Here is a 255,094-nt window from a genome sequence, read left to right on the forward strand (position 1 = left end):
AAAAAAAAAAAAGAATAAAAAATATCCTTAAAAAATTATGTTGTAAAACTTGTAGATCCCTTAGGGCTAAGATCGTATTTAATAAATCAAAAAAAAAAAAAAAAAGAGAGCGAGAGAAAGAAAAAAAGAAAAAAAAAAATCCAGAACTGATCCCAGAATGGACCAGTTCAATAGGTATTGATACTACTATTTCTGTTTCCTTAGCGTCTCAGCTGTAAGTGTCCTTCTCCTTGCCTTGGGTTTTTTTTTTTTGCGTTATTCTGTGACCAGCAGAGGTTCCTTTATTGTTCGTCTGTAAGCCTCGGTGTGTGGGGAGGGAGAGGGTACAATAGTGGCTCCTTCTCCTGGGAGTGAGTGAGCAGTGGCGCACTGTTGTTTCAGTCAGGCTTGGAGGTGCCTGTTGCAGCAGGGCGCTGGTGGCTCAGGCGTACACAGAAAGTCTTAGAGTTGGGCCTCTCTCGGGGTTTTTTCTTTTTGATGCTGGTTTTTTTTTTTCTCTCGGCAGCCTCCCTGCTGCTGGCGTTGCAAGGGGTTTTAATCTAGCCCCGCCCGAGCGCCTGAGGGTGCTTGTTCTCCCTGAGCGCCTTAGTTGGCCCGCGGGCGTCTCTCCACTGCCTGTTGCAGAGGCACTGAAAGAGAGGGAGAGGCTATGCGCGCGGCTCCTCCCCCCCGCCTGGGAGCCTGCAGCCTCCAGCCGCCATCATGGCCGGGCAGCTCTCAGGGACGGGCACTCCTCTCCGCGGACCTCCTCCCTCCTGACCTCTCGGTCCGTCACCCTACTGGCAACAATGTTTCTCCCCCTGAACCAGCTCTCCGGTTCCCACGCTCCCGCTCCCGGACCCTCCGTTCAGCCGCGGATCGAGGTCTCGGTCCGGGAACGCTGAGCTGCGCTGCGGACCCTCCGTATGTTTCTCACTCCCTCCTGTCTGCCACAGCTCCGCCGCTTCACCCTCTTTGAGCCCTCGTAGATGCCTCCCTACCGGCTATGTCGGGCTCCCCGCAGCCCTTTCTGGTGTCCGAGGCCGTCTGCTGGTGTTCAGCTGGTTCTCTGTGGGAATGACTGCGTCCTTCCGTGCATTCCCAATGCATCTGTGGAGAGGGATGCACTCCACGTCTCTCTACTTCGCTGCCATCTTTTTTCCCCCCCTTCCTTCCTTTTTAATTGAAGTAGAGTTGATTAAGGACTATTTTAAAATATCATTTCCATTAATATAGATTATCAATATGTTTGTTTAGAACCTTGGTTGCTTAAGTTTTATTTTTTTTAAGCTCTTTATTGTAATATAATTGCTTTACACTCTTGTACCAGTTTTTGAGGTGCATCAAAGTTAATCAGCTGTATTATGCATATATCCCCATATCACCTCCCTCCCGTGACTCCCTCCCACACTTCCTGCCCTGGCAGTCTAAAACATCACCCATCATCGAGTTGATCTCCCTTTGTTATACACCAACTTCCCACTAGCTATCTATTTTACAGTTGGTAGTGTATCTATGTCTATGCTACTCTCTCACTTCATCCCAGCTTCCCCTTCGCCCCCCCACCGCCTACCCCAGCGCCAAGTCCTCAGGTCCATTCTCTACATCTGCATCTCCACTCTTGCCCTGTCACTGGGTTCATCTACCATTTCTTCATACTGCATATATGAGTTAGCATACGGTATTTATTTTTCTCTTTCTGGCTTACTTTGCTCTGTATGACAGTCTGTAGGTCTATCCACCTCATTACATATAGTTCAATTTCATTCCCTTTTATGGCTGAGTAATAATATTCCATTGTATATATGTGCCACATCTTCTTTATCCATTCATCTGTTGATGGCCATTTAGGTTGCTTCCATGTCCTGGCTATTGTAAATAGTGCTGCAATGAACATTATGGTACATGTTTCTTTTTGGATTATGATTTTCTCTGGGTATATGCCCAGTAGTGGGATTAGTGGGTCATGCGGTAGTTCCATTTTTAGTTTTTTAAGGAACCTCCAAACTGTTTTCCATAGTGGCTGCACCAACTTACATTCCCACCAACAGTGCAGGAGAGTTCCCTTTTCTCCACACCCTCTCCAACATTTATTGTTTCTAGTTGTTTCGATGATGGCTATTCTGACTGAAGTGAGGTGATACCTTATTGTGGCTTTGACTTGCATTTCTCTAATGATTAGTGATGTTGAGCATCTTTTCATGTGTTTGTTAGCTATCTGCATATCTTCTTAGGAGAAATGTCTGTTTAGGTCTTCTGCCCATTTGTGGATTGGGTTATTTGCTTTTTTGGTATTAAGCTGCATGTGCTGCTTGTATATTTTGGAGATTAATCCTTTGTCCATTGCTTCGTTGGCAAGTATTTTCTCCCATTCTGAGGGTTGTCTTCTTGTCTTGTTTATGGTTTCTTTCGCTGTGCAAAAGCTTTTAAGTTTCATTAGGTCCCCTTTGTTTATTCTTGATTTTATTTCCATGATTCTAGGAGGTGGGTCAAAAAGGATCTTGCTTTGATGTATGTCATAGAGTGTTCTGCCTGTGTTTTCCTCTAGGAGTTTTATAGTGTCTGGCCTTACATGTAGGTCTTCATCCATTTTGAGTTTATTTTTGTGTATGGTGTTAGGAAGTGTTCTAATTTCATTCTTTTACATGTAGCTGTCCAATTTTCCCAGCACCACTTATTGAAGAGGCTATCTTTTGTCCATTGTATATTCTTGCCTCCTTTGTCAAAGATAAACCCAAGCACACATGGGCAGCTTATCTCTGAGTTCCCTGTTCTGTTCCATTGATCTTCCTTTCTATTTTTGTGCCAGTACCACACTGTCTTGATCACTGTGGCCTTGTAGTATAGTTTGAAGTCAGGAAGCCTAATTCCACCAACTCCGTCTTTCCTTCTCAAGATTGCTTTGGCTATTTGGGGTCTTTTGCGTTTCCATAAAAATTGTAAGGTTTGCTGTTCTAATTCTGTGAAAAATGCCATTGGTAATTTGATAGGGATTGCATTGAATCTGTAAATTGCTTTGGGTAGTATAGTTATTTTCACAATATTGATTCTTGCAATCCAAGAACATGGTATGTCCATCTGTTTGTATCATCTTTGATTTCTTTCATCAGTGTCTTATACTTTTCTGCATACAGGTCTTTTGCCGCCTTAGGCAGGTTTATTCCTAGATCTTTTATTCTTTTTGTTGCAATGGTAAATGGGAGAGTTTCCTTCATTTCTCTTTCTGCTCTTTCATTGTTAGTGTATAGGAATGCAAGAGATTTCTATGCATTAATTTTGTATCCTGCTACTTTACTAAATTCATCGATTAGTGCTAGCAGTTTTCTGGTAGAGTCTTTAGGGTTTTCTATGTATAATATCATGTCATCTGCAAAGAGCGACAATTTTCCTTCTTCTTTTCCAATTTGGATTCCTTTTATTTCATATTCTTCTCTGATTGCTGTGGCTAAGACTTCCAAAACTATGTTGAATAATAATGGTGAGAATGGGCACCCTTGTCTTGTTCCTGTTCTTAAAGGGAATTCTTTCAGTTTTTCACCATTTAGAACAATGTTGGCTTTTGGTTTCTCATATATGGCTTTTATTATGTTGAGGTAATTTCCTTCTATGCCCATTTTCTGGAGAGTTTTTATCATAAATGGATATTGAATTTCGGCAAAAGCTTTTTCTGCATCTACTGAGATTATCATATGGTTTTTAACCTTCAATCTGTTGATATGATGTATCACACTGATTGATTTTTCATATATTGAAGAATCCTTGCATCCCAGGGATAAACCCCACTGGATCATGGTGTATGATCTTTTTAATGTGCTGCTGGATTCTGTTAGCTAGTATTTGTTGAGGATTTTTGCATCTATATTCATCAGTGATATTGGCCTGTAATTTTCTTTTTTTGTGACATCTTTGCCTGGTTTTGGTATTAGGGTGATGGTGGCCTTGTAGAATGAGTTTGGGAGTGTTCCTCCTTCTGCTATGTTTTGGAAGAGTTTGAGGAGGATAGGTGTTAGCTCTTCTTGAAATGTTTGATAGAATTTGCCTGTGAATCCATCTGGCCCTGGCCTTTTGTTTGTTGGGAGATTTTTAATCACTGCCTCAATTTCCTTACTTGTGATTGGTCTGTTCATATTTTCTATTTCTTCCTGGTTCAGTCTTGGAGGATTGTACTTTTCTAAGAATGTATCCATTTCTTCCAGGTTATCCAATTGATTGGCATATAGTTGCTTGTAGTAGTCTCTCATGATCTTTTGTATTTCTGTGGTGTCTGTTGTTACTTCTCTTTTTTCATTTCTAATTCTGTTGATTTGCATCTTCTCTCTTTTTTTCCTGATAAGTTTGGCTAATGGTTTATCAATTTTGTTAATCTTCTCAAAGAACCAGCTTTTAGTTTCATTGATCTTTGCTATTGTTTCCTTCCTTTCTTTTTCATTTATTTCTCATCTGATCTTTATGATTTCTTTCCTCCTGCTCACTTTGGGATTTCTTTGTTCTTCTTTCTCTAATTGTTTTAGGTGTAAGGTTAGGCTGTTTACTCAAGATTTTTCTTGTTTCTTGAGGTAGGACTGTATTGCTATAAACTTCCCTCTTAGAACTGCTTTTGCTGCGTCTCATAGGTTTGGGGTTGTATTTTCATAGTCATTTGTTTCTAGATATTTTTTGATTTCCTCTTTGATTTCTTCAGCGATTTCTTGGTTGTTTAATAGCATATTGTTTAGTCTCCATGTGTTTGTATTTTTTACAGTTTTTTTTCCTCTAATTGATATCTAGTCTCATGGCATTGTGGTCAGAGAAGATGCTTGATACGATTTCAATTTTCTTGAATTTACTGAGGCTTGATTTGTGACCCAAGATGTGATCTATCCTGAAGAATGTTCCATGTGCACTTGAGAAGAAAGTGTATTCTGTCGTTTTTGGATGGAATGTCCTATAAATATCAATTAAGCCGAGATGGTCTAATGTGTCATTTAAAGCTTGTGTGTCCTTATTTACTTTCTGTTTGGATGATCTGTCCATTGATGTAAGTGGGGTGTTATAGTCTCCTACTATTATTGTTTTTCTGTCAGTTTCCCCTTTTATGGCTGTTAGCATTTGCCTTATGTATTGAGGTGCTCCTATGTTGGGTGCATAGATATTTACAATTGTTATATCTTCTTCTTGGATGGATCCCTTGATCATTATGTAGTGTCCTTCCTTGTCTCTTGTAATACTCTTTACTTTAAAGTCTAATTTGTCTGATATGAGTATTGTACTCCAGCTTTCTTTTGACTTCCATTTGCATGGAATATCTTTTTCCATCCCCTTAGTTTCAGTCTATATGTGTCCCTTGGTCTGAAGTGGGTTTCTTGTAGACAGCATATAGAAAGGTCTTATTTTTGTATCCATTCAGCCAGTCTGTGTCTTTTGGTTGGAGCATTTAATCCATTTACATTTAAGGTGATTATTGACATGTATGCTCTTATTACCATTTTCTCAATTGTTTGGTTTAATTTTTGTAGGTCTTTTCCTTCTCTTTTGTTTCCTACTTCAAAAAGTTCCTTAAGCAATTGTTGTAAGGCTGGTTTGGTGGTGCTGAATTCTCTTCACTTTTGCTTGTCTGTAAAGCTTTTGATTTCTCCATTGAATCTGAATGAGAGTCTTGCTAGGTAGAGTATTCTTGGCTGTAGGTTTTTCTCTTTCAGGACTTTCAGTATATCCTGCCATTCCCTTCTGGCCTGCAGAGTTTCTGTAGAAAGGTCAGCTGTTATCCTTATGGGTTTTCCCTTATATGTTGTTTGTTGCTTTTCTCTTGCTGTTTTTAATATTTTTTCTTTGTGTTTAATTGTCGTTAGTTTGATTAATATGTGTCTTGGTGTATTTCTCCTTGGGTTTATTCTGTATGGGACTCTCTGCGCTTCTTGGACTTGATTATTTCCTTTTCCATGTTGGGGAAGTTTTCCACTATAACCTCTTCAAATATTTTCTCAGACCCTTTCTTTTTTTCTTCTTCTTCTGGGATGCCTGTGATTCGAATGTTGGTGCACTTAATGTTGTCACCAAGGTCTCTGAGACTGTCTTCCATTCCTTTTATTCTTTTTTCTTTTTCCTGCTCTGTGGCAGTTATTTCGCCCATTCTATCTTCCAACTCACTTATTCGTTCTTCTGCCTCAGTTATTCTGCTGTTTATACCATCTAGACTATTTTTAATTTCAGTTATTTTGTTTTCCATTACTGTTTGTTTGCTCTTTAGTTCTTCTGAGTCCTTATTAACTGTTTCTTTCATTTTCTGTATTTTGTTATTGAGATTTTGGATCATCTTTACTATCATTACTCTGAATTCTTTTTCAGGCAGTTTTCCTATTTCCTCTTCATTTATTTGGTCTTGAGTATTTTTACCTTGTTCCTTCATCTGTGACATATTTTTTTGTTGTCTCATTTCGCCTCACTTTTGATGGGCAGGATTGTGTTCCTGTCCCACTGGGTGTTTGGCCTGAGGTTTTAAGCACTGGAGTTTGTAGGCTGTTGAGTATAGCTGGGTCTTGGTGTTGAGGTGAGAACCTCTGGGAGACCTCACTCTGATGAATATTCCCTGGGAACTGGGTTTCCCTGTTAGTCCAATGTTTTGGACTCAGAGCTCCCACCTCAGCAGCTCAGGCCTGAGCCTGGGCTTGTGAATCAAGATCCCACAAGCTGTGTGGAGCAGGAAAATGAAAAAAATTAAAAAAAAGAGAAAAGAAAAAAAAAGTAGGCGAAGAGCAGAACAATAGCAAGATAAAAGATATGATAATAGGAAACTAACAGATGTGTTAGAAAAAATAAAAAAAAAAGATGGAGCAACAACTGGAAGGTAAAAGAACTGCAATAGCCTAAGTGAGGAAGTGGGAAGAAAAAAAAAGAAAAAGAAAAAAAAGCCAGAAAAGGCCTTGGCTGTGGGAGTGGGGCTTAGACAGGGGGGTGGGGCGGGGGGGGAAGGTTAGGCAATGGGCAGGGCCTACACTTAGAAAAGGCCCTGGGGGTGGTGGGGAAGGGGCTTAGGCCCAATGAGGCAGAGAGGCCCAGGAATGCCTCTGGTCCTGGGGGCAAAAGACCAGGTCGAGGTACCCAGCGGGCTCCCTGGGCCCGAGTTGATGGGAGAAATGCTAGGCACCTCCCCTAGTCCTCCAATCTCAGAGGGCTGCTCCCCCTTGGGTTCTCTTCTTCCTCACCCCCTCCCTCTTATTCCCCTAGGATCCTCACAGCTGCAGGGAGCACTGAAAAGCAGGAGACCAGACTCTGACACCCAGGAGGCTTCCCAGGGCCACCTGGGCTAGGGTAACGCCTGAAGCACTTCCCCAGATCTCCCAATCTCGTAAGGTCCCTGTCTGCCTCTCTTCCTCTTCCCCACCCCCCACTCTCCTAGGTCCCAAGCAGCTGGAGGGGGCCCTAGCGTGAGAAAGACCAGGTCTGTGAGCCTAGCAGGTTTCCCAGAGCTAGTGGGCAGGGAAATACCTTCTCCGCCTCCCTCGATCCTCCAGTCCCAGAAGGCCCCCTCCCCTGCCCGTCTCTCCTCTTCTCCCTGCTTTCCTTCTACACCCCTGCAAGCAGTGAGACCTAGAGGGGCCCCTTGAGGACCAAAGACCAGGCCTGGGGGCGCAACAGGCCTCCCGGTGCCAGGTGGGTCAGGGGATTTCCCGCAGCATCCCTCCTGATCCTCCAGTCCTGCAAGGTCCCCCCCACTGCTTTCTGCCTCTCTTCCTCTTCTCCTCTCCTCCCTCTCTTCCACGCCTGTATGACCCACTCAGTTGGAGAGACCGAGGGACCAGACTCGGGAGCCCAGCAGGCCTGCGGGGCCCAAGTGGGCAGGGGAAAGGTCCTCCGCAGCTCCCCTGGTCCTCTGCTCCTAGAACGTCCCACTATCGGTCTGTCTCTCTTCCTCTTCCCCTGCCACACTCCAACATCCCCAGGACCAGTGCATCTGGAAGGGGACCCTGGAGAGTTGGAGACCAGGCCCAGGAGCCCAGCAGGCCCTCTGGGCCAGTAGGCAGTGGAAATGCCTTCTGCTCCTCCCCCGATCCTCTGATCCCAGAGGGTCCCTCCCCACTCCTGCCTCTCCTTTTCCCCCATAGCTTCCCTCCTGTACTCCTAGGACCAACAGCCAGAGGAGCCTTGGAAGGTGGACGACCCGCCCAGAAGAAATACCCGACGGCCCCTCCCCTATTCTTCTAACCTGGAGAGATCCCTTCCCACCCCCACTGTCTGCCTCTCTCCCTCCCCCTCCCATCCCCCTCGTGTGAGAGGGGGGCCCAGAGAGTGAACGACCAGGCCTGGGAGCCCAGTTGGCTTCCCTGGCGAGGAGGACAGGCAAAACGCCCTCTCACCTCCCTGTCCCCCAGTCTCAAAGCCCCCAGCCCCACCTGTCCTCCTCTCCACCTCCTCGCCCCACCTCCCTCCTTCCCACACCCCCAGGACCCAGGTAGCCTGGAGGGGGCCTTGGAGGGTGGAGGACCCCACTGGGGAGCCCAGCAGGCTCCCAAGCCAGGGAGCTCAGCAGGCCTCCTAGCCTCCTGGGTGGGAGAAACCCAGTTGCGGCTTCGGATCTCCCCAGCTCCCAAGGGTCCTTCCAGGCGGGAACCTCCCCCCCTCACCCAGCCACCTCCCTGGGACGCTGGTCCCATCGGCTTCCCCTTCCCCGCCCCCCTGACTTCCCCCAGCTCCTACCCGGTTGCTCCGGGGTTCCTGTGGTCTGCTTGGGCCTCAGGTCCCCCACTGGCCTCAGGCAGGCAACCCATCTTTTTGTGGGGAGAGGTGATCTCTACGTCTTCCCATGCCGCCATCTTGACTCTGCCCCTTTCTTCAGTCTTTTCTGCTTAAGTATTTTGATTCAGGTAATATATAAGCATGAAGGAAAATTTGGGAAAGAAAAAGAAAAAATAAGCAAAATGAATAAGTCATTTCTCTATCCAAAAGTTATCACTGTGAACATTTGACTGCATTTTCTTTCAGTTTTTCTTCCATGGAGAGTTTGAAAAATAATTTATTTTGTTTTGCCCTCCACCTTCTTCCAAAAGGGATTAAAGACAACTATAAAAATCACTTATAAGGGATTGCTTTTGTTCATCTTATGCAGATATATATGTATATATCTATATATATAATTGCAATCATATTGTGTGTGCATGAGTGCATATGTGTGCATTTTTTAAAATTCACATGCCCAAGAGATTTTTCCATGTTGTTACCTGTAACAGCAATGGGAACACGTATAGAACGTGCATCATGTATTAGATGCTGCTGTTCTGAGAACTTTGCATGGACTGCCTTATTCAGTTCTCACAGTGAAGTGAGTGTCGTTATTAGGTCCCTTTCAGATCAAGGCCTTGGGGCACAGAGAGGTTCAGGGCTTGCTGTTCACACAGAGAGGAAGTTGGAACCAGGTGTTTGCTGGCCTGAAACCAGAGTCTGTAAGCTTCACACTGTGTGGTTCTGCCTCTCAGGCTTCTAAACTCTTGGGGAGAGTTACATAGCCTGCACTACATTTTTTTTGTTTTTGTTTTTTTCAATTAATTTTTTCAATTACTTAATTAACTTATTTTTTATTTATTGGTTGCATTAGGTCTTTGTTGCTGTGCATGGGCTTTCTCTAGTTGTGCTGAGTAGGGGCTACTCTTTGCTGCCAGACGCAGGCTTCTTATTGCGGTGGCTTCCCTTGCTATAGAGCATGGGCTCTAGGCACGCGGGCTTCAGTAGTTTCGGTGCGTGGGCTCACGAGTTGTGGTTTGCGGGCTTTAGAGCACAGGCTTAGTAGCTGTGGCACACAGGCTTAGCTGTTCTGCGGCATGTGGGATCTTCCCGGACCAGGGCTCGAATCCGTGTCCCCTGTATTGGTAGGCGGATTCTTAACCACTGCTCAACCAGGGAAGCCTGTACTACAGTTTTTTGTTTTGTTTTTTTTCTTTGAAGCTAACAATACTAATTGATATTTAGGTACTTTCCAAAATTTTACTATTACAGTTATTATTACAGCAATATCTCGGTACACACAAGCGCATATTTCTCTAAAAATGATATCAAGCTGTGGGCATTGCACGTCAATTAGTGGATCTTTAGTGTTCTATTCTATACTGCCAACAAAAGCTCCACCAGTGTGTATTCTAAACTGGCCTCTGAGAATACCTATTTCCTTACCAATATAGGACAACACTCTTTTAAAATTTTTGCTAATGTAATGGGTGAAAAAATATCTCATTAAAATTCTGTGTTTCCTTTATTACCAGCAAAGGTATGTTTATCAGTCCTTTTAATTTTCTCTTCTGTGAACTGTCTATTAAGAACCTCTTCTCATTTTTCTATGGGGTTCTTTATTTTCTTCTTATTGATCTTGGGATTCCTTTATATACTTTGGATAAAAATTCAGTGTTCGTTTCAGAGAGCATTAAAAAGAATGAGCTAGGGTACAAATTAAGAGCATGGCCTCTGAAGCCAGGCTGCATGCATTCAGATCTTGCGTGTGGCACTTTTTGCTGTGTGATCAATGGCGGCCAAGTTCCTCGACCTCTCTATAGCTCAGTTTCCTTGTCTGAAAAATGGGAAAGATCATAATAGTCCCTATCTCACATTGTCATAGGAGTCAACGAATTAGGACACAGTAGAGTATTAGTATCTGGCACATAACAATAAGCACCATATGAAACAGTTATTATTATTATTTGCTGCAAATATTTTCCTACCTGCTGCTCTTCTTCAACTTTGTGCTGTTCGTCGTAAGGAGCGAATTGAACATTTTTGAATAAAACTCATCTGTCTCTACAGAGTTTGCATTTCATGTTTTTTTCTGAAGGAGGCCTTCTCTATCTTAAGGTTATTAACAAATTATGTTAACATTGATAGAGCATTTATTTTCTCATGAATCCATTTGGAGTTGATTTTTGTGTCTAGCATGGGATGGAAATCTACCCACTGCATGGAAGAGGCAGCTGATGTTGATGACCTGCCCTCAGGCTGGCAGGTCCTCCCTCGGGAAAGTTGCCATCTCAGGGGCTGAGCCTGGTCTCTGCTATTGGCTGGGTGGTACCCTGAGTGGTAGGGCAGGGAAAATCAATGTTGTTGGGCCACAGCTTGGCCTCCACCTCGGGGCCCACAGTCCATGGCTCATATTCTGTCTGTGTCCCAGACTGCCTGCCCTCTGGCGTCTGTCTGGGGCTGGCCAATGAGAGATACCAGTGGGAGATCAGAAGATAGGATGAAAGAGAGATTGGAGTATTTATTTCTTCCCCTTCCTCACTCTCTGTCCAGCCACAGATTTGCCCTCTGTAAATAATTCTTCATTTAACGCTCTTGAGTTCAATCCTTTGAATGTTCTATGAGTGTCCTGCTGGAACTTTGATTAATATAACAATAGAAGTGAAATGAGTGAAAATGTAAAACCACAAAGGAGGAAGGTGTTTAAGGTGGATAGAATTGGTTAGCAATCCCCTCAAAAATCTGAGCACTATCATTGAGTCCAAAGCCATCCAGCTAGTAAATTGCCAAGCTTGGATTTAAACTGTGTCCACCCAGCCTCCAAATGATGTTCTTTCGTTTCTACCTGGTTGCCTCATTTCTGTACCTGACCCCATGTATTTACTTGAAAATGGGCCATATCTTTGTGGGAGAAGAGGGTACAGAACAGAAGTTATCGTATGATGATTTTTATATATAAATTACATATAATTTTACATAATGTGTATCTGTGTGTGTCTGTACATATTCACAGATGGTCGTTCATAGTTGAAAAGTTATGTATCTAAATATTAAATATTAAGGTGATTATTTTTGGCTGATGGAATTTTTACTCTCTTATAATTCTGTGTATTATTTGAATTGTTTTACCAAAAATGCACTGTGTTGTAATATTAAAAATAAAAGCAAAACGTGGATCTCCATAGGGGGAGAATCTGAGCGTAAGGAAATATATTGAATAAAGTCCATAGTTGATGGCCACTCTTATGATGGTGCTCATTTTGGGCAAAGGCTAACTAATTGTTTCAGCAGTATGAGGTGCTCAGTTGAGGTTTAAAGTTTGTAGTCTTGTGTCCTAGCATAAAACTATCTTCCAGGGTGAATATTTGTGTTATTTTTGTTGGGGGAGGAAAGCGCACTGAAAAGGGAGGGAGTAGATAGCATTGCTGTCAACACATAATTAAAAGGATTTTTTCAAGGTCATGTTTTTTAGGGACCTATGATTCTCATGAGATAACAAGGATGAAATGCAGCTTTAGCTACAGAGGCACTGAAAGAATTTTTAGTGATTGTATACAAAACCCTTTGACCTGTGGACTAAGACTTTCTCCATGCTTTAAAACTCCTTTAAAAATAACCTCGTTATAGCTGTGTAAAGGATTGCCCCATCTTTACCCACTTCTTATAAATAAGGACACTATGGCATGGACTTGGTCATGATGATATAGCAAAAGGATCAAGTTAAAGACTTAAAGCTCCTTACGTAATGGTATATTAAGTATGGATGGATAATATTTAAAGAGTGAGAATCCCTCGTGCATAATTCTGACTTTCTCCTTCTTATCACTCATTCACTTGACTTATGGAAACGGTCCCCTTTCTCCCCTTTAATTTGTTCTGAGTAGTTTCGTACTTCCTAATTACTTAACTAACATGATGTCAGATGTTAAGTGATTAAAGTGTAAATAACCCTTGAACTGCTGGTCTGGCAGAGATGGAGAGCATGGGTTGGGGAAGTGTTGTCATTTAAAGATGTTATATGGAAACCTACGCACCTATGGTCAATTAATGTATGACAAAAGAGGCAAGAATATACAATGGAGAAAAGACAGTCTCTTCAGTAAGTGGTGCTGGGAAAACTGGACAGCTACATGTAAAAGAATAAAATTAGAACATTTCCTCACACCACATACAAAAATAAACTCCAAATGGATTAAAGACCTCAGTGTAAGGCCTGAAACCATGAAATTCCTAGACGAGAACATAGGCAAGAACACTCTTTGACATAAATCATAGCAATGATTTTTTGGATCCTGTCTCTTAAGGCAAAATAAGTAAAAGCAAAAATAAACAAATGGGACTTAATAAAACTTAAAAGCTTTTTGCACAGCAAAGGAAACCATTGACAAAACAAAAAGACAATCTACTGAATGGGAGAAAATATTTGCAAATGATATGATGAGTAAGGGGCTAATATCCAAACTATACAAACAGCTCATACAAGTCAATATAAAAATAAATAAATAAATAAACAAGCCAATTGAAGAATGGGTGGAAGACCTGAATAGACATTTTCCCAGAGAAGACACACAGATGGCCAACAGGCACATGAAAAGATGCTCACCATCGCTAATCATCAGAGAAATGCAAATCAAAACCACAGTGAGATACCACCTCATACTTGTCAGAATTGCCGTCATCAAAAAGGCTACAAATAACAAATGTTGGCAAGGATGTGGAGAGAAGGGAACTCTTGTACACTGTTGGTGGGAATGTAAATTAGTGTAATCATTATGTAAAGCAGTATGGAGATTCCTCAAAAAACTAAAAATAGGAGTACCATATGATCAGCAATTCCGTTGCCGGGTATACATCTGAAGAAAATAAAAACTCTAATTCGAAAAGATACACGCACCTCAGTGTTCATAGCAGCTCTGTTTGCAGTAGCCAAGATAGGGAAGCAACCTAAGCGTCCATCAACAGATGAATGGATAAAGAAGATGTGGTATATTTAATATGTATATTACTCAGCTATAAAAAAAGAATGAAATTCTGCCATTTGCAATAGCATAGGTGCACCTAGAGATTATTATACTTAGTGAAGTAAGTCAGAGAGAGAAAGACAAATACTCTGTTTTCACTTAAATGTAGAATGTAAAAAATAAATGAATGTATATAACAAAACAGAAACAGATGCACAGATACAGAGAACAAACTAGTGGATACCAATGAGGAGAGGGAGGAGGGGCAGAATAGAGGTAGAGGATTAAGAGATACAAACTATTATGTATAAGATAGATAAACAGCAAGGATATATTGTATAGCCATTGTTTTGTAATAACTTTGGAGTATAATCTATAAAAATATTGAATCACTGTGTTGTAAATCTGAAACTAACATAACATTGTAAATCAACTATACTTCAGTTTAAAAAGGTGTTGTATGGAGAGTCATGGCTGCGCTGTTTCTGTGCCATGGGCACCTGTTTTGGCTGGGACTTTCGTCATTGACCTTAACCCCCTAGAGGGAGTGTAGACAGAGTCTAGTTAGAAAAACAGAGCTGTAGAATCTCTGACACAGCCAATATTTTCCTACTCACTTTGGAGATTAAAAAAGCCCCCATAGAAATAGATGGATAATAACTACTTAAATATTACTTATTTGTTAGCTTGTTTGTGGTCTGCTCATCCATGAGACTCTATATGATGGAAGGGAACACCACGTTTATCATCGTATATTCAATGCCTAAATAGTGCTTTGCCTATGGTAGCTATTCAATGCCTGTTTATTAAATGAACGAGTGAATGAATTCACAAGCGGTGGCTTAGCAGAAAGGACTCTGAAGAATGAAGAAACCCTGAGCAGATAGTGTAAAATTCGATCACCTTGAGATCTCAGAAGATAATTCAGCTTGGACTTTGTGGTATATAAAATGTCCCGCTCCCCCAAAAGATGTCCATGTTCAACTTCATGGAAGCTGTGAATATGCCATGTTACATGTCATGGGGGAATTTAGGATGCAGATGGAATTAAGGATGCTAATTAAGTGATCTTGAAGTAAGGAGATTATCCTGGGTTTCCCAGATGGGCCCAGTGTAATCACAAGGGCCCTTTAAAGTGACAGAGGGAGACAGAAGAGGAGATCCGAGTCAGAGAGAGATTTGAAGATGCTGTGCTGCTGACTTTGAAGATGAAGGAAGGGACTGGGACCCAAGGAATACAGGTGATCTCCAACAGCTGGAAAAGGCAAGGTAACAGGTTCTCCTGTGGAGCTTCCAGAGGGAACATAGCCCTCCTAACACTGATTTTAGTTCAGTGAGACCATTTCAGACTTCTGACCTGCAGGACTGGGAGATTTCCCCCTTCATAGCAGATGTGAGTGTGTGATTTAGTCTTGGCCAACTAGACAATTATATTTGCCTGATCACTGTTATTAGTTAAGGGTTGGACTTATCTGAGCCAACTAAAAGACTTTCTCTGGGACCTTTGGGAGGGAGAGAAGCGTATGGGCTTGAACCCTGGAGATGTGAGGAGCTATCTTATCATCATGGAGAGCCAAAAACTGAAGGCAACATGGAGAGCTCAGAGCCAAGAAAGGGAGATGATTGGATATACAGGTCAAGCTGTTCCTAACTTTTTCCATGACATGAGCCAAGACATTTATTTTTTGCATAAGCCAGTTTAAATTGGGTTTTCCAATTCTGTTAGCGAGTTTTTAGTGAGGAGGCATAGCAAAGTGATAGAAACAACTCTACGTCTTTTATAGTTTATATATATATGTGTATATATATATGCATATATTCTCACTGCATATATCTTCATTGTAGAGTGTGTGTTCAGCCATTCCCAACCAGTCACTTTTTTATTTTTATAGAGATCTGAGTTAAAGAACCTCTGCTTCCAGCACCATCAATTGTAGCTCTGTGTAGACAGGTGGTCATTCTGAATCTGTGTGACCCTTAGTGTCAAACTGACATCAGGAAGACAGGACCTTATCATGGAATTTTGCTGTAACGGTCTTCCTTCTGTCCTTGTGTGTTCCATGTGATTGATTAGCATAACGACACTTGTCTTTTCATCATTTGAAAACATTAGCTAATAAATATTTTAAATATTACCAGGAGGTCATTTTTTAAGTGCAATACTTAAAAAAAAAAAAAGACTTGTCTTCACTGTGTAATTTTGCTTTGTTTTCCTATGGTTTATCCATATTTAACTATTCCTTAAAAACTCGTGAACTTGATCTTATACACATCAGTGGCTTTATTGGTTGCAGCATGAGTATCACTGGGGTATTCAACACTGAAGAGCAAGATTTTCTCCCTGTGTGGAAGGCTCTCTTATGAGGCGTCATCTTAGGTGGAAAGCTGTCCTTCCTTCACAATTCAAGTGCTTGCTGGGACCAGGTGGGTCACGAGTGAAGTGGGCCGGGTGGGGATTATAGTTGGCGAGGGGCCCTTGTTGTCTAAAGGCGCCCTGCTGCCAAAGACCAGCAGCTTGTTACTGCAGGATGTAGACCCAGTTGCTGATCTTCTAGCTTTTCAGGAGGCCATAAATCTAGATATTTATGTGTAGCTTCCTTTGCATATAGGAATCAAATTAAAATTTAAAAAGTACTTTATGGGCCAAATAAATCCCCAAAAACAAACGTCATGTCCATGGGCTGCACTGTGGCTCCCAGGCCACAAGTTTGTCCTTCTAGAATACATTGATTCATCTCCTGTATTAAGAGATGGAATCGGCGTTATTTTGATCATCAATCCAGTTGTATTTACTGTGCTTGTACTTCATTTTCAGGTGCTTTAGGATATTCTTAACCCTGACATGGCCAATAATTGCAAAAGCTATGACACTGTTAAAAACACTAGTAATTGTTGAAACCCTGGATAATAATTAGTCAAATCCCGTTTCACCTGCCTCCACTAATTAAGGTGTTTTAAGACTCCTGTGTCCTCCAAGCAGCACGTAGCCTAAACAATAGGTGATTGTCCAAGGTGTTTTCTAGGAACTTGGAGTCAGCTGTGTCTAGTTGGAGTTGAACTGATTAAGACTGGATGGGACCACCAGCCCTGCAACTGGGCATCCTTTTGATGTCCGAGGGCTGAAAACTCCACCCTCGGATAGTGCTAAGCACCTCCATTTGTTTAAATTGAAGTATAGTTGATTTATAATGTGGTGCTGGTTTCTGCTGTACAGCAAAGTGATTCAGTTATACATATATATATATATATATATATATGCATTCTTTTTCATATTCTTTTCCATTATGGTTTGGCATGGGGTATTGAATATCATTCCCTGTGCTGTACAGTAGGACCTTGTTTATCCATCCTATATACACCAGTTTGTATCTGTTAACCTCAACTCCAGTTTTGAATAAACAGAGGCCTGTAGCTTAGTTACACCTGTGCAGAATAACCGTGATGACCGCACTTTTTCCCAGTCACCTTTCCTCACAGTCCCCACGCCTCAGACTGCTCTGCTTTCTTATCCCATAAATTGCCCGAGCCTCTTGTCTTCAGGGAGGTGGATCTGAGACCTATTCTTTTTTGGCTACCTTGTGATTAAACCCTCTCTGCAAATCTCAGCATCTCAGTATTTTGCTTGCTGCACGTCGGCAGAAAAAACCTGGTCCAGCAACGTTGTGATGGGAAGATATTGGAGAAAAGAGAACACAAGAAAACGATGAGAAAAGGACAGAAGTCGCGCCTATGTTGTGGGTGAATTATTTGCGAGTAGCTGTGATTCTGAGGGAGAAAGAATCCTACAATGTATGCAGACTACAACGTTAGCGAAAAAAAGAAAAAGAGAGAAAATGATAAAATAGACAAAATTTTGAGTGTTGGCTGTAGGAGTCAACCTACAGAATGGATATCTAGTAACCTAAAATTTCAGGAGAAGGGTAGCAATTTGTTAAAGGTTATACACAGTGAAAGTCCATTTTTTTTCCCCCTGTAAGCAACTTGGGGCAGCAAATTGCACAGTAGGTCATGATTTAGCCCAGATGAGATACTGTTTGATACTCCGATGGAAACTTTTCCATTTCAGAATGATTTTATGTGCCAGAAGTATTCTTTATCATTAATCAAACGGTGCAGGTGGACAGATAAGCAAGGAAGAGAAGGGACGACAAATTCTCTAATGGTTCCAGCAAAGGTACCGGCTATTTGAGAAACATTGTTGCTGAGAACACTCAAGGCCATGAGTTACCACCCCTGGGTGACTTCAGCTTGGATTATCAGGCTGCTGGTCCCTGAAGTAAGTAAAGCAAGAGCAGCACAGGCGTCAAAGAGGAACAGATGAAAAGACCTTCAGTTTTGGAACCGTTTAAAATAGACACTCCACAAAGTCTTATCAGAAGCTCTAATGTTAACTGCTGTGCCCAATAGTTAAGCCCAATAGTTAACTGCTGTGTAAGATTTAGTTTCCCCAAGATCTTCCAATTTTACTTTTTTTATTTTTATTTTTTTTCAAATGCTATGTGATATTATTTATTAGCTGTACACCATGTATAATTGAAAAATGTGGGAGGTAGGGCTAGCTTCTGGCCTGGTGGAACCCAGGAACCAGGTCCCTAGGACTCAGTCACTGGCTCTGTATCTCTCAGCCCCGCTTGTATCTGTGTTGCTCCTTTTTTTTTTTCTTTAAGAGCTTTTATTGAGGTACAATTGACATACAATAAACTGCATATACTTGAAGTGTACGATTTGATATTTTTTTCTTATTAGTAATGTATATATGGCAATCCCAGTCTCCCAGTTCATCCCCCTCCTTTCCCCACTTGGTGTCCATATGTTTGTTCCCTACATCTGGGTTTCTATTTCTGCCTTGCAAACTGGTTGATCTTCCAGTTTCAGTTAACAGTATCTTCTTGGTCAATAAATGTAGGGCAAAAAGTTGAAGAGCACAAATCAGCTGTTGAATTTCCTCTCTGAAAATGCCCAGTATTCTTTCTCTCCATATAAAACCCACACCATCCGAAAACCCAAGCGATTTCGGCTGCACGAGGGAAGCTGCTACGTTACATGGTCCCAGCTGCTTCCCCAGCCACGGAACTTAACTCTCTCCAGATGTAACCCTTCACTCCTTCTCCCGCCTCATAATTTTTGTCTTGACTAAAACACAACTAAGAGAGAATTTTTTTTTTTCCTTGTGTGACCTCGAAAGCAGGAGACACTGAATTACAACTTCAGTGATAACACACTTGGTAGAGTGCGATTTCTCTCCTGCCTCATAAAGGAAAAAAGAATAAAGTTGGGTCAAAAGGACTGGATCAAAAAAATTTATGATTACCTATCACAGGAAAATCTTGGTTCTAAGCTGAAAAGGGTGATTTACTTTTCATAATTCTCTCACAGACTATAGGATTGAGGATGGAGAGAGAGATGCGTGTGTTTGTGTATAGGCATCAAGTTAAAATTTAGAAAGTACTTTATGGGTGAAGTAAATGTGTGCATGTGTGACAAGGAGAGAGAGAGGGAGGGAGGGAGAAATTGTGTCAGTCCCTGGTTGGGCAACTAAGTTGATAATTAATGCAGCGGGTCATTGAGGTGGTGGTAACAGGATGATTTCAAAAAACAGAAGCCTTGGTGGGACGTAGCTGATGGGATGTGAGAAAAAGAGAGAAATCCACAGTGACACAAAAGACTCCGCTCTGGTTGTATACAGAATGAGGGAGGAGCCGACGACCGGGTTTTATGTGCCCTTTTCTCTGATACTCGATGCCTTGCTAAGTAGAATGGTTGTGATGGGCAGTGTCCAGGGCTCGACCACAGAGGAGTGCTTTGGTCACCAGCAGTGATGGGAATGTCGAATCTGACTTTACCTAAAACTTCGGATTTATAAACTATCAAACACAAAATGGACTCTGATTTACATGTAAGCTCTTTGTGGGCACAATCCAAATAGCTGGAACCTACCTTCGACCTTCGGGAGGGGAGCCCAATAGCATGTCTATGTGTGATTCAGAAAATGCTATTTCAGTTCATCAACACGTGCTTGCATTTAGCCTGAAGAGGTAAAAACAAACACAAAGTGTCATTGTATCTGTTTGTGGTGTGTATCTTATAAGTAGATATGTTTATTTGACTGCAGAAGGGTCTGAAGTCTAGAGGAGGAGTTTTTAACAATCAATTGAGCAATCTCAGCCTTGTAATATTGTCACTATAGTAACAGTTCTGCAGGAAGGGTCCTCTGAAGATGACAATGCTTTATAGGATGTGAAGGGTTGCTGATATACTAGCTACCTTGTTTATAGCCCTATTCATATGTACCTATGGTACTTATTATACTTAAATCATCTTGTGTAGCCCAAGAGGTATTTTTCCCTCTTCTGCAGGGAACCCTTCTCTAGTGTATATTAGGGAGAATTATCCTAAGAATATCTCCAGACTTGGTATATGACTGGATGGGCTGAAGAGAAGCTCTTTCCTGCTTCCAGGTGACCATGGCCCCTCCCACCACTGGAGACTCCTGGCCAGCCTCCACCCCCCCCCGCCCCCCCCCCCCCCAGCCCTTGGGATGCTGCTCCCTCCATACAAGCTGTAGTGAGTGTGAGAGGGCGTGCCACACCTCCCTTTATTCTCCCTGCACTTTTATCCTCCAGAGGAACTTCATAGCATCATGGTTGAGAGTGGACTCTGGTTTCCTGCAAGTCTGTCCTGCTTGCAGATGAGCTACTTACATATTATACTTATACATTATACTTATACATATTATTTCTCTTGAGTCTACAGGTTGGCAGGTCAGCTGATCTACACTGGGCTTGGGTGGGGGTGGTTCTGCTCTACATGTCTCTCACCTTCCTTCTGGGATGGGGAGGTTAACCCTGGCATGTCCTTGCTGTGGGAATGCCTGAGTTAATGGAGTGTAAGCTTTATTATGCATGGGTTTTTTTCAAGCCTCTGTTAGCTGCCCATCTGGTAACATCCCAGGGGCCAATGCATATCACATGGCGAACTGAGAATCACAGGTAGAGGAGGATAGGGAGCCTTGAAGTCACATGGCAAGGAGCACAGGTAGAGGGCAGAGTGAAGAACTGGGACCATTAGTGCAATCTGCCATTGAAGGGTGGGTCAGATCCCACGGAGATGGAGTCCCTGAAAGACATTGCAATGGAGGAGGAAAGGAAGTGATCAACTTCACCCCGATCATTACTTTCCCATTGTCCCTGGGAAGAGCACCCTTGATGTGAAGTTCCTTATAGGAATTCCTGTTTCCTTCCCTGCTCCCCCATCCGCAATTCTGTCCCTAAACAAAGCTCCCCTGTTCTAATCTCCATGTTGCCAGTCAGTCTGCCTCACTGGAACCTCACTTTCTCATTCACCGGACCTCCCCACAGTGCCCATCCCGCTCCAGAGCACTACGTTTTTCCACATCTAAGCATCCAGACTGGAGGAATGTTCCTGAGAACGCTTTATGGTACCTTCTGGCTCTCCATGTGCAGCTCCCTTCCAGGTGTCCACCAGCGTGCATTATAGACTGTCCTCTTTACACACACACTCACATACACATCCCTTCCCACTCCTAGGAATTCTTGAAGACAATGTGATCCAAACACTCAAAGTAAAACACCTTCTGTATCTGTCTCCTCTTACCCACCCCAAATGAAGTGCTACCTGCCCCACAACATTGGGCAAAACATCGTCGTTACATTTCCTTGATCCAGAGTCCAAGCCACAAAAGACCGCAGTCTTTCCCCTGACTCTCTGTCCAACTGGAGGTGAATTAGGAGAGATTCATTCTTTTAATTGCACAGTAGTGTCTTGATTAAAAAATAATGTACAGTCTTTCAACGTCACAAAACCTGAATTACATATGAATAGGCCTTGATGCTAATGCAGTTAGCAGGTCTCCTAGGTTGAGGATGAAATTGGAATTCTATTTTCTAGGGGTTAATACTTCATTACCTCTGGTTTGCAAAGGATAAAAATGAAATATGAGATTAGTCTACTAAGCAATGAGATTGGTGGACAGCATTTGTTTGAAGCCTTGGCAGAATATCATATGAGGTCACAATTTCCTAAAATAAAACTGAAAAAGTCTAGATTTTTTTTTTATCTCAAAAATTAAGTTTATTCTGTCATTCAGGTTTCAAACCAGTAGCTTTTTGGTGTGAAGAAAATTGAAATACACTGTTCTCAAACTCTGACGTCCCTGTCACTTTGGGAGTTAGCTTCAATCTTGGCAAATGACCTAAAAAAGGAGTTTCTCCATCCATATATTCTGAAAATTAAAATAGCATATATCTAACTTTCGGAGTTGAAAGATGTTAAGAATATTTCATCGTGTGCGTGAATCTGAATAAAGTTCAGAAAGTAGAAGGGGACAAAAGTTCTGTGGTTCTGATTTCCAGCTCTCTGTAAACTAGATGAAGGATTCAACTTTGTACTTTTATACCTACAAGCCCTCATTTTTTTATTCTCTGGTTCTGGGAGAATTTGAAAGGGATCATCAAGGTCATGAAAAACCATTTGAACCCCATTTTCTTAAATGGTTCCTTCTCTACGTTTAGCATGGAATGTAGTACTTACTCTCTACTTGTTGAAAAGCAGGTTGTATGGTCCTGGCCTCTGGAGTTGGGCAGACCTGGGTTTGAAAGTCAGTTCTGCCACCAGCTATGGTGTAAACCGTCAAGCTACTTACTTTCTCGACCTCAGTTCATCTACAAAACAGGGATAATCCTAGAATCTGCCTCATACAGTAGTTGTGAGGGTTAAATGAAAAACACATGTAAAGCACTTAGCTGAGGACTCGACACAGTAAATGCTTAATGCGTTTCAATTTTTATTGTTATGATTACTTTATTAGTACACCTTCAACTCCTTCCTACTTCCACTTCCTCTTCTTTATCAAGTCCTTCGGATACTTACATTCAGATGGTATTTTCCCCCAGACATTGTCTTCTCCAGGTTAAACAACCCCAAGTCCCTCAACCATTCCTCGCATGGAAAGCTCGAGACACCTATTCTTGTAGGTTTTCTCTCACTAATGAAATACGGACAGTGTAGCTGATGCCTGGAGCTTGTCGGCTTGGATAAACTCCTGGAGCTGAGCGTGGGGTGAAAGGTCACTGGCCAAAAGGAAATATTCAACGTCCTTCACTTGGATTGGAAGTCATCCCACATGTCAACGGGTGGGAATTCCCAGATAAGGACCGGGAAAGTTGATGGTGGGAAGAGCAGATACAGTGGAGCGGAAGAAAGAGAGAAGATTTGCTTCCTGGCCTGTGACTATGCCTATTGGCCAGCCTGTGAGACCAAACCCATGTCCACGGTAGTTGCATCATCTGTCTGTGGCCCTGAGGGACCTGCCTTCTTTTTTGGGGGTAAACTCCTTCCTACCACCAAGTGTGTGTCCCAGGGAATGCTAGTTACTCTTATTTTCTTTTCTTGGTTCTGTTCATCCATTGTGGTAGCTGTTTTTCTCAGCTCTGCGTCCTTGCAGATCTAAGCCATGCTTTCCCTGTACTGAAGAGTGGGTGTGGGGAGCAAGCCCTACAGCACAAGACAGGGACTTCCTTCAGCTTCCCACCAACTCAGTGACCAGCCTTTAGTTTCCAACCGGTGAGGAATCTCCTCTCTCATATCATAAAATGCACATTTATCCATAGCATCTACGAGAGTGATTATTTCAAGGGAAAAGAAAAGAGAATGAGAATGTGGGTGGTGATGGTAAAAAATTGAAGAGCAGAGCAGATAAGTAAATTATATAAAAATGCAATTGTCTTTACATAATTAATTAATTAATTTCAGTTTTGGCTGCATCAGGTCTTCGCTGCCCGGGCTCTTTGCTGAGGTGCATGGGCTCTGTAGTTTGTGGCATGTGGGCTCTCTCATTGACAGTTGTGGTGCAGGGGCTTAGCTGCCCCAAGGCATGTTGGATCCCAGTTCCCCGACCAGGGATGGAATCCACATCCTCTGCATTGCAGGATGGATTCTTTACCACTGGACCACCAAGGAAGTCCCCAAAATGCAGTTGCCTTAATCTTCTAATACGTGCATGAAGGCAGTAAGCAAGGGGAAGACATCCAAACATTTATGAGTCTATTGTATACTCAGCAATACTAGTATATTACCTGAATGAGGAGAAATCAAAAGACTGATAGAAAGATACTCTGTTTAAACTCCTCAGTCTTTTCCTTAATTCAGATGTGCTTCGTCATCTTGGGTTCACTTGTCAATCTGTTCTACACAATAGAAGCTTTGGAAGGAGGATGCTATGATTTGAATTGTATCCTCCACAAAAGATATGGTGAAGTCCTAACCCTTGTGTCTCAGAATATGACCAGATTTGGAAATAGGGTCTTTACAGAGGTAATCAAATTAAATGAGATCATTAGGTTGAATGCTAATCCAGTATACCTGGTGTCCTTATAAAAAGGGGAAACATGGATACAGATACAGAGGGAAGATGACGTGAGACAGGCAGGGAGAATACTACGTGGGGAGGGAAGAATAGAGTGATGCCTTTACAAACCAAGGAATGCTTGAGACCACCAAAGCTACAGGAGAGTGTGACTTCCCTGGTGGCACAGTGGTTAAGAATCTGCCTGCCAACGCAGGGGGTGTGGGTTCAATCCCTGCTCTGGGAAGATCCCACGTGCTGCCGAGCAACTAAGCCCATGCGCCACAACTAGTGACCCCGAGTGCCACAACTATTGAAGCCCATGTGCCTAGAGCCTGTGCCTCACAACAAGAGAAGTCACAGCAATGAGAAGCCCGTGCATCGCAACCAAGAGTAGCCCCTGCTCACCACAACTAGAGAAAGCCCACATGCAGCAGCAAAGACCCAATGCAGCCAAAAATAAATAAATATATAATAAATCTTAAAAAAAAAAAAAGCTACAGGAGAGGCATGGAAACAATCCCTTCCCTAGCACCTTTGGAGGAAGCATGGCTTTGCTGACACCTTGGCTTGGACTTTCAGCCTGGAGAACTCTGTGACAACAAATTTCTGTTGTTTTAAGCCACGTAATTTGTGGTACTTTGTGATGGTGGCCCTAGGAAGCTGATACAGAGGAGACACATGGAGTTTTCAAAAATTAAAAAATTCTTATAGAAATAAAAATTGTTACATTTGCTCATACCCTAAAGTTGATTCAGTGACTGAAAGCTGAAATTTAAAAATTAAAAACTAGGGAGGTCCATTGTTACTGCTTAAAAAAAAATTCCAGCCTAAAAGTTGGACAGCGTCAATCTGCTGAGGACTTGGTTGTTCCTGCAAAACAGTGCACAGTCAAAATGAGATTAAGAACATTCCTACTGTGTCATATCATGGCGTGTATAGAAGGTAAAGTCAAGACTTTTTATTGTCAAGAGGTGCTGGTATCAGGCTACATTTCCATATGGATGTTGGCCAATAACCCTAAATAACAGAGAACTTGTGAACAATTCCAAAAGGCAGTGTCAGGCAGATGGCATTTGGAGGGCATGGTGGGGGGAGGGTTTAACACGACAAGCAGAGTGGTGCTGTACATACCTTGGCCGTTCTGAACTCGCCATTGATGGAAGCCTCACTGGAGAGCATCCTTTGGATTTTATTTAGCTCCGAAATGAATTTAAAGTTTCAATGCTTTAAACCTTGCATGCTAAAGAAATCAGCCTTTTAATGTCATCAGAGTTCTGAAGGAAAAATTCTGCTATATGTGGGAAAAAGAACATTAGACCCTAGGGAGGGTCTTGGCATCCATGGACAGCAACCAAAAGTTTTCATGTTTTTGTTCTTCCTGAGGTCACCAGGATGCTATGTCTTACAGAGATAGCCTGTAACTATGGTGCGGCTTTCACAGATGAAGTGTGCAACTCCGGAGGGAATTCTGCCTTGTGTCAGAATTCTGCAAGGAGTGATCCTTAGCTTATTCTGCCCACTCTAGGTGCCCAAATCTCAGCCTTTAGAAAGTACTGATGCAGTCTTCAGTGTCTGCAAATAAAATGGCTGGAAGTGACAAAGGCATCAACAGAATTTGGTGAGAAGACTGAGCTCTCGCTGCATACACACAACTACAAAGCACTTTAATGCTCTGCAAGACACAGTAGGAATTCTTCCCCCTGGGATGTCCCTGGTGGTGCAGTGGTTAAGAATCCACCTGCCAATGCAGGGGACATGCGTTCGATCCCTGGTCTGGGAAGATCCCACATGCCGTGGAGCAACTAAGCCCCTGCCCCACAACTACTGAAGCCCACGTCCCTAGAGCCCATGCTCTGTAACAAGAGAAGCCACCGCAATGAGAAGCCCACACACTGCAACGAAGAGCAGCCCCCGCTCGCCACAACTAGAGAAGGCCCATGCATACCAACGAAGACCCAATGCAGCCCAAAACAAAACAAAGCAAGCAAACAAACAAAAAAAGAATCCCCCACCCCCGCCGCCGTGAGCATGTACAGGCTGTAACCGGTGAGGCTGGCCCATTATGGATCATTCTAGGTGAGCTGCAGGGAAGTCTTGACCCACTCAGCTAATCTGTCCTGGGATGGTGCATTGATCTTCAGCACCAGTATTCCTGAATCTTAGATTTCACCTTGCATTTTTTCATCTGGGATACATAGGCACCTCTGGACCACCCTGAGCTTTCAGATATGTGTAGGCTTTAAAGTGTGAGTGCTAGTATGAAGTGAAGGAATCATCTTACTGCTTGCTTTCGTCTGTAAGAAAAGCATCCAGGCGCTGGGTTCTTTTCACTGGAATTCATGAACACTAGCCAGAGAAGCGGCGAGAATTTAAATATCTTTACGACCAATTTATTATTGGTCTGTATTGAATGGCTGATAAATAGTAGGACTCAAAATTAAACGTGTACATTAAATGTACTGAATTCGAGCGAAGTACAAACTAAAGTAATATTTGAAAACAATTACCAAAATATTTAAAAATGCTGACAGAATTATGAAGAAAATGGTATTTTAGGTTCATGCAGATCGATCTAGTCCTCAAGAAAAAATATATTATCCAGAACTACAAAAATCTTCATATATTTTAACCAAAGCATCTCACTCTTGTGAAGTTCATTCACTGAAATAACCAAAGTAACCAAAAAGAAGCCTCATATATGAAGGTATTCAATTTCATGCTATTCTTAATATAGGGATCTGTGAACAGATATTTCCAATAAGAGAGTTGGTTAAACAAGTGACGATTTGCTAGGATAAAACATTGGGTCACTCTTATAACAACATTGTGTGAACATTATAAACAGGAGGATATAAAAATGTAAAAATGAATCTCCAAGCTTTGTAACAGGAGCAGATTACAAAAGTATGTTTTCCACGATTATTACTGTGCATATATGTATATTCATTCACTCACTTTAGACCAGTTTTTGAGCACTGACTATACAACAGATGTTGATGACAGGTGCAGGAAACACAAAGGTGAAGGATATTCCTGCCTGCACAGAGGGTCAGTCTAGCGGGAAAACAGTCTTTAGAACAAATGGAAAAGCGTAGTAATTCACAGAATGCCACTGGAGCACCGGAGAAGCCTTTAAGTTGGCCAAAGACTTGAAGAAGACTTCATAAAAAAAGGAAGATTTTCATATGGACAACATTTGAGAGGCAACACAGAGAAAAGAAATCAGTTGTATGAAAGTGTAGGTATTAGAAATGACTCACACTTTTTTAAACATGTATTAAGATTTAATTCACACACCATAAAATTCACCCACGTAAAGCATACGATCCAGTCCTTCTTAGTTTATTCGTACAAACGTCACCACAATCTGTTTAGAACTTGTTCATCATCCCAAAGAACTGTCGTGTTTTTGCTTTTTCAGATTTCTTCCAATGTTACATGCTTTTGTAGTAAAGAATCAAGGTGTGGACTTCCTAGGTGGCACAGTGGTTAAGAATCCGCCTGCCAATGCAGGGGACACGGGTTTGATCCCTGGTCTGGGAAGCTCCCACATGCCACAGAGCAGCTAAGCCCATGCGCCACAACTACTGAGCCTGTGCTCTAGAGCCCACGAGCCACAACTGTTGAGCCCATGTGCTGCAACTACTGAAGCCTCTGTGCCTAGAGCCCATGCTACGCAACAAGAGAAGCCACCACAATGAGGAGCCCGTGGACTGCAACGAATAGTAGCCCCTCCTCGCTGCAACTAAAGAAAGCCCATGAGCATCAACAAAGACCCGACACAGCCAAAAATACATAAATTAAAAAAAAACCAAGGTGTAAAGACAGAAACCTTTGATATCTGTCATTGTGGGAAAGGTTTATGTTGCTTGTGAAACAAACCACACATACATCCTCATGTCTTTAGTTTTTAATTTTATTAGTGACAGGGTAAATAGGTACATGAAAATCTTCACAGATATTTACACATGTATTTAAATAAAACAAGAGTTGAGTTCAAAGAGTGGGGCTTCAGTGGCGCCTGGTCCATGTTGCTTACTTAACGTATAAAAATCTCTAAGTTTATAAAACTTGATTTGCCCATTTTTTTCCCCATTCTTAAAAACCAGCTGTAAGTATTTCAAAAGGCATATCTGAAATATAGATAGATTCTAAGAGAAGCACGGCACATTATGAATGATGAAAGTGACTGGCTTTGTGTGATGAGAAGCAGAGTCACTCAGTGCATTGTTAGAATATTCTTCATGTGGAAGAATACTCAAGAACGCACCTGACCTCAGTGCGTTGATGGCCCTCTGTGAACTGCCTGCAGGTAGCAGTGCCTGTCCCTCTAGACAAGGACCACTCTTGGCTGAGACTGTGAGGATGAAGTTTGCCTTTGAAGCCCTCATACCTTTCTCTGCTCTGGATCCCAGCCTTTTTCCTGGCATTGCAAGTTTCCTCCAGGTGTCTATACAACCCGGCTCGTAGGGTCCCCGCCCTAGGGGTTCTGAGTTCCTTCACAAAGATTGCTTAAAAGGCATCAGGTGTTTTGTTCTCAGGGATCTTTTATGACCAAAAACCTTGAGGAGCTATTCTCTCTTGGCCAAAAGTCAGGCATGACAACCAGAGTTGGGCGTTATTTGAGGGCAGAGAGACCATCTCTATGAGATGATCGGAGAGCCATGCCTCCAGTCATCTTACAGAAAGAGCCACCTCCCTGTACGAGCAATTCTACTCAGACAAAATAACACCTAAGACCCACACCCCCTCGAGGCTGGTGCGGGACCCTCAAACTCTTTGAAACATGTGCAGTTCTCACCCCCACTCAGCTACACATTCTGGGAGCCAGACTTCAGTTCCCAACAGCCTTGAAACCGCTACCATGACAGGATTTAACTCACAAGCAGACAGAATAGGAACTGTTCAGTGTATGTGTCCATGTGCCTTTCATTTAGTTTCCAAAGAAGCTCTGCAGCTGTAGCCAAATGGCTCATCTCCAGGTTAAGGAATAACCGAAAATTTAGTGTCTGTGAGTTTGGCTCAATCTCTCAAATCAAGTGTGATTGTTGAAATTGGGACATAAATTTTCCAACTGCATCGTAAACTTAACGATGTGGGTCTGCTTGTTCTATCATACTTAATATTCAGGATAGTAATTTAAAAAAATAACTAGTGCCAGTGTAAACATGCTTTTGATACACAGGTCTATAAAATATTGCACATAAATATAAAATTTGTTCAGCATTTTTTTATAATAGTTTTTCATTATCATAAAAAGGATACAAACTTGTGCAGACTATATAAATTTGGCTGGTCAATTTTACTTGAAAAATGATACTGTTACACATGATTATGAATTATTTACAAGAGTTTTAAACATCAAGTTTCTGTGATGGTTAAATTCAAGATGATGGGAAAATAGCTTAAGTAAAAATTATTTTCCAAAGTCATATACTATAAAGATTAGCAGTAAAAATGAATAGTCAAGTTGGAATAGGCAATTCTAAATAAAATCCCTAGGAATCCATTTTCTAGGTTCATCTCACATCTGCCTAACTTTATGTTTCCTCCTGTTTTTCTTTAACTTGTCTTCTCTGTGAATATAAGTTTGAGGTATGGTAGAAAAAATAGGTATTTAATCCCAGGCTAAATGTTGGCATTGACTCTTATAGATATTAAAGATAATATGTTTACCCAAAGTATTAAATTGCTTTTTTATTAATGGACTCTAGAAATTTTACAGTTACTTTTAAGCATCACCCAGGGTTGAGAGTCCCTTGAAACTGTATGTTGCTAATTAAATCAACGGAGAGATTTTTGTTTGTTTGTTTTCCTTTTTTTGTAAAAGGAAATACAAATGCAACTTTCTGCAAAGCTAAATTAAGCAGACGTGAGTTCCTGGAAAGTGTGAATAAGAGTAATTTCAGGTAGATGTCAGCAAGGTATTAAGTGAAACAGTCTTCTTATACCAATTTGCTTCTCCTTAACGCTGGCTAAATCTTGATTAAGTTCTGTTAAATGATATATTCTGCACAAATCAGATATCTTGAAAGGAATTCTAGTGAGTGATTTCGAAAACCAGTGAACCAAATCTTAATTTCCAAATCCTCTAGAGTATCAGCCTAGAGCCACGGAAAATAAATAAATAAATCGTTATCCTCACTTACAAAGATGATCTTTGCCATTTCCAAAGTACTTTCACAGTCCCAACAGCATAGGCTGGTCTCCCTGAGCCATAACGTTATTAGAAAATGTTTCTTTTCCAGAGGGAGGTGTCCAATATTCCGTTGGATACAGTAGTGTCAGAAGGTTTGGTCCTAGTTAACCTTCTAAAGTCTATCCTAGTTAAGACATTGTGTCTTCAAGACTTCAGTTGGATTCACCTGGAAAGCAACCTCATGTTCCCATACCCATTTCAAAGTGTCTGCCAAATGCACAAGGACTCAAGCCAAAGACATCTTCCATGACTGCACATCTTCTGCAGTGTTGAGGATGCTTCCTTTCCCCCAAAGGGTCACTGGGATCCGTGGCAACTTCTCCAAAGCACAGTGTAGATGAGGTGATACCGTGGCCCTTCCATTTCTTAGGACACTGGCAGGTACAGGGAAACCTTGGTTGAACCCTCCTGCTCCTTCTTTTCTATGAACTGGACCGGTGTCGGAGTTTTTTTGGTCTTTGGTTTCCCTTTTCATGCCTCAGAGGTTTTCTCATTGGTCAGCTGCTCCCTGTCATTCAGATCATCCTGGGGTGGTCTTGCTCGGTCAAAGAATCCACACTATGAAAGAGAAACGGGCTAGCAAGTCAGGTCATCCTGAGAATCTGTGAAGCCCCTCATTCTATGAATTTTTCCTGTATATGTTTTCTAAGGAGTTTGGCGCTCTGAGAATATAATCTCCCCAGGTTTCCAAATTAGGAGGTGAAAACAGGGTGTGCTTTACCTGCAGAGAGAAATCCATTGCCTATGCAGAGGGTTTGTGTCCTTCCTGCTGTGTCCGTGGTGGTTGGAGAATGTTCACTTTAACATAAACCGCTGCTTATGGATCTTGTATATTTTTCTGGGGGTACAGCAACCTGGCCCAAGGAGTCCCTCTCTGCTTTTCTGCGTGTTTTCTGGAGCCGGCAGCAATGTGAACTGCCGGTCAGGGAAGGCAGATTTCTCAAGTGGACTGTGGGCTGCCTCGGCATGGACCAAAGGAAGAAGTGAGGAGATACTCATCTATCTCTTTGCACTTGATGGAACATATAGTATATGGAGGAAAATTAGATGGGTCCTTTATTTCAACCCAAGAACATCTCTGTGACTCTCCAAAGATCAATCAGCAATACGGGGAAGACTTTAGAATCTTCATTCTCCTGAATTTCAAAGGAGTATTTGGTCTAGGAGAATATAACTTTTCCTAGAACCTAGAACCTTAATTCTTATTGTTTCTTAGGTTGGCAGCCCAGTTCATTGGGTTTGAGTCATCTTTCTTTTGTAGGCCTAGTGCAATATTCTATCAACCACTAAGTATCAATGCATCATTTATGGATGTAAAGTTACTATAAATAACAGACTAACACAAAAGTCTATTTGTAAATGTAGACTGTGCAATAGACCTTTGTGGGCTTAGGATGGCACAAAATAGGTGATCATAATCAAGAAAGCCGTTATTTCACTAAAAAGGGAAGGTTTTCTCAGTTTATTAAGCATGACTCATAATGTTGCAAAATAAAAATACACTGTGATTTTGGAGAGCCACAACAATAGCAGTTAATTAAGATGTGCCTGGATGACTGACTCTTCCAGTCATGTCATTGTGACATTGTTTCTATTTTAAAATGGAAGGCTCTGTGAAACTTGGCAGTCGTGTTGGTTTGGAGACCAGAAATTAATTTCCATTGTAGACTTTTAGCAGAAATTTCAGCAAAACACATGAAAGAGTAAGTGAAGGCTTCTTAATGGAGATGGACTATTTGGCAAGATCAAAAACAAGTCCAAGAATATTAGAACATGCATGTTCTATGTGGTGTCATCGAAAGCCCATGTAAAAATTAATTACTATACTAATTGCATCTGGGTAGTGCTTATAAAGAAAACTCTTAAAGTGTTGCTGATAAGACTGTGTCAACAAAAAGTTTAAGATCTTGATTAATTAAACAAGAAAAAAGTCTTCTTCATAACATGATCACTCCAAGCATATTGGAAAGAAGATCACAGGTCTTAGTTAATAAAGTCCAACTCTCTCTGTATTTAGTTACAAGAAATCACAAGATAAAAGCAGCATTAAACACCCTCAATCTTCTTAAATGTCAGTTACACAAGCACATTAAGTTTGCCAAAGCAAACAAGACCCAGTTTTCCCTTTAAGTCCCTATGCTGGAAATCCCCAGATCATGCCTCTAGCCTTGTCTTTTTAAATCCTAGGTATATCCTTCTAAATCCCCTCAGTGGCCTCTCTACTCAAAAAGGAAGAGAAAGCAAATAAACTTACCTTCCATAAAGCCAAGGTTAAAATGGCCAGAACCAGTAATCCGAGAAGTATTGCTAGTATTATTACCCATAACGGAATTGAGAAGGAAACATTTGGGGTCGCCCAAATAACCGATGTTTTAATCTGGAATGGAAAATAAAGGAAATGAGCTCTAATTTCAAAACTATTGGGTGAAATAAAGTAGTAATTACCAATATAACATTAGTGGGGGGGGGGGTACTTCCAAAGGATCTATACAATAATTGAAATCACCCCAGGGAAGATTTGAGGGTTTACAGCACTTGAACTTGGAATCTTAAAAAATTAGCACATTCTCAGGCCTCCCAGGTTGGGTGCAAGTCCAATTACAGACACTCAGCTGGTGTTTGGTTTATACCTACCCAGAAACCCTCGACTAGAATTGAGGTGGACCAGGAACCAACAAGGAGAAAAGGAATGACCTTAATCTGGGTTGGATCTTTTATGGCAAAAAATGGCTAAAAGTAGACCCTACAAAAAGCCAAGTCGGCCCACGCATATTTCTCCACAGAATTGGGCTCACCTCACTGAGAGGCGAGCTTGCAAATAACCATGGACGTGCAAGAAGGGTAGACATCACCTAATTCCCCATTTTACAGATGAGGAATTTGAGTCCCAGAGGGGCTAAGTGATCCACAAATCTAATTAGTGTTACGGCCTCTTTAGCCCTAGGCTCTGTGCTCTATTAACAAAGAGCCCATCATTGCGCTATTAATCACAATCATGTAAGGCCATGACGCATTTTATGAAAGTAACTGCAGTCAGCGACATGCACGCTAATTGTCCCAATGTGTTGGAGCTGCCTTCGATCTTAAATCCAATTCTCAATTGCTATTGAACCTCACTGAATTCCCCACTGTTGCAAGGGAACTTGGAGGAAAAATGAGACCTTCCCAGCAGGACTGCGTGCTCCGTGTGTGCGAACCACTCGAGCCTCCCCATGTGGGCAGAAGCTCTCCCATCTCGCGCGTACTGGGAACTTGTGCCTCTGGAGACCCCCAAACAAAACCAAGGAGAGACCCAGCCCTCCCGCTCACAACTGCTGTCAAAGAAAAGAGAAAAATAAAACCCAAAACATTCTTGGGTCTAAAATGTTATTTAGCAAAGCAGGCTTATCTGGTTTTAGAAGTAAGTATCGCCTCATGTAAACTGGTCCATGTGCTCCTCGTTTTAACTGTAGTTGGAAGGATCCTGAGTCCTGTCCTGACCCCACATGCAGAGACTCTAGGCCACACTTCTCTAACCCACCAGGAGGTGAGGATGAACTCAGGGTGGGTTGGTGGCTCTGGGGCATCCCATGCCTGGAAACATAGGTGTTTTCATAGCCTGTGCTCTGGGTTTGTTTTTTTAAAAATATTTATTTATTTTATTATTAATTTATTTTGGCTGCACTGGGTCTTAGTTGTGGCATGTGAGATCTTTAGTTGTGGCATTCAGGCTCTTAGTTGCAGCATATGCGATCTGGTTCCCTGACCAGGGATTGAACCTGGGCCCCCTGCATTGGGAGTGCTGAGTCTTACCCGCTGGACTGCCAGAGAAATCTCTCTGCTCACATCTTTCCTTCTGCTTTCTTAACTAGATTTGAGCATCCTGCCTATGCTCTTCTGAGCCTGTCAAGGTTTTTATTGCTCCTCCATCCTGCCGCAGACATACTGATGACTAAATTCACCTGAGCTTCCAGCCCCAAGTATCATTTACACTAAGGCTGAACAACGACATTGATGGTGGTGAAACTGCTAGTGATTCCACGTGGCCAGGAATGCCAGGGACTTGACAGATGCTCTCAATGAGAGAAAGGCTGGCATAACCTACTCACCCTTACACCTTCCTCCTTTGTCTGTTAGCTTCCCTTGCCAGTGTTACCCGTATTCAATCAGCACATCCACAGGAAGTGCAGCGTTCCATGACCATGATGGGGTCACACTCACCCTACTTGCCACGGTTTGAGGATGGGACACATGGTATGTATCTTGAAGAAATGCATTGCAAGGACTCAAAGCATCACCATACCACCCGGATTCTGCAGCCTAAGTAATTTACTCTGAAGTGACCCTCTGCATGGATATGGTTACACGAGCCAGTTGGGGACCAGATCATCTCTCTTTATATCCCTTTTCCTTGGTGAATTATATCTGATAACGTATAAAATCAGTGCTCAATCCTGCAACCTTAAGGTGCTCAGAGAAAGGGCATGAAGTGATCACTTAAAATGACCCTAATATTACTGGAAGAAGACTGATACAGTTTTAAGAATGAGAATTTCAGAATTTTGGAACTACAAAGGCTAGTAGTGGTCATGCACTCATAGGCCAGTTACAGTGACCTAGGAGAGAGAAAATCTGGAGCCATGAACAATTCTGAGGTTTCTTGTAACTTGTCTTCCCTCTAAGCTCCAAGTCCACAGAGGGAAACCACATAGTTTCGGTCTGTATTTTGTGCATGTCTTAGAGATAACCAAACTTTACTAATAGATAATTCACAGAAAGACAGGCAACAATACTTTTCCGTGTTCCCTCTTCTGATTTACCTAATCAATATCTGAAGTCACCTCTCAATGTTTCATTATAACATAGAAAACAGTTCTATATAAATTTAAAAAACAGCTAAGATAAAGGAGTTGAAATAAGGGCCATAGACCATAGACTGTTCAAATTGTTGGTTTCATAAAAAAAATGGAACAAGAGAATAGCTACTGAGTTTTTGCTGGGTTTCTTTGCCACCTGGCTATTGCAGGCTTCAATGTCTTATCTATAAAACTGGTCAGTCTGCATACAGATGGCCAAGAGGCACATGAAAAGATGCTCAACATCACTAATTATTAGAGAAATGAAATCAAAACTATAATGAGTTATCACCGCCCACCAGTCAGAATGGCCATCATTAAAAAATCTACAAACAATAAATGCTGAAGAGGATGTGGAGAAAAAAGAACCCTCTCAACACTCTTGGTGGGAATGTAAACTGGTACAGCCACTATGGAGATCAGTATGGAGGTTCTTTAAAAAACTAAAAATAGAGCTACCATATGATCCAGTAATCTCACTCCTGGGCACATATTTGGAGAAAACCATAATTCGAAAAGATACAGGTATCCCAGTGTTTACTGCAGCACTACGTATTTACAATAGCCAGGAAGCAACCTAAATGTCCATCAACAGAGGAATGAATAAAGAAATGTGGTACATATATACAATGGGATATTACTCAGCCATAAAAAAGAATGAAATAATGTCATCTGTAGCAACATAGATGGACCTAGAGATTGTCATACTGAGTGAAGTCAGTCAGACACAGAAAGCCAAATATCATATGATATCGCTTATATGTGGAATGTTACAAATGAACTTATTTACAAAACAGAAATAGAGTCACAGATGTAAAAAACAATCTTATGGTTACCAGGGCAAAAAGGGAGGAGAGATAAATTGGGAGATTGGGATTTTTATATACATACTACTGCATATGAAATAGATAACTAATAAGGACCTACTGTATAGCACAGGGAACTCTGCTCAATACTCTGTAATGGCCTATATGGGAAAAGAATTAAAGAAAAGACTGGATATATATATATATATATATGTATATGTATAATCAACTCACTTTGCTGTACAGCAGAAATAACACAACATTGTAAATCAACTATACTCCAATAAAAATTGAAAAAGAAATCCTGCCCTCCCAATTGGTCTATCTGTAGAAACAAGCAGGAGATCTAACAATCACTCACAAAGATCTAATAATGATATTTGAAGGTTTTTTTTTTTTTGCATAACTCATGGAAAAGTACAAATAAAACATTAAATTGAACAGAATATGCTTATTAGGGTGTCTAAAAGCAGAAAACAGCTTCGTAAGGTATAATTACAAAATCTACCAGCTTTTTGTTTGCGTTCACTTCCAAATATTCTGACACTAGTCTTAAACAGTCTCAGAGAAGATGAGCACTGCTGTCCTTATCTGTTCCAAAATCTGAAATTCTTATCACCAAAACGTTTGTCAGTCTGCTCCTGGTAACATTATGTTCATTTGAAAAATACCACTTCATACCCTTTCTCTGAGCACTTTCAATGGAAGAATTATGCATGTTAATGTTCACCATCTGTAATTGACTAAGAGGAAGGGACATAGAGATTTAAAGGAAGCCATGCTCAGCGACTTTGCTCCCAAGCCTGCATTCTGCTCTCCTCGCCTGCTGCCTTTATGACTTCTATGTGGCACAGAGGCTGGCTGATCTCCTTGATCTAAACTGGGTGCAGCTGCAGAGACCTTCCGTTGTCCCTGGTGGTTCTAAGCTTATCTAGGTTTTTCACTGCCTCAGCCCCATCAAGAAGTTGTTACACTAGAGACAGTAGAAATATAGAACAGAACTGCCCCAGAGCATTTCTTTAGATTTCCGGGACTGAGGATTTACATGGCTGCTGCTAGAAAAGGGTGGATGAGTTAAACGTAACGCATCATTGGAAGAATCATCCAGGTCTTGGAAAGAGAGGTCTTTCTGAGAACACAGTGATTAGAGTCAGGTGACATGTTCAGGTCTGTAAATGGCAATGGGCATTTCATCTGCAAGTGGAACCAGATAAAGCCAAGCTTTTCCTGAAACTCAATACCCTGTATAGACGAGAAACTTAACTCTAGAAGCAAGCATAAGAGAAAAGACTTAATTGATCACTTTTATAGGACCAACATTTCTTTAAATCTGTCTCAGTCCCGTGGAAACCCTAGGATCGTTTGGGGGAAGCTTAGCCAAGAAATAAAATGTTGAAAAACACCCAAACTTTGTTATTTCTAACATTTATATTTGTCCAGCAGCTCATTTTGACAAGCTCACAAGAAGCTTAGATTATCCATTGGATAAATAATGAGAAAAATAGGTCTGAGTCTCTAGAGTTTCTAATGACTAAACACCAATTTATAGTAAGAATTTTTCATTCCTTTCAAATAAGATTTATTAAACACCCCATGTTCCCTCCAGCTCTGTAGGTATTATCAACAGCTCCAAGCTGGAACCTTCTGTAACTCTGCTGTAGATCAGTGCTGTCCAATAGAAATATAACGCAAGCCATGCGTGTCTTTAAAAATTTTATAGTCATCACATTAAAAAAGAGTAAAAAGAATCATGGGGCATTAATTTTAATAACATATTTTATTTAACCCTAAATATCAAAATTATCATTTCAACATGTAATTGACATAAAAATATTCTTCCTCTTTTTTTTTTTTCTAAGTCTGCAAAATCCAGTGTTTATTTTATACCTGCAGTAAGTGACAACTGCTGGATTTTCATTGGTTAAAGTGAAATGTAGTCTTACTCAAAAAATAAAGCTGCATTAAATGGAAAAAATATCTTATACTGCTACAGTTTTAAAGCTTACATTTAAAACAAAGTAAAACTACTAGTTCAGTTCTTCAGTCACTCCACCCACATCTGGGGTCATCCTCTTCTGTGGTAATGTGGTGAGTGGCTACCATATTGGACTGCACAGCTTGAGAACTTTTGTATAATCTCACACAATGGTGTGTTGAGTCAAATTACCGAAGTCCCTCTTTATGAGATTCATTCTTCAAGAACGTGGTCCCAATGCAGATGATGGGGTGTACTGAGGACTAAAGTTTTATTTTAAGAGCATAGGTTTTTCACTGTGGATTTCAGTTGCTTTAAGAAAGGGTCATATTGAGTAACTCAAGTACTTAATACGTAGGGAGAAAAATTCAATTACATGCCAACTAGTCAAAAAACTGCTTTTCATTCTTTTAATGTATCAAGAACCTGTAGCTATTTAAAGCAACAGCATAAAGTTTTAACAATCCACTCAGTATAACTATCTGCAGTTTTAGGAAGTGGGAGCCATGAATTGTAAGCAGTTTAGATGTTCTTAAAGCAAGGCTAAGTAGGGCACATTTAATCTTACCTTCATGTCGTAAATCTTGTTGTTCTATATTACAGTGGAAAGACCATAAATAAATCTTTAATATGCCTACATTTTATCATTGACATTTATGATATGTTTTTGTATATTTTGACAAAATACCAAGGTAGAAGGATAAAGCTCTGTTGTATTTGCAATGGTAATTAACGTTGACATCTGTATTTATGTATCACAAAATCTTGTGTAAACATACTTCAATGGGGTCACAAGAATGTTTTATATAAATGTACCAAGACACCCTACCTACAGTGCCATTTAGAACAAAATAATAACATGAAGTGGACCAGCTGAACACACATTTTAACAACATTCAAATAGCCCCATGAGATAAGAAATCCCTGTGATAAGTTTGAACTCCAGACAGTCGTTTAATGTGAGTTAGATTTTAAGATTCTGAAGTTTTGCTAACAACTCAAGAATTCAAATGGACTCAGTTTATGTGTCAGTTCTTTTTTGAGGATTTCACTGAAATATTTTATAATAACTGCCTTTGAAGTTACATCAGACAATAATATTCTCTTCTAGATGTAAATTATGGAATTCCACTTTAGTCTCACAACACACAAATGCCAAAGTTCATGAACAGGCAGAAAAGGTGTTCAAATAACTGAATGATTTTTTTTTCTGCTGGGCTGTAACGATTCAGCATTTATATTGTTCTCCCTTACACCATGCGACCTTTTCCTTGCCTCTGAGCACGACAAGTGTCGCCTAGTACGGAGAGTTCATTTGTTACACACACAGGCACTGTGCAAGTAGCAGGTGGGGATTACTTTTGTCTTCAATATGGAAAGCTTATCTAGGGCTCAAGCAATGGTTGCTTTATGACCATGTTGAAAAGGAAGCACAGACTCCTTATCGCACACAAGGGCCTAGGAAAACTAGTGAATATTTTTGTCTCATTCCCAAGGAAGGAACTGAGATGCTTTCCCCAGTGGCAGAGTATGGATTGGAGCTCTGATGATTCTCCAACCACCTAGTCCAACTGATTCTACCACCTGGAAGCAATTCCCTTCTGCTGGGTCCTTTTCAAGATAAGGATGACAGGATTTTTGAGAACTTGCTCTAAAAAACATCTGCCAGCTCCAAGCACAGTCCTCTCAAACCAAGCCTGTAGGGCACAGCTTACTTCTGACTGGTAACATCCCTTTCAGTCAGTCAGGGACTGGGAGACCTGAAAGCTTTTCCCATAACCTTGATGTAAATGGTGCAGTAAATCATCTACATCAGATAACAAGACTTTCCGAAAGATGCAGGAACAAGGGTGGTGGGGACAGGGGGAAACATGTATCTGATCATTTGGTGGATCTTTTGAGATGAGTTGCGAACAGCAGGCTGGCACCTGTGGCCAGGACACAAAGACGCAATCCTGTTGATGGAATTGACTGTCACATATGTTTCTGTTATGGAGCATGTGCTCAGAGCAAACAAAGGACCCAGATTTATCTCCCTTACAGTTATAAGCCTTTGAACCTCCTTGGATGAACATTCTATATTAAAAACCCAAAGCCTCTGTTTTCTAGGTTGAACATAAATCCAAACTCCAGCAGATATCTCGGGAGAGAAGGAGAGGCGAGCTAAGTGAAGAAAGATGTGGCAGTTCTTGTTTTAAATGCCACCAGTTTATTGAAATATTTTGACTGTGCAAATCCATGGATGTTTCCAATTGGACTTCCTGGACTTTGACGAAGGAGGTAAGACATTTTGGGAGGGTTACAATTATTGAGACCTGAGACTTACCTCGTTATAGGTACAATGCTAGAGCTTTTTCTATATAATTTTAATAATCTTCTTACCAATACTTTCAGGTAAATGTGGTTAACAGCCTAAGCAAAGTACATAGAGTGATTTCTAGAAGGTTTCCACTTAGAGCAGGGTGGAGCCAGGGTGAAGCCCAGGAGAAGCTGTTTTGAAATCTGTGAATTTCGTCTGTGCTGCCTGCCTGTGTTAGAAGTTCTCAATCCCAGTTTCACTGCAGAATCAACACTTGTAGAGCTTTTAAAATACAGTGCCAGGGCCCCACCCTGGACTCACTTAATCCTGATACTTCGGATGGGGTCTTGGCATGCATAAACCTTTAAAGTCACATGAATGGTAATTCTTTGCATACTCAGGGTTGAAAATCACTAATCAATGGATGAATTTAAGTTACTAAAAGTAGATTAGGCTATCAAGAGTAACTATTCGTTACATTTTAAGACCTAGGCTAAAGAGGGACTTCCCTGGTGGCACAGTGGTTAAGAATCCGCCTGCCAATACAGGGGACACTGGTTCGATCCTTGGTCCCAGAATATGCCACATGATGGGAAGCAACGAAGCCCATGAGCCAAAACTACTGAATCCCGTGCTCCTAGAGCCCATGCTCCACAACAAGAGAAGCCACCACACTGAGAAGCCCGCACACTGCAAGGAAAAGTAGCCCCCGCTTGCTGCAATTAGAGAAAGCCCGTGCGCAGCAATGAAAACCCAATGCAGCCAATAAATAAATTAATTTAAAATCAGTAAAATTATTTGTACCTATATATTTTAAGATACTCACTGAAAAAAAAAGAAAAAGATACTCACTGAGATGCTGCCTTCAGGGAGTTTGGCTGGCTGATCTTTATAAGGCATCTTCTTAACTTCAAAGGACACCAGGGATGCAAGAGAATAGGGATCATTTTTCCTCTGAAATTAAAAATATTTATTTAAGTATAGTCCATGTAAAGCTTTTAAAAGTTATATTGGCAGCCATCTGATTGTTTTTAATGTTGTCCATTTCCAAAGCAATATTTCCTACCTCCTTCTTTCTTCCTTTTATCTCTTTTACTTTTCCCCCAATCCATCTATCCATTTATGATCCATTCATCATCCACTCATCCACCCATTCATTCATCCATCCACCATCCATCCATCCCCCATTCATTATCCATCCAACCATCCATCCAACCAACCATTCATCTTCTTATTTCTAAAGATAATTCATCTTATGAGCAAAAGACTTGGCACAATAAGGTTAAAATAAAAACAGAAAATCAGAGTTCCTAAAAGGAATAAGCACAAGTGCCATTAGTGAAGAACATAGCAGGCAGACATCATGGGTTACAAATTCTTGTTATCTTATAGAAGGAAATATTTTAGGAGAGAGACTGCTGCTAAGTTACAAAGACAATCTCATTTCATCTTATACAGAAGACCCAGAGCAGGGTCTCTCAGTCCTGGCACTATTAGGATTCGGGGTTGGTTAAGGAACTGTCCTGTGCATTGTAGGATGTTTAGCAGCATCCCTGGCATCTACCCACTAGATGCCAGTAGCACCCCTCACCCAGCTGTAACAATCAAAAATGTCTCTAATTATCGCCAATGTCCTCCAGGGAGCAAAATCCCCCTGGTTAATAATCACTGACCTAGAGCCGTGCAGTGTTTTTGACAGAACTTTGCAGCAAGTTCTTTTTGTTTAATTCGTTCTCCTATTAACTGTTGATTAAAGTCAAAGGGAAATATTTAAGAGTAAGTCAAGGAAAACCATTCTGAAAACTTCAGCTTCTGTGGTTCTCCTCCATTTAGCTTGAGACAATGATGCGGTCTATTCAGTGGTGGGCTGTAGCTGGCTCATAATGGCACTTGAGAGCAGAGTGTAAAATTTCAAGAATTTTGAGCACCTGTTATTAAGTAGAGCCATTATTAAAACAAATTTTAGGTACATAAATTTTAGTAAATTATACTTTTTAAAAGGTAATAAACATTCTAAACTCAGTACTTAGTAATAATTTGATTGCATTTTACTATTATCTATGCTCTTGATATTATTTAAGTCTTCCGTATCTGTAGGGGGAATACTATATGATGTGCTGCTGTGCATCTCTTCCCAACTCCGTACTCAGTGATGCCATGTTGGCAGCTTGACATTGACCATGGTGGGAATAGTTACACCATGGAGTCAGCAGATGGTATTCAATACTTATCAGAACTTTTTTCCCTCCTAGAAAAAATGGTTTATTAACCATTTACTAGCACTTCACCATCTATAATCCAATGTTGGGTTTCTTGAGACCTATCCAACAGGTTGGATTGTAACAATTTAAATATTTTTACAAAGTTTCTTTTTTTCTCTGTGGTTGAATTTTTTCTCCCTTCCATAAACCCCATTTCTTCTACATGATAAGGACAGGCTAGGGTATGCAAAATTTTTATATACTTAAAGTCACTACATCTTTGGCTTTTTTGTTCTTTCTACCCTGACATTCTAAGATAAGCAACTTTGTTCATTTGGAAAAATCCTGTTTTGGTAGTTATTCTTCCGACATTCTGTCTCCTGGCATTTCCGTTTTAACGGAAAGCTGGATTTTTGTTTGTGTGAGAAGTGTTTTTTAAAATGTGGAAATCCTTGCTCATAAAATCTGGTATGTACTTGGTGATTTAAATCTACTTTCCTTACTACCCTGGCTGGTAGACATAGAAGAAACATGACAAATTCTGGTAGTGAGATTCTGTGCATAGGGTTATAATCACATACTCAGATATGTGTCCAGGCTCCCAAACCTTCAAAGAACAAGTTTTCTTTAGTCTCCTAGTTCAATTAAAAAAACACTGATAGAAAATAATTTCCCTTGCTTTTGATATCATATTTTTGGGAAACAAATCATGGGAGAAGTCTATCTCTGAATCCACTCTAGATGGAAAGGTTTTGTCCTACATGATCCTGCATTTATGAACATGGAAGTCTCTTAATGAGTAACAAATTTACAAAACAGAAATAGAGTCACAGATGTAGAAAACAAACTTATGGTTACCAGGGAGGAAAGGGGTGGGGGAGGGATAAATTGGGAGATTGGGATGGACACATACACACTACTACCTATAAAATAGATAACTAATAAGGACCTATTGTATAGCACAGGGAACTCTACTCAATACTCTATAATGACCTATACGGGAAAAGAATCTAAAAAAGAGTGGATATATGTATATGTGTAACTGATTGACTTTGCTGCACAGCAGAAACTAACACAACGTTGTAAATCAGCTATACTCCAATAAAAAATTTTTTTTTAAAGAAGAGAAAGAGATGGTATTTGAAGCCTAGAATGTGGGGAAACATGTTTCTCTGGGGGGAATTTTCTCTCACCTCTTCCTTTAACCCCTCTCCTCTTGACCAGTTTGACTCGTCCTCACATTTTCATTCATCACCCATCTTTACTGTCCTTTCCGATGGTTCACAAAACACTATGCTTTGCTGAACCTCAGAAACACCTGGGATCAGGTTCATAGATTGTGATTCAGCAGGTCTGGGATGAGACTATAGTTGCCCTATATTGTTTGGAATTTCCACGTTGTTGTTTAGCTTTTTATCTTTCTTGATTACTTTCTTCCCCGACAAGATTATACAAAACTGGAAGGCAAAAAACATGGAATATAATAAGGCTTATACCTTCCATACCGCCTGGAACAGTACGCCCGGGAGGGCTTCATCAATCCTGCTTGACTGACAGCATGAATGGATGGTGAACGAACACATCAGATGGTTGGGTTATTCGATGACCCTCCTGTCCCATATTCATCCATTTGATAGCACCTTATATAAGGTTTAATTCTTTCAGTTATTGAATTGGACCTCCTCAATGAGATTAAGAAGTTCAGGAAGTTGTAAGAGAAGGAGTGATGTAAAATGAGGGCTGTCGGTCATGATAAGGGGCTATGGACATGCTCTCACCTCTGCTACCTAATTTAGCGATGCAAATGGACACAGCCTGGGATCTGAATGAATCTTGTGGTAGCCAAATAGCCTGTAAACAATACAACTCATAGACTGATCTGTTCTTTACTTTAAATGATTCTCCAAAAGCAATGTTTCTTCCACCCTTTCAGTAGAAAAATGTATTTTTTTTTCATTTTTCTAAGATGCTCTGGAGCTCCACGGAATGGGAAATATGAGCTATTAGGCTCTGATCAGCTGGGTTGGCATCAAAGATACACGAGTCTGTGTCTATAAATCAAAAACCTGGTACAGGTAAGTGTTTAATTCATGAAAAACAGTCATGAGCACAGTCCTTTTACTGATTCCACGTTCAAAGTTGAATGCTTTCAGCCGTGCTCTTTACATAACAATGATATTACTCTTATGTTAAAAAATTGTGTCTTTTTCTACATGGTAATTATTCCTGTAATAGCCATCACTGCCATATTGTAGGCAATTTAGAATTGAAAAAAACAGCTGGAGTTAATATCTTGAACTTTCAACCTGCCCGAGCTAGCTATTAATCCCCAGAAAATGCCCTATCCCTCTGTCATTGCCACATCATTTAAACTGTGGTTTGCAGCCCCACCAGCTGCCTCTATCATGTACTAGTGCACGATGATTGGCTTATGGTCATGGTACTAATAAAAGTTACAAAGATGGGACCAAATGGAGTGGAGAGTGAGGCTTTAGAGTTGGTTAAAGACCTAGTGAGGGTGACTGGGACCATCAAGAACTCCCCTGCTGCTTAATTCCTTCTCAAGAATTATTTTCTAACCACACATCCATTTTATAAAGCCTATGCTTAAATACTCAACATCTCCCAGAAACAAAGCCTTGTGGGACAACCAAACCTAAACAATTACTGGTCAGACTTTAAGCTGTTGAAGAGGTTGCTCTTTCAAGCAACAATCACAGCGCAGAGCATCATTTAGAATTAAAGAAAATCTTTTTCTGACCAGTATGCACGTTTACCATGGGGGCAAAACCAAACAACGCGGCAAATCCTGTCAGCTGAGAATCGTAAACGTTCTCGCCTGCGTTAGGAAGGCAGAAAAGGTTTGCCTCCTTCTGGGCTGTGGGACAAAACTATTAAAGATTTGTAGTATCTAGTATACTCTTTGGGCAGCAGGAAGGGGGACAGTTTGCAGTAATGCTCTCCTCTTTGGCCGTCAGCTTCCAAGACTGGTATAAGCAGAAACTGTGGAAGTACAGAAGTTTGGGCTACTCCTGTGGGTAAACATGAAGTGACATGTGCCAGTGACATTTTAGAAGTCACACTTCTAAAGATGCTCTCTTGAATCTTTGGAAGTGTCACTTTGCTCTGGTAGAACCTCAGAATGTCCCTGCAGGTTGTTCTGGTCTGACTCTACTTGTGCTAAATAGTTACTGTTTAGAAAGTCCCTCAGTTGCTATTGACTTCTTCCACATCTATGGTTCTTCAACAGGTAGATAATATGCAATTTTCTTTTTCTTTTTGTACTTCTATATGGTGAAAGTGCTTTATTTTTTTTAAGCTCTTTATTGGATATAATTGCTTTACACGGTTGTGCCAGTTTCTGCTGTACAGCAAAGTGAACCAGCTGTATTTATACACATATCCCCATACCCCCTCCCTCCCGCGACTGCCTCCCACCCTCCCTATCCTGGCCCTCTAAGTCATCACCCACCATTGAGCTGACTTCCCTATGTTATGCAGCAGCTTCCCACTAGCTATCTATTTTTTTTAATTAATTAATTTATTTATTTATTATTTTTTTGGTCACTAGCTATCTATTTATGTTTGGTAGTGTATATATGTCAATGCTACTCCCTTAGTTCGTCCCAGCTTCCCCGCCCCCTCCCCCAACTCCGTGTCCTCATAAATTTTGAAAGATTTATTTTATTGAAGTATAGTTGATTTACAATGTTGTGTTAATTTCTGCTGTACAGGAAAGTGATTTAGTTATACATATACATAATCTTTTCCATATTCTTTTCCATGATGGTTTATCACAGGATATTGAATATAGTTCCCTGTGCTATACAGTAGAACCTTATTGTTTATCCATTCTGTATTTAATAGTTTGCATCTGCTCATCCCAAACTCCCACTCCATGCCTCCCCCTCCTTCCCCTTGGCAACTACAAGTCTGTTCTCTATGTCTGTGAGTCTGTTTCTGTTTCATAGATAAGTTCATTTGTGTCATATTTTAGATTCCACATGTAAGTGACATGTGGTATTTGTCTTTCTTGAAGATGCAGTTTTCACTCCATGAGTCTTCTATCGGAATAGTGTGTGATGCACAGAACTGACACATGTCATCTAAAATAGTCATTTCCCCCTTGACTGTAACACTGTAATGACTTTAGTCTGGCTTCACTGAAAAGTTGTGCTTCCTCATTTCAGTAGGATGTGATGCCTAAAGTAATAGGAGGGGTGGATGGTATCATTTACGTGTGGGCTTTGGAATTCATTAAAACTCATCTACCCCAACTCTCAGATAAGAAGTAACAGCCAAAAAGCAGAATGGCAATGAGCAAATTGATGGCATCCAAGTGGTACATGTGCCTGGCACATGGTTGGCAGTTGGCACTTCATAAATGTTTGTTGAGTGAAAGAATAAATAATGGTTTAACAACAACAGCAAAGAGAAATTGTGTACTGCCCTTCTTCTTAGGTCCATTGTTCAAAGCAAGGGATGATTTTGTCCCCAGGGGACATTGGCAATGCCTGGAGACATTTGTGGTTGTCACACCTGGGGTGAGAGTTGTTCCTGGCATCTAGTGGGCAGGGGCCAGGGATGTTGCTAAACATCTTATCATGAGCAGGACCACCCCTGCAACAAATAATTATCTCGACCAAAATATTAATAGTGCTGAGGTTGAAGAATCCTGCCTTAGGTTTAAAAAAAACGGGCTTCACGAAAACCTTTTAAAAATACCTTTAATTTTCCTCCTGTTTATTTTAGAAGCAAAATTATATAAGGTTTGTAAGACTATAGAAGTGTGCTGAATCACAGAAAATATGAGCATCTAGAGCTACGAAATTCTTATTATTAGCTAGACTCGAAAGGATTTTACCATTGGATTTTCTATGGTATAATGAGCCAAATGAATTTTTTAGTAGTTAAAATATGAGCAAGAATGTGTAGACTTGATAGGAGTTTTAATTTAGATTTTCTCCCCAAACCCTCCCCAGACAACAAAGTCACAACACAGTCGTATCATTTAACTAAATAGCACTTTCCACATGGAAAAATTCATCTGCTTAGTATAAAAGAGATTTTAAACCTTTAAAATGCATGCAAACAATATAATCACCCCTAGAAGTATGGGATGCCACAGTCCAGACAAGCCAAAGCAATGAGGAATCTACAAATCAACGTACTAGGAACTCTACTGGAGGCTGTTCTGGCTGAAGCACAGGCTCTGGGATCACCAAACAGGAAGAATTTTCTAGAACAGTATCTCCTTCCCCTTCTATGATTTATATTTGGATTTTTCTGGGCATATGGTTTGAATTATATTCCTGTACTCACCATCATTTCATTAACTACTATGCACTGAGGAACTACTAGACAGTGATGCGTTAAATAGATTTGACCAAATCTCAGTTACTGTCTGAAGGTCTTAGGGAGGATATTTAAATTGTCTTCACCTAACATATCTCACACACACACATGCACACACACAGGAATATCATTCAGCCATAAAAAAGAAAGAAATATTGCCTTTTGCAATACCATTGATGGACTTTGAAAGCATTATGCTAAGTGAGATAATTCAGACAGAGAAAGAAAACCAGGATATGATCCCACTTATGTGTGTAATCTAAAAAAAAGCCAGACTCATAGAAATAGACAACGATGGTTACCAGGGGGCGTGGGTGAGGGAAACGGAAAGATGATGTTTAAGGTACAAACTCGCAACTAGTGCACCAGTAAGTCCTGGAGATTTGATGTACAGCGTAGTGATTACAGTCCAAAACACTGTGGTATAAACTTCAGAGTTGTTAAGAGACTAGATCTTAAAAATTCTCAACACACACACACACACACACACACACACACACACACACACACACACAGGTAATTATGTGAGGGGATAGAGGTATTAACTAACCTTATTGTGACCATCATTTCACAATGTATAGCATCAAATCATGTTGTACACCTTAAGCTTACATAGGTCATAGGTCAATAAGATCTCAATAAACTTGAAAAAATATAAACTTCTCTGATGGGAACGATGACCAGCTGATCTAGGCTCAATTCCTCCGCAGAGAGGTCTTCAAAATCTTTTAAAAATTAAAGAATTGAATTTTAAAAAATTAAAAAATTTTAAATATAAAAAATTTAAATGGAAAAAAATTAAAATATAAAAAATTTAAAATATAAAAAATATATAAATGGAAAAAATAAAAAATTAAAACATTTAAAAATTTCAAAAAGAACATCTAAAAATCTTTTTTAGAAAAGCCTTCCTCTGAGCTTTTAAGAAGAGGTTTCCTGTGAGTGGTGGGTCAGTGCTACAGTGTTTCTCTTACCTGGAGAAATGTCTTGGCCCATAACCGTGACCTGACTTTCAGGACAGCGCTTTCTCCTCCTCCTAGTTGTCCCACTGCACAGGAGATTTGTAAGCACTCAATATTTGTACAATTCTGCAAAAAAAAAAAAACAGCAGCAAATCAGTGCCTTTAAATCACGGTAGAGAATCAACACTGAAGTCAGTTTATTTACATTTTGTTTCCTCAAAAGTCATTGCTTAATCCATAAATGTTAAATAAAGAACAAGTACACTGAAACGATCAAGAAAAAGCATGGTTTGGTAGGAAAGATGCATCAACAGCAGTGGCTAAAACAGAACATAAAATATAACATAAAATTTAAGCTCTGTTCTCAGGACTTTAAAATAATCTTTCCACAACAGCGATGGAATTGCTCTGTTTCGTTTACTCAGAACTCAGGAAGATATTTCTTATAGACATGTTAACAACACCTGCCCCTGGACTAAGTAAATCCTGAAAAAGCTTCAGGGGAAGGTCCACGAGTCTGTATTATCTCAGAAACCCAATGACATTAACCCATTGACAAGTATTTGCTCCATCACATTCTTCTGTCTAAATTACTTCCTCATTTTAAAGCAGAATCTTCTGCAAGTTCCATCCATTAAGCCGTTTATTTATTTATTTATAATTTTTATTGCAGTATAGTTGATTTACAATGTTGTGTTAGTTTCAGGTGTAAAGTGAATCAGTTATGCATATACATATATCTTATTCTTTTTTAGATTCTATTCCCATATAGGCCATTACAGACTACTGAGTAGAGTTTCCTGTGTTATACAGTAGGTCCTTATTAGTTATCTATTTTACACATAGTAGTGTGTATATGTCAATCCCAGTCTCCCAGTGTATCCCTCCCCCACCCCTTTCCTCCTGGTAACCATAAGTTTGTTTTCTGCATCTGTAACTCTATTTCTGTTTTGTAAATAAGTTCATTTGTACCATATTCTTAGATTCCACATACATTAAGCTGTTTTTAAATTAGTCTGTAGTGTTGCCTAACTTATAATGGGTGACTTTTAAAATACGAAATGCATATTCCTTGAAAGTGTTCATTATGATGACATTTTATCTATCAAATCGTATTTTTTTCTGATTGGACCCCAATATGTAAATACATGGGCACCTCGCAATCCATTTTCTGTGTGCACCTGTGGGTAGGATGATACTTCTCGAATTGTACCCCCTCAGTGATCTGAATTTATCTTGTGGGCTTTGCTTTATTCATTTTCCATGTCTCAAGGACTGATGCTCAATAACCATCAGTTTATTGGATATTATGTGAAGTAGTTGACTGAGGCATTTCACTTTACTGACACTGATGAACCACAGAGTAACCTGAGGAATGTACTACAATGAAAACCTTTTTTGAGAACTTCAGAATTCTCTAAAAACAAAGCAGTCAGTATTGCATGTCTGATAAAGTCCAGTAAGGCCAGATTTCTATATGATGTTTCTAAATACAGGTGGGCTGGGCTGTTCTTGTTCTACGATAGCTGCACACTGAGAGGTTTGGGGTTTTGTGCCTTGAGCAGAAGCAGGAATGTCAAAGTTCTGCAGTGTGTATTCCCTGTAGGACTCTCAGGTTTACCTGTGCTCTGTTACCGACATACTGTGCATTGCCAATCCCACCCTCTGGAGGCAAAAGAGGGGAATCAGAAGGAGGTAATTCTTGTAAACTCCCTGGGATGATGGTCCTTGTTAGCCAGCTCTGTTGGAGGATTTTTGGAGAAGGTGATGCTCAGAATAAATCTTGAAGGGCGAGGAGGAGTTACTCAGCAGTATGAGGTGATGGGGACATGGTTCTCCTGTATAAGACCAGTGCATGTTCCGAAGAGAGGAAAAAAGGGTATTTGGGGGTGGGGCGCGCAGATGGAAATGAGATAGGGATGAGAGAAAGTCTAGGTGATAAAGAGTCTTCCTATTTGTGCTAAGAAGTTTCGATTCGATTCAGAAGGTCCTGGGGAGTCTGTGAAGCACTTTCATCCAGGGATCTGATCATGCTTGTGTTTTAGATGGGTGGTAGGTGAGGAAGAACAGAGGGAGGAGGGTAGGAGGCAAGGAAGTTGATAAAGGCCGAGTGAGAAATGGCCAGAGTCCAAGTGAGAAATGATGGGACCCTGACGTGGTGGGAATGGAGAGAGGAGGATGAATTTTAGAGAAGTTTAGGAAGTAAACTAGGTCCTCGGTGACTACTTGAAGGCTGGGACAAAGGAGAGAGAGGGATGGGGGAGCTCTTTTTCTTGGGGGATTGAGTGATGGGTACTGGCTTTGCTGAAACTGGGAATTCTAGAGAAGAGACACATTTGGGGGAAGGGGGTCATGGAGACAGAGAGCTGAGCACATGTTGGGGCTGGGGTGGATCAGACATGCAGATGGATGGAGTGTAGTCAGGTGTGGCTAAGATGGCAAGAGGCACCTAGGCATAACCGGAGTTATGGGCATGGAAGAAATTTCTCTGAAAGAGCAAAATCAGTGGGAGAGAAGCGGAGGGGGCTGAGGATGGAAGCCTGAGGCACAGGAGCATTTAGGGATGGGCAGACGAGAAGTCTGTGAAAAATTCTAAGAAGGGGGAGGCCAAAAGGTAGGAAGAGAACCAGGAGAGAAAGTTTTGGGGAAGGCAAGAGATGTGATGATTTCAAAGAGTGGTCAAGAGTATCACATGCTGAGGAGGGTCAGAAAGATAAGGTTTCTGTAAGCTGAGTAGTGCCAGGGAGGAGAAGAGAGCTTGGAGAGGAGGAGATGGGATGACAACTGCAAAAGCAGCGGGGGCCCAAGATGAGAAAGGCAAGGATATTCTTAGGCGGAGGAGAAATTATCGTTCCATGTTAACAGACGCAGATTTTTCTTATGCAAATTGGAAATTGTGATCCCAACACAGGATGTTGGCATTTTGCACTTTCAGATTCCTAATCAGAAATGGGATTCAGTAAGTTGCTTTTAACTAAACAAAAACTGTAGGAGGTCTTATTTAGCTTTTGATTTTAGAATAAACTTTGCATAATCACTCTCTATCCAGAATTGTTTTGACTCGAGGACGTGCGTAGGTGGATGATTTGCAATTTTTGAACCAGTAAGAGAGAAAGGAAATAAAACATGAGTTATTAAAATCAGATATGGAAATGGAGGACTGCCTTGCTCTCATCTGTAAACAGTAAGTTTCTACGATATTCAGAAGTTAAAAATTGTCTTACATTAAAAATCTTTAATGAGAAAGAACAGGAGGGAAAAATATCTGACCCTATAATAGAAGTGCATATAGTATTCAAAGGAATTTTAGTTACTGATCTCCACTGCCTCAGCGTACGCATGAGAAATATACTGAAATGGAAAACGGAAAATGTATTCGAATCTTGATTTTCCAAATGGTTTGTTCCCATAGGTTTGGGCATTGGTTCACCAGAGGGCTTTCTTATTGGTACTGAATATGAGAATTCTATCAGTCATTGTTTTCTTTTTAAAAAAAAAATGAGTTGGGGTATAATTGACATACAACATTATTAGTTTCGGCATACAACGAAATGATTCAATATTTGCACATATTGTGAAATGAGCACCACAGTAAGTCTAATTAACACTCATCACCACGCATAGTTACAAAAATTTTTTTTTCTTGTGATGAGCACTTTTAAAATCTACTCTCTTAGCAACTTTCAAATACCCAGTACGGTATTATTAATTGTATTCACCATGCTGTACACTACATCTTCATAACTTAAATCATTGTTTTCTATTCTGTCATTCTTCTTGGAAGCTTTTTAAAAATGATAATTTTTTAAAAATAAATTTATTTATTTATTGGCTGTATTGGGTCTTCGTTGCTGCACATGGGCTTTCTCTAGTTGCGGTGAGCCGTGGCCACTCTTCATTTTGGTGCATGGGCTTCTTATTGCAGTGGCTTCTCTTGTTGTGGAGCACGGGCTCTTAGGCATGCAGGCTTCAGTAGTTGCAGCACATGGGCTCAGTAGTTGTGGCGCATGAGCTTAGTTGCTCCATGGCATATGGGATCTTCCCAGCCCAGGGCTTGAATCCATGTCCCCTGCATTGGCAGGTGGATTCTTAACTACTGCGCCACCAGGGAAGTCCCAACAATGATAATATTAGTTTTACTAATTTATCCTAAACTGCATAGATTAGGATATAGATCTTATATAGATTCCCTACTGTTGTGTTTTAAAAAACATTACAGTGCAATAATAATTTACAGGAACTTGAGTCATATCTGCCAACTGCCATAGGTTTTTGCCATGTAATTGCAGGTACTTCTATCAATATTATAATAAATGTTCCTCTCTTGATTTGTTTTACTGATTACATTAGACTTGCTCCTTGCACTTTTGTAGCCATTTCCATGTTTGAAACTTTTGGTATGGTCAAGATGAAATAAATACATGTCAGAGCATGTTCAAGACATATATTTTCACTAATTAAATTTTTATTGTCATTTCAGTGGGATCTGGGGTTAAAGAACCAGGCAAATACGTGTGTTCATGTGTCATCCTGACTTGAAAAACTCTGTTTTACACTGCTGTTTTTCTATATATTTGGTTACTTTTTGTCCTACCCATCCCTATGTATATCTACTTGTGAAGTGTTGGGAGATTATGTAGGCTTTATTATCGTTTGTTGCAGTGATCAAAGATTCTTGGGGCAGTGCCCTTATTATCTGTCAGGCCTGGCATACATTTTTTTAAAAGACATTGAAAAAAAACAAAACAAAACAGGGCTTCCCTGGTGGCAAAGTGGTTAAGAATCCGCCTGCCAATGCAGGAGACCTGGGTTAAAGCCCTGGTCCAGGAAGATCCCACATGCTGCGGAGCAACTAAGCCTGTGTGCCCTAACTACTGAGCCTGTGCTCTAGAGCCCTCGAGCCACAACTACTGAGCCTGTGTGCTGCAACTAAAGCTCGCGAGCCTAGAGTCTGTGCTCCACAACATGAGAAGCCACTGCAATGAGAAACCCACGCACTGCAATGAAGAATAGCACCCCCTCACCACAACTAGGAGAAAGTCCTTGTGCAGCAACGGAGACCCAATGCAGCCAAAAATAAAGAAATAACGAAATAGGAAAATGTTATATTGCAAAAAAAAAAAAAAGAGTAGTCACTTTCATGTCTACAATATGCACTGCCAAAAATTTGGACATATTTGAGCCTAGTAGGAGACTGAAAAAATGGTAGTTGAAGTTAAAACTGCCTGCATTCGGGAATTCTGATCAACCCAAGCTTCCCTCTCGGATCTCCGCGCGCGTAGACAACTCACCAGGATCTTTGCGGGGCTCTGTCTGTGAGGCTCCAGTACAGGCACCTCTCTCTTCCTCACCAGATGAGGGATGGTGGAGTTTCGCAAAAAGGCGCTTAGCTCGGGGGTGTCCTCTGGGGAGGTAGCGGGCTGCAAACAGTGAGCCAGAGACGTCACATCAAGTCCATGAACACTCGTTACCTTTTCATTAGCCTTGAGCATTAGGCGATTTTTTTACTCTTAACTACGATTCACCTGAGAATTCAGACCCGCTCTCAGTGACCAGCAGCATTCCCATCAGCAAGATGAACTACACTGGCAGGAGGCAACCCTTCCATTCTCCAATGATAGGAATTCCTGAAGCCAGGAAATGTGCTCCTGGAAAGTTTATCTTGTGAGGATAAGATTTTAAGCAGAAGTGATTTCTCCCTAAGGACAGCGAATGTGGAAGTGACTTTCTAAGCGTGAGGCATCATTTTAGTGTTACTTTCCTCTCATTGTCTATCAGGGAACTGAGGAGCGTTCTGTGTGGTGAGATGCGTCCTGAGATGGCAGAAAAGTGGGGTGCTGATGGTGGGGAAACAGCCAGAGGTGGTCAAGGACTTGGGCGTGTCTGAGCCCCACACCCTGTAGTTGTAAGAAGTGCCCCCTCAGGAGAGAACTGTATTCTGATGAAAACGAGTCTTTCTTAGCATGCCACGTGAGCACTGTGTTGTGATGGAGCTTGTTTTCAGCCCTGAGTTTGTTTTGCAAGTGTTCTAGAACTTACGATGTTTTCTCAGGCTCTGTGCTGGCCATATCGAATCACCAGATAAATATTTTGAGCATTCCAGTAAATCATAAATACTACCCCATTAAAATTCTTTGTTTTAGACCATCTGAGTATAAAACCCTAATTTTTTGCTCCCCATTCCCTCACCAGCACGTCTTCTTTTGCCCAGTCTCTTTTTGTAGTCACAGGAGCAATCCTAGTACGTTCACCTCCGTGGAATGAAAAAAGATATTCCTACGTTGCAGCTGAAATGATAGTGCTCAGTACATCCTAAGAACCTAGAAAAACCTACTGGATAAACAGAAATAGAGTCCAGGCTTCTCAGTATGACACATGTAGCTCTCTCTGTGCTGACTTCTGCCTGCTGCTCCAGCAGGCCTTTTTCACCAAGAGCCCCCAGCATCCCGCTCCCCAGTGAGCAGAACGACGCCCCACTCTACTCTGCACCGGGCTCATTCCCTGAGGCCTGTTTGATGTTCCAGATGATGGCTCTGTTCTCCATCAGCACCTATCAAGCTGTACAGTCACTGCCTGCCAACTGGTCTGAGTTGCCCCATGAGAAAATGTCAAATGAGACGCGTAGAGTCATATATAACATCCCAGCAAATGTCAGGAAAAAACCCAAAGCCCCCAAACCAAAAAACAAAAAGAGAGGAAGGAGACCCAGCGAGGAAAAGTCAGAGTGGGGGGGATCAAATGTAGGAGACAACCCAGGAGATTGAAGTGTGATTCTACAGAAGCCTCAGGAAAAGAAAGTTGCAAAAATAAGTGACTAATAGCCTACAGATTCTTTGCTGTTCCTCCCATGATGAGGTGGGGTCTAAGTTTTCAGCCTGGGCTGGCCTCAGGAACTTGCTTGACCAAAAGAATGTAGCAGAAAAGAAAAATAAAGGAAAAACATGTGACTAAGAATGTTCAGTCCTGCAGACGAATAAAGAAAGGTTAGGACTAAAAGGATTCATTGAATTTGTCACTTAAGAAATTATGGAATATGACCCAGCAACTCCGCTTCTGAATGGTAACCTAAAGAAAACAGAAACAGCAACTGGAAAAGCTATCTGCACCCATGTTCACTGCACCACTATTTCCAATAGCTAAATCAACCTAAGTGTCCACTAATGGATGAATGGACAAAGAAATTGTGCTAAACGTATACAACGATATACAATGCAATATTACTCAGCCATAAAAAAGAAGGAAATCCTGCCATTTGTGACAACATGGATGGACCTTGAGGGCATTATGCTAAGAAAGACCTTATGATTGTACTTAATAAGTGGAATCTAAAAAAAACCAACAAAACCCAAAAACCGAACCAAAAAAAGTCCAGAAGCAAACTTATCCATACAGAGAAGAGATTGGTGATTGCGAGAGGCGGGGGTCAGTGATGGGTGAAATGAGTGAAGGGGATCAAGAGGTACAAATTTCAGTTATAAAGTAAATAAGTCCTGGGGATGTAATGTACAGCATGGTGACTAGGTAATAATACCATGTTGTATACTTGAAAGTTGCTGAGAGTAGATCTTTAAAGTTCTCATCTCAAGGGGAAAAAAAATTGTAACTATGTAAAGTGATGGATATTAACTAGACATTGTGATCACTTCACAATATATGCAAATATCAAATCATTATGTTGTACATCTGAATCCAATAAAATGTTATGTGTCAATTATATCTCAATTAAAAAAAAAAAGGAAAAAGAAATTATGGATGCCCTTTCCTGAGCAGGGGATTGGGACAGGTGGCAACTGAACCAAAGAAGCTAAAGAATGAATGGATTTAGAGAAATGGATAAGTATTTGAAGAAGTATGAAATTATATCTCAATATTATTCTCACATTAACTGATTCCTAATGGCTAAGAGATGAGATGCAGCTTCATCCCCCAAATAAGGAAATACCAAAACAAAGCAAAATAAAACATAAATATTCTTAGCAGCTATTTATAAGGAGACAAAGATAGCAATGTAAAACTTTATGGGCATATAGAGGGTACTGGTTAAAAAAAATCATGACATTTATACAAAAGATTACCAGACAGTTTTTTAAGATGATGTAGAGCTATGTAGTAATTTAGAAAGATACAAGATCTTATTAAGAGGAAAGGCAGGTTACAAAATTGCAGATATAATAAGATTTTTTAAAATGGACATTGACTTACATTGTGTATGAGAAACAGGACTGTTTAGAATAGCCATCTAATCGTTACCAGTGGTGGAATTTTAATGATATTAAGGAAGTCTTGCTAATTACTTTTTAGGCATGATAATGGTATTATGGATTTCTAAAGAGTGTCTTTAATTATTGGCAATATACAATGAAATGTTTATGGGTGAAATGAAAAAATAATGGATAAATAGAAAATATAGCAGTAAATGGGTGGTGACATTACTAGAAATTAAATATTTTCTTCTTTATGTTTTTACATCTTGCCTAATATATTCTTATGATAGACATTTAGTAACTTTTAATATGAAAACCAAAAAAATTATCATAAGAATAAAAGAGAAATAAGGAAGTAGGGGTACCAAGTACAGCTTGGCTAACAATGGAAGGGAAAAGAAATCCATTCTTGGAAGAGGCTACAGAGGCAAGTTATTTGCTTATTGTTTGTTTTGAAGATGGAGGAAATTTAAGTAACTTTATAGGATCCAAGGAAGGAACTAGTAGAGGGGAAGAGGTTGCAGATCTAGGTACTTGAAATTAAACTTAATACCCAAAACCTAAAATTTAAGGGGAATACTTGATGCAGCAAAGAACTGGGAGAAGAACCTTCCTCTGGAAGTGCTGGAGAGCAGCCAAGGATGAGAGAGAGACGATTGGGGGGGGGGGGGGCGGGGGAGGGGGGCGAGGAGAGATTTGGGATGGGAAATGGGTCATTTGAAGACTGTCTTGCCTTAAGGTCACCTGCTAATAGTAGTTATACTCGAGAGGCTGGATAGGAGATTCAGGGAGAGTAGTGAAGGTTGGGAGAAGCTGGTGAGGAGAATGGGAGGGAGTGACTGTCAGACGGCAGAGGGATGACCGTCAGATCTGCAGCTGCTGCTGCCCAGTGAGCATGGGCCACCATCAGTCTGTCATGTGCCCTCAGGCTAAGTGGTAGAGAAGCCAGAATCTGGGGTCAAGCAGGATGGAGATTGTCAGGGCAGGGACTCAGAAAGCACAGAGAGGACAAGGGAGGTGAAGTAAGAGAGCTTCTAAAAGAATGTTTTAACCAACTCACCATGGATTCCAGGCTTGGCAGGAAAGAAAGCATGGGCAAAGGCAGTCTTGAGGGTGGGGTGGGTTAACTGAGAGAAAGTTTTCATATCAAGGAAGGAAAGGGCTAGTGGAGAAAGGAAGTGAGAAAAATAGAAAAACAGGAGATTGATTTAGAGTCTTGGATGCTGAAAGGAACATTTGAGAGGTAAGGTAGCTAGAGGTGATGTTCAGAGCACCAGGATGATGGAGTGCATGGGAGTGAGGTGAGGGTCAGCCCCAGGGCCTTTGCAATATTCTGGGACAATGGTAGGTGAGCCATGAGTTAGCTCAGGGATACTCTATGATGGAGAATCTGAAAGAAAAGCCTTTTTAACGTAAGATTAAAACTTGAACGTAGACAGAAAATTCAGAATTGTGGAAATCTTTAAGGTTTCCTTATTTGTTTTCCATCATATACTGTGTGCATGTGGGGGGTGTGTGTGTGTGTGTGTGTAGTTTTTTCTTTGAGATTTATCATGCGCAATTTCTTCTTTTTTTTTAATAGATCACTGGGAGATTTTTTAAGTCTGTAGGTAACCAATCTAGAGCAGCGATGCTGGAAAGAAGTAGGGAATATTTCTTTATTCCCAAGTTACAATCTAGTAGTAGTAGCAGCAGTAGTAATAGCTGTGGTAAAATAGCCCAAAGGGAAGAAAACTCTTCAACTTCCTGTGTGGTTCTATGGGATGCAGCTTGTGTGCAGATAAAGTTATAACACATTCTATTGTGGTGGTCCCTGGTGTACCATCTCAAATATTTCTAAGTGGTCTCTCCATAAAACACAGGACTTGCTCTGAGCTAGAGAATGAATTATGACACAACAGGGGTTGGCTGATAAACTGTGTTTCTTTCTTTTAGTGACATTGTTTTCCAAATAGAGGGATACCACTCAAACACCATCATCAGAAAGTCTTCCAATGGCTCACAACCCAGTTTTCTCAAATGGCATTCCACAAGTTATTTCAAAAGACAAAACAAAACAAAACAAAAATACAACCCCCCACAACAAGGTAGAAGTTATCCAAGAAATGTAAACAACAGTTAAAAGCTATTTTCCAGACTAACTGTTGGAGCCTGTTTCACAATGAATCATGAACCTACAAGCCACGTTTTTCCTTAATCTGAAATCCTCAGAGGTGATGGAGGCTGGCCCCTAAGCACCCATGTTAGGCAGACTTTCAGTTCGGGGTAATATTTGCTAAGTGCTATGAAAGCTGGTGGTAAACACTAATGTATCTTCTTCAAAACAAACATGAAAATTGCTTCTCTCTGTGATAAGGAAATAATTGTTAGTAATGTGGCTCTCTCCCCAGCTGCTAGTCAGATTCTGACCCCAACAGGAGTTTTGTATTTTCATAAATTTTCACATACTCTTCACTCTGGTATAGGCTTACATTTACGGATTAAAGGGATGCTGTGTGGCTGGAATGTGCAGCACAGTTGGAAATGCAGCTTCAGAAGAAAAGAACTAGGTGACATTAGACTAAGGGCTCTGTGAATCCAAACAAACACAACATATACTATTTTTTTCAACTTGTTTGTCATCTGCCTTTGGATTTCAGGTATTCCTAGTCCGCAAGAGGCAGTTCCCTTCTCTCATGTCATTCTTTGTCTGTAATTAAATCGAAACAGAGACAAGTCCAGGGGGTCAGTCTACCATGTCATTTTCTTTAAGACATAAATGTTCAAGATTTGTTGGGAGAGGAAAAAAAAGCACAATTGTTTTTTAACCTCCTGAACAGTTCGTGCAAAGCATAACTGAAAGAATCAATTCACTCCACTGGTGTTTTTGAAGCTTCGTTGTTGGACATGCATTTTTACACTTTGAAACATACATGAGAACTTGAAGACCATCTTAAGGAGAGGATAAGGCAAAGAGAAATAGACCTCAGATAGTATGTTGTCTTTGGTGGCTGAAAATTGGTAATGTTATAAGTAAGACTAACTACTACAGGTAGTGTTATAAGTAATAGGTGAATGAAATTCCTCTATCAGAGGGAGCGGGAGAGGGACGGGGGGGGGAGAGAGAGAGAGAGAGAAAGTAACAAGTGTGCTGCATCCTGAATTATCAAGAAGCAGTAAGTAAATGGAGGTGGTTATGAAGGAAGAAAATTCTCTTAAGGATAAGACAAAACTACGCACATTTGCCAAGCCACTGTCTGCGGCCCACTGATTTAAAAAAACAATTTGCAGGGCTATAATCCCCGAGAACAGTTTCTGTGTTTCTGCTTTCCATGTCTGCACTATCTGGTTGTAATTTGGACTTCCTGTGGGAATGGTCTTGTTCAAGAGATCAGATCGGTTCTCGGCTGCAACTTCCTGCTTTCCATGGCTCCAAAGACAGTTCTTTATCCCTTGGCTTTCTCTCTTGCAATCGGTCGTCCTCATCTAGTCCCTGTCAGATCATTTTTATCTCAGGATTCTCCTTTCTTGAACTTAGCCCCAGAACATTCTATCGTGACCTTAACGCAGGTCAGATTTGACCACCTTGTTTGTCTTTCCCTCTGGGTACAGTCGTACCATAGCTCTGACTCCCAGCATCTCATGTTTGCTGTTCCTGATGAAATCTTGCCAATTTAAAAAAACTCCTTTACTCTTTATGCAACTTTGGTTCCTTAATTGTGTTTCCTTTTTCAACTTCATCTTATCAAGAGATCGTAGCCTGTTGGAAGGACCCTCCCAACCCCAGGATAGAGTCCACCAAAATAAGAAAATTGGTAGTTTGAAATCATTATTTCACTGCCTTTAGAATAGTTGAGAAATACTTTACGCAACTCTGACATTTTCTTCCAAGAAGGATCTGGAAGAAATTAGACTTAATGGATTGGTCTGAGTGCTGCAGACAGTTGAATGTTTCCAAAGGGTTTAGATGGTAGGATGTGAGCAAATCGCCACATTCAAACCCTCTGTCCCTGCCCTGGACCAGAAGTCCAGAGGTAGAACCTTCACGGCCACCTACTTCTGCCCCCAGGTTTATAGAAGACAGAGAATGAATGGGATCATCTTGGGAGGGACAGGAAACCAAAGACAGGAGCCATTTCATTGGGAGGCAGGAGTGAAAGCAGGGGTGACAGTGGCACTCCCAAGTGCCACACCTCACACTTGCATGAGCTGCGCTCCACAAGGGACTGGGCACCTCACTCAAGCTCTTCCTGAACCCCATTGTCTCCCCAGGCTTCTATCTGCCCCCTGTACTCAGATGTTTGAACACTGTGAACAGTGTCACAAAGCAGGCTGAGTGAGTCGTCACGAAGCCTAATACAAGGCAAGTACTTACAAATAAAAACCTCACCGACTTCTGAATGTGTTCTCCACACCCCTAACCCTAATGTAGTTGTCAATGCTCTGTACTTGGGCAACAAATGAGTTGGATGTGGGTGAGATCTTGTGACCATCGTCTTCTAAGACAGCCACAGGTTACAGAATGAACATGGTGGTGGCTTTCCAATGCGGTCACTGTGTGCCCTTCAAACCTTGTGGACATCCAGGTAACTGATGGGATAACCAAACAGTACCACTTCCTGTGAGAACTGTACCCCATCAGGCCTATTCGGACTTTGAGGCTTATGTGAGGAGAGTGGCATTTGGAATGCATATTCAATTTATAGACGGGTTGTATTTCAGAAGGTTTTTGGCTAGATGTTTGGCACTCAGAATACCTTTCTCTTTAGAAATGATGTTTTTAAATGGTGGTTCAGTTCTCGGGCCAGCCCACAGGAAACCTACTTTATCCACAATATGGCTTTGATGCATACAACTAAGTATTTGCAACAAAAAATAAAGCCAGGATGGCTGCTACATGAGTAATTTTTAAAAACAGGAAAAAAATGATTGTGTTAAGTACATTATATTAAATGCTGATAGATTTAATTAGTGTGAAGCCTTGTGGAGGTTCTGCAGAGGATGTCTGGGGAATTTCAAAGATTTTAGAGTTGGTGGCACTGGTTCCTTAAACTGGGTGGCCTAGAAAATGTTTCAAAGGAAATTTGATGGTTTCTAATTCATAAGCTAATTTCCTTAGAACTTGTGAGAGTCTGAAAGAGTCAGTGAAGGAGAGAGCTATTTTCAGTGCTAAGTGGATAAAAGTGAGAATATATATGGGAGGAGAAGTTGACTAAAAAATTGTATGTGAACACAAAAGAAAAAGATTTTTTTGAAAGGAAGTCAACTGAATGGCCAAAGAGGAAAACATGGTGGGGAACTTTGGAAATCCTCTGCAGGGAACTTCAGAAAGTTGAGGTGGTGGTCCATTCCCGGACAGATCCATGGTTGGGACATTTTGGGGGCTAATCTAGTGAAGTCTGGAGCATCCTCAGAAAAGACAAACCTAGATGCAGAGGTTTTAAGAGATACTCACCACCTATGCTCTACTTATACAGAAGTTGTAGAACCTATATGGTAAGGTAAGGAATCTACCCAATAGGTAAGACTTAATACTGTGATTTAATTTTGCCTATAAGAATAATTTCTGCCTCCCTTTTCCTTATACAAGATCTACCCTCTCTCTGCTTCCCAGTTAAAGAACTAAGTTAAAAAAATTAGATAGTTTAAAATAAAACTATCTGCACTTCAATTTTAAAAAACCCCCAGCAATTAGCTTTGATGCAAAAATCTGAAATTGATATTGGATTTAAAACTTTACCCGGCCTGTTCTTTTGATAATAACAAGATATAATAGATAATTTGCTAATTTCCAATTCATATTTAAGACAGGGAATAGACTGTTTAGCTTTGCGTTATGGAGAAAGAAAGAAATTGCCAAGTAAATTTCACCAAGAAATTATGTAATATCTTAAGAGGAAAGTAATTTTCAAGTACTCCCAATTGTTTATAGCTACTCATATAAAAATCTGTATTGATTATCAAGTTTTAAAATCTATTTATTGATAAAAGCTCATTTAGACTCTTTGGGTCATAGTTGTTAAATATAGGTGAATACTTTGGGAACCTGAAAGTAATAACATTTCAAGTTTTCCATGAATTCAGGATTTCAAAAATTCAAGACTTGTTATAATTAGTTATTTTAGCATGCTCTTACTTTCTATTGTAATCAAATCTTATATTCAGTTTCTACAGATGGAGTTTTATAAAATGAGCACAACTAAGTCGCATTTTAAAAAGCACTAGCCTTGGAAGGATTTTTAATCAAAATCTACTTTAAGGAATAATTGAGTAGCAGGGAATGATGGTAATGGGGATATACCCCCACCCAGTTTGCATGAATCTGCCAATGTTTAAGGCTAGTCATCTATTGGTACCGTTCCAGCCAAATGATTGTTAAATTGCAACAAAGAAAAAATAACTCACAACCAACACAGTGCACATTAAACAAGTTACATAATATATACAAACATGTATAAATAGTGTCAGATACAGAGGAAGCATTGCAGTCAAAGAGAGTTAGAAGCCCTCTGCATAATGATGTGCTCCAAGAATCTCAGGACTGAAATCGGGTCTAAGGTAACTGCAGGACAGGAGATGCGAATGTCTTAATTACTTAGATGTTACCCATTAACATTTGAAGATACTATTTTCTAATAAGCTACTATCCTTGAAGATGTTAAAATTATCTCAATGAAGAGCAAAGAAAAAGGAAATGGGGGGCGGGGAGGACACCAAGGAGGAAGTATTTTAAATAATTTCGTGGAATACAAGTGGCCTTATTTATTCTTTCCCCATAAAGAAGGAGGCTTGTTGCCCCATAAATCCATGAATACTGGACCCCCTTTTAGTCTTTCTTTCCTTGAACAGAAGGCGTGTTGGGTTGAAAAAGAAATCCTTTCATAACATCAGTGCCCTAGTGCCACTGGTTGGGAATAGAGGCGGACCTGCATCCCCGATGGTTGAATCAGTATTTCCCGAAGGCTGCCCTCTGCCCCGTTGAAAATGGAGACACCATGTCCCTGCCAGTACTGGAGAGTAGTAATGAAGTTCTCTTTTGAGGACAACATCTCATTAACAAAGGATTTTTTTTTCATTCAAATAAGACATTTTCAAGGGCTTACACTCATTAATTTCTTTCCTACCGAGAAGGAACCCAAAGCCAGATTTGGGTCTTAATCTGGACAGAATCAGCTCTGTGGATGCTTGAGCTCCTGGTTCGTGCAAGTGTGACTCACAAACCAGCAGCTTGGTGATCAGGTGGGGGATTGGCAGAGAGGCAGAATCTCATACCCCACCCCGTACCCTGTGTCTTATAGAGACTTCCAGGTGATTCAGATATGCTTAGAGTTTGAGAAGCCCTGCTCCAGACTCCTCTGTAAGCTGGGGTCCTGAAAATTCCAGGCTGGGGATTCTTAGAGCATTGAGATGGCCTTTGGCAAATTATTGCATTTCACCACTTGCTATTGGCAACATCTGGAAAAGCCCATTTTGGCAAAGATCCTTATGTCTTTGGGCACTATACCAAAAAAACTTTATAAATAGCATTTTGTACAAATTCTCCAAAACATGACATGGGGTCTATTTCTGATTTGGTTTTGGTTGTGCTGCTAGTCAAACCAGATGTAAAATGTCATTCTGAAAGAGGCTAAATAAATGACAGCTTCCATGAGCAAGAAAGCCAGGAGAAATTGAGTTTTCAAGGAATGATATTTTAAGTTAGATCTGACATTTTAACTATAAAACTAAAAGCAAAGATCTGATCAGTTATCACTGAATCAATTATTCAATTATCATTGACTCAATTATCATTACTTTGCTTTTTAAAAAAAAAAAAAAAAAGCCATTGTTCGTGTATTCTCCTTACCATGAAAAATAAAAGAAAGCTGCTAGTTAGACCAGGCTCCTTACCTTTATATCCTGTGGGTTGATATCAGGATTTGTTTGACATCGCAGAGGTCCCAGCGTTTGAATATGAAATATGTAGAGGAGAAACTCGTCCCGGGCAGAGAAGGGCCAGCCCACCTCCAGAAGGGTGTCACTGATGGTGCTGGGTCCAATATTGTGCAGCTACAAGCAGGGAACACATCATGGAATGGTCAGCACAAGGCACAAGATGAAATCAAACTCCTCAGACTCTGGACCTATTCTAAAGAAGCGCGTACCTTTGGCTTTAAGTCCTCAGGACCATGACCGTGAAAATAGGAAGACAGAGTCTCTATAAGCAAGAGGAGTTCTGAAAGCACAAGATGAGCTGATGCTGAGAGAAGACGATTCAATCTGTGAAGCTCTAAGGGCAGAGTTCCTTTGCAAAGACCACATTCACCATGTCTAATAATTGTGCAGTTTACTGGACATTTATATTAATCTAATCACAGCACTAGATATGCCATTTTAACGATATGCTTTCTAAACCTGGGTATTCTTTCTTTACGTTGAAATCTGCCCCTTTCCTGACTGCTGACTTGCCAGTTGCAACCATATGCGATGCACTTTCTCTCGCCCTCTAGAAAAGCAGCTATCCATCAAACACCAGAGATGGTCCGGGTTCCTCACAGTGCACTTCAAGTGCACGTTTCAAAGCTGAGCTCCTTCTATTTTAATCAGCGAATCTCAGGTAAAGAAAGGCCACGCTGCATAACGAGATGAATATTTTGAACACCAGAATCCTGTACTTGCAGGACACAAAACAGCTTGGGCAAAACACTAAGCGCATTTAAATTTACTGCAGTTTTGAAAATTCACTTCAAAGTTAGCTAGGCCCTTTTGTCTTTTTTTTTTTTTCCACAGTTCTGACAATTATAATGATCCATAAAAAAATTTATAGTTGGCTGTGCTTATTAGGTGGCTTGTTTAATTCACGTTATCAAAGCAACATGGCATCCATTGATAAAAGTACATTTTGAGACATGCGATTAGCCTGTAAGAAATGTTCAGCGATTGCTTTTGGCACTACTGGTTATTACCCTTAAATTTTATGATCCATTTTTGCTCAGATTAGACGCAGGGCTGCCCTGAGAATGACTGAGTTTGGACGTTTTCAAACTTTAAAGTCTCGCCATTCCTAAGGAGAAACTAGTGCACGCAAGGTTTAATAAATTATTTGACAGTATTTTTTTTTCCAGTGAAGTTCTTAATCTGAATGGCCTTGGGGACTGTGTTATCCTTTTGTTATCAAGAGAGCTTAAACCAAGGCTTTGATCCAGCTTTGGACAGGGCTTCTGATTCTGGACCACAGGTTGGGCAGATGGCAGGCTTTCATGTTGACACTGCACAGGAGTTGATGCTTTTTCCCCACATATGTAAATGGCTCATCAGTTTTGAAATGGCTTTATTGTTATCCTTGGAGAACGCTATTCACATTCCTTGTAACTTGAGATGAAAGTCACAGTAAGAATTATTATTAGGTTAGCGGCATGCATGACACAGGAAAGGGACTAGGGCATTAACCAAGAAGGAACCTCAAACAGAAAATGGCTTGGAACATCCTTTTCACCAAATGTCCATTCATGGTCCCTTGAAGATAAACAGCAATAACTGTTCTCCACTGATAACATTAACTTTATTTAAAAAAAAAAAAAAGAATAACTGCTAAACTAACCCTTTACTGTATCTTGATTTCTAACTGTAAAAAAATTTAAATGTTTCAGATGATGTGTCAACAAAGCTCTTCCCTATGAACAGATTAACACTTGAAGTGGAAACAGAGCATCAGGGCTTTATCACGAGCTGCTGGCTTGCTTCTGAAAAATCAATGGACTATTTCAAATCTCAGAAGAGGATACATGTCAGATTGGGGTTTGTCAAATAAACAATAAAATTATTCTTATCTGTCTACCACCCACCCATATTATATATGCATTTGGGGGGGTACAATAGTGAATAATCCAACAGTTTTCTCTGTCTGGTAACTTCTGGTTGGCGACCTTTAGTTTAAGAGGTGGGTGGGTTTTAAAAATAGCTGAAAATTTAGGAAGAAGTGAAATAAAGTCTAGAGAGCTAGTCATTTTTAGACTTAGGCTGTCCAAACACTAAAAGAGAGGAAATAACATTTAAAAATGAACTGGAACAAGATAAAAAGTTTCTCACTGTAGAATGGCTCTCGCCCCTGAAAAGCAAGTGACCATACAGTGGTTAATTAATAGGACACCCCCCCCCCCACCACCTACTGCAATATGGGAGCAAAACAGCACAAATCTAGGCAGGATATAAACAGCTCAGATCACAGATTGGTGTCTTTTCAAATGCTATGAAGAGTTTATTAGTAAAGAGCATAAGAACAAACCCTGAACACAACTGCAACAAAGACAACGGCTACCTCATAAATATGTTCCACCAATGGTCCAACTCCTTCCTCCTTGCGGGGCTCCTCTTCTGGTTCCCAGTTGTGAATGGGCAGAACGATCTGGGGAGGATGAGATACCCTGAAACATGGAGTGTGACGTCAGTAGCTGGTGTCGGCAAATGTAAAGAACACGTCACTAGTGTGGAGTACACTAACAGCAGTGGCAAAGAGTGACAGTTTACTTGAATAGATATTGCCCACAAGGAAGAAAGTATTGAAAGTTTTGTTCAGCAAAATCACTAAAGGAATAGGTAAGGGTCTGAAACATCTCCTAATGGCTCTCTAGCTCCGAAATTGACTATTTTATAGCATCTCCTCTCTTGGGCACTAGGGGGCAGAGCAGAGAGCATTCCTCAGCTGAGATGGATAATATCACATATGCATATATAAATACATACATCTATCTATAGATCCTCTGTGTGTGTGTGTGTACACAGGATCTATAATCCGTGCTTCAAGCCATATCAAAAAGCGGGACATTTTTGTGGATAAAAATCTAGAATTCTATGTGTGTGTGAAATATCCAGTTGTGACAAAATAGTTTCTAGTTAAATACCTCAAAGTAGAAAAGTGGCCACTTGTATATTTCTCCTTCTTATATTTCTTTGGAATCCCATGAACAAAGCCATACCTCTCACAAGGCCAGGCCCGGAGCCAAAATAAAGCCTGATCAAGTTCTAGAGCTGTTTTATAGACAACTGAAAGCGTGAGACTGAGAGAGAGAATGAGAGAGTTAGATGGTAGAATCATGTAAGCAGGGAATTAACTTGGTATATAGGTATTTTTGTCTGTAATTTTCACCTAGAAAGGAAGCAGTGGATGAATGAAATAAGAGTACGTGGCATTATTCCTTATTAAAAGCTGATGGCAAAACAAGTTGTTATTGTTATATAATCTTAAAAGAATAATTACCCCCAAACAATGCTTTCTAGCAGTTTTTAGGTAAAAGGTATCTTTAAAACAATTCTCAGACCTTCAGCTAATTTCACTAGAAAACATCTCTTTTGGCAATCGAAGTCTTAAATGCCCTTTTAAGAGTACCCAGTAATTAGCATAGCCTTTAGCAACTTCAAACGTTACCTTTTTTCCTCCCTTTTTGTACTCTCTTTCTAAAGCAGAAAGCAAAACGTATTTGGTTAAATTCTGAGGCTAGGGCAAATAATTTAATTTTTGTGTGTCTCTATTTCCTCATCTGGAAAATTATAATAAAACCCTGGGTTGTACACCACAAATGACTGGAAAACATGTCAAATGCTTTTGGTCAAAGTTAACTTGGCTGCGTTGTCTTCTGGGGTGGGTGGGAGAAGTCCACGTTTTTTTAAACTGACAGCCCACAGAAATGTTTCTGAACTGTAAAGCTTTCTGCATTCATCCTTCACATACCACTAGTAACTAAAAAGTGCAGATGCTTCTGGGCTGATGCTTTCACGTTTTCTACTTGTAGATCAGTTTGTTATTACGGCATGCTCCCCTTTCTGACTTGATTTGATTAAACCACACATAGAGGACTCGGTGAGGAGAAGAGGAGAGAAGCTGGTAGGGTGCTTTCATCAGAGGGATGCCCAGAGAGCTTGGGCTTCCATTCCCAAAGGATCTTGACAACCCCACCACCCAAAGCTTCACCTTGCTCTCAGCTTAGCAACAAAGAGTTGATTCCATGGTCTACATCCACTGTGAGGCTCTAGGGAAACTTATTTATTTATTTTGCCATAGAGAAAAAAATACAGAACAGAAGCTGGGCCCATTTTCTCTGAGAAATTTTGTTCCTATGGTCATCAGTTCTGTAGGACTGGTCATAAATTCCCTGGGACCAGAGAGTCATAAATTTAGACCTTGGCAGGTACTATGGAGACAATGTGCTCAAACCCTGCTCATTTTATACGTGAAAGGAAAACTGATGACCAGAAAAATAGGGGGTTGGTTGCAGGTGAAGATGAGAGCTTAGGTTTACTAAGCACTAGTCACTCTATTTCCAATATACAGTGCGTTATGGGGACCATTAAGGTGCAATGGTTTTAGTAAACACAACTTAAAGAAACTTCCTGGTCCATTTGTGTAGCAAAATGAAATAGAAATCTATAAAGAAATATACAGTCTGTTACAGGGCATGGGAAAACTTCAAAAGGTATGGCTCACAAAAATCAGTTATCTACCCTCTAAGACCTTTTCAAATCTGAGGATACCATGGACAAAGAATGGTTCACTAAAGATTCTCAACTAGGGGCTTCCTAGGTGGCGCAGTGGTTAAGAATCTGCCTGCAATGCAGGGGACGTGGGTTCGATCCCTGCTCCAGGAAGATCCCACATGCTGCGGAGCAACTAAGCCCGTGAGCCACAACTATTGGTCCTGTGCTTTAGAGCCCGTGAGCCACAACTATTGAGCCATGTGCTGCAACTACTGAAGCCCACGCGCCTAGAGCCTGTGCTCTGCAACAAGAGAAGCCACGGCAATGAGGAGCCCACACACCTCAATGAAGAGTAGCCCCCACTCACTGCAACTAAAGAAAGCCCGCACACAGCAAAAAAAAAAAAAAAAAAACCAACACAGCCAATAAAATAAATACATTTATATATAAAAAAAAAAGATTCCCAACTAAATAAGTGAAACATTGTTTATTGGTTTCAAAGTTATTAAGAAAGAAGGTAGCAAGTGAGAAAGAAAAAAAAAGAGAATATGAACAACTAATTAGCTAAGGATGTACAGCCAGTGCAGTAATCTAACAACCTGTACTGAAAGGTCCTCACATTCTGCAACAGAGCGTTATTCCACAGAGACCCTCAAGTAATAAGACTGGGGTACTCAGTGGTAACACAAGACATGAGGAAGGGATTTAAGGGGAAGCAAGGAATTTGTTTTTTGATAAGTTAAAGTCTATATGCTATCAGGGAGTTCAAATCTAATGATTTGGTAGTGTGGCACGAGCGCTGTTTTCATGATCCCATTTCCAATCCCTATGAGTCCCAAATAGCAAAGACTATCATTTAGTGTATGGAACAATAATGTATAGATTGGCTATACCTGCTGTAGACAGCATCTGTATAAATCACAGTTATCCAAAACTGCAGTCTCTCAGCACAAACTCAATCCTGATTTTTTGCCAAGGATACAATTTTATTTTTATTTTGTTAAGAATTTTTTTAACTAAACTATACTTGATTTACAATGTTGTGTTAGTTTCTGGTGCAGAGCAAAGTGACGCAGTTATACATATGTGTGTGTATATATACATACTTTTTCATACTCTTTTCTATTATAGTTTATATTGAATAGAGTTCTGTGTGCTATACAGTAGGAACTTGTTTACCAAGGACACAATTTTTTTACTCTTAGTGAACTCAGGACTATGTGTGCTGCCTCTTATAGCCAAATTTACTTCTCTACAGAGATATGCTAAGTTAATCATTTGTACTAACAAATGACATGTAAATCTGCTTAAAGACAGTGTTGACATTATCTGGCTTTGAAACAAATGGGACAATTGTCAATACTTTTGCCCCCCACTCAAAGAAATAAATCCATTTGAGTTTATTCTTAAAATTATGAAAATAGCAGGAAGTTTTTAAAAAGAATTATTAGATAAAATACGTTGGAATAAACACCATTGGCCAAAAAGGAAATTAGATTTTCCTGAAGATTGAACATGGAAGATTTTCAACACAGTAGCTGTTTGCTCCTTGAAGAATAAAACATTGGAACAAATATTTTTGCTGAGTATTTGGAGGAAAGGGCTTTACTTTGCAAAATGGTTAAAAAATTTTTTAATACCATCTTAGAGAATAAATTGTGGAAAATTGTTGGATATTAATCTAGCAATGAAAATAACTGCACCCACATGAGAAACCCAATTTTAATTACCTGTTTTGATCATTGGTAAAACAAATAGAAAATTTCCTTCTTTTTTACTTAGAAACACTGGTGTCATAAGTGATGGCAGAAATATAATTAAAATATTACTCTCTTAAAATGGATATGTGAGAATAAATACAGTGCTTAAATTAAGCACTTAGATGACAGACTAAAATTTATTTTGGAATTAAGAAACAGTTTCAATTTATTTTTGGTTAGCAAAACAAATATAAGCTAAGCTTAAAGAAAGGGATAAAATTTCATATACACTAGTTGTAAATTTTGAAAAGATATCAAAATAAATAAATTATAAAAAGATATAAAAATAAGATGGTAAAAAATAATGCTTGTATTTTCTTCTCTGATTTTTTTATATAATGTTTTTCTCATCGAGAGGGGCAGCAGAATTAAATTAGAAATGTACAAAAATAAAACATCTAGATTAGCTCCAAATATCTCTAAATCAAACAAGTCATTTCCCATGAGTCACTCATGAGTTAAAGAAGAAATTGGGAAACATTTTGAGCTGAGTTATAATGAAAACCCAACATATCAACACTTTGCTATGCTGCTAAAATAATATTAGAGGGAAATTTATAGCATTAAATGCTTATGTAAGAAAAGAAGAAAGTCTGTAATTCTGCATAGAGGAACTAGAAAAAGAAGAGAAAATCCAACCCAAAATGAACAGAAGGAAAAAAATAATGACAAAAGTAGAAACCAATGGAATAGAAAACAAAAACAAAAGTAAAACTAATAAATAAAAAGAAAAGAAAGAAAAACCAATGAAACAAAAAAAACTGGTTCTTTGAAAAGATCATTAAACACTAGGCAGACTGATCAGGGAAAATGAAAGGGAATAGAAGCTACAAACTGCCAGTATCAGGAATGATGAGAAGACACCACTAGAGGTCCTACAGACATTGAAAGGAAAATGGGAGAAAATTATGCCAAAACGTAACAACTTAGATGAATGACAAATTCCTTGACAGACTACCAAATCCCATTCAAGTAGAAATAGGTAATATGAATCACCTTATATCCAAGAATGAAATGGAATGGTTAAAAACCTTCCTACAAAAACAAAAAGCACCCGCCCCAAAACAAACAAACAAATAAACAAAAACCCAAACTCCAGGCTCAGATGACTTCACTGGTGAATTTTACCATATATTTAAGTTAGAAATAATACCAGTTCTACACAAACTCTTCCAGAAAATAGACAAGATGGGTGAATATTTCCGTCTCATTTTAAGGAGCTAGCATCTTCGTGACACCAAAATCAGAACAAAGATTGCAAGAAAAGAAAACTATAGGTCAATATTTCCCATGAACATATATGCAAAAGTCAACAAAATTTTAGCAAGTTGAATCTCACAATCTATAAAAAGGATAACCATCAGGCTTCTTGCCCAGAATGCAATTTTGGTTTAAAATTTGGAAATAAAAATCAATTGAGTCACCACCTCAATGGGCAAAAAGGGGGAAATCCTTTAATCCTCTTCATGGACACAGAAAACACATTTGACAAAACTGAATACACACTCATGTCAGAAATTGTTAAGCAAACTAGAAAAAAGGGAACATTCTCAACTTAATAAAGGCATCTATAAAAACCCTGCCGCTGACATCAGACTTAATGGTAAAAGACTGAATGTTTCATCCTTAATATCAAGCCAGGGTCTATCAACGAGGCAAGACTTTTACCTTTTACTTTTACCACTTCTATTCAATCTTGCACTGGCAGTCGTAGTCTATGCAGTAAGAAAAGAAAAAGAAATAAAAGGCATAACTACGTAGTAAACAGTTTAACCTTGCCCTCAAAGAAGTCTGACCTTTGCTCTCAGCTCTCAAAATTTTATGCTTGAGAGGAAGGAGTATCTTTGTTTGATGGGGTGGGGGCAGAGGGGCAGGAGGTGGTTAAGTCACACTGGATAGTCTAACAATATAATTTGGGGTGGGAGTTGCTCACACCAGAATGACCAACAGAGTGATTCAGGATGGGATGTTCGGCCACGTCCTGGAGACTGAGATCAATTAAGTGGTCAATCAACCTCTCATCCCTATGTTATGGAGTGCTCCCCCCCCCCCCCAATAAAAAAAACAGAACTGAACACTGAGGCTTGAGTGAGTTTCCCTGGTAGCAGCGTACTGTTCCACATTAGTACCAGGAAAGTAACCCATCCTGCCTCTGCAGAAGAGAATAATGGAAGCCCTGTTTCTGGCACTTCCCCAGACTCCAACTTATGCCCTTTTACCCCTGGCTGATTGTAATCTGTATCATCTCCCTGTGATAAATTGTACCCATGAGAATAATAGCTTTCAGAGTTCGGTGTGTCCTTCTAAGTGAATTATTGAAACTGTGGGTGGATGGGAATCTCCCAAATCTGTAGTTTGTGTCAGAAGCTAGGGTGATCTCTTGTCGGGATGGTTGCCTGTAACTTTGAAGCTGGTTAAACTTTTGAGCATGCAGATTAGAAAGTAAGAAATAAAACTGTCTTTATTCACAGTTAAGACAATAATTTTGTAGAAAATCCTAGGAAATTATCAAACAAAATTGCTACTAAATTGGTACATGAGTTTACCAAGATCTCAGAATACATTACTGCATTTCAAGACTTGTTGTATATATATACATGTAGCTCCATGAAACAGAACGGGAGGTACAGAAATAGACTGTCACAGATGAACAACCGATTTTTCAACAAAGGTGCCAAGTAATTTGATGGGGAAAGAATAGTCTTTTGAACAAATGGCACAGCAACAAGTGGATATTCACATGCAAAAATGAACCTTGGCCTTACCTCACACCAGATATAAAAATTAGCTTAAAACTAATCATAGACCAAAACGTAAAACTACAAAACTTGTAGAAGAAAACATAGGAGAAAATCTTGCAACTCTGGATAAAGCAAAGATTTAGACAGGACACAAAGATCACAAATGACAAAATATTTAAAAGTTAGATTTCATCAAAATTAAAAACGTTTGCTCTTTGAACATCACTGTTAAGAAAACAACAAGCCAAACCATAAACTGGGAGAGAATATTTGCAGGACACTTATCTGATAAATGATTTTGTATCTAGAATGTGTAAGGAAGCTTTACAACTTGATAAAAGGACAGACAGCTCAGTAATAAATGGGTTAAAATTTTAAGAGGCACTTTACCAAAAAAGGGATATGGATGGCAAATAAGCAGTGAAAAGATGCTCAATATCACTAGTCATGAGAAAATGCTAATTAAAACCTCAGTGAGATACTTTTTACTGACATCCTTACCAAAATGGCTAAAAACAAAGAAATCTCAAGCACATGCTGGCAACCACACTGCCCAGCTGGAACTCCCGTGCTTTGCTGGTGGGAATGCAAAATGGAAATGGTACAGCCCCTTTGAAAAACAGTTCAGCAATTTCTTATAAAGCTTGCCATACACTTGCCATACGACTCAGTAACTCCATTTGTGAAAACAAATGTCCCAACGACGATGTGAATGCCTACAGCAGACTTACTATTAATAGCCCCAAATGGCAAATAACTCAGATGTTTACCAATTTGCGACTGGATGAATGAGGCATGGGACATCCATACAGTGGAATACCTCTCAGCAAAAAACAAACAAACAAATGAACAAAAAACAAAACACCAACCAAATCCAAACAAAAAAACCCCTCAATACATGTAAGAACATGGATTTTTTTCAAATGTATTATGCTAAGTGAAAGAAGCCAAACTCAAAAGGTTACATTCTGTATGAGTATATTTATATGATTTTCTGGAAATAGACAGAAAGTAGATCAGGGTTACCAGAGCCTGGGAGTGAGGGTAGGACTGACATGAAGAAACTATTTGGGGTTTTGGAACTGTTTAATAGTGAATGTTCTTGTGGGGTCAAAACTCTTAAAACTGGACACCTAAAAAAGGGTGAGTTTTATTTTATATAATTTATACCTCAATAAACTTGACTTAAAAACAAAACCCAAACCCCATAGATTGTGAAAAGACATCTGCAATATGTGTAACTGATAAAGGATAGGGTCTCAACTCTAGAATATGAAAGAATTCTTATGAACTAATAAGAAAAACTCAAGTCACTTAGTAGAAATGTGTACAAAAGAACAGAGAGAAATTTCCCTAAATAGGAAGAATAAAAAATTAACAAACACATAAAAATCTGCTTAATCTCATTTAGCAATCAAGGAACAGCCAATTAAACCTTCAGTTGGATATTATTTCCTATCCCTTAGATTGGCTCAAAATGAAAAACTAGACCATTTTGAAGGTTAGTTAATAATGTGGAGCAGTGGAAACTTTCATCCACTTCTTGTGGGACTGTAATTTTGTAGAACTATTTTGGAAAACAGTTTGGTATGATTTAGTAAAGTTAAATAGTGTATACTCTCTGATCCTGAAATTCCACCTCTAATCACATACCCTTCTGACATTCTGCCACTGACATTCTGCCATGTGTGGACCAGGAGATACTTATAAGAAAGTTTGTAAAAAGAAAAAATACAACCCTCCCAATGTTCATCAAAAGTAGACTAGATACATAAGTTACGTTATAGCTGTACAATGTTATGTTCTTCTGCAATTGAAATGAGTGAACTATAGGCACAGGCATTAAAGTGAGTGAATTGTCAAAAACATTCATTTGCATGAAAAGAAATCACAGAGGCGTACACAAAATTTGTGCAGACAAGGTTCAAAAACCTCTCTCTCATAGGCTGTAGAGTATGATCATTTTATAAACATGTATCTGGAGACAAGTTGCCTGCATTTACATTCTAGCTCCCTACTTCCTAGCTGTGTGGCCTTCAATTCCTTGCACCACAATTTCCTCACTTGTAGAGGGAAGGTGCTAGTACTTATTAAGAGATGCTAACATGATGGCATAGCACATGAAAGGATCATACACATTAGGCATTATTATTATTCCTGAACTTCAGTGGTGCCAGGATGGCATACAAGACTCCCCCCCCCCCCCCCCCCGCCACCACTGGGTACATGGGGCAGCGGTAAGAGAACACACGGTGACATTGGCTCTGTGTGCAGAAATCTACAGCTGGAGGAGTGTGAACCACTAGGACTCAGGACCTACAGAAAAGGAAAGGGAACTGGGATTTCTGGAGCCCCAGGGACAATTCAACCTAAAATACCAGCTGGCATTTGTAGCCAAGTCCTTGTGTTCTGATGGAACAAGAATTAGAATAAAACCAATCAAGTCCACACTTGGTGCAAGATAAGAACTACATGCAGTCCATTTCCAATTTCTTTTCTCCCCCCAGGCACGGATTTCCCAGATGGTATTTATTCTAAGCCTTTTACTTGACCACGATCTTCCTGTATCTCCAACTGCTTGCTTATTGGCAACTTCTTCAAAGAATAGGACAGAAGGAAAAAGACACAAAGTGTAGATTCCAGCAACCCTCACATCTAAGACTTACCCATTTCTTAAACTCAAGATGCAGTACAGTGTGGCTGAATTTTCATTATGCCAGAATAATTATTGGGGAAGTGAGAGACTTTTGCACAATCACATGGTTGCCTATTTTACCTGGCTTCTTAATCACTAGTTTTTATAGTTTGATTATGGACCTGTCAGTTTGAGGAATAAAGTGATCTCTTGTTTTGATAGCCTTAGTGTTATCATACAGGGTTCACTCTGCTTCCCAATGGAAAGCTAATGATGGGTTAAAAAGAATAAAACTTTATAAAAGTGAACTATGATCTCTAATACATTAGGAAAATTCCATACAGTTTTTACTAGTATTTTATCATCTCACATACAGAAAGCTATTATTAAAGTATAATTACTATAATGCCTCGTTTATTACTTACCCTCTTATTTCTACTTGAGCTACAGCAGTGATGTTGATTTGCAGGCTCACAAAATTGCTGTCTGGGTTGTCCTTGTTGGAACTAAAACACAGTGACATATGATTTAAATATATTTTCTCAGACATGTTACTATGATAGATGATCACGAAAAACCTTCTGTACATCAGAGGAGCAACATGCATTACCAATGTGATCAGTTGGAAACCAAAGGCATATCCATTCTACAAAACTGTAACCATTTGTAAATGGAAATGCTAAGATCCTCTATGAGCAAAAGAAATGTAATAACTTTCCATGAGGAGACACCTTATCTGAAAACATAATAGATTTCTAGAGAAGCCAACACATCTTTGTTTCAGTGACTAAGCCCAAAAGGCAGTGAGCTGAGTTCATTGTCCAGCTTCTACCAGGGACACATTCCTTAACTCCTCTGTGCATCAAGTTCATTGCCCATCACACGGGAAAGGACAGCACAATCAACTCCTGATTTTCCATGCTAACAAAAGGAGAATTGGCATGAATAACCCAAGAGCAGCACCTAACGGAAAAAGCATTTGTGTTTGGTTCTGGAATGCATCATACCATACGTTGTTTTGGCAGCAAATTAATCTTCCTTATGGTTTATTTCTTAAGTAATATTAAAATAAGTCTACTTTACTGATGCTCACTGGCTGATGAGGGTGTGGAATGAAGAATGACAGAAGCATGGCCAATGGTGAGATGAAGCAAGACCCCAGGAAGTTGGGCAGTTAGGAGATAACATAGATGTTTATCTGTACATCAGGAATCTCAAGATAGAAGGTGCTTGTTTAATAATATTTCTTTGAACAGTGGCAAAATTATTTTTGTTTACTGTTTCTTTCTCTCAAGCAAATATAATTAGATATAAAATTTAACTTTAAAATTGCATGTATTAAGCAACCAGTGCTGTAAGGAAAATAAAACATGGTCTCACAAGAGGCTGGACCTGTAGCTGGGCTTTGGATGCGGCTGACATTTGCATTCATTGTCTTACTGGGCTGTCACCGAAGTCACCCTAATATTCCAAAGGATCACGCAGCTTTTAGCAAACTGGGATGTGACACCGCCACTTACAGGCCGTGTTTATATCCAGGTCTCATTAAGAAGAGAAAGCCTCCTTTCTTTTCATCATCAGGTCTCATGCAGATGCAACAGACAAGCTCTCACACTGATGATGGTAATGGGGCATGTCCTGACTAGCTTTTGAAGCTTTCCAAATGGGAGAGCTGGAAAAGATACGATAAAAGTATGCTTTCAAAGCAGGAGGAGACAGAATTGTTCCCACAACGCTGTTGAAAAGTCCTATTCGATTGTATACACTGATAAGGCAACTTAACCGGCAAATACACATAAAAGATACAAACAGGCACATGTCAGGCTCATTTCCTGCAAAGGGGCATCACTGCTAAGCTTGTGATGAGCCTAGAGGGACTTGTTCACCAAAGTTTGAACCCCAGTTTCCAGGCCACTTTATTATTATCACATCTGGGGAGGATCAGTCAACTAAAAAGGTTTTTTTTTGTTTTTTTTTAAAGGCAGGATTCTGATTTACTAACCACTAAAAAGTCATTAAGTAATTCCACTTGTTACAGACTTCGTGGTCCCAAATGCATTACAGGGAACTCTTTAGTTTGGAAGCTTAAGTCTAATTGTTCCACAGTTTCCCCCAGACCTTGTTCTAGTTTCTAGGTTACTGTTGCTTTGCAACAGCGGAAATTAGAATTATAGAAAAAAAGTTTTATTTAAGTTATCTTATAATTCTATTGCATTTTGCTTCCAAGTGGTTTAAATAATACAATTTTCATGACAACACCCTGAAAATATAAATAGATGTCAAGCTCTGAATTTGTCTTGGGACAGGAGTCTGATACGAGGTTTACAGGGGCTGTTTTGAAAAGTTACAAAAGCAGTGGCAGAATCCGAGGCTGGACCTGGCTCATTAAAATCATCCTCTGTCACACAGGCTTGACAGGGCACTTGGTACTACAACCAGTGGTGGCAGCAAAATCTCCTGGTAAGCAAGACACCAGGCTGGATATATAACTTAGATGCATCTTTCACCTCTTTCCTGGAAGGAAACCTCCCTCAACTAATACGACTGCTCCATTCAAACAAGCAATTCATCACCGCCCCAGATGCTGAGCTATTTATACTGCTGGAGCTAGTTCTTCTCAAGAAATGGTGAATTTCCTCTCCAGGACTATAGCTTATGTCATGTACCAAAGATAAACATGTTTTTCACTTATTACTCCGATGCTATTTTCTTTTTATTGTTTCCTATTTTCTATTTTCTAACATTCCCTCTGTGCTCTCCGTGGTCTCTGGAATGTCAGCAGAACAATACAATGTTCATTTCACCATTACTGAGGAAGCAGCTTCAAGCATGATCATAAAGATCTGTTTGTATGTGGGAATCGCAAACTGAGACCCGGTCTGAACAAGGAGGAAGATGTTTACACGTCACACAGAGCCAGGGCATGGAGAGACCAGTTAATGCAAACATTTGGTGACAAAAAATATTTTAAGTATATTAATTCACAGAGTCCATTTCTCTTTTGCGTTCTATTTGTGGAAAAGGACATTAAATGTGGGTACTGGTGGTCAATATGGTCAAAAGCTTGAGTTCAGACTTCAGAGCATTTGGTTTAATTTATTTTTGCTTTAAACACATTTAAACTGAATACAAACCATCCATTAGACACTGATTTACGTCTTTGGAGCCTGCCAGCAAAGCATGCGGATCAATGCTCACCAGTGTATTTGAGTATTAAAAGTATTCTCAAATACTTTTATCTCTAGAACATATGGTTTTGGAATTTGATGGCTTTAGTATGTTGCTGTTGCCCCTCCAGTTCTTTCTGCATTTCCGTATTTTTCAGGATAATGTTAAAATAGGAGTTTCTATAGTGTCTGAGGATGGAATATGGACCATTTTTTGGATGAAGAGGGATGTTTAAAATGTGACCATTTCTATTTTCCATCAAATTCAGCACTTCCTGACTGAATTCATTATTTGAATGATGAGCTTCAGGACAGTTTTGGGGAAGGCATTTACAACATTTAGCGTCATTTGTTCCTTGATTCAACTACTAGTTACATCCATTCTATTATTTGAAACTGCAATTAAGAGTAAGAAGCAAACATCAGAAATTTGCTTTGCATCTTTGTACCAGACTTCCTGTCGAAAGGCTGCAACTATTAAGAAATAGGTATCTTTTCCTGAAGTGATGCAAAGTTTCATGCTGCTGCAGAATCAATGTCACAGACAATGATGGTGAGAAACAGAAACTTCAGGTTACTGAAGTATCTGGAGTGATGGTGGTCCTTCCCTATGGAGTGCTTTTTCTTTTTCTTTCTTTTTTTTTTTTTTTCTTAAAACTTAGAAATATAAACAGGAGATTTCCCAAATGAAAGGTTAGGACTACCTGAACCTTTTGGAAAATATACATGGATGTAGATACAAAGAAATGATTTAACCAGCTTTTGGTAAAATGAAGAGATATGATGGAAGAATTCATTCCATCGGCATCCCATCACTAATTTAGGTACAATTTTTAAAATCTCTAAGATTCAGAAGAAAATATTTAAGTTAAATTCGAAAAAGACCTAATTAAGGTCAGACAAGGACACTTAAGATAAATTAGAAAACCTTCCTTCCTAGAACTCTATCACAAAGTTAAGGGGATGTGGTGTGTGACACAGCTTGCAGATTTTGAAAATCTGCTACACTCTTATACAGATTAGGTATTTTTTGAAAAAGACTCTAAACCTCTAATTGAAGTAGCTATTAAAAAGTAATCCAGGGGACTCGAGGGAGGGTGGGGGGGAGTCAAGAGAGGGAGGGAATACGGGGATATGTGTATAAAAACAGATGATTGAACTTGGTGTACCCCGCAAAAAATAATAAATAAATTAAATTTAAAAAAAAGTAATCCATTGTGTAAAGTAATTACTTTAAAAGTCATCACACTCTAATGACTTCTTCACTTCTTGCAGGACAGACGGTAACTTTAGAGATTAGCCATCTTGCACACTTGTATTTGAGAACCAAATTGTAGGTACTGACTTCAGAGTCATTTTTATATTAGAACAAGGGTTGAACACACTGAGCATGTGTTTTTCAAAGTTTTAAAATTGCAGACCACAAATATGTGTGTGTGTTTGTGTGTATTTATATATATATCCTACAGGATGTCTTACTACACATATTTACATGTATCTGAAAGGAATTTTTCATGAACTCTGATATATTCCATTCAATTTCCTTTTCTTTTAATACAAGTCTAGAGCCATTGCATTGATTCCATTACTGGCTAAAGGGTTGAAGTCCACACTTGAGAATCTCTGGCCCTCATGACACTTTGCTCTCCGCAGTTCTTTTAAGTCATGAAATATTATTTTTGGCCATGAAGGAGCAAACAGAATAGACAGAGACAATGTAAAGCCACACTTGAATCCCAGGGCAGAGTCAGCCTTAGAAAAAAGGGGCAGCTACCTTCAGGGTTTGGCATATAGTTGCCAGAGAAGACCCTGTCTTCTGAATATACGATCTTACCTGCGTCTTGCCTTGCTGCTCACAGTTAAACCATCAGAGACTCATTCATCCTTGAAAAGTTAGCTTTCAAGACTGCAAGTCAAAATCTATGCTTTCTTTTTTGCAGAAATTTTGTTCTCAGGGATTAACTGACCCCCAGCAGAGAATGGTGGGATGTGGTAGGGGTGCTGGTGGGGGTGGAAAAAGCCGTGTGCGTCAGAAAGAGGAAAAATGGAGGAGCAGGGTGGGTGGGAGGGTGTTCAGGACAAAATTTTACTCTCATATCTTGGACTGCAGACTGGATCTCTTCCTCAAAAGAGACAACAAAAGGAAAATCTGAAATAACCAAGAAACAAAGGAAAAATGGTCTATGAACGTGTGAACATCTGGCTTCTCATTTCAGAAGAACGTTTAAGGGGAAGGAGCTTGATAAGGGCATTCATTTCACCATGGATCTCTTTAATACTGAACGCTGATGATAATTCAGGCATGTAAAGGTCTAACCTTCTGATTTGGAGATCGAAGTTAATGTTCATGTTTGTTTTCTCAAGTCGTGGAACTGCGAATCGGAGGCCCAGAGAAGACTGAAAAAAAAAAAAAAAAGAAATCACAAGACACTAAGTTTTTTACCTGGGAGGGACCTCATACACAGCACTAAAATCTTTTTAAGTCATCCCTGCAAATCCCCACCCTAGACTGCTGTCCCTTTTTCTGCTTCTACCCCGGGCTAGCTGAAACTTCAGGACCCAGGCGACGTTGAGAGCCTACACATTGCGGTTCCCTCTCTTTATTTAGCCTTATATCGACTCATTTCCTGCCACCTTCTTTATGTGCTACATGAAGGTAATGTAAATATACAAGAGGAGATTGATTGAGAAAACTGTGGTGATTCTGTGTGATGGACATTTATGTCATCACTGAAGTTACACCTGTGATGCCTATGCAATGTGGAAAATGCTTCTAATGTAACTGTGATCGCTAAAGGAAGAAAGCTTACAAAGTTGTACGTGCCATGGTTTCAGCTGTGGTTTTAAAAGGCTACCAGTGGAAAAGTTACTGTACAGGAGGGAGGGTGTCTTGTTAGAAAATACACCAGGATAATATGCTACAATTAAGGTTGTGAGTGTATGGATTATTTTTTCCACCTTTCTTTCTTTTCCAAAGTTTTAAAACTGTTCTTGTTATTTTTATAGTTTGAAAACAGCTTTTTAAAAATGTGGAGAGGGACTTCCCTGGTGGTGCACTGCTTAAGAATCCACCTGCCAATGCAGGGGACATGGGTTCAATCCCTGGTCCAGTAAGATCCCACATACCATGGAGCAACTAAGCCCGTGGACCACAACTACTAAGCCTGTGCTCTAGAGCCTGTGAGCCACAACTGTCGAGCCCACGTGCTGCAACGACTGAAGCCCGCTGCACCTAGAGCCCATGCTCCGCAACAAGAGAAGCCATTGCAATGAGAAGCCTGCGCACCGCAACAGAGTAGCCCCCACTCACTGCTGCTAGAGAAAGCCCATGTGCAGCAGCGAAGACCCAACACAGCCAATTAACTAATTAATTAATTTTAAAAAAGTGGAGAAAAGTGCATCCAATGATAATATAAATAAGGAAGTAAAAATAACAGCTAAGGCATATAATTATATTACTTATGCTCCCACGTGCTGTACTAAGCCTTACATGCAATGTCTCATGTAATCACAACATCCACACTACAAGGTAGATGCTGTGAATGGTGACATTTTACAGTCCAGCAGCAATCTGAGGATTAGGAGGTTAAGTGCCCCATTCCAGGTGCAGAGCAAATAAACTCTAGAGTTGGAACTGAAATCGCTACAAGCCAACTCCAGAACCTGGGACTCACAGCCACTATACTATGAGAATCAAACCAGCAATAAAAACTCATGTTATTATGAACCAGTAATAATATGAACTAATAATAAACCATCATTTTGATCATAAATCATCATCACTTCACTAGCCTTTACCGAATGAGCTGCAAACAAGGTACTGCCCTGGTGGCTTTCCATACACCCTATCAATGCATTGCTCCAAATAGTCCTACAGATAGTTATTGTCCCATTTCGATGTGACTTGCCCAAGGTATCACTGCTGACAAATGGAGAAACTGGGACTTAAACCCAGGTGTGCCTAATTATTAAGTCTATGCGTCCTTATGCCCCAGCCAGGATGAATTCCTTTACAATTTCAAATGTGAAGTTTTCTGTCAGACCTCTGGGACTTTGCACATGCTCTTCTCTCTTCTTTAGAAACTTTGAAAGTCTTCTCCTGCTTTTTCTGCTTGCAGAACTCCTACTCGTGCCTCAAAGCTCAGGACAAGAGACCCTCCTGCAACGCATCCTCCACTCCCACGGGCCAGGTCAGGCAGAAATGTTCTCTTTATTCTTTGTCTCCTTCTTGGCTACTCTCCCTTAACTCAGCCTATGATATTGCTAAATTTTAAGTTTCCTATGGAATGAGGATTGTACATTTCCATCTTGATATTATCAGACTCCAGCTTCGTACCAGCATATAGAAGGGGTATAATTAAAAATGGTTGAAAGAATGGTGAAAAGGAGTGTTCCCTTGGGGACTTCCCTGGTGGTCCAGTGGCTAAGCTTCTGAGCTCCCAATGCAGGGGGCCTGGCTTCGATCCTTGGTCAGGGAACTAGATCCCACATGCCACAACTAAGACCCAGTGCAGCCAAATAAATAAATAAATAAATATTAAAAAAAGAAAAAACAAAAACAACAGCAAAAGTGTGCCCTTGTTTGCAAATAAATATTAAAAAAAAAAGTAAAAACAAATAAAAAAGAGTGTGCCCTTGTTTGTACGCTTCCAGTGATGGGGGCCTTACTGTATTGTGGGGAGGCCTATTGTTAATGTGGGTCTTTTATTATTCAGCACGAGATGAAGATACACTGAAGGTGTGACAATTTCATACTGATAAGAGACACATATGTTCTTAATTAGAATCAAAAGCCAGATCTCTGGGCATTGATTCTAAAGAGGCTTTGTTGAGCCACTATTTTTTTTTTTATTATTATTATCCTACTTGAGAGACTTTGTGAATTCTTACAGCTCTTACTGGTATATATTGGTATATAAATATTTTATATGACTAAAGCTATGGTATGAAAATGAGGTTACTACTTACAAATCAGAAGTAAACTTCTGAATTACAACCTTGAATGTTTTGTTAAAGTAAAAAGTCACTTGAAAACTATTTTTTAAAAAATATTGGGGCTAGAATAATTAATCCTGGCAATTTGTGATGCTTTTTAATATTTAGGACTGCTTTTACATTTGGAATTTTACTACAACCCACTGAGAGTATTCTCTTAGAAGTACAAAATAAAGAAGTAAATAAATCAAAGTGTTTTATAAGAAAACAGAATGCAATAAAATTTGATGTGTTTAAGGGCATTCAAGGGTGAGATAAGAAAGCTATTAGGTTTCTTCTACTATAGACCTCAGAGATAAACGAATACAAACAATTTACTTCCTTGACTTCTAAAGATTATTTGCTGGTAAAATGGGTTGACATCTTTTCACAAAAACACATTGGTGGCTAAGACCACACTGCCATTTTTATCCTCCACTTTGAACGACACTGGTGTCCAGTTTTTGTTGCAAGATTATCCTTGGTCATTGATGACCTTAGATGATCTCTGGTCTGGATTTAACACTTTTAATAATGAAAAAGGAATGAGTGCCTGGTCACCTATAGATGCTAACACCATCACCACCATGCCAACTCATTTCTCTCTGGCCTTAGGTAGATCTTTTCCTATCAAATTGGGTGGTTGAATTTTTCTTGAAAGCTAGCCAAAGGGATTTATTAGCTTCTAGATAAAAGGATTCTAGTGAAAAATGTTCTATTATCTCAGCTTAGACATCCCATTCTATCTTTCATGGCTTCGTTGAAAAATCTCATCTGTTATTGATTAGTTTTTATCCAATTTTTGAAGACCTGCTAGAACGTGGGCTCTTTATTGAGGTCTGGTTCAAATCCTGGTTCTGTTCTTCATTATGTGAGACTTTGGGTAATTCATTTGATTTCTCTGAGTCTCGGTTTCCTCATCTGTAACATGGGAGAAATACCTGACTCATAGGATTGATGGTCGTTGTGAAAATTATATGAGATAACACACACAAAACACCCAGTGATGGGTTTATAACACAGAGGGCAATCAATATGTATTAGTCAATAAAAATCTCTTATAAATGTTTATCTTTCGTTTAAATATTTACTTTTTTTTGACCCAAGAAGTGAGTTTACTAGATTACAGCTTGGCATATCTTTTAAATACAGAGGATCAATTGAATGATCATCAATTTAGGATGTAAAAAGGCAAATATATTGTTTTATCACAATATCCTAGGGTATAAAGTGGGAATAGGTGTTACTGGATACAAAGTTTCAAAGGCTTAAGTAAATGTGAGAAACACTGGGCTAGAAGGTTTCCTTACTGCAGAAACTTCTCAGCACCTTTAAAATGCAAATAGGCACCTGAATGTCCCAGAGGAGGATATGAGTCTCAGCAGTGACTACAGGGCTCCCTTTTAAAGGCTTACCTCAAAAGGCTAACACTCATTGGAAGATGCTTTGGGAAGCTGTTCTAATACAAACCTACACACTTACACATTTACAGAAAGGTTTTTTCAAACAGGCCATTTCATTATCAACGAATCATAAACATCTAATTTAAAACAGAGGGATACATATGTTTAATTTGTAACAATTACGTAGTATTTGCAGATTTCAGGGTTTTTTTTTTCTGATTTATGACTCTATAAAATAAAGATTTCTACTGTGATATTTATTGCAAGATGTTACTCTGTGTATACTTAAACTGCAATGGCATAAAATGAATTTATTGTCCGCAAGTAATCTTGAAGGAGAAGTTCCTAAATCTGCAGACAAAGAAAGAAAAAGACGACTCCTTGTTCTTTCATAAGCCTGTTACAGATCATGATTGACCCTTTCTTTTTTCTTGCTACAATTTTATGCATTATTCTTCATCAAGTAAGATGCATGGAAAATACAGACCTGGTAAAGCTGCTTTAAAACCTGGATTGTGGTAATATTTTAATATGAAAATACTGTGAATGATATTCATATGGGAGATATATCTAAAATAAATGTTTAACCATCTTTCTAAAATTCTTAATTCTGTTCTTTCTTAAATCCTTTACATTGTAGTTCTTGGAGTCAAGGAAAAATTTTGTAGTGAAATTCAAAGAAAAAATATTCAAGAAAAAATCTGTAGGAAAAAAAATAGTTTTTAGAGATTTGTTGAGAAGATAGGTAAGAGTGACAAAAGAAGGCATGTGAAAACATTCATCATTTTGTGTATTGAAGCTCAGATTATCCACTCCGAGTGGGTTATGATGGGAAATCCCACCACCCTGGGAATTTCCTGCCTCATTGGTTTTAGTTGCCAGGTGCTAAGTTGCTGAGTGCTAAGTTGGGGGGCTCTCCATTAGTTCTCTTTAAAATTCAATTAGACAGAAATCAGTTAAGTGTGTCTGGCTTTCTCTTACGTTTGTTCCAGCCACCATGGGGTTTCCGAGGTCACACACCACCATTCGGGTGACATTGTCCATCTTGTACTCACAGCTCAGCGGTCGCAATGCCTGCAGCGGGAAAGAACACCAGCGTGGAGTCAGGGGGCAGAATAAACGACATCCTGTCGCAAAAGCAGTGCTGTGGGCTGGGAAGTTCCTCTTGATTTCAAACACCTGTGTGAGTGCCCGAGCCCAAAGATTCACGTGACCATCAACTCAGAAGAGAAATGTGTGAGAAAAGCCAAAGTTTAGTAAAGAAGAAACGTGTTGGATGGGTAAACACAGTTATTGTGTTTCATTGAGTCACTGAGGAAGAAAATGCTTAGTAGAATATATATATATTTATTTTTATATATAAAAATATATAATATATAAAAATATATATCTTATATATAAAAATTATATATATATATATTTATTTATTTATTTATTTTTTGGCTGGGCCTCGTGGCATGTGGAATCTTAATTCCCAGACCAGGGCTGGAACCTACACCCCCTACAGTGGGAGTGTGGAGTCTTAACCACTGGACCACCAGAGAAGTCCCCAAAAATGCTTAGTAGAATATTTACATGAACAATTTTGAAATGACTTTCACTACTGTTCATGTTCAATTCGTGCCATGAAGATCATGGATAATTACACATGACAACAAATTAATTCTTGCACACGCGAAATGACAGCAAGATGTATAGCTTATCGACCCAATGACCATTTGCAAGAGGATTGCTCTGGACACAAATTTTTCCATACCATGGTTCCGTTTTGAGATTACACACCCAATCTTAGTTCAATCCTATAAATACTTAAGATGGGAAGAGAACATTGTTATGTTTACCCACTGCTTTCCGTCTCCCTTTTTGCCCCATATCCTGTTCTGATTAGAATGTACAAGAACTCAAGTTTAAAGAGGCGCTTAGAGCTGTGTGCTGGAGAAGGCCTCAAGGTTACACCCAATGGAGGGGAAAGTAAAGGAGGTTTATTCTTGTGTCCTCTGCTCACAGCTCCCCCTGTGTCTTCAGGCTAGAAATCCACAGCTGGATCTCCACCCTGAGCCCCTTTCCATCTTTCAAAACCTAATGTCCCCATGGCCCCGCTCTTGCCTTTGGTAATAGCTACATATGTTTATCCATTATTTCACTCTAACTTGTTAAGTGTACTGATATATTACCTGTCAGCCTCATTCCGAAAGATAAGCTTGCAAAATGAGGACTTTCACAAAGGACCCCAAGAGAGGACCGTGGAAGAGGGTTCCAAGTACGAGGACCACTTATCCGTCTGTCAGCTGTCTTGAAATTTCATTTTAGAAAGTATTGTGAATTTTCAAGTAAATTTTCAGAAACCATCTCCTTTCCATTCTTTCCACTTTGTTGAGAAAAACCAAGAGCCAAAACCGAAACAAAGAAAGGCAAACAAACCCCAGATATCTAAGTCAAGAATTATCTGGGTAAATCATACGCTTTAAGAAAATAAGCTCAAGCGCGCAGGGGTTCTTTGTATCTGTTCTATTCCCAGTGCCCAGAACAATGTCCAGCACAAAGTAGTAGATGGTATCAGGAGATACAGAGCAAAACTAGCTTCCATTCTTTCCTACCAGGATCCTGAAATGAAATGGACAAGCACATAGCTGAGTATACAGCCCTCTTCCTGCCATCAGCTATCGAAAGGTCTGTTTCAACTCATGAGAAAGAAGTGCAATCTCTGATATTCAGAGGCCGCATTTAATACCTGCTCTTTCCAAATAACCTGAGTGACATGTTAGTATCCTAAGGAGATAAGAAACATATTTTCAAAAAACTGGTAATATTTTTGCTTCTCAAATGTCACTTTAGCATGTATTCAAGTTCTGAAGGATCTATAACTAACCCTAATTGTACCAAGATGTTTTGTGTTGGGATTATTAACTCAATCCTGAAAACAAGAAAAAACAAGGAAAAAAAAAAAAAGAACCCAGCAAAAACTTTCCAAATACCCACGTGTCCCTTGAATATAATTCAAGGATTTGGTTTCTATAGTAAATATTTTTATCTTATCTGAAGGTTGAAAGTCATGTGTACATTTTTTCCCAGTTCTCTAGAAATAGCTTTTTCACATCAATCAGAGATCTTTTCTCTCCCCAGATCCCCCACCCTTTTTCTTTTTTTAACCTTTATTTCCTCTCTCTGAGTGGGAGAAACAATGATTGTTTTTCTAGATATTTCTAGATTATTTTCCTCAGCTGTTCTTGGGACTAACTTGTTCACGTCCATTCATAGCTCTTAGAGTTTTATTCATTCACTGAAAATATTTACTGTGTAGCTGCCACTTACCAGGCACTGATTTAAAAAAAAAAAAAAAAGCCCCTGTCCTCCTTAAATTTTCTATTCTTATAAGAAGTATAATAAGGAATCACAAGCAATTGTAACAAGCAATGGAAACACACAATTAGTACAGTTTGTTAAGTTTCACGAGAGCAGAAATTCACAGTGATGGAGGAGGACATGCCCACAGAAGTAAGCAACCAGAGGAGACTGCCTGGAGGAAGTGCCTGGACCTGATAGCTGAGCTGTCATAATAGCTGTGGAACTTTGGGCATGTTTCAGAATTCCTCCTAATCTATAAAATGGGGCTAATGATAGCTTTGCCGTTTCTCCATCAGACTGTTATAAAGATTAAGTAAATCGAAAACTTAATCTGAGCAAGAGCTCAGAGCAGAGCCCAGCTCATAGCAACTGTTTGGTGAATGTCAGCAGACTCAGTCATTATTAGGCTGAGGTCTGAAGGGTGAGTGGTAAGAAGTAAGCTGGACAAAAGGGATGAGACAGTAGAGTTACAGAGGGAACAGCAGGTGTGAGCTCTCTGGGGCAGGAGAGTGCACAGATATTACAGAAATGGGAAAGAAATCCCATCCCTCTAGGGTTAGGGTGGGGGGGGGTAAAGGAAAGACGCAAGACTTGTGATGAGGCTGAGGAGAATAGCAAGGGGGATGTAATTAAGGGCCTTGTAAGTCATCTCAGGGATCTGGACTTTATCCTACGAGCAGTGGGCAGCTAGAGAGCGTTTTGAGCCAGAGAGTGACAGAGTCAAGTCTGCATTTTAGAAAGAGGGCTTCCAGTACAGGGAAGAGGCTGGAGGCTGGAAGATGAAGGGATGAGTTAGAAGACTGGTGTAGTTTTCTCGGGAGAAGACTGTGCCATCCTGGAGGAAGGCAGTGACCGTGGGAGTGAGATGGAGAGAGGATACGGATTGGACAGGTGTAGGACTGACTTAGGCTTTAGAAACTGGGTAGAGACTGGTGCAACTCTCTGAGATAGACTAGGGAGAGGAGGAGGAGCGTGGGAAGATGACGTCTAGTTCTGGACGCACTGAGTGTGAGGTGGGTTGAGAAAGAGGAGTGGAGTGTGTATGAAGTCCCTTGAATAGACACATTCATACTGACAGAATGTAGAATGCTGGGTACCAGAGGCTGGGGAAAGAGGGTAAGAGGGAGTTAGTGTTTCTTGGGTACAGAGTTTCAGTCTGGGATGATGAAAATGTTCTGGAGAGGGTCGGTAGTGATGGTTGCACGATAGTGTGATTATACTTCATGCCACTGAACTGTGCACTTCAAAAGAGTTAAAATGGTACGTTTTATGTTACATATATTTTACAACAATCATAATAAAAAAATAAAGCACATGGGTCTTAGAAGAAAAGTCACCGAAAAGAATTATAAAGGCTGGCTCTGTTAAGGTCTCCAGAGCAAGAGATGATCAGCATCCACATTTTCAAAAAGATGAATGTTTTTAACCAAAGAACAACAAAACTGACAATCAGATAATCCCTCATATTTTTCTCCTTGAGAGAAAATTGTTAAAAAAAAAACTTAAACCAAGTATAAATAAAAAGGGACACAAACTTCAAACTGCTTAAAAACAAAGAAGAAATTAGAATGTGGCTTAGTCATGTCAAATTCAAATTCTGCCCAAGGGAAATTGATGGAGGAAAAATAGTTAAGGACTCATTGGAGATTATGGATAATGTCTGTTGTAATGTTTAAAGCCAAAGATAGAAATGATAAATGTTTCCTATGTTTTCCACCCAACAAAGTGAACAGTAAACTGGATGTTTTGCTAAAAGAAGAGCATTTTGAATAGATGCTTTGTTTAACAAAGTCGGGATGGAGGGACAGAAAGGGAGTTGAAATAAAAATATAGGAAGAGCCCTGGAACATTTTAAAAAATAACATACTTGAGCTTCATTGTTTGTTTGATTATGTATTATTTGCATACAGGTATTCCTAGGTGATATGTTCCTACAAATTTCTTCAACAGAAACTCGTGATGATTTTAGAACTGTCAAAGATACTTGACTACTGCTCCTCGGGGTTTATTTTTTCACTGAGAAGATGATTCAGCCAAAACATAAGTCATGAGACTAGAGGTGTGCACAGAGAATTTTGTACTCCCCACATTTGTAAATCCTTTCAAATACTGATATCACAACAGTTGTGAGCACCTCCTTAAGAGGAATTATTTTTCATTAAATTATTTAATCATTAGGATGTGCACATTCCCAAGAGGATGCAGTTTTTGGAAAGTAGCAGATCTTTAATAAACTTCAGTTAAATGAAGACGTACATCAGCAAGAATTTAAGTAACACTCATTGTGCTGACTTCTACGTGAACTGCAGGCATGACTATTTAAGTGTGAAACATGGTCTCTGCCCTTTACTGTGAGTCTGTATATCTCTGCAACCAAGGGACTTTTCTGTATCCTTCAGTGTATTTACAATTGTTTGCTAGCAGAACCTGAGGATATTCTGATTGGGAAGATTCATATTCTGATAAGGAAAGGAGATCTATAAAAAGCATTGCCGTCAGTTTAACGAATAGTGGCATTGCAGGACTAGCAAATGACGAAAACCTGGCTTTTTCTTGGTCCCGGTCTCAAAAAGGTGGACTAAGACGAAAAAAAAAATGAATGTTTCCTTTCCAGTGCCCATCTGGGCTGTTTTTCAGTGCTCAGTTGGGATTGGTCTGACTTTCCCCCATAAGCAGTAATGAAAACCAGACCTCCTGGGACCTTCTTGAAGCATAAAGGAACTCAGAGCAAAGGCCAGAAAACAGCCGGGGAGGGTGGGAGTTAGTTTGGGAGTGTAACTGATGGATCACTTTGATGAGCTGCTTCTTTCAGACGGGAGTCTTCCTTGTTTCAGCTCCCAGTCTTCGGCCAGTTTATCTTTGCACTGTGGCCAAGAAAGACATTCCTGCTGCTTAAGACCATCTTGCCTTGTTGGACCATTGCTATCCTGCTTAACACAATAAGGTGCCGTTTTGTTTCCTTTTCCTGAGGAAGAACCTCTCAGCTAAGATGATTCAACGTGGTACCCACGTTTTTTCTCCTCCAGATCACCTGCAGGCATTACCTTGTTGCTGCGTTCAATCCCAACGTAATCGGCCTCTTCTGGAATTATCACAAAGAGCTCAGCTTCATAGGCACCTTCCCCTTCGTTTCTCGCATTGATTATGAGCAGAAGGTGGTTTTCATCTCCGATGATGACCTCATGCTTATCTCTAAAATTGCAGTTTAAAAAAGATCATTAGGTACGATACGTCTCTGGATTCATGGTTATTTTATTCAAGGACTTAGAGGAAGATGTGGACATGCAAGACTGGGACAAAAACAAGATGGATTGTCACAAGGGGGTGATGAGAAGCATCAAAACTATGTCTGGATGAGAAGGTCAGGAAAACACCCAGGGGTGTGCTGATAAATGTTTAACAACCAGTTCTCCAAACCAGTGGTTACCAGTCGGGGGAGGGGAGGGGCAACACCGGGGTGGGGGAGCGGGAGGTACACGCTGTTGGGTGTAAGATAGGCTCAGGGATGCGTTGTTCGACATGGGGAATACAGCCAGCACTTTGTAATAACTGTAAATGGAAAGTGACACTTAAAAACTGTATGGTAAAGTAACAGCTCTTTCTCAAAAACAAAGTGAAACAAACAACCACCAAGTAGAGCATTTGGTGATTCCAGGGGTGTAAATCCTCCCACCGTGACCAATTTCAAACTACCAACATACCTAACAGTCTGCCAGCAAAAATTCCTGGAAAGGTAACAATTGGCTCACAAACCAGAAGGAGGCAGCTTCAGCAGGTCACTGAAAACATCCCACAGGAGGAAGATGGGCAGTGGGAAGAGGGAGAGAGATGGTTTAGAAAGCAGGAGGGGAAGGCGCGTGTAATGCAAAGTGGAAAATAAGAGGGAAGAAAGAGGCAGGTAAAGGAAGATCTCAAATAGCTCATCGAAGACTTTGAGGTATTTTGAGGAAATTTAAGTCACTCCAAACTTCAAATTGAACCAGCACTTGGAAATGCCTACGTTTGACCCTTAAATGGGAAGGAAATCTGAAAAGGAGTGGATATATGTATGCATATAACTGATTCACTTTGCTGTACAGCAGAAACTAACACAACATTGTGAAGCAACTATACTCCAATTAAAAAAAAAAACAAAACGCTATTGCTTTGGACACTGGCTAAATTATGAAATTTGGAAGAAGTCCTCTTGAGAGGTTACCGTGAAGATTCCAAACATTGGCAGTGATATAGTTCCTGGGGTGGGGATGGGTTGCGGGGTGGGGAGGAGCACGAATCTGCTTTTTCCACCATAGGCTGTTTAACCTTTTCGTCCCATTTCCTTCTATAACACAATGCAGTGCAAAACCAGTGCTGGGCTGGTCAGTCTCCATCACAAGCAACCAGGAAGTCCTTTGATTCTTATTTGATTTTATGAAACCTTCTGCTTTTGCTTCATCAAGCGCCATTAACATTTTTTTTCAGTAAATCAAAACTGATTTTGTTTTGACCATTTTAAGGATGGCTTTGAGTCACGGGGTGCTGCTAAAACTAGTTCAGTGAAGTTGTAGATGGAACCAGCCTGTCTGAATCCTTTGCCCATGAGACAGAGGCAAATAAATACAACCGGAACCACCCAGAGATGAGTTAACTTCAAACAAAAAACATTTCCCCCCCACTTTTGCTGAAAGATGAAGCGGCCCAGGCAAAATCTTAGGGTGTGCCACTTGACACTAATGACAAACAATGGACCCAAACCACAGGATAACCCAAAGTGTAGCCAAGCTCAAGAATTTCACGCAGTGTACTTTTTTTGGGTAGTGGCTGGAAGTGTATACTTTCTCCAGAGAAGCTTTAAATAAACACCTGTATTCCATTAGATAAAATGGACAAGTTTATTTATTTAAACTTACGGTCTAGCTGACAGCTTCAAGTCAGGAATGCACATGTTATCTTCTCCACAGTCGACCAGGATGTGAGCCTGTGTTGTGGAAAAACATGTATCAGGAAGAATCTGGGAAAATGTGAATCCCATCATTTTTCTTAAAAATTATGAATGATCCCACAAGTTAAACCAAAGCTTTCCTTTCACTCTTCATGACTCTTCCCTGCTAGAAACTTGGTGTTTGGCAGTGACCTCCCCACATAGGCTAGTTTACTTAAGAGCCCGATTCCAATTCATTCTGAAAAGTCTGTAAAGAATGCTACTCTGGCGATGTTTTGAGGATTACAGGCTGTATTGCTTCTATTACAGCTACATTTTGAACAAATTAAATCTTGGTTGCACGAGGGGAAGGGCTTCCGAAAACACAGGGATGCAGTGTTTCAGGAAACATGTTCGGAAAATCTCGCAAATGTTACAAGTGTGTGTGCAGGAATGAAGACAAAAGAGGCTGGATTTCGTCTTAAGGTCACAGAAGCAATGCCCAGGACCTGACTGAGAACACACCATCAAAGACCATCCAGGACCTACCTGTTCGGTAACAACGTTTTCCCTGTAGTAGTTCAAAATTGGTTTCACCTCCAGACTGTCTTTAAAGGTGGATTCATCCAAACTGTAATTCAAACTAATGTTGATTGGAGATAATTTATCTCGGAATTCAGTTTCATCCTAGGGGAAGTAATTACAAACTCGAGAAAGGCTCCGTAAAATGGCTGCAAGATGTTAGTCAGTGAAAGGCAGGCAGCAGTTGACTTTGGCCAATGAAAACGAATGATGAAGTAATTACCACCCCAGTGGGGTGAGGCACACGCTGATGGATGTGGCATAGAGGAGCCAGCTTAATGAGTGTATGTTCAGAGTTGGAATCAGGTAGAGGAAAACTTTAGGTTCTCCAGATCTTCAGCAGAACACGTGGACTGGTCAAACTGCACAGTTAAAAATACCATATGCTAACGCATATATATGGAATCTAAAAAAATGGTACTGATGAACCCAGTGGCAGGGCAAGAATAAAGATGCAGTCGTAGAGAACGGACTTCAGGACATAGCTGGTGGGGAGACAGTGAAGGGGAAGCCGGGATGAAGTGAGAGAGTAACATTGACATATATACACTAGCAAATGTAAAATAGATGGCTAGTGGGAAGCTGCTGCATAACACAGGGAGATCAACTCGATGATGGCTGATGACTTAGAGGGGTGGGGTAGGGAGGGTGGGAAGGAGTCGCAGGAGGGAGAGGATATGAGGATATATGTATAAGTACAGCTGATTCACTTTGTTTTATAGCAGAAACTGGCACAACAGTGTAAAGCAATTGTACTCCAATAAAGAGCTAAAAAAAAAAAGGAAAAAAAGAGCTTAAAAAAAAAATTACATGCACAGTAAACATCATTGAGAGTTTTATGAACTGGGATTTTTATTTTGATGAGGTTGGCAGAATTTATGTTGCCCTGGGCTCAGAGGAAGAAAACCTCTTGATTCTCTTCCTTTCTTAACATCTCTTTAAAGTCCTTGTTTGCATGAACTTCAAAACACCTTCAGCATATCTGAAGTTCCCTTAGAAAAAGAACCAGAACTTTCCTGGGGGGTGAGGGAGTAGCATTAGCAGCAAGGTCTGGGCACACAGGAACTCCCAAACCGTGGAGTGGGCATGCTACCCTTCAGCTGGGTGCCAGCATCAGTCATAATGGGACACGAGGGTCGTGCACCAGCTTTTCATTCTAGAATGTGTTTGTAAACTGCTTTCTGCGGCTTTGCCCTTACTGTATCCCCTCAGAGAGGAGACCAAATGAAAAGAGCCTTCACCACCTCACCACTGGTAAGAAGATGAAATCACTGTGTCATACACATTTTGGCTTTTTTATTTCATGGTAGGTTTAGGAGTTGTAAAAATACATTGCTTTAAAAATATAATTATAATTTACTTTTAATAAAGCCTTTGAATGCTTCATCCTTTGCCTAAGTTGGCTCAGAAATGCACGTTGATAAAATCTGGCCAAACATTCTCACGTAAGACAAAAATTCAAATAAATTGTGTCTAACTTTTATGTTTTTTTGGGGGGAGAGAGTTAGAAATGAAAACCACCTGAGTTAGCACTACAGCTAAAGAGTGTATTCAAAACAAGAAGATGCTTAGGAGCAGAAACTAACACAACATTGTAAATCAACTATACTCTAATAAAAATTAAAAGAAAAAAAAAGAAGCAGCTTAGGAATTAATAGCAATATATCATTAGGTTGGCTGAAGTCAAACTCAACAGAGGAGTGTGTGGTCTTAAAGTTTCCTCCTATAAAGTGAAAAATAGATGTGGGTCTATGTGAACCACTGGGATGGTTAAATGAAGAAAAATGGTTGGAATTGGGACTTCAATATTAGAGGCCAGAAAGGTGATTCTGGAACACTTACTCGGAGGTAAATGATAAAATCCTGGCATTGGAGGGATTTCTGCCCCTTTATCACGAGAGGGAAGATGAGATGTGACTGATGGTTATCAAGGAAGAGCGTGCGTTTAATGGCTCCTTTTTGTTTCAGGGAATCTAATTGCACCTCGGCAGTCAGGCCTAGAGGACAGACATAAAGCAAATAGAATGCAGAAAGGAAAACTATTCAGTGAATGCCGCACTTTATCAGAGATATGAATTCTTATTTCAACTTGCTTATTCAGGAAACATTTTTTCCATAGTTGGGATCAAAAATAACACATGAGCTGCAAAGATTTGATGAAATACTTCCCAAGCTAAAAAACTTGTTTTATAATGTTTTACACAAAAAGTCATTTCCCCCAAAATTATGTCTGTTCTTACAGACAGTACCAATTATTCAAGGAATATTTATGTAGACGTTCCCATATTTATCATAGAAATCTTGGTGCTGATAAAGAGCTCTTTGAAAGCTTTATATGGTCTGTGCCATGAAATGCTTATTGCTGACTTTTCTTACTGTGGCATAGGAGTGGGAAAATGAAAATATGCTCACCTATTGTGTTTGAAATGCTCTGGCCAGCCACCGATGCACACACTCTTAAAGAAAAGCTAGGGGAAATAATAGTAATTTATTGGTTAATAAACTTTTCAATCTGAAGTAGCAATCTTCCTTTACTTTACCCCAGATAAAATGAATATGTTATTTTTCCTCTATATTTCTCTTAGTACACACACACACACACACACACACCCCTAAACAAATAAATATGCATATACTTATTTACTAATACATGTACTTATAAAAATATATATATATATATAATCCCACAATTCTAATATGATTAAGAAAGGTAACATTACATAGGAAGGTAACACTTAAAATATTACTAGAGGTCGACTGATTTAGTCAGTGGATTAATTGATCAAATACTTGCTGCCTTTATTCATGAAATGCATATGAATATCTTTCATGTGCCAGGGAGTGAAAAATTGGGCAGAATAGCAAGGGGACACCTAGTGGCAGAGCTTGGAGGTGAGCAGGCATGTGACCCCAACTTGAGGAACCTGAAGGAATCGGGGGTTTTTGATGCATTGGAGCAGGACGAGAAAGCTGTAGGAGGTGAGGCTGGCTGGGTTGATCTGTAGGGAACAGGGCTTTGAAAATCACGTTAAAGAATTTGCATTAAGATGTGCAAACTATTAGGTATAAAATAAACTACAAGGACATATTGTACAACATGGGGAATATACAAATATTTTATAATAACTATAAATGGAGTATAACCTTTAAAAATTGTGAATCACTATACTGTATACCTTTAATTTATATAATATTATACATCAACCACACTTCAATAAAAAAAAGAATTTGGATTTAATTCTGAGAGGCATGGAGCATGTCTATAATCCTCTCTCCTTGGAAGGAGATAGGAACCTGGAAGTTACTTGCCAGTGTCGGGATATAATTTGAGGCAGAGACACCAGAAGAGGGAAGGGAGAAAGAAAAAAAATGGGGAGCATAGAGTGGCTGTCTCAGGCTCAGTAAGCACAATGTATATAAGGTATATAAGGTCAGTAAAAAGAGGACAGATATGCAGGAGAGACCTTTATAGTTTTGCCTTGAACATGCCCTAAACAATCCAGGGAGGTACCTGCCATGGCTTTCTAGCATGGCCTGCACTTGGGTCTGTCCTGTGGCCACGGAGGGAATGAGGACCCACCAGTGGTCTCTGCCTGACTCTGCATGTGCTGACCTCCCTACAGAAAAATGTCAAGCTCTAAGAGCCAGTATTCAGGATGGAGCTTTTCCACATTTCTAAGAAAGTGAAAATGTAAGAAAATACTTAAGTATGATTTAATGACAGCCTTAATGTTTTTACTAGTAAATACTCTAGTGTGATTTGAATATTTCTACAGAATCCAAAAGGAGTAAATAATCCCTAGTCATGCTTTAATGATGTGTCAGCTTCCTGTGTCAAATATAATGAAGATGTGTCACATCTGGGATTCATCTAGCTCCCGTGACCTCAGTCAATGTCTCCCTTCAGGGTAAATAATTTGCCACATACCATTAAGCCAAACGTTTCCCGAGATGTCTTTGCTATTTCAAGTGTTTGTACCACTTCCCCAGAGAAATCACAGATTCCAGCCCAATTCTACTTCAATTGGAATTATTCAAGAAAGACAAATAGTTAATCACATCTTTAAATTTTGTAGCAGGTCTGGCTTTCAAAATTGGAATTTTTTATGTCTGACTTTCTTTGGAATTACTTGGTTATATGTTAAAATTGTCCATTGACTTTTTTTCTATTCATCCTTACACTGAATAGACAAAACGCATTAGGTTGTATAAGATAAATTCCTATTTGTGAGCAGAAAGATGGCAGCGAAGTAGAAGGACATGGAATGCATGCATCTCCACAGATGCATCAGGAATACATGAAAAGATGCAATAATTCCCACAGAGAACCAGCTGAACACCAGCAGATGACCTCAGACACCAGAAAGGACTGCAAAGATCCCAACATAACTGGTATTTGTTTGACTCAACACTCTGCCATTAGTCTGGGGCTTGGACAATCTTCCTTAAACCTGTTTATTGCTGGGACAAGCAACCTCTGAAGTCTGGACTACTCCATCAGAAGTCAAGTAGGAGGCTCTGGGGAGGGAGCACTGAATCCAGGACGCTAGACTGCTAGGGAGTCCTCAAACACAGGGAAGATTAACATCAGGGAACTCTCACAGAACGCTGTATCAGAGTCTAAGACCTGGCTTTATCTGACTGTCTGCAACTGCCAGTGCTGGACACCTCACAGCAAATTACAAACAAGACAGGAACACAAACCCACCCATCAGCACACAGACTACCTAAAGCCATATTAACCTCACACATACCCTAAAACACACCACCTGACATGGCCCTGCTCATCAGAGAGAAAAGACACAGAGCCACACACTGGAGAGCAGACACCAGACCACCCCACCAGGAAGCCTACTCAAGACACTGGACAAACCCCACCACAGGGGGCAGAGGGCAGAAACAAGAGGAATTACTACTAGGCAGCATAGGGAAAGGAGAGAGCAAATTCTGTAAATTAGACAAAATAAGAAAACAAAGAAACACCATGCAGGCAAAGGAACAGGAAAAAAACCCACAAGACCAAATAAATGAAGAGGAAATAGGAAAATTGCCTGAAAAAGAATTCAAAGTAATGATAGTAAAGATGATCCAAAATTGTGACAACAAAATAGAGAAAATAGAAGAAACAGTTAATAAGGACTCAGAAGAACTAAAGAGCAAACAAACAGTAATGGAAAACAAAATAACCAAAATTAAAAATACTCTAGATGGTATAAACAGCAGAATAACTGAGGCAGAAGAACGAATAAATGAGTTGGAAGATAGAATGGGGGAAATAACTGCCACAGAGCAGGAAAGAGAAAAAAGAATAAAAAGAATGGAAGACAGTCTCAGAGACCTTGGTGACAACATTAAGCACACCAACATTCGAATCATATGCATCCCAGAAGATGAAAAAAAGAAAGGGTCTGAGAAAATATTTGAAGAGGTTATAGTGGAAAACTTCCCCAACATGGAAAAGGAAATAATCAAGTCCAAGAAGCGCAGAGAGTCCCATACAGAATAAATCCAAGGAGAAATACACTGAGGCACATATTAATCAAACTAATGAAAATTAACACAAAGAAAAAATATTAAAAGCAGCAAGAGAAAAGCAACAAGTAACATATAAGGGAAAACCCATAAGGATAATAGCTGATCTTTCTGTAGAAACTCTGCAGGCCAGAGGGAATGGCAGGATATACTGAAAGTCTTGAAAGAGAAAAACCTACAGCCAAGAATACTCCACCCAGCAGGAATCTCACTCAGATTCAACAGAGAAATCAAAAGCTTTCCAGACAAGCAAAAGTGAAGAGAATTCAGCACCACCAAACCAGCCTTACAACAATTGCTTAAGGAACTTTTCTAAGCAGGAAACACAAGAGAAGGAAAAGATCTACAAAAACAAACCCAAAACAATTAAGAAAATGGTAATAGGAGCACACAGGTCAATAATCACCTTAAATGTAAATGGATTAAATGCTCCAACCAAAAGACAGACTGGCTGAATGGATACGAAAACAAGACCCTTTTATATGCTGTCTACAAGAAACCCACTTCAGACCAAGGGACACATATAGACTGTAAGTAAAGGAATGGAAAAAGATATTCCATGCAAATTGTAGTCAAAAGAAAGCTGGAGTACAATACTCATATCACACAAATTAGACTTTAAAGACTATTACAAGAGACAAGGAAGGACACTACATAATAATCAAGGGATCCATCCAAGAAGAAGATATAACAATTGTAAATATCTATGCACCCAACATAGGAGCACCTCAATACATAAGGCAAAAGCTAACAGCCTTAAAAGGGGACATCGACAGTAACACAATAATAGTAGCAGACTTGAACACCCCACTTACATCAATGGACAGATCATCCAAACAGAAGATAAATAAGGACACACAGCTTTAAATGACACATTAGACCATCTCAACTTAATTAATATTTATAAGACATTCCATTCATAAACTACAGAATACACTTTCTTCTCAAGTGCACACGGAACATTCTCCAGGATAGATCACATCTTGGGTCACAAATCAAGCCTCGGTAAATTCAAGAAAATTGAAATCATATCAAGCATCTTCTCTAACCACAACACCATGAGACTAGATATCAATTACCTGAAAAAAACTGTAAAAAATACAACCACATGGAGGCTAAACAATACGCTATTAAACAACCAAGAAATCACTAAAGAAATCAAAGAGGAAATCAAAAATATCTAGAAATCAATGACAATGAAAATACAACAACCCAAAACCTATGGGACACAGCAAAAGCAGTTCTAAGAGGGAAGTTTATAGCAATACAGTCCTACCTCAAGAAACAAGAATAATATCGAATAAACAAGCTAACCTTACACCTAAAACAATTAGAGAAAGAAGAACAAAAAAAACCCCAAAGTGAGCAGAAGGAAAGAAATCATAAAGGTCAGATCAGAAATAAATGGAAAAGAAATGAAGGAAACAATAGCAAAGATCAATGAAACTAAAAGCTGGTTCTTTGAGAAGATAAACAAAATTGATAAACCATTAGCCAGACTCATCAGAAAAAAAAGGAAGAAGACGCAAGTCAACAGAATTAGAAATGAAAAAGGAGAAGGAACAACAGACAGTGCAGAAATACAAAAGATCATGAGAGACTACTACAAGCAACTATATGCCAATCAATTGGATAACCTGGAAGAAATGGATACATTCTTAGAAAAGTACAATCCTCCAAGACTGAACCAGGAAGAAATAGAAAATATGAACAGACCAATCACAAGTAAGGAAATTGAGACTGTGATTAAAAATCTCCCAACAAACAAAAGGCCAGGGCCAGATGGATTCACAGGCAAATTCTATCAAACATTTCAAGAAGAGCTAACACCTATCCTTCTTAAACTCTTCCAAAACATAGCAGAAGAAGGAACACTCCCAAACTCATTCTACAAGGCCACCATCACCCTGATACCAAAACCAGGCAAAGATGTCACAAAAAAAGAAAATTACAGGCCAATATCACTGATGAATATAGATGCAAAAATCCTCAACAAAATACCAGCTAACAGAATCCAGCAGCACATTAAAAAGATCATACACCATGATCCAGTGGGGTTTATCCCTGGGATGCAAGGATTCTTCAATATATGCAAATCCATCAATGTGATACATCATATCAACAGATTGAAGGATAAAAACCATATGATAATCTCAGTAGATGCAGAAAAAGCTTTTGCCAAAATTCAACATCCATTTATGATAAAAACTCTCCAGAAAATGGGCATAGAAGGAAATTACCTCAACATAATAAAAGCCATATATGACACACCAACAGCCAACATCATTCTAAATGGTGAAAAACTGAGAGCATTCCCTCTAAGAACAGGAACAAGACAAGGGTGCCCACTCTCACCATTATTATTCAACATAGTTTTGTAAGTTTTAGCCACAGCAATCAGAGAAGAAAATGAAATAAAAGGAATCCAAATTGGAAAAGAAGGAAAATTGTCGCTCTTTGCAGATGACGTGATATTATACATAGAAAACCCTAAAGACTCTACCAGAAAACTGCTAGTACTAATCAATGAATTTAGTAAATTTGCAGGATACAAAATTAATGTGAAGAAATCTCTTGCATTCCTATACACTAACAACGAAAGAGCAGAAAGAGAAATTAAGGAAACTCTCCCTTTTACCATTGCAACAAAAAGAATAAAATACCTAGGAATAAACCTGCCTAAGGAGGCAAAAGACCTGTATGCTGAAAAGTATAAGACACTGATTAAAGAAATCAAAGACGATACAAACAGATGGACATACCATGTTCTTGGCCTGGAAGAATCAACATTGTGAAAATGACTATAGTACCCAAAGCAATTTATAGATTCAATGCAATCCCTATAAAATTACTAATGGCATTTTTCACAGAACTAGAACAAGAAATCTTACGATTTGTATGGAAATGCAAAAGATCCTGAACAGCCAAAGCAATCTTGAGAAGGAAAGACGGAGTTGGTGGAATTAGGCTTCCTGACTTCAAATTATACTACAAGGCTACAGTGATCAAGACAGTATGGTACTGGCACAAAAACAGAAAGGAAGATCAGTGGAAAAGAATAGAGAACCCAGAGGTAAACCCACACACATATGGGCGCCTTATCTTTGACAAAGGAGGCAAGAATATACAATGGAAAAAAGACAGCCTCTTCAATAAGTGGTGCTGGGAAAATTGGACAGCTACATGTCAAAGAATGAAATTAGAACACTTCCTAACACCATACACAAAAAGGAACTCAAAATGGATGAAAGACCTACATGTAAGGCCAGACACTATAAAACTCCTAGAGGAAAACATAGGCAGAACACGCTATGACATACATCAAAGCAAGATCCTTTTTGACCCACCTCCTAGAATCATGGAAATAAAATCAAGAATAAACAAAGGGGGCCTAATGAAACTTAAAAGCTTTTGCACAGCGAAAGAAACCATAAACAAGACAAGAAGACAACCCTCAGAATGGGAGAAAATACTTGCCAACAAAGCAACGGACAAAGGATTAATCTCCAAAATATACAAGCAGCACATGCAGCTTAATACCAAAAAAGCACATAACACAATCCACACATGGGCGGAAGACCTAAATAGACATTTTTCCAAAGAAGACATACAGATGGCCAACAAACACATGAAAAGATGCTCAACATCACTAATCATTAGAGAAATGCAAGTCACAGCCACAATGAGGTATCATCTCACACTGGTCAGAATGGCCATCATCAAAACATCTAGAAACAATAAATGTTGGAGAGGGTGTGGAGAAAAGGGAACTCTCCTGCACTGTTGGTGGGAATGTAAGTTGGTACAGCCACTATGGAAAACAGTTTGGAGGTTCCTTAAAAAACTAAAAATGGAACTACCATATGACCTAGTAATCCCACTACTGGGCATATACCCAGAGAAAATCATAATCCAAAAAGAAATATGTACCACAGTGTTCATTGCAGCACTATTTACAATATCCAGGACATGGAAGCATCCTAAATGCCCATCAACAGATGAATGGATAAAGAAGATGTGGCACATATATACAATGGAATATTACTCAGCCATAAAAAGGAATGAAATGGAGCTATATATAATGACATGGATAGACCTAGAGTCTGTCATATGGAGTGAAGTAAGCCAGAAAGAGAGAAATAAATACTGTATGCTAACTCATGTATACAGAATCTAAAAATACAGAGAATGGACTGGAGGACACGGGGTTGAGGAGGCGGGGGGCGAAGGGGAAGCTGGGATGAAGTGAGAGAGTAGCATAGATATATATACACCACCAAGTGTAAAATAGATAGCTAGTGGGAAGTTGCTGTATAACAAAGGGAGATCAACTTGATGATGGGTGATGCCTTAGAGGGCCAGGATAGGGAGGGTGGGAGGGAATCGCGGGAGGGAGGGGTATGGGGATATATGTATAAATACAGCTGATTCACTTTGGTGTACCTCCAAACCTGGTACAAGAGTGTAAAGCAATTATATTCCAAGAAAGTGTTTAAAAACAACAAAAAATAAAATAAAACTAATTGATGAAAAAAAAACCTGAAATAGCAAAAGCAGTTAAAATATTTCAGTGAATTTTAATGGGATATATAGTGTCACTGTGGAAATTGTAACTGATAAAAAATAGATGAAAGCATAAAAAATTACTATTTGTAATAAAATTATCAACATAACCATAGATTAAAATAATTTTACATACAGTATTTTGTTTAACACAATTGAGAAGCAATAAAAATCTTTGAAAAAGAAATAAAGTTATAAATGTGAACATTATCTCCTCCTTGTGAGAAGAATTTGATTGAAAAATGATGTTATCAGCTGAAGGGTTACTCGATTTATGAATTACATGTCAGTGTTATTCTATACTTCTTAGTTCCCCCTCTCTGTTACCTTTATATCATTAAGTGGATGATTTTAACTTTTTCATACAAGTTTAAATAACTGCTATGGTTTACTGAATTATTGATAACAGCACTCCAACCTAAACTTTTTGGTTTGTAGATGTCTTTAGCAGAAAAGAGTTGCCAAGCTGTAACTTTCAAAGCACTCTGCTCTGATCTAAAGAGAAAACCTCACTGAAATATTCACTCTGAATTTAGAAAAGCACTTATATTATGTTATATTATATTATATATAAACATACAAACGTATATATCACATGTTTTATACAACAGATAAGTAGGTACACTCACAGGTCTATACCTAATTATAACGCACACTGGAGTTGTCAGAGAAAGCTGTGAATTAGTATTAAATTAGAATTAAAATTTCAAAGCAGCACTTATGATCATAGTCAATATGAATAGGTCTGATTGGAACCAAAAAAAACCCATTAAATTAGCCCAGACCCCTCATCACATAATTTCTAACTGAAACTGTTGGGCTGTACTTCTCGTGTTGTCAGGAGGCAGGACAGTACCTTACAAATCAATCTAACGCTAGTCCTAACCTGATGCAAGAATGGTTGGAATAATGACCCTGTGATGTAACGGTGCTCACAGCCACGTAGAGGGAAGGAGGAATGAGATAAATGTGAAACAGAACTTAAAAGTACAAAGCAATTCATTTTTTAATATAACCAACTTAATACTCTTTCAATAATAGCAAATATCAGGTTTTACATAAGGTTAAATGTATCTGAAAAGTTTTTTTTCAAATTTGAAAATGGGATAGTTAAGAACTTTCAAATTTATAAAAATTTTTTACCAACTAGTTTTATTTTTTCTCATTAGATAACAATTATATGAATATTTATGGGCTGGCTTTATTTTGTTTTTCTAGTTTAGAAATGCAAGTAGCAGAAACTTTATAAAACTACACAGCTGTTTAAAAGGCACAGAAATTCACACTGAGGGAAATGGAGAACTATTTCCCAGTTAGAGGTTTACTTAATAGTTTTCAGATGTACAATACAAGGTTATATCAAATACAGACAAAAATTACAGAAGAGAAAATCAATAAATGCCTTTCAATCACTTTGGAAAAACTGAGCTAAATTCCCATAATAAATTTAAAAAGTATCCAGGAAACACATTTGAGACTGAGCCTGCTGTTAATTTTCTGTCTTCTAATACTCTGAGTCACCCATTCAAAATTTTTGCATGTGAAAGTGAAACACCTTTCGGAAAATGTATGCAATGGAATCAAATAAATAATTGTAATTTGCCCACATAAATTGTATTCCATCTAAGCAATCTGATTTAATGCAACAGTAAAAGAGTTCATGAAAAGAAAGAAATTTTCTTGTTTGAAAAGTAATATTCTTTCCATAAAACCAGAGTCCATAATCTGTTAAAAACATTGACATTTAAAAAAAATTCAAAAACCAAAATTTATTTAGAAAAGGTGATCTAGTTTGTAACAACATTTTATACCAAAGTGTGCCACACGCATATGCTTTATTTATTTATTTAAATATTTATTTATCTATTTTGGCTGTGTCAGGTCTTAGTTGTGGCACACGGCATCTTTGTTGCTGCATGTAGGATCTAGTTCCCTGATGAGGGATCGAACCCGGGCCCCCTGTATTGGGAGCGTGGAGTCTTAACCACTGGACCACCAGGGAAGTCCCCACACATATCCTTTAAAGAGCTCAGTCTAGAAATCCATTCAGTTATGAAGGTGTGAACACAGGACTATTGGGAGAAATACCAAAGTTTTAATACTTGTGTCCAAGTAGCACTCGTTCATTTCATGGTCATTTCATCCAGGGTTAGGAGAGATGCTGGCTTTTTCACATGTTTTTCTTGGATCAGGTTTTCATTGTATTATTTTATGGTTTCATACCATTTTAAAATGTGCTCAGGGCACTTCCAAGCTATTTTCAGAAGCTGCTTAAGGGGAAGACAGGCCTCCCTGAATCAAGAGGGCCCAGAAAAGAATGTTTTTCAAAGAATTCTTCAGGGTCCTCCACACCCTGCATCTTCCACCCTCAAAGACTTTGACTCCAGTATGAACCCCTGTCCAAGTCCATGAGCAACATGCCGAAACTGGCTGGGAATAACTTCTATGGGTCTAGACTGGTGTGCTCTGCATTCTGACTTTGCCAGGAACTGACCACATCATCTGAATTAGACCACATCTTCCAGAAAGTGGAGGCAAACCTCAAATGCTCCAAATATTTGTTGATTTTTCAGAGGATATACCCTAAGACATTGCCCAATATGACAGACTTCTGACCCTGGAGGACCTACATATTGAGAAGCAGAGTGGCATTTTCTTGAGCTGTGCTGAAGTCAAGTTCTTTTTCTTACTCCCTTCGGTGACTGACCAGATTCAGAAGGAACATTCTCGGCAGCTATATAAGCCGTGCTCTCCTACAGCCCAGCGAGAGGAACCATAATTCTACTGCTATTCCTGATGATGAGATCATGGCCACAAAAAGACAGCTGAGGATACAAAAATCTCTATTTTTATAACGTTTACCTTCTGTCTCACTGTATACATGTGAGGTTATAAAACTGACATCTATTTTCAGCACAGGAAACTGAGTAGTTTACCTCAAGCCTGACATTTTGGAAAAAAAAAAAAAGGACAATACATGTATCTGAAGAGTGGTATCATAAACATATGCAAATGCAAGCATCAAGGTATTTTATTATATTTTCAGTTTGGTTAATATTTATTTTAGCATGCCAAGATTCTAAAAGAGATCTCCAAGATTTGTTTGGTCAGGAATTTTGTGTTTTTGTTTCTCATTGTACGTGGAGCCTGTAGATTGGGGAAATGGCCTTCACATGATGAGTCGACAGCAAAAGATCAGCATTGTGTCAGAGATACATTTTTCCTTTTGAAAGACTAACTCCTAGTTACTCAGATTTGGTGCACAGACCCACAGCATCAGCACCCCCTCCGACCTTCTTCAGAAATGTCGCATCTCAGGCCCCACCGCAGAGCTACAGCCCCAAAAGCTGCTCGTTCACAAGATCTCCAGGTGACCTGAGTCCACGAGAGGACGAGAAGCATTGCACGGACTCACCAGGCCACAGATGCCGTAGATTCTGGAATCAGGCAGGTTTTATTTTCCAGATTGATGATCACTGGGTGCAGGAGAAGCTGGGCTCCCACCGTCACAACCGGCCTCGCTCTGCAGGGAGAAGATGCAAGGTTTTAACCAGCCCGATGAGCGGCAGGCAGGAGCTACACTCCACTTCTAGAGGCCATTGCCAACATTCCCAGCCCTGGTGCCGAGAATTCCCCTCACTGCATGAACAGGTGGGCTCCAGACTCAACCAACTACCGCAAAACACATCTGGTAGCTCATGAATGTAAATAAAAGAGCTGGGGGCCCGTCAAGTAAAGCCGCATTCACAGACCTGCTCTGTCTATGGAGTGGCTCACGGTATTCTGGCAACAGGACTGTGACATACTTCTCCTACGGGATCTGCTAGTCTATCCACATTCACATCTGAATATGAGGAAATACATCATTCTACAGTCACTCGTGTCGCATCTGTAAGTACTTGAGTTTTGCTAATTTTGTCACCATGTTGGCTGGTGAGGTTTAAATGTCGATTGGTAGTTTTCTAGCCAAGCTTTGCAGATTGAGCTAAACTCATGAGGGTGGGCAGACTCATTTTTTTGGTTTCACGCAGAGCAATGGTTCTCAATCCTGACTGCACAACAGAAGCGGGAGCTTTATCAGAAGCTTTAAAACAGAAACCAGGCCCAGGCCCACCACAGACCAGCTGAATCAGAACCCTCTGGGGGTCACGGTCCAGGTACTGGAATGTCAGAGAAAAGCTCCAGGTGATTCTCTTGTGCAGCCAAGTTTGAGGACAGGGTCTAATACCGAGTAAACGCAATCCCAACCACCCAGGTGAGGGTAAATCAGACAAGAAAGTAAGTCTTTGGGAAAAGGAACGGGGCAAGTTTTATAAAGCTTGGTGCCAAGATATGAGAGCTGGGAGCCAGATCTGCAGATGACAGTGTGAAATGATGCCGTGTTGCTTAAGGTTTCCTCTGACTGGAGGGAGGGCTGGGCCTTGGGGCAGCATGTTGTTTAGGGCACTGTTTTAAACAATTGCATGATTACCGTAAATGGTGCCCAATGGGAATTTTCCTAAACTCCTTTACGCTATTTAGCTGTGCTCTGTTACATGATTTTTCTTTTCAATACTGTGTTAGCTCCAGCATTTGGAAAAGCAGATGATAAGGCAGGATTAGACACACAAGACATTCATTAGGGCAAATACTTCTAAAGGAAAAAGGGGAGGGAGGGAGGAGGCTGGGAGCCAGCAGTCAGAGTGTGAAGTACGTCTGATCCCTGCAAAGGAACAAGGAAACAAAAGAGGATCTGGGAAAGAAGCTAGAGCCAGGGCACTGGGAGTCCTTGAGCCAAAGCTGCCTGCTAGTGGGGCTCCAGGTGGGCCTGTGTTTGTACCCCTGTTGTGTCTAGTAATTGGCTGGGAGCAGCTCATGGGAAATAGGGCCTTGTTGCAAGTGTAGATTCAGAGCATAGTGGCTGGACCACGAGTCAGTTTCACTCCAACAGCTCTGAGTGGTGCATCTTCACGGCCACCACAAACACAGCCCCATCCTTCAGGTACTTTGAGAGTTTCAATCACCTGATTCTCTACACCCTGAAGTGCAAACAGGCTGGTATAAATCAGCCCTCTGAGTGTATCTTGGGACCGATGAAGAAGACAGTCTTACCTACTTCAGGAAACCTACTTTAGAATCCCTCAGGGAGTGGATCTAGGTTTGTACTGTGTGCCCAGAACACCTGGGTTGGCCCTTTGCCTTTTGTCTTGATATTGTGACCTAATGTCTTGCATTCCTATAAAACATTTTTTAAGCAGAAAAATGAATAAATTTTTGAGTAATATCTACCAGTTATTTATTATTCAATGTACTTCACGCACAGAGTCTCACTCCATTTAACAAAAATAACCTTATAATGTAAATATTATGCCCATTTTATAGGCTCAGAAAGTTAAAGAAACTTGCCCAAGATTATACATGAGTGAGTGTGTGGAATGGCCAGGTTTTTGAATCCAGATCTGTCATATTTGAACTGTTGTTCAATCCTTGCTTTCGGAGGCTACCAATTCCTGGTATTGTCTATTCCCTAATTTAGTGTCCACACCTAATTAGTGAGGCCAGGGTACACAGTAACGTTCCTTCACCCCACATCGCTTATCTCTTTGCGTTTCCAAAGCAAAGACAAGAATTTAAATGCAGTAGCACCTGCATTTTACAAGTTCTCCTGAGATTCTTATCTTATTTAACATTGTGTTCATAGTGGCTGGAAGTCTCGCCCTGAGGTATGAGAACAGAAAGAAGGGCTGAAAGCAAGGGAAAAATACTGAGAGCAAATATTTCTCCAAACTTTAAAAAGAGCATCTAAATGTTCTCCAAAATAAAGAGTTGGGATTTACTCTTTAAGGCAAAACTAACAACAAAAAGGAAGTGCATTTGAAACCATCAGAAGAACATGTCCATGAGTGGAGGAATAAAGGAAATGTATTCATATTCAGTAAAACATTATTCAGCCATAAAAAGGAAATCTTGGCATTTGTGACGACACAGGACGCTGAGAGCATTATGCTAAGTGAAAAAGACAGAAAAAGATATATACCATATGATCGCATCTACACGTAGAATCTAAAAACAAAAATCAAAACCAAAAAATGAACGTGTAGCTATAGAAAACAGATTTGTGATTGCCAGAGGTGGGGATGAGAAGGGGTGATGGATACGGATGAAAGTGGTCAAAAGTACAGATTTCTAGTTATAAGGTAGGTAAGTTTGGGGGATGAAATATGCAGCATGGTGCCTATAGTTAATAACACTGTGGTATATTTGAAAGTTGCTAAGAGGGTAGATCTTAAAAGTTCTCATCATACACACACAAATTGTAACTATGTGTGGTGATGGATGTTATTAACTAGACATTGTGATCATTTTGCAATATATACAAATATTGAGTCATTATACCTGAAACTAACATAATGTTATATTTCAATAAAAGAAAAGATTTGCATACCATCAACCACATACCTGTAAACAGCTACTTTTCCTGTTCCAAACGCACCCACAATTAAATCTGAAAAAGACAAAAACACAAAACACATACACAGATTTTACAGAAACGATCTAAACATAATTATAAATAGCACATAGAGCATTCTGAAGTGCTGATTGCAGAGTGAGAGTCATAAAAATAAAAATAGCAAGGCATACCTTTCTAAAGACGTTTTGGAAAGGATACTGGAACTTCACTCTAACTCAGTATGACACGTAAATCAATAGATCCTCAACCTTTCTGGACTCAGGAAGGCCAGCCTTCTAGAAATGCTTCAGATACTCATCGTAACACCATTTCTCCTATCCTCCAACCCAAGACATGTATCTTAAAGGGGAAAAATCAGGTGCTAAGTGCCTCCTATGTACCAGGCTCATTACACATACTGTTTTATCATCCCCCTACCGGCAACAGCCCTATAAGGAAAGTAGTTTATCAATGAAGTGGGACATTTTGGCTGTCATCTTGCCACAACCATTTGCTCTTGACAAATATGGTATGGTTCTGGCAGAATTATCAGTACTATATGAAATAACTGACATATCATTACAGCAGTCTCTCCTCATTCGCAGTTTTGCTTCATGGGTTTCGGTTACCCATGGTCAACCACGGTCTGAAAGTATTAAGTGGAAAATTCCAGAAATAACTCATCGGTTTTAACTTGCACACTCTTCTGAGCAGCGTGGTGAAATCTTGTGCGGTCCTGCTCTGTCCTGCCCAGGATATGAATGACCCCTTGGTCCAGCACGTCCTGTCTGTAGTCACTTAGTAGCCAACCTGGTGCTGTAGCGATTGTTCGAGTGACCCTTATGTCACTTAATAATGGCTCCAAAGTGCAAGAGGAGTGATGTTGGGGCTTCCCTGGCACTCCAGTGGTTAAGACTCCGCGCTTCCCCTGCAGGGAGGTGGTGGGTTTGATGCCTGGTCACGGAACTAAGATCCCACGTGGCCAAAAATAAAATAAAAATAAATTTTAAAAAAGGAGTGATGCTGGCAGTTAAGATGTGCCAAAGAGGAGCCGTAAAGTGTTTCCTTTAAGTGGAAAGGTGAACGTTCTCCACTTAATAAGAAACAAAATCCTATGCTGAGGTTGCTAAGATCTATAGTTAGAACACATCTTCCATCTGTGAAATTGTAAAGAAGGAAAAAGAGAGCCGTGCTAGTTTTGCCGTTACATCTCAAATTGCAAAAGTTAAAGCCACGGAGGGTGAAAAGTGCTTAGTTAAGATGGAAAAGGCATTAAATTTGTAACAATAAGATATTTTGAGAGAGAGAGAGAGACCATATTCGTATAACTTCCGTTACACTATAGGGTTATAATTGTTCTATTTTACTATTATTGTCATTAATCTGACTGTGCCTAATGTATATATTCATCTTTACATATAGGAAAAAAACAGTATATATGGGGTTCAGTACACTCCATGGCTTCAGGCATCCACTGGGGATCTTGGAACATATGCCCTCCAGGATAAGCAGGGAAATACTATATAATAATATTAAATAACAACAACAATGATAATAAATAGCGCATAGTGAACACTTATTCTAGGCCAGGAATTCCTTCAATGGATTTATTTTAACTGATGCCTAACAAGTTAAGAAGTCTTACATTATTAGCACAATTTTGCAGAAGAGTAATTTGAGGCTTAGGGAGGCTCACCGATAAATGCACTGAAGTTCATACAAGTGCGTAAGAGGCGAAGCTGGGCTACAGCGGTGCTGGACCCCAGAGCAATCTTAGACTATCTGAGCAGTGATGTTCACGATGACCTCCGTGGTTGGCTCATGTATGGGTAGAACTCTGTTTTTCTTAATCTCATTTATAATGGTTACTCTTTCTTGGTGGGTGCAGTCAAACAAGAAATGACCATGGCTATATCTACAGCGTAACATTTAGATGTAGAGATGGGATAACTGGATTGGGAAGAAATAATGGCCACAAGAGAAAACGTACAATCGCTGAAACTCTACTCGGTTAATAGGACAGAAGTGAAAATGAAAAAAAAAAGAGAGAGGAGGGGGAACTTCTTTGGCTGTGCCATGTGGAAAACCAATAAAGGAATTAAACTGGTTTAATGGAATTTGTACAGGAAGATGATTTGTAGCCACATGCCCTTGGCATTCACCTTTCCAGAACAAAGGAACTGGTCAGACTACAAGCAACTATGATTCTTCTCTAGGGGCTTCTCTTAGCTGGGCCAGGGCATCGTCCTCAGTCCATGATGGATGGGACCTGGATGGATAACTAGGTACACAAGCTCACGCAGCTTCTTTCCTAGGGTGGCTCTGAGGCATGTACTTCGCTGTCTCCCAGACCTCCCCAGCTAGACAGAGCCCTAGTTGCCCACCCTGTCAGCCTGTTGACAATAATCTTTCCTTTCCACATCTCTCTTCCCCACTCCCTTAGCAATGATTTTGGGGGGCTGTTTCTCAAACTGCTTGTCTTCTCATCCTTAATATCTTCTCTAAAAGAACCCAAATTAAGAGACACAATAATTCTTGTTAAAAATGTTTTTTAAAAAATGGACTAGAGTAACTTCAGGATTAAAATCACAGTCCAAATAACCCTTGTTACATTGAAGCAACGTAAGTGTCTGTCAACAGATGAATGGGTAAAGGAAAAGTGCTGTGTGTATGTACATATGTATATATGTGTATATGCCTATACACACACAGTGGAATATTACTTGGCCATAAAAAAAGAATGAAATATTGCCATTTGCAGCAACATGGATGGACCTAGAGATGATCATACTGAGTGAACTCAGGCAGAGAAAGATGAATATTATATGATCTCACTTATATATGGAATCTAAAAAATAATACAAATGAGTTTATATTTTGAGATAAAACCAGAAAGAGGCTCACAGAAATAGGAAACAAATGTGTCATTACCAAAGGGGAAAGGGAGGGGGAGGAATAAATTAGGAGTGTGAAATTAACAGGTACACACCATTATACATAAAATAGATAACGATATACTGTATAGCACAGGGAACTATATTCAACATTTTGTAATAATCTCTAATGGAAAAGAATCAGAAAAAAAGTACATATGTCTGTATAACTGAGTCACTTTGCTGTACACCTGAAACTAACACAGTATTATAAATCAAATATACTTCAATTTAAAAAGTTAGAAAACATCTCTTGTTTTATAGATACAGAATCAGATACAATGACAGGCTCAGGATTGGACTCCAAAGCTCCATATTTTAAAAGATGTGCGTGCTTAAAAAAAAAAAAAAAAAAGATGTGCGTGCTAATGTTTAATAAGCAAATGAAGGTCATCTAAGGAGCTCTGTCTGTGAGATTAAGGAAAACAGTAAGGGGACTTCTCTGGCCATACAGTGGTTAAGACTCCACGCTCCCAATGCAGGGAGGTTTGATCCCTGGTCAGGAAACTAGATCCCACATGCTGCAGCTAAGGATCCCACACGTGGCAGTGAGGATCCCCAGGCCGCAACAAAGACCCGGCACAGTCAAATAAGTAAATAAATATTTAAATTAAAAAAGTAGGGCTTCCCTGGTGGTGCAGTAGCTAAGAATCTGCCTGCCAATGCAGGGGACACAGGTTTGAGCCCTGGTCCAGGAAGATCCCACATGCCATGAAGCAACTAAGCCTGTGCCACAACTACTGAGCCTGAGCTCTAGAGCCTGCGAGGCACAACTATTGAGCCCACGTGCCACAGCTACTGAAGCCCGCACATCTAGAGCCCATGTTCTGCAACAAGAGAAGCCACCGCGATAAGAAGCGTGCGCACCACAATGAAGAATAGCCCCCACTCGCTGCAACTAGAGAAAGCCAGTGCACAGAATCAAAGACCCAATGCAGATAATAAATAAATAAATAAATAAATAAATATATTAAAAAATAAAACACAGGCTAATGTCAATTACAACTAAATTCTGTTGAGTTGCAAGTGCACTTGAAGGTATTGGGAGAGAAACACACACACACACACACACACACACACACAGAGGCTCAAGATTCAGAGGCTGCATTGTGATCAGACTGTCACTACAGAGGAGCAGTCAAGAGCCACCCTCCTGACGGTCAAGAGCAGGGGGCCTTTTTCTTTGGGTGCTTTGACTCCTAGGCCTCAGGGTGGGAATTTTCCTACTCTGGAAAAATAACTGGCAAAACAGGCCACAATTTCTTTTTTCATGAGAATGTGGCCACGGGTATTCAGAGGCCAAGAAAACAGTTATCTACCACCAAAGTATGTGTGTCTTTTGAGACACCACCTTGATATTGTGCCTGCTGGAAAAGGCCAGGAGCATTGATGCTCAGGACCTTAAAGTTATCAGATTTCTCTAGGGGAGGAGGATGGATCTGCTGATTTGTGTTTCTAACTAATTTGTCCTTCCAAAATATGTGATTTGCTTTAACAAGTACTATGTGATACATATATATATATATATATATATATATATATATACACACACACATATATATATATAGGCTGTTATATATATGCCCCATATATACACACATATATTTATGTTCATGTATATAGATGTATATACTTATATGTATATATGTGTGCATATATATACATACATATATACACACAATTTTTAAAAATTTTGCATAATTCTGTTATGCTTAGGAATTTGTACCCCCCCGCCCCGGCCAGGACTTTTACTGTATTCTTTTTATTTTTATTTTATTGGAGTATAGTTGATTTACAATGTTGTGTTAGTTTCAGGTGTACAGTAAAGTGATTCAGTTATACATATAGTCATTTTCAGATTTTTTTTCTCATACAGGTTATCATAGAACATTGAGTAGAGTTTCCTGTGCTATAGGACCTTGTCGGTTATTTTATATATATAGTTGTGTGTGTACGTTCATCCCAGGGAATTTCAATGATAATCTGATGACAAATTTTGGTGCTAATATTTGGATTCATAACTCTGCAAACTTTTTCCCTAACTTTGACACAATAGGTCTTATACCTTTATCTAATGTTTACTTTCCTTTCTTATAGAAATTTCTTAAAAGCAGATTCTGAAAACAAGCAAACAAAAAATCTTGCCTTTCTTTATACAAAAACACTTAGCATTTTTTTTTTCCTTGAAGAAACATTTGGCGACTAAAACTGGTTCTTTCCCCTTAATCAAAAACTGTTCTAAAAATGCTGGAGTCCTTTGTTATCACCTCACATTGCCCGAGAAACATAGTTTATTTTCCTTTTGGCTTTTGATGGAACTGAGTACTTTTAAGGATACAAAAAGGGGACATTAGCATCAGGGCAGGATCAGTTGGCAAGAAAAAATAACCCTAAAAAATGTGAGGTCATAGGAGATGTATTACACCTCTGTTTTGTATTTTATTTCTCCAAAATCGTTGTTTTTAAATGAGGAAGAAGAGCCAAGTCTTTAAAGTGGTACTTGGACTATAGGGTCTGATTTCGTTCATTTCTGAAGGAAATTTTAGAGTTGGAAGAAGTTCAATGTGAAAATATCAGCTTTGTTCTGAGTGTGGATTTGAGGTCTGGGTCTAGGTGGGCAGGGGACAGAAAGGAGGGAGTGGAAACTTCCTAGAAGGAGGCAGATGGGAGGGGAAGATAAAAGGAAGAGTGGTGACAGGATTAGATGAAAGAGTCTCCCAGAGGTGTCTCATGAGGGGGGAGACTCCATGGTCACCCAAGCACTGACATTTCATAAACTGTGAGCCTTCTAATCTGCTACCTTCCTTCTTCCTTCTTTTTACTCTCTTATCTTCTTAAGAAATATACAAGTGCTGAAGTCTCTTGCTTAAAATGACCATCAAACACCTCCTTTTAAATTTTGGAATTAGGGACTTCCCTGGTGGCGCAGTGGTTAAGAATCTGCCTGCCGATGCAGGGGAGGCGGGTTTGAGCCCTGGTCCAGGAAGATCCCACATGCCTCGGAACAACTAAGCCCGTGTGCCACAACTACTGAGCCCGAGTGATGCAACTACTGAAGCCCATGTGCCTAGAGCCCGTGCTCCGCAACAAGAGAAGCCACCACAATGAGAAGCCCATGCACTGCAATGAAGAGTAGACCCCGCTCGCCACAACAAGAGAAAGCCCACATGAGAAATGAAGACCCAACACAGCCAAAATAAATAAATAAAATTAAAAAAATTTAAATTTTGGAGTGAAAAGACATTAAGTATTTCAGAACAATTTCTGGATAGTAACAGTTGCCATAAAGAGCTTCCAAATAAATGAGAAACATGGGAATGTGAACCTGATAGTTGTGTGAAAAGATGATGATGGCTCAAAAGGGAAGAGTCCTCCTTTAAGCATGACCCCCCAAGTGTAGAAATCACAAGGGAATTTTAAAATTGAAGCTTCTTTTTAAAAAACTGAAGCAAGTTCTAAAGAGACATGAAAAAAACAGGGGAAGATACTTATAATGAGACCCCTGATCAAATGGGAATATTTTTCAGTGCTTTCAAGAATGTCTGGTACCTATGAAAACATAAATGTTAATTATTATTTTTTTAAAATGTTTCTCTCGTGTTCAGTGATTTATTTATTTATTCATTTTATGTATTGGCTGCGTTGGGGCTTCAGTTGCTGTGCCTGGGCTTTCTGTAGTTGTGGCGAGCGGGGACTACTCTTCACTGCAGTACGCAGGCTTCTTATTGCAGTGGCTTCTCTTGTTGCAGAGCACCAGCTCTAGGCATGCGGGCCTCAGTAGTTGTGGTGCGTGGGCTCAGTAGTTGCGGCTCATGGGCTCTAGGGCACAGGATCAGTAGTTGTGGCACACGGGCTTAGTTGCTCCGTGGCATGTGGGATCTTCCCAGCCCAGGGCTGGAACCCGTGTCATCTGGCCAGCGGATTCTTAACCACTGCACCACCAGGGAAGCCCTTAATTATTATTTTTCACCCCATTTTATGACAGACTCATACAAATTAATAATAAAACTACAAGTAGTCCAATATAAAGATAATAAACAGGCAATTCACGTGAAAAGAAATAGCTATGACCAATAAATACATGAAAAGATGTTCAACCTCATTAGTCATCAAAGGATTACAAATGGAAGGAACAATGAGATATCATTTTTGACCTCTGAAGTTTGAAAAGGTGCAAAGTTTAGCATTAGGCAGAGTAGAGAGAAGAGGAGCAAGAACTCACATGCTTTGTTCGAGGGAATATAAATTGGCACAGTTTTCTTAGATGGCGCTTTGTTGGTGCATATATGACAATGCAGACCTTTGACCCAGAATTTGCACTTCTAGGAATTTATCCTGAGGATTTGCTGGACAATTGTGCAGAGATGTATCAGACAAAAGCTAATCTTCTAAACATTTTAAGTATACTCATTTCTTTGTTACAACAATCCCATGTCGTAGATACCGTAATTATCCCCATTTTAAAATGGGGAAATTGAGGTTCAGAAAAATTAAGTAGAGTAAGTGACAGGGCCAAGTTTTAAACCCTGGCAGTCTGGCCGTTACCAATTTTTGTCCCTGTACTTCCCAGGAGCATAGCTACAGGCTACTTTTTCTCTCTTTAAAGAATCTTAAAATTCAGGTGTATTTTACATACAGTAAATTTCATCCTTAAAAAGTATCCTAATATGTGGAATCTAAAAAAGTGTACAAATGAACTTATCTACAAAACAGAAATAGAGTTACAGATGTAGAAAACAAACTTATGGTTACCAGGGGGTAAGAGGAGGGAGGGATAAATTGGGAGATTGGGATTGACATACACACACTACTGTATATTAAATAGATAACTAATAAGGACCTACTGTATAGCACAGGGACCTCTACTCAGTACTCTGTAATGGCCTATATAGGAAAAGAAGTACATGTATAACTCATTCACTTTGCTGTACATCTGAAACTAACATAATATTGTAAATCAACTATACTCCAATAAAATTTTTTTTAAGGTATCCTATTCTCAGAGCTTTGATAAATTCATCTGGTTGTGTAACTACCAACACAACCAAGATACAGAGCAATTCTGTCACCCCAAAATGTCCCCCATGCACTTTGTAGTCAAGCCCGCCCCCACCCATAGCTGTCTGTATCCTCCAATCTGTTTTCCAGAATGTCAAGTAGATGGAGACATACAGTATGTAGACTTTTTTTTTTTCTTTTTCACTTTGGCCTTTTCTAATGATTTTTTATTTTTAAAAATTTATTTCATTGGAGTGTGGTTGATTTACAATGTGTTAATTTTTTCTGTATAGCAAAGTGACTCAGTTATACATATACTTTTTCACTTTCTTTTCCATTATGGTTTATCACAGGATATTGAATATAGTTCCCTGTGCTATACAGTAGGATCTTGTTGTTTATCCATCCTATATATACTAGTTGCATCTGCTAATCCCAAACTCCAATCCCCCCTTCCCCCACCTCCCCTTTGGCCACCACAAGTCTGTTCTCTATGTCTGTGAGTCTGCTTCTGTTTCATAGATAAGTTCATTTGTGTCATATTTTAGATTCCACATATAAGTGATATCATATGATATCTCTTTCTCTTTCTGACTTACTTCACTTAGTATGATAAGCTGTAAATCCATCCATGTTGCTGCAAATGGCATTATTTCATTCTTTTTTATGGCTGCATAGTATTCCATCATATATATGTACCACATCTTCTTTATCCATTTATCTGTTGATGAACATTTAGGTTGTTTCCATGTCTTGGCTACTGTAAATAGTGCTGCAGTGAACATTGGGGTGCATGTATCTTTTCAAATGATAGTTATTTCCAAATATATGCCCAGGAGAGGGATTGCTAGATCTTATGGCAACTCTATTTTTAGTTTTTTGAGGAACCTCCATACTGTTTTCCATGGTGGCTGCACCAATAGTATGCAGCCTTTTGAATCCAGCTTCTTTCACTCAGCTTAGCGCATTTGAGATTTATCTACCATCTTGCATGTGTCAGCAATTCATTTCTTTTTACTGCTGAGTCACATTCCACTGTGTGGATGGCTCATGGTTTGTTTATCCATCCCTGGCTAAGGGGCAGTTATGCTGTTTCCAGTTTTGGGGAAATCACTATAAACATTTGTGTACAGTATCTTAAACCTACAAGCCGATTTTGATTTGTAAATTGTCTGTCATTGAATCTCTGTAATGTCTTTGAAGCCCTCTTTTACAAACAGTGTTCTAGTTCAAGTGGAAAAATTCCTGAATAGAGGGTAAAAATTTAGGAGTTCTAACTTCCAGTTCACTTTGCCACTGGCTTCCTAACGACTCTGGACAAGCCACTCTTGGTGGCCAAATCTCTGTTGAAGCCTTCAAAGGTCCCCAGACAAGAAAGCCAAGAGCTCAGTAGAATTGGTTGGGGTCCCATGATTGCACTTTCCTGGCTCTGATTTACAATCCAGAACTGTCCTTTACCTCTTGAGGCAGCTGGGCTCCTGCAGGGTTTGTGTCTCCTCTTGCCTCCTTTATGGGACAGTTTTTGCCTTTCTCCCTGGCTTAACCAGACCTGGACATCACACTGGCCCACCTCCATGACTCAGCTCCCTGTGCTCATCCTCCATAGACTTCTGGCTCCTGTCTTGGCACTGCTGATACAGCCCACAGTATCTCCCCTGGACACTCTTCATCACTGTCCCAGCTCCATCTCTACTAAGCCCCTTCCCACAGTGGTGGGTTGAAGATGAACGAGGGTTATCAATATAGTTGTTTACCTGGATCCACCCAGGGTTTGCTCACTTTCATACAAGGATGATTTTAAGAGAAATGATGGGATTAAAGATAGTGTGTAAAATGATGGGGTTAAAGATGTTGTGTCAATATGGCAAGGTTGACTCATAAGTGGGTTATGAAATTGGCATAAGTTTGGCACAGAGAAACAGCTCATGTCTGTGGGAAGCAGGCATTTAGATAAGTCTCCTTGAGTTTGGCAAACGTGTTCATCTAAAAATAGACATAGGCTGCCTTTCCTCCTTGCTTTTTTATTGCAACATGCAAAATATTACTGAGAGGAGGGTTATGAGTTGAGGAAGAAAATGTTTGAAAAAAAAATGCGTGATTTTATCCCAGAAAGTAATAATCCTAACAATCTGTCTGAAATGCTTCCAAATGAACTCTGAACGAAAACATTTATGAGTTGACTGTGGTATTAGGTTGCAACATTCTAATTTACAGAGGGTTTATTTTCTTTAAAAAAAAAAATCCCACAAAAATAAGAGTGAACTATCAAAGGATGAGTCAGCCTTATGAAAATCATTTTCTGCGTGTTATCTGCATCCTGTGGCTGTAAGTATTGCCCCTCCCCCCCATTGCTTGATGCATTGATAGCTGCATTCCACATCACTGGATCACAGGCATTTCACTTTATCCTCATTGTGGCCACAATTACAATATGTGTGCTGTCCAGTCAGTTGCTAAAAGTCTTGGAGAAACATTTGTTTCTTTAGGACCAGTCTCATTTATAAGTGGCTGCCTATTGGGAATGATTCCACAGTCTCCAAAGGAGTCTGGTATTGATGCTGAAAACTTGGCCTCTGTGCACTGGTGCCAAATCGAATCTCAGAGACATGGTTTTGGGGGAAGTAGAAAAGAATAGCTTTATTGCTTTCCACGCAAAGGGGGACACAGCTGGCTCATGCCCCTCAAAACTGTCCCGACCCAGGGGAATTTGGTGAGGAGTTTTGTAGCAATGGTTCAAGGGTGGGGTTGCTGATAAGGATCAGGGTGTGTGCAGGGCCTGCACTCCTTTAATCTGGCCTCAGGTGGCCTCCTGATGAGCTTCTCTGGTTCTCAAGATTATCAAACTGTGACCTTCTCTGGAATGAAGAATACTTCTTCAAGTAGTTAACATCTTCCATTTATTGGGGGTTTTAGTTCTATAAAGAGCTCAAAGATACTGTTCTGTGGATCCCTTGAGGCAGAACCAGGACCCTGCCTCAAGGCTGCACTATTGTCTCTTGACTGCTCCTTCCTTGTCTCTGCATCCCCTCCCTTTCCTGATCAGCAACTATTTGAATCTGCCCTTTAGAACTCAGGGAAGGTCATGGAGGCTGAAGTCTATTCCCTATAAACAAGCAAAGGGGGACACAGAAAGGCTTCTGTGCCCAGGAGCCCTGTAGGGCCCTGCGCAGTTTCAGTGTCCCACAAGACACTACTCCCACCTCCATCCTGATAGAGAAAATCCTGTGATTAAAACCTTGTGGAACCTTAAAAGTTTGCTAAGTATTTTGGACTGAATTGCATGACCCCCCCCCCCCCCCCCCAAAGTTTGATGTTGAAGTTTTAATCTCTGGTACTTCAGAATATGACTCTATCTAGAGAAACAGTCTTTAAAGTGGTAAGTTAAAATGAGGTCAATAGGATGGGCCCTAATTTCATCTGGTTGGTGTCCTGTAAGAAGAGGAAATTTGGACACTAACCTACATAGGGAAGACCATGTGCAGACACAGGAAGAAGACGGCCATCTACAAGCCAAGGAGGGAGGCCTCAGAAGAAACCAACCCTGCCCACATCTTGAACTTGGAGTGGTAGCCTCCAGAAATGTGAGGAAATACATCTCTGTTGTTTGAGGCACCCAGCATGCAGTACTTTGTTATGGCGGCCCTAGAACACTGATACAGTAAGATATGAATTTATAGAATTGCAAGGGAGGGAGGAGAAGAAGAACATAAAGTATATGCAGTCGTTCCTTGTACTGGGCACCCTCATTCAGCAACTCGTGATAGATCACCCACCGTGAGCCAAGTCCTGTCCCAGCTGCCAAGGATTCAGCAGTGAGCAAACTGACATATTCCCTGCCCTTCAAGCACTGACAGCCTGTCAGTCAACTCTGCAAGGGGGGCTTGTTAAAGACGCAGGCCAGCACCCACTGAATCAGAGTCCCTGGGTGTGACCTTCTTCCCCTGCATCATCTATATCTGGATGGGCATAAGGATATTAGATCCTTCTCTGCTGCACTTTTGAGCAGAGGAAATAGTGTAAGCTTCTGCAGCAGGTGTAGAGCAGCTGTCAGGGACAGGAAGAAAAGGAAGCTGGAGATGAGAGGGGCTGAGCATCCCCCCAGATGAGCTTCACCTACGTCACAATTTGGCCTGACGGCTGGCCAGACCCCACGCTTTCTGTTGTACACTTACATCTCATGGATTTCTGTTAGGGTTGATAGTTTTTAGGAAACCGGTTATTACTAATGTCATCCCAGGAAAATATCAGCAAGAAAATATAAGATGATGGCCATATACAGAAAGAAGAGCATCACAAGAACAGAGTTTGCAAATAGGAAGTACTAAAGAGGATTTTGCTGCTGTGTTAGTTACTTTGAAAATCTCTCCTCCCTCGTCTCTTAGGAAGCTCTAGGCATATTACCTGAGTCATAGCCTTAAGGAGCAGGGCTAGGTCTGATGCAAAGCATTAGAGCATCTGGATCTCAGCATTAGAGCTTCTTTCGGGTTCCTCTCACCTCCCTTTAGTGGGTGACGTTAAGAAATAACATATATAGACTGTTTAGAGTTCTTTACAGTTTGCAAATAGCCTTCACAACAATCCTAAGGGGTAGGGAATTGCTATGATGACCTTCCTTTTATGGCTGGAGAAGCTAAGGTTCAGAGATGTAACTGGTACATCCAGGATTATAGAGCTGAAAATGATGGGTGAAGAAATGAGAATATGGACCCCCTGACTCCCAGTTTGGTGCTGTTCCTATCAAGCTGGCTACTGGTTCTCCTGCTCTAGCAGTTAAGCATTTAAATGCCCAGTGAATACAGAACTAAGGTCAAGGGTTCTGCTTGTCAAGAAAGAGTGCACCACCTTGAGTGGAGCCTCCTGTGATCCGAGGAGAGGAAGTCCAGGTTTATTTAAAAGAGCATTATCGTCTCAACTTCCATGTCTATTCTTTTTAAATTTATTTTATTGAAGTATAGTTGATTTACAATGTTGCGTTAATTTCTACTGCACAGCAAAATGATTCAGTTATAAATATACATACACATTCTTTTTCATATCCTTTTCCATTATGGTCCATTATGGTTTATTACAGGATATTGAATACAGTTCCCTGTGCTACACGGTAGCACCTTGTTGTTAATCCATTCTGTGTATAATAGTGTGCATCTGCTGATCCCAAACTCCCAATCCATCCGTCCCCCAACACTCTCTCCCTTGGCAACCACAAGCCTGTTCTTTATGTCTGTGAGTCTGTTTCTCTTCCATGGATATGTTCATTTGTGTCATATTTTAGATTCCATATATAAGTGATATCATATGGTAATCGCCTTTTCCTTTCTGTTCGTGTCTATTTTTTATATATATAAATTTATTTATTTATTTTATTGGCTGTGTTGGGTCTTTTTTGCTGTTCGCACGCTTTCTTTTTAGTTGCGATGAGTGGGGGCTACTCTTCATTGTGATGCGCGGGCTCCTTGTTGCTGTGGCTTCTCTTGTTGCAGAGCACAGGCTCTAGGCACATGGGCTTCAGTAGTTGCAGCACATGGGCTCAATAGTTATGGCTCATGGGCTCTAAAGCACAGGCTCAATAGTTGTGGCACACGGGCTTAGTTGCTCCGCGGCATGTGGGATCTTCCTGGAGCAGGGATTGAACCTGTGTCCCCTGCATTGGCAGGTGGATTCTGCACCACCTAGGAAGCCCTGTCCATGTCTATTCTTATTCTACACAAGAATAAGATAGCTCACTAGACTTAAGTAGAGTTGGAAGACAGTGGCCAGATAAAGAGAGGAGGGAAAGAGTTTGTACGCCAAGGTGTGTGGCTATGAGGAAACTGGTTTATTCATTCATTTATTCTTATTCATTCATTCAACAAACATTCACTAGCTGCCCCCAATGCCATTCACTGCTTGAGGCACTAGAGTTCCTTAATGAGCAGAATTAAATCCAGGGCTTGCCCTCAATTAATAAAGTGTCCAGTCTCGAGGGGTGAAAGAGGCATTTATCAAATAAACACACAAAAAAGTGTCATTTCAATCTGAGGGAAGTGTTTTCAGAGGAAGGACAACAGTCAGGAAAGGCTTCCTGAGGAAGTGACATTTGAACTGGGTTCCTGAGTGGGAAGTGAACTCCTGGGAAGATATCCAGGGTGTGCAAAGACAGAAGGGATGCTTCAAGCAAATTACACTCAACGATGGCTTTTAAATTGTATATTCATAAATTTAAAATGGCTTATATGAAGAACATACACTGGGAAGTCAGAAATCAAGGAGAGGTTCTAAGTACAGGGGAACTTACTCCCACTCAACACTCCCCCCCCCCCCCCAATAAAAGGAGCCATGGCCAGCCAGAGAGTTTTTATTAACTTGTAACTATACTTACAACTAAGATCAAGGACAAATGATATCCTGTCATATTTACTGGTGCCTTGGGTTTCAGAGAGAAGCCAGCTTCTACAATTGAATGTTTGGAAGGTAGGTAGTTTGGATTTAAACTGTCAGACTTCTGGTTTCTGGTCTAGCATATAAAAAGCTTAGACGTCGCCACTCCATCCTAACAAGTAAAAAGCTGAACAAACTGAAAAATCAACCACTCTTCTTAGAGCCGTAAGAGCAGTGAGGTCACAGGACACACTGCTGTCCCCATGCTGGAGAAACTGACAGGCAAATGCAGAGAATCACAACTTAGAGCAGCAAACTTTGAGGCAACCAGAGTGGGGGCAGGGAAACTGGGACTATACTGGTGAATTGCAGGAGCCTCAGTGTGGCCAGCCCGGAGAGTTAAACCCTCCAGGGATGCAGTCACAAGGGGTGGGGGCACACTTTTGTGAGTTTTCTCCTGGATCTACCAAGTTCTCACAGTGAACATCAGAGAACCATTTCCTCATGCTTCTGGCAGGGGGAGGGGAGAAGAAACCAGTTTGAAATATACCAGAGCACTATGTCCTTCTTAACAAGGTCTGCACTCAGGAGCAGCGAGTCAACCAGAGTCTAACATGGGGGAAGATGAAATACTCAGTCCTCTCTAGCCATCCTGTCCCACCTATGGGGAAAAACTAAGAGGCATGTGTGAAGTTCACAGTCCAGAAGAACAGTCTCATTGAAAGACTGAGACCTAATCATGCAACCATGAAACACCCTCCCCTCCCCATTTCCGCCAACACCTACCGCCATATTACTAAGGGTCTATTTATAGCAGTTTCTTTTACCCAGTACATCATGCCCAGCTATTTAAAAAATTACAAAACGTACTAAAAAGCAATATACATCATTGGAAGAGACAGAGCAAGCATCACAACCAGATTTTGGTATGGCAGGGACATTGGAATTATCAGACCAGGAATTAAAACAACGACGATTAATGTGCTGGGGCCTCTACTGGATAAAGTATTTACGAATAGAAGCATGTAAGAACAGAGGGGCAATGTAAGCAGGGAGATGGAAATTCCAAGAAAGAACCAAAAAAGAAATGGCAAAGATGAGCAATATTGGAACAGAAATGAAGACCTGTCTTTGATGCTTTATTAATAGACTGGACAAGACTAAGGGAAGAATCTCTGAGCTTGAGGATATCTCAATAGAAACATCTAAAACTGGAAAGCAAAGCGACAAAAAGACTGAAAAAGAAAAGAATGGAATATTCAAGAGTTGTGGGACCACTACAAAAGGCATAATATATGTGTAAGGGGAATAGCAGAAGAGGATGAAAGAGAGAAAGAAACAGAAGAAACATTTGAGACAGTAATAACTGAGAATTTCCTGTCAGACACCAAACCACAGATCTAGAGAGCTCAGAGAACATCAAGAAAGATAAATGCCCCCCAAAACTACACATTGGGATACCACTTTCAAACTACAAAAAAATCAAACATAAAGAAAAAACTCCTGAAAGAAGCCAGAGCAAGAAAGCATCTTATCTATAGAGAAGCAAAGATAAGAATGTGGCTTCTTCCCAGAACCCGTGCAAACAAGAACAGAGTGGCATGAAATATTTAAAGTGTTGAGAGAAAAAACCCCACTGACCTAGAATTCTTTACCCTATGAAATTATCCTTCAATATTGAAGGAGAAACAAACACTTGCTCAAATAAAAATTTGGGAATTTATTGACAATAGGTCTGCTTTGCAAGAAATGTTAAAATAAGTTCTTTAGAGAGAAGGAAAATGATATAGATCAGAAACTCAGATCTACCTAAACAGAGAAAGAGTACTGAGGAAGGAATAAGTGAGCATAAAATTAAAACTGTTGTTTTTCTTGTTTTTAATCTAACATGTAAGAGTTAGATGGGATCTCTTGAGAAGTGTACACAATGGCCCCCAAACTATCTGCTTGAAGGATGGAGTCTGGATATTTAGCCATCAGTTCTCATCCCTCAAACAGGAGTTGAAGGCGGCCCTGAGGCTATTTATCGCCAAACACCTCCTGGCTGCACTGGTGTTACTGCTACACTCACCTGGTTCAGTGCATTATTCTTACCTGGGATACTTTAATGGCTTTTGACCTCGAGTTTCTTTTTCATAACAACTCATTCTAGTCATTGCCAAAGACTGAAGTACTTTAAGCATCATTTTGCAATATAAGACATTCTTTTTCTGTTATTTTCCTAATAAAGTACCAATAATTTGATGTGCTATTCAAGACCCTTTATTCTCTGTCCCAAATCTTACTTTTGTTGACTCTCTCCATTTATGCTCCTGTCATCTTGGACCAAATCACTTCCAAAATTGCCTTTTCTTATTTCTAAGTTTTTGCTCATGCTCTGTTCCTCTTCCGGAATGCCTTCTCTACATCACCACTTACAACTGTACCTATACCTTAAGACCCTACCTAACCATTTATATCTGTGTGGACTTGTGTATATTTTATTTTATGGCCTACAATCCATTACTGTATTTATTTATTTTTGTCACTTAAAATGTCCTATATTTGGCCATTGGAATTCCTTCTAGTAGGCTCCTGTGTTCTTTCACATGGGGGACCACGAAGCTGTCTTTGAACACCTTAGCCGAAAGTACTTTCTCTTTTAAACTCGTTCATTGTATTTTAAGCTTCTTAAAACTCTTCACACATGCCATTGTGTATTATGGTTAATTGTTGGATACTTTATCTCCATGATTACATTGTTTCTTAAGGGCATGGATCACGTGAAAATAGTATAACTATGTCATTTATAACTAATATTTAATGATTGCCACTAGGTGCTATTCACAATGCTAATGGCATTATATATATTTTCTAACTTAACATCCACATCACCTCTTTAAAGGGGGAACTATTAATAGGCATTATACCCATTTTACCAACCAGGACTAGCACTTGAGGAAGTTCCGTGATTTGTCAGGGTTACACAGTCAGCCAATATCAGAGCTAGAATTTAAACTCAAGCCCATGAGAGCAGAGTCTGTTTAATTCAGTACTTTGTTCAATTCACTCAAAACCTAGAAGAGTGCCAGGCACATGAAAGGTACTCAGTAAATATTCGTTAAGTTAATAAACTATATTTTCAAAGCACAGTCTTCTTGAATATCATATAATCAGTAAATATTCTACTATCACCATCTTTAAAAAAATGAAGGAAATTGGTAGTTCTCAACATTAGCTGAATAATATTAATGTTGCCCAAATACCTGTTGTTGACAAGCAAAATGCAAAAATGCTACCTTACAAAATAAAGGTTGAAAAACAAAAATGTAATTTGTTGATTTCAAGTAATATTCATGGTTTGAAATGTAGTATGATGTATGGGAATATGGCAATCGATGGAATTCAGTGCTTTACACATCTTATCTTGACACCCTAGCAGCCATGGGAGCACCTAGTATCCAGAGCTTGGTTTCTAAATACCATCCTTCAATAAAAGGAACTAGAGCCCTTTGAAGAATGGTTGATTCCAGGGCTGGGGCAGGGCAAATACAAAATGAGCTTGCAGTATCTTTTGGTGTCAGAGAGTAAAAAATATGCTCATAAAAGGATGGGAAATGGTGGAAAAACACAGGAACTTACGGGAAGAAATCCCAATGGCCAAATATAGGACATCTTAAGCGACAAAAATAAATACAGTGATGGATTATAGCCCATAAAATAAAATATACACAAGTCCACACAGATATAAAGAAAGAATAAATAATTAACCAGGTAGAAGAAATGTCTTTTTCTTACATTAGAATTGCAATTAGTAAGTGCAGAAGGAATGACAGAAATAGAAAATCACAGTGAGGCAGCACTAATGGTTGCAGGTGAGAATCACCAAAGGATGCTAAGGTCAGTGGGCAAACGTATGCTGAGAAATAGGATATTTACATAGTCTCGTAGCATCTCTCCAAAGATAATTGTTATGCAAAGGGGAAAGTGGTAACTTTACAGTGGGAAACCTGGCTGATAGACATCACTGCTAGCAAGTGCAAAAAGACAGCAGACGTCAGGGTGCTTTCTGCTGTGATACACTGGGAAGGGCCTAGCATTTGTGTGGTATCCTTGCCCAAAACACATAACCTCAGTCTAATCATGAGCAAATATCAGGCAAATCTACACTCAGGGACATTCTTCAAAATGTCTCACCATACTCTTAAAAAGTGTCAAAGTGGTGACAGCACGGAACTATCCAGGGACCACCACAGATTGGAAAAGACTAAGGAGGTATGACAGCCAAATGCAGTGCAGGGTTCTGGGTGGGATTCAGGACCAGAAAAAGAGCACCAGTGGACCAAATGGGGAAATTCTGTTAGAATTAGTTAATTGCCAATTGTATTATGGCTATACAAGATGTTAATATTAAGAGAGACTGGGTGCAGGGTTTACAGGATTCTGTACTATTTTTTTCAACTTTTCTGACAGTCAAAAATTATATTCAAGAAAAAGTTAAGGAAAAATCTCATGGTTTTATTAAATCCTGTTTTTTCCCCCAAGATGGAGCCTTAATAACCTACCCAATATTACAGAGAAATCAGGGAGGCAGTATGTCTAGATCTTGGATTATAGTATGAGAGTTTAAAAAGACCCTTGGAGAAGCATTCCATACATCCACATCACTTTCAGGTGAGGAAAGTAAGGCCCAGAGAGGCTGGGTTACTAAAGTTTTGGTTCTAGAACTCAAGTCTTTTTATCTGTCCATTCATTTTTACTTCTACTTTATGACATTGCTGGATTCAAGTCCAAGAACTCTTTCACTTGATGTCATTAACTCAATTTAATCTAAATTCGTAAGATATTTTTATAAGAAATGTAATATTCTAATGCCTAATGTACTTATAATGAAATTATGAAAATCTTACTCAAGAAGAACACAATGTTTTGCTTTTCATAAAGCCCTGAGTAGCACTTTGAGAAGTAAAAATAAACTTTGTAAATTTGAACTTAGTTCAACTAAACTTCAAATCACTTTCAAGGAGCTCAGGGTTTGATTAAAATGCATTCTTCCCTTTGGTTAAAGCCACCCTTTCATTTCTTGCTGTGTGTAGGTTCTCTCTTGCTCAGTTGTTTGCTTACACACACACACACACACACACACACACACACACACACAGCGCATTCATTAAAACATGATGGGTCATTTTACGTCATTTGGTATAATTGTCTGAGATAGCTTCATGACATACTCATTGTATGTTGGGGGCCAGAGCAAGACAGTGATAGGCTTGGCATCCAGCCCACGTTTTCCTCCAGTTTTTATTGCCCGTGAGATTTCTATTCCTCAACAAAACCTGCACTTACCCCATTCTACCCTACAATGTCTGGGCTATGCATTTAACAGATGGCCTTGTTATACAATCAACTTTAATGGCGTTAGACTAGATCATTGAACTTCAGAGGTTCCTCACTCTCACAGCTGTTTCTTCTCTGAAATGCTGTCACTCAAATAACGTATACAAGATACTCCTCGGGTCAACCCTAGTTTCCCAAAAAGCACCAACACAGAAACCCAAACACATCTGTATTTTTTTCTTTTAGAAAAAAAGAATCTGGGTGCCAGAAATGAAAGTACTTATGACTGCTATTTATGTATGTGTGTGACGACAATATTTATTGGGAGACGTCTAAAAAAATACTGAGTGGTTAAGCTAGATGTTGGGAAAATGATTCCAGGCACTATTTCTAGGGTAGAACCTCTGTGTCTCTGTAGCTGAATCTTCCCATGTTGGTCCATTAGACTCCACCTTTCTCAGGTACACTGGATCAAAAATCCAGGGTCATCTTTAACATCCCTGCTTCCTTACCCCCCTCCTCTACGTTCCATCACAGCCAGTCATTGCCAAGTGTTGCCTATTTTCTGTTTACACGATTTCCTCGGTTCCTTCCTTTTAGTTGCCATTGTCCTCACCCTAGCCCGTCCCCAATTGATATGAAATTAAATATCCTTAAATGGCTAAGGGGCTGAGAGGAAAGGTACCCAGTACTCATGTTTGGTACCCAGTAGACCACAGTAGTGAGATATGGGAGAAGTCCCTCATGCCTCAGCTCCCACTCTGGGGCAGAGGTAGGATGGGCTGAGTGGTGGAATCACATCATAGCAGAGCAGCAACCTCGCGGTCTTAGCAGAAGCTTCTAGTGAGGGTCCAGCAACAGGAATTTGATGAGTGGTTCTCAACCTGTCAGAGTCCCTGAGGTTATGTTCTTATTCACATATTCCTATTTGTCAGGGGCAGGGGAAGCAAATGTAGCAAAGTGAATGAAGATTGGGGATTAAGGATATTGAATAAGCAAAAGAAAATTGTATCAACTGTGTAATAGTATCAACTAAGAAAATGAATACCTCCAAAATATAGTCTTGTTTTAAGACTTGATTGAAGAGCTGATGTTAATTAAACTCTGTTCTATACAAGCTCATATTAACTTAAACACATCACTTCGTTTCATATTTTATAAACAATCTCATTTCATCTTTATACCAATATATTATTATCTAACTTTACAGATAAGGAAATTGCAGTTCAGAGAGGTTAAGGAATTGTCTTACTCTTATACAGCTGGAGAATAGTGGAGTCAAGTTTTAAACCTATGCTGTCCATCTCCAGAATCCTAGAATGCACTTTTTCAACATCTTATGTGGCCCAACATGTCTGGGAAATAAAGGAGCTTTGATTCTGTGTATGCTAATCAAACGGGTTTTCTTTCCTATTCTAAGCCATTTTACATTTTGTAAAAATCCTCTCCCAACCTAGAAAGTGCTAGCACACACAGTCCAGTGAAGTTGGTATTATTTGCTCGATAATACCAGGTAAGGAAATGGAAGCTCAGAAAAATCAACTAACTTGTCCACTGCCACACAGTTTATCAGTGACAGATGGGAATCTGAACCTGGGCAGTCTGACTTCCCTTCCCCTTCACAGCCGCTCTGCCAACTCTAATATGGTTATATTGATATTGGTTTGATGTTTCCCAAAAAGAAGCAGAGTGTCATCCAACTTTACCCTATATACTCTCCTGCTGTGCGTACACACACACGCACACCCCCCCCCATACACACAGAAGTATGAGCATACATATGTACTCAGGAGAGAGGTTCAGAAATAACATTCCAAGGAATATGAGCTGTATCTTCTATGCAGTGGCTGGCATGTTTTGGACTCTTAATTCTCAGGAGTAATATTGGCTATAATTACAATAACGTTAGCAATATACTTGACCCTATGCCTGCTCTTTGCCAGCATTGTTTTTTTTCCCTAAGACAAGAAGACTAAGTATCTGGTCCTGCCCAAATACAGAACATCTGTAACTTGCAGAACAGATCATGTGACAAAAGGTAAATGCCAATCAAACCACCTTTGCATGTCTGTGGTTTTGATTATTTCAAGGTACTAGGTGATTTGATTTCTAGTCAGTCTAGGGGATGAAACGGCTATAATTTGCAACAAATATATATCAAGCATCACAGTCAACCTTAGTCTTTCTCCCTGTGAAAGGCAGCTGGATTGTGCAAGAACTGTAAAGGGGGGGGGGGATTGGGGGGGAATGAATTGGGAGATTGGGATTGCCATAGATACATAACTAATAAGAAAAAAATCAAATTGTACACTTTATATGCAGTTTATCATATGTCAATTGTATCTCAATAAAAGTCCTTAAAAAAAAAAAAAGAGCATGTAAAGAGTACGTGCTGCTGTCTAATGAATGGGGTAACGTGTGTGCCCCGCTATTATCGAGGTAGGTTTCACAGCAGCCTGCCCAGGGTCAATGGAAGGCAATGTGGACCAGAAGAAGCACCTAAAATGAGAGACAATTGTTCACCTCTGGAATGGCAAAAACAACCCCATCCGAACCCCATCAAAAGCCATTACTTTGGAGAAGCACCCTTTTTCAAGTGTCTTCCACTCCATAACAGCTCTGAGTGGTTTGACCCATTTCAATGCAGAATTTTGAAATCTGTTATTGGCTTTTGCATTTGTTCTCCTGAATTCTGTAGGTGACCAGGTAAAGTGACAAGGTTTGAAATTTTGTTTCTGTTCTATTTAGAATGGAGGACTTGCAACAGGGCCACTGAGAGCCCACACCAGGCCTGTGTGTGAATTTAAAAGGTGCCTCTGCTCATCCCAAGGGGAGGGAACCCCTTGGTAAGTGAACCTGCCCCTACTTGCCCCTAGTTAGACACAACTTGTACATCATTGGCTGCAGCCCACGTCACAAAATTAGTCCCGGTTCTGGAAGTATGTCAGGGGCAGTGCAGGTGCCTGTACGTGGAGCTTACAGAGATTGCACATTTTCCTCAGCTAATTCACTTTATTAGGACCAAATAATTACAAAATTTCTAAAATCCAACAATATTTTTCTCATGATATACTTTTAAAATTTACAAGAATAATGTTCAGCAACCATGCTTGAATTTTTTCAAGTATTATATGATTATATTCCAAAAGAAGCTTGCATTCAAAGACAAACATTACGATGCTCATACTTTGTTACAATTCTTTAACTGTCTGTCTTTCTCACCTAGAATGTTAACTCTGGGAAGGCAGTGACTGTGTCTCTCTTGCCACAGCACCCTGCCCTACCCAGCACGATGTCTAGCACATAGTAAATACTTCTACGTATTTTTTTAAACGAATGAAGGAATCATTTTTCTTTTAGAACTTGAAACTAAAGGGACAAATATAAAGTTTTTGATGAGCAGTTTAAAAAATCATTTTTATTCCTTCACTTAAAAATAAAATTTTTTCTTTTAAAGTACTTTCTTCATTTCTTGCTGCAATGCCATTTCATTTTGTTTTATAGGGCACTCATAATGGGTATCTGTTGGGATACCTGAACAATCCACAGGTCAACTCTGACTTTCTTTGGAAGATGTCACCCTTTGCCTTGGAGCCTATGAGATCTCCTTCCCCGGTCTTGGGACTGAGATAAATGATAGACCGTCTCTTTGAGTAAGTATAACTGCAACATAAATTCTGGCACTGAAACGTGTTCAGAGAAATACAGTCTGCTGGGAGAGAAAAGCAGATGCCGAGAGAGAGAGACCAGAGAAAGAAAGTCCTGACCGTCTTGGGTCCCAGTCCGTCCCCTCCAAGGTCTGGCAGAATCCCTGTCCTTGGGTTCCCTTGAGGTATTTCTGTAGCCTTAACATAAATAGCTCCTTTTATGGCTTAAGCCAGGTTAAGCGGGTCAGTTCCTAACAAATGTGATAGTATATTTTAAATGAAAAGTAAGTGAGGCTTTGTTTTAAATGCAAAGATAACTTCCAGGAAATGCAGAGCCGAGAAGAATTAAACAGTCTCAGGGGGGCTTCCTTAACATCCCAGCTGAGGCAACAGCAGGCGGGACGCCTGGCAACAGCAGGCGGGACGCCCGGCAGCATCACACAGAGGCAGTCGGGAGCAAGGAGCCTCGGGGCAGCTTGATGGCCAGATGAGGAATAAATGAAACGCCGGAGCTCAGCCAATAGGGTCTTGCCGAAAGAGAACATCTGTCTGCTGTAGGCACGGGAACCAGGCACAAGGACTCTAGGGCAGTGTTTCTCAAAGGAGGGTCCTGGGTAAAAATACAAATCCCTGAACCCCACTCCAAACCTGGGAAATCAGAATATCTGAGGGGGTGTCATGCATTCAGCCTTTATTAACAGACACACGGGGCAATGGGTATGCACACTGTTTCAGAGCGCCCCACTCAGGATGTGGTGTGTAGGCCAGCAGTGATGCTGTCACCAGGGAACTTACTGGACATAAGGAGTCTTTGCCACCCACTTGACCTACTGAATCATGATCTGCAGTTGAACAAGATGCCCAGGTGATCCAGATGTTCATTAAAGTGGGGGAAGCCTTGCTCAAGACCATTCGTTCCCTGCTTGGTTGTACACTGGAAAGACCTAGGTCACTTAAACACATTACTGTGGTCTGAGTTCTACTCCCCCCCACCGAGTCTGAATTAACTGGAGGGTGACCTGAGCACAAGGACTTTTAAAAGTTCCCCTAAATGATTCTGATGTGTAGACAAGATTGAGAACCACTGCTTAACAGGGATGACTAGATACATCCCAGAAGAAGGCATTCAATGTATTGAATGGATTTTGAAACTCATGGAAGGGACAATAGTCTGAAGACAGATTTATTTTGATTTGAAGGTGCAGGACCCCAGAGGGAAAGAAAGTTGTATTTCTTTTTAAGTTCCAGAAAGAGTTGGTTTGGAAAATCACAAGAGAGACCACATGGGGGAGAACGCAGAGTTTACAAAATGAAGTATAGAGTCTAGAAAGCATCCCACCCGTTAATCTTTGGGGGAAAAGAGGGCTTTTGCTACTTCTTAAGCAAAACCCAAGAAGACTGCAATTGTCTTAGGTGCTGGAGTAACAGATGCCTAGGTGGAAAATTAGCAATGGCTAAAGGAATAATCTAGGATAAGCCTGAAGGCAATCTCAGAGACCTGAAGACCCCAACCTTCAAGTCCCAGTGGTGGCACAGAAGCATTTGCTGAGAGTAAACCAGCAGAGGCCAAGACAGGACAGGGAGGGCCCAGGATACATGGAATTTTTTAGCAGTGGCCCCTATGCAGACCATCGATTCAATCCCTGAAGCTTGAGCAACACGTCAGAGACCACGAGAGACGGAGCTACCTTCAGCCAGAGGCCAATAACTACAGATGGTGTGCTTGGTCCACACACCGCTTTCTCCATCCCTGGACAAAAGACACCCCTTTGCTACTCCATTGCTTGACAGAGTTGCTGCAGAGGAAAGAGAGAGAGAGTCATGAATCCAAATGGATATTTACCCAAGTGATATTAGGTCTGAATCTAGAAGTGACTTCAAGATTGAGGTTTTCCACCATAGTAGAAATGGAGGCTTGTGAGCTAAATGGAATTCACTTATATAAAAATGAGGAAAGTTCCAAGTCTAATTCCTCAATTATGCTTGCAAATTTCAAATCTGCTACACTAGCTAATAGGATCTAGTCACCTGCCCATAAGGCAGTTTTCCTCTCATTAGGTTCCTAGGGACCTGGTATCAAGGTAAAAAGGCTTCTTTGAATGACATTCTTTTTGCAAGAAGAAGAGGATGAGGGAAACTGTTACAAGATCATGAAGTACAAGCCATCTATATCTGAGAGGCAGAACTGGGACCAGAATTCAGGTCTACTAACTAAGATGTACCGATGAACTCCAAAAGCCTCAAGATTATCTTGAGGTTACGAATTCAACTAAGCGGGCTTAATGGTCCTGTCTTAGTAAAGAGCATTTACTTTACAGATGGATGGATACACTGCATTAACATCATTAGTTACTGTAAAGTGAATCAGCCTCAGTGAATAAAGTTATTGACTAGTGAATGGCCTCAAATGACCATTTTCTGATTGTTAAGAAGGGATGAAAATGATATAATTAAGAGAGAACCAATTACTAACATTGTACTTACTTTATCTTTTCTTTTCTCTGTCTTACTCCTTTACCCCCCTCTCTGGAGGAAATATTCTTTGAGAGAAAAGTTGTTTCACGTTTCTCTCCTTCCTGGCCCTTATCTAGAAGACTTCCAAGGAAGTCACTGGACGGACTATGTGATCAATACACCCTATATTTCCCTCACCTTGTGAAAGGCACGGCCATTCTCTGTCAAGTGCCCTGGTACGGCAATAACTTTCTAAAATAACTTTCTCTAAAATTGCAATCCAGGGATTGAATTTCATTGATCATCGTGACATAGTTTGGGAAGAAATCACAGAGGGGATCTAATTTTTGGATTATTTAAAATCAAATATGTATAAGACTCCCCTCCCCAAAAGAAAAACTAACCACCATTGATTAGTATAATATAACCTAAGAAAATAAATTTCACTAGATGCTTTTGAAATTGCCACAAGGGGGACACAGTCATATACAATATAATACTAAATCCACTTTGAGCCCACTACAACATTTATGTGAGTGCCATTGAAAATTCCTGGCAAATTTGTAAGAATATGTTGCAGTATCCATTTTGCTTAATCCCAGAGGGGAAGAGAAAGTCGAAGGATTGAAATTAGTGATGTATATTTAGGCAGTCAGTTTATTGGAATGCTGCCCCAAACCAGCAAAAGCTCTACATATGGAAAATACTCAATTAGGGGAGGGGTGATGGAAAGAGACAAGGTCTCAATAAATGGTTGAAGCTGTCAGTGAACTATTAATGATTGCTAAGTATTTATTGAAACCATCTTAAAATAACCAACATAAAAGGGAAAATGGAACCACAAAACCAAGAAGTCTGATGTTCTCTGAGAACAACCCTGATTACTGAAACAATCCTTGAAGAGAAATCCATACTGTCACACAGTGTGCATAAAACATGAATTATCTCGCTGTGCTCTATGGATCTCCACCAAGTCCTCATTATGAATTAAGCAATCAAGCATTGTTTAAGATTTGTATCATGAACCAGTTCTTTTTGCTTCGCTTTAAAATATCCAGTCTATCTTTGGAAAACCCCCAAACATGGCTGGAAAATACGTATGCTCCAAAACCATAAGCTTTATGACAGAAATGTTGAGGTTCCTAAGTTAACTTATAAGAACTCTGAGCTCAAGAGGGAATTACAGGGTTAAAATAAATTGCTTTAAAAAGCTATCTGACGCGAGCTGTCTTTGTCAATGAAGACCAGATTACTGAAGGGTTTCAAATAAAAACTTCTGTTGCAAAGTTGATAAGTTTTACATCCAATGCAGTTTTTTAAAAGCCATCTTGCTTTCTTAATGTTGTCTCTTGACAGGAAAAGGAGTATTTGTTTTTTCTGTCTACAGAGTCTCGTGAAAATTGCTTTCGAATGGTACCCAAAGAACCCGTGCGATGGGCAAGCTTGGTCTTAGAATGTATGAGAGAACTGTTTATACGTGATGCATTGTCCAGAGAATGGCTCTTTCTAGGAAGCAGACTCTCTCATGGGGAAAGAAAGAAAAACTTACCTGGGTAATCATTCTTGTCTATGTCTGAGTCTCCTCTTAAAGTGAAGCCGAATCCAGAAGGGACAGCCTGTGAGGCCCACACTCCTTGCAGAATTTGGGAAGCCTTGGTGTTTAAGCCGTTCTTGTTTCCGTTATAAATGAACACTTTGCCTCTTTGATCCTTGCCTGCAAAGGGTGCACCGATGGCAATGTCTACAAAGAGAGACACAATTTTTCAATAAAGAAGAGTGTTTTAGAAAGAGAATTAAGTACAATTGAAGAATAGTACCATACAGCCCAAAGGGCTTCTGAAGTTTTCCATGAAAATCTGTAGTACTGCAGCAAGAGGAAATTGTTTGTTGCCTTTCATCCATCCAAGAAATCTTTACCAAGTGCCTACTATGTGTCGGGTACAATGGATTCAGTGGTGAACCAGACCCTGCTTTTCAAAAGTTTATATTCTACTGCAGGGAATAGACAATTTGAATAAAGAAATAATCAAGAAAAGATAGAAAGTGACAAACGCTATATAGAGAATCTCAAAAATATTGATGTGATGGAAAGGGATCGGATTGTTATTTTAGATGAAGTGGTCAGACAAGGTGTCTCTAAGGCTGATCTTGAAACTGAAATCTGGGGACAAGATGGAACTGACCATGTGAAATCAGAAGGAAGAGCACTCCAGGCAGAAGGAATGACGGTGCAAAGGCCAAGGATGCAAGGAGCTTGGTCCACCCGAAGAGCAGCCAGAGGGCGGTCTACATGGGAACTTGGTGAGTGATGGGGAAGAGCCGAGTCAGATCACCAGGCTGGGTGGACCAGATAAGGCATCACTGCAGGGTACTTAAGAGTTTCTTGTTAAAGGAAATAAACAGCCTCTTTCACAAAGTTATATCCTTGAATGATTACATCATCCCATGATGCAGGCAAGACCTGGTTCATAGTTGAGGACTCTGGGAAAACGAGAGCGAACTCTATTGCCTGTCTCCCTGTTAAACATAGCACAGAATGAAAACTGCCTTCCATGTATTGTGTTCACCAGGCTTGTTCTAAACAACACAACTAAGTACTTAGGTTTACATGAAAAAGAGCACCAATAACATAACAGTCCCATACCACAGAGGTCAGTATATGTCCTCGTTTTGTCATTTATGCATTTGTTTTTGCTCTTAAGTTGGATAAGACTAAATAAATTGTAAGTTGATTTTCACTACATAACAAGGATCATAAATCCACTTTCATTTAACAGGTAAGGATAAAATGTCTAAAAACTCAGACTATTGTAGAAAATAAAGATATCGTCATATGGTAGGTGGGAAGGGGCACTTTCTTCACATCCTCTGAGTCAGTGAGTTTATATCTGTCCCCTGGTTTCATCTCATTTTGGCATCATTTTACCAACTTAGTACTCAAGGATACCAAGGCAGAGAGGCAGAACACCTTTTAGATTGTCAGAAATGTTTCTCTTAGCTCTTAAAAGTATCATTAAGGGTTTGAGAGAAAAGACAAATAGAAGACATGAGGAAAAAAATGACTCCATGGATAATTTAGCATTATTTATTTCATTGGGTGCTCAGGAATAGGGCAGTTTTGAAAGCAACAAATCAGTTAAGGATGAACTTGTCTCTTTTTAAAAAAAAATTTCCCTGGAACCATGAGCTTTTAATATGCATTTATGTTTTACAGTACTTTAAAAGTTACTAACTATACATTGCTGAGACGTGTTTTTTCCAAGGAAATCATAAAAGTACATGACTCCTTGCCAAAGGTATTAATGAATACTTTGATTTGATGGCAATATTCCCTAGGCTATTTTGTTGGAGCAAATTCCTGTTACTCCCTCGAACTTCAAGAAATGCACTATACATTTGTTCTTAATTTAAAGGTCCTGAAAATGTATGCAAAATTTTGTGTGAGCTAGCATGTTTTTCTGAGGAGAGAGTATTTAAAAGGCGTTTATAAATTCCTAACTTAACCACAATCCTAAACTAAGAATTTAACACTAGAGCGAGCATTGATGGTGCCTTTAAGCCGAAGTTGAGAGACCAATTAGAATTAGCATAACCCATACATAACCCATGTGGGTTACTCAGAAAGCAACACACTTGCTAGTATATCAACATGTATTTATTGATTTTGACTCAGTACATGTAGAAGATTCTCTGGTTCTCTTCAAGTCAGTAAATCCATACGTCAATTGTAAAAATAATTGCTGTTTTATTTAGAGCTGTTATATGACACGTGAAGATTTCCATGTAACATCTGCATTAGCCAAAACTAAAGCTAAATTGCTTTGAGATTTTGGATAGTTTATTAAAGACCAATCATAAGAACTGTACCACACACACCTCTGTGAGTCTGTGGTTTTCTTCATGCAACAGTAACATGAAATTGTGGCACATAAGTAATTCTCATGCATCGATGTAAATTACCATTGTATCCATCTTGGTTCAGGTCTCCTAGATGTGCCACAGCGCTACCGAATCTCCCGAAAACCTCGGTGCCAGCGAGGACCTGCGGATCTCTGAAGACCAACGCATTCACTTGCAAATACAGGTAAACTTGCCCTACTTCTCTGGGGTTGCTCTCAAATTCACGTTCCATAAAGAGAGGTGCCCCAATCAATATGTCATCCATCCTGCGGGAAACAAATAGAGAGAGGTCAGCACAGAGGTGAGATGTTTTGGGTAGATTTCTAATCAACTAGGTTAGTACATTTCCCCTACTATATTTCCTTTTCCAAGGGACACTTTACAATCGTCATGTTTCTTTCATTGCTTTGTTATGTCTACGGAATAGAATGCTCTAAGAAAATAAAAGTTGCTAAATTATTACAGTGAACTTTTTTAGCTATGTTAAAAATGACTACTTTAAGAAAACCACAGCTATTTCACCCATTTCAGCTCTTTGGTGCATTTTCAGAAAATGTACTTACACAAGTAAAATCAGAAAGACCTATATAGGTTTTTCTAAACATGGATGAGAATTTTCCTACAATTCAGTTAACTGTACATTTATATTATAAAGTTTTCTTGCAGTAATAAGGTTTAAAATAAAGTCTGTCCTCTTTTCTCTTGTTACCTCCACTTAAATAAAACAGAGGCCAGAGAAGTTTCTCATATTGGCTAGAAAGATAGAAAACAAAATTTTCCTCCCAAAGGCAAATTGATAGTTTTCCTTTGTAGATATTATAGCAGAAAACTAGTAGGTAATTTTTCAGGTTGAAAACATTTCAACAAAGAGATAGCAATTGGATTTCTACACTTAGGTAAAACATTTTCTTAAAAATGTTCCAAATGGAGACTTCCCTGGCAGTCCAGTGGTTAAGACTTTGCCTTCCAATGCAGGGAGTGTGGATTCAATCTTTGGTCAGGGAACTAAGATCCCACATGCCCCGAAGCCAAAAAATCAAAACATAAAGCAATATTGTAACAAATTCAATAGAGACTTTAAAAATGGTCCACATCAAAAAACAAAAAAACAAACGAAAAAAACTTTAAAAAAAAAGTCCCAAATGCATTTACTCGCCATGCTTCTGTGCTCTGTCTAGGCCCAGAGAAAGGCAGGGATTGGGGCCGTTGCAAGCCTCAGGCTTCTCCTTTGAGGAACCTGTTGCCTCTCTTTCTGTTATTATTATTGTCAGGATGAAAAGGCATTTGTTAAACTCCTAATTGTGTGTGTTGCTGCCTTGTAGTTCAAAGACGTCTAAAACCACTGGTTCTCTAGTGCAGAGATTAAGCGGGGCCATTTTGTCATTCTTGACAGAAGGAACAAAGCCATATACTTGGTCGCTGAGGGTATAAACATGACATGGGACTGACACATTGCCTCACTGAATTTCTCCCTGCTAACACTGTGGAGTTCTAGAAATGCAAACTTATTAGACCTATGATTGTGAAAGATTAGCACATCCTTGGAATCTTTGGATTCTTGGAGTATTATGACAACATTGATTTATTTTCGTAGAAATATATTTTCCTAGATATTTAAGTGTAAGTCTTCTTAAATGTTCTAAACGCCCAAAACGGAGAAGGACATTTGTTCTTAATTTATAATTGTGTTCTCATAAAGTTGAGAGACAATAACTGTCTTAGATTCAATTGATTCAATGTGTCTTGTACAATATTTTGCACTTAGTGTCAATAATATTTTATGTTAGCAATACCACTTGAGTCACAGTATCTATTATTGTTTAGGCTGGTGTTTTTAAATCTTGATTTGCAACTCATTAGTGGATTGTGAAATCAATTTAATGGGTCTTGACAAGCAATTATAAAAAATGAAATAGAATACAATAGAAAATGAGTGAATGCATTACACATAATGAGGGTGAATAATGTTCCATGAAACTTTTTGTTTCAGTTGTGTGTGTGTAGTAGGTTGCAATGTCAAATATATTTCTGATTTTGAACCCACAGGGCCAAAAAAATCATTGAAAAATCACTGTAGTAGGCCATGTGTGCTCTTAGGCTATTTCACAATTTGTCAAACCCTTGTTTTGAATATACCCAATTCAAGTTTAAAGTTTAAAAATATTTATTGGTAAAGATGTTCTTCACTGAGCTTGCAAAAAGTAGCTGTGTAACAGACTGGATGCCATTCTAAGAATATATAATAGGTATAAAGTATATCATATTTTACACATATACATTTAATCTCAAACAAGAACAATGATGAAGTAATATTTATGATGGGGTTTTCACTAAAAGCCATCTTTTCTGTTTGGTTCATGTTGGTGGTTCGGATGAAATCTAAGTTACTATGTAAAGGCGTTTTATAAAAGTAGGATATATACACTAAATTTCATCTTATCTGAAATGTCTAATGTTTGAGCACAGTTTTCTTTAAATCTCTGTGTAGCATTCACACCGGTTTTGTCTCTTTTTTATGTCTACAAAAAAATACTATGTCCACTCTAATAATACAATACAATGCAAGGTGCAGGTTCTCATCCTATCATCATATGGTGATAAAGAGACAGAGAGGACGAGGGAACCCATCAATGAGAATATTCATTATGAAGAATCTGAATTCAAGTTTGTATAGCCAAATGGTGTTTAATGTATTGACTTAGCACAGAAACTTTTCTGTCTCTTCTTTTTTCCCAATAGTCCATAGTGCATGCTAATACCTGTGACTGACTTTCAGAATGTACTTATTTATTAAGAGAATGCAGGTTAGGAGGCTGTATATTAGAATTGATATCTAATTGAAATAATTGTTTTTTGATAGGCGAGAACGAATATAGCTTATTAATTACATTACAGAAATCAATTTAATTTGTAACTTCTTTATGTTTTAATTTTCTAGATTTTCTACTTAATTGAATCATAATGATTTCTCCTCTATGAGACAACCCACTTGGCCTAAATCTAGCACCAAAACACTTACTTCGAGCTACTTCCTTTCAAATAAATTTTCTCTAAAATGCTCTCAAGTTAACTAACTGCTAAGAATCTCTCTAAATTCAGTTCCTTTTGGCCTTCAGAGGCCAGAAACAATCCAATGGATTAAATTGTAATTCTGTGAATTTCTGAAATAGTATAAATATTATAAGTTCCAAAAAGCCACGAGAAAATAAAAAACAGATTTGCTTGCTTAGGTTCAAGAAGAAAATACTATCTCCCTTTGTTGTTAAGTTTGTCCAGAAATTCCTAACAGAGTTTACAAAGAAACACTTTAGCTCTGCCTGTCTTAAGATAACTAAACTGAAGTTAATCTTACCAGCTTGTTGATATTTTCAAAATTGTCACAGGCATGACAATATCAACTACCAACCAACATGCATGCATCTGTTTGGTCTAAACGTTTGGAGTCCACTCCTAACACCTGGAGAGTTTTTTAAATAAAAAAGGAGCACTCCCCACCAGTTTATTTATGTGGTCACATTACTTAATGACACTGTCTTTTTTTTTTTCCCCTGCCGGTGAGTTTCGGAGTGTTTGTAGGACTTCGCTTTTGTTGCATAGTGGATAGAGAGGATGACGTATGCTGTGAAAGAATCTTCACTAGGTAGTCTGGTGTACCACAGTACTTAGTTATCTCTAAGATAGAGAACGGGAAGTCTGGTTCACGCCCACAGAATGCTGAGTCCTAACTTCTGAAACAGGCATGATTAACTAGCTGAGTGGTGCTCTTAAACCTATTTTGAGTCACTGTACAACATTCACTCAGCTCCAGGACTTGAAAGATTCAGGCTATTAAAAATAAACAGCTATTGGAAAATTAGAAATTGGGTAAAGAATAGAAATTAAATCTCAGTTCTTGTATGGCAGTCTGCTGATTAATGCTCACTTACGATTCCTTAATCATTGATAAATGCTAGGAAAGCTAGAAAGGGCTTTGAATTTAAAAAAAACCATAGGACTTAGAGACTAAAATTATTTGAGTTAAACTAATGACTCAATAAAATGCAGCAGCCTAGTATGGCTATTTTTAATATTATCAAAAAAACTGATTTTTCTTATATCCCATGATGCTAAAAACCATTCAGAACTGAATTTTTTGTCAGTCAGTTGTGTCTAGCATCATGAAAGACAGTCTTAAAAGTCTTTAGGTGAAAATAACTGCAATTATGACTTTATATTTTTATAAAGTGGAAGTATGACCTTGTTTATGAAATTAATGGAAATTAATAAAATGCACACTTAATAAACAGTTTCTTATCAACAACCAAAACAGAGTAAAAACTTAAACACAAGTATATGCTATTCTTCTACTGCAGCCCTTATTTAAGGTCATTGAAACCTCTATGTATTCTGTATGTGTATATGTATATCTATACACATGTATATATATAGACAATATCTATGTTTTTACATATATACTTATATAGATAGATCTATATGTGCGTATATATGTGGAATCTATAAAGTAAAATTCAAAGAAGTAGAGAGTGGCACTTACCAGGGGTGGGGAGGTTGGGGAAATGGGGAGATATTGGTCAAATGATACAAAGTTGCAGCTATATAGGATGTATAAATTCTAGAGATCTAATGTACAGCATAGAGGTTATAGTTAATAATACTGCATTATATGCTGGAAATTTGCTAAAAGAGTAGATCTTAGGGGCTCTTACTACACACACACACACACACACACACACACACACACACACACACACACACACACACACACGGTAACTATGTGATGAATGGACCACACAGTTAGACGGATATAGATGACTCGGATGGATATATTAATTAGATTGAACACAGTGATCATCTCACTATGTATACTTACATCAAAACATGTTGTCCACCTTAAATACATAGTTTTTTATTTAAAAAATATTTAAAGGTTATTGGATTTCTTCAGTGATTAGTATACGAATTTATCTGTTTCCCAATTTTTAAAAGTAAGTGAGAGGCATGTCAGTCATTGTACTCACTTACTAGATTGAAAATTCTTAATCCTTATAGATATTAAACCCTTGAAGGCTGAAATTATATATGTTTCCCTACTAGGTATTTTATAGAGCTTAGTAAAGAGCTCTCTGTGTATAGTGAACAAAAAATGTCTAGGGTAAGTCAGCAGAAGTTCTGTGAACTAATCAAGGCCTTCCTCTACTTAGTGTGTGCTCTTGGGCAATTCACTTCACTTTTGTGGCTGTTTCCTCATTGGTGAATTTTAGGTAGTTTCATTGGATTGTAGCACAGATCATCCTATGTTATTAGACTTACTACAAATGAAGATACTTTGAGAGAAATAAAAACATTGTCTGCTAATCATTCATGATAGAGATAAAATGTGGTTGCTTAATAGGATATCAATTCCTACAGTTTCAGTGGCCAATAGAGATTTCTGCATTTGAAACTGCAAACCAACTGGGAAGACTCAATATATCAAATCTGGGAAAACTTTATCTGAGATAGAGATTTGTGTTTGCTGCAAATCCCATACAGCCTTAGGGTCCCTGCTAGAAATCTTGTCAGAAATTGAGAATGACAAAAGCACACTCTCTCAAAACAAGGCCACATGTGTCCGGACATGAAGCCATCACAGGTGCTTAGGAAAAGTCACCAACACATGCATGATTTGCTGCCTGTCTTTTCTTGTTCTGCTAAGATTTCTGAGGGATTAGAGGTTTATGTGTCTGCCCTGATGGGTTGTTCTGGACCTTTCCTGGGGATGAATATACACCCCAGGAGGTAAGGACACTGACTGTCATGGAAATTAGTGGTTTTCAGGCCCCCATCCTGGGATCAAGTATAAACCTAGAAACACAAGATGCCATGTTTTCCCTATTCGTGTCTATTCGAAAGCCGACAATATCAAGTGATTGTTCTAGAAACACAGGTGCTGCAAATATGATGGCAAATTATATCTGCATTATTGTAATCTCAGACTTCATGTGAGTTCTCTGTCTCTATTTGAGATGAAAGATTCTCAATGGCTTCCAGAAGCACACTCATTGATTACAGAACCATGAATGTACATTCATCTAAGTAATTAGAGCAGCAAACAATATACAGACTGAGACTCTATAGGCACTTTCTTCTTTAAGAATGACAATATTAAGATAATAGATGTGTTTTTCAATGCAATCTAAAGAATTCAGAATATACTGCCTAATAAAAAGAAATAATGTGTGTAGCAATTTTTAAGAACAAGAAAGAACAAATCATCACTGAAAAATTCCTGTGTTTGAAACCAATGAGGTCCTTTTCTCACAAGTTTTTTTTTTTCCTTAACATGGCAAAAAAAAAAAAAAAAAAAAGATGTCTTATAAACATTGTCACAAAACATTTCTTTAGACTAGAATGAATGTGTTTCCAGGAAGGAGACAGTGCCCTGCAGGGCATATTTTGACACTGGGGGCAAGCTGAAAGGATTGAAAAGGGAGTGAACTACAGAAGCAAACACACTGAGTTTCCTTTTGTGCCCTATAAATGTTGCCTGGCTCCTAGGAGAGAAGCCCTCATGCGTGTTGCGTTGGTACCTGTTGATGGAAGCATGTCTACACTTATCCCAAGGGCCACTGTCAGATTTTTTGTTTTCACTAAAGAATGGGCTTCTAAATCTGGACAGTACACCATGTTTTGGATTTAAGTCCTTCCTCCAGCATTTTCTTTCTAAATGACTAAAAGGCTCTGATAACAGATACAGTCCAACCAGGTTGCACATTTCGGATGGTGGTCCTAATTGTTACTTTCTTTCCACAACTCAGACAGCCCAAGCTTAAAGCAACTTCATTTTCAATTATCTGCTTCCAGGATAAGATTGGGTCCAAATATCCCTTCAAAATAAACCCAGAGTGCAAGCAATTCTACTCTTCCTGCCACTGCTCTGGTCCAAGCCACCGTCCGGCCTCACCTGACCAATGGCAGTGGGCTCCAGAAGGACTCATGTGCTTGGAGACCCACCGAACAGAGCATGGCTGCTAAAACTGAAGTGGGAGCAGGCCACTCCCTTGCTTAGACTCCTCCAGGGGTCCTCAAGATGATGTGTCCTTCTTGGAAACACTCATTCTCTCCACCGCAGAGTCTGTGTGGCACTGTGTAAAGCAGTCTGGAGTAAATGCAGTGACTTGCAAACTTTCTCTCCAAGCCGCTTTGATATTCCTTGACTATGCCCGCAGCTCCTGTCTCCTCTGGGAATTTGAACACTTCGCTATATGTACTATCGTGTTTTGCTCCTTCATCTAACCTAACATGCAGGCCTTCCCTGTTTACCTGATTAAAAATTCCCTCCCTCCCAATTTTTTCTATTCCCCTGTTTTGGGTTTTTTTTTTTAATTTCACGAACAGACTTTATTTTTTAGAGCAGTTTTAGGTTCAAAGCAAAATTGAGCATAAAGGACAGACAATTCTTGCATATCCCCAGCCACAGACACAGCCACCCCCACTGTGAACATCGCACACCAGATGCTACATTGGTTACAACTGATGAACCTACATGGACACATCATCATCACCCAAAGTCCACAGATTACATTAGGGTTCGCTCTTGGTGTACATTCTGTGGGTTTGGAAAGATGTATAATGCCATGAATCCACCACTGAAGTATCATACAGAATACCTTCACTGCCCTGCAAGTCCTCTCTGCTCCATCTAACTCATCCCTGTTTTCACCACTAACACCTGGCGACCGCTGATCTTTTTACTGTCTTCATAGTTTTGTCTTTTCCAGAATGTCATCTAGTGGTATTATATGGAATGAAGCCTCTTCATACTGGCTTCTTTCAGTTAGTAATACGCATGTAAGTTTCCTCCGTGTCTTTTCATGGGTTGATAGTTTGTTTCTTTTTAGCACTAAATAATATTCCATTGTCTGGATAGACCACAGAATACCTAATGCATTTACCTGCTAAAGGACATCTTGATTGCTTTTAGCCCTTCTGGTTTTATTTTTTTCCTACATAGTGCTCATCACCATCTAACATAATCTTTATTTGACTTATCTATTTTTTGTCCGTAGCTCCCACCCCAACTATAATATAACCTTTATGAGGGTGGGGGTTTTGGTTTTGTTCTCGGCTATATCCCAGCATCTAGGACAGTGCTGGTGTATAGAAGATGTTCAAGAAATATATGCTGAATGAAAGAACAATAAAAAGATGTTTTCCAAAAGGTACAAAAGTTACCAAATTTCTCTCCAATCATACGGCACCACATAATAAAGTATATCTCTAGCTATACAAAGGTCATAGTTCATGTCTATCAATGATATATCTAAAGTGTTTAGCCCAGATCCTGTAACATAGTTAAGATTTTTCAGATATTTGCTTCTTAAAAAATGAGCTCCATGAAAGCAGAGACCCATTCTTCCTTATTCATTGCTCTATTCTGGGCACCCAAGAACAATGCCTGGCCTATAGTAGGTGCTCCAACAATATTTACTGAATGGATAACCATTTCATCTCAATTTATTGGTTTTCTCATTTAATCATTTGTTTTAATCTGTCAGGTGGTTTTAGAGGATCAGACAGATGCTTAATAATAATTTTCTTTGAAGTAATGACTTAAACACAACCATAATTTATCATGCCATTTGATCCAAGCTCAACTGTAATTTACTGCCTAAACTGAAAAAATAACATTATTATTTCATCTTCTGCATGGGTGTCACTAGTATGTTGGTTAAAGCACTGTCAGGAGAAGAAAATATTTATGTGCAAATGTTTTATGAACATATCACATGCTAAAGGGTGAAAAGAGACAGGTGAGCAAATTCCTCAATAGCTGTGGGTTTCAAATGGCCAAGGACTAATCAATTCATAAAATTAAAGATAAAACTAAGCAAAATTGTTCTTTCTTAGAAGTGGCAGATGTGGTAAAGACATAAAAAAATGATGATAGAGAATTCTTTAGTAGATGTATCCTTTTGCCCTGAACTTAAAAAAAAGTTAAAACAAGAGAGCCTCTATCTTGTTGAGTAAGTATGGAAGGCTGTATTTCATGAAGGAAAAAACATAACATCTTTAAGGATGAATATAATATCCGGTGAGAGAGGAAATTCTTATAAACTTACCCATCATTGTTAACATCTGATACTGCAATTGTGTATCCAAAATAAGATGCCATCTGCAAAGCAAAACCATAAGATGACATATTTTGTGTTCAAAATGTCACTTTTATAGCCAAAGCTCAATTTTCCCTGAAAGATTAGCCACACTGCAACACATTTGTGCATTTAAATTCATAGACCCTTGGACATGGACAGAGTCTTTGAGTCATTTAGTTTAACCCCTGACCTAATGCATAATAGTTCTTCACGACACTTCCAACATCTGCTCAGACATCCTCTGTAGATGTTCAACAATCAGCCCATTCAACTTGTAGCTACAACTATAGAATATTCTTGGCTAAAATTGGTCCCTCTGTAATGTCTAGTTTTTATTCCTCCTACCTAGTTGTGCCATCTTGAATGTCACAGGATAAATCTAATTCATTTCCATATGAAACCTCATATGGAAATGTTTTCAGCTGGCTCACCATCTTTCTTAGAGATACAACATGTGATACCAAAGGAAAGATGATACCCCATGAGCACACTGACAGGAGAAGATAAGTAGGACGGACACTCTATGCTTTGGACTCTTTATATCATTGAAACATAATAATTTGGGGGTAAACCACGTCTCAGTGTCAATTCATATTGAGTCTATCATCTGCTAAGGTTTCTGAGTCTTTTCTGAGTGTAACCCATGTGCCTAATCACTCTACATTCTAGCTCTTATATTTTTGTTTTCAAACGATATTTTTAAGATTTATAAGCTTTTCAGATGTGGCCCGTAGTTTTAGCTTGCCAAGATTTTTCGATTCCATATTCTGCCACCCAATGCTTTAGCTAATTTAGCCTCCCATCACCTGCAGATTTAATCAGCCTACAGTCCACTAGAAGGTGTGCTCCATGGAAGGTAGAGATTTTGGTCTGTGTCGCTCATTCTTCTCTCTGCACTGACCAGTGTTTAGCTCAGGGAAGGTGCTAGGTACTCTTTGCAGAGGAAATAAGGTGAGTTAACAAGCATAACACAATAATTCAATTCTCCTATCTTTTTTCCCTATTCCAAATGTATACAGCTGCTATAGACTGAATGTCTGTGTCTCTCCTCAAATTCAAATATTGAAACCTAACCTCCAATGTAATGGTATTAGGCCTTCGGGAGGTGATTAGGTCACAAATGTTGAGCCCTCGTGAATGGGATCAGTGCCCTTATAAATGAGACCCCAGAGAGCTCTGTAGCCCTCCTCCCATCACGTGAGGACACAGAGAGAAGATGGCTGTGGACTAGGAAGTGTGCTCTCACCAGATACCAAATCTGCCTATCCCTTGACCTTAGACTTCCCAGACTTCAGAACTGTGAGATATAAATGTTTGTGGCTTTAGCCACCCAGTCTATGGTACTTTTATGATAGTAGTCCGAATGCACTACGACATGGGTGCCAGGTGCAAAATACTCTTTGCAGAGGAAGTGAATGCCTCATTTAACTGTGTCATGCAAAAACTCAATTCTCCCACCTCTTTTCTCTATTCCAAACACATATGGTGAAATTCATATTCCTGGGTGGCATTGTGTGGTCTTCACTCAGAGGAATTTCATCACTTGTGTATTAAGTTATGAGGTTCAAGATTGCAGAACTAGGTGGTATTGAGGATGAGAAGTTACAGAAAGGCCAAATGTAACAATGGTTAAAGAGCTTCCAGTGATAAAAATGTAAAATGAAAAGACAAAGGAGAAGTCTTGCCAGCTTTTCATGAAACCATTAACTATCACCACTTGGGAATAGTTAAAAATTTATAAAATAGTTCAAAATTTATAAATCCACCCAACCTCACTATCATGCCAGCCTTATATGTCTGTATTTACCACAAGAATATCATGAGAGACACTGTTAAGTGCTTTGTTGAAAATTGCATAGTAATGGATAGACTAAAGCCTCCATTTGGGGGCAGAAATGCCAAAAATGCTCTGTGGTCTCTAAGAAAACTCAGCTTATCATATTTGCTTGACAAATATTGTCAGTATTTGAAAAATATTGATTCCAAAATTTGGAAAACTTAGATTCCAAATTTCTATGTCTAGCTAAGAGTTGAGCATTTCAGGATCTTAAACCTGGATCCTCCTGGGATCCAGTGGGCCAAGATGTAACTTGGCCAGATTCAAACGTGGGGCTTGCTAGATGCTCTGTAACCTGGGCTGGTGGTTAAGAGAGAAAGTTGGTTGCACAGAGAAACGAATTCAACTCACTATTGGCTCCCTTAGACGACAGTACCACATTCATCCTTTAAAAAAAATATGACAAATTTCAACAGGTCACAAAACCCAGGAAAACCCAGGGTAGTGAATGAAGTGTGACCTCAGGCCATGTTTGGTCAGGAGGATGACAGCAGCCTGTTTGTTTTCAGGCAACTGACCCATTGCTAATAAAACTCCAGCCATGACAGTAGGTAAGGGGCAATACCTAGCCCCTGGGAGGAAGGGACCGGAACCAGAGAACTTGTCATCTTCTGTGTAAAGTTGGGATTGGGGAGGGTTCCACTCACTATGAGGATGGGGAGGCAAAACCCAGACCCACTGGCTCTGACCAACATGTGAAACCTACAAGAAGCCTGTGTCTTCTCGGAGGGAAGGCGGGTGCCCAGAGCTCATCACCAGGAGCACTGCATACAGGACTGCAGCATCACAGGACTGCTCTCGGATTTCAGCAATCAGTAGCTTTTGAGCTTTTAAGGAACATATTCTGCCTTTACATCACTTATCATTATCTGAAATCATCATAGGCATTTACTTGTTTGTTAATTAACTGTCATCCCCCCAACTGCCTCCCCTGTACCGATGCGTTAAAGCTGGGATCTTGTCTGTCTGATACGTGGTTATACTGCCAGTGCTCAGAAGAGTTTCCAGCACATAGAAGGTGCTCAGTAAATATTTATTTTATGAATGAGTAAATAACATGAATATTACAATATGCTATTAGTGCAGAGTGACATTCATTATTTGATATTAAAATGTCTTCACCTGTTCACCAGTGAAATTCTGAATAAAGGTCATATCTGTAGAGTTAATGATTGAAACCTGAAATCATAGAAATCAGATAGGTTACATCATTTGGCATAGAATTGGAGAACTTTTTAAAAAGTTTAACAAATCATTTTTAAATTTTTGTGAAGTCATAAATGGTTAACTCTATATATAAAAAAATGTAAGCCCATAGGAGTGATCTTTTAAAAATACAATTGAACTTTTTGTTTGTGGTTAAGTCTGGGATCTTTTCAGACAAAATGCATGCTTACTAATCTGATGTAGAAAAATTTGAATTCAAGAATGCTGAGAGCAACTAATTGGATAGTCGGTTCAATGATCTAATCAAAATTTAGTCTAAATTTAACTTCTGTGTATATGCTATTATGAGAAATTGATGATTATGGCTCTTTGAAAAAAAATGAAATTTGAAAGTGTTATCCATGTAGCAAAAATATGCCTTTTAAATTCTATCCAGACAACCTAAACTCTATACATATTACAAGTTTACCAGACTTAAACATTATTTAAAATGTTTTTCTTTTCATAAGGTTGATTTATTTTCCTTTCCTATTTTTATGATAACTAGTTGTAATGGGTTTGACTAGCATCCCTCCAAAATTCTTATCTACTCAGAACTTCAGAAGGTGACCTTATTTGGAAATAGGGTCTCTGCAGATGAACTAAGTAAAGTTTAGGATCTTGCGATAAAATCATCCTGGGTTTAGGGTGGGCACTGTGTCCAATGACTAGTGTCCTTATAAAAGGAGGAGAGGACACACAGACACAGATGGAAGAAGGCCATATGGAGACCAGGGCAGAGACTGAGGGGAAGCTCCCACATGCCAAGGAAAGGCAGGGCCACCTGAAGCTGGAAGAGGCAGGAAGAATCCACCCCTACATGCATGGGAGGGCGTGGGACCTTGCGGATCACACCTTGATTTCAGCCTTCTGTGAGAGAACTTGAAATGTGAGTGAATAAATTTATGTTGTTATGACCCACCCAGTTTGGAGTCATTTGTTATGACAGCCCTTGCAAACGAATACACTAGTGACATAACAACCGACCTTACTATGTCTACCATATGAGACACATTAAAATGCTGATCATATCAACAATGGGAGCCTCGGCAATTGTTCCCAGATGATGCACAAGGACAGGGTATGTGACCCGTGCAGTCACAAAGGGCCCACGCTCAGAGGAGCCCCACCCTTCGGATAGCCCAGCTGTCACCGTCCTGAAATCCTTAATAATTTTTAACAAGAGGCCAGACATTTTCACTTTACACTGGGTCCCACAAACTACGTAGCTGACCCTGCACACAGATCAGAAAAGAATCTAGCTTCCCTTTTCGTAAGCAAACAGGTGTGAATCAGTAGTGCTCACTGTTAGAGGGCATTTTAAAAGATTCAAAACTAGTATGACACAAAACGTTTCTTTGCATATATATAAAAAAAATCCTGTGATGCATTCTTAGTACTCACGTATCCAAAATTCTGTGCTCCTCTTGGAACCCCAGCAACCAATTCTGTGATGAAAATAGTCATTTAGAAAGTAAATTACATAGTATACTTTAAAGCTATACAACAAATTAGTTAAAGATGCTTTTTAAATGAGTAAATATCATGGATCATGTAGAGAGCTGGAGGTTTGAAGTTACAGTTTTGCACTGGCTTTTGTTTCTGCTACAGACAAAAGAAAACAGAAGACCCAGAGTCATACTTTGAGATTTACCCATCTCCATCACAGCCTCCATGTGTTTCTGCCTCTAGAACATAAGCCTGGTGTCTCAGATCTGTGTGTGATGTGTTGGTTAAACCTCTTACTCTGATTTCTCCAGCTTTCACTGTCTTTTGTACTAGTGTACAAAGTAACAGCTCCTGTCCCACTAACGTGTTCAATTTCAGTCACCTAAGGAAAAGCCACGTACCATACATGATTGGAATGTGGAACAGAATTATAGGACAACCTGGCAGCCAAGGATACACCAGGAAGTGAGGCTTCAATAATAAAGGTAGAAGAAGCAACTCTGGTGAAAAGGGGGCAGCATATTGCAGTACACAGTGATACAGCTCTAGATGCAGAAAGCAGTGGTTTTAGTCCTTGGATCTCTCACAAGCCTGGGATCAATCACTGAACCGGATTTTTTCCAGTCCCCTACAATTGATGGGAGTTGGAACTGCCTGATTATCAAAGATCTTTCCAGCTCTCGTTTCTATAAATCTAAACTATCCTTTGATTTATTGTGGTTAAATTTTTCATTTAATTTCAAGAAAAGGGGCCTGGAAGAGAGTCCCCTTCCATTCAAATTTCCCTTCCCCCAAACCTGCCCCTAAAGGTATAGCATACACTCTAGCATTAATTCTATCCGATGTAATAAACTCTAGCACAGTTGGGCACTCATGCTGTTGGAGCATTCATAATCAGAGGAAATCCATTTGGGCTTAGATGTTGGACTTTTCAGTAGTCAGTTCACTCCTTCAATCAACATTTAGAGCCACCATAGGATACCGCAGGGAGCAAAGACAAAATCCCCTGCTCCATGAAGTTTATACTTTAGTAGGAAGAGGCAGTCAATGCAAAAAGTAGGGTCAATTAAATGGCATGTTAGGAGGGGATGAATATAGTGTAGAAGAACTAAGCAGTAAAGTGCTACTGGGAGTGCTGGAATTGGGATGAGGAGGGAATTATGATTTATTAGGGTGGTCAGAGAAGGTCTTGGCAAGAAGACAACGTTAGCAAGGAATGAAGAAAGTGAGGGAGTAAATAGTAAGGAGATCTGGGAGAAGTATGTTCTAGTCAGAAGGAATAGCAGGTGCAAAGGTCCTGAGGTAGAAGTGTGTCTGGGTTATTCAAAGAACAGCAAGGAGGGCAGGGTATCTGCAGTGAGGAGTAAAGGACAAGGAGATGAGACCAATAGGGGCCTCATGAACAGAGTCTTTTAGGTCATTGTGAAGACTTGGATTTTAGACTGAATAAATTAGAAGTTATTCAGCAAAGAAATATACAATGTGACTTTGTTCCTCAAGGACCATGTTGGCTGCTGGATCTAGGGAAGACTACGGGAGAGCAAAGATGAAAGCAGGGAGGACTAGAAGCTATTGCAATAGTGTTGCTGAGGATCAGAGTGGAAGCTGTGGAGGAGGTGAGAAGTAGTCAGATTCTGGCTGTGTTTTGAGTTTAGTTAGCAGGATTGGCTCATGGATTAGATATGGATGGGGAGTGAGAGAAAGAGCATAGTCCAGGCTGACTTGCAAGGTTTTTTGCTTGAGTAGCTTGGAGGATGGCGTTGCCACTTACTGAGATGGAGCTGACAGAGGGTAGAACATGTTTAAGTGGAAAGATCAGGAGTTCAGGTATAAGCACATTAAGTTTGGAAGAGCCATTCAAATACAGATGTTTGAGTGTTGAGTAGATGTTTACTAGGGGCACCTAAGACAGGCCACAGTCAGATATAATGAAGTTGACTTATGTCAGGATGAGGGTTGTCAACTAAGAAAGATTAAGGGGGATTATCCCATTTGAGATACATGGCAACCACTGCTTCTCACATCCCACGAACATTCAAAATTTGGTTAAAAAAAGAAATCAACCATCACACTGGTAACTTTGGAGCCTGCAGCCTCATATGGCTACAACACAAAGGAATTATTAAATGTAATTCTGATTAAAAGTTTCAGAATTGTTTAAAAATCACATTCCTAAAAGAGCTTTTTAGGTCACTGTACTTTTCCCCATCTTTTATGTTGGGTTGGCCAAAAAGTTCATTCTGGTTTTCCATACCGTGTGGAAAAACCTGAACGAACATTTTGGCCAACCCAACTGCTGGCTTCATTTCAACAATGTCTCTCACCTTGTTGAGAGTCCCCAGTAAATTCCCCAGCAGCAACTGAATATCCTGTTTTAACAAAAAGAAGCGAATCACATGTTTGAAGGCTTTACAGGTCATCTATAGCTATATCTAGAAATATGAAGGCACTGCCATAGTACTACTTTGTGCAGAAATCCTGACAAATACCGTAGCATAAAAGTTTAGGGTTCTATAAGGACAAAAATTAATCAAACCAAGATTTATGCTAAATCTTGGAAGTATAATAGATCTACTACTTTTTAAAATTTATTTGTTTATTTATTTATTGGCTGCATTGGATTTTTGTTGCTACGAGGGCTTTCTCTAGTTGCGGTGAGCAGGAGGCTACTCTTTGTTGCGGTGCATGGGCTTCTCATTGCGGTGCCTTCTCTTGTTGCAGAGCACGGGCTCTAGGCATTCGGGCTCAGTAGCTGTGGCTCATGGGCTTAGTTGCTCCGTGGCATGTGGGATCTTCCTCGACCAGGGATTGAACCCGTAACCCCTACAGGCAGAACCCGTATCCCACTGCGCCACCAGGGAGGCCCTGGATCTGCTACTTCTGAGCCTGGCAACACGATGGGATTCTGAGGTCCCTTTTAGAGGCAGGAAGGCTTCACTGCCCACCTTGGCGTGTGAATGGTGGTTACTGCATTTTAGGAGTCGCTGATTCATCATAATCAGACAAAGACTCTGAAAGGCATCTCTGGTGCTCGGGTTTTGCTATTGCTGATCACCAAGAAGGCCTACTTCCTAATACCTTTAATGATGATTTCCTACAAATTTCACTTGGCTCTAAAGTGAGACGAAGTGATAAAAGATAACACAGTTTTTCAAAGTTCACCAAGGAATCACGATGCCAATATGATATCAGAGGTGGCAAACAACAGTGATGAAATGGCATGGTATGGTTTGCATATAATAAATTTTGAGGACATTCTAGCAACTGGAAAGTCTCTTGCTCTTTCTAGAAACAGGAAAGGTCCACCATCATGTTGCCCAGGTAGTACTGGGCATCCCCACCAGCAAAACATCTTATGTGCAAGAGATTGTCACAGAGCCTATGAGATAGCTACCAAACTACGTAGATTATATATAATGACCGAGTCAAAAGAAAAGAGTCCACTCGAAGCTGGTAAGAAGAGAAAATTTGCATAAGGTGCCAAATATTATCAGATAAGTGCGGAATAAAATTTGCATTTAATACGCTTGTCTCTTGAGAAACCACAAATGTCTTGCGCAGTGGATCTCACCAAGGTAACTATCATCGTAGGAAGCTGGAGCCACTTCTGTCTGCTTTTCTCCAGCCAACTTCCTTAGGATATCCTTGAATGAGTAGTTTGCAATGATGTCTGCGATACTGGCCGTGATCACCTGACCTGTGTTCAAACAAATGAACAGATTAACTGCATGAATGCCAGAGGCAGGCCCTCCCCTTGCAGACACAGGGCGTCTGAAGAACGCACACGCCCTTGAAAATGATCATGAGAGAGCTTGCATTTTCGACAGTGAATTTTCCTGCCTAGCACTAGAACTGCACGCCAACGTTGCTGACAGCTGGTTAGAGCTTTCCATTCTGATAGAAGAACCAAAGATGAACTGTGTAATTTTTTTTTCATGTAACATTTTTTTTTTCTGTTTTTTAAATTAAGGTATAGTTGACTTACAATATTATGTTAGTTTCAGGCATACAGCATAGTGATTCAGTATTTTTATAGACTGTACTCCATTATAGGTTATTACAAGATAACGCATAAATACCCTGTGCTATACAGTGTATCCTTGTCACTTATCTATTTTATATATAGCAGTTCATATCTGTTAATCCAATACTCCTTAATTTTATCTGTAGTCCTCCTGCCTTTACCTTACTTACTTCCTCAACCTCCAAATGATAAACATATCTAAGGGTGGGGATACCTTAGGCAAAATTTATGTGATTCATTAAAAAAAACCTTCACTCAACTACTCATCTCCAATTAAAATATTCTAGAATATTCTAGCTAGAAGAAACATCATCTAGCTTTGAGATCATCTAGCCCCAAATATATCTTCTTACAGGTGGGGAAACTATGGCCTAAAGAGTTTGAGTGCATTCCCTAAGGTCACGCATGTGCTTTTGCTATTAGGATATTCAGCATTACGACTAGTCTTCTTTGACATTCTTTTTTTTTTTTTAATTCTTTAAAAAATTTTTTTAATTTTTTGGCTGTGTTGGGTCTTCGTGCTATGCATGGGCTTTCTCTAGCTGTGGCGAGCCCGGACTACTCTTTCTTGCAGTGTGTGGGCTTCTCATTGTGGTGGCTTCTCTTTTTGCAGAGCATGGGCTCTAGGCACGTGGGCTTCAGTAGTTGAGGTGCACAAGCTCAGTAGTTGTGGCTCACGGGCCCTAGAGCGCTCTCAGTAATTGTGGCACACGGGCTTTGTTGCTCTGTGGCATGTGGGATCTTCCCAGCCCAGGGACTGAACCCATGTACCCTGCATTGGCAGGTGGATTCTTAACCACTGTGCCACCAGGGAAGTCCTCCTTTGGCATTCTAGTAAGACTTTTTGTGTTCTCTCAAAGTACAGATGTATTTTGTATCTAAATTACTTAGTTAATAGATTGTAAAAGATATCAGCTAAGCTAAAGGAATGAATTACATAACCTCTGAATCATTCACATTTTATGCTAAAATATATACATAAAGCATAAACTTATGAGAGTGAAAGGCAGCAAGGCCCAGCAAGATCCAGAATTTTAGCAGAAAGGGAAACCATGGCCACCAACATTGAGATGATAAGAACATTGTCTAATCTCCTCCAAATAAAGTCTGTATCAGAAGTCTTAAAATATGATTGTATTGGGATAGACATGAATACAAAAGATGGCCAGCAATGTTCCACCACAACTTTTATGCATTCTTATATTTATTACGGACATCTAAGGAAAAAGTGTGATCTCATGCTCTCTGGGAGAAAACTGGAGAAATGCTTTCAAGAGACTAACATTTAATATTAACTTTAAAGCCAAATTATTCTTTGGGAATTCACACATTCCCACAGTCTTTCTGTTTGAAGTTCCAAAAGAATAAAACTGTTAAACCAGGCCATAAATATCTCCAAGTGACCATGCCTGAAATGACTGTTCTTATATTAAGACAATTGTATTTAGATATGAGTTTCTGAACAACGTCTGTAGAATTTGCCAATTTTCTCTGAGTTAAAGCTAAATATCCCTTCCCCTCCTCCCACAAACACACTGTCTTTGCTTGTTTCCTTTAGTTGCTTCTATAAATATTATAATCTTAAGACTGAGTAAAATTTTAAATTATCTGTCTCAGACAGATGCTTCTCTATCCCCTTGATACTGCTAATTATTTTATTTTATTTTTTATTTTATTTTATTTTTTAAGCTCTTTATTGGAGTATAATTGCTTTACACTGTTGTGCCAGTTTCCACTGTACACCAAAGTGAATCAGCTTTATTTATACATATATCCCCATATCCCCTCCCTCCCGCGACTCCCTCTCACCCTCCCTATCCCACCCCTCTAAGTCATCACCCATCATAGAGTTGATCTCCCTGTGTTATGCAGCAGCTTCCAACTAGCCATCTATTTTACTTCACTCAACTATTTCTCTCTCTCACATTCTACTCTATCTTTATTCCAAACTTTACTTCCAAAGTCAAGTCTGCGTTCTCTGTAATCTCTCTTTAGGCATCTCATTCACATCCACAGTTATCACCACTAGGCTAGCTTTTATTTTAGCCTAGATACCTTCTCTGAGTTTAAGCCCATACATCTAAATACTTCTGTGAAAAATCTTGGACATCTCAAACACGTTCATACCCAACATAACCAAAAGCAAACACATCATCTTCTTTCCCTAACCCCCTCCAAACCCGTTCTCTTCCAGCGTTCTCCATCTCAGGGACTGGGTCCCACCTACAGCCCTTCAGTTACAGAAGTCAGAAACATATCCTTGACATCCTCTCCATTCACCTGCATATATCCAGTCCATCATCTAAGCTGTTTATTCTGCCTCCAAAGTATCTCTCAAATTCCTCCCCTTTCTCAGTCTGTACTAGGACCACTCTAAGAAGCAAACGTCTTCTTCTGAACCTTAGAGCTGGTTTACCTTATAGACTTAGAACTAGCTTATAACTACATAACTAGTTTGCTGATACTTTACTTTGGCCAACTTCTGATCCGTTTTCCACACTGCAGCGAGTGATCTTTGCAAAACACACATCTGATCATAGCATCCTATGCTTCAGATTCTCCAGTGGTTTCCCTTTATTCTCAGAACAAATAGCACATTCTTACTCTACCTAAGGCAATCCATTTAAACTCTAACCATCCACGGGGATTTCTCATCGTTTGGGGGATAAAGCCAAAACTGCTTACCTGGGGCTGCCAGCCTGCATGGTGGGGGGCCCCTCCATTCTGCCCAGCAGCTGTTAACTCTAGTCCCCTGACTTCCCTCCATTCTCAGCTCACCAGGCTCCTATATGCCCTAGAACATTTTCACACAACTCTTCCTCTCTTTGCCGAATTACCTCCTACTCAAGGTTCAGAGCTCAGTGCAGGGTTGCTGCTTCCAAATTCGTTGGCCTTAGGGTTGTTGCTGGCTTATGTAACACCTATTTAAGAATTAGAGGAAGTCATCACCCCTGGGCAGATGCCATCCTGCACCTGGGTTCAGGGCTCCCTAAACAGAGCACAGGTTGTATTACATCTGTCAGCCAGCGTTCAGAGGACAAAACACACCTGCATGGGGCCATCCTGGAGACGCCTCCTATGCTCTCATGGCCCCGTCTTGACATGCCTTTCCTTGCTAGTGAGTACCTGAATTTTCTCAAGTACTCATGTGAGTATGCAATTAATACCTGCATTTTTCCCCAAATGCTAACCTCTGTGGATTACTTATTATTTTATCCTTAGCATCTAGTACAAAGCCTGATATGGCCTCCATAGCATTTGGTGAATAAAGGAATTAAGTTGCAACAGTATTTTAAAATATCATTTATATCACAAAGTACAAACTGAAATGATGCTTCCTTCATTGGAGAAAGTACCAATATGGAGATAAAATTAACATAATAAAAAGTCAATACTTGAAGTTACTTATGTTTCTTCTCCTGGTTAGAAACAACATGTGGGCATTTCTTCTCTGCTAACAGAACATACCTTGCCAATAAAAACTTCCAGGGCCTCCAACTATAAGGTCTCCGTTCTACAAAACAGAAATAGCAACAACAATTGGAAAAGAAAAACTGAGATTTTTTTAAAAGGGTGAGAAATCAGTGTTCATAAGCATTGCTGTAACAATCTGTTACACATAAAAAATAATTTTTTAAACGAGGCCCTTATATCTGAGTCATGTAGGTCCTTTTCTTACCTTTTATTGTTTTCAATTATTTAGTGTTATCATATTAAATAATTTTAATTAGATTCAATTAAGGTAAGCAAAATTCTCTCCCCTGAGAATATGTAAATTCAGTTTTTTGGCACTGCCTCGGGTAAGCAAAACATCTACGTTTCATTCTGTGCAGTCTAGCAGACGTGGTCTTTCAAGCCTTAGCAATAAAAAGAAAATTTGGTTTCTGTTTATTTCGAGGCCACAGTAATGCCTGTTTTTTTTCTATACATCTGAAAACCCATGCCTTCCCTAGAGAGAGCAAAAATTCCAGACTAGAAAATATAAATTCTCTTTTTTACTTAAAACCCCACTTTTCATATTCTGCATCCTTACGTTTTAGTGGGGGGTGGGGGGGGGGAAGAAGACAGAGATTAAAATTTCAGATGTTGATGAAATCTGTATTATTTTCAAAACCGTGGAATCTTACTAAATATCGGTTTTTAATTTTGTGAAAGGATATGTGAAATTAACGTTAACATTTCACATTAACACTAATGTGAAATCTAATCAATTACAGCTGAGTTAAATATAGATTCTTGTGATCTTTTTAGAAGCATATTTCTTTACTGAATATTTTAGATTTTCATTTAAAAATGAAGCAAGACTATTGCTTCTCAACCTGTGTATTTCTTTACTATTTAATAGGTTATCATGTGCATAGATTACTTTATTAAAAATGAAGAGCAAACAAAAAAATTTAAAGACGCTGCCATAACAGGCCAGGCATATACCTAAAGGTTCTTTCAGTGGTGGTGGTTATTGGGAGGTGGACATGGGAATGAGAGGTAGAGGGTAAAAAAGAATCAAACAGATGAAAAAAATTTTAGAAGCTATAAGACCAAAAGAATTTACCTTATAAAAATCCAGACTAAATCCTGCTTGGCAGTAACCCTGACCTTCAGGATCAGCATTGCCTGGAATAATCAAAAGATACAAATATTATAATGTCATCATTCCCAAGATGTATTTTAATAACCAGTTCAGGATACACTGATGTTTTCTCTATAGACTTCTAAATTTTAAATGATCAATATGTGTTCTATACTTATTTTTTAAATTTACTGCAAGTAATTTCTTAAGCACATTTCAATCTGTTTTCTAGTCCAAATGGCACTGTGATTCTATAGTAAGAGCAATAGGAATAACGTTCCTTGGAGTTATGATATTGGGTTTTACAACTCATGTTTGTTTGAAGAAATAAAACCTGCATCTCTCAACTATGTTCCCAACTCCCCAAGTGGCAATAATGTGTTTCAGTGGTGCCTACGTGTTCCCTTTTTTTTTTAAATAAATGGCTGTGATTGGTCTTCCTTGCTGTGCATGGGCTTTCTCTAGTTGTGGCAAATGGGGGCTACTCTGTTGTGATGGGCAGACTTTTCATTGCAGTGGCTTCTCGTTGCGGAGCACAGGCTCTAGGCACGTGAGCTTCACTAGTTGTGTCACCCAGACTCCGTAGTTGTGGCTTGTGGGCTCTAGAGCACAGCCTCAATAGTTGTGGTGTACGGGCTTAGTTGCTCCACAACATGTGGGATCTTCCCAGACTAGGGCTCGAACCCATATGCCCTGCATTGGCAAGTGGATTTTTAACCACTGTGCCACCAGGGAAGTCCCTCTGTGGTGCCCACGTGTTCTGAGTAAAGCAATGCCTTGAGAAAGACAGAGCTAAATTTGGTCACCTGGGTGGACACTTTCTGCTGGGGTCACCAATAAGAGTTTTAATTTTCATGATCTCTAATAGGAAATTAAATTCACATTCTTCTAGTATCATTACATAAATTTGGACATTGCATTTCTGGTCACAATGCATCTCATAGGGACACTAGTGTTCACAAAAGAGAAAACTCTCTAGCAATGGCTTATTTTATTTTTTAAATTTTTTAATCATTTTTGTCTGCATTGGGTCTTCTTTGTTGCACACGGGCTTTCTCTAGCTGTGGAGGCTACTCTTTGTTGCAGTGGGTGGGCTTCTCATTGCAGTGTCTTCTCTTATTGCGGAGCATAGGCTCTATGGCCTTCAGTAGTTGTGGCGCACGGGCTTAGTTGCTCTGCGGCATGTGGGATCTTCCCAGGCCAGGGACTGAACCTGTGTCCCTGCATTGGCAGGCGAATTCTTAACCACTGTGCCACCAGGGAAGTCCACAATGGCTTATTTTATACTCTCTGCGATGTAATTCACTAACTGAAAGTCCAGTACGACTTTTTTATTATACAGTTTTTTAAACCACAGGCAGGTCAACATGTGGGTTCCCAGGATATTAGGATCCTGGGATATTAGGGTGAGGAATGTACCACTTGTCACTTGTACTTTAAAAGTGTCCATCACTTCTAAAGTGCTTAAATTAAAACCAAAATATAGTTCAGTAGAGGGAATCTCAGTTATTATACAGTTAGATGCAAACATGCAAATAATTACTCCTTTCTTATCAAGGATATTCCTGAATGGAAACTAAAATAAGGGGGCAGGAAAGGAAATGTACATCATCACAGGAAAAACTTAGAGGCTGGACATGTGTCTGTTTCCGAAGCTTTTTGAAATGGATCTGGCCTTTCCAGCTTTTCCTAGAATGTCTTCTGTTTTTTCTTTTCTCTGGTGAGTACTTAGCTAATTTTAGCACTGTCATCAGCCGTTCTTTCCAGATGCTCCCTTTATATTTTAAAATACTTTTTTACCTCATATACTGTATTATTTGATGATCTGTTTTTAATTCAAATGTCAGTTGATGCTTTGTGTGTTTTTCTAAGCTAAGTTTTTTTTCAGCTTTACTGAGTTATACTTAATATACAAAACAAAAGCGCACATCTTAATGTGTACATTTTGATGAGTTTAGACATATGCCTGATGCCACGATAGCACCACCACAATCAAGGGAATAAACGTACGCGTCACCTCCAAAAGATTTCTTGTGTCCCCACCCCCAAGCAAATATTGCTTTCCTGTTAATTTTTTTGTGGTGAAAACACTTAACATGGGATCTGTCTTAACAAACGTTTAGTGCACAGTACCTTACAATATATTTTATTTTAACAATATTTTGTGGTTTATAATTATGAATGCTGTGAAGTTCCTTAAAGTCTCATCTGTATAACCTCAAATGTCCAGGTACCATTTTCCTAGAGGTTCATGTGTGAAAATATTTGTATGCACCCAGAAATATATATGAATACTTGATATATCATTATGTGAACATAGTAATATGTAATCTTGACTATATTTAAGAAATGTATTTTAATGCATAAACCTTTTTATAAATCCTTTTGAAAATCAACTCTGGCTTTTTCAAGACTGTAAATTATTCAGAAAGGAAGAAACAAGACCATTCTTTGAAATCATTTTGCTTCAAAACAAGAAACTGAAAAAATTAAGAGAAAACACTAATTTTTCATATTCAATGAGAAAATAACCAACTTCAAATGTTGAAGTGGTTATTATGGTAGAAAAGGGAGGTTATTTCCTTTCAATGTAAGCTTTTCTTTTAGAATTACAGTTTATGAGAGCTGAAGGAATTTTTCTTCCCGGAACTTCAGAGCATCTGTGAACTTTACAATTAGAGTGAACTAAGGAATCCAGAGAATCATGCTATCGTGTTTGGCTTCCCAAGGAGAATGGAAGGGTGTGTGTAAACCATCGCCACCTGAATTATGAATGACCATAAGAGCTATAGGCATGTCATTAATATGAATGAGCAGACTACCACCCAAATTGCTCAAAGTGTCAGTGGAGGGGCTTTGTGGTGTGACACGAACGTGAGAAGCTTCTTGAAATTCGCTTTTGAAAGTAATATTCCTGTTCTGTGATACTGACCATACACTCTTGAACAAGCTGGCTTTGTGTTAATGAACTGTGAACTCCTTGGGGAACACAGGAAGTCTGCTCCTTGGGTGCATTTGAGGAGGAAGTACTCCCAGCAAGAGAGAGACCAGAAGGATGTGAACACTGGAGTTGTGTACTAGAGTGGAAAGAATTCCTGGCCATTTGTTTAGCTATTCTGAAACTCAACATAAACTTTATTTTTACCGTTGTCAAGCTATTCTTTTATTTAGGAAAGTAAATGCTAAATAAATAGACAATGTAATGTACCCATGTAACTCAAAATGTGGAGAGTACTATAATTTAAATTTTTAGATAATGGTTCAAATTCGCCCCGCAACTCTTATCCCACAAGTCTAGATGCCTTGTGCTGTGTTTTAATCCGAGCTCTCCCATCACATGGGCAGTCAGATAAAAGGGCAGAACAAGGAGCAGTGACAAGGTTTCTAAACAATCATCCTTGACGATAGCTGGAATAGGATATATCGTTAAGGCAAGAGGCAAGTGAAGGATGGGCTCATCATTTCAGCTACAATAGTTTACTGCTGTAGGGAGGTATCTTTACCAAATCATGAGAAATATGATATGGATAGGTGTAAAAATTGATGAAAGAAGTTCAGGTTTGAATCTCAGCTCTACCATTAATTTTATGAATAAATTCAGGATTTATCACTCTACCTGATGTTTATCTTTAGCATAATAATAATGACCTCTTACAGAACCCAGGGGCATGACACCTTGAGTGGAACGTGACACAAAATATCCCTCTTAATGGCTGTTGCCTGTGCTTGGAAAGCTCCTGCTTTCCTGCTCCAATAACTGCTAAGAGAAGCCCTTCTCATTGTCCTGTCTACAAAGCTCCTCTCCCCACCCAGGCATATCACTCCCTACTCTCTTGCCTTGCTATATTTTTCTTCGTAGCACTTTTCACTACCTGGCACTTTATTAGAAACTTATTTATTCTTTAAGAAAAGTTTTTGTTGAGATGTAATTGACATGTAACATTATATGAGTCCAAGATGTACAATGTAACAACTCGATGTCTGTATATACTGTGAAATGATTACTACAGTAAGTGTAGTTAACATCCCTCACCCACATCGTTACAATTTTTTAAAGCTCTTAAGATCTACTCTCTTAGCGACTTTGAACTATACAATATCATATCAACTGCAGTCACCGTGCTGTACTGTATACCTTATGTCTTGTAACAGGAAGTTTGTACCTCTTGACCACCTTCACCCATTTAGCCCAGATCCATGCCCCCACCGTTGGCAGCCACCAGTCTGTACTCTTTTTCTGTGAGTTTGTGTTTTTTTAAGATTCTGCATGTAAGTGAGATCATACAGAATATTTATGTTTATCGGACTTATTTCACTCAGCATAATGCCTTCGAGATCCATCCATGTTGGCATAAATGGCAAGATTTCATTCTTTCGCGTGGGTGAATAACATTCCCTTGTGTACATATCCATATTCACGTCTCTATCTATTCCACATCTCCTTTATCCATTCATCCATTGATGGACACTTAGGTTGTTTCCATGTCTTGGCTGTTGTAAATAATGCTGCAGTGAACATGGGGGTACAGTTATCTTTTCAAGATAGTGATTTCATTTCTTTTGGATAAATTCCCAGAAGTGGAATTGCTGGATCTGAACTTATTTATTTATACGTATGCTGTCTCCCTCCCACACTAGAATATAAGTTTTTTGAAGACAGGGGTTTGCTTTCTCTTGTTTTGTGCTTTATTCACTAAATATAGAATAATTAGTGCTGAGTGTATTCAATAAACATGTGTTGAAGGAATACATAATTGAGTCTTATCTATAAAGAGCACCTCTTTTATTTATTTTTTTAAATTTATTTATTTATTTATTTATTGGCTGCGTTGGGTCTTCATGGCTGCTTGCAGGCCACTGCACTGAGAAGCCTGCACACCACAGTCAAGAGTGCAGTGGCTTCTCTTGCTGCAGAGCACAGGTTCTAGGTGCTTGGGTTTCAATAGTTGTATCACGTGGGCTCAGTAGTTGTGGCTTGCAGGCTCTAGAGCACAGGCTCAGTAGTTGTGGCACTCGGGCTTAGTTGCTCTGCGGCATGTGGGATCTTCCCGGACCAGGGATGGAACCCATGTCCCCTGCATTGGCAGGTGATTCTTAACCACTGCACCACCAGGGAAGTCCCAAGAATACCTCTTTTAAAGCCATTTAAAATAAAATTCTGAGTTGACGGACAGATGTGAGGAAGTGGCTGATTTATTTCAGTATTTTAAAACAGGAAGTCATAATCGTCTCCTTGCCAAAATCCTCACCCAAACCCCTCAGAATAAGCTGTTTCACTGCCAGGCCTTTAGATCTTGAAATCTCAGAGGCCTCTTTATGAACCCTCTAATGTCACCGATCCACTCTTTACCTTCATTGTTTGATTTCTGATATTTTCTCATTATCTGGCCTAAATTAATCTTGAAATTTAAAAATATTTACACAGAATGGGGAAACTTTACTTAGTTAATTAGTTTTGGGAATCTAATTTGAGTTGAGTTTTTAAAAATCAATATCCAGAAATCAGTCACTAGAATTTTTTTTTCCAATGCCATTTCTTTCCCTAGTATGGCCTTGTGAATTATCAAGAATAAGAATGCAAATCCCTTGGTTTCTTGCTGACAAATCCCAATGATCTACATAACACACAGAAAACTGGAAAACTTCACAAAAGGACTCTGAGCAGATTCCCAAAGTCCTGGGATATCCCCCCAAAAGGAAGTGATTGAACAACAGTGTCCCAAAGATAGCACTCACAGGCTTGCTTTTTAAAGGATACTTCATTGAAAAATTCCTAGAACTCCAGATGAGAGGTGGATGCCAAATGTACAGAATCTTTTTGGAAAATGGGATTAAACACCCTAAGGAGAAAAGTATATCAGATAACCCGAGTACACAGCTGCTAAAGAAAGCAACAGCCGGTGAGAACACGGCTGAGTGGAGAGCTCATATCCACTGTGCCTCCAGGTCCAATCATGCTAACTAACACCATCCCTGCAGTTAACAAGTGGACACTGCCCATACTTTAAATGCAGTGTGAATTCTGAATAGAGACGGAGAGTGTAAGGCCTAAAGTAAGGAACCAATCAATTTGACTGCAGAATATCTAAAACTAGAATTTTCTAAAACACGAAGAGGATCAGCAGAATTCTGTGTCTTGGTCCTCATGTCACAGCAAAGCATCCTGTAAGACCATCAATCATCCTTACCCCCATTGCTTTTTCCTTACCTGTGGTGTTTTGGGATTACCTGCAATGTCTACAGCAGAAAAGCTCTTGAGCTCAATTTCAGTTTCAAGAAAAAGAATAACTTACTGTTCCGACAAGGGGAGTACTCAGCATACGCACTGAAATTCTGAATCGCTACATAGCAAGTGCCAACTGGGTCCTTTTCTGGTGTCGGTTTAAGAGTTCTCCAGTGATATAACGGAGCACAGGCCTGGGAAACATCAAAGACAATAAATATTTTTTCGATGTGGATTCCTCATACTATGATTTGACTTGTCGATGAATGGACCTAATTTGTAAAAAACAATGCTAAATTATCAGGTGACTTAATTGGGCTTCAGTATGCTAATGCGTACCTCAGCAGTCAGAGTTAATTAAACTTCCAAAGCCAATTTTTCAACATTAATTCAGCATAGAATTGGAACAAATTAAACATATACAAAGGAGTGAGATTTCCCCCCACAGGATTTTAAGTCAAATCAAAGTAGCCTGGCGTAAGTAAATATTTACTAAAGGCAACTCATATTTTCTTTTTTTTAAATTGGACCTGCATAAAAGCAAATGAACATTTAAACAGCAAATGAATAAGTGTGATGTCCTAAAATGAGAACTAGTTCCTTTCCTTGTCTAATTGTTGCTTAAAGAAAAACTACTTTCAAATCAAAAGATGCAGATGAGTTTGTAAACCTCTGTTGTGTGAATTCCCCTGGTTTATCACTGAGGGTGTGTCTGACAATTTTTTTTTGTGGCACACGGGCTTAGTTGCTCCGCGGCATGTGGGATCTTCCTGGAGCTGGGATCGAACCCGTGACCTCTGCATTGGCAGGCGGATTCTTAACCACTGTGCCACCTAGGAAGCCCTGTCTGACAATTTTTAAACAATGACTTACATTTGGACATGCTACCCTCTTATCACAGTGGGTTTACTTTTCATTTAACGGCTTTTATTCATGACAGAACAAAAAATTAATTTAAACAATGGTAAGAAAAACATGATTCTTGCATGAAATCCTCTGGTTGCCTCTTCAGAAGTTTGGATTCTAACAAGAGCATGATATTTGGAAAGAATTATCAAATATAAAAAAGGATATATGAAATCCTCTTTATGTAAATTAAATAATATTGTGCTAGGAACAAGAGAGGCAATAAAAATAAACAAGTAGAAAACACAGGCACCTTTTTGACTTCTGTTTGCTAGCTTGAATCCTACATAAGCGTGTTTTACCTGAATAGTCAAGCACTCATTTCTAGGGATGCAGAATTACAGATTTCTGGAATAGGGAACCACTAGCTCTCTCCTAAGTTGATGACATCACACTTAAAACAAAGGCAGAAAAAGGGAAGGCAGATCCTGATTTTTATTTTTTATTTTTTTAATAAATGTATTTATTTATTTATTTATTTTATTGGCTGTGTTGGGTCTTTTTTTTTTTTTTTTTTTTTTTGCTGTGCGCGGGCTTTCTTTTAGTTGCGGTGAGTGGGGGCTACTCTTCATTGCGCTGCACGGGCTCCTCATTGCCGTGGCTTCTCTTGTTGCGGAGCATGGGTTCTAGGTGCGTGGGCTTCAGTAGTTGCAGCACATGGGCTCAATAGTTGTGGCACACGGGCTTAGTTGCTCCGCAGCATGTGGGATCTTCCTGGAGCAGGGATCGAACCCATGTTCCCTGTATTGGCAGGCGGATTCTTTACCACTGTGCCACCTAGGAAGCCCCCAGATCCTGATTTTAAAGTCTTTTCAAGATTCCAAATATGTCCTTGGTGATTAGTCCAATGTATAACAACTTTTAGTAAAGATTACTGAGTAGCACCCTACTTACTTGAGAATATAAGTTATCTTTACTAAAAACTTAGGTTGTTTGGATTTTTGGTCTCTCTCTATATTGTGAGGTCTTGGCCAGTACTGAAAAACTCTCTTGCTTATCTAAGTTCCCTTCACTTAGGGCCCTATTATTGCACTGACAAGTTATGTGGTTAAGACATTTAACATAAGGCGGAATGGTGAAAAGTAGGAGTTTGGACAGGGAAAGCTTTACCTACGTGGCTTAGTATAAGCTGGCTCTCCTCACCTCCCATGTCACCGTAGAAGATTTCAACGCCATGAAAATTCTTTCCAGCACTTACCTGCTGCCAGCCCTAAAAAGCTAACTTCTTATACCCTCTCGGTTTCACATTGATGTGAAACAAGATGATGTGATAATATTCAGGTTTTGACCCAAGCTTAACATGTACACACATGATACCTGGATACTCAAAAATGGTACTTCTTTTCACAGCAATTTGAAGTTCTAAGAATTGTCACACAAGGCAGAATTTCATTCTTTATTCTGCTAAGTTTCAGTGCTCAAGCAAAAAATTTAACTTAAAAGGTACTTTATATTATCCGATTTCCTATCACATAACTTTGAAAATGCAAGCATGCCCTCAAATTAAGCATTTTAATTATGAACATGGTGTGTTATTTTATTTTCAATGATTCTGAAGACTTCTACAAATATTGAATAAATGCACAATCATGTTATAAATTTTCAAGATGTAATCAAAATCAATATAGTACCAAAAGATTTTTTTAACCCCAAATAGTTATAAGATGGACTTAGCTTTTCGATACTTATTCACATACATCGTAAATCACTAAAGGATTAAAAAGTTTTTACCAATTCTGGAATGTGAGAACTATATTAATGCAAATACAATTCTACAGGTAACCCATTGTAAATTCTGGATTTGTAACTAAAGAGAGCTATCTATATTTTATACCTTACCTGTTATGTGTCAAAATCTCTGTGGGGGGTTAACCACAGATCAAGTGAAGCAAGGCATTTCCTTTGGATACTTATTTTTATTAAATCATAATTCAAACACCTTTAAACAAATCCTAGAAGCTAAATTTATCGCTTTATTTTGTAAGGAAATTAGAGCCAATAGTTAAACAAACAAAAAGTCCACCAACAAGAAATATTTCCAGATCAGCTTAATATAGTTATTTATTTCTCAATAAATCAGATGTATTATCACTTGTAGCTACAGAGAAGAGAATCACAAAGTCATAGCATTTTAAGGCAGAAAGATCTCTATCTGGGAGTGAGAAATTTTTACTTTAAGAAGTGTCAGTGAACTCAGAGAACCATGTAGTTGGTAGTTATATTTTTAAAGAAAACTTTCCAATAGTTCTAAAGAGGATCCATGGCATCACAGTAGATGAGCTTTGAAAGAATCCTAACAGTAGTTGTCCTGTTTCTCTGGTCAAACTTTAATCAGCCCTTTATTATTTTTTAAGCCCTTTATTGGAATATAATTGCTTTACACTGCTGTGCCAGTTTTTGCTGTACAACAAAGTGAATCAGCTGCATCTACACATATATCCCCACATCCCCTCCCTCCCGCGACTCACTCCCACCCTCCCTATCCCAGCCCTCTGAGTCATCACCCATCATCTAGTTGATCTCCCCGTGTTATTACGCAGCAGCTTCCCACTAGCTATCTATTTTACATTTGGTGCTACTCTCTCACTTCGTCCCAGCTTCCCCTTTGCGCCCCCTCTCCTGTGTCCTCAAGTCCATTCTCTACATCGGCATCTTTATTCTCGCCCTGTCACTGGGTTCATCAGTACCATTTTTTTTAGATTCCATATATATATGAGTTAGCATATGGTAATCAGCCCTTTAAATCAACCTTAAGCAATAAAATATTTAGCTTTTTAGGATTTAGCTTTTATTTTTCTATTTTCCTTATTTGGTTTTGCAATATTTGAAAAGATCTAACCAATTTTCTGGAAAGCCAGCTTTATTTCCTGTAGCTTTAAAGACTAAAATAAATTCTTAAATTTTAAGCACTCAGTTTTTTTTTTTGAATGCAGATAAGCTTATCTTTGAAAATCTGACATGTTCTTACATGAACGGATTTTTGCAGATATGAGTTTTGAAACATTTCAGTGTTCATCTTATCCCGCCAGGACACAGTTGATACTCACCACCACTTTTCCTTTATGAGCTTTCACTGTTGCTCCAAACCATTGATTCGATTTAAACTCTATAGGTTCCTTGGTTCCATTTACTCTGATCTTTCTGTTATCTGACAAGGAGAACATGGAGTGTTAATATTAAAAATATTTTTAAAAATTTTATACACACAGGGGGTTCTTTTTAAGTCTAAGCTAGACCTTTCACTTTAAAAAATACCAATTAAAATTGAATGAAAATACATACTTGAACACGCCATTTCACAACTAAAAAAAAAGCATTTTTCTTTAGTGACTTATTTTCAGGGATAGCTGTACTGTAAACTTGACATAGACTCTGACAGTCTTGAATCTACACTTTGTCATTGATTTGTATCATACGGAAGACCAAACATTTATAACTGCTCTAAAGAATTCCAAATCTTTTCTGATAGGGGAACTTTTGGGACTCTCCCTGGTCCGGAAGCGCAGCTTTCTTTGCATGGGTTAGCAGGAGTCTGCTTGAAGGACTCCAAGTTCCTAGTTTTTAACTGAGTAACATGTCCATGCAGCCACAGAAAATAACACCTCAACACAGTTTTATCCTCACTTTGCAGATGTCAGCATCAGGGAGACCATCTGGGTAGAAATTCAACCCAATTATGATACACTTCGAGTCTTAATGAAAAGCAGATTATCTTTTCTTTCTCTCTTGATTCCCCATTCACATATTTCCCACATGGTTCTAACCGCATGGTTCTAATTGAACTTCATCATAATAGCTAATGAATTTCAAGAGACATTTGTACTAGGGTATCTTATTTGTATGTGTTCTCTTTGGTATGAATTTGGTTTTTCCTCCTTGACTCTATAATAAATGCATTACAAATGAACTTTTAACTTCTATTAAGGGAGGCCAAAATATACGCATAATTAACATTCAATTGAGTTTACATATGATTACAGACTTTTCAAGAAAGAATAAATTATATATACTTAGGTCTTAACCTAAAATTTACACTTTGACATGTTTGTAGAAAATTATGAATTTCCTTCTTTAAAATCTCATGCTTTTGATGTTTCTGGACTTTTAAAAAAGAAAAAACAAGTTCTGGAAATCCTCATCCAGAATGCACACAACTGGAAAAGAACTGGAGCATCTTAGAGATTAGAGCATAAAATTGAAAATACAAACATTTCTATTTGCATTAGGCAAGAAGATCACAGAACTCAGAAAGGATTTTCATCACCATGAACTGGGTGAGCTTGGGCAATTCATTTAATCTTCTGGAGTTTTCATTTCTTCTCTAAAATGAAGATGAAAATACCTCCCCCTTTGCTCTTTCACAGGTGATCAAAGTCATAAAGATCATATAAATAACGTGCAAGTACTTTATAAGCTGAGAATATACTACAGAATCTTGCAGTAATACAACCCTTTAAAAATATCTCTTAATTAGAAACCTGGAAACACAACCAAAGTCCAAGAATTGGAAGGGACTTCCCAGACACAAAAGTCAAGTTTCCAAATTGGCCTTCTTTTGCTACAGAAAATGATGTCACTCCTTTGTGTCTCCTAAGGCATCTTTTCCAATACTATAAGGTTAAACTGAGTAATAACGTGATTAAAAGTGTAAACTGTGGGTTATTTTCCAGCAACAAATGTCTTCGCGATCAAGAATACCAATGAATGGATATCACTAAATCCATCCCTAATCCAAGGATTACAATATAGAAGAATCCCACTGTCCCAGCTCTCTCTTTACTGAGATGAGTTTTGATCTAGGTGTATCCTCCTTACCTTGACCTTTGAGGTGGACAAGTCACCGTTTTTTTTTGGCTGTGCTGTGCCGATTGTGGGATCTTAGTCCCCTGACCAGGGATCGAACCTGGCCCCTCTGCAATGGAAGCACGGAGTCGTAACCACTGGACCACCAGGGAATTCCCAAGTCACCCTTTAGAAATTCTGTTTTATTATTTTTATAAATTCACTGACTTTTTTAAATTAATTAATTTATTTATTGGCTGCGTTGGGTCTTTGTTGCCACGCTCGGGCTTTTCTCTAGTTGTGGTGAGCGGGGGCTACTCTTCATTGCGGTGCACGGGCTTCTCATCGCCGTGGCTTTTCTTATTGCAGAGTACCGGCTCTAGGTGCATGGGCTTCAGTAGTTGTGACACGTGGGCTCAACAGTTGTGGCTCATGGGCTCTAGAGCACAGGCTCAGTAGTTGTGGCACGCGGGCTTAGCTGCTCTGTGGCATGTGGGATCTTCCTGGACTAGGGCTCATTGTCCCCTGCATTGGCAGGTGGATTCTTAACCACTGCGCCACCAGGGAAGCCCTGACTTTATTTTTTTAATTAATTTCTATTGGCATATAGTTGCTTTACAATGTTGCGTTAGCTTCTATTGCACAGCAAAATGAATCAGCCGTACATATACATATATCGCCTCCCTTTTGGACTTCCCTCCCATTTAGGTCACCACAGAGCATTAAGTAGAGTTCCCTGTGCTATACGGTATGTTCTCATTAGTTGTCTATTTTATACATAGTATCAGTAGGGTATATGTGTCAATCCCAATCTCCCAATTCCCCCCACCCCGCCCCTTTCCCCCTTGGTATCCATACGTTTGTTCTCTACGTCTGTAAATTCACTGACTGTAAGTCTAATATTATAATGTTATAAAATTTCAAATGAGTAAAATATGTTTGGGTGGATTGCAAAAGTGACTCCTCCCTAATATCTTACCTTCCTTTTCTGAGCAAGATTCTTTTATGCCAAACAACCCAACACAGGGCTTAGTACTATCTCTTGCACACTGGTGCTCAGTGAACCTTTGATGCACAGGGCATGCTTTTGATTCAGTTTGATCTGATCTTTCCTGAAAACAACCTCCAGGTGATAATATCTGTAAAGGCTCAGCACAATTTCTGCCCTTCTAAGCTCTCTTCAGTATGGCAAAGGGCGGAGAGCCTGGCACATACATTTTCCAGACCCTCTTATAAGTAGGGTTCAGGTTGCATGAGCGACTCATGAGAGATGTGGAAAGAGGAGAAGCTGGAGAAGCCATTATATTCTGGCGGCAGCTATAAGCACGCACGTAGGCATCAGTGGATACAGGTGTGATGTTCTTCCCGCGGCTCTCAAGGATCCTTTGACCGTCATGCCTTTTTGGTGCTTCAGGCGGCTGAGATCAAGTCCTGAGAATGTCCAGATTTCTTGATCTGCAGGCAGTGACCTTCCTGACCTTCATAGCCCCAGTCTTTCCAGTGATCACGTAAACCTCTCAAAGTGGTTTCTGTTTCCTGACCAAACTCCTGTGATATGAGCAATGCATTTAGGACACGACCGCATGTCTTCTAGAACAGAAAGAAGGCACCATTCATTGTCAACGCCAGCGAATTCTTAGAAGGGTCAGTGGTTCTGGGAGGTGGTGGAGGCTATTAGTTACCAAAGCAATTCTCTCCTTGGCGTATCCCAAACTAAGCCAAAAGCTAGGGGAAAGCTGTATAAAGACTGCATGTGATTTACAGCTTCCTAAGTGCCAGAAAACTATTATCCAAGTAAATAAATGAAAATCCAGATGGATTTTTTTCAAGGGAAGAATCAATATATTTAATACATAAGAGCTCCCAAATCAGCAAGAGAAAACACTAAAATTCAATAGAAAAAAGTTCTAAGGACCTAAACAGGCATTGCAGGGAAGAAGAAATCAAATACCTTATAAATTCATGGAGAGATCCTGAGCCCCAAGATAAAATCATAATGACTTAACCCTTGTCACCTAGCATTTGGCAAAAAAAAAATTAATAATCTCTCTGTTTTCAAGATAAAAACGATGCAGCATTTTGGAATGGCAATTTGGCAACATATATTGAAATTTTAAATGTTTTTTGAACAAGGAATTCAACTTCTAGGATTTTGTTCAATGGAAATAATTACACAAATGCTTTAAGGTGCAATATGAAGATATTTGCTGTCCTGGTTGTCAAACTACTTAAGTGTTCATAAGTAAGGGATTCGAGAAGAAATCCCTGTCATCTATAACATAGAGTACTATTCGACTATTAAAACATATATTAGGAGTTTGGGGTTGACATGTATACACTGCTATCTTTAAAACAGATAATCAACAAGGACCTACTACATAGCACAGGAAACTGTCCAGTATTCTCTAATAACCTAAATGGGAAAAGAATTTGAAAAAGAATAGAGACATGTATGTGTATAACTGACTCACTTCGCTGTACACCTGAAACTAACACAACATTGTAAATCAACTATATCCCAACGTAAAATAAAAATTTTGAAAATATATGACAGATTTAGATGCATTGATATAGAATATTGTCTACAAAATATATTTTTCTTTTTCAGCTTTTCTGAGGCTTTAAAAAAAAGTACAGAAAAGTACAAGGACTTCACATAACAAACACTTGTATTCCCACCAGGCAGAACTGACAATTGCTAAGTTTTTTCACATTTACAAACATCACAGTGCCCTCTGACATCTATCTCCAGTTCCATTCCGCCCCCCTCCTCCAGAGGCAGCCACCATCATGAAGGTGATGTGTATACTCCCAGCCATTTAAAAAATAACATCCAGGAATCATATAGAACAGAGGTCTGCAGATACTTTCTATAAAGGATGGATAATAAATATTTTCAGCTTTGCACTGTGGTCTGTGGAAATGACTCACCTCTGTCCTTGGAGCAAAAATATGTTTTTTTAAAAAATGGGCTTGGCTGTGTTCCAATAAAACTTTACTTTCGGACAAAGAAATCTGAATTTCATATAACTTTCATCTGCCATCAAATATTCTTTTAGAAAAGATCTCCAATCATTACGAAATGTAAAAACTACTCTTTGCTTATAGGCATGCACAAGCAGGTGGTGGGTCAGATTTCGTTGTAGTTTGCCAACAATTTACTATTGAGTATTCTTTTGTGTGTTAACTTTTTAACTGAAAGAAAAAAGCGGTGTTATACTATCTTTATGGAACAGAGTGTAGTTGTGTTTAACATTCAATTTTATGTTTTGGGGGCGATAATCTACGTGTTGATGATTAGATGGATAAGAGATAGATAGACACATAATAGATCCAACTCATTCTGTGAAACTCCTGTATAGTATCTCATTGGATAGCCATCTGCATTTTATTTGTCCATTCCATTTACATATGAACATTTAGATTTTTCTGTTTTTCTACTACAACAAACATGTGCCCCTGAGTATCCTTGTACCCATCTTCATCTGCATATGGAGAAGCATTTCTCTCTGGCACCAGACTAGAAATGACATTGCTGGGTCATAGGGGATTATCATATCTGTTTTTATCAGCTATGCCAATCCACCTCCAAAGTAGCCCCAACTTCCATGCACACCAGCAGGGCACGAGAGACCATCAGCTCTTGTCATTGTAGGACTGTTAAATTTTTGCCAACCTGGACGACTATGAAATGGTCCTTCATTCTGTTCTGTTTTCACTTGCATTTCTCTGATTATTAGTAGAGTGGATCATTTTTTTGTGCTTATGGACCATACACTTTTTTCTTCTGTGAATTGTTGGTCCATATCCTTTGTTCATTTCCTTGTTTGCTTATTAGTCTTATTGATTAGAAGAATTCAGCCTATATTCTGAGTATGGATTCTTTTTCCCACATGCATGCTGCCAAATATCTCCCTCCAATTTTTGCTAGTCTTTATTGAATTTGTTACAATATTGCTTCTGTTTTATGTTTTGGTTTTTTGGCCACAAGGCATGTGGGATCTTAGCTCCCCAACCAGGGATGAAACCCGCACCCCCTGCATTGGAAGGTGAAGTCTTAACTACTGACCACCAGGGAAGTCCCAACACTGCCTTTCTTGACCACGCCCAGCCTTTTCTGTCTCTTTATGGTATATACTCTTCCCGCTGCCTGAGATACTCTTCCCACAGTTTTCTGCATGGCTGCCTTCTTCCTAGAACTCAGGGTTTAGCTCAAATGCCACTTCCTCTGAGACCCCCTCCCTGAGCAGCTAGTTCACCCTACCCTAAGTCATCCTCTCCTGTTACCCTTTAGACTTTTCTTCATAGCACTTACCATTCATTGAGATGATCTTGTTTCTTATTTCCTGTTTATTGACCATCCGTTCCCTTCCAAATTTACATGGATTCCATGAACAGAGATGTTCTCTGCTTCACCTCTGTGTTTCCCACTTCTAGAACAATGCCTGACACATAGCAGGTCCTCCGTGTTTGTTGAATGAATGACCAAACTCCCATCTATTCATTCAGAAGCTTCTCTAGAATATTGTTCAGTATGATCCTTTCTTTAAAATTTTATTTACTTATTTTACTTATTTTTTTATTTTTGACTGCATTGGGTCTTCATTGCTGCATGCAGGCTTTCTCTAGTTGTGGTGAGCGGGGGCTACTCTTCCTTGTGGTGCACGGGCTTCTCGTTGTGGTGGCTTCTGCTCTAGGCACACGGGCTTCAGTAGTTGTGGCTCATGGGCTCTAGAGCGCAGGCTCAGTAGTTGTGGCACATGGGCTTAGTTGCTCCGTAGCATGTGGGGTCTTCCCAGCCCAGGGCTTGAACCCGTGTCCCTGCATTGGCAGGCAGGTTCTTAACCCCTGCGCCACCAGGGAAGCCCCCCAGTATGATCCTTTAAATTCAACATGTTCCGTGTATGGGTGTGTAAATGTATAGACACTGAACTGTGCGTGATGGGTCTCTCAAAGGCAGGGAGGGTACATGTTTTAGTGGCTTTTTATATTTTAATTGTGTATATTTCTGTATTGTTTGAGTTTTTACAGCGAACATTATTGTCTATCATCTGAAAAAAGAAAACCTGAAGATAAAATCAAGAGGTTTGTAGGTCAACCTGAGAAATTTAGATGGGGGGGTGGGTAGCAATAAGATTGATTTGGCTTGTCCAACATTTCTGGGCTTTGAAGCCATTTCTCTTAATTGTTAGCTCTGGCCTCTGGGCAATCAGAGTACGAATCCCAGTGGGTGGCACACCTAGTAACGTTCAGCTCCTCTTTCATGGGAATATTCATTTCTGAGCAGGAGTGAGAGAATGTAGAATATGATGCACATACGGGCCACAAGCAGATTTTTCTAATCTTTTCATTGAGTAGAATAGGAGGAATTACAAGAAGTGAAGAGAGATCACCATGGGAGAGAGAAGAGCCGAAACTGACACAGGTGCAACCAAACATTTTGGCAGATGGGTGGTTTTTGAAAACTATAAAGCCCTCAGCCTTGTCCTGGAAAACAGTAAGTTTCCCTGTAACCTTCAGTCATCACTTCAAGTGCTCTACCCGGGGATTTCCTTAAAGCTGTCACAGGAGCTGTCCAGACATTTTTAATAAGGAAAAGGGGAAAGGAAATCTTTAGATGCTTGTTTATAATCTTTCCCTTCATCAGTGTATGCTGTAAAGGTTTCATTTAAATCAAAACTATGTATCTAAGAACAGGGACTATTTCTATGTAAAATTCAAAATAAAATATCAGTAACCAGAGAACTCTTTGTATAAAAGACACAAACCCAAGGAAAGAATCTGGGTCAATTTTTATGTTCCGGAAAATTACACTTCCAAATGTATGCCTCCCAGTATTCCAAAACCACAGTTAAAAACCATGAAAGAAAACCTCTGTAGCCTTCATACTCTTGATCATCTTACTGTGAATTTTCAAGTATTTAAGGAAATACCACACTAATTCATTTTTTTCATATAACATTCAAAAGATGCATTATTCTTTTTTCCTCCAGTTATATTGAGGTACAACTGACATACAGCACTGTGTGAGTTTAAAGTGTACAGCATAATTATTTGACTTACATATATTGTGAAATGGTTACCACAATAAGCTTAGTTTAGCACCCATCATCTCACATAGATACACACACACAAAAAAAAGAGAAAAAATTTTTCCTGATGATGAGAACTCTTAGGATCGACTCTCTTAACAACCTTCATATATACTATACATATATATGTGTGTGTGTGTATGTGTGTTTACATGTGTATATATATACACACACATTATTTTATATATGTTAACTATAGTCCAGACATTGGTGTACATTATATCCCTAGTACTTATTTATCTTATACCTGGAAGTTTTTAACCTTTTGACTCCCTTCTCCTATTTCCCCTTCCCTCCATCCCCACCTCTGGTGACCACAGGTCTGATCTCTTTTTCTATGAGTTTTTTTTTTTTTTAGATTCCATATATAAGTGAGATCATACAGTATTTATCTTTCTCTGTGTGGCTTATTTCACTTAGCATATTACCCTCAATCTCCCTTCATACAAATGGCAGGGGTTCCTCCTTTTTAATGGCTGAGTAATATTCCAGTGTGTGTGTGTGTGTGTGTGTGTGTGTGTGTTTATACACACACATATATAAGATATTTATATCTATCTTCTTTATTCATTCACCCATTGTGGACAGAAATGAGTTATTCTGATTAAATAAACATTGTATATAATGAGATATATTATTTATATCATATATGTATGTTATATACAAATGTATGCATGTATACACACATGCACACACACACACACACATATATATGTATAGTATATATGAAGGTTGTTAATAGAGTCAGTCCCAAGAGTTATCACCATCACATGTTTTCCTGCCTTTACCTAGTAGATCAGATTTAAATACCGTGCCCTGCACAATGTAGGTCCAGACCCTGCACCTGATCTCCAGATAGGCGTTTCCTTCTGTTCAGGCAACTTCCTCTCTGTTCCCTAATGTCTCACTCCCAGACTTTGTGCATGAAGCTTCTCTTGCAAAATTTCATTCCTCCTTGTTTGCCAACTAATCCAAAGCACTTCCTTAAAAACCTGCTTTAGAATGTAGTGCCATGCTTGACAGAGAGTCACTCACACATGGGTAAGAATGTGGAACAGGTATGGGAGAAAAGGTAGGGAAAAAATGCTGGTGGTTTATGGGACTTCCCTGGTGGCACAGTGGTTAAAATCCACCTGCCAATGGAGGGGACACGGGTTCGATCCCTGGTCCAGGAAGATCCCACATGCCATGGAGCAATTAAGCTCAACAACTGCTGAGCCTGTGGTCTAGAGCCTGTGCTCTAGAGCCCACGCACCACAACTACTGAAGCCCACAGGCCTAGAGCCCGTGCTCCTCAGCAAGAGGAACCATCACACTGAGAAGCCCGTGCACCCCAACGAAGAGCGGCCCCCACTGCAGTTAGAGAAAGCCCGCATGCAGCAACAAAGACCCAGTGCAGCCAAAAATAAATAAAATAATAAATAAATCTTTAAAAAAATTAAATAAAGGGTCTACTATTACACAAAATGAATTTTAAAAAATGCTCGTGATTTAAAAAATAAAATAAAATAAAATGTAAGGCCCCAAGTGCTTTCTTTTCAAATTAAAATTCTTTCAGATTATTGTTTTTAAAACTTCAAACAATATAAAGTAAGAAAACGTGTATAAAAAATGTATGAGGTAGTACATGAAAGGCCACTGGAATCCCCCTCGCTGGACAAACTTGCTGTTGTTTTGTAAACCCATCCAGCCCCCTTCGGAGTTTTAGAGGCTGCTAGCTCATTCCCCTAGTTCGAGACATTTCTTTTCTGGAAATCATGAAGCTTTTATTTTAAATTATTTTTTTTATCTCACTATTTAAATGTTTGGTTCCAAACATAAGTAAATAACTAATAAAGTTAAAGGAGCTGAAAGTATGCTTTCAGAGTTCTAAGAAGGACGTCGATAAATATGGGTCGGGGGTAGCAACAGTAAACACACTCTCACACTCTTCCTAGTGTAGCGCTTCCCTGATCTAGATGAGAATGTAAATTTTCTGCTACAGTTATTTCCACGTCTGTATTGTCTTCTGGAGAATGAAGATCACATTTCCAGCTTCCTGTTTTGATAACCAATAAGGCCTAGCTCGTGTCCCTCAGACATTTATTTCTACATCATATAAAATCGTTTGAAATGTTCTTCATATGTAATTTGAGTCAGGCCGTATGTAAGCTTTGTTCTGGAAATACATATGGGCTTTTTTTCCTTTCTTTCTTTTTTGGGCATACTGTACAGCATGTGGAAGGACACAAGCGATTTCTTGGGTGAGTTTTTTGCTCATTGACGTGATGCAGCTAGAGGAGCAAATACCAAGAAACGAAAGAATCACCTCTTTCATTGGGAAGCGATAAGCCCTCTGGGGCAGATCAGACAGAACACTCTGTGTCTCCTCGTAGGACACACAAATGTGAAGGGCCGAGCTGGTTACAGGTGGGTTGTAGAGGTTGAGATCTCAACTTTGACCTCACCTCATCTACACTGGCTGGAATGGTTTTCCTTCCCATCTCACCCACCCCTGAGACAGACACACACACACACACATTCATCCTTCAGCTCTGACCTTTAATGATGCCCTCTTTGAAACGCTTTCCCAGCCACACAAAAAGGTCCCCCTTTAGTCAAGACCAGGAGCCCTCTTTCGCACACGTAAACCCTTCACTTTCTCCTGTTACAGCGCTTATCCCTATGAAAGGGCTGCCAGGCACTGGTCTTCTCTTTCACCGGACTTGAACATTTCAAGCTAGGTGAGTATGTCTGTCTTACTTGCTCTTTATACCTAGTAGAATGGCAGCTCCGTGAACCATGCCAGAAGTGTGGAATGCATCTGTGACAGCCACAAACCCTGCCCCTCCTAACACCACTCAGTAGCCAGTTCCTGCCAGTGCCTCCTTCTAGAGCTCTCTCAAGCCCATCTGCTTCTCTCCATTCCTCTGCCACTTCTCTAAGGTGACTCCCATTTCTTTAGCCTCAGTGGCTGTAACAGTCCCCTAGCTGTTTTCCCTTCCCCCAGGCTTGTCACCTTCAAATGCATGTTCCATCCTGACACTAGAATTCTTTCTAAAATGCCAAAATTCTTAGAACCAGCCATATCCCACCGTTATCTCACCAGCATCATCTTGTGTCATTCCCAACCATAGTGATTTTCTTTCAGCTCCTTGAATTCTTGCACTTTCTCTCATCTCTAGATTTTCTCACACTTGGAATAACTATCTGGGATCAAACATCTTGGCCATCGACATACCTGGGGAAATGAGAACTCTCAACTTAGATGTCACCTTCCAATCGTGAGGAGAATAGTGTACATCTCTGTTAAGGGCCCCAAAACTTATTTGCTTCAAGAAGTAATGAAAACCTCTCAGCACGGGTATCTTAGGAAGCAGACTGAATGACATAAATCTCTTCACTCTGATCTCAAAACAATACTTTTAAATACAGGATATGGATGGGTTTCAGGATGAAGGGTGTATAAACGTGCCTCCCAATAGCACTTGAAAAGTTCCTGTTGTAAGCTTGTATTTTCCTCTGGATCTCATTCCTGTTGCCAGAAGATGTGACAGTAAAAAGGGAACCAACCAGCATCTAATAAAATGGTTCATTCTGTGGTTTTTTAAACAAAAATCACCATTCTCAATGTTACACAAAATAAGCACTTCAGCATTCAAACCTTCTGTGTCTGCAATGTATACCTATGGAAGATTAATACCTGAGGTGGAATTATCCTGTAGGAAATCTTAAACTCCACCCCAAACAGGTAGGATCATATGATAGGTTGAGCAGAGGCAAAATGTCTTTCTTTCCCAAATCAATTCAGATTTTAAATTCACATGGTCCCTGTTCACAGCCTGGTAATCTTATCACTTCGTTGCTCAATTCATTCTGCCATTCTGCTATTACTATTTACGTTTTCTCCTTCTCCCAACCTTTTCTGTCTGCCTTCTCACTCTCAGCTGATAATCTTGCTTCTTATTTCACTGAGAAAATACAAAAAATGAAAAAAGATTTTCTTTTCCTATCACCAAACCCACCAACTTACTCTCAGTCTGCCTCCTCTGCCCACTGAGGATGGATCACCTTTGCGCTCCTCCAAGGCCAATCCCTCCATCTGTGTAAGGTCCCACCCATCCCTTTTCATCTACTCAGGAATCTGTTTCTGCACATCCTTCTCCTCCTCTAATCAACATCATCGTTTCCCTCTCAGCGGAACAATCCGTATTACATTACAAACACGCCATCATGTCTTCTTGATGGTTACATTTCTGTGGTTCCCATTTAGGGCAGAATTTCTTGGGAAAAAATGGCTCTACAGACTTGCTGTCTCCTGTTGTTCTTCTCCCATTCTCTCCTGACACACACCACTGCAACTGCTTTTGTCAGCTGTCAATCACTTTCCGTGACCAAATCAAGTGTTCCAAGCTCACTCCGCCTCACACAAATGTCTTCATTGGCCTCTTGACTTCTTTTGCCTAACTGGCCACTCCTTCTAGCATTGCTATACATCCTCCTCAATTCTCTGGTTTTTCTTTAAATGTCAGGGACTCCAGGACTCCATCTCAACCTTGACCTTTCCCCTCCGCTCCCCTTCTCTCTTCTCTCTGCTTCACTTCGCTTCTCCTCCCTTCTTCTCTTCATTCATGCCAACTCCCTAAGTCATGGCCTTAAATATCATCAACATGCTTACAGCTTCCACGTTTAAATCTCCAGGCCTCTTGCCCGAACTCTGGGTTTATTTATCCAACTGCTCACTTGACATCACTAGGGTGTCTAACAAGCATCTCCAATTTCTCATATCTGGACTCAACTGGATATTTTCTCTAAGATTTGCTCAGTCTCATTCTTCCAGTTACTCAGACCAAATTTTTCTCTTTCTTCTGTACCTTTCCTCTGATCCATAAGGAAAATTCTACCAACTGCACTTTCAAATAAATCCCAAATCCAACAATTTCTCAACCCTAAGTTCTATCATTCAACCCAAACCACACTTTTCTATCACCAGATGATGGAAACGTCTCCTACCCCGTTCCCTTGCTTCTGCTCCTGGTTTCCTACACTCTTTTAAACCGATCCTTTTAAAAACATAATCCAAACTCTGTTACTCGTCTACTCAAAACCACCATTGGCTGCCCATCACTCTTAGAATAAAATCCAAAGTCCTGACTCTAGCCTTTAAGGTGCTATAAAGTCTTGCCTATACCTGGTTCTCTGGCCTCATTTTCCCTCATTCTTTTCCTGACTGTCTTCTCTTTAACTCAGTTGGCTTTCTTCATTTCCCAAGAACACGCTCCTCTCCAGACTTAACATTGACCTTCCTGCCACCTAGAACATTCCCCCTGCTCCATACACTATGGTTCCTTCCCTCACTTAATTTAGGCCTTTGCTCAAACATCACCCTCTCAATGAAACTTTCCCTGACCACCTTTGGTAAGCAAAACAATAGCCCCCAAGATGTCTACACCGTAATCCCCCAAACCTGAGACTATGTTAGGAGAATTAAGGTTGCAGATGGAATTAAGTTTGCTAATCAGTTGACCTTAAAATAGGGAGATTATCCTGGTTATCTGGAGGCCCCAGAGTAATAACAAAGATACTTTAAAGTGAAAGAGGAAGGCAGAAAAGGAGAACCAGAAGCATGGCAGTGTGAGAAGGACTCAGCTGGACAGTGCTGGCTTGAAAATGGAAGTGGGCCATGACCCAAGGAATGTGGGCAGCTTCTAGAAGCTGGAGAAAGCAAGGAAACAGATTCCACCCCCAGAGCTTCCAGGAGCACAGCTCTGCCAACACCTTGATTTTAGCCCAGGGAGACCTATTTTAGATTTGGCCTCCAGAACTGTATGAAAATCAGTTTGTATTGTTCAAAGCCATGAAGTACATGGTAATTTGTTACAGCAGCAGCAAGAAAATAATACCCCAGCCAATCTAAAAAAAAAGAAAGTGCACACGTGTGTATACACATATGCACACACACACCACTCTGTCCCCTTGGTCTTACCTTACTTTTTCTCAGCTTGTCACTAGCTATTCACTATAAATCCCACAAGGGTAAGTTCATGGCCATACTGCCAGGGTCAAGGACAACACCTGCTTGTAGAAGGTTTCTAACGCACCTCTTGTCGCTGAAATTTGATTTTACTGTTTGCTAACTCTAAGCTTTATTTTCAGTTCCACTGGTCCTTAAGAGAAAATAGTTGACCCTTGAACAATGCTGGGGATGGGTTCCAAGACCCACCATGGATACCAAAAGCCTCAGATGCTCAAGCCCTACAGTCTGCCCTCTGTAACCACAGCTCTGCATCTGCAGACTCAATCATCTGAGGATCCTTTAATAATGTAGTGTTTATTGAAAAAAAAAATCCTCCTATAAATGGATTGGCAAAGTTCAAATCCCTGTTGTTCAAGGGTCAACTGCATTTTGTAAGTAAAAATGAGTTAAAGTTAACCAAAGGGTGCTTTGAAGGGAAAAGACATTATGATTTAATAACATGTTACCCAAGGAGCCTGACTTAAAGGATGAAGGGTATTCAGTCTTTGCAGACAATACCTGTGCCAGAGGATGAAGACCAGATGGAACAAGTTGAGAACTGATTGTCAGTATGAGTTACACCCATATCTTCACATCTGTTGATAGAAACATGTTCGTTTCCTTGCCATGTGACTGCTTCTTACCATAAATGTGGGGATCAGGACCATAGCCCCAGAGAACTATGCCCTGAAAAGGGCCCCCTAAAAATATCCTGCAACATATGTCCATTAGAAATAGAAGAGAAACCTGTTTCTTTTGTTTGTTTTTTTAATGTTCGGCTGCATTGGGTCTTTGTTGCTGCATGTGGGCTTTATCTAGTTGCCGCAAGCAGGGCTGACTCTTTGTTGCGGTGAGTAGGCTTCTCAGTGAGGTGGCTTCTCTTGCTGCTGAGTACAGGCTCTATGTGCATGGGCTCAGTAGTTGTGGTGCACGGGCTCAGTTGCTCTGACGCATGTGGAATCTTCCCGGACCAGGGATCGAACCTGTGTCCCTGTATTGGCAGGGGGATTCTTAACCACTGTGCCACCAGGGAAGTTCTGAGAAAAACCTGTTTTAATCACATTTGCCCAGACAACCTCTTCCATTGCATTTCCTTCCTAGTTCTCTTTTAAAGGTTGTGCGTAAACAATTTTGATGGGAGTGTGTAAACACACCAATCTAACACAAAGTGTTAGATATTCAAATAACCTGGCCTGGCCAACCTCCTGGGCATGCTTTACCCACCAAATGTGAGGAGAAGTAGTAAATGTCAGTTCCACCCAGAAGCTTTCATAGACAATGTGCAATTTGCCACATGCCTTCCCAGTTAGAGCAACCTTGAAGGCACATGTCAATAAGGACTCTCCATTAGCCTGGGTCTCTGGATCCCTTGAATAAGCAGAGGCTCCTCTTCAGCTCATATTAACCAGATAGTATGAACAAGCAATAAACCTTGGCTGGTTTAAGCCAGAGATTTGGGCTGATACTACAGTAATCCCTGGGCATTCTTTGGCTTAGGAAATGTGAGGGGAAATAATGACTGCCCAAAAATATTCTATCCTATGGATCCAAAGGGTTTCTTTAGTCCATGAATTCTCAGTGCCTTTTCTAGAATATATATTGTGAGTCTCAAAGAAGATGGGATGGTTAATCTGATGTGTCAGCCTGCCTGGATCATGAGATGCCTGGGTATTTGACTAACCATTACTTCTGGATGTGTCTGTGAGGGCGTTTCCGGATGAGATAAGCCTTTAAATTGGTGGACTCAGTAAGGCAGTTTGCCCCCCAAATAGAGCTCTTATTCTAGAAACTGTCGTGTCAGACCACCGTGCCTATGTTTCTATTGATGTAGGAGCAATCTAGAATGCAAACAGGTGATACATTGCATCTTCTTCTCCATACACATATAATTGTCATTGAAACCATCCTCCGTCTTCTGTATTTTGAAACATAAGCACCTAAATGTAAATGAGTACATTTCTAAACTACTCTACCACGTACACCCATGACAAAAGAGGGAGCAACTAAGATCTCTTTTAGCCAATACAGAACCTGAACTGTGGTTTTCCATTGTTAATCTCCATAACACTTCAGTGAATTCAATACTTTCCTGTAGAAATTTTTGCATGTTTTGTTTTATACTTATTTTTCCTGATGATAAATAAATACCATTCATGGTTTTTAAAAATAAGTGCACTAGAAAAAGAAGAAAAAAACAGTTTTAATTACATTTCCCAATAGCCTCTCATTGCCTGTGTCTTCTTGTACTCTTCTACAGGTTGTAGGCACAATTTTGAGTTTTATGTTTTTCACTTAATATTAAACAAAAGTATTTCCCCATTATCCTGATTCTTGGTAGGCTTCCCTTTTTATGGTTCCATTATACCCAATTGTGTGATGTATACCATCATTTACATGAAATACATCCATATTTAGGGTGTTTGATAACGCCCTACTTATTTTTTAGTGTTATGCCCCTTTTCTTCTAAAAAAGGATCTGCAGCAACTTTAGAATTAATTTCTGAAACATATTTTCCACTGGGAATTGTAGGAAGAGAGAAGCTAGAAAAAAATATCAGAAAATCATTCCTGAAAAATAAGATGTTCTGGGTGTTTAAGAGAGTGGCACCAGGACATGGGCTCAGGGTGAGTGGGGACATGGGTGTACACAGTACATGTTTGAGAGGTAAGCTGTGATGTATTGTGGAGCCATGTGGCAAGAGGCAGGGGTGGCTTATGCCAGAGACATGTGGGCTCATCATGGGGAATGACAACAGACCCATCTGAAATGGAGCCATAACCTGGCCAGGTGAGGGGGGAGTTAGCTTTGACCTGCTACAGCTGGGGTGAGATGCTGTGTGTAACGTGGACTGTGTAGGGTCCTTGCATAAACCTATTCCTGTAGCAATGGTGTGTGCCCTTCTCTCTCATCTCTACATGTCCTGGAAATCAGGGCTGATCGATACAGAAGCTTTTGCAATTTCATACACAAATCTGTGTCCATATGTCAAATATCAGAGCTTGAGAATAGAATTGACCTAATGTTAATAAGTTAATGCCCTGCAGTGCGGTTATACTAATTTTGATCACTACAGTATTGGGTTTGAAGTGAGATCTCCTTAGTTTAATGGTGATCCATGAGAGGTCCCATGCCTGAATTTCAGCAAGCATATGAGAATTATCAAGGAGGATGCTTCGTTGCAAAGATTTATTCTGATTCAACATGTTTCTATTCACAGTTTTCTTGCCAAACACATTCTGAACTTAGTATTCTTTATTTAAAGAATGGTAAAGAAGGTCCTACATGATGAGCTGATATATTGTTTGACCCTATTTGGGGGCAGTAAGATGACTTAGCTTTTCAGGGTTAATGTGTCCTTATACTTCGAGCTATTATTACATCAGACCTTCCTGTAGTCTAAGAATTTAAACTTACATGCTTGTAGCAATGGCCATACAACCAGCTTTAATCTTTGTATTGAATATATAACTCTCTAGCATACTCCGTAATGTTTCTCTCTGTCTCTCTCTTTTTTTGGGGATGGGGGGAGGGTTTATTTACATGCAGTAAAATTCACCCTTGGTGATGTACAGTTCAATGAATTTTTTTTTATTTTTTTTTATTTTTTTGGGGGTACACCAAGTTCAATCATCTGTTTTTATACACATATCCCCGTATTCCCTCCCTTCCTTGACTCCCCCCCCTCGAGTCCCCCCCCACCCTCCCCGCCCCAGTCCTCTAAGGCATCTTCCATCCTCGAGTTGGACTCCCTCTGTTATACAACAACTTCCCACTGACTATCTATTTTACAGTTGGTAGTATATATATGTCTGTGCTACTCTCTCGCTTCGTCTCAGTTTCCCCTTCACCCCCCGCCCCCTCCCAAACCTCGAGTTCTCCAGTCCATTCTCTGTATCTGCGTCCTTGTTCTTGTCACTGAGTTCATCAGTACCATTTTTAGATTCCGTATGTGAGTTAGCATACAATATTTGTCCTTCTCTTTCTGACTTACTTCACTCTGTATTGTAGTTCTATCCACCTCATTACATATATATCTCCATCTCATCCCTTTTTATAGCTGAGTAATATTCCATTGTGTATATATGCCACATCTTATGTATCCATTCATTTGTTGATGGGCATTTAGGTTGCTTCCATGTCCTGGCTATTGTAAATAGTGCTGCAATAAACATTATGAGTTCAATGAATTTTGATAAATACATGTAGTCATGGATCCACCATCACAGTCAAGATGCAGGAAGTCCCATCAGCTCCCCAAATTCCCTTGGTCTTCCCCTTTGGAGACAACCCCTCTTTCCCACTCCTAATGGCCTGGCAACCATTTCTATAAAGACAGTTTTATATTCTATGCTTTACTTTTACTAAAACAATTAAAAGGGTAAATGATCACTTTTGCCAGTGTTGTGGACCTAGAAGAGTTTCTCAACTTGCAGACCTTTGGGTCTAATCTCAGAGAGTCAGGAGCTGGCCTTTCTGCAGGGCTGGGGACGGGCCCCATTCCTTCCCAGCTGGTCTGAGAGCTGCCTGGCTGGGATCTGGAATGGAGCAACACCGATGTATTAGGTAGAATGTTTGGGGTTTTTTGTTATTTATTTATTTATTTATTTATTTATTTACTTACTTAATTTATTTATTTATTGGCTGTGTTGGATCTTCGTTGCTGCGTGAGGGCTTTCTCTAGTTGCAGAGAGTGGGGGCTACTCCTCATTGCGGAGCATAGGCTCCTCTAGGCGCTCAGGCTTCAGTAGTTGTGGCATGCAGGCTCAGTAGTTGTGGCTTGCAGGCTCTAGAGTGCAGGCTCAGTAGTTGTGGCACACGGGCTTACTTGCTCCATGGCATGTGGGATCTTCCTGGACCAGGGCTCGAACCCGTGTCTCCTGCATTGGCAGGCGGACCCTTAACCACTGTGCCACCAGGGAAGCCCTTATATAGAATGTTTAAAGTATAAATTGCCTATTCGTGCATAACAATTTGCTTATCTTCCTTAAATCCCCTTATAGCATAACCCAGAATCAAAAGTATTTTTAATCTATTTTAGTGTTTCAATATGCAGGTACACCTCACTTGACGCACTAATATGTTTTGTGAAGATGTATTTAAACTGAATTTTGAAGACTAAATATTTTTAAAGTGAGCACTTTTAATAAGATCAACAATTAGTCTTTTATCTCTCTTCCTCAAAAATCCACGTTTATGTATCTGGATGGTGTCCTTCAGGGCACAGCTGAGCTGAGCTTTTTAGAAATGTTGGCAGTTCTCTCCATCAACACAACTCACAGGTACAGGACTCTGTACACAACAGGTAACGTTTGAACGTGCCCATCTCAACTGGCCAGCTTCCATGTGCCAGTGCGTTTTTCTTGCTTTCAGAACAATTTCAAGACAGTTTCCTACATTTCTCCCAGAATGCTGCAGTTGCTGCACGGATTCTTCCTGCCAAGAGCCTGGAAGCCTGTTCCATCACACACACTTCCAGCTTCTTGAAAGAATTTTGCAGATTAAGCAACAGGCGCCCAATGCTCAGTCTACTCAACTAGCCATAGAGCAGATCTGTTTCCCATTTCTCGTTGGACTTTCAAGGACTTCCTTTTTCTAATTGCTTCCTCCAGTGCCGTGTGCCGTAGGGACCCTGCCTCCTCCCTTCCCATGTCGGGACTTGACGGTGATTGCGTTTTGTCACATGAAAGTCTGAGCCAGTTGGCGGAAGCTGAGGGGTGTTGGCTGCATCTTTCGGGCCAGCCTGTTGGTCATGGGAGCCGTCATGAACTGCTTCTAGAATAAGTAAGCCTTCCAGCTTCATCACCCCTGATGACTCAGCGGGATCAGCACTGAGCAGAGTAAGCTTTCTGCCCTAATCTATATTTGTGTGTATATGTATTATATATATATTAGATATATATATATAGCGTGTGTGTGTGTGTAGCAAAACTTACCCTAATTCTGGCAATATTGATTCTTAGAAGAAGCAGGTTATCTTTGGGCTGCTTTCCACCTTTTTCCTCCCCCCACTTTCAATTGAACTTACGAGGATCCAGATTTCTGCTGTCTGAGTTCTGTCACATTTGTGTTACTTTCTCTGTCATTTACTGGGGTAGCCGTGCCCTACGTTTGCCTTTGCTTTGTTCCTGAACAAAACCTGGTTTCTTTCTGAGGAAGTTAGAAGAGCTAGACTTATGTGACCAATATGTTTCCTAAACCTCACATGAGAAAAAGGGCGCACCCAATCCTATCAAAAAACAACCCTGTACCAGTCACAGTGCCACACGCTGTAAGCTGCTTCTTATGGTGGGCTCATTCAACACAAAATAGAACAGACTCCTGCCCCCCACCCCCAACAAAGTCTTCCGGTCTCCAAGCTAAAACACAATTCCGACAAAAATCGTACCATCCTACAGCTTTGAAATATCCTAACCAAACTGTCTTCCATTTTAAGTGTTTTTTGTTTGTTTGTTGAACACAAAGATGTTAAATTAAGACCAGGCAAATTCTGGTAGTCCTTCTCAGATGCCTCCCAAATCTCAGTGGTTACCTCCTACTTCTTGCTGTTCTCTCTTTAAGTGGGTCCCTAATTGGAAGGGTTCCCAGCTCTTTGCCCCTCTGTTGTTACTCATGATTAGCACTATTAATTAGCACATGCTATTATCTTTCCCCTCAAAATGGTTCATCTGAGCATTCACAAGATCAAATATTTGTGTACTAAGATTTTGTTACCATTGTTGCAGTTTGCCTTCTTATCTTCCCAAATATGGAGTGTCTGTTTCATCCTGTGTCATTCACTGGGCTTCTAGTGGGAGAGCTGTAATCTAGGAGTTTTTAATGTTATCCACACATGCGTTTGGAAAATGTAGGAAGAAGAAAAACAGCGAACCTTGGAGTAGATTTAGAAAGGAGGGGCATGAATTTGGCAGAGGCGATGTTTTACGTTTCAGACGTGGGGCACAGTTCAGAGGCAAAAGTGAAAGAAATCAGTTTGGTGACAGGGGAATTTTATTCTAGTGAAGTAAGAGGGAAAGACAGCAGGGAGATGAGAGAAGAGCATTTTTGAAACCACTTGATTTTGTGCAGAGCAGGAAAATTATCTACTCTTTGCACTTGGCTCCTCCCCCACCACCATATGCTTCCCGAAAGTTTTCTTTTTCCACACTTGAAAGGACCACAGATTTTAATAGTATTCATACATTTGCAGTGCTAGGCGATTCCCAGCTTCCTCTGTTTTTGTGTTTATGATGAGAAGTAATTTTTTAAAATCCAGGTTACAGGATGAAGTAAAAATAAAATAAATGACTGTGAAATGAAAAAAAATTTCAAACGCAAAGGCAGTTTTAAAAAAAGGCAGTTGACCTTAAATAAACTAAGGTTCAAGATCACAGCCAGATTCAGAGACCAAATTATAGGGCAGTCTCCTCCAATGTCTAGGCTGAGAGAGTTTAGTAGGTTACCACAGCGAACATTAATTTGTAGACACCCCAGGGGCCTGAACAAGTTGAAACAACATCATTAAAAGGTCAAATTTACTTAGAATGTCTTGAATTCAGATGTAATAGTAAAAGCAGACAGGGTGGAAGACAGAGCCAGTCATGATTCTCTGTACAAAGGACTATTTGCAATGTGATATATATGGATGCCTGACACATCGCACTCTATTACGTGCATGTCAGTTTGCAGGGGTCCAGCACTGAGAGCCATGACTTTGTCAAGCAAAGAAACGGTCTTCCACTTTGGGGGAAAACTGCACATTGCTGCCCGCGGGCAGAGGGTAAGACAAGAGGCAGCTGATGGGAATGCGGAGGGCGCACAGGTGGGATAGGCTGTAGCAAACCGGGAGCCTATACAACCCGTCATTCCCACCAAGATAAAGGCTGCCTCGACCACCTCGGGTTTCCACAACCTTCTACCCAAACTGCTTTCCCCTTTCAGATCTTCTCTGGAGGAGTCATTTTAATTGGAACTTGTGAAGGTAATTTTGGGGTGGGGAAGTGGAGGAGGGGGAGGGAAGGTGAGCAGTGCCTCAACTCCTTGGGATCTGACCTGAATGTGCAGTCTGTTAGGACCAGCCCTGTATCTACTGTTTACCATTGTGTGGTCTTGGATGTATCTTTTAAACACCTTTGATGTCTGTTTCCTTATTCATAAAATGGGTTTTACATGGTCATTTTGTTGTATGGATTAGAAATAATATGTTTACGTGACTGGTACCTAGTAGGTGATGAATAAATGCAATGCAGCTGGCAGCGTTGGCGGCCACACCCAGTGTCAGAGTGCCTCTACTGCTGCCTTTCATCTTTGGTTCCAAGATCATACTCTGCCCACAGAACCGACACTTGAACTGGAAATAGCTCTACAGGCTCCTGCTGTCCCTCCTTCCCTTTCACAGCTTTGCAGCAAATGGCATTCGCTGGCACCCCCACCGTCTCGGGGCTCATGGATAAAGGCCCCCACTCAGTAGCAACCGCCTGAGCCACAGGCCTCTGATTCTTACTCTCCCACCCATCCTCAGGCCATTCCCAGGAGCAGCCAAGGTTCCTGGGCCCACAGTACCCCCTGATGGCTAACACAGGGAACATTCTTTTCTCAGTCATTCTTAACGTCTCTCTGAAACTCCCCCGGGTTTCACATGTCACTGCTTTGTTCATTCCCTTCACAGACCATTCATCTCTTACAAATGTTGTGTGGCCTCCCCTGCCTTGCCTTTTTTTTTTTTTTCATTTCTTGCTCAATTATTTCAGAAACATCTGTCTCCCTCCCTGTTTCTTTCCCTCACTTTGTTCCATTTAATGAATCCTCAAATTATGGTGATATGGTTGCAAGTATAAAATAGTAGGATGAGTGCTTCTCTCAGGAAAAACCCCCATCCATTTAAAAGTGAAAGAAGACACAGTGTAGAACCAGAAGCATTAATCTCGAAAGCCCTTTGAGATATCCAGATGTCTTCCTGAGAACCTGCACAGAAGGTGTCATCTACCCCGTGCTCTTTCTCCAAGGAACACTGATCTTTTCTCAACACTCTTAGTATTTTCCTATTTGTTTAATTGCCAAAATTGTACTAGTTTGTCCCCTACTGTTTCATTGCAAATACAATTCAGCCACAGTAAGGGTTAAGTGCATTCCTGTGGGTTATTCTGGAAACCAAAGCACAATCTTTCAGCATTAGTTCTCTATGGAAACTGAATTCGAAGCTCTAGACAGTTGCTTTAGAATAAACTTTTGAGAAATGTTACCTATTGTAATTTAACACTGGAAACTTTTGGTTGGGAGTGGTCAGTTTTTAATAATTCATATTGATGTCTGTATCCTCTGGTTTTCATCTGTTGAAATGTGACATCTACTGGGATTAGTACTTAGAAAGGTATTCAGGTGTGACTTACCTGGACAGACATTGATTATTCCTTATCAGCGAGAAAATATACTAGCCAGATCCTGATCTGATATGTTGATATGTTATGGGAATTTTCTAGAAAGTTATTAAATTGATGTCCATGACTATAGATTGATTGTTGACAAAAATAAATCAAATGTCTCAAAATGCAAATGTTAATTTCCCTTAGCTTAAATTCAGATATGCCAACAAGTTATGTTTTTATTTATCAAGGCTTACGTTTAAAATACTTTTTAAAATACAAATGATTTTGACATGCATTAGTAAAATACCATTGATTTTATGCTTAATCTTTCTGATTTAGGAAATTTATTCTCAAGCTAGAGGTCAGTAATTAGAAGCTTGTAAAGTCCTGATTCAACAATTGAAAGATTTCTTTCACAAATTAACATCAAGTGGTTTAATTTTGCCAGTTTCTAATAGTTAAATTTTAAAGTAAAAGCTTATAAAAATTGGTATGAAATAACTGAATTAGTTAATAAAATGGTAAATGACCTATTGTGGCCATATATAGACACATATGAAAAACAATTTTCAAGTGCTTTTATAAAATATTTCCTAGTTTGGTCATAATTCAAGGTAATGCTTGCATAGGAGTTTTTTCTTTGAAATAATTTCCATATTCTTAGAATTGAAATTATTTTCTCCTTTAAAATAAAAACTGCAAATCAGTTAAAAGTAACAGGTAAATACCACCCATCAATTTCATCAAAATTCTGTGAAAACTGATGCTCTATGTAAATTCTAAATGCATACAATGTAACAATAATGAAGAATGATATCATAAAATAGTTGTGTGATGCAAAAGTTATTTTAACTGATTGTTCATCAAAGAACGTTATTTGAGCTGACATATTCACATTTTTCTGAAAAGAGGTATTTGCTTTCCAATAATGTATACCTTTTGAATTCATAAAGTTTTGGAGGTACAAATTAAAACATTCAGTGTTAATGTTTTTGAAAGCATTAAGTTTAAATTATTTTCTCAAGACCCAAGGAGAAAACACCAGAGGAAGCATAACCAGCCTGAATTGTTTAAAATGTATTTTCCCTCTAATTAAATAAGAAACATCTGTCTAGGGATTTTGGAAATGAATGTAATCCATCCACACTCTGCCTGTACTCGTTTGCATCCAATGTCCAGTATTTTGAAAGAAAATTCTTTCTTTCTGTAAAGAATTAAACAGCAACATGGAGTGATGTCTGCGTCCGTAGCAGCTGACTCTCGCCTCCGGAGCTTGGACACTGGAAATGCTAAGGGTCTGTCTTTTCCCAGATTTGTCCTTGAGAAGCAACCAAACTCTCTCCAGAATCAAGGTTAGGGTATAACATCTGCATTTCTCCAAACCATCCACTCACCCCGAAAATACTTATCTCGGAGTAGTAAAGAAACAGCAGTTACCAGGATGCATCCAAATACCCAAGCTCAAAATACTATTCCCCCTCTAGGGTGCATTCAACACTTCCCTCCCCTTCGCTCTGGCTTTAAAAAGCTGACTTCTCTAGGGACTTGCACCGCCCACAACACAGACTCGTCAGACAGGCCAAATGAGTACAAAGAAAGTGGGGAGTTGACTCTGGGGTGGCTGTGGCTCTTTGAAATCAGGACCCACAGCTGAGAATGACAAGTCTCACTTACTGGTGTTGTCAAACGGTATCTGCCTGCATTGCGCAGACCCCTCGGCGGGCCAAGGACAGTAGTAGACGGCTCCCCCTTCCACGATGTCTGGCTGGCTGGTGTTGGCTTTGGGCGCCCCAACCAAGACACTCGCTCTGCGAAAGGGTTGGAGAAAATCACTCCTTAGGAATCATAACCGTGAGCACAGGCGACGCAGTCTCTGGAGCAGTCTGCCCACCGAGACTAGGGTTGGGGTCAGAGGCAGAAACGCATTTGTGATGGAGACCGACTGTCAAACTAGATTTCCTCTTGGAAACCTATGGGCGTCTGAAACCTGGTTTGGAAGAGGGTGCAAACAGTCCTCATTCTTCCCTAGGTGGAGCTATGTATATAGTGAGCTGAGAGAAGCGGGGAAAAAAATAGTAAAGGACAGAGCCCAGCTGCTTGCAGCAGACAGCACTTTGCGCCCAGACACTTAATTGTTGCAGGCTATGTATAAACAGACCGTGTTGTGGTCGTCGTTTTAACTTGCTTGAGTCTGTTCGGTTCCGTTTTCCCCTTTGTATGATGCTCGAGTCTTTGTCCTGGGAACTCCCCGGGGCTTTCGGATTCTAGGTAAGTGACATGTCCCTAGTTCAAAGTTCACAAGGCACATCTAGCAATGGAAGAGGAGAGAGGAGGCTGGTGGCGGGGAGCCGGACGGGACCCCAAGTAGGCAGCGGGAGGGACTCTCAGGATCGGCTGCCATCAGGCTGCGGGGACAGGCGCGGGTCCCCCGGCAGAGGGGCAGGGACCCAAGCTGGGGCGGGGTGCGCCCGCGCACGCGGGGCGACTTACGTGCGAGCGGCAGGTATGTGGAAGTCCACGGCGTAGCCGAAGTAGCTGCCCTCGGGGCCGCTGTACACCGTGAGCTTGTCCACGTCCAAGTTGAACGCCTGCGACGCCGGGCACCAGAGCATCCCCAGCGCGGCCGAGAAGCAGCAGAGGGGCGCGAGCGGCGGCGCCCGGTTGCTCCGGGGACCGCGGCGGGCCCGGGCAGACATCGCCCTCCGCCCGGGCGGTACTCAGCGGGCAGCGGGAGCCGAGGAGCCCGGCCGGGAAACGGCGGGCGTGGCGGCTGGCGGTCCCCGATGCCCGCGTCCCGGGTCGGTGCGCGCGGCGCGTCCGCGGTGACAGCCCCGGGCGCTCCTCCGCGCGGCCCCTGCGGTCTGCTGGCCGCCTGATCCCGCGGCTCGGGGGACTGGCGGAGGGGATCCGAGCCCTCCTCTGGCAGCGGGAGGGGGTCCGGCGCACTCGGGGCGTCTCCTAGCGGCAAGTCCGCGCACTGCGGGCCGGAGCCCGCGACTCCCCCGCCGCCCTCGCCCCCGCTGGCTGCAGGCGCCAGGCGCCTGTACCGGCCACCCGGCTTTCTACTGCAGTTGCGTCTCAAGAACGATCTGAGCCTCACACAGGCCAATTCAAGCCACTGCTTTTGGAAGCAAATCTCCCCCTTCCCCTGCCAGCCCCCCACCGCACGGGGCGAGGGTTTGCTCCAGTGTCTCCCAAATGGAAGAATGTGAAAGCGTACCCCACCACGAGGGACCGGGCCAGACAAAGCCGTGATCTTTGCATCACCTCTGCAGCCTGAAGACCCCTCAGTGTCGGTGGTTTGTTCGTCTGTGACTGAGAATTAAAGTTTAAATCCATCCCACCTCCCTGCAGAGAGAACTAATAAACACAGCAATCCTGTGGATTTTATTTAGGTGTTTCTCAAAGGCACGTGGGGCTTATTAAATGACTTTGTCCTGTATCTCCGTGACCCTGTGTAATTGTGGTGAAAACTGGCAAAGTTGGGAATGTTGGAATTTACAGTTTACCAGCAGGGGTTGAGGGTCTAGGTTGGAATCTGCAGGAGTTCAAACATCGGTTCCAAGCCACGGATGTTAGGATGTTATTGATCTCTTTTGGTGTCTTCTGCTTGGGAGAGGGAGTGAAGGACAAGTAGGGGGAGAAGGCAGAAGAGAACCGTGGTGTAGAAGCCGTTGCAGAACGTGTGGTCTTCCAGGGGAACAGGACTAATGGGGAAAGAGAGGGGTGGCGCTGGCATTAAATAGAAATAAAGCATAGAGACAGGAGAGGTGAGAAAGGTCCACAGTATTTTAAGGAGATTTATTGATAGATTTAAGCCGAAATTTGAATAGGAGGCTGGACTTTAGACATTGTGGGTGTGGGCGGAGTGATTGAGGGAAAGTATTAAAGACACAAGGCTGCTATGCAATGGTTGTGCAAGGGATCAGAATAAAAGTGTGGGTTAGGGAGCAGTGGGAGGTAAGGATGGAGCACCTGAGAAAGGATCTTAATAACAGGAACGTTTATTGAGGCAAAGGAAGCCGGTTCTACAGCAAAGGCATGACATGCCCACAGGGATTCCAGAAGTTTAGTGGAGGGTGTGTGTGTGTGTTGGGGGGAAGGGGTCCGTTGTTAGAAGGAAGAGAAAGCTAAGTAGCCGTTGCCCAAATATGCTGGGTGATGAGGACCTTGACAGATGATTGACAGATGGAAAGGAAAAGAAGCCCACAAGGTTAACTAACAGGAAAAGGGCCAGAAGACTGATGGTAGAATCAAAGTGAAGGAGAATCCAAGGTGAGTCTGCAGGTATCAACTTGGGAAGAGGAGAATCGCAAACAGTAGCAATAGGGCAAGGAGAACAGGATGGAGGAAGATGGTGAGTTAGATGCTGGATCTAGCGTGGGATCCCCAAGAAGCTGGAAGTATAAACCATGATTCAGAGCACTGGTCTAGTCTGGTGGTGCAGGTGTGGGGGTCCATCTGCAGAAAATCTCTGCTTGCATTGAAAAGCTAGACTTTCTCTCTCTTACATCAGAACCTACTTGGTAGACTGATTTAAGTTTTACTTTTTCATCTTTGCTTGTCTCATCCCTGTAAAAATGCTAAAAATTAATAAGCTATCAGAAAATTACCTAGCAAATCATCACATCTGGATCATTTCCTAACTGGACAGTCCCTTCCCAGACGAGGACTTAAGAGCAGAGGGTAGAAAACTTTTTTCTCAGTCCAAAAGTCCACTTGTGTTGGCTACAAAGTCTGCTACTCTGTGTCAGGTTACTATTATTAATAAAAGTTTATGTTCCCTAGAGTAAATTTCAATGAGTAATTCACGTGCAACATACACATGGGCATATTCAGAGCTGCGGGAGACAGTGAGGCTGGGGAGTAACCTCAACTCCATCATTTCCTGAGACAGCAAGCTGAAATTTGGGAATTCATCATATTGCAGGCAAGTCTTAGGTTGAAACGCACACCTGAATAGGTAGAAAGTAATAGCATAATCTTAGAAGTGCACTTGATGCCCATACTGACTTACTGGACAGAAGTAGCTCAGTATTAAACAATGCTTTAATTTGTGTAAATCAGCATGTCACCAGGGTATCCCCTTTTGTTACTCTCTCGCTTTTCGATATTTCCAGCATGTTCCTTTTAATTCAAGATAGGGGTAGGTCTGGAAAGAAAATTCTACTTAGTGCCACATAATTGGATACATAGACTTGTTCCTTTCTTCGAAAACACACTTGTTCTTGATTTATACAACAAGCCTATCTTCTCAATAGTGTCACTTTCCACTGTACAGAGGAGGACATTAAGGTTCAGAGAGGTACAAGCAGAAACAAAGTTACAGAGCAAGTAAGTGGTGTGATCTGAACCCCAAACCAGTTCCTCATGCTATTAAGTCTATATGTATATTTTTGTAAGTTACGACAATAATGAGAAATCACTTTTCTACAGTAGTAAGCTCTTCTGGGCTGGCGCTTTGGGCATGCCTGTGAGTCATGATTGAGAGGTGGCATAATGCAGCCGTGTGTTGAGGTCTCATAAAAGGGCTTGGTGGTACCTTGGTATTCAAAGAGTGGAGGGAAGACAAACTAACTCAGAGCTCTTTGACTTCCTGGTGACCAAAAGCCTGGGAGAGTAGTAAATCTCCCAAGAAGCCAGGAAAAAAAATCTGCAATAATTACAGGGACAGAATAGGTCTGAATAGGTGTCTTGCACATTTCACTATTTTGACACATGGGAACTATGCCAATCAGTAAAATCTGGGGTATTGTCAGAGAAACACATGGACTGTGACAGGTCTTATGCTGAATGAGAAGTTTGACATTTTAAAGATCTACTAGCGCTGATTTATATGTCAGAAAAGCAAGTCTGGGAATTGTTTATCGTGCATGTGAATACTTGTGTATATTTAATACTGAGAAAGGTATACATAGTTGTTTCCCTAAACAGAAAAGAAAAGAACCCAAAGGTCAAAGATGGAACAGATTTGGCCCAAACTTTCCCAAAATAAATAAGTAAAGAGTACTACAGGGGGAAAAAAGTGCTCTCTGGGTTGTAGCCATGTACAAAGTACTTAAAAAAAGAGATGCTGTAACATTTAACCATTAGTGCATACTTTTTAACAGGAATCTAAAAATGTTTGTAATTTAATAACCGATTACTATGCCCCACGATGTTTAAATCTATTTCTTTATATGATAAAAAGTGATCCTGCCTCCAAATCAAGGGCTAGGAGAGTCCAACCTGATTATTTCATTAAAACAAGCACAATTTCAATATGTTAATTAAACCATTTACAAAATAAGCCAATGTAACAACAATGTGTTCTTGAAGGCTCCATCAGCTTTAAAATTGAAGCACCAAAAACAGAAGGTGGTTTTTCAATCTCTTCTTGTATTTTGGGTAATTGAGGTAATCTCAAGGGTTTTGGAGTTTTTTTGTTTCTTTTTTGCCCAACTGGACTCAGTGTTTCTGCAGTATTAGAAACCACTGATTAGTAAACATTGGTCAATTAAACTTGCTTTGGGCAAACAACTTTTAAATCTGTCAAGTATCTCTGCTAGCATAAGCTTATGTCTGCAAATTTTCTATTCTGGTCCCTGGAGGGTGAATCTCATTATAGTAAAATCTTTTTTTCTTTTTCTTTCTTTCTTTTTTTTTTTGATAATTTTGTTTGTAATTCTCTTTTATGATTTCCCTTCATGATTTTATTAGCCACTTTTAAGTTAAAAGTGCTGCAGCAGTGGCCGCCGTGTTGGCAGACGTTCAAGCACAGCCAACAGTTGGTTTCGCTGAAGGAAAATTCCCACTAGTCAAAACCAGACTCCGACTTGATCTCTTTTTAGAATGAGCCTTTTAAATACAACTCTGCTTTAGACAAAAATAAAAATAAATAAAACAATCCTTTCTCTAAAAAAGGAAGGTAACCGGGGCCGATGATGCCTTGACATTTGGGGGTAAATCTTCCTGAGAGTCAAAGACCCTGGGCAGCTGAGCTTATACGCAGGACCTTGATTTACAGATTTTAATTGGGGCCCATTCACTCCAGAATCTTGAAAACCCTACACACATCTCATGGGTTGGCTGTAGTGACTAAAGCAAACTTCCAGGGGAAAAGACTCACAACATCTTAGTTGTAAATTTGGAGTCTGGCAATTGGGAAGTCCAGTTCCCCAAGAGCTTATGTTTGAGTCCAGTGCCAAAAGAGGCTGTGGGAATGTATTCAAAAGGCTTTATTATTATTAAATTTGAATAAGGTGTTAGGGTTCAGGGCCTCACCACTCTGGTCCTGGGGAAAGAGAGTCCCTTAAAATGAAGAGTGAGGCATTCTCCCCACCTGTGCACATGCCAGGTGTCTTCATTCATTCAGGCAGCCATAACTAAATACCATAGGCTTATAAAAAACAGAAATTTCTTTCTCCCATTTCCAGAGACCGGAAGTCCAAGTTCAAGGTGCCAGTGCGGCTGGGTTCTCACGAGAGCCCTCTCCAGGTTGCAGACTGCCCATTTCTCACTGTATTCTCCTATGGCAGAAAGGGGCTGAGAGAGTCCTCTGGGGTTCTTTTTCTAAGGTATTCATTTCATCATGGGGCTTCACGCTCATGACCTCCCAAAGGTCCCACCTCCCAATACTATCGCGCTGGGGGCTGGGATTCCAACATATGAATTTGGGGGCGGGGGCGGGGTGCTGGACGCAAACATTCACCCCACTGCACCAGGACCTGAAGGCAGAGGCTTTTGTGAACACAGTCCTGCAGGCACCTCTGTGAACCCAGGACAAGGGTAAATCATTGTGGGTTCCAAGGGGAGACAGTAGTTGTGGCCTTCTGAAGCAGCCACACACTTCATTCAGCCCTTGGAGGAGGCTGAAGGACTCAGGTGAAACACCAAAGGTCTCCTACAAATAGGTGGGAAAGTCACAGAGGAGTCCTCCTCTTATGGGAGGAGGCGAAGACTGGACCATCGGATTGGTGACCTGAGTGTGTTTTAAATCCCAGACTAGGTTGCTGTGTTTATTCTGTGGTTGGAAGATACCATGAGGGTGTCTAGGACTGCCCTCTAGTGTCTGTGATCCTATTAAAGTGTGTGGGATTTGCTTACGAAAAAATGATTTAGTCTCACAGCAATTTAAATGACCTTTTCATTACAAAGTTCCCAAATTTGAGTGGGTTTCTCCCACATTTATCACCATCTTTACATCCTTGTGGTAGCTTTGCAAATCACGTGAAAAAGGAAAAAAGAAGAAAGACATAGAGGATAGACAGAAAGAAAAAAGGGTGGGGGGGGAAGGAAGGAATTTGCCCATGAAAACAATATTTCATATTTTCCCAGCTAACTGCAAACTCCAAATCAGATTTCTATGTCACTCATGCAAGGGCTATATTCGACTCAGTTTCATTGGCTTACCTAACTTTATTATTTGTTTATTCCTTCTTTTTATCTCATCCACAGATATGAGCATCATAGGTCTTAGGTACTGTGCCAGCACTGGAGATACAATTTGTGAATTTCAGAGATATAATTCTTCCCTTCCTGGAGCTTATGATCTAGTGAGGAGGTAGCAACCTGATAAGAATATAGTTAAATGGATGAGTGCCAGGTGCAAAACTAACAGGGTGTGGTCAGAGAAGAATGGGTGTAGGGAAGCTTTTAGGAGGTCATTTTCCTTTAAAGAATAACACAGCCACATGAGCAACCAAAGCATAATTGTATTAATGATGCAACTTTAAAAAAAATATGTGGTTTTACTCTGCTCACTCAGATCTGGAAAACAAGGGACCCTATGGCTTGGTCTGGGTCCACTGACTTTAAAAAGTTCAATCTTAGCAGAATTCATCTGTGCTAAGGCATGGAATCAAGTTAAGATGTTTAGTGCCCCTGTAAAATGCCATATGCCTCCTATGGTATCCGTGCATTTTGTCATCTGTGTAACTAACATTCAAAAGGCCTCCTGCTTACTGTGACAGTCAATTATCAGTGCCCATGACCTTGATCACTTTAATTCTTTCTGTGCAGGAATGCCCGAGTCTGTTTTCAGGGTTAGCAGTCTTTGAGAGAAAAATTTGAAGGTTGGAAGTGAATTTCTTGTCTTCTACTTAGATTGCTTGAAACGTGACTAATTGACTTAAGTTGACCTTTCTGGTTTTTATTGTTTCGACTTATTAAGAAATGTGTCCTTTTCCCAAAGGCCTCTGGGCACATGCACAAAAAAATAGAAATATGACAAGTTAAATTAAAACCAGCAGATAAAAGTTAAAACACTCTTATAAAGGAAAAAGAAAGATGCCAAGTAGCATTTCTGGAAGGAGAAAACTAAACCAAGTGGATTAAGCTTAGCCATTTTTCAACTGGTTTGCAAGGAGGACTTGTTCAAAGTAGATGTTAGAGTGATTTCCTACGAAATCCCTGAAAAACTTGTGCCTCTACGTATTTTTATACCAAATCATGGAAATAATGGTAATCCCAGGGAGAGGAGGGCTCTAAAACTTAATTCTTTTTATAGCAATGTTAAGATTGCTGTCTAGCCCTTAGTCACAGTGTGATCTCATTTACATGCATCTCACTCTTGGGAGGTGAGAGATTAGCTCTAAACACAGTTAACATTTCTCTCTTGAACTCTAATCCTTGCCATCAGCTTAGTCCCACTAGGATTCTGTTTAGAAACCAGTGAGACAATAGGTATTAAGACCATGGGCTCTGGAGCTAGATATCTGGATCCATAGCTCAGCTTTGCCACTTACCTTGTATGACCATGGGCAAGTAACTTACCATCTCTGTGCCTCAGTTTCCACAAGTGTAAAATGAAGATACTAACAGTATATCATATGGATTTGTGAGGACTAAATGAGTTAAGATATCAACCTATATGAGGGTCCATATGAAAAGCATTATGAGTATTCGTCATTATTATTACTTACACTTCTCATTGGTTATAGATTACTAATGGAATCATGTTCTTTTTCCTTTCAGTTATCCACATGTGCCTGCCCTTCACTGGGGAACTGTGTCCACTCTGAATTTCCTTCTCCTTTTGGACATTGACTTGACAATTGCTTTGTGACTTATAAATGCTCCAATTCCTTTAAGACTGCTGAAAAAGTACTTTGTCAGTATTTTATTTTATTTTATTTTTAAACGTTTTTAAAATTAATTTTTATTGGAGTATAGTTGATTTACAATGTTGTGTTAGTTTCTGCTGTACAGTAAAGTGAATCTATTCCCATATAGGTCATTATAGAGTATGGAATAGAGTTCCCTGTGCTACACAGTAGGTTCCTTATTAGTTATCTATTTTATATATAGTAATGTGTATATGTCAATCCCAATCTCCCAAACAAACCATGTTTGTTTTCTACATCTGTGACTCTATTTCTGTTTTGTAAATAGGTTCATCTGTGCCGTTTTTTTTAATTCCATGTATGAGAAATAGCATATGATATTTTTCTTTCTCTGTCTACTTTGTCAATATTTTTAAATTATACTTAGCAGGAGAGTTAGTCTGAAATATCAAGTCTGGCATTATTAGAGTTTGAATCTGGTTAATTAGGATGAATTATGGTACTCCTTTTAGAAATGTACTAATATGGGAGGAATTCCCTGGCGGTCCAGTGGTTAGGACTTGGAGTTTTCACTGCTGTGGGCCCAGGTTCAATCCCTGGTTGGGGAACTAGATCCCACAAGCTACCAGGCGTGGCCAAAACAAACAAACAAAACAAAACAAAACCAATGTGGGACTCAGTTTAGAGAAAAGAATTTACCTTAAAATATTTCGAATTTGAAGTAATATCTATATACCCATTTAGAGCTGTCAAATAGTTTGAAATACAAGACAGAATCTTCATAAATAAGTCAACTGATTCTTGTATTGGATTTTTGCATGTGGAGAAAAATATCTACCAAAGCAATGACCTCTTGCTCAAAAGTCCAAATTGCAGACATAATAGGGGGCCCGTTTATGCTAAGGGGTTGCTAATATTTATTGATCATGAGCTTTATGTTTTGCTTTACCCTTTATGTACCTAATCTCTTTTAACATTTTTAAATATTCCATTTTAAGAATAAGGAAACCTAAATTTTACGAGGTTAAATAATTTGCAGGAGGTTACTTGTCTGGTAAGTGGTGAAACCTGAGGATAAATCATGGGATTTCTATCTGATTCCCAAGAACTTACTTTTTCTATCAATCTATTTCTCTTTTCTAGGGTTGGGACAAGACACTATATCAGACTCTTTGAAAAATCAACACAAAAGCACTAAAAGAACTGCCATTGCTGAGAGGGCCTAGAGGCAACAGCACTCAGTAGCAACAAGCCAACCCCGGAACCAGACCTGGGTTTCTAATACCTTTCTGCAATAGAAGGAATTAGGTTCCTTTGGAGAAACACCTGATTCTAAGGCTGGAGCAGGTAATATACAAGATTTACCTGGGGTATCTTCTAGTGCAGAAAATAAGGAAGTGCTCAAAAAACAAACTGATGGGGTATGTCAAGGGGATGCAAGAGTCACCCAGAAAAGCTCCCACAGGCTACTTGAAAAGCAAAATAAATAATATAGTATTGGATTATAACCCAAAGTCTAAAATAAGTAATTATGAGCGATGTTATGGCCTGAATTGTGTCCCCTGCCCAAAAAAATTATTTGCTGAAGCCCTAACCCCCAATGATACTACATTTGGAAATAGGGGCCTTAAGGAAGTAAATAGGCTAAATGAGGTCATAAAGGTGGGGCCCTAATCCAATAGGACTAGTGCCCTTTAAAGAGGAAGAGACACCAGAAATCTTTCTCGGCGTGTGCACAGTGAGGATACACTGAGAAGGTGGCCGTCTGCAAACCAAGGAAAGAAGTCTTATCAGGAACCAACCCTGCTATTACCTTGATTTTAGAGTTCCAGCCCCCAGAACCACAAGAAAATTAATTTCTGTTATTTAAGCCACCCAGTCTATGGTATTTTGTTATGGCAGCACTAGTAGACTAATGCAAGTCCATACTAATATAAATGATTGAATAAATAAATAAGTGGGGAGAAGAGAGAAATTCCTATACATTAAGAATTTTTAAAAAATTTATGTGGACACTGCCTACCTTGAGGAGGTAGAGCACAACTCCTTGTACTGTGTGCAGTGACTTTCTTCCAAAGACACAGTATGGAAAGAGAGTGAAAGTACCAAAGATTAACATCATCAGTGGTAATTCATATTGATAATGTACCCTTGATATGACATAGTGAGATTGGCACTTTACCTCCCCAAAACTATAATCCCAGCCGAAGCAAAAGAAAAACATCAGACAAACCCAAATCGAGGGACACTTTACAAAATATCTGACCAAAATTTCTCCAAAGTGTCAAGGTCACCTCAAAGAAGCAAAGTCTCAAACTGTCACAGTTTAATGGATCCTAAGGAGACAGGATGACTAAATGTGATGTGGGACCCTGGACGGAATCCTGGAGCAGACGAAGGGCTAGGTGAAAACTAAAGACATCTAAATAAGGTATGAGCTTCAGTTAATAACAGTGTGTCGATATTGGTTCATTAGTTGGGACAAATATATCATATTCACGTTAGATCTTAACAGGGATACTGGGCACAAGGTGTATATGGACGCTACCTGTACTTTTTTTTTCTTTATCTTTTTTTTTTTTTTGGTAAACTTTGTGTAAATCTAAAGCTATTCTAAATTAAACAGTCTAAAACAAAAATGTGAAATGGTACATTTGTTATGTCTTCTACATGACTTCTGTTTTATATTGTTTCTCTGCATATTCCAAAGTGAATATTCACTTACTTTATCTTGGGAGCAGACTTTAGCTGAGTTTTGTTTCTTCTTACTGAGCGGGACTCATTTTTGCAGTCAATATTCTGCCACATCTTGGTTGAAGCCCAGCAGATAAAGAAGACTGGCAGCGGTGGGGGGGGGGGGGCGGTGAGGAAGGGAGGGAGGATCAGCGGGAAGCTGAGCGTGTTTATCTGTACCAATAAGGAATTCCTGTAGGTATATTTTAAAGATTCATATGAGTCCTCATATTTGAAACATCTTCACAGTTTTATTCCTCCTCTCTTTCAATTTTTTTTCTCTTTCTGTAGACAATCTCTGAAAATCCCTGAAAACAATATTTGCTTTTTGATGTTTTGGAGTAAATTCTCTATTGGCTTTTTCCTTTGAATCCTCTTGTTCTCTCTTTTCCCACAGAGAAACTCCCAGAGTTTTCATTTTATTTTAAGATTATGTTACTGAACTAGATGATCCAGTTTCATCCTTTGCTTCTCAGGCCCAAAAATGAAAAAAGAAAAAAAAAAAATGCCCGTGCTGTGGGATTCAGCAAACACTTCTCTCTCTTCTCTTCCAGACCCTGTCAGCTGCACTCTTCCAACAGCAGTCAAAGTGGATCTACAACTCCAAACCCTGTTCCTCCTGGATTTTTGTGCTGGCCGTCAACCAAGAACTGGCTCCAGCTGTACTGGCCTCTAATTTCCTTAACTCTTTCCTCTTCTTGATTCTGGTGTTGAGAGTTAGAAACGGAGGAAAGGAGATTCATTCATTCTTCCCACAAGTGTTTATCGGACACCTACTATATGCCAGCCGCTGAGGTTACAGCAGTGAATAAGGCAGGTGAGGTCCCTGCCCACAGAAGTCACATTCTGAAGGATGGGTAACATCGTGGCACACTTATTATTACCACAAGGTTTATTTGCATGTGTGCTTTCATTTAGTCCTGATGATGTAGGCACTATTGTTATCCTCAGTTCCTGAGACACAGATGCCAACTGACTTACCCAATGTCACACAGCTAGTAAGTGATGGAGATACAATGTAAATCAAAGGATTCAGATACCAGGACACTTGGATGCCTAACCAAGATAATATTGATAAAATTGTTCTTTTGCATAAACACTGTCCTATTTCTCTCTCTAATCTAAAACAAAACAAAACAAAACCAATTTAAATGCTGCTCCTAAAAAATCCTTGCAATGACAACTCTAAAAAGTTCTTTTTTAAAGAAAATGGTGCTGTTGACATTCAATAGTTGCTTTTGCAGTATCCATCACCTCTCTTTCCCATTTCTATGGTGAACCTCCGGCCCCCCACCCCTACCCCCACCCCCTTGAAGAGTATCCAGGTGGTTCAGGTGGGATGAACCCAGCACGAACTCCACGGGTAGGCGCTGATTGGCATAAGCTAAACAGCCTGTGCATCTTTCTGGCTACGTGATTGGTGGGGATGAAGCTCGTGCCCCAGCTGTAAGCCAATCAGTGCCTGGCATTCTAATAGCTACCATGATTGCTTCAGGTTTATAGAACTAGAGATACGCGGAGAGAAGCTTTCTCCTCCAGGTTAGGAAAGAGGTGGTACGACGTAACCCAAGTTGCTGCCGGCAGCCATCCTGCAGGAGGAACTGAAAGCACAGATAAATGGAGCCGGAGTTCTGATCGCACCGCGTCTGACGTCTTCCTCACTCCTCGACTTTTCAGGTACGTGAGTCCTAAATACACTTTGTTGTTGAAGTTACTTTGACTTGGAGTTTCTTTTAGTTTCATTCAACATCGTGCCATCTGACGCAAATAATTTCTTATATTAGGCATATAAACCTGAGTGTTTAAGTAGATTAAAAAAAAAAAAGCAAATTTCGCAAGAAACTAAAACAAACAGAAACAAAAAACCGCACTAAATTATCCAGAGGGCTTTAAACGTCCAGAGGACATTTGCAAACAAATTCGGGTCTCTGACTTATGTGAAAAAAGTAAGATAAACTAAAATATACCGGGGGGGGGGGGGGGGAGAAATTCCTTTGTTTTGCACGTGAAGATAATCAAGATTGTGGTGACTAGCTTGAGCCCAGATGTAACACATGCTCAGTTAATTGGCCCTCGCTATCCTGGGTTCACATTGTAGCACACAACTGTCTTAGATTTTGTTGCTAAAAACACTCCTGTTTTTGCCAAACAACACTGTTTTGGAGGTTTGCCACCACAAACACAGAGAGCTTGCTATGATGAAGATTTGTGCGTTTGGTGGGACCATGAGACCCCACTAGATTATGATAATGTGAGAGGCAAGACATCAGCCTGTATGTCTTCAATTAGTCTCACATGATCCAGCAGATGTAAAACAGTGGCTTCATTCTCATTAACTAGCAGCTAAGAGTGGAGATACCCAGCGATGCGATTAGGACCTGAAAATGCATGGGCAGTTGCGTTCTGAGTGTGTACACTTCCAAGGACATTCTCTCCATGTCCAACTTAATGTTCCACGGAGATCTTAGCCTCTGAGGACACAAGGCCAAAGCTAATCAGGAATTATTTGAGATGTAGCACAGTAAGGCTTGACTTTTACCAAATTGGGAAGATGGCTGTCTGGAGAGAAGTTAGCTCTCCAGTCTGAGACGACCTGGGATGTTTTCAGCTTCCCTGTTAGCTTGGTTGGCCCAAGAAGGCTCTGTAGGATAACATAGTGAAAATGGCAGCTGTCTACTCTGCTCTTGGAGCCAAATACTAAGAAAACAGAGATCTGCCTGGCAGTGGGAAAAAACCAAAACAGATGGTTAGAAGATTTTACCTTCCATTTTTATTTTGTTAATGTTAACTTCTATATCTGACGATTGGGCCATGGATAGGCTTAAGTCATATATTTATTCCCACAGAAATAAAATACACCTGCATCTCTGCCCTGTCCTATTAAAACTAAAGAGGGTGAAATTCGTGTCTAGTGCAAATGTGACTTCCTCTGCAAGCAGCACCTGGGCTCTGAACACACAGTGCTACCAAAGCCAGTGTTTATGGGTTGTGTGGAACTTGGAACACATTTTTTGATAGAAACAAGTGCGATTAACAAAAGGCCAGCCCACCTGGTTTGCTCATAATGGCCTCATAAGGGATCCGTTTGTTACAAAACCCAACCATGGTGTTAACAGTACTTCTGGGGGGAAATGGTTCAGACACACTTAGGTTGCTGTCCTTCTTTCTGGTGGCAGTGGGATTGGGGTCCTCTTGGCTGTTGCACAGGGACACAGAGTTGTGTGGAGAAGATTGTTGGTGGCTGGGAGTAGCAAGGTCTCAAGTATGGAAGGGAATAGGATTGAGGGCTGTGAGCGAGGGGACTAGGGAGCGAGGGTGTGAGAAAGTCGGAGGCTCCTAACAGCATAAGCCCTAAGGTCTCTGCTTGTGACTTGTCTCCTTTTCAAAAAATTCTTATCTTTGAGGACAACATCAAGGATGCAGGTTTTCCTAAGGTCACTTCATAGACAAAGAAAATGATGGACATTAATTCAATTCAAAGAATGGGGGTTTCCAGGGACTCTTGACCTAAGCCTGGGCTCTTCTGACACAGTTGCTACCAGCCAGGGTTCTTGGCCTCCTTAATCAATAGAGATTGATCAGAGGCCAGAGAAGAAACTCAGGCATGTCTTTTAGTGGGGCCCCTGCTGCAGCAGGAGGGAGTGAGAACGAGCGACAGGTTCCCTTCCCGGGAGCAAGCTGGTTCCTTATATGGAGTGAGGGTAGAGGTGGGCCCAGGGGTTGGGCTGGAGGCGGGGCTTCGGTGGTTTGCCCGCCCCTTCGTGGTGTTGGGTGCAGGGGGCACGCGCAGTGCCCTGCTTTTGCTCCTGACCCCCTCCTTCTGTTCCTGGCTCTTCAGAAGTGGCAGTTGGGCTTTTTTGGTCATCTTGTATCTTTTGTCCAGAATTTGCCCCAACTGTGCATGCATGCGGTTATTTTTGGTCCCTTATAGTGTCTTTGTATTTTGTAGCTCAAGGAGACATTTGTCCAGGTGCAAGCATTACAGGCCTGCAGCAAAGGGTCCCAGGTCCTTGGCCTGTCTCACAAGGAGCTATAGAATTCTGACTTCACTGAACACCTCATCAGAGTTTTGTGTATTGGGATTTTCAGCAGTTATGGCCATCAGATAGAAAAGTCAAAATTGAATAGATGTCAAACATTACCCTGACATGAACCTCACTGTAACAGAGGCCTCATAATTTCATCTTCTTCATGGGAAAACAAACTTCAGCTGCTCATTGAAATGTGAGCAGAGTTCAAATTTTACTTTATTGTTTGTAGATTTTTAGTTCAGTTTTACTTCAGGAAGTGCGCATTAATTTTTGCATGGAAAATACAACTACACATCTTTTAAATGGTTGGTCTATGTGAACAAAAACCATCTACAATGAGATATATAAACTTGGGAGAAAGGTCCATATCTTTCATCAGCTCCTCAAAGCATTCATGTCCCCCAAACAGTCAAGATTCATTGCCCTACAAGAATGAAAGTACAGGCATTAATTTTGGGTCCACTTTATAATGTGATGGGATTTGAGAGGAGCTGGAGACTTTTTAGCAGCATTCAAAATGGTGACTTTAGGGCTTACTCATTTGAAAGTACTAAATGCTTCAATTCCTATTTTAAGATGACAAATGCAAAATTTAAATATATTTGTGGGTTTTTTTTTAAGTTTGAAGTCTTATTTTTTAAATTTATCAAAGTATAGTTGATTTACACTTAATTTCTGCTGTACAGCAAAGTGATTCAGTTATACATACACATGCATTCTCTTTCATCTTTTCCATTATGGTTTGTCACAGGATATTTAATATAGTTCCCTGTGCTATACAATAGGACCTTGTTTACTCGTGGAGTTTTAATCTGTGACTTAGTTTATGAAAAAGAAATATGGTTGTAAATATATAATATTTATATATAACATAATATTTGTATATAACATTATATTTATATTGTAGGTATGACTTAAAGGTATACAGATCATTATCCAAGCTGGTGATAATCCCTGATTATTAAATTATTATTTCTTGCTATGACACTTGGTCCAGGCTATCGTTAATGAAAAAGTGTAGCTTTCTGCCATCTTTCCTTGTTGCCATCATGGTGCCCATGAAGGTCCTGGCGGATGCTCTTGGCAGCATCAACAATGCTGAAAAGAGAGGCAAATCCCAGGTTCTTATTAGGGCATCCTCCAAAGTCATGGTCCAGTTTCTAACTGTGATGATGACGTAAGGTTACATTGGTGAATTTGAAATCATTGATCACAGAGCTGGGGAAATTGTTGTGAGCCTCACTGGTAGGCTAAGCAAGTGTGGAGTGATCAGCCCCAGATTTCATATGCAGCTCAAAGATCTAGAAAAATGGCAGAATAACCTGCTCCCATCCCACCAGTTTGGTTTCATTATACTGACAACCTCAGCTGGCATCATGGACCATGAAACAAGATGAAAACACACAGGAGGGAAAATCCTGGGATTCTTTTTCTAGGGATGTAACAGTCTGTGCAAATAAAATGCCTCAATGGACACACACACACACACACACACACACAGCGTAACATGGGGAGATCAACTCTGATTGGTGATGACCTAGATGAGTGGGATAGGGAGGGTGAGAGGGAAGTTCAAGAGGAAGGGGATGAGGGGATATATGTATAAATACAGCTGATTCACTTTGTTGTGCAGTGGAAGCTGGCACGACAGTGTAAAGCAATTATACTCCAATAAAGATCGGGGAAAAAAAAAGTATAATATATAAGCCCTTTAAAATTGGGACTGCTACATTGCAAGTTCTTTGAATCTCCCTAAGACCCAACCTCTTGCTCTCCACCTTTATATATATATATATATATATATCAGAATCTAGTCTACATCCCGGCAGTATAAGTACTCACTTGGGGTCTGGTTATCTTTCTTTACTTTGGTCTTCTTACCACCTCCACTTATTCAGTATGCTCGTTATTCTCTTCAGGTGTTGCTCTCTTTGTCAATATCCTGCATTAATCCTCTTAAATCTTTCTGATATTCCATTGTAATCAGCTTTGCTCACTTTACCAGCTTTTGTTATCACAGGCTTCCTGAAATTCCCCTATACGCCAGTCTCTTGCTGGGTAGGACAAAATTGAGAACATAAGCATTTGATAGCCATCGCCTGAGCACACTTTGTGGATGTCAGGCAATAGCGTAGCTTCTGGGGATAAGATACAGTCTCTGCCCTCAGAGAGTTAAAATCCAGACAGATTAAGCATCCCGGTATAAGCTTCCAGGACCTCCTGTCTCCCTGCTGGGAAGGGAGAGGGCCGCTGTGAATGATAGTTTTGGGTGCTACCCGCCCTGCCATGTTTACCTTCCACATGTGCCCCGGAGCACTGCATGGTGCTGAGTAAATACGCCGTTCCCCAGCCTCACTTTACAGAGGGCCAGGCAGACGGGCAGAGATGGTGACCACTTTATAAAAAGTTCACTTCAAAAATGAATCACTCCGAGAACATTCCAATTTTCCTACCAGAGTGTCCCACTCCTTTTTGACTCCTGTGACGTGTGTCCATACTTACAGAAAGATTGCTTTGGACTTTTTTTTAACTTTTTTATTATCAAAGTCTATACTTTTCAGATTTCCTTAGTTTTTTTTAAAAATCAGTTATCTATTTTATGCATATTAGTGTCTATATGTCAATCCCAATCTCCCACTTCATCCCACCCCACTCCTTTCTCTCCCCGCTTGGTGTCCATACATTTGTTCTCTACATCTGTGTCTATTTCTGCCTTGCAAACCAGTTCATCTGTACCATTTTTCTAGATTCCACATATATGCGTTAATATATGATATTTGTTTCTTTTTCTGACTTCGCTCTGTATGACAGTCCCTAGGTCCATCCATGTCTCTACAAATGACCCAATTTCATTCCTTTTTGTGGCTGAGTAATATTTCATTGTATACATGTACCACATCTTCTTTATCCATTCCTCTGTCGATGGACATTTAGGTTGCTTCCATGACCTGGCTATTGTAAATAGTGCTGCAATGGACATTGGGGTGCATGTGTCTTTTTGAATTATGGTTTTCTTTGGGTATATGGCTGGTAGTGGGATTGCTGGGTCATGTGGTAATTCTGTTTTCAGTTTTTTTAAGGAACTGTGCTGCATCATGGCTGTATCAATTTGCATTGCCACCAGTAGTACAAGAGGGTTCTCTTTTCTCCACACCTTCTCCAGCACTTATTGTTTGTAGATTTTCTGATGATACCCATTCTCACCAGTGTTGGACTTTCTTTAATCAGCAAATCAGTCAGTCTACAAAAGCTTACTGAGCAGAGGTTGTTATGTGCCAGATTCTGAGGACCAAGCCTTGCCCTCAGGAGTTTGCAATCCATCGGGGAGAGAAGAGATGGGGGGTCTGTTACATCAAAACTGAGCTCATTTCTCTTAGGCTTGGTCTGATTGACTTCATGTCATGTAAGTTTTATAGATTGCTGGTTTAGTTCACTCTGTGGAAGCAAACTTGGAACTCAGAACTTCTAAGCCTGCAGGGTGTGATGAGACCCCTTAAAGTGGCTCACTCTGCACCAGTAACAATGGCTTCTCTGCTCTACTGTTGATTTTACTGGTTTTGTGTGGCTTACTTTTCAGTAGAGAGATGGTGGTAAACTTAACTGCCCTGAATTGAATCACAGGTCTTTTGCCAAATTCTTCTGCAAGATAGACTGTCTCCCATTCATTGTGTACGCCTGTGAAACTCATAAAGGTGGATGTGATCCACAATGTGACTAAGAACTTTTCCAGAGAGATTTTAATTTGATTTCTGGGAAAACAAATGGTAAACAAAAGCCTGGGATGCAGCCTTCAAAGTTTTGAAAAGCCAATATCCCAGCACAGTGAGGTTTGAGCCATGTGAGAGTCCACTCCTGGCCTCGCCCTCATATAGCTGACACTTTGCTCCAACTCATTGAGATCATGACGCATCCCTCCATCCTCATTCAGGACCCTATGCTAACGTGTGCTGGAAACAAGGACTTTCTTCAAATTAGTCTCTCTCATTCTAACACCGTGACTTCCAGAGGGAATGAATGCCATTCTGGCCAGGTGGTGTTCTGATGGATTTGGGGTCTCTCTTATTCCAGTTCTTTTAGCCACCCCTCTACAACCTGGGGAAAAAGGACACCCCTGTTCCTGACTACCTGTACCTGCTACTCTCTGATGCTTGAGGAACGATGGTGGTCTGGGCTGATGAGGGTGCCCACTCAGGTTAATTTTATGTGTCTACTTGTCTGGGTTGTAGTGCCCAGATATTTGGTCAAACGTTACTCTGGGTGTGTCTCTGAGGGTGTTTTGCATGAGATTAACATGTAAATGGATGGACTTTGAGTGAAACAGGTTGCTGTCCCCATAATGTGGGTGGGCCTCACCTAATCAGTTAAAGGCCTGAATAGACCAAAAGATTCACTTCCCCAAAGCAAGAAGAAATTCTTCCAGCAGACAGCCTTTGGACTTGAACTGCAACACTGATTCTTCCTTGGGTCTCCAGTGTGTGAACCCACCCTTCAGATTTTGGTCTTGCAGCCTCCATAATTGTGTAAGCAAATTCCATAAAATACATCTCTCTCCATCTGTCTCTGTCACTCACTCTTCCATGTTCATGCTACCTATCTACACAGACACACACACGTGCGTGCAGTACATTCTAGTGATTCTGTTCTCTGGAGAACTCTGACTGATATGCTTAGGCAGTAGGTATCTGGGCTACCAAGTGTCCTCACAGGGAGTCCTTTGGCCCCAAAACTTTGTGATGCCATGGCTCTGAGTGATGGCTTATGTATCATGGCCCCTCCCTAAGATGAAGAGGCAGTCTTGAAATTTGGAGGGTGTAAAAGAATATGGATGAAGAATTATTCTACATGACAACCTAGGGAGGCTGAGCCCATGTACCCTGCCTGGGCCCTGGCAATACCCCAGCTGACCCCTGGGTCCATTCAAAACATCAAATGTGATGCAGCCAAACTCTGAGTGGCCTTATATCTGCCATGACATTACATTATGCCACCAATGAGTGGACAAGTCCATGGGTTGATTGACTGAGTTAGAAGAATTTGGACCACTGTTGGAACCCTTTCTCGTCTTGATCAAACTGAACAATCAACATCAGGAACTTTAAAATGAAATGTTACCTACTTGACAAAGAAGAATGTGATGGCAACAATAAACTATCTACGAGCTGTTCTTCTACCCAAGCTCACAAGGAGGATATTTTCATGGGTGGGGATGTATGTGCCTGGCAAAGGTTAATAATCTCCTTGTATCCTGGCTTGACTGGTGCTAGGATTACATTTTTCCCTTGCTTTCCCTATGGAGATAACCTCCAGAAGAAGGTGACCCTTAAATGACATGTTTCCTGCAGTCGTCCCATTTTCCAAAGAGCTCTGCTTTCTTAGTGTGTTCCACTCCTTCTCCTGCCCTTGCCCTCACGTTGTGTGTGTGTTTTTAAAAATATATATTTATTTAGGCTGTGCCAGGTCTTAGTTGTGGCATGCGGGATCTAGTTCCCCGACCAGGGATTGAACCTGGGCCCCCACATTGGGAGCACGGAGCCTTACCCTTGGACCACCAGGTAAGTCTTTCCCTCCCCATTGTTATCAGAGTTGAGCTTTGTTTCTGCTGGTGTTCTGATAGCAAGTGTGTACAAGCCATGGACCTATTTACTCAATCAAGTCCAATCAGAAGAGCAGTGATTCAGATCCTCTTGGTGTCACCTTATTTACCTTAATGAGTTAAATATGTAGGGATAAGAGCTGTATCTGGCTAGCTCAAGCTGACTAGAAGAAGGTTCTCTCTGATATATTTTAAAACATTATCGACATCTAACTTTAAACATGTCCACTCTAACTTTCACTTCTCTTCCAAGAAGGATAATCAAAATAATCTTGGGGAAAGGCTTGAGCACAGACTAAAATGTATTCTTCTTTTGCCTGTAGCACCTCGAGGGAAGTCATCTCAAACAGAATGTGACGTCCTTGCCTGTTAGGCCCACACTGAAGGTGTGTTCATCTTCCACTCATCACTGGATCACTAGCTGCCATCCTGTTTGTCAGGAAGGCCTTTTGCTTCCACAAATGACCTAAGCCTGTAACATTCCCACAGGTTACCTGGCCCCAAATATCTCCCAGTTTAGCTGACCACATAACATCAGAATTCAGTCCTCATTTTGTATCTCAATTTTGTAGAGCATTGTTTAAGAATAGTACAGGGCTTCCCTGGTGGCACAGTGGTTGGGAATCCGCCTGCCAATGCAGGGGACACGGGTTCAAGCCCTGGGCCGAGAAGATCCCACGTGCCGCAGAGCAACTAAGCCCATGCGCCTAGAGTCTGTGCTCCACAACAAGAGAAGCCACTGCAATGAGTAGCCCCTGCTCACGGCAACTAGAGGAAGCCCGTGTGCAGCAACGAAGACCCAGTGCAGCCAGTAAATAAATAATAAATTTATATAAAAATTTAAAAAGTAGTTCACTACCCTGGCTATACCTTAGCATCTCTTGAGTTTGAAAAAAATGTGTGTCAAGCCTCCACCCCTGAATATTCTGATTCAGTACATCAAGGATGAGGCCCAATGATCTGTAGTCTTAACTTCACAGGCGATTCTGTTGTCAGACCAAACAGCCGACTGTCCTAGACCCTCTGGTTCCATCTGCCCACTGTACACAGGCCATCAGCCATATGGAATGCATCGATCGATACTCCAGTGGGAACTCCAGAGTAGCACCTCTTACTCAAAAAGACACATGCTCTTTGTATTCACAACAGAATTCAGTTGTAATGACTCACAGTGGCTCACTGGCCAGAACCCTCCCTTTGGTATCCATCATTGTTCCACTGCTGCTGGTCCCCTGCCATCCCTGGCACCACTATTACCCTAACAGCTGGTCAGCATTAAGGAAGCTGTCACCATACACATATAAGGACTTTTATAACTAGTGCTGGGCCCTGGAGGGGAAGGAGTCAGGGGGGATTTGTGAGTCTGGGCTGGCCTCCAGACACAATGTATGTTGTGCTCAAGCCAACTGCTGGAAGACCACAACTTCTGGGTCTCCAAGAAAACAAGAGATGTTATTTTCAAGGTCTTCACACCTCCATGCATTCTGCTAATGCTCGTCTAGCTCACCAAGACCGAAGACTCCCTTCTCCACCTCAGATCCCTAAGCGTGTGTTAGAAGAGGTCGTGGGCATCCAATGGCATTAAAATTGGCCACTAGGAAGTGCCTGGGTCAGAGAGGTAGGCACCAGAACTCTTATTCCACCTCAGAAATGTTTTAGAGAACATTAGGGTTGGCCCCAGGTACACTTTCGTAGGGAAGCTCCATCCCTCCCTTTTTGGTGGGAAAGAGTCAGAGCTGGTGAGACGTAGTGTCTACATTTAATAGGCTCTTTGATGATTCAACTCGCTGAAACCCATGGGTGCAATTGCTTTCAATAACAGCTACTGCAACTGTTGTCTTTGATGTGGAGAATGTTCCCAGACTCTGCGCCCATCCTCGGTTTCACTTACCCTGGCTTCCTTGGCTTCTAGTCAGGGGTCACCCTCATACCTATATTTTCTCTCCATCTCCTCTCTTTAATTCTAGCCTCTTTGAATTTCTGACTGGATGTTCTGCAGGTTTGATTTAAATTCCTCTCAAAGATGCTGGTTCTTGGGTCTCTTGTGGTCAAGGGACCTTTTCCCCAACACCCTCCCCAGGTGTGGGGGATGAAACATCACAACTCAAGCCCCATACCTAGACTTCCCTGTTTTGGGGGTAGGTGAAGGGGCTACACCCAAAATGTCCAGCAAGACTCAGTAAGAAAATTATTCCAACTTCCTGCACGTAGGGAAGAAACAGCAGAAGAATACCCAGGCCCAGTGGGGTTTATTCCTCTGATTCCCATAGCAGTTTCACCGGGGCTGAGCTAATGCTTCACCATGATCTAACTCTTCTCCTCGTTTCTTTCACCTTACTATATTGTTAGCTCTTTGGGGTAAGAATAATGTGCTGTATATACTTTGTGTCCTCATAGTATCTGGTAGAGTCTTTTGCTAGGAATATGGGATCAAATTACATCAATACATTTAAACACTAAGAAATGTGCAGATATACATAACTAGTGTTATCTCTATACTCAGAGCTAGAGATAAATGGGATGGACTCAGAGAAATTTTTGTGATTTTAAATGAAATGTACTAATTGAATAATCAGAGGCCTCCAGGAAGAGTCAGTGAGATCCCAGTCCTTCTAGAAGGGGAGCAGGTGTCTTACAAATCCAACAGGAGGATTTACTGAGAATGGCTGAACTCAGAAATGAGAGCTGTGTACAATTAACGATACATATTTCCAGATCTCTCCCTTAAAGCTAAAAGGAACATCTAATGAGTTAAGATAACAATCTTTAGTTCTTCTTCATTCATGAACCTGTGATCGCAGTAACCTGCGTGGGTTAAAGACTCTTGTCTGGAATCTTTTTTTCTCCACAAATTTGTTCTGCACCAACTGTGCTGTGACTTTTTTTTTTTTTTTTTTTTTTTTTTTTGGCTTCAAAGTTCCTATAACTAAGCACAGAAAATAGTCTAATGTCATTGCTTCTAGTGTAGTCTCTAACTGATGAATCTTCATGAATTGATTTTTGTAGGGAAGACATTGCTTTTCCCCTTATATTCTGCAAATGCTGGCTAGACTCATGAAATTGATGTTTCATCTCTTTTTCTCTCTACATGGGTTAAACTGTTTGGATTCTCCTTGCAGGCTTTATTCTCTTTGGGCAATAAGGCTCTCTTTGTCCAACGAACGTACTCTGTGTGTAGTTTTAAGTACCTTTGGTGGGTGCAGTCACTTTCTGCTTCAAGTCTGAGTTGAAAATGGGTTTCCACCGGTGCTGCCGTGACACTTGCTGTGTCTCAGAATCCAGCAGCTCTGATGCCTCCACTCCACTTTGCCTCAAAGGCAGGCCCATGGGAGCCGCGATTCATAGGGGATGAGAAGGAGTGTGGGGGCTGCTGTTTGTATCGATAATTGGAGATGAAGGTTATTCAATGATGGGGGAGAGGAATGCATAGTAAAAATCCCCTTTAATCCATAATCATTTTTTAAATCAAAACAATGCATATAATTTAATCAGTGTAGAGCCAGTGGTAGATTCTGTGGACAGAGCAGGTTAAGAAAAATATACTAAGGAAATATGACTTTTGTTTCTAGGCATGAGATAAAATAGGAGGAGACAGAGGCAGGAAGGTTGGGGAGGAGCTCTTACAGGAGCCAGACCTATGGCTGCTTAACTGTGGAGAAAGAAAATAGCTGGGACTGGGTAATGGATTGGAAGGAGTGAGGGAAGAGAGGTGATGCGTACCATGAGGTCCAAAAGAACATGAACTCTCTGGCCAACATACAAACCAGAGAATGTGGAAGTGGGCTCTTTGTGGGTTAATGAGCTGCCTTTGTGACAGCCCTTCAAACAAGAGATCAACTGCGCATGCCCATTGGCTCACGTGTTCCTCACTCTCGGGGTCTTGAGTTGGCCTGATCCCCAGTGCTTCTCTTTGGCTGCAGACTTTACAGGCTGGTTGTTCCCCTCCTGCTTACTTTCCTACAGACCTGCTCTCGGCAGTTCATAGAACTCAGCCAGCTGCTAGCCTGTGTGCATCTTCAAGGACTCGAGTGACTTTCTTTCTGCTGCAGTTCTGTGAAAGCAAAGCTGCATCTTCTCAAAGGGGTATTCCGTATATGCCTTGTCGAATTCCTCTAAAAGGTATAAAAGTGGACAGAAAGTAAGCTTTTCATGAATTCATCAAAAAGTCTACCTGGTGGCCTTCTTTTTCAGTTTGCATATGGAGGGGACTAGGGTTGGCAGGGGGGTTGGGGTGGGGTGGGGGAGGATAGGGAGAAAGAGGGGGCAACTCAGGAGATGCATTTGGGGCAATGGAGGAGGAGTACTTTCTGGTGTGGCTTGGCTTTTGTTTTGTTTCAGAGAGCAGGAAAGCCCACGGCTCAATTTGGTTTTGATTAGCTGCAGTTGCTGAAAAGAGACCCTTTGTCTTGGGCAAAGACAGAGAGCAGCTGATATGGCAGTAATGCAATCCCAGATGCTAGATTTGGGCTTCCTAATTAAAGCCAACAGTGATAAGCACAGACAATTCTCCATAGAGGGAGCTGAGGCGGTAAGTGTAAAGGCCTGATTCAAAATGGTGCCAGGTTCCGAAGATGGGATTTCAGATGCATCTGGAATTATGGCTCAGTGGATTCGGTAATGTAGGTGAGCTGTGTCAACCAGAGAGCCTGGGTTTCTGAACAGGGCCGAGTTACAGGGTTACGTCTATGTTTTCATGCGGTCCTGGACAGCAGCTCTGTGTGTGTGTGTGTGTGTGTGTGTGTGTGTGTGTGTGTGTGTGTGTGTGTGTGTGTGTGTGTGTGTATGTCTTTGTCTGTGTGTGTGTGTGTGTCTGTGTTTTGAGTTTAGTTCTAGGAAGCAGAGTTAGTGAATCAGAGGCTGTCTTGTGTGCTTCCACTGTTCCAAAAACTTTGTTTTTGTCTTAACAACTCAGACATTCTAAATTTCATGTGGAAGTATTCAAAAATACAGTAACTGGAAAGACTTAAGTCAAGCCATTAACAGCTTGCTGGCACTAAATAAGGAAATGCAAGACGATCCCACTGGTACCAGGAAACCTTTGTGTGGATTGCGAGGCTTTTCCTAGTCACAAGAAGAGGCTGCCCCATGGTTTGTCATACCCTGCTACATCTGTCTTCCACACAACTCACAGCCCCTGGGTACTAAAGAATAATGAAAGTATTCTTTTTTTCCTCCTCAAAGTTCTGGGACCCACCTCCTCTCACGTCCTCCCCCCTGCCAAAGAAAAAGACACTTCCAAGTATGTATTTAAGTTAGGAACAGTTCCAGTTTTTAAGGAAATTAAATAAAAATAAAAGCCCTCAATTTAAGAATAAATCAAAAAATCTATCATGATACCAAATTTATCGCATAATCACATAATCTCAGTAACTAATGGGTAAAGTTTTAGCACATAAGTCAGTCTTTGAAATGATGACATCACAAATGTCATTGCATTCAATGGGATAGAAATATGGAGAATCTCCAATTTTTACTGACAGCACTAAGAGCATTGCATGCTAATATAACTGCATAGCATGCCTTTTATTAAAGTATTTATATTGTACTTTCCATGCTAATTGTTAAGACATGAAAGTACAGAAAACATGCACGGGGAACATTTCTGTAGTGCTGGCAAATTGACAGCATGTCATGTCTTTGGGCTAGAAGATTTTCTCATATTATAAGAACTGCTAATATTTGACCTGGTCTATATTTTGGAGATTATTCCATAGCTATTACTAATTCTAGAAGCTATATTCAATTTTTTAAAAATGTCAAATTGGAATAAATGTGTTTTTTTTCTTTATCAAAAAACCAACACATTTATGAAAAAATTAGAATATACAACTAAGCATAACAAAGAAAACAGAAGCAACCTGTAAGACTTCCTCCCCGGAACTGAGTCCTCTTAAAACCTTGGTGCTTATTTTTCCATGTCTTTTGCTCTGTATGCATGTAGTAGGGTGACCAGCTGTCCCAGTTTGATGACTGAGGAGTTTCCTGGGACTTTCAGTTTTCAAACTGATCAGTTCTGGGCAAGATGGGAGAGTGGTTGTGTAGACCTACTTGTGCATGGGCACACACACACAAACATAAACCGACACGTACACATGCATTAATAAATATTGTAAAACCATTTTTATTAGAAACTTCAAGTGCTGCACCAACCCTAAGCTCTTCACATGCCATTTTCATGATTCCCAATATTCAAGAGAGCATTTTTAAAGCTTAGAGAGGCATTTTTTCATTAGTGAGTGTCCTGTTATATCCTGAGTCTGTTTTTCTCATTGGGGAACAGTGGTGGTCAGCCACATATGTGTATTTTTTTCTAGTTTGTCATTTCCTTTTTAATTTTAGTTGTGGTTTTCTACATACAGAAATTATAAAATTTTATGTCAGTGCTATCATTTTCCCACATTAGATAATGCTTAGAAAGTCTTTTTCCATCCCAAGGCCATATAAAGTCACTTAGAACTTTTACTAAAACTCTTATAATTTTTTTTTCTAGTTTTTTTTACTGAGATATAATTGATATGTAACACTGTATTAGTCCATGGTATGAAACATAATGATCTGACATATGTATATATTACAAAATGTTTACCACAAGTTTAGTTAACATCCATCATGTCACGTGCTTACAATTTTTTTCTTACAATGAAAGCTTTTGAGGTTACTCTCTTCGCAACATTTAAAAGGCAATACAGTATTGTTAACTATAGTTATCATGCTGTATGTTACATCCCAGGGCTTATTTATCTTATAACTGTAAGATTATAGGATAAATTTGACTGCCTTCACCCATTTCACCTCACCCCCTGCTTTAGGCAAACACCAATCTGTTCTCTGTATCTATGAGTTCAGTTTGTGTTTTTAGATACCACATATGCGTGAAATAACACAGTATTTGTCTTTCTCTGTCTGACAAATTTCTCTTAGCATAATGCCCTCAAGGTCCATCATCCATGTTGTCACAAAAGGTGGGATTATTCATATAATTCAGCCATAAAAAATAAGGAAACCCGTATATATATCCATATGTAGATATGTGTGTGTATATATATATATATATATATAACATCACATTTTCTTTGTCCATTCGTACATCAATGGACACATAAGTTGTTTCTATGTCTTGGCTATTGTGAATCATTCTGCAGTGAAAATGGGGACACAGCTAACCTTTTGGAGATAGTGATTTAGTTTCCTTTGGATAAATGCCCAGGAGTGGAATTGTAGGATCACATGGTAGTTCTATTTTTAGTTTTTTGAGGTATCTCCATACTGTTTTCCATAGTGGCTGCACCAATTAACATTGCCACTAACACTGCACAAGGGTTCCCTTTTCTCTGTTTCCTGGCCAGCACCTGTTCCCCCTAGTTGTTTTGATAATAACCTTTCTAATAGATGTGGGTGATATCTCGTTGTGGTTTCAATTTGTATTTCCATGATGATTAATGATGTTGAGAACCTTTTCACATATCGGTTGGCCATCTGTATGTCATCTTTGAAAAAAATGTCTATTCAGATTCTCTGCCCATGGATTAATTAGATTGTTTTGGTTTGGGTCTTTAGTTTTTTGTTTTTTTGTTTTTTGTTTTTGTTTTTTGGCTTTTTTTGCTATTGAGTTGTATGAGTTTTTTATATATTTTGGATATTAGCCCCCTATCAGACATATGATTAGCAAATAATTTCTCCCAGTCCATAGGCCATAGGTTGTCTTTTCATTTTGTTAATGGTTTCCTTTGCCATACAGAAGCATTTTAGTTTGATGTAGTCCCACTTTTTTATTTTTGCTTTTTCCTTTTTTTTTTTTTAAAGAACTTTTATTGAGATACAGTTAACAGACAATAAACAGCATATATTTAGAGTGTACAATTTGGTATTGCAATCTCTCAATTCATTCCCCCCCAACCCTCCCCGCTTTCCCCACTTGGTGTCCATATGTTTATTCTCTACATCTGTGTCTCTATTTCTGCCTTGCATTTCCCCTTTCATAGTTGTTAGCATTTGCCTTATGTATTGAGGCGCTCCTATATTGGGTGCATATATATTTATAAGTGTTATCTCTTCTTCTTGGATGGATCCCTTGATCTTTATGTAATGTCCTTTCTTGTCTCTTGTAACATTTTTTATTTTAAAGTCTATTTTATCTGATATGAGTATCACTACTCCAGCTTTCTTTTGATTTCCATTTGCACGGAATATCTTCTTCCATCCTCTCACTTTCTGTCTGTATGTGTCCCTAGGTCTGAAGTGGGTCTCTTGTAGACAGCATACATATGGATCTTGTTTTTGTATCCATTCAGCCAGTCTGTGTCTTTTGGTTGGTGCATTTAGTCCATTTACATTCAAGGTCTTTATCAATATGTATGTTCCTATTACCATTTTCTTAATTGTTTTGTTTTTGTTTTTGTAGGTCCTTCTCTTCTCTTATGCTTCCCGCTTAGAGAAGTTCCTTTAGCATTTGTTGTAAGGCTGGTTTGGTGGTGCTGAATTCTCTTAGCTGTTGCTTCTCTGTAAAGCTTTTGAATTCTCCCTCGAATCTGAATGAGATCCTTGCTGGGTAGAGTATTCTTGGTAATAGGTTCTTCCCTGTCATCACTTTAAATATATCATGCCACTCCCTTCTGGCTTGTAGAGTTTCTGCTGAGAAATCAGCTGTTAACCTGATGGGAGTTCCCTTGTATGTTATTTGTCATTTTTCCCTTGTTGCTTTTAATAACTTTTCTCTGTCTTTCATTTTTGTCAGTTTGACTACTAGATGTCTTGATGTGTTTCTCCTTGGGTTTCTCCTGCCTGGGACTCTCTGCACTTCCTGGACTTGGGTAGCTATTTCCTTTCCCATGTTAGGGAAGTTTTCAACTAGAATCTCTTCCAGTATCTTCTCAGGTCCTTTCTCTCTCTCGTCTCCTTCTGGGACCCCTATGATGTGAATGTTGGTGCGTTTAACCTTGTCCCAGAGGTCTCTTAGGCTGTCTTCAGTTCTTTTCATTCTTTTTTCTTTATTCTTTTCTACATCAGTGATGATCACCATTCTGTCTTCCAGGTCACTTATTTGCCCTTCTGCCTCAGTTAATCTACTATTGGTTCCTTCTAGTGTATTTTTCATTTCAGTTATTGTGTTGCATATCTCTGTTTGTTTGCTCTTTAATTCTTCTAGGTCTTTGGTAAAGTTTTCTTTCATCTTTTTGATCTTTGCATCCAGTCTTTTTTCAAAGTCCTGGATCATCTTCACCATCATTATTCTGAATTCTTTTTCTGGAAGGGTGCCTATCTCCTCTTCATTTAGTTGTTTTTCTGGTGCTTTAGCTTGTCCCTTCATCTGGTACAAAGTCCTCTGCTTTTTCATTTTCTCTGTCTTTCTGTGGCTGTGGTTTTCAGTTCCACAAGGTGAAGTACTGCTGATACTGCTTGATACTGCTGTCTGCCCTCTTGTGGAGGAAGCTACCTAGGAGGTTCGTGCATGCTTCTGATGGGAGGGACTGATGGTGGGTAGGGCTGGGTGGGTGGAGCTCAGTAAGACTTTAATCCAATTTGGTGGGCAGAGGTCAGTGACACTTTAATCTGCTTGTCTGCTGATGGGTGAGGCTGTGTTCCCACCCTGGTGGTCGTTTGGCCTGAGGCCACCTAGCACTGGAGACCACAGGCTCTTTGGTGTGGCTAATGGCAGACTCTGGGAGGGCTCACACCAATGAGCACTTCTCAGAACCTCTGCTTCCAGTGCCCCCTTCTTCTCGGTGAGCCACAGCCACCCCCCAACTCCACAGGCAACCCCCCAACACCAGCAGGTAGATCTGGTTCAGTCTCCTATGGGGTCACTGCTCCTTCCCCCTGTGTCCTGGTGAGCACATTATTTTGTGCGCCCTCCAAGAGTGGAGTCTCTGTTTCCCCCAGTCCTGTGGAGGTCCTGCAATCAAATCCTGCTGGCTTTCAAAGTCTGATTCTCTGGGGATTCCTCCTCCCATTGCTGGACCCCCAGGTTAGGAAGCCTGACATAGGGCTCAGAACCCTCACTTTAGTGGGTGGACTTCTGCAGTATAACTGTTCTCCAGTTTGTGAGTCACCCACCCAGCATTTATGGGATTTGATTTTAACACGATTGAGCCCCTCCTACCATCTCATTGTGGCTTCTCCTTTGTCTCTGGATGTGGGGTGTCTTTTTTGATGAGTTCCAGTGTCTTTCTGTCGGTGATTGTTCAGCAGTTGTAATTCTGGTGCTCTTGTAAGAGGGAGTGAGTGCACGTCCTCTTACTCCGCCATCTTGATCTTGCTTTTTCCTTTCTTTTTGGCGTCAAATCACAAAAACAACATTGTTCCCAAGACCAATGTCAAAGAGCTTACTTCCTATATTTTCTTCTAGGAGTTTTATGATTTCAAACTCTGTTAAGTCTCAATCCATTTTGAGTTTGTGTGCAGTGTAAGATAGTGATCCAGTTTCATTCTTTGGCATGTGGCTGTCCAGTATTCCCAGTATAATTTATTGAAGAGACTCTCCTTTACCACCTTATATATTTTTGGCTCCTTTGTTGTAAATTAATTGACCACATATGCATAAGTTTATTTCTGGGCTTTCTTTTCTGTTCCATTGGCCTATGTGTCTGCTTTTAATGCCAATACCATACTGTTTTGATTGCTATACCTTTGTAATATAGTTGGAAATCAGGAAGCATGATACCTCCTGCTATATTCTTGTTTCTCAAGGTCACTTTGGCTATTGAGGGTCTTTGTGGTTCCATACAAATTTTAGAATTGTTCTGTTAAAAAAAATCCCTTTGGAATTTTGATAGGGATTTCATTGAATCCATAGACTGCTTTGGATAGTGTGGACATTTTAACAATTTAACTCTTCCAATCCATAAACGTTTACTTTTGTCGTCTTCTTTCATCAATGTTGTATATTTTCCATGTACAGGTTTTTACATCCTTTGTTAGACTTATTTTTAGATATTTTATTATTTTGATGCGATTAAAATGGGATTTTTTCCCCTTAATTTCTCTCTCTGATAGTTTGTTGTTACCATATAGAAACCCAACCAATTTTTGTAAATTGATTTTGTAGCCTTCAACTTTGCTGAATTCTTTTATTAGTTCTAACAGTTTTTTAGTGCAGTCTTTAGGTCTTCTATATAAAATATGTCATCTGCAAATAGAGACAGTTCTTTCTTTCCAATGTGGATGCTTTTTATTTCTTTTTCTTACCTGATTGCTCTGGCTAGGACTTCCAGTACGATGTTGAATAAAAGTGGCAAGAGTGGGCATCCTTGTCTTATAATCTTTGAGGAAACACTTTCAATTTTCCATTGTTGAATATGATGTTAACTATGGACTTGTCATATGTGGCTTTTTTTATTTTGAGGAACATTCTCTCTGCCCTCATTTTGTTGACAGTTTTTATCATGGATGGATGTTGAATTTGTCAAATGCTTTTTCTGCATCTATTGAGATGATCAAATAACTTTTATCCTTCATTTTGTTAATGTGATGCATCACATTGATTTGCAGCTGTTAAACCATCCTTGTATCCCAGGGATAAATCCCATTTGATCATGGTTTTTAATGCACTGTTGAATTCAATTTGTTACTATGTTGTTGAGGATTTTTACATTTATGTTCATCAGGGATATTTGCCTGTAATTTTCTTTTCTTGTAATGTTCTTGTCTGGTTTTGATATCAGGGTAGCACTGGCCTGATAAAATCATTTTGGAAGTGTCTCCTCCTATTTTTTGAAAGAGTTTGAGAAGGATTGGTTAATTCTTCTTTAAATGTTTAATAAAATTCACCAATGAGGCTGGTGATTCTGGACTTTTGTTTGTTGAGAAATTACTTTCTGATTCAATCTTGTTACTAGTAATCATTCTGTTGAGATTTTCTATGTCTTTGTGATTGAGTCTTGGTAGCTTGTATGTTTCTAGGAATTTTTCCATTTCTTCTAGGTTGTCCAGTATGTTGGTATAATTGTTCATAGTCTCTTATTCTTTTTTGTAGTTCTAAGGTATCAGTTTTAATGTTTCCTCCTTCATTACTGATTTTGAGTAAAAAGTCCTCTTTTTTTCTTGGTGAGTTTAGCTAAAAGTTTGTCAATTTAGTTTATCTTTTCAAAAAACTAACTCTTAATTTCATCTTTTCCAATGCCTTTTAGTGTCTATTTCATGTATTTCTGCTTTGATCTCATTATTTCCCTCCTACTATGAAATTTAGTCTTAGTTTCTTCTTTTTCTAGTTCCTCGAGGTGTAAATTTAGGTTTTTTGAGATTTTTCTTGCTTTTTTTTTTTTTAAACTTTTTTCCTTGTGATGAGAATGCTTAGGTTTTACTTTATTAACAGCTTTCAGTGTATAACACACAGCAGTGCTAATTATATTTATCACATTGCACATTACATCCCTAGTACTTATTCAGCTATTTATTTATTCATTGGCTGCATTAGGTCTTCATTGCTGTGCGTGGGCTTTCCCTAGTTGTGGTGAGTGGGCTTCTCATTGCAGTGGCTTCTCTTGTGGAGCATGGGCTCTAGGCATGTGGGCTTCAGTAGTTGTGGCTTGTGGGCTCAGTAGTTGTGGCTCATGGGCTCTAGGGAGCATGCTCAGTAGTTGTGTTGCATGGGCTTATTTGCTCCACGGCACGTGGGGTCTTCCCAGACCAGGGATCGAACCTGTGTCTCCTGCATTGGCAGGCAAATTCTTAACCACGGAGCCACCAGGGAAGTCCCTTGTTTCTTAATATAGGCATTTATCATTATTTACTTCCCTCTTAGAAATTGTTTTGTTGTATCCCGTAAGTGTTGGTATGTTGTATTTACATTTTCATTTGTCTCTCTTCTGGTAATTGATTTCTAGTTTCATATCATTATGGTCAGAAAAGATGTTTGATGTGATTTCAGTCTTCTTAAATTTATTGACTTGTTTTATGGTCTGACATATGATTTATACTGGATTATGTTCCATGTGTGCCTGAGAAGAATGTGTTCTGTTACTTTCAGATGGAATGTTCTATAAAATGTCTTATAATTCCATCTGGTCTAACATGTAGTTTCAGTCCAGTGTTTCCTTATTGATTTTGCTGGGTTTTTTTTTTGTTTTGTTTTTTGTTTTGGTCTGGATGATCTAATCATTGTTAAAAGTGGGGGTATTGCAGTCTAAAACTATTATTGTAGCGCTATTTCTCCCTTCAGGTTTGTTAATATTTGCCTTATATATTTAGGTGTTCCTATGTTGGTTGCATAAATATTTACAAGTGTTATGTTCTTTTATTGAACTTGTTACCAAACTCAGGGTTGCCTGCTTGCCACTTGAAAGCCAGTACTCAAGAGGCAAGTGTTAGTTGGAAAGGAAAGATTACTTTATTCCAGAGACCAACAACCTGGGGAGAAGGCAGATTCATCTCCAAGAACCTACTCCAAAGATTCTTCTTAACCATGAAAGTTTTTAAAGGAAGAGAAGCTAATCACAGTTAATGCAGACTCTGACCCTCTTTCCAAGTGATTATCTTCCACTGTGTGCAGACTTTCTTCTGATTGGTTGGTGATGAGGTAACAGCAGTGCTCCAGGAGTCTTGTTCTGAGCCTGAAGTCACCATCCTCCACCTGGATGGGCACCTTAGTTCCGGCAGAAGAACTCGAAGATACTGAGTTCATGTTGAGTACATTATATTCCTTGAGGAGGAGCCACAACCCTGCACTATTGTTTATTGCATTCTCCTCCTTTGTTTCTGTGTCCCTCCCTTCCCTGATTAGCAACTGCTTGAATCTGCCAAGGAGGCTGAATGAAGCCTCTTTCCTACAAACAAGAAACAGGGGACATGGAAAGGATTTGTACCTAGGAGGCCTCACAGGGTCCTGCTTGGTTTCAAATTGACCCCTCTATCATTATATAATGACCTTTGTTTCTTATTATAGTTTGTGTTAAAGTATAAGTATAGCTACCCCAGCTTGCTTTTGGTTTCTGTCTGTGTGGAATATGTTTTTTTCATCCCTTTAATTTCAGTGTGTGTCCTTAAAGCTGAAGTGAGTCTTTTGTAGGCCACATATAGTTAGGTTTTGTTTTTTATTGATTCAACCACTGTGTCTCTTTTGATTGGAGAACTTTGACGTAGTCCATTTATATTTAATGATTGATAGATATGGACTTAATATTAACATTTTGTAATTGTTCTCTCACTGTTTTGTAAGTTCTTTGTTCCTTTCTTGTCTTACTCTCTTCCTTTGTGATTTAGTGATGTTCTGTAGTGGTATACTTAGATTCCTTCCTCTTTATCTTTTGTGTATTTATTATAGGTTTTTGCTTTCTGTTACCATGAAGCTTATATAAAATGTCTTATATTTGTAACAGTCTAGTTTAAGCTGATAAGGATTTAACTTAGACTGCATACTAAAGAGCTGCATTTTGAAATGCTCCCCCTTGTTTTAATGTCACAATTTACATTTTTATTTTGTTTATACTTTAGCAAATCATGTAGTTATAGTTATTTTTTAATACTTTTGTCTTTTAACCTTTGTGCTAGATTTATGTTTTACCCACCATGATGACATTAGAGTATTCTGAATTTATATTTACCTTTATCACTGCAATTTATCTGTTTATATGTTTTCCTATTACTAATTAGTACCCCTTTGTTTTAGCTTAAAGTACTTCCTTTAACTTTTTTCTTTGGATGGCCAGTCTAGTGGTCATGAACTTCTTCAGTTTTTCTTGTCTGGAAAACTCTCTCTCCTTAAATTCTGAAGAACAACTTTTCTGGGTGCAGTATTCTTGGTTGGCAGTTTTTTCTCTATTGGTGCTTTCAGCACTGAATATATAGCACTATTCTCTTTGACTTGCAGTTTCTTCTGAAAACTTTGCTGATGGCCTTATGGGGGTTCCCTTGTGCATGATGTGTTTTTTTCTTGCTGCTTTAAGAATTCTCTCCTTGTCTTTAACTTTTGTCATTTTAATTATAATGTGTCTCTGTGTGTGTCTTGTTGATCCTTTTTGGAATTTTTTGGCTTCTTAGATCTGTATGTCTGTTTTTTCCCCCCAACTTAGGGAAGTTTTCAGCTATTATCTCTTCATGTAAGCTTTCTGCCTTCCCTCTCCTTCTATGACCCCCTTCTATGAATATTGGTCCACTTGTTCCATAAGCCACTTAATCTATCTTCACACTTTTTAATTCTTTTTTTTTTCACACTTTTTAATTCTTTTTTTTTTTCTCCTCCGATCAAGTGATTTCCACTGACCTGCCTTTGAGCTTGCTGACCTTTCTTCTGCTTCATCTTTTCTGCTGTTGAACCCCTCAATTAAAATTTTCAGTTCAGTTATTACATTTTTCAGCATTGTGATTTCTATTTGATACTTTCTTACATTTTCTGTCTCTTTGTTGACATTTTTACTCTGTTCATGCATCATTCTCCTGAGCTTGGTGAACTCTATCAGGTAAGTCACTTATCTCCATTTTATTAAGGTCTGTTTCTTGAGTTGTACCTTTTTCTTTTGTTTGGGAAATATTCTTCTGTTTCTTCATTTTCTTTGACTCTCTGTGTAGTTTCTGTGCATTAGATAAAACAGTCACCACTCCCAGTCTTAAGGGCCTAGTCTCCTATAAGAGATCAACCTATCATTCAGAACTGCCCTCACTCTGGGTTGTTTCTCTAACCTTTGTGAGTATCCAGGTGCCTTCTTTGTTCCTAGTGGCTCCTAGTAGTTGAGGGTATGCTAAGACCTTTCAGTGTCCCTAAGGGGGAGGATCTTAGTTAGCATCTAGATGCAGGCTTATTGGAAGCTGGACCCTAGGCAGCAGCTTTTAAAGTACCCAAATAAGTAAACTTATTTCAGGGAAAGACTGGGAGATGGGTGTTTCCATTTGCTGCTTCTGAGCTCTGGGGAATAGTTAGTTAAGAACTGTCTCTTTCTTGTAATACTGTGGGGCTAGTGAAAGTAACCTCTGCTGACCACTTAAGCCAGGAGATCAAGGGCTGTATCTTTTGGGTGGCAGCTGCACAAGCCCCTTTCACAGAGATATTGGGAACCTGGAGCAGGGCAGAGAGAGAGAACATAGTTGGTGCCCAGCAGCCTCTTCAGTCTCTGGAGAAGATTGCTGTCAGCCCCTAGATTTGTGTTAACTTAGGAGTCTGACCCTTAGGCTGAAGATTTTAGGATAAGTAAATAGGCCTCTTTCATAACAAGACTAGGAGACAGGTGTTTCATTCTGCAGCTTTTGTGCTGAGCCCTGGGGTGATAGCTACTATGAGCTCTCGTGAGCCCATTTGTTTGCTACATACCCTTGTGGGTCTTGTTGACTCAAGCTCCATTGGCTTCCAGAGCTAGGTGTTTGGGGACTCATCCCTCAGGTGAAAGTCTTAAAAGTTGGGGCACTAGATGTTGGGTACAACCCTTCACTACTCATGGAGAACCAGGGAGTGATGAGTTCCCTCTCAATTGTATGTTCCTGTGCCAGGGGTGGGGTTTGTGGTGAGATTGTGTGTCATCCTCTCCTACCTACTTTGATGTGTTTTTCTCATTTGCCCTATTGTGTAGGTGGCCCTCAGCTAGTTTCTGGGTTTCTTTCAGAGGGAGTGGTTTTGTATATAGCTGTAGAAACATGTATCCATGGGAGAAGGTAAATTCAGGCTCCTATGTTGCTATTTTATACTGGAATCCTTACTAGTACTCTTATGATATCAAATCCTTTTGGAATATATTTTATTACAGGGTGTGAGGTAGGGATCTAACTAATTTTTTTCCCTCAAATGGATACATGTTGACACACAATTAAATCAACCATCCTTTTCCCTTTGACTTGAAATACCACATATTAAAGACAGGTACACACACACACATGAGCTCATTTCTGGATCTTCTGCTTTATTCATCTCTCTGTGCCTGGGTCTGTATCAAACTATGTTAATTATTGTAGTTCTATTATGAGGAAAGATAAGCAGAAGAGGTGTGAGTCAATTGTAATCCTGATTTAGGAACTACAAGATAAATTTGGACTATAAATAACATTTTAGCTAAAAAAGGTTCCTTCCAACTCAAGTGTGGTTTGTTGTGTTCAGTGAGAGGAACACTGTGTATTTCAAAGTCATGTGTTGATGTTTTGCAGTTCCCATAGAGACAGGCTGTGAAGTGCTACAATGAGACTTTACCTTGTAAAGTTCTTAATAGCTGTAACAGACAACTTCTAGCCTCAAGTCTGTTTTATTGCTATACAGCCCAACACAACTTAATGTCTGAACTTCTGGTGTTCTCTCACATTGAGAGTACTGAGATACTTTAATCTTTTTTTATTTTACTAGGTTCCATGTATTTTATGGCTAAGCAAGGAAGTTTGAAAGGATGGTGAAGACAGGCCAGCAATGACAAAACTGTAGAAAAGAAATAGCTGTAATTGTAAGGATATCACCCAATCTGGAATTGTGGTTTCACTCTCAAGTGGCTCAAAGGAATAGTCCAAGTTTTCCTTTTTATCCTTTTTTTTTCCTCCCCCTTTTTGGGCTGCTTTGGGTCTTCATTGCTATGTGTGGGCTTTCTCTAGTTGCGGCGAGTGGGGGCTACTCTTTGTTGCAGTGCATGGACTTCTCATTACAGTGGCTTCTCTTGTTGTGGAGCACGGGCTCTAGGCGCACGGACTTCAGTAGTTGCAGCACGTGGGCTCAGTAGTTGTGGCACACAGGCTTCAGTAGTTTGGCACATGGGCTCTAGAATGCAGGCTCAGTAGTTGTGGTGCATGGGCTTACTTGCTCCGTGGTACGTGGGATCTTCCCAGACCAGGGATCGAACTCACGTCCGCTGCATTGGCAGGTGGATTCTTAACCACTGTGCCACCAGGGAAGTCCCCCTTTTTATCCTTAATGATGATATTAACAATAATTAAAGATAAAAATATTAGTGGCACTACTTAATTGCAGTGATAAGTGTTTTTCCTTGCTTAGTGGTTCTATTAGATGCCTTGAACTGGTTTTATCTCTTTGCTCAGTAAGTAAGCTATTTCATACTTGTTTAAACCACTGAGGAGAAAGATAAGTGATTTTTCTTTTTTCTATAATTTCTTAGTGGCAATAAATTGAAATTCTTACCAAAAACATGCTTGGCCTGTTTGCAGTTTGCTTTGGCTGTAAACTAATGATAAACATAGTTTGAAAAGTTTATCAGGTTTTAATATACATGACCATTGTTTTGTGATCACATCCTTGAAAATGTGTAGAGTTTTTTGTTTTTCCTTTCAGTTGCAGTGTTTCAGTGTGCAAGCTAAAGCATCCAAAAATAGCCAACTGAAAGGCAAAGGTTTTGTACATTTCAGGCTTTGTTGGAGTCTATAATCAACTCCATGCATTCTGAAAACTTAATTGAGTTCACAAAGTTTGCATTAAGCAAATGAGCTTTAAAAGTTAAAGAAAAAAGTGAAAGGTATAAAACACATCAAGTTGGTCAGTCAGTGCAGAATAATCAAAGGGGAAGAACTTCTGTAATTAATAAAATAGTGCAATATGCTATTTGTTCTAAAATTATGTGACAGAACTCTACTAGGACACTGTTGTGGACTGAACGTTTGTCTTTAGTTTGTGTCCCCTCCCCCCCCCCCCCCCCCAAATTCATATGTTGAAACCTAATCCCCAACATAATGGTATTTGGAGGTGGGGGGCTTTGAGGTGATTAGGCCATGAGGGTGGAGCCATTATGAATGGGATTAGTGCTCTTATTAAAGAGACCTCAGATCTCCCCTGACCTTTCTACTATGTGAGGAAAAAGTCTATGAACCAGGAAGTGGGTTCTCACCAGACACCAAATCTGCCGTCTCCTTGATTTTAGACTTCCAGCCTCCGGAATTGTGAGATATCAATTTCTGTTGTTTATAAGTCTCCCGGTCTGTGGTCTTCTGCTATAGCAGCCTGAGCAAACTAAGGCAGAGACATTCCAAGGGCCTCAGTATCTTTTCAATCTTTTTTTTAAATGTGCACCTAGAAAAATTTGGAATTTTCTTCTCTTAGCTCATGCTTTAATTCACCCAATGGATGTTTTTCAAGTGCCCAGTGTGTGTCAGACACTCAGTGGACAGACACAGCTGGAGCAGCTGAAAGTCCTTGCCTTCATAAGGCTTTCACTCTAGAGAGGAAAGACAATAGAATATTAAGCCAGTAAGGACATAATAAACCAAATAGTAACCTTCTATAGAAGGAAAATAACACAAGTTAAGGCAGATAGCCAAGGCCTGGCTGACATTTGACAGGGGGACTATTTTCTTTAGAGAGGACAGGAAGGGCCTTGCCAATAAGACAACGTGGTGTGAACATCTGAGGGAAACGAGGGAGTGAGCCATGGGGGTGTCCTGGAGAAAAGGATTCCAGGCAGAAAGAGCGAGAAGCACACAGGTCATGCCAGGTGGATTCTGCAGCACACGGAGGTGGTGTGGATGTGATCTCGGGGAGACAGCAGTGAGTGGTCCTGAAGAGAGATCTTAGCTGTCTGTCAAAAATTGGACCCAGGTTTCCTGGATGAAAACCAGCACTCCTAGCTACTAGTCTACCAGGGGGTAGAGGCTAGAAGCAGAGTGGCCCTGGCTCTTGCCCCTGTTTGAAAGCAAGAATGCTTCAAGGAGGCAATAACTGTAAAAACAGGTACAAAGTTTATTATTAGACATAACACAAGGGCAAGAGCAAAGAGAGAAGCAGTGTATTTATTTAAGTCAGAAGCAAGGCAGAAATATGCACCCGGAGAGAAAGGGTGTGGGCATCCTCCCTAATGAGGAACACAGTAAAGAGGTGATGTAAGTCACTTATATAGGACAGTCCTTCCGGGTCTTTGTTTACCTTTGGCCAATTATGTGGTATCTTTTTCCACACCTGACCTGTCCTAGGACCCTCCCCAACATGCATGCACAACTTTTTGCTAAGATAGATCCCACCACAGAGGCCTGTGGGTGCATGTCCACACTTATTATGGGGTGGCACCCCTCCCTTTTTGACCCCCAAGGAGCCTTCCTGCACATGTGCAGTTGGGGACATTGCCTTGACTCCAGGAGTGGTCACCTTATCTCTTTACCCGAGCAGACCTCAGCTCCTGCCACTAACTTTGTCCTTGGAGTGTCTAGGGAAAACAAAGCTTCAGTTTTGCTCTACTTGAGACGAACACCAGCTGTCCAGCCCAGAGGCCCATCTACCTCCTACCTCAGATGGAGTTCAAGCGCAGAGGGCCAGGCAACGAGGTGAGACTGATATGGAGGCGGCGAGACAGGGCTAAACAGTGTGGGGTCTTTTAGGCCATGTAAGGGTGTTGGTGTGCTCTCAGTGAGATGGGAAGTTTTGGGGGGATTTTGAGTGGAGACAGGACTTCGGGCTCTGGCTTTCATAGCATCCCACTAGCTGGAGAGAGGCGGGAGAGTGTAGAAATGGCAGTGCCTGCTGGCAGAGGGGCGAGGGGACAGATGGCACCGGAAGATGGTGCCCACCAGCCTCTGTCCTTGGAGAAAATCCCAGCAGAAACATAAATGTGTGTTGTTAGATGCCTGACCCTCAGGCTGATGCTTAAGATTAGCAAGTGATCCTCCTTTACATAAAGTCTGGGCGTGGCTGACCCTGTTTGCACTGGGCCCTGAAGCAAGTCAGTCTGAGCACGTGGGTTCTTTCAGAGCCATTTCTCATATCAGTAGAGACTTGTGGGTCTTATGGACATAAGCCTTGATGATTTTCAAAGCTAGATATTTTGGGGGTTTGTCTCTCAGGTACAGGTGTTAAAAGTTGGGGTGCCTGATGTGGGGCTCAAACCCTTTGCTCCTTGGGGAGAAGCTCCGGGTTTTGAGTTCCCTTCCATTGTGGGTTGAGGCTGCAGGGATGGGGTTTATGTGGAGATGGTGTCTCAGCCTCTCTCACCTACTTCGTTGTGTTTTTAATTGTCGTTTGTTTGATATATAGTCATCACTGAGCTAGTTTTCAGTTTCTTTCATAGGAAATTGTTCCATATGTAGCTGTAAATTTGGTGTGTCCGTGGGAGGAGGTGAGTGCAGGATCTTCCTCTGTCAACATCCTGACCAGGAAGCCTCCCCTCTTATTTTCTTACACAAAGAAAAAGTGGGGGTGGGGGGTGAGAGGTGATTGTACAGTGGCTGGTGAACCAGTGTGGAGGAGGTGAACTGAAAGAACCAATATTAGACTATTTTAGGTTGAGGGAACTGATGGCAGAAGAAAGAGCAGTAAATAACCTGCTTGCTGCCTGCCCCTGGAGACCAGACTCCCTCCTTGTCCGTCTAGCCCTGCCTTAGGCTCAGGAACAAGTAGGTTTGACTCCGTCTTGTGAGTCCCTGCTCTGCCACTTACTGCTGTGGGACCTTGAGCCTGAACCTCTGGGTTTTGCTTTCCCATCTGTGTCGTGGGGATAGAACATGATATCTACCAAGTACCTTCTCTCTGTCTTTTGGGACGGCCCCTCCTACCCACTGTTTGAAAGTTTCCCCATCTTGGATTCCACCCTCTTAGGGTTGTCTGGTTTCGGCTCCTAAATACCCCGTCCTGGTTATGACACCTTTACCTTTTAAAACTATTGAATTAGGATGTTTGCCTTTGGCCGTCTCCCACCTCCCTTTCTGCCAACCCTCACCCGCTTCCCATAACCGCCTCCTAGACACCTGAGCACCAGACCTGAGCTCGTCGTGCAAGAATCTACACCCAAGGCCCTTGTGCATCTGCGCCAGAATTACAAACTTCCTCTGTGGCCAAACCAAAGCTACTGTCCCCTTCAAGGTTTGGCTCTGTGTTAGGAGAGAGACAGATCCCTTTCCACCTAAAGCAATCTTTCCTATCCCAGTGCCTGAGGTTTTTACCTAATCTTGTAACTGCTTCTACTTCTAAATTCAGCAATCAAGATTCATTTGGGTTATCCAATATCCTCATTTATTGGCGTATGGAAGCTGTAGATAATGTGTTACTTTAGTCCATAATCATCTCTTATCCTAGTTGTACTAGGCATTACAATTACTGAAGACAACTGGAGGAAAGTTTTAGAACACCAGCAGTTTAAGAGAAAAGTCAAATCATGAGATTTCCCTTACTCAGATGAATGAAGATTATAATGGATTGCAAGTGGGTATTAAGAGGGTGAGTCAAAAATTATCTGCACTCCGCTTATATTAAAATGTCTATAAATTCTACAGCCAGAGTGCGGATAATTTTCGACTCACCCTGGTATATTGGATAACAATTCAACATACCACTCTGGAGTCTCAATTCTGCTCCATAAACTGTTACTAGAATTACAGATATGAATAAGGTCTGGTTGCTGCCTCTGAAAAGCTCAAAGCTTATAGTAGTGATTAATAACATTGTAAGTGGGGTCGTAAGCTCACTTCTGCTGAAAACTGTTGCCTCATCCCATAAAAAGTTGAATTGTTTGCAAGCTTGAATATTTTATTTTTAATTTTTAAGAACTTTTATTGTGATATAATTAGCCTATAATAAACTGCATATATTTACAGTATACAATTTGATATATATTTTTTCTTATTAGTAATGTATATATGGCAATCCCAATCTCCCAATCACCCCACCCCAACCCCTCCCACTTTCCCCGCTTGGTGTCCATATGTTTGTTCTCTACATCTATGTCTCTATTGAATATTTTATTCTTTTAAAGAACTCTTATTGAGATATAATTGACATACAATAAACTGCATATATTTAAAGTGTACAGTTTGATATTTTTTCTTATTAGTAATGTATATATGGTAATCCCAATCTCCCAATTCATCCCACCCCAACCTGCCCCCCCCCCCCGCCCAAGCCTGACTGTTTTAAATGTAGCTATATTTTTCTGTCTGTTCCCAATAGATGTTTGCACTGTCTCCTTTATAAAGTTAGTCTTTTCGGTTGATCAGGATCCTGACTCATTGGTTGGCAAGTGAGGAAACTGTTAATCAGTGATAACGATTAGAATACCCACCATAGGGAATTGCTTGGCGGTCCAGTGGTTAGGACTCGGCACTTTCACTGCTGGGGCCGAGGTTGAATCTGTGGTTGGGGAACTAAGATCCTGCAAGTCTCTGGGTGCAGCTCCCACCCCCACCAAAAAATACCCACTATTTATTTACTTTGAACCAGAAAATTTATGCATAGTATTTAGTATTCTTACAACCCATTTCTTGGGTGAAGAAAACAATATAGAAACCAAGCAGCTGATTTAAGGATTTGTAGTGAGTGGTAGGATGTGGGTCAAAGGTCTACCCTGCCTTCAGAAATACCCATTATGTCAACTCTGGCTTCAGCCTCTTGCAAGGAAATAATCTGTATCTCAGTTAGAATTTTGGAATCTTGCCGCATGGGAAAAAATGGTACTGACTTCGTAGGATTTGTAAAAGTAAGAAGTGTGACAGAAAACAAACAAGACTATATATGAAATGTGGTAAATAGAAATATTTTCTTCCCCAGAGCAGTGTGATTTTGACATAGCGTATTTCCCCTATTAAATTTTAACAAGATTATATGTGTTTACAGGCAAAATGTTTTAATTTAATTCTACCAGACAGCTGGAAATTGCTCACATTTGCTTTTTCGCTCAAAATATTTGTTTAGCATTAGTCAATTGATTTAATATGCAACTTCAGTTAGTGTGAACAAGAAAAAAAGTGCAATTGACAGGGAAGAAAATATTATTGTATAATTTGACCATTGTGTTGATAGAATGAGTTAGTGTTCTTCAGTAGAGATGTTTAGCATTAACTCTATTTGAAACATTGAAAAAACATTGTACCATCAATCTTAGATCAGAATGCCTTCATTACGTAAGTTTTTTTTTCATGCTTAGAGAATTAAGGCATATACCCTGATATGATAAATACTGAGTTATATTACAGTGAGTCATGTAATGTATTTTCTTCAATTAACACTTATTTTTACAAGTTCCAGGCTGGTATAAATTTGGTGTGTAAAGCAAGCGTCTCCTAGGTACATAAGGCAATTCTGAGATTTCCATATTCTCTCGTCTTCATAAGGAAAGTGGTGGGTAGAAAAGAACAAATGTTGATTTGATCATCTAGTATGTGCTAGAAGGCTTTATATTTAAGATCTTACTTAGCATGTGCAGTCATGCTACTAAGGTCTTGTGAATGAAAATGAGTGTCGTTTTCAACTCCATTTTGCATATAAAATATTTAAGTAAATTGTCCAAATCCATGCTGGGAGCAAGTATTCAAAGGTGAGATGGGGTTCCTCTTGTCTTGCTGTACTGAGTGCGCAAAATCATCCCTATTTGCAAGTGTGGGTGACCTTGACTGTTCTCTGGGATTAGTGCCACTGTGGTTTGCTGGCATTCAGGGCAGGGTCACCAGAGATGGTCAAGCCAGCTCTTTGTCTCAGCCCTGCCATGTTCTGTGTGTGTGATTATGGGCAGTAGGTTCATTTCTAAGCTTCAGAAACTCTTCCTATACAGTGGGGAAACTTATACCATAGGGTTGTCAGTGTCACAGCTGATTCAGAGACGCTGTACAAATGGTACCTGTAATTATAATCTAAACACATTGAGAAAGTAATACAGGACACTTGATAAGAACTAATGAAAACTTTACCCACAGTGTGACTTTTGTTTTCTAATTGCTCTCTTTTCTTTTCCTGATTATTATCAATAATCTTTATTCTGAGGACTTAAGTGAAAATGTTTTCAGTGAACTATTATTGAGTGTACCTCACTTTGTGAGGTAGGTATAATTATTCCCGTTTTATAGCAGAGGAATTAGGGTTCAAAACAATAAGTGGACTGGTGCCTAGGAGAGAGTCGATAAATGCTTGCTGAATGAATAAAGCAGGCGATAGAGCCAGGATTTAAAACCAGATTTTATAAGCTTAAGTCCAGTGTTCTTTCTGCTTTATTGTTTGCCTTCCTGGAAGGGACTTGGGTGAGCCTAAGCAATCAGTGGCATCCTGTGCTATTTATTCAACAATTAATGTTTGATTTTGAAAGAAGAGAATTATGTTGGTTTCATTAGCCTTTATTTAATGATAGGTAAAGGTCGTGTGTATCTTTTGCTTAGTTAGCCTATAATTTATACATCCCTATCTTTAAAATTCTTTCTTTTTAATTGAGATATAACTGACACATAGCATTGGATGAATCTTAGGTTCACAAAATGATTTCACCTATGTATATGTTGCAGTGATTACCACAATAAGTTAACATGAATCACTACACATAGTTACACATTGTATTGTATCAAGTGATGAGAAGTTTTAAGATCTACCCTCTTAGCAACTTTCCAATGTACAATACAGTATTATTATTTTTTCTTTTGATCTTTATTGGAGTATAATAGCTTTACACTGCTGTGCCAGTTTCTGCTATATAACAGACTGAGTCAGCTGTATATATAAATATATCCCCATATCCCCACCCTCTTGAGCCTCCCTCCCACCCTCCCTATCCCACCCCTCTAGGTCATCACCAACTATTGAGTTGATCTCCCTGTTACGCAGTTGCTTCCCACTAGCCAACTATTTTACATTTGGTAGTGTATAAATGTCAATGCTACTCTTTCACTTTGTCCCAGCTTCTCCTTCCCCTGCTCCCCATGTCCTCAAGTCTGTTCTCTATATCTGTGTCTTTATTCTTCCTCTAACTGTAGTCATCATGCTGTACATCACCTCCCTAGGACTTACCTATTAACGAGAAATTTGTACCTTTTGACACCATTCACCCATTTCACCCACTCCCCGCCTCTGGCAGCCATCAATCCGTTCTCTGTATCTATGCATTGTTGTTGTTTTTCCTCCAGATTCCTCTTATAAGTGAGATTATAAAGTATTCATCTTTCTCTGTCTCACTTGATTCACTTAGCATAATATCCTAGAAGTTCATCCATGTTATCATAGATGGCAATGCTTCCTTCTTTTTTTTTTTTATGGCTGAATAATCTTCTATGATGTATATACCACATTTAAAAAATTCATTTAATCTATCAGTGAACACTTAGGTTGTTTCTCTGTCTTGGCTTTTGTAAGTAATGGTACAATAACATGGGGATGCAGATATCTCTTTGAGAGAGTGATTAAGTTTCCTTCAAATACATACCCAGAAGAAGAATTGCTGGGATCGTCAGGTGATTTTTTTAATATTTTGAGGAAACTCCATGTCATTTTCCATAGTGGCTGCACCAGTTTACATTCCCACCTACAGTGCCCAAGGGTTTCCTGTTGTCCATATCATCTGCAATATTTTCTATTCCTTGCCTTTTGATAATAGCCGTTCTAATGGGTGTGAGGTGATACCTCATTGTGGTTTTGATTTGCATATCCCTGATGATTAGTGCTGTTGATTACCTTTTCATGTACCTGATGGTTGTTTGTATGTCTTTTTTGGAAAAATGTCTATTCAGATCCTCTCCCTATTTTTTAATCAATTTTTTTTAAAGTTGTATTATATATATAGGTTGAACCCTTATCAGATATATAATTTGCAAATATTTTCTCTCATTGCCTTTTCATTTTGTAGATGGTTTCCTTTTCTGTATGGAAGCTTTTTAGTTTGATATAGTCCCACCTTGTTTATTTTAGGTTTCATTGCCCTTGCTTTTGGTGTCAAATCCAAAACATCACCAAGACTGTTGTCAAGAGCTTACAGCCTGTTTTCTTCTAGGAGTTTTATACTTTCAGGTCTTCTGCTCAAGTTTTTAATCCATTTTGAGTCAATTTTTGTGTATGATGTAAGATAGTGGTCCAGTTTCATTCTTCTGTGTGTGAACACTTTTTCAGTGTTCCCAACGCCACTTATTGACAAGACTGTCCTTTCCCCATTATATATTCTTGATCTCTTTGTTGTAATTAATTGATCATAGATATGTGTGGATTTGTTTCTGAGCTCTCTCTTCTGTACCATTGATCTGTATATCGTTTTTATGCAAATACCATACTGTTTTGATTACTATAGCTTTGTAATATACTTGGAAATCAGGAAGCATGAAACCTCTGGCTTTATTCTTCTTTCTCAAGATTGCTTTAGTTCTTTGGTGTGTTTTGTGTTTCCATATACATTTGAGGATTATTTCTTCTCTTTCTGTGAAAACTGCCATTGGAATTTTCATAGGAATTGCATTGAAGTGTAGCTTGCTTTAGGTAGTATAGGCATTTTAATGCTATTATTTCTTACAGTTTATGGGCTCAGAACATCTTTCCATTTATTTGTCTCTTTAGTTTCTTTCATCAGTGTCTTCAAATCTTCAGTGTACAGGTTTTTCACCTCCCTGGTTAAATTTGTTCCTAGGTATTTTATTATTTTTGTGATTCTAAATGGGATTATTTTCTTAATTTCTCTTTCTGTAGTTTGTTATTATTGTACAAAACTGCAACAGATTTTTGCGTATTGATTTTGTATCCTGTAACTCTACTGAGTTATTTATAGGTCTATCTACTTTTTGGTGGAATTTTTAGGGTTTTATATATATATCATATCATATCATCTGCAAATAGTGACAGTTTTACTACTTCCTTTACAATTTGGATGCCTTTTATTTATTTTTGCCTAATTGCTCTGGCTAGGACTTCCATTACTATGTTGAATAAAAGTGGCAAGACTGAGCATCCTTGTCTTGTTCCTGATCTCAGAGGAAAAGATATTAGCTTTTTACCAATGAGTATGATGTTAATTGTGGCTTATCATGTATGGCCTTGACATTGAGGCATGTTCCCTCTGTACCCAGTTTGTTGAGAGTTTTTATCATAAATGCATGTCGAATTTTGTCTTTTGCTTTTTCTGCCCCTATTGAGATAATGTTATAACTTTTATCCTTCGTTTTTTTTTAAACTTTTTATTTTTTTATTTTTTACAATAAACTGCATATATTTAGAGTGTACAATTTGGTATCCCAATCTCCCAATTCATTCCCCCCGCAACCCTCCCCACTTTCCCCACTTGGTGTCCATATGTTTGTTCTCTACATCTGTGTCTCTATTTCTGCCTTGCAAACCGGTTGATTTGTACCATTTTTCTATAATCCACATATATGTGTTAATATATGGTATTTGTTTTTCTCCTTCTGACTCACTTCACTTTGTATGACAGTCTCTAGGTCCATCCATGTCTCTAAAAATGTCCCAGTTTCATTGCTTTTTACAGCTGAGTAATATTCCATTGTATGTATGTACCACATCTTCTTTATCCATTCATCTGTTGATGGGCATTTAGGTTGCTTCCAAGTCCTGGCTATTGAAAATAGTGCTGCAGTGAACAATGGAGGGCATGTATCTTTTTGAATTATGGTACTCTCTGGGTATATGCCCAGTGGTGGGATTGCTGGGTCATATGGTAGTTCTATTTTTAGTTTTGCAAGGAACCTCCATACTGTTTTCCATAGTGGCTGTATCAATTTACATTCCCACCAGCAATGCAAGAGCGTTCCTTTTTCTCCACACCCTCTCCAGCATTTACTGTTTGTAGATTTTCTGATGATGCCCATTCTCACCAGTGTGAGGTGATACCTCATTGTCGTTTTGATTTGCATTTCTCTAATCAGTAGTGATGTTGAGCAGCTTTTCATGTGCCTCTTGGTCATCCGTATGTCTTCTTTGGAGAAATGCCTATTTAGGTCTTCTGCCCATATTTTGATTGGGTTGCTTGTTTTTTTGATATTGAGCTGGATGAACTGTTTATATATTTTGGAGATTAGTCCTTTGTTGATTCATTTGCAAATATTTTCTCCCATTCTGAGGGTTGTCTTTTCATCTTGCTTATAGTTTCCTTTGCTGTGCAGAAGCTTTGAAGTTTCATTAGGTCCCACTTATTTATTTTTGTTTTTATTTCCATCAAAAAAGATCCTGCCGTGATTTACGTCAAAGAGAGTTCTTCCTATGTTTTCCTCTAGCAGTTTTATAGTGTCTGACCTTACATTTAGGTCTTTAATCCATTTTGAGTTTATTTTTGTGTATGGTGTTAGGGAGTGTTCTAATCTCATTCTTTTACATGTAGCGGTCCAGTTTTCCCAGCACCACTTATTGAAGAGGCTGCCTTTTCTCCATTGTATATCCTTGCCTCCTTTGTCATAGAATAGTTGACCATAGTTTATCTCTGGGCTTTCTATTCTGTTCCATTGATCTATATTTCTGTTTTCATGCCAGTACCATACTGTCTTGATCACTGTAGCCTTGTAGTATAGCCTGAAGTCAGGAAGCCTGATTCCACCAACTCTGTCTTTCCTTCTCAAGATCGCTTTGGCTATTCAGGGTCTTTTGCATTTCCATACAAATTGTAAAATTTCTTGTTCTAGTTCTGTGAAAAATGCCATTGGTAACTTGATCAGGATTGCGTTGAATCTGTAAGTTGCTTTGGGTAGTATAGTCATTTTCACCATGTTGATTCTTCCAATCCAAGAACACGGTATGTCCCTCCATTTGTTTGTATCGTCTTTGATTTCTTTCATTAGTGTCTTATAGCTTTCTGAGTACAGGACTTTTACCTCCTTGGTTAGGTTTATTCCTAGGTATTTTATTCCTTTTGTTGCAATGGTGAATGGGATTGTTTCCTTCATTTCTCTTTCTGATCTTTCATTGTTAGTGTATAGAAATGCAAGAGATTTCTGTGTGTTAATTTTGTATCCTACAACTTTGAGTTCATTGATTAGCTCAAGTAGTTTTCTGATGGCATCTTTAGGATTTTCTATGTATAGCATCATGTCATCTGCAAACAGTGACAGTTTGACTTCTTCTTTTCCAATTTCGATTCCTTTTATTTCTTTTTCTTCTCTGATTGCTGTGGCAAGGACTTCCAAAACTATGTTGAATAGTAGTGGCGAGAGTGGACATCCTTGTCTTGTTCCTGATCTTAGAGGGAATGCTTGCAGTTTTTCACCATTGAGAATGATGTTTGCTGTGGGTTTGTCATATATGGCCTTTATTATGTGGAGGTAGGTTCCCTCTATGCCCACCTTCTGGAGAATTTTTATCAAAAGTGGGTGTTGAATTTTGTCAAAAGCTTTTCTGCATCTATGGAGATGATCATGTGGTTTTTATCCTTCAGTGTGTTACTATGGTGTATCACATTGATTGATTTGTGTATATAGAAGAATCCTTGCATTCCAGGGATAAACCCCACTTGATCATGGTGGATGATCCTTTGAATGTGTTGTTGGATTCTGTTGGCTAGTATTTTGTTGAGGATTTTTGCATCTACATTCATCAGTGATATTGGTCTGTAGTTTTCTTTTTTTGTAGTGTCTTTGTCTGGTTTTGGTATCAGGGTGATGGTGGCTTCATAAAATGAGTTTGGGAGTGTTCCTTCCTCTGCAATGTTTTGGAAGAGTTTGAGAAGGATGGATGTTAGCTCTTCTCTAAATGTTTGATAAAATTCCCCTGTGAATCCATCTGGTCCTGGACTTTTGTTTGTGGGGAGATTTTTAATCACAGCTTCAATTTCATTACTTGTGATTGGTCTATTCATACTTTCTCTGTCTTCCTGATTCACTCTTGGAAGGTTATACCTTTCTAAGAATCTGTCCATTCCATCCAGGTTCTCCATTTTATTGGCATATAGTTGCTTGTAGTAATCTCTTATGATGCTTTTTATTTCTGCAGTGTCCGTTGTAACTTCTCCTGTTTCATTTCTAATTGTATTGATTTGAGTCCTCTCCCTCTTTATCTTGATGAGTCTTGCTAGAGGTTTATCAATTTTATTTATCTTCTCAAAGAACCAGCTTTTAGTTTTATTGATTTTTGCTATTGTTTTCTTTGTCTCTATTCCATTTATTTCTGCTCTGATCTTTATGATTTCTCTGCGTCTACTAACTTTGGGTTTTGTTTGCTCTTCTTTCTCTAGTTTCTTTACATGTAAGGTTAGATTGTTTATTTGGGATTTTTCTTGTTTCTTGAGGTAGGATTGTATTGCTATAAACTTCCCTCTTAGAACTGCCTTTGCTGCATCCCATAGATTTTGGATCATTGTGTTTTCATTGTCATTTGTCTCTAGGTATTTTTTGATCTCCTCTTTGATTTCTTCAGTGATCTGTTGGTTATTTAGTAGCATATTGTTTAGTCTCCATGTGTTTGTGTTTTTTGTAGTTTTTTTTCCGTAATTGATTTCTAATCTCATAGTGTTGTGGTCAGAAAAGATGCTTGATACAATTTCAATTTTCTTGAATTTACCAAGGCTTGATTTATGACCCAAAATGTGATCTATCCTGGAGAATGTCCCATATGCACTTGAGAAGAATGTGTCACCTGCTGTTTTTGGATGTAATGTCCTATAGATATCTGTTAATTCAAGCTGATTTACTGTGTCATTTAAAGCTCGTGTTTCCTTATTAATTTTCTGTGTGGATGATCTGTCCATTGGTGTAAGTGGGGTGTTAAAGTCCCCCACTATGATTGTGTTCCTGTCAATTTCCTCTTTCATACTTGTTAGCATTTGCCTTATGTATTGAGGTGCTCCTGTATTGGGTGCATATATATTTATAAGTGTTATCTCTTCTTCTTGGATTGATCCCTTGATCTTTATGTAGTGTCCTTTCTTGTCTCTTGTAACATTTTTTATTTTAAAGTCTATTTTATCTGATATGAATATCACTACTCCAGCTTTCTTTTGTTTTCCATTTGCATGGAATATCTTTTTCCATGCCCTCACTTTCAGTCTGTATGTGTCCCTAGGTCTGAAGTGGGTCTCTTGTAGACAGCATATATATGGGTCTTGTTTTGTATCCATTCAGCCAGTCTGTGTCTTTTGGTTGATGCATTTAGTCCATTTACATTCAAGGTGATTATCAATATGTATGTTCCTATTACCATTTTCTTAATTGTTTTGTTTTTGTTTCTGTAGGTCCTTTTCTTCTCTTATGTTTCCTGCTTAGAGAAGTTCCTTTAGCATTTGTTGTAGGGCTGGTTTGGTGGTGCTGAATTCTTTTAGCTGTTGCTTGTCTGTAAAGCTTTTGAATTCTCCATTGAATCTGAATGAGATCCTTGCTGGGTAGAGTATTCTTGGTTGTAGGTTCTTCCCTGTCATCACTTTAAATATATTGTGCCACTCCCTTCTGGCTTGTAGAGTTTCTGCTGAGAAATCAGCTGTTAACCTGATGGGAGTTCCCTTGTATGTTATTTGTCGTTTTTCCCTTGTTGCTTTTAATAACTTTTCTCTGTCTTTCATTTTTGTCAGTTTGACTACTAGATGTCTTGGTGTTTTTCTCCTTGGGTTTCTCCTGCCTGGGACTCTCTGCACTTCCTGGACTTGGGTAGCTATTTCCTTTCCCATGTTAGGGAAGTTTTCAACTAGAATCTCTTCCAGTATCTTCTCAGGTCCTTTCTCTCTCTCGTCTCCTTCTGGGACCCCTATAATGCGAATGTTGGTGCATTTAACGTTGTCCCAGAGGTATCTTAGGCTGTCTTCAGTTCTTTTCATTCTTTTTTCTTTATTCTTTTCTACATCAGTGATGATCACCATTCTGTCTTCCAGGTCACTTATTCGCCCTTCTGCCTCCGTTAATCTGCTATTGGTTCCTTCCAGTGTATTTTTCATTTCACTTATTTTGTTGCATATCTCTGTTTGTTCTTTAATTTTTTTAGGTCTTTGGTAAACTTTTCTTGCAGCTTTTCAATCTTAGCATCCAATCTTTTTTCAAAGTCTTGAATGATCTTCACCATCATTATTCTGAATTCTTTTTCTGGAAGAGTGCCTATCTCCTCTTCATTTAGTTGTTTTTCTGGGGCTTTAGCTTGTCCCTTCATCTGGTACAAAGTCTTTTGCCTTTTCATTTTCTGTTTCTTTCTGTGGCTGTGATTTTCAGTTCCACAAGACGAAATACTGCTGATACTGCTTGATACTGCTGTCTGCCCTCTTGTGGAGGAAGCTGTCTAGGATGTTCGTGGGTGCTTCCTGATGGGAGGGACTGATGGTGGGTTGGGCTGGGTGGGTGGAGCTCAGTAAAATTTTAATTGGATTTGTTGGGTGGAGCTCAGTGACACTTTAATCTGCTTGTCTGCCAATGGGTGGGGCTGTGTTTCCACCCTGGTGGTCATTTGGCCTGAGGTGACCCAGCACTGGAGCTTACAGGCTCTTTGGTGGAGCTAATGGTGGACTCTGGGAGGGCTCACGCCAATGAGCACTTCTCAGAACCCCTGCTGCCAGTGCCCCTGTCTCCTCGGTGAGCCACAGCTGGCCCCCACCTCTGCAGGCAACCTTCCAACACCAGCAGGTAGGTCTGGTTCAGTCTCCTATGGGGTCACTGCTCCTTCTTCCTGGGTCCTGGTGAGCACACTTTTTTGTGTGCCCGCCAAGAGTGGAGTCTCTGTTTCCCCTAGTCTTGTGAGGTCCTGCAGTCAAATCCTGCTGGCTTTCAAAGGCCGATTCTCTGGGGATTCCTCCTCCTGTTGCTGGACCCCAGATTAGGAAGCCTGACATGGGGCTTAGAACCCTCAGGTCTTCTGTGGTATAACTGTTCTCTGGCTTGTGAGTCACCCACCCAGCATTTATGGCATTTGATTTTAAGGTGATTGCGCCCTTCCTACCATCTCATTGCGGCTTCTCCTTTGTCTCTGGATGTGGGGTGTCTTTTTTGGTGAGCTCCAGTGTCTTTCTGTTGATGGTTGTTCAGCAGTTAGTTGTAATTCCAGTGCTCTTGCAAGAGGGAGTGAGCGCACGTCCTCCTACTCCGCCATCTTGATTCTCCCTCCTATGCTTTGTTTTTTAACATGGTGTATCACATTGGTTGCTTGTTTATGTTGAATCATCTTTGCATCCCTGGAATAAATCCCACTTGACCATGGTGTATGATTCCTTTACTGCATTATATAATTTGGTTTACTAATATTTGTGAGGATTTTGTGCTATTTTGATTTGCATCTGTGTTCATGAGGGAAACTGGCCTGTCATTTTCTTTTCCTGTAGTGTCCTTGTCTGGTTTTTGTATTGGGGTAATGCAGGCCTTGTAAAATGATTTTGGAAATGTTCCCTCCCCTTGTATTTTTTGGAAGAGTTTGAGAAGTATTGGTAATAATCCTTCTTTAATTATTCCATAGAACTTACCAGTGAAACCTGCATTTTTGTTGGTTGGGAGATTTTTGATTACTGATTCAATTTCCTGGCTAGTAATGAAGTCTGTTCAGATTTTCTTTCTTCATGATTCAGTCTTGATAGGTTGTATATTTCTAGAAATTTGCATTTCTTTTAGGTTGCTCAATTTGTTGGCATAAGATTGTTCATAGTAGTCTCTTACAGTTCTTTGTATTTCTTGGTACAGTTGTGTCTCCTCTTTCATTTCTAATTTTTGAGTTCTCTCAATGATCTTTTGTCTTTTTAGTCTCTACTTCACTTATGCTTTGATCTTTGTTATTTCCTTCTTTCTACAAACTTGGGATTCATTTGTTTTTTGTATCTTTTAAGGTATAAAGTTAGGTCTGTTTATTTGAGATCTTTCTTGTTTCTTTACACAGGCATTTTATTTTATATTTTTTTTATTTTTATTCTTTTTGGCCATACTGCACAGCTTGCAGGATCCTAGTGCCCCAACCAGGGATTGAACCCGGGCCCTCAGCAGTGAAAGCGCGGAGTCTTAACAACTGGACTGCCAGGGAATTCCCTACATAGCTATTTATCAGTATGAACTTCCCTCTTAGAACTGCTTCTGCTGTCCCATAAATTTTTGTATGCTGAATTTACATTTTCAATTGTCTTAAATTTTTTATTTCTCTTTTGTTTTCTTCTTTGACCCATTGGTTTTTCAGTTGCATGTTATTTAATATCTACGTATTTGTGAATTTTCCAGGTTTCTTTTTGTAATTGATTTCTAGTTCCAGACCACTGTGATTATAACAATCACAACAATATGATTTTGATCTTCTTAAATTTAAGACTTGTTTCATGGCCTAACATCATATATCCTGGAAAATGTTTCATGTTAGCTTTAGAAGAATGTGTATCCTGTTGCTTTTGGATGAAATGTTCTGTATATGTTAAGTCCATCTGGTCTAACATACAGTTTAAGTCCAATGTTTCCTTTTTGATATTATGTTTGCATGTTCTACCCATTTATGAAAGTGGATTATTAAAGTCCCCTACTATTATTATATTGATGTCTACTTCTCCCTTTAGGGCTGTTAATATTTGTTTTATGCATTTAGGTGCCCCTATAGTGGGTGTAATTTACAAACATATCCTCTTGTTGGATTGACTTATCATTTTGTCTCTTATTACAGTCTGTCTGGAAGTCAGTTTTGCCTGATTATAGTTACCCTGGGTTTCTTGTTCTCCATTTGTGCAGAATATTGTTGTATATTCACTTTCAGTGTGTCCTTACAATTGAAATGAGTCTGTTGTAGGCAGCATATAGATGGGTCTTGTTTTCTTTTTTTGTTTGTTTTTAAATCTATTCAGACATGCTATGTGTTTTGATTGGAGAATTTAGTTCATATACATTTTAGGTGATTATTGATAAGTATGTACTTACTGTCATTTTGTTAATTGTTTTCTGGCTGTTTTGTAACTCCTCGTTCTTTTCTTCGTTCTTTTCTTCTCTTGATCTCTTTGTGTTTTGATGATCTTCTGTATTTTCTTTTTTTTTTTTTTAATAGTTGTGGCGCACAGGCTTACTTGCTCTGTGGCATGTGGGATCCTCCGAGAGCAGGGCTTGAACCTGGGTCCCCTGCATTGGCAGGCAGATTCTCAACCACTGCTCCACCTAGGAAGTCCCTGTATTTCTTTATCTTGTGTATCTCTTATATGTTTTTGCTTTGTTGTTACCATGAGGTTTAAATTTATAACAGTCTCTTTTAAGATAATAACAACTTAAGTTTGAAAGTACTCTAACTCCAGTCTTTTTAATATCTGGGGAATTTAATGTTTCCCTTTTCTTTCTTGATGTTAGTAACTTGTTTTATTTCTCATTTTTTGTTGTTTTTGATCAGTTTTGTTAGGTGTTTTTATCCTTTTTATTTATTTTTTGCAGAGAACTAACAATTGGTGGTGATGACTTTTTTTTGTATTATATATCTGCTTTCTATTTCATGGATTTCTCCTTTTGTCTTTTCTTACAATTCAGTGGTTTTTAGTATATTCAAAGTTGTGCAACCATCGCTACTATCTATTCTAGAACATTTTTATCTCCCCAAAAGAAACCCCTATACATTGGCAGTCATTTCCCAGTTCTGTCCCCCAACTCTGTCCCCATCCTAGGCTCTGGTGACTGCTAATCCCTTTTCTGTCACTACGATTTGCCTAGTCTGGAGATTTCACATAAATGGAATCCTTATAGGTGGTCTTTTGTGACATGCTTCTTTCTCTTAGCATGTGTTCAAAGTTCATCCATGTTGTAGCACATTATCAGTAAT

The 255,094-nt window shown here is 39.9% G+C and overlaps 1 protein-coding gene and 1 pseudogene across 1 annotated transcript; one reads left to right on the plus strand and one right to left on the minus strand.

The window, feature by feature from the left end:
• Window positions 1-27,902: 27,902 nt before the first annotated feature.
• On the minus strand, window positions 27,903-199,282 carry ITGA8 (integrin subunit alpha 8). Its single transcript, XM_057732743.1, has 30 exons — window positions 198,956-199,282; window positions 198,140-198,273; window positions 173,302-173,402; window positions 169,419-169,542; window positions 163,108-163,169; window positions 162,024-162,069; window positions 158,103-158,228; window positions 156,856-156,900; window positions 154,487-154,530; window positions 152,999-153,055; window positions 150,007-150,059; window positions 140,966-141,171; window positions 138,555-138,746; window positions 111,306-111,351; window positions 108,283-108,390; window positions 97,185-97,240; window positions 96,615-96,769; window positions 94,740-94,877; window positions 94,180-94,247; window positions 92,335-92,482; window positions 86,927-87,019; window positions 81,886-81,965; window positions 76,827-76,907; window positions 67,113-67,218; window positions 64,706-64,864; window positions 53,924-54,052; window positions 48,645-48,758; window positions 40,967-41,068; window positions 32,454-32,576; window positions 27,903-30,757 (listed from the first exon to the last, which is right to left on the minus strand). Exons 1-30 carry the CDS (start codon window positions 199,159-199,161, stop codon window positions 30,671-30,673), a joined length of 3,189 nt encoding a protein of 1,062 aa, XP_057588726.1. The 5' UTR covers window positions 199,162-199,282; the 3' UTR covers window positions 27,903-30,670.
• A 15,039-nt stretch (window positions 199,283-214,321) lies between these two features.
• Window positions 214,322-214,708, plus strand: LOC130852363 (40S ribosomal protein S15a-like; annotated as a pseudogene).
• Window positions 214,709-255,094: the final 40,386 nt, after the last annotated feature.

This window comes from Hippopotamus amphibius, chromosome 4 (assembly GCF_030028045.1).
Source record: "Hippopotamus amphibius kiboko isolate mHipAmp2 chromosome 4, mHipAmp2.hap2, whole genome shotgun sequence".
NCBI classification, from domain to species: Eukaryota; Metazoa; Chordata; class Mammalia; order Artiodactyla; family Hippopotamidae; genus Hippopotamus; species Hippopotamus amphibius.

What these genes read in the sequence shown, in the direction of transcription:
- ITGA8 (XM_057732743.1), bottom strand. Translation starts at nt 199,161, where the DNA reads ATGTCTGCCCGGGCCCGCCGCGGTCCCCGGAGCAACCGGGCGCCGCCG. An exon ending in TGGAAGTTTTTATTGGCAAG is followed by an intron (nt 158,229 to 162,023) that starts GTATGTTCTGTT and finishes GTTTGAACACAG; the next exon opens with GTCAGGTGATCACGGCCAGT. An exon ending in TCTACGGCATCTGTGGCCTG is followed by an intron (nt 97,241 to 108,282) that starts GTGAGTCCGTGC and finishes TATTTCCCCTAG; the next exon opens with CTTTTCTTTAAGAGTGTGTG.